At 41.5% G+C, this 276,556-nt stretch overlaps 1 protein-coding gene across 2 annotated transcripts; it reads left to right on the top strand.

Annotated features, from left to right (window-relative positions):
• The first annotated feature begins 70,555 nt into the window (after positions 1–70,555).
• On the top strand, positions 70,556–271,852 carry PIP4K2A (phosphatidylinositol-5-phosphate 4-kinase type 2 alpha). Of its 2 annotated transcripts, XM_073334226.1 has the most exons (11): positions 70,830–70,911; positions 86,003–86,076; positions 171,900–171,997; positions 173,140–173,236; positions 201,371–201,523; positions 222,080–222,226; positions 227,176–227,214; positions 250,845–250,958; positions 258,057–258,300; positions 260,029–260,132; positions 269,930–271,852. In XM_073334226.1, the coding sequence occupies exons 3-11, from the start codon at positions 171,933–171,935 to the stop codon at positions 270,008–270,010; spliced, it is 1,044 nt and encodes a 347-aa protein (XP_073190327.1). In that variant the 5' UTR covers positions 70,830–70,911; positions 86,003–86,076; positions 171,900–171,932; the 3' UTR covers positions 270,011–271,852. The 2 variants fall into 2 exon arrangements, with proteins under 2 accessions (XP_073190326.1, XP_073190327.1); XM_073334225.2 differs by lacking the exon at positions 86,003–86,076 and having other exon boundaries at positions 70,556–70,911.
• The last annotated feature ends 4,704 nt before the right edge of the window (positions 271,853–276,556 follow it).

The following is a 276,556-nucleotide window of genomic DNA, read 5'->3' as shown; positions in this document are numbered from 1 at the left end:
ACTTTGTGACTTTGTCCTTACCCATAACTATTTCACATTTGGGGACAATGTATACCTTCAGATCAGCGGCACTGCTATGGGTACCCGCATGGCCCCACAGTATGCCAACATTTTTATGGCTGATTTAGAACAACGCTTTCTCAGCTCTCGTCCCCTAAAGCCCCTACTCTACTTGCGCTATATTGATGACATCTTCATCATCTGGACCCATGGAAAAGAAGCCCTTGAGGAATTCCACCATGATTTCAACAATTTCCATCCCACCACCAACCTCAGCCTGGTCCAGTCCACACAAGAGATCCACTTCCTGGACACTACAGTGCTAACAAACAATGGTCACATAAACACCACCCTATACCAGAAACCTACTGACCGCTATTCCTACCTGCATGCCTCCAGCTTTCACCTGGACCACACCACACGATCCATCGTCTACAGCCAAGCTCTGCGATACAACCGCATTTGCTCCAACCCCTCAGACAGAGACAAACACCTACAAGATCTCTGTCAAGCTTTCTTACAACTACAATACCCACCTGCAGAAGTAAAGAAACAGATTGATAGAGCCAGAAGAGTTCCCAGAAGTTACCTACTACAGGACAGGCCTAACAAAGAAAATAACAGAACGCCACTAGCCGTCACCTTCAGCCCCCAACTAAAACCCCTCCAACGCATTATTAAGGATCTACAACCTATCCTGAAGGATGACCCAACACTCTCACAAATCTTGGGAGACAGGCCAGTCCTTGCCTACAGACAGCCCCGCAACCTGAAGCAAATACTCACCAACAACTACATACCACACAACAGAACCCCTAACCCAGGAACTTATCCTTGCAACAAAGCCCGTTGCCAATTGTGCCCACATATCTGTTCAGGGGACACCATCACAGGGCCTAATAACATCAGCCACACTATCAGAGGCTCGTATACCTGCACATCCACCAATGTGATATATGCCATCATGTGCCAGCAATGCCCCTCTGCCATGTACATTGGTCAAACTGGACAGTCTCTACGTAAAAGAATAAATGGACATTAATATTAATAGTTGCTAGTAGCTTCAGCAATCACGGCTCACACTGTTTCTAGTACCGCTTCCTGTTTGTATTGGGATATGTTAGTTTTTAATTCTAATTTTTTTTTGCATATTTAATGTACAAATTTATTCTATGGTGTCATGTGACATTAAGGATGACTGATTTCCTGATTTGGTGTCAAAACTTAGTTTCTTGTGATTCACCAATAGGGATTGCCTTTGTCAATGGTTATTTTGCCTCGCTAGCCAGCACCCTTTTGCTTTTTTCACATGTCACCACTTGTGTGTTGAACTTGGTTCCCAAATAGTCACTACAGGCCAGATTTGTAAAGGTTGAAAGCACCTTGATGCTTTTGAAAATCTCCCTAGTTGCCTCAGTACCTTTAGCATCGTGCCCTTAAGGCCAGGTTTTTATCTTTTGTGAAATCCTTCTCAAAGGCAAATTTCTACTTTTTTTTTTTTTTTTTTTTTACTAAATACAGATATACACCCCCAAGATAGATTGACAACCACAAGTATTCAACAGTCTTGAGTTATATACCCAAAAGTTCTGAAATTTAAAATACATAAATAAATACATCTGGTTTTTTAAATTTCTCTTTTTGTTCCTGAGTCTTTAGGGCATGCTAGCTTCATACTTTTGCTGTTACCTCTCCCAAAGAATCCATATATTTAAAGAGGTTGTATGTTCCTATAACATTCAGTATCATTTTTGACTTCCAGTAACATGGTTCCGCTGCTCTTTGTAAGTGAAAACTTATTTAAAATCCTTATTTCTGCAAGTAATTCCTCATCCTGCAAACACTGAAGAGCATGCTTTACTCTTCTGTCACTTCATTTGTAGCATACATACATGCTGATTTTTTTCTACTGAATTGTTTATACTAATTTCATATTTTAATTTTATGTATGTTACATATTTTGTTATGATACATTTCAGTGAAGTTCTTCATTCTGACAAGTGTACTGTTCTGTACTGCCAAAATCAAGGATTTTTTAAAATGAATTATTCTGTTACTCTTTTGCATTGGTTGCCATTTGGTGAAACTAAAGTGCCTTGTCTCCACATGTTTTTACAGGGGGATAGCAAATAGTTATCCCACAGAAAAAAACATATTTTCTTAACACTGAGGACAGACTATAACACGGACTCAAATGTCAAATGAACCATTATTATTCATAGCTTGACAACTCTGATACTGATTGTGTGGCTAACGCTGCTCCTTCACCGTAAGATGTTTTTATGTGTGAATGTGTGCTGCCCCTATTTGTGTAGGTGTCATGGAAAACCAGTTAAAGCATTTTAAATTAAAGGAATTAACAGAGGCTTTTCCACCCTCCGTTTCCTTTATTAAGTGCTTGTCTAGATTGTGTGACACTGAAAGTGTGATGTTAATGCACATATATTACAGTGTTGTAAACCCCTGTGTGGATGCAGAGTTAGATGGCCTTAGTTTTGTCAACAACAGCTGGGGCAACCATAGAAGATTGCAGAAATCCTTCCCCAACACTATTAATCATCAGATCTTTGACCTGTTTTGAACATTTTTAAAATTGTGTGTAGTCCATGTGTATCCCCTGTTTGATATTTTAAGTCCAAAGGAGTGATGTTATGGAGCACTCAGCTGAACTTTTCCTGTAGAAAAGCCTTTGCAGTATTTCATAGATATCAATTTTGGAATAACAAAATTTCAATAAATGGTGTAAGATTAAAATTTAAGGTGATCTTGCTCCTTCTTTCTGTTCTAAGCTGGTCAGGACACCTTTCATGGGGGGGAGAATAAAGGCCTGATAATGTCATGGTAGATCCTGTTGTGCACACAGAGGGTGTTGGCCTAGCTGTCTAATGATCCCTTCTATAAGCAATGCAAATAAAGTGGTCTACTTGTTCTACTAGAATTAACTGATTCATATATGTTTTGGTGCTTTACCTCTAAAGATTTCTCTTTGATTTCAACCTCTACCAGCTCATTAACCACACAAGATAGAAACTTTATCTTATCCCAGAAAAATTTAACTTACACACACAGCATTTGTTGTGTTTAAACCTTTCGTACATCATGATAGTAATATTGAGTCCATTATTGTGATATCCACAACAGTGTGAGAACACAATCTGATAGGCACAACAAAAATATTTTCAGCTGACTTAAAACATTGTGATGTTGTGTCTCAGCACATGTGTAGAGAGCAGGGCAGATCAGTTTGCTCTGAAACATCCAGAAATAGGATGTGGCAGTTACTAGACATGCTCTATATTTATTTCTGAAGCAGTATAAGATGTTTTCATTGTAGGCAAGACACTTCCTGTTTACTCACCTTATAGCGGAGCCGATCAGAGCTCAAAGGTGGGAAATGTTATAAATATATCTGCTGAAGACAGCCTTGTGACGTCAGTGGTTGATCAGTGCAAGAGCCTGCACATTTCTGCACATGCATCCGACAAAGTGGGTATTCACCCATGAACGCTCATGCTCTAATACGTCTGTTAGTCTATAAGGTGCCACAGGACTCTTTGCCACATTTCTATTGTGAGAGATGGATTTGCTGATAACACTGAGAAATGTTTGAAAAGAAAGAGGATGCTAACATTCTTATAAAGATCTGAAGAAGCCAGACTTGTATGGTGCATATTATGGACATATAGAATCATAGAAATGTAGGCCTAGAAGGGACTTCGAGAAGTCAAGTCCAGTTCCCGATGCTGAGGCAGGACCAAGTAAACCTAGACAGGTGTTTGTCCAACCTGTTCTTAAAAACCTCCAATGAAGGAGATTCCACAACCTTCCTTGGAAAGCCTATTCCAAAGCTTAACTACCCTTATAGCTAGAACGTTTTTCCTAATATTTAACCTATATCTTCCTTGCTGCAGATTAAGCCCATTGCTTCTTGTCCTACTTTCAGCCCTTATAACAGCCTTTAATATATTTGAAGATTGTTATCAGGTCCCCCCTCAATCTTCTTTTCTCAAGACTAAACATCCAGTTTTTTTAACCTTTCCTCATAGATCAAGTTTTCTAAACCTTTTATTATTTTTGTTGCTGTCCTCTGGATAATCTCTAATTTGTCCACATCTTTCCTAAAGTGTGGCACCCAGACTGTGACACAGTACTCCAGTTGAAGCATCACTAATGCCCAAGTAGAGCCGGTTGATTACCTCCCGTGTCTTATATACAACACTCTTGTTAATACATCCCAGAATGATACACCCTTTTCTGCACCTACTTTTTTCACACTGTTGACTCATGTTCAATTTGTGATCCATTGTAATCCCCAGATCCTTTTCAGGAGTAGTACCACCTAACCATTTTCTTCATTTTGTTGTCGTGAATTTGACTTTTCCTTCCTAGGTGTAATACTTTGCATTTGTCTTTACTGAATTTCATCTTGTTGAATTCAGACCAATTTTCCAGTTTGTCAAGGTCATTTTGACTTCAAAGTGCTTGGAACCTCTCCCAGCATTGTGTTATCTACAGATGTTATAAGCATACTCTCCTCTCCATTATCCAAGAAGTCACTAATGAAAATATTTAATAGTACTGGACTCAGGACTGACCTCTGAGGGACCCCACTAAACACTACCTACCAGTCTGATAGCAAACCATTCATAATTATTGTTTGCGTATGGCCTGTCAACCAGTTGTGCACCCACCCTATTGTAGTTCATCTATAGCAGTTTTTCTCAACCTTTTTGATTCCAGGGACCGGCTTGGTTCATTCCTAAACTGTATCAGGGAGATATCAGGGACTGGTACCAGTTTATGGACCGGTCACTGAGAAACTCCAGTCCTGGAATCTGATTGGCAGAGGTCCAGATTGATCCACAGCTTCTTTTTAAACCAAGCACAGGAACAGGAAGTTGTCCATGCAACTGGGTTCTCTCTGCTCTAGACTGCTTCCCTGATGATACCTGCTCCTACTGCGTGCTACAGATCTCCTGGTGACCTGACCGTCCCTGACACCTGCCTCCTGGTTTGCCTTATGGTCTGTCTTGGACTCTCACCTCTTGGTATCTGATCTGGCCTGACTCCAACTCCTGCTCTGACCACTAAGTCAGACCACCTACATTCCATTGTGACTGTTTGCATGGACCACTTTGGGCACAGGAGTGGGCCTACTGCCAGCAGAATGGATCTGGCTAATACTTCAGGAGCACCGAACATGCTTGAGTGGGGTGCCTGCCTTCAGGCGGACAATCAAGGTCTGCAGGCCCAGGTCATCCAGCTGGCCTAGAAGAACCAGCTATTGCAGGAGCAAGTGACACAGTTGTGTACTGAGAATGCTGCATTCCAGACACAGCTCATGCAGCCCTGTTCCCCGACACATCTGCTGGAACAGTTTGATGGTAATCACCACTGAGTCCAGGGTTTTATAAACCAGTGCCGCCTTCTGTTCATGATGTAGCCCTTAGTCCTATACTACTGATCATGCAAAGGTGAGTCTGGTTAGCAGCCTGCTGCCTTGGGAAGCATTACACTGAGCCTTCCCCTTGTTTGAGTGTGACAGTCCAGTACTGTCGAACTAGGAAGTCTTCTTCCAAGCCATGTCAGTACTATTTGACAATCCGCACCAAACTCGAATGGCAGACACTGCCCCAAGGAAGATCAGATGGGGCAGGGCACCATAGCCTCCTGTGCTGTGCAATTCCACCCACGTCACGACTGATACAGACTGGAACAAGATAGCACAGATAGACCAGTTCCAGTGGGGCCTGCAAGAAGTTAAAGACGAATTAGCCCAGGTAGAGATGCCTGTGAGTCTGGATGCCCTCCTGGGCCTCACCATCCGTATAGACAATCGGTTACGGGAAAGAAGGGAGGAAAAAAGGTGGGGTCATGCAACTCCCCAATCCAGGTATTGTGACCGAGCCAGTGCAGGTGGAGGTGGTCCATTGATGGCTCACCCCCAAAGAAAAGGAATGATGACACCAGCACCACCTCTGCTTTTACTGCAGAAAGTCAGGTCACTCCATCTCTGCCTGCCGTGTATCAACCCTAGACTTCAGTCTAGACTGGAGTACACCTGGAGCCCTGCCCAAGGGCTCCCCACTTGCAGGTGCCAGTCCAGTTGCACATATCTGGGGCATCCCTGAAGATTGCCAACCTACCTGCCCTCATTGACTCCAGCACAGCTGACTGCTTCATGGATGTAGTGGCAGCCCAGACACTGCAGAATCCCCTGAAACACAAGGCCACTGCTAACTATATAGAGACAATTGATGGTCTTCTGGTCCAGTAATGGAGGCTATGATTCAGAGGCATTGAGAAACATTACTATTTGGCGTGATCCATTCTCCACACTTTCCCCTGATCCTTGGTATCTCCTGGCTAGCCCTCCACAACCTGCTCATGTGGTGGCAAGACCATAAAGGGTCTGGGCTACCTTCCTTAGTAGATCTTGGTGTTCACTGTGATCATCCTGCGCAGGCACAGTCGAGGTTCCCGCTACCGCCTCATCAGGGGAAGAGGAAGAGGATGCGAGGACCAGTTCCGGGCCTTGCTCCTGTCCATCAACACCTAACAGATCCCATGGTGTTGGTCCCTGAGGTATGGTACCGGGCTCAGTACCTGGGCCCTGTTCCTGTACTGCGGGAGGAGGTAGTGGGGCTCTACCCTCCGGTGCAACAGAGTACAACCTCCTCGACTGAGATCCTTGGGCCTGATGAAAAGTCCAAGGAATCCAAAATGACCATTGCACAGGCATCTGCCACTGTGCCGGCAGGGCCGTTGGTGGAAACCCCTGGCCCACATCTGCCATTGGATACTGGTGGTTGGACTGGTGTTGGCTCCTGTGGGAGCTATAGGATTCCAGCTCTGAGTCTGGGGGGCAAGGATTCACTTTCCAGTGACCATGGGGGAGCAGTGCCAGATGGTACCGGTGAGTGGTATTGGGAGCAGGGTGACCAGTGCTGCGGCATCAACGCTGGTTTCCCCTTCGACAGCATCTGGGGTCTCAGTGCCGTAGCCACTCTCGCCTCTAGTGCCGGTTCACACCTGGTGGGGGATGGAGGTACCAGTAGGGACATCAGGTCCCGTGCTGCCTGGAATGCCTTTGGCGTAGATGGAAGCGCTAGTCTTGCGCTCCTATGGCTCTCCCTCGGAGGAGAGTCCAATGGCACCAGACTCAATGGTTCCCTCTCTGGGACCAGAGTTGACAGTACAGACTGGCTGCCATTGATTCTGAGTGGCTCTGCATGGGTCGCGCTCTGCCGATTTCCTTGCAACCACTGATCTTTGGAGTTGGGGAATGTCCCCTGTCCATTTTGCGTTGTTTCTTACATGGCACCGGCTACGGGGATCGGTGCTGAGTGTCTCCATGAGGAGTAGATCTCCGCACCAGAGAACTTTGGCGGTGCCATGAATCCCAGGACGCAGATGAGGAGTTCCTCCTCTGTGCCAGAGAGGCCAGCCTGCGGTGCCTATCCCTCAGAAAAGCCCGTGCACTTCTCACCAAGACAGAGGTGCTCAATGCCGAGTTGGCATGATTTGGCTGTGAGACTGGACAGAGAGCCGCCTCCAGCAGGAGGAGTTGTCTATGGTACCTTTCTTTTTGGATGCAGGGTTTGAACCCTTTACAAATTCTGCAGCAGTCACGTAGGTACTTGAGGCAAGCTGAGAGGGGGTCGCTAATAGACATAGGTTTGTGGCAAGCTTCACACTGCTTGAACCCCGGAGCCTGAGGCATGCCCCTGTGCCAGGGATGGGGGAGAACCCCATTAAGTGTGATCCTACTATATTACTACTAACTAATACGGAACCATAACAACTAATTACTAAGTTTTTAACTGTATACAGGAAGCAGACAATGTTGACTGCCGAGAGTATTTGCAAGTGCAAGGACAAACAGAAGTTCCAGCAACCAACATGGACGGAAAGAAGGAACTGAAGGGGTGGTGGGGCGGCAGATCCCTAGATATTGTGCCATGAGGGCGCGATTCCAGGGGACACTAGAGCCGACCTGATGGATACCATTGAAGGAAAAACTTTCCAGCAGCGGTGCATGCAGTGTGAACGCCTACATTAAAATGGACATGAGCAAGGACTCAAAGAAGAACCTGCAGCTCTCAGGATTTGGTTATAGATAACCTAATACCAGAAAGTGAATAACTTCAATGTCCTGTCTATAGATTTAATAATCTTAAGTAGTATCACTTTAAATTAATGATCTTAATACTAATTATACCAATTGTGTGTTACAACTGATGATGTCTTTTATTCTTTGTGTAATTAACCTGTGGAAATTACTGGCATAAGATATTACTGAGGCAAATTGCTTAATAGGATTCAAACAGTTAGTCATTTACATTAATAATAATGATAGCCATAATTACATTAACTAAAATAAAAATGACTAACTGTCTGAGATTAGGAAGAAATTTCCTCCATAGGTATGTTATGGAGTTTACAGCATCCTCTAAAGCAGCTGGAAGTGGCCACTAGTCCAAAGACAGGATACTGGACTAAAAGGCCCAAAATTATTTGATCCAAAAAAACAATATTTTTGTTCCTTTGTGGGTTTGGTGCCATAGAGTATCTGCAGCATAAACTACCAGTAGGTAATGTCCTATGCACTGCTGGTAACATGTTAATTAAACTCTTTGTAAATGAGTCTAGGACATTTTAAACATGGAAAACATTGTAACAACTAATGGGATGGTGTGATGTTCCCCTCTGGTGTTATCTGGACCGGTGATCTGCTAGGTCACTCCAATCCTTGATTCTGGGAACCAGCTTTACCTTGCTCTACTGTGAGAACCCCCACTCCTGGGCTGTTCACGCACAGCCTCTAGCATGTAAGCTGCTCCTTGGATTGTGCAACCGAATGACAACTAGCCAATATCTCCGGTCCCAGACACCACCCTAGGAGTGTCCAGTTATGCCCGCTGGACACTGCAAGCTTATATGAGTTTGTCAATTTAACAAAGAAATTGATGTGTACCAGGCTTGTTATCCCAACAGGAGTCTCTGACACGCTTCAAACCAAACGCACTGCTTCAGGTAGAATAAACAAACAGATTTATTAATTATGAAGATAGATTGTAAGTGATTATAAGTCAAAGCATAACAAGTCAGATTTGGTCAAATTAAATAAAAGCAAAATGCATTCTAAGCTGATCTTAACACTTTCAGTGCCCTTACAAACTTAGATGCTTCTCACCAGAGGCTGGCTGGTTGCTCTTCAGCCAGACTCTCCCCTTTGATCAGTGCTTCAGTCACTTGGTGTGGTGTCTGTAGATGTAGGTGGAAGAGATAGAGAGAGCAAGGCAAATGTCTCTCCCTTTTATCATGTCCTTTCTTCCCTCTTGGCTTTGCCCCCCCCCCCACACACACACTTCAGAGTTAGGAGGGCATTACCTCATCACAGTTCTAAACTGACCAAAGGAAGGGGGGTGACTCACTCGAGAGTCTAAGAGATCCTTTTGTTGTTGCCTAGGCCAGTGTCCTTTGTACCTGTGAGGCTGGGCTGAGTTTGTCCCATACATGCCTTGATGAGGTGTGAACTGCCTCTCTGTTCTTGGAGAGTTTTTGCCTGGGCTTGCTTTAAGCCATGAGGATACATTTTCAGCCTCATAACCATACATGAAATTATAACCTATGACCTTACTGTGACATTGCACTCCACATGTTTTATGGAAATATGCTTATGAATCTGAATATGATGTAACTGGAACTTGCTTTATGCAGAAGGTCTCTTGTAAGGTATCATAATAAAGGTTAAAACCTACTGAATATATTCCTCCTATTTGTATGTATGTATCATTCTTGTATCTGAAGCTAGAAATATGAAATATAACTCTGAGGTCCTATTGTAATTATGCAAAGTGTGGGCCATCAATGGTGGTTTAGAATTTTGATGGCTCCCATTGACTAGGACAATTGGTTGTAAATGGCTCTGTTTACTTACAAACCTTCCTGTGTACGTGTAGGCCAGCCCAGGAATAATGGAGGCTGGGGTCTCACAGGACATGTGATCATGTCACCTGATACTGGAATCCATCTTAAATCTGGTACTTTTCCTTTTTAGGACGGGTGGGGACCTAGAGAGACAAAAGATTTCCGCCTTGTACCAAAGCTATAAAAGGGGGTGGAACAGAACAAAGGGGACTGCCAGTCATGAGAACACCTCTGCTTTCTGCCTAAGATGTCTGCTGGAACTAATAAGAACTGTACCAGAGGAAAGGATTGGGCCCAGACTAGGAAGGATTCTAGTCTGTGAAAGAAGCTTATTGGAACATCTCTGAGGGTGAGATTTTACCTGTAAACAGTATCTTAATGTATTAGGCTTAGACTTGCGTGTTTTTTGCTTTATTTTGCTTGGTGACTTACTTTGCTCTGTCTGTTATTACTTGGAACCACTTAAATCCTATTTTTTATACTTAATAAAATCACTTTTGTTTATTAGTAAACCCAGGGTAAGTGATTAATACCTGGAGGAGCAAACAGCTGTGCATATCTCTCTATCAGTGTTACAGAGGGTGGACAATTTATGAGTTTACTCTGTATAAGCTTTATACAGAGTAAAATGGATTTATTTGGGGTTTGGATCCCATTGGGAACTGGGTGTCTGGGTGCTGGAGATAGGTGACCTGCTGAGCAGTTTTTGGTTAAAGTCTGCAGCTTTTGGGGGCATGGACCAGACCTGGGTTTGTGTTGCAGCAGGCTAGCGTGTCTTGCTGAACAAGGCAGGGTTCTGGAGTCCCAAGCTGGCAGGGAAAACGGGCTCAGAGGTAACGTCATGTCAGGTGACAGTCCCAAGGGGGTCTCTGTGACCGAATCTATCACACTTACTATAACATTGCTGTAAAAATTACTATAACATCACTATAACAATCATGCTCAGTGCATCATGAGCCTTCCGAAGACACCCAATATAACGAACTTTGCATTGGATACAACACAATCATTTTATAAAGAAGAATGTGGGGATATAGGGTGTTCCCCCAAGATACAGAGCATCACAGATTGATTTTTAATTTGTTCCCCGGGAAGGACACAAATATTAAGAGAAAATTCAGAATTATCACTGTTTTGCTTCAAAACAATTTAATACTTATCAGCAAATCTAACACTAGGAAATAGTAATAGGTCAATACAATAGTGTTCCTTTTGTTGACCTATACACAAAAACAGATATTGACTGAGACAGAAATGTAGGTGCTATTTACCCTTCTGTGACTACCTTCCATCTTTTAGCACAGACTTCAGTTTGTCTTTCTCCACATTTCTTATAGCATCTGACTGCAGATAAAAACTAAGTTCCACATTCATGGCCCTCATCAGATTGTACAGATCCTAGCACAATTGGATTCTGATCTCATTTGGTCCCAACCGTAATAAACATGATTAATAATAACTGTTTTTGTCACAAAAGGTTGGTCTTCTTTAAATGTAAAAAGGCAAGTGATGATATTGTGTCTTATTCAACTTTTAACATTACAGTCAGTTACATGGTAAACAAAAAGGAGCTTTCGGAGTAGCAGCCATGTTAGTCTGTATTCGCAAAAAGAAAAGGAGTACTTGTGGCACCTTAGAGACTAACCAATTTATTTGAGCATAAGCTTTCGTGAGCTACAGCTCACTTTATTATCATCTTCTATAGCATTATCCAAACTGAACTATGATGACAAGTCAGAACCAGTCTACGCTTCAGTAGAAAAGGGAGATCATACTGAACTTTTGGGGCCAGATCCTACACTTACACTTCACGAAATTCTCTAACTAATTGAAGATCCAGATTATCAGGAAAAAAACTTAAAGGAGCTTCCAAGAACCTGGGAGGGGCAAAGGACATAATCCACTTTGAAAACCTCTATGTACAATCCTGTGTAGAGCTGTATTATCCTGTACCACACTTAGATACTGCAGTGATGGGCATGGCAGAAATGAAATAAATAGACTAAATTATTGAAGGAGATGGCTTTGGGGTGTTTGTTTGTGAACTGAATAATTACCATGGCAATTACTTTTTTTATCTTCAGGGCTGGGCAGTCTTTATTTTTTATGGAGACAAAGTGGGTGAGGTAATACCTTTTATAGGACCAACCTCTGTTGGTGAAAGAGACAAGCGTTACAGTTTACACAGAGCTATTCACTATTATTATTGTTTTATGGACATTTATAACCTTCTTCAGTCATCTTCAGCTTATTTAATTTCCAGTTTGTTTATTTAATCAGTAATTTCTTTAATAAGTAAGCACAAGCTGTAAAGAGTTCTGATAGCATGGTGAACATATGAATGGAGATGGAATGTTTCTATATATTTGTGTGTTCTCAGAACAATGGGTTTGATCACACCCCCAAAGCTCCAGGTGCCCTCTACAGGCATAAGAGGGGATAAATCTTTTCCACAGCAGTTTCTCTCCCTTTCCACAGACTTTGTGGGGGACACTTTTCAATTATAAAGAATTTGCATAAGTATGGCCAGGCAGGCAATGGGAAACTGGGACAATAATAGGTGGTCTGGAAACAGAAGTACATTGTATACTCCTCACAGGCACAGCAGAGATTTCCACCCCCCTCCCCCCCCCCCCGACAGTTAATACGATCCTAGGCTGTGTTATGCAGTGCCCATGCTGCATGCTTGTGAATTTTGCACATTTTTTTCTCTTATGTCTACATCTGTGCATTTGCAACAGGAAGGGGCAATAAGACTCAGTGTGCTGTGCATATACACTTTTCACAAGAGTTTTAGTGATTTTTATATACATTTGCAGGGCGAAACAAAATATTGCAAGAAAAATATTTTAAATTGAACCTTGTAAAAAGATTCTTGCAAGGAGTTTTTAAATTAGCAAAGAACTAATAAGTCTGCAAAAGACAGAAGAAGGAACTACTTGCCTGACCAACCTGATTGCCTTCTGTGATGCGATAACAGACTCTATGGATATGGGGAAAGCGGTGGATATGATATATCTTGACTTTAGCCAAGCTTTTGATATGGTCTCCCACAGTATTCTTGCCAGCAAGTTAAAAAAGTATGGAATGGATGAATGGACTATAAGGTGGATAGAAAGCTGGCTAGATTGTCAGGCTCAACGGTTAATGATCAGCGGCTCAATGTCTAGTTGGCAGCCGGTATCAAGCGGAGTGCCCCAGGGGTCAGTCCTGGGGCTGGTTTTGTTCAACATCTTTATTAATGATGGGATTAATTGCACCCTCAGCAAGTTCGCAGATGACACTAAGCTGGAGGGAGATGTAGATATGATGCAGGGTAGGGATAGGGTCCAGAGTGACCTAGACAAATTGGAGGATTGGGCCAAAAGAAATCTGATGAGGGTCAACAAGGACAAGTGCAGAGTTCTACACTTAGGAAGTAAGAATCCCATGCACTGCTACAGGCTGGGGGCTGACTGGCTAAACAGCAGCTCTGCAGAAAAGGATCTGGGGATTACAATGGATGAGAAGCTGGATATGAGTCAGCAGTGTGCCCTTGTTGCCAAGAAAGCCAATGGCATATTGGGATGTATTAGCGGGAGCATTGCCAGCAGATCGAGGGAAGTGATTATTTCCCTCTATTTGGCACTGGTGAGGCCACACTTGGAGTACTGCATCCAGTTTTGGTCCCCCCACTACAGAAGTGATGTGGACAAATTGGAGAGAGTCCCGTGGAGGGCAATGAAAATGATTAGGGGGTTGGGGCACATGACTTACAAGGAGAGACTGAGGGAACTTGGGTTATTTAGTCTGCAAAAGAGAAGAGTGAAGGGGGATGTGGATGTGATAGCAGCCTTCAATTACCTTAAGGGGCGTTCCAAAGAGGATGGAGCTAGGCTGTTCTCAGTGGTGGCAGATGACAGAACAAGCAGCAGTGATCCCAAGTTGCAGTGGGGGAGGTCTAGGTTGGATATTAGGAAAAAACTATTTCACTAGGAGGGTGGTGAAACACTGGAATGGGTTACCTAGGGAGGTGGTGGAATCTCCATTCTTAGAGGTTTTTAAGGCCCGTCTGACAAAGCCTTGGCTGGGATGATTTAGTTGGTGTTGGTCCTGCTTTGAGCAGGGGATTGGACTAGATGACCTCCTGAGGTCTCTTTCAACCCTAATATTCTATAATTCTATGACTAAAGGTAGTGTGCAGAAGATTTACAATAGTTAATCAAAACTCATAATTGTGACATATTTGTGAATGACAGAAATTTTGTATTTAGGAGTAATTTACTCTTAAGATTCATAAAGATACTTAAGCAACAAAAACAATACAAATATATTAGAAAACAGAAGAAGATTCCATGTCTACAAGATAGAGACGTTTCTAGAGAGCAACAACTCAATATAGGTAATAATGTGTTTGTTCAATATACATTTTAATAGAATTCCTTTTGATGATCTAGGCTTGGACAAAGCTACAATATAATTTGCATACATTCTAAGAATGGTCACAAATGACCTGAGCAAACATCCTGCCCAATTTGATTAAATTCAGGCGTCAGTGAACCAAATCAAGTGTGACTTAAAAAAAACCTTTGAAATGAATATTGTGGAACAACATAGTTGATATTTAATTTTGAAAGGATTTTTTAAGTGCATAGGCTACTGCTAAACCAAATCTCAAATCATCTGAAGAATGGTAAATCTTAGAAAATTTGCATGTTTAGGTTTATGAAATTATCTTTCTAAATATACTGAGAGCAGAGAGGTGAGGGAGCCATTTTTCATTTCCTGAATCATCTGTATTGGAATTATTATTTGCTGATGGTGTGTCTGAAATAATTCTCCCATATTTTTCTGCGGTATCAGTCATATTTTATGCTTTAAGAATATAGTTGCTGACATGTTGTACAAATAATCCTCTCATTTACTTGTTTTATATCAGTCTGAAAAGACTGTTAAAAGGATTTTTTCTGTTCTGACAGGAAGAAGCTGAATTATGGAATAATGAATTTACATCTCCTCATTTGGGCACTCCAGCTGGGCATATTATTTCATGCATTAAAATAGCCAATATCAATGTAAATGGCCCTCTTTCTCCCAAAAAGAAATAAAAATCAGATTAACAAACAGTCCCTTTATTCTTTTGCTGTGCAAAATAAGATTTCCACATATTCATTCCTTGCAGGCTCCCTGGCTGTACATTCACCAGGCATCTGTGCTGGGATTATTGAAACATTTCTTTCCACTGTAGTATTATTCTCTTCTATTTATATAATGGCTATAGTACAAATATAAAAGCTAAAGTAATGTATGTATTTGGTCATAGTTTGCAGATGACAAATTTTACACCATGAACATTTGGGATTTGGTGATTGAGCTGCAACCTTTTGGTCTAAGACCACATAAGTGAAGCGGAGTCATCAATAGTTGTATAGGAGATCTCCAAGGAAAATTAGGAGAAAACAGATGGTCTGGTGGTGAGGGTGCAACCCTGTGATAGTGGAGATTTGGGTTCAGTTCTCCTCTGCCCCAATGGACTTTGTTGTGCAACCTAGGGCAAGTCACTTACTTTCTCTAAGTCAGTGGTTCCCAAACTTGTTCCGCCACTTGTGCAAGGAAAGCCCCTGGCGGACTGCCACTTCCAGCATCTCCCATTGCCCTAGAGCAGCGAACCGTGGCCCCTGGGAGCTGCAATCGGCCGAACCTGCAGACGCGGCAGGCAAACAAACCGGCTGACCCGCCAGGGGCTTTCCTTGCACAAGCGGCGGAAAAGGTTTGGGAACCACTGCTCTAAGTCTTAATTCACTGCCTGTAAAAAGCAAATTGTATTACTGCCCTATCTTATGGGAGTGGTGTGAGGCTGAAGACATTAAAGATGCTCAGATACTAAAGAATTGGGGGTTGTGTAAGCACTTAAGATAGACAGAAGTGGTGTTGATTCAATGGCTGGCACTGATTTCTTTTTTTCTTTTTCCTTTTCCTGCTATATAACTTTTCAAAACCCCCTCTGATTTGGAAAAGTTAGAGTGCTAGAGTTAGAGTTTCATTTTTTCTTTTGCTACTCTGTAACTTTTCCAAAGTTACAAAGATTTTGAAAAGTTATGGAGAAGAAAAAGAAAAAAAAAAGTGGAAAACGCCTCACAATCAGCCAGTCTGTTATATTGGGTGGCAAAAAAGAGAAAAGGTAGAAAAAACAAAAATCCAAAATTTTGGAATTGTTTTGGTTTTTGAAAATCAAAAAAAAATTCAATAGGAAAGATCTATGACATTTCAGTTTGAAATTTTCCATCTAAAAAGGTCATAAAAATGACATTTTCAGTGCAAATAAATTTGGTTAAGATGAAACCCAATTTTTTGTTGGGAAATTTTTTGATTGAAAATTTTTTGACCAGCTCCCATAAAACACTTTGAGTTTCTTCGGCAGGAAAGGCAGTATAAAAAAGTTATTAATCTAAGTATTTCTTATATAGAATTGTTTGCTTTTTTGCCACAATATTTTCTTATCCTGATACAATGTATTCTTCAATTGTCTGCTGTAGTTTCTATTGTTTAACTAGTAAGCTCATGCAATGATCCTGTATGACTGAAAAGTTTCTAAATCCAGTAGGCGTGTTGTGATGTGCAACAGAAGCACCTTATGTAACAGTTTCCCCACCCTTAGTCTTTATGGCCTTTCTACAGGCATTTTCAAATTTAGAGCACAAACCAATATATTGCACCTATTTTCCCCATGGATCCTAATGACTCTTAAGGACACACTTGTTTTGGAACATTACATGATTCAGATTAAGTATGAGAAGGCCATTCATCCAGCCTCTTGCTTGCCAACCACTTAATAAATCCAGAGGTGATTTCAAAGATGCTGGCACCGCTATCTCTGAAGTGTGTTATGGTGCCAAATCCTGCGGTTGGAAAACTATCTTTCACAATTTGAATATTGGCCCTGAGCTATCAACCAAGCACACCTCACATCTGTGCTCCTAGAAAAGCTAGACAAAGAGGAAGGTGAGCGCACAAAACAGATGATGTTCGTTTTAGTGTGGTTACCCTGAAATTGTATCAGAATTGGCTAGTATATGTTTTAACTTTACATAGCTCTTGATTTTAGCTATTTTTTTCCAGCTTGTTTGTTCATTTCTTATTTTTGATTTACTTGTGTTGAGTATGTTTTCAGCCTATTGAAATGTTTGTTACCTGTTCACTGGCTATGAAGAAATTGGAGATAGTAGTTTTAGGTGTCTTGCCAGAGTGCAGTCAGGAAGTTCTGTGGTGCAGCTGTCCTGAATTCATTTGGAGCTCTGTTTGTTCTGCTGAATTAGATTATCTTTTCTTCTGCTATTTTATCTTCTTTCCACTCCATTGGCCTGCTGAGATATTTTAAGGCTGTTTCTCCTGTTATTGATTGAGGTTGTGTAATTGTTGAACTAGGATTGTTTTTCCCTCCCAGTGGGTTATGCTGCTGTGGGCTGCCTTTTCTTCTCTCTCTCTTTTCCATGGTCAGTGGATTCACTTGCATTACTGCTCTCTACAGACAGCTTATTAGGGCATAGTTCTGTGTACAGGATTTTCTAGAACCTGCCACTGCTTTTTTCTCTTCTTGAGACTGTTGGTCCTGCAGTCAGTCAATCTACAGTAAAGATCTACTTTTTGTGCTTTCTCTATCTTATTTTCTGAGTACTAGATAGTGGATGCTATGGCCTTGGTCACAGTGGAATCAGAACAGTGCTAAATACTACATAGTGATAAAAAAGTAACATTGACCAAAACAGCAGTAATTTGCATTCAGCTGCTATATGTGCCTCCTTGTATAATATAAACATGCTAGTGGCATTCCAAGCACACATAGGCCTCTGGAAAATACCATGGTGTCTGGCTTTCATTGCAGAGTACAAGGGTTTTGGCAAAATTTATGATGAATATAATTATGCCCTGTTCCCCTTTTTTATCTGCAGACAGACACACCTGTAGAAGCTCAGTGCTATCCATGGGGTTTGGCTCTGTCAATGTTGTTTTGTAGTTATACAGCCTGTGATTTGTTTAGTTGCCCACAGATCCCATGACATGCTACATAGCTACGTACTATGTCTATATTTTGCGCTTAATTTTGAATATGTCTGCTCCTTCTGCCTCTTTTTCCATTAAATGGGAAATATGGTCCTCTGTTTCTAATTTACCTTTACATTACATCTATTCTCTAGTCTAATAAATTATTTCTTTTAAGACCACATTATCAGTGAGGCACCATCTTCTGAACTCTTCTGAGTTGTTAAAGGTGAAGTGCAAATGTAAGTGCAAAAATCCTTAGCATTTCAATAATATGCACTGAATGTCCCCACTAACTAAGCTAAGAGAAGCTGTTAGCAAATGAACAACTAAAATTCTTCTTCTTTTTTTTTTTTAAACTTTCCTTTAGGTCAAGGATTGCTAGCTCCTATTCTATTGTGATAACCCTACATGTGTGCTGTTGTGATGTCACAGCCCCTGTAGAGCTCCATTGGAGCTTGTACCCTGTCTATAAGTAAGTCCAGTTCTTTAGAATATTGTATTGTTGCTCCTTTTGACCAGAGCAATTAGCCAATATTTGGGGTCTTACAAGTTGTGTCTGTTAAGTAGAGAAATTGATGATGAGTCAGGTATTTCTCTCCTGCAACTCTGTTTATTTACAGCGAATGTAAACAAAGTCCTGTTTCCCTGAACACAGTAGGACTCCAACAGAAGGCATTTTCTTTGCTGACCGTTCCAAGGCTCTTTCCAGCAGCACTCTGCCCAAAAAACTCTCTCTCTCTCGATCTTGGCTTTCTCTTGGCCACATTACAAGTGTTTTTTGTTCTCCTATTGGGTTTCCTGCTGCCTTCTCTGTCAGTTTCTGCTCACAGACACACACACGTCCACTAAACAATACCCAGCACCCTGCATTTTCATTCAGGTCCTAGCAAAACCCCTCCGGCCACACAGCTCAGCTTTTGATCAGCCCTGCCTATGGCCTGTGTTTTGGGGTGTTCCTTACTGTTTCAGCTCTCTGACTCCAAAAAGGAGTTTACCTGCTTCTTACATTTATCCTGAGTGAAGGGCATGAATTGCACCCACCAGCTTCAATGAGATTTCACCCAGCCTCCATCATAACAGTATAGCTTTTTTCAGTGTTCTGTGTCTATTTTATATCCCAAAGGATGCATAAAGAAGAGGTAGAGGTAATGCATAGAGGTGTTGATCAGAAGAGTTACAGTAATTCAAGCAAAAGGATATAAAATACCCCAAAAGGTAAATAATAATAAAAAGATATTTTACAAAGAATATAGTATATCTAAAAAACTGGGCCTTACTTAATTAACCCTCTGCCTGACAGCTCCATATACGATTAATATTCCATTGTAGCTGGGTTGCCCCTGAGATGTCCCAGACACCAGCAACCCACAAATGTGGTAGGAAAAAGTGAGTTTTTGCTGGAGTTGTTTATATAGGGGAGTGTTTCTCTTAGCCTGGCTAGTGGAGCTTGTGGAGACAATCAGTACATGCTGCTCAAGTAAACAGAATTTTTGTATTTACATTTGCAGTTATTCTTTAATCTCTGTCTAAATTACATTGTTCATTTTTTAATGTGCACTTTTAGCTCAGAAAGCTTTACTTACATGTAATTTTGCTGTTGCTAATCAAGTTGATGTGATGTGTTTAACAGAACCTTGGCTTAAAGCTGTATATAATTTGCTATTATTGGAAGCCAGTTGAGTTGATTGCTTGTTTTTTTTTTTCCATCCACTGTGCCAGGATTTTAAAAGCGGCAGGTAGACATATACTTTATTCTAACCCCCTTTTCTTTTATAAAAGCCTGATTTGAACAAGAGTTGGGTTTGGAGTTGTTTTATTCCTAAATATTTTAACCTACTAGTTAGAAATCTGGGATTTCTTTAGTTTACTGACAGATCTAACCAGTTATGAAACTTGGGATAAAGAAACACTCTCTTTCTTGGGAGGAAGAGAAAGAAAACCTGTTGAAAGGCAGCTGGATAGTCATGGCAAGTTTCCTCTTGCAGTTTTTCCAGTGCGCCTTACTCCTGACCTGCATCAAGCCCTAATGGATCTCAGCCAGCAACTGCCTTTGATACCAAAATGGGTATTTTTTGATAGTCTTTCAAAGAGGACTAAACAGAGAACACTGCATTCATTTCTCTCATGACCAGTGCAAGTTTAGAGTTCAAACTTCCAATCATGAAAAGCTATTCATGAAGCCCACTGTGCTTAGGTCAGATATTCAGCTGTTGTGAACTGGCCTCGCTGACTTCAATGGAGCTACTCCCATTGCCACTAGCTAATGATTTGGTCCCTTGAGTATTAAATAAACTTACTCCATTAGCAGGATAACTTTACACAATGCTTTTGATTGTGAAAGCATAATAATGAATTCTATTTCTCACTTTTGATCTTGCTCCACTGACTCTCTGAAGTAATACGTGGTTTGGTACTGCATGCTATCATCTAAAGATGAACCATTTTGAAAAATTGATCTACACTCTTTTAAGGCCTCTGTTATTGGATGTGCATTGCTACATCTGTCTGTTGAGCAATGACCAAGGAGGTGATAGTAGTAGCAGCCACGGAAATGAGAACAACAAAAAGAAAAAGAGAAAAAACATTGATTGTCCCATAGTATTTTCCTGAAGCTATGAATGAGTACACATTAAGGGAGCAAAAAGAAAAGGAGTACTTGTGGCACCTTAGAGACTAACCAATTTATTTGAGCATAAGCTTTCGTGAGCTACAGCTCACTTCATCGGATGCATACTGTGGAAAATGTAGAAGATCTTTTTATATATACACAAAGCATGAAAAAATACCTCCTCCCATCCCACTCTCCTGCTGGTAATAGCTTATCTAAAGTGATCACTTTCCTTACAATGTGTATGATAATCAAGGTGGGCCACTTCCAGCACAAATCCAGGTTTTCTCACCCCCCCTCCCCAAACACACACACAAACCCACTCTCCTGCTGGTAATAGCTTATCTAAAGTGACCACTCTCCTTACAATGTGTATGATAATCAAGGTGGGCCACTTCCAGCACAAATCCAGGGTTTAACAAGAATGTCGGGGGGGGGGGGGGGGAGTTAGGAAAAAACAAGGGGAAATAGGTTACCTTGCATAATGACTTAGCCACTCCCAGTCTCTATTCAAGCCTAAGTTAATTGTATCCAATTTGCAAATGAATTCCAATTCAACAGTTTCTCGCTGGAGTCTGGATTTGAAGGTTTTTTGTTGTAATATAGCAACTTTCATGTCTGTAATCGCGTGACCAGAGAGATTGAAGTGTTCTCCGACTGGTTTATGAATGTTATAATTGTTGACATCTGATTTGTGTCCATTTATTCTTTTACGTAGAGACTGTCCAGTTTGACCAATGTACATGGCAGAGGGGCATTGCTGGCACATGATAGCATATATCACACTAATGGATGTGCAGGTGAACAAGCCTCTGATAGTGTGGCTGATGTTATTAGGCCCTGTGATGGTGTCCCCTGAATATTCAACTTCAAATCCAGACTCCAGCGAGAAACTGTTGAATTGGAATTCATTTGCAAATTGGATACAATTAACTTAGCCATGAATAGAGGCTGGGAGTGGCTAAGTCATTATGCAAGGTAACCTATTTCCCCTTGTTTTTTCCTAACCCCCCAGACGTTCTTGTTAAACCCTGGATTCGTGCTGGAAATGGCCCACCTTGATTATCATACACATTGTAAGGAGAGTGGTCACTTTAGATAAGCTATTACCAGCAGGAGAATGGGTTTGTGTGTGTGTTTGGGGTGGGGGGTGAGAAAACCTGGATTTGTGTTGGAAATGGCCCACCTTGATTATCATACACATTGTAAGTAGAGTGATCACTTTAGATAAGCTATTACCAGCAGGAGAGTGGGGTGGGAGGAGGTATTTTTCATGCTTTGTGTGTATATAAAAAGATCTTCTACACTTTCCACAGTATGCATCCGATGAAGTGAGCTGTAGCTCACGAAAGCTTATGCTCAAATAAATTGGTTAGTCTCTAAGGTGCCACAAGTACTCCTTTTCTTTTTGCGAATACAGACTAACACGGCTGTTACTCTGAAACCTGTCATTAAGGGGGCAGGGACATATACATTGGGAATAGAGTTTATGTTCATCTCAAGTTAGAAATCAGTGGACTTATTTTGGCTTTTCTTCTGAACTCTTGGATTTACAATATTACCACTGGCCCGCAGGCAAGTGTCATCATGCAAGATTCTCCTGTTGGGTCTATCTCTGGCTATGCCCTAAACAGGTGATGCAATATCCCCAAGTGGCAAATCTACACCCCTTCATTTTGGTATCCACTCTGCTTCTGCTGCCTAATGCTAAAAGAGAAATCCTTGATCCCCTAAACAGAAGTAAAGACATTATAAATGTATTTAAACAAATGCTCTCAAACCAGTGATTTTATGAAATTCCTTCCCTGGCCAATGACAAACTTGATATTTCTTTGAAACTACTAAAAATCCTATTCGCTGCCTACATTTACAATATAGTGAGAGATATGTGGTACCCATGCTTATGAGAGGCAACAGTGTCTGCTGAACTGGTTGCAATCCTGAAGGAACATTTCACCCTCATGCCTAATGAAAGCATAGAATGCTTCAGATTTAGCTCCTATAACCAGCAGATGGGGAATCGGTGATTACAGTTCTGCATATAGTGTCCAGGCACTGTGGCTTTGGAAGTAACTTGCTTAAAATGGTGAGAGATACAGTGGTGTGGAAACAAGTACTCCAGGATCAAAGACAAAGAGTTAGAAGAAGACTTAACTTAGAAATCTGTCTTCATATTGTGTGGCCACAAAGGTAGTTAACAAAACTGGCAGCAATTCCTGGTCACTGCAAGGGGATCTCTGTCATCCACAAGAATATATTCTGTAAGAGAAAACTGGCTCATTTAGGTAGTGAGCTAATCCCATGAGTAGCAACAACAAAAAAGTGGACTAGGATAGTGCTAGATATGGTGGAGGACACAGAAACTCCTTAAATGTTGTGTGGGTTTTACAGCTGCACTGATGTATTTGCACCAGTGCAAACTCTTAGGTTTGGTCTACACTTACAGCTTTTACCAGCATAGTTATGTCAGTCAGGAATGTGAAAAAACTGCAGTGTAGACATAGCTCTGCTGTCAGAAAAGTGCTTCTGTTGGCATAACCAGAGCCATCCCTTGGGTAGGGCGAATCAGGGTGACCGCTCCGGGCCCCACGCTTGGTGGAGCCCTGCAGGCCAGTGCAATTGGCCGACTTGGTCAGTCCTGTAAGAGACGAATCCGTCACTTGTGCCCTGAGCCCCCCCCACTCTGGGCCCCACATTTTTGGGGGCCCCACGGGCTGGTGCAATTGGCTGGCACGGTCAGTCCCGAAAGAGACTAATCCAGCACCTCCGCCCTGGGCCCTGCACCCCCCCAGGGACGGCCCTGGGCATAGCTAATGTTGTTCAGAGAGGCGATATTACTGTACGAGCAGTAAAACTCCTTAGTGTATGCGGCATGTACACTAGGGGGCTATGCTGGTATAGTTCTGTCGTGCAGTGGTTCTCAACCAGAGGTACATCAACTCATCTAGGCATTTGCCTAGTGCTACCACAGGCTACATAAAAAGCACTAGCAAAGTCAGTACAAACTAAAATTTCATACAAACAATGCCTTGTTTGTTTTGTTCTTTATACTGTACACTGAAATGTAAGTATAAAATTTATATTTCCATGATTTATTTTATAATTATTTGGTAAAAATGAGAAAGTAAGCAATTTGTCAGTAATAGTGGGCTGCAACACTTTTGTATTTTTGTCTGATGTTGTAAGCAAGTAGTTTTTAAGTGAGATGTAACTTGGGGATACGCAAGGCAGCTCAGACTCCTGGAAGGGGTACAGTAGTATGCAAAGATGGAGAGCCACTCCTGTGATCTATACATACCCTATGGCTATGTCCACTACACATTCCTTTCAGCAGTGTGTAGCGTACACACATTATATGCCCCCCTAGCATGGGTATAATTAGCAAGTAGATGGTGAGGCACTGGTTAGGTGAGTAAAGTTACTCCTGAACTCTATGGGTATGAACTCACCCAAGCAGTGCCTCCCCTGTCTACACTGCTATTTTTAGCCGTGTAGTGTCCCCCTGTTTCCCTATTGCTGGAGTCTTTCTCTGCCACAGGAAAAACTCTGGCAGCAGGGTAAGACTCTGGCAGTGGAGAAAGACTCCAGCATCTCTTTGCTGCTGGAGCCTTTCCCAGCCACAGGGAAAGGCGCCTACAATGGAGATGTGCTGGAGCATTTCCCTGGAGCTGGGAAAGGCTCTGTCTGGCAACTCCCGGCTGCTGGTGGCAGCTTATTGCTGAGGGAGACTTTCCCTTTGGAAGGGAAAGGCTCCAACAGCTCCCTGTGGCAGAGAAAGACTCTGACAATGGGAAGCTGCTGGAGCCTTTCCCCACCACAGTGAAAGACTCTGGCAGCAGGGAAAGGCTCTGGCAGGGGGAGGCAGCAGTGACAAGCTCTATCAGTTCCTCACTGCCACGCTTTTCCTCGCTGCCTCCCCACTGCCAGAGCCTTTCACTGTCACGGGTAGCTGCACACCGCAGCATGGACTCAGCCTGCTCTTCATTGCACACATACCTTATACATCACTGAAAGAGGTGTGCAGTGCAGACGTAGTCTTAGTGCAGACACACTGCAGTGGCATAAAGAGTGTCTTACACAGTACAGGTGTACGTCACTTTTTGCACGTGTGCCATGCATCTGTGCTAGGGGGCTGCACTCGTGCCGCTACATTCATATAGTTACATCAGTGTAAAAAACCCCCAGTGTAGACAAGGTTTCAGAATGCTCAAGACAGCAATCTGCCATTGTTGCAGGGAATAGGAACATCTTAAGAAAATGAGCCTATCAAGTAAGAAGGAAACCATCCATCATGAGAATGTGCCCCACTGGTGAAAGGCCCAAAGGTAGTATTGCACACAGTCCAAGATCAGTACAGAGACGCAATCTTCTTGGCTGAGGAAGAGTGACAAAGTTATATCCCTCCCCCTTTTTTTTAGACAGTGGCATACATTCCAAAGAACCTCGAACAACTGTAACACTATCATGAAATGACTGAGACACTGGAAAGGGTCTCAAAAATCCTGGAGGAAAACAGTATGTTTTCTAAGAGGAGTGGGGGTGGCGGTTGCTAAAATGGATCCAGAAAAAATAAAACACAAAAACAGAGGTTATCTTTTACAAATCTGAATCGGTGCCACATGCCATGAGAGCCAAGACATAAAGTTGAGAGTCAATGGCATTCTTGCTCCAGAATGGCCTGTCCCAGTAGTACCTCTTTTAAGCCAGTTAATATTATTCATATTTGCGGGGTTTATAATTTAAATCATTGGTCTTTTACAACAGTACCAAATTCCCCTTGGTTACTCCATTGTCAGGAATAACTTTCACTACAGTAATTTAGGCCTGATCTACACTTAAAATTTAGGTCCCCCTAGCACAAAGGGGGTGAAAATTTACAACCCTGGGAGATGGAGTTAAGCTGACCTAAACCCTGATGAAGACACTGCTAGGTTCTTCCGTCAACAGAGCTACTGCCACTTGAGGGGGTGGATTTACTAATGGAAAAACTCTTTCCATCTCTATAGGAAGAGTCTACAACTACAATGCTACAGAATTCCTCTGTCAACTAGCTGAGTCTACATTGGGGGTTAGGTCAACCTAACTAAATTGCACAGGGCACAGAATTTTTCACAGCCCTGAGTGATGTAGCTAGGTTAATCTAATTTTCAGGTATAGACCAGGGCTTAGACTCAGGCATGGTCTAAACTACAAAGTTAGGTCAACATAAGCCACCTTGCATTTGTCTACACTTAAATTTGTCTCCCACTGAAGTAAATGCCCCGTTGCCCCAACATAGTGTAACTGAGCAGTGTTGAGCCATGGTAGATTTACTGAGGTTGACGCAGTGCAAGTGTAAACACTGTTACTTATGTCAACCCTAACGGTCCTCTAGCAGCTGAGCCAGAATGCCTGACACTGACCACTCTGGTCACAATTGTGAACTCCACTGCCAAAAGCCCCCCTCCCATTTAAAAGCCCACAATTTTTTGATATTCCTTTTCCAGATTGTCCAGCTTGGCGAGCACACCTAGCAGCTCTCCACTGTTGTGTGCAACTGCTCAGCTAGCCATGCTGCCTACATGCTGCCTACATGCTCTGGCTTGAAGTACACAGGCGATATTGGATCTCCTGTGCCTCTAGGGAGAAGAGGCTGTGCAAGCAAATCTACAGAGCAGCCACAGAAATGCAGACCTCTACAAGCAGATTGCCTGGGGGATGTGGGACGAGAGGTATAATACGGACCAGCAGCGGTGATGTGTGAAAGGAAAGGAACTGTGTCAAGCATACCAGAAGGCCAGGGAGGCCAACAATTGATCTGGTGCTGAGCCATAGACCTGCCACTTTTACAAAGAGCTGCATGCCATATTTATCAGAGACCCCACCACCAGCACCCCACAACTACTGCGGATACCTCCAAGAAGCCCAAGTCACGGGCCCCTGTTGTGAACCATGAGGATGAGTAGGAGTTGGAGGAGGAGGATGGAGAACATGCGAACGGGGCAGGGAAGGGTCCAGCCACGCCACAAGCGGGGACCTATTTGAGACTCCATCGCAGTCCAGTCAGTCCCAGGTCAAGCACAGGCAAGCCCAATGCAGGGGAAGGAACCTCAGGCAAGTGTGTAATTGTATTTCCCATTAAAATAACGTACTGAAGGTGCCTCCAACTTAACAGGACACAGCTATCAACTTTTCCTTCTTTACTCATACCAGAAGAGATAGCAGTACAACAAAAAGAGGTAGTGTTATCTGCTTTTCATTGCCCTGTAGAGTTAGGCAAGGGGGACATGTGGAGCTGTTTGTTTATGTACACAAGGATGTTTCTTGAATCCTCCTGAGAGATCTCTATGAAACACTCCTGGAGGTACTCTGCAGTCCTCTTCCGAAGGTTTCTAGGGATGGTAGCATTATTTCTTCCTCCACAGTAGGACAGTTTCCCAGGCCAGTCAGTGATAACTTCAGCAGGCTCCATTGCAGTAAACAGGTTAGCAGCAGCTGTGCTGGGGCTGGGCAGATTCGGGACATCAGCAGCAGCTGTGCTTTCAGTGCCTTTGTTACCCTCAGGAGTGAGATATCAGCTAAAATCACCGTCGCCTGGGGAAAATGGTGACAATAGCAGTGCCATATGCAGTGCCATTGCCCTATACTCAGTTTCATGCCACTGAGCAATTCCCTCCTCATTTCCCTCATCCCAGTGGGCCTACTCACCATGGCTGGTGCTGTGAGTGTTGCCATGCTCCGAAGCAGAAGTGTCAATAAGCATGTCTTGTTTAAAACTTACGGGGAGCAAGGGAAGGGAGTTCTGAATCTTAACTTTCACTTTCCCTTGTGGCCACATTGACAATGGCTGAATGGCACCTCTGTGTTCTATCTGCAGCTGCTGCTGTTGCAGCCTTTAGGGGTCTCCGCACCACACCCATGGAATACCTGAGCCAGATAAGGAAGAGAATGTTCAGTGAGATCCTGCAAGCCAGTGCTGCATCAGACCATGAGCAAAGGACTTGGAGGATGAGTGTTGCAGATAGCCTGGAGAAGGACAGAGCAGACAGGAGAGAGGCCCTGGAGTCCCAGCAGAAAAAGGAAAGGGAGATGCACCAGCACATAATGAGGCTTCTCCAACAGCAAACACAGATGCTGCAGACTCTTGTGTACCTTCAGGTTCCAAAATCATGGTCTCCCCTCCCTTTGCAGTCCATAGAGAACTCCATTACAGCACCTCTCTACGCCCACCCCCCCAACATTCCACATGGTATCAGGGGCCATATTGCTACCCCTTCCACTCTACCTCGGAGGACATTAGGGACAACCACAGCTCCACATACAGTGACCTGTGAAAGTCACAGTTGCTGTATGTGTAGGTAAAATAGACATGACTGTCCCTTCCCCTTGTTAAGTTCTGTTCCATTAATTTATTAAGTTTTTATGTAGTTGCTTTTAAATTGCACATATTTTTCTTTGCACTGGTTTTGTTGCTGAACAGAATTCTATTATTTGGAAAATAATTCATCTTTCTTAGTTCCCAACATATGCTGCAGAGTATGCAGCAGTTCTGAAAGCACCTGCTTACATGTTAATGTACAATGTGACATAATTAATAGGATCAGTGACAAAGACAATGTAATAATCATAAAAGTACAGCAAACACAGCAAAATTAATAGGTGCATTGACGGTGTCATCTACACCATCATCATACATCTATACCAAGTGCCACAGAATTCCTAACAGACCCCCAAACCAGGAAGAGCACAGTCTACCACATTGCATTACTGTGGCTCACTGTTAGAGTGATCTTTCAAAGCCTTCCTGAGCCGTATAGCTCTGCATTGAACTCTTCTAATAGCAATCATGTCCGGCTGTTCAGACAGCCACCTTCCATCCTGGCAACTGTTCCCCTTTGCTTCAGAGCTATTATGCAGGACAGAGCAGGCAGCTATAACCATTGGGCTGGTTTTTTTGACTGAGATCCAGTCTTGTGAGTAAACAATGCCAGTGTCTCATCAATCTACCAAACGTGCATTCAACTGTCATTCTGCACCTGCTGAGCCAGTAGCTGAATCTTTCCTTGGTGCTGTAGAAGTGGCCGGTGTACAGCTTCATGAGCCAAGGGAGCAAGGGGTGGGTTTGGTACCCAGGATCACTAATGGCATTTCAACATTGCCAATGGTAATCCGCCAGTTGGGAAAGGAAGTCCCTACTTAGAGCTTTCTGAGCAGTCCTGTGTTCTTAAAGATGCGAGAGTCATGCATTTTCCCTGACCAGCCAACATTCATATTGGTGAAGAATCCTGGTAATCCTCCAGTGCCTCCATAACCACAGAAAAGTAGCCCTTTCAATTGAGGCACTCTGTGCAAGGTGGGCTGATGCCATAATAGAGATATGACACCATCTACTGCTCCACCACTGTTCAGGAACCCCATTACTGCCAATCCATCCACTATATCCTGCACATTATTGAGAGTCACAGTCCTGCGTAGCAGGATACAATTAATGGCCCTGCACGCTTACATGACAACCACCCCCACAGTGGATTTTCCAACTCCAAAATGATTGTCCTCTGACTGGTAGCATTCTGGTGCCGCACGTTTCCACAGTGCGATCACTACTCTTTTCTCTAATGTCAGTGCAGTTCTTACAGTGGTGCCTCTGTGCTGGAGGGCTGGGGTGAGCTTGTGCACAGATCCAGGAATGTGGTCTTTTGCATCTGAATGCTCTGCAACCGCTGATTGCCACCCCAAAACAGTATTATGATGCAATCCCACCAGTCATTGCTTGTTTCTTGGGCCCAGAAGTGGTGCTCCACCATTTGCAACTGCTCTGTCAACATCACCAACAACCTTGAATTGGTTCTCGCTATGTCCCACAACAATCTCTCCTCCAAGAAATTGTTATATTCCACCCTGATTTGGTTCTCCTTACAGCTCTGCAAGTGCTGGAGGTTCTTGCAACTCTTATGAAAATAGTGCAGAGTTGTGCAAGCTCCGTGCTTCTGTCAGAGATGGTGGACAGCAAGAAGGCTGCACGGGTTCATGGGATTTTTTTAAAAGATGCAAAAATTATGGGATACAAGTGACATTATTGGATGTGGACAGTTGCATACTGGGAAATTGACCTTTTGCTCCCAGTCAGCCCTGCGTGACTCGTTTTTACCCCACCATACATTGCCAAAAACTTCCCAAAGCACAGTGCACCAGAAGGGGGCGGGTTGCACGCTGGGATTCCTACCCGTCGTGCACCACACTGTACACTGACACATTCCTGGTGAGTATGCGCAGCGCCGACGTAAGGAGCCAAGCGTATACACACACAAATGATATACTAAGTATGGCGGCTTTATCTGATGTAACTTCTATCAACCAAAGTTTGTAGTGTAGACATGGCCTGAGTCATGGAAAACCAACAATTAGTCCTTGATGAGGGTTCAAGATCGTTAGTAACCATAAACACCAGTAAGGGTTTATTTCTTTATATAAGTTACCATTTAGAGTGTTACTCAATTCTGTCATTCTGAGCACATTGTGGAAACCATCTGACAGTTTGGCTAATTGGCTCTGTATATTGACATTATTATTGTGACAGATTAAACAGAACAAAAGCATCTCAGACTGCTACAAGAAGTGATAACAAGCTATGACAAGGGTCCAGATAAGAAAGGATAAATGTCTCTTTCACAAGAAAAGGGTAGACTAATTGGGCACTGTGCTAGGTGACACAGGAATTCATCCCATTAATGAGAAAGGAGGAAAGAAATTAAAAAGACTTGAGATCCTTAGACCACTATAATTAAGGACTGTTTGTTTTTCCATATCACAGCCATTGTATAAATTGGTGTATAAAGGGATCAGATGGATATAGGATCCAGAACAAGAGAAAGCTTTCACAAAAACTAAAGACCTGCAATACTTCAGTGGTAGGCCATAATGGGGCATTGCAAGGCACACATTCTACCATTTTTTTTATAACTCATGTGCTTCTGTTAGTGAGACTCCTTTGCCTATCGAGTATTTGACTTGACTGAGCTTTTTGCCAGTTTAGGAAATTGGATAGTAGTATAGAGGTATTGTGTGTTTTAGCACCTGTTGTTATTGTCAATACCCAGGGATAGTGACAATTGTCCTTTGGTTTCTGGTACATGCTGTTCTTTCTGGTTTCTCTATGACTAATTGTTTCTCATGCTCTAAACCTGTTGTCTTCACATTCTGAATTATTTTCTAACTCTAGGATAGTTTAATCATCTGTCCAATACTTCTCTATGGGAGAAATTTATTCAAAGCCATGAGGTTTTACAATTGTATCAACTCTCTTTTCTAAATCACACAAATGATACTTTTCAGAGTAGCAGCGGTGTTAGTCTGATTCTGCAAAAAGAAAAGGAGTACTTGTGGCACCTTAGAGACTAACAAATTTATTCGTTATAAAATAAATAAATTTGTTCGTCTCTAGGGTGCCACAAGTACTCCTTTTCTTTTTACAAATGATACTATTATTAAATGTAATATAAAAATAAAATTCTTGTATTATCTACTTTATTATAAATTGCAAATTCTGTGCACTGTAGGGTCTCTTACCAATATGAATCAGGGACTCAGTGGATCTGATTCTCCACTGCCTTGCATCTTGTGCAGTCATTTACACCTTTCAAGTGAGAAGGGTAGAGTTTTACACCCACTTTGCAATGACTAGGCAAGGAGCATTTTCTTAAAGGCTTTACTAATAGGGGAGAGGGCACAAATGTTGGGTTCCAAAAAGAGGGATCCCATGACAATATGTGGCTTGAAGAGGGAAGAAAATGATAAGCTTGATTTTGATTAAGGGTTAAATTCTGCACTTGCGTGCTTTTATGAGAATGGTCATAGCTGACATCTTCAACTGGTGATGATTATGTTGTGCCACAGGTTATGCAGATGTGTTGCTAGTCCTGGTGAGGTTGGTATCCTGTATATTTTGACTGACATAGACAGCATGGACAGCGAATAATCAGTGGCTATTTTCAAACAGGTTCACTTTATCATTTATCATTTATCATTCAGCATCTCTTAAGTCAACTGGCAGCATAAGTCTTTTGTTTGTCTTTTAAATACGGGGCATACTACATTCATCTTCCCATAAATATTCCACTGAAATTTTAAATAAATTCACTTCAGACAGTGTTCATAATCCTTTTTTGCTGTCTTTCTTTGAATATCCACAGAAATGAGCTACCATCCAGGAGTGACCGAAGATATGGACTTTTTAACTCATTTTCATTGGCTATTAGAACCAAATCCATGACTCCATACTATATAGCAGCGTGGTGAGCTCTACTGCACTGTACGGTTTAAGGTCCAGACAGAGAGCAGTGCCATGTTTCTTTCACATCCAGTCATGCAGACAAGCAAATCCAGAGCTAGTGTTTTTGGACACATAGCTTAAAATCTCCCTCTGTTAGAGATTGTCAGGGCACTTCAAAGATAGGTTCATTTTGTCACAGTATTGTTCTATGACAGGTTTCAGAGTAACAGCCGTGTTAGTCTGTATTCGCAAAAAGAAAAGGAGTACTTGTGGCACCTTAGAGACTAACCAATTTATTAGAGCATCAGCTTTCGTGAGCTAGTCTCTAAGGTGCCACAAGTACTCCTTTTCTTTTTAGTATTGTTCTATGGATCTTGAATTTTGGTTCAACACTGTTTATTTGGCATTAGGTGGTTGTGACAGGATCACTCCTGCACTCTCAGCCAACCACTGGTAGGTCCCTGATTAGGTGGACAAGCAAAGTTTTTTATTCAGCTGTCACCCTCTTCAAGCAGGGCACCACCTGCAGCAGTCTTTCCCAGCCACAGGCAGCAGTCTCTCAAGCAGTTCCTGACCCCGCCAGGCTTCTCCTTTCCAATCAGCACCAAACTGAATTAGGCTCTTCCTTTTTAGCTCCTCTCTCCAAGCCAGATACCTACTGCAGGTGTAGCAGGACAGGGCTGACTGAGCCAACCCTTTCTTGGCCAGTGTGGGGTTTCCATACCCCATCACAGTGGTACATAACTTTAGTCTTTGAATTGCTAATTGCCAATACAAATATGACAGCGTGTATAAACACCTCATTGGTAGTGAAAAGGTTAAGGCACAACTCTAGGCACAGACAACCCCACCCAGCCGTTCCTGCAGGGCATGCTCCACTTGGTGGTGGGGCTTAAGAGGCGCTGGCCTTGGGAGCTCCTGAGGAAGGACATGAAAACTGCTCCTTTGAGAAGAGTGTAACTGACCCACTAGAACCCAGACAGACAAAAGGCACCCTGTTTTCATTCTGCATTACCTTGATTGCAGATGCAAAAAGCTTGAACTATAGAGTGGTGGTGGTGGGAGAGGGGGGTAGGAAGTGGCCCAGGGAGGACTCTCTTAAGGTGCTCCTGGGTGCCTGACCTTGGCTACCCTCACAGGGCCCTGGCCCATGGCCCATTGGAGTGGGTTCCCCTACCATCTTCTAACCACTAGGCGCCACCTCCATCAAGCGCCAATGGTAATAACAAAATTTACACAAGCAGGTGCAAAATGTGATGTCTTATCTACAAGGCTTGTTCCTAATAGTCTACTTGTAGTCCACAGAAAGTAATTGTCTAATAAGTGCTTCCGTTTAGTCTCTTAAAAGATCTACTGATATGACTGATATCCTATAATTTGCAACTTGACCAGAAAGAACACAGCTACAATTGGTCACCAGTAATAGAGGATGAACTGCTAGTCCCTAGACACATAATCTAAAACTCAAAGAATATATTAAAGGCTTGACTAGACTAAATGTTAAAGTGTTTGTTTTAAGCATCTAATCTAGACAAGGCAATGTGCTTTTAATACATGTTAAACTGGTTTATTAAAGCCTAAGCTCCCCTCATCTTTACTTCAAGCCACTTAACATGTGGTGCACTGCCTTGGCTAGATTAGGTATTTAAAACATGTTTATTAACACGTGTTCACTAACATAACATCTTAAAAGCATAATCTAGACAAGTTCTAAGAAAATGTTACTGTTACGACAAATCACCAAAATTGAGGATGTTTTTGCAGATTATACCCCCAGTAGCTAAGCACAATGGAAAACTGATTTGTCTCAACAGCTGAAGTTTAATCCTTAACAGTAAATGTCTTGTTTTGTGGGTTTGTGATAACTATGTTTTCTTTGTTATAATATACATTTTATTGGGCTAATTTCTCTACTGTTGTTATTATATTGGTCTGCGGTTACACACAAAGTAGACACTAAAATGCAGCTGCTCACGGTGATATGTAGTCCCTCAGCTGAAGGCATTATTTGTCTTAGTGGGCCACATTCATCCTTCTGTAACTCCCCTGAAGTCAGTGGGGTGATACCAGGGACTAAACTGCCTCACATTTCTCCACTGTACACGAGTAATTCCATTGTACTCACTGTAGTTACCCCAAGAAAAATAAGCGCATGTTAATATGGTGGGTGCACCGTCTTGGTTACATCTGCCTGTTGTATACCTGTGCTGTTTACTTGTTTTCTTGGGGTGTAGGACTTCTCATTTATTAGTAGTGAATTTACCCCATTGCCCACAACTCCTACTGCTCTTATGTCTCTTGGTCACTTTCCAGTTTGGTTCTCTCTTCCTGTATTGAGTTCGTTATCCCTCTGATTTTGGTGTTATATGCAAATTTCATCACAGCTGAACTTACATCAGAGAAGCAAGCAGCAAAGAAAGACACACAGAGGCCATGCAAGGTGCAGAGAGACTTATTTTTCATATGTCCAATAAATGGACCCAGAAAGCCTGTAGAAACCCTACAGAATCCTGGATTGGGATACAACTAGTGGGATGCATCACTATTTGAAGACTAAATAGGGCCCTGTGTATTATCACTATTGCTGCTGTTGTTCCCATTAAGTTGCTAAGGGGCAGATTTCCAAAGGTTTTTAGGCACCTAAAGATGCCAAGAGTTGCCCAGTGGGATTTTCTAAAGTGCCTAAACCAGACAGGCACCTAACTCCCATTGATTTAAATCACTGAGCTATGCAGTGCTAAGATCCCTTTCATCAGGAAACCTGACAAGAAGATAAGAGACAAAATGAGAACCACATTGCTCAAACCCTAAAGGCACCCAACGCACACAAATAAGTCCCTAGATATATTTTTATTCATTTTAATCTATTTGCTGAAGACTTTAGGCAGCACTAAAGCAGTTGAAGTACATCATTAAAACAAAAAGCTATATTTATCTGTGTTAAGTCCAGTCTTACTGAACTATGATATGTAAAAAACAAATACAGTGCTGTCTATAAAGGTATATATTTAGACAGATAATGATATCCAAATTCTAGTTACAAAATCCACTTAGTGGCACACTTTTACCTGGGAAGTATTTCACTGTATATTCTGGTAACACCTTATTCTGTGTAATTTATCATACATGTATTTTTAAAAAGAAATTTTAATGATTCAGTGTAAATAATGGTGATGTAAAACTCATGGTGATATGTATCTTTTTACAGGATGCAGGTGGGATTCTGTATATTAGGAACACTGGGTTCTTTTAGGGCTCAATCATACAAGTTGCTGACTGTCAGTTCCCACTTTTAGCCTCCCTCTTTCAATATATTTTGAAAAGCCTTTGTGAGCTCTTTTTTTAAAAAAAGATTCTTAGTGTATTATAATAAACACATGCATTAAAATACTATTTCTCTTCAACACAAAACAGATGGCACAGTAATCATAATGTATACAGAGAACTTAATCTAAAACAGCCTTGATCCATATCTATAGTCCAGACACAATTTACTTTCTTTTGTAGTTTAATTCCATTACAGGCTAAAATCACGAGGCAGACTTTAGAGTTATGAGAGAACCTACATTTCCATTGTGTTTTCAGTCTCCTTGTGACCAGTAACATTTGGACTAACCCTTTGTATTGCCTTTTGACAAGGACCATATAGGATACATGACTGGCTCAGTGTTAGATTAATTTTGCAATCTGTTACCTCATTTTTTTGTTGGAGTGGTCTTTTGGCTGCAACAGCAGAAGCTGCAGTATGATGTTTGGGAATTGGGATGCAGTCTTGGAGCTCAGAGGGCTAGACTCTGATCTGAATTGCCCTGATATAAAGCAATTGAAATAAATGGGGCTAATTCCGCCCTCATTTACAATGACTTTACACAAGTGCAATTCCACTGACTTCAATAGTTATTTCTGATTAACACCACTGTGAGAGTAGAATCGGGCCCACTGAAGTTATTCTGGAATTTTATTTATTCACTTATATTTCAAGTGCATCTATTGTAAAGCTAGGCGCAATACCTAGATCAAAAACACAAACTTCCATCAAAATACAAAATGCATTAATAAAATTGTATCAACAGAACTGACATAAACGATCTATAAATCTTAAGCAGAGCACCTAAAAAACAACTCTTCTCAGCCAGCTTTTAGGTCTCCAACCTGGCATTTATTACAACCTCCCACCTCTCCTTTCCTCTTCAGGAAAGCTTGGGAGAACAGGTGAGTCTAGGGGTCGGTTCTGAAAGTCACCAACTACAGGCTCTGGCAAACTGAGGCAGGAAGCAAATTCCAGATGTCCTTTCCAAACCAGTGTAACTGAGAAAAGAATGTAGTCCAGAGACTTTGCAATCTCACCATCAGTATTGTGCAGAGTCACAGTAACTTTAAAAGATGGGTAATGCATTTAAGTGTTGGCTTGTCAAGACATTTGATAAAACTTTTTGTAAAAGAGCTATAGTTATTTTTGTCATCTTACCCAACCATGCCTAATCACCCTATCAATGTGTACTATATAATGGCAAAATGAGTTAGTTTCTTGTTCTTCTTAGCCGCTCAAATGTGACTCAAAATCACCATTGTGTCTAAACTAGATTTCAGAACGGGAGTAGCTTATGAGAAGAACTGATCAATGGTGGCATTGTAAATTACACCGTGTGCAAACCTGGGGCCTGAATGTCTGACACAGTCAGCCCCTTTACCTTACTCAAGATACATAAAGGGGTCATAAATAGGAACCTACCAAATTCTCAGCCACGAAAAACACATCATGGACCATGAAATCTGGTCTCCACCATGAAATCTGGTCTTTTGTGTACTTTTACCCTATACTATACAGATTTCACAGGAGAGACCAGCGTTTTTCAAACTGGGGATCCCAACCTAAAAGGGGTCTTCGGGAGGTTGCCAGGTTATTGTAGGGGGGTCATGGTGTTGCCATCCTTACAGCTGTGCTGCCTTCAGAGCTGGGTGGCCAAAAAACGGCAGCTGCTCGCCAGGCACTCAGGTTTGAAGGCAGCACTGCCAGCAGCAGCGCAGAAGTAAGGGTGGCAATGGGTGGCCAGAGAGTGGCAGCTGCTGGCTGAGGGCTGCTCTGAAGACAGCAGTACAAAAGTAAGGGTGGCAATACCATACTATGCCATCCTTCCTTCTGTGCTGCTGCTGGGCTCCTGGTCAGCAACTTTTGCTCTCCGGCCACTCAGCCCTGAAGGCAGTGCCTCCACCAGCAGCAATGCAGAAGTAAGGTTGGCAGTGCCATGATCCCCCTACAATAACCTTACAATGCCCCCACTGCCCTCTTTTGGATCAGGACCAGTATAGTTACAACACAGGGAAATTTCAGATTTAAATACCTGAAATATGAACACAAGAACGGCCATACTGGGTCAGACCAAAATTCCATCTAGTCCAGTATCCTGTCTTCCGACAGTGGCCAATGCCAGGTGCCCCAGAGGGAATGAACAGAACAGGTAATCATCAAGTGATCCATTCCTTGTCACCCATTCCCAGCTTCTGGCACACAGAGGCTCCCAACACAGTCCCTGCCCATCCTGGCTAATAGCCATTGATGGACCTATCTTCCATTAATGTATCTAATTCTTTTTGGAACCCTGTTACAGTCTTGGCCTTCACAACATCCTCTGGCAAGAAGTTCCAGAGGTTGACTGTGCATTGTGTGAAAAAATATTTCCATTTGTTTGTTTTAAGCTTGCTGCCTATTAATTTAATTTGGTGACTCCTAGTTCTTGTGTTATGAGAAGGAGTAAATAACACCTCCTTATTTACTTTCTCCATACCAGTCATGATTTTATAGACCTCTATCATATTCCCCCTTAGTCGTCTTTTTTCCAAGCTGAAAAGTCCCAGTCTTATTAATCTCTCCTCATATGGCAGCCGTTCCATACTCCTAATAATTTTTGTTGCCCTTTCTTGAACCTTTTCCAATTCCAATATATCATTTTTGAGATGGGACAATCACATCTGCACACAGTATTCAAGATGTGGGCATACCATGTATTTGTATAGAGGCAATATGATATTTTCTGTCTTATCATCTGTCCCTTTCTTAATAAAAAGAACAGGAGTACTTGTGGCACCTTAGAGACTAACAAATTTATTTGAGCATAAGCTTTTGTGGGCTACAGCCCACTTCATTGGATGCATAGAATGGAACCTATAGTAAGAAGATATATATATATATACATACAGAGAACATGAAAATGTGGAGTAAGAGGCTAATTAATTAAGATGAGCTATTATCAGCAGGATAAAAAAACTTTTGTAGTGATAATCAAGATGGCCCATTTAGACAGTTGACAAGAAGGTGTGAGGACATGGGGAAATAGATTCAATATGTGTAATGACCCAGCCACTCCCAGTCTCTATTCAAACCCAGGTTAATGATATCTAGTTTGCACATTAATTCAAGCTCAGCAGTTTCTCATTGGAGTCTGTTTTTGAAGCTTTTCTACTGCAAAATTGCCACCTTTCAGTCTGATACTGAGTGGCCAGAGAGGTTGAAGTGTTCTCCTACCGGTTTTTGAATGTTATGATTCCTGATGTCAGATTTGTGTCCATTTATTCTTTTGTGTAGAGACTGTCCGGTTTGGCCAATGTACATGGCAGAGGGGCATTGCTGGCACATGATGGCATATATCACACTGGTAGATGTGCAGGTGAACAAGCCTCTGATAGTGTGGCTGATGTGATTATGTCCTATGATGGTGTCCCCTGAATAGATATGTGGACACAGTTGGCAACAGGCTTTGTTGCAAGGATAGGTTCCTGGGTTACTGGTTCTGTTGTGTGGTGTGCGGTTGCTGGTGAGTATCTGCTTCAGATTGGGGGGCTATTTGTAAGCAAGGACTGGCCTGTCTCCCAAGATCTGTGAGAGTGATGGGTCGTCCTTCAGGATAGGTTGTAGATCCTTGATGATGCGTTGGAGAGGTTTTAGTTGGGGGCTGAAGGTGATGGCTAGTGGCATTCTGTTATTTTCTTTGTTGGGCCTGTCCTGTAGTAGGTCATTTCTGGGTACTCTTCTGGCTCTGTCAGTCTGTTTTTTCACTTCAGCAGGTGGGTATTGTAGTTTTAAGAATGCTTGATAGAGATCTTGTAGGTGTTTGTCTCTGTCTGAGGGACTGGAGCAAATGCCACACACCACACAACAAAAACACTAATTAATTAGCCTCTTACTCCACCTTTTAACGTTCTCTGTATGTATATATATATTTTCTTACTATAGATTCCATTCCATGCATCCGGTGAAGAGGGCTGTAGGTCACGAAAGCTTATGCTCAAATACATTTGTTAGTCTCTAAGGTGTCACAAGTACTCCTGTTCTTTTTGTGGATACAGACTAACATGGCTGCTATTCTGAACCCTTTCTTAATGATGCCCAACATTCTGTTTGCTTTTTTGATTGCCGCTGTATATTGAGTGGATGTTTTCAGAGAACTATCCACAATACTCCAAGATCTTTCTTGAATGGTAACAGCTAAATTTAGACCCCATCATTTTATATGTATAGTTGGGATTATGTTTTCCAATGTGCATTACTTTGCATTTATCAACATTGAATTTCATCTGCCATTTTGTTGCTCAGTCACCTAGTTTTCAGAAATCCCTTTGTAGCTCTTCACAGTCTGCTTGGGACTTAACTATCTTGAGTTGTTTTGTATTAAAATCCTATGACTGTGAAATTGACCAAAATAGACCAAACATTTGGTAGGGCCATAGTCATAAAGTAAGCAAATCCGGCCACTGTATAATACCCCTTCCATTACAGCTTTCCTGGGTGGCATGGAACCACAACGCCTCCTTAAGCCCCAGGTTGGGGAGTAGTATAAGGGAAGTGGCCAGGGGGAGTGGCCACAGCCAGAGCACTGCTGAGCTCCATTATTTTTGATTGCCACAATGACCTTCAGGGCCACAGGAAGCTGAGTGTAAGTTAAAGCAGCCGCAAGAAGTGAACATTCTTCCACAGGAATTGAGGACAGATGACACCTTTGGGAAGTTTTCAGCAACTCATAGGATCAAGCCACAATAATGATACTACTTCAGTATGAATGCAGCCCTGTGTTTCAGAAAAGAAACCGTACTACCATTGACAAAGTACAATGCTTTCATCATGAATCCCTATTTTTCAGAGACCTACGAAAAAATTGTGTTTTAGATTGAAATTTTTTAGCTCATTTTGTTTTGGTTTTGAATGACAAGGAGTTTGGCAATAATCTGGCCATTTTTCAGATATCCATCTGAGTTATAATTTTTCACACAGTAAATTTTTGTTTGAATAAAAATACAGTAGCCATAAAAACCAACCAAACGAGAGCAGCATCCCATACACAAACAGAACAAACAGAATTATTTGTCTCTTACCTAAATCAAATACAATACAGTAATTTTGTATTCAAATGGTTATGTTTGATATGGCTTTTAGTCATGGGTAGCCAGGTGCAAATTACAGGACATCAATGTTGTGAATTGTGTAGGAGAAATCAGTAAGAACAGGAGTAAAGTTATAGCTCTTTAAAAATGGGATAGCAATGACAGTAATGCAATCAATAATGATCACAGTGTGTGTTTCTGTTTTCATTGCATTCCGCTGCATTTCAAGTTTCCCCAAGCTCCAGGGTCTGGTTGTCAATTTCAATTTTTTTCAAACTTTGGGCCCAACCCAAATGGAAGACTTTACTCATCTTTTATGCAATTGTTACTCAAACAATTCTCCATTAACATTAATGGAACTAATCCAAACAACATAAAAACTGTATTTTAAAAATATTCTATTGATATTGAATTAATTAATATTCTGTAAAAGCATATTTTAAAACAAAACTGATGTTTTGAGCCACCCTGCCAGACAATGATACCTGTCTAAAAGCCTCTTAAATAGGTTAGTAAAATCAACAGTTTCTAATGACACAAATATTTGCAGTTATAGGAAGATTTTTTGCTTGATTATGCTGCCTCTTCCATACGTTTTGTTTTTGGATGAATCTGCACATTTGCCACAATGCTTGCTGTGTAGCTACTTCCGCTATTATCTTTTGGAGTCACATAGACCTGTCCCACAGACTGAAAAGTTTTAGGGGCCTTGATTACTCTATTAGAAATGCGGCAAATTACCCCACTGGCACCAGAGATAGGTGCAGAAATACTGAAGCCAAGAACTGAAGTTGTTTAAATCAGATTTTATAGGTAACTGTGTTTGCTACTGCATCGTGCTTACACAACATTTTTCATAAAGAGCCTGACTCTTCTCCTGCTGATCTCAACAGCAAAACTTCCCCTTACTTCAGTAGGCGTAAGACTAGACTCAAGGCATGAGATAATTATAGACAAGAGGACACTACTTGAAGCTATGGAAAGAAAATTCGACATCATTTGGATAATTTACTATGGTCATTATCTGTTTAACCATCTCACACTTTTATAGCAGACAGCTAACAAAATACTTTAATTAGTTTAGCCAAACACATTATGCAGAGCTGTAATGGCTGAAATCATTAACTTACTCTTGTGGGCTGTTAGATGGGAGCTTTTTTCTAAATATATGTCTAAAGAGCAAGAAGGTAAATATAGATTATTTTGAAATATAATAGAAAATACAGTAGCACCTCAGAGTTACGAACACTAGAGTTACGAATTGACTGGTCAACCACACTCCTCATTTGGAACCAGCAGTATGCAATCAGGCAGCAGCAGAGACCACAAAAACCAAAACAAACAAATGCAGCACAGTACTGTGTTAAATGTAAACTACTAAAAAAAAAAGAGAAATTTTAAAAAGGATTTGACAAGGTAAGGAAACTTTCTGTGCTCATAGCATTTAAATTAAGATGGTTAAAAGCAGCATTTTTCTTCTACGTAGTAAAGTTTCAGAGCTGTATTAAGTCAATGTTCAGTTGTAAACTATGAAAGAACAACCATAATGTTTTGTTCATAGTTACAAACATTTCAGAATTACGAACAACCTCCATTCCTGAGGTGTTCGGAACTCTGAGGTTCTGCTGTAAGTAATGCAGGCCAAAGGCTTTATCAGGCAACAACCATAAATGAATACAGAAACAAGAAGGTGTTTGTTTTAGTGTAAATCAGTCATGTGCTCTCAAAGGTCCAAATCCCATTCACCTTCTTCATGCACGTTTTCCCAATGATTACTCAAAATAAAATATAATAATCCATTGTGCAGCTGTGTAATGTAAAGATTGTTCATATTGAAGGGTCAGTCTTTTCTCCATGTACATGTGCTATAGAACTGTTAGTTTTTAGATTTATTGAAATGAGAAAGGAGTTTCAGCACATGCAAAACAGTATATAGCACCCAATGTTCTGGGGACAAAAGAGAACAATGGTTTGGATGGCCAGTACAAGATGAATTTCAGAGGTTCTCATCCTAAGTAAAATTTCATTTTGTCTTGTTTTAAATTATTTTGTGGTTAAGACATCAATCTGAGAGATGTAGGCTCTGTTCCTAGATCTTAATGCTTACGGGAGTGGGGCTAATAGCTATATCTCTCCTGACTCAGTTTCCCTATCTGTAAAATTGAGTTAATAATGCTTCTCTACCATATAGGAGTGTACTGGGGCTGAATAAATTAATATTTGTAAAAACTAATTGGAGCTTTTTAGATGGAAGGTGATATAGAAGTGCAAGGAATTATTCATCAGCTTGGTCACTCATCACTGGATCTCTCTCTCAGAGCCCACATATTCTGGTTCTTATTTTTCCTAATCTCTCCCTCTCAGGAAGATTGCTCCTCTCTGATAATCTCAGGCTGAGCTACTGTGCTTCAGCACATCATTCTCTCTCTCTCGTGTGTGTGTCAACAATGTATTCATATATAGATTGCTATTCTGACTAAATGCTGGCATCAGTCAAAATTAGAGCAGTAGGCCAAATTCTTCACTGATGTAACTCCATTGTTTGTATGGTTTGGATCTGGGGCCTACTGAGATATTGAATGAATTTGGTCCAGTCTTTTGGAGATTTTCCTTTCCAACTAAACAAAATATTTGCAGAATGCAGAATACAAACAGGGTTTTCTACTGTTAGCAATTCCACATCATTTTATTTTAATTTACTTAAAGATAAATGTACACTCAAAAGATTGGCAGAATGAATGATGCATGTAAACAAATCAGACGCATGGACTAAAATTTTTAGTTGATTAACTAGCTGTCAATACTGCTGTAAAAGTGGACAAAAATCCATTGTGTCCCTAGGTTATTGCTTCTCCACAGGCAATACAATCATGAGTGTGTGGGAGGAGGGGTAACAGCAAGTATTAGCTGTATGTTTTCAACTTATATATTACAATAAATAGTGGCAACCCATTTCCCCAGCAGGAGCGCTGGGGAGGGTGGGGGAGACTGCAGGCAGAAGTGGTGGGGAAGGGCACCCACTTGCTCTGGCCCAGGGCCCCACAAACCCCTAACCTGCCTGTGGACAGGGAAGGAGAGCTACTATAAAGGAATTGGCTGCAGCTCCCTGATCCTGGGGCTGTTTCCATATTAGATTTAGCGTACCATGATTTACAGGAGTCCGTGGCTAGCTCTGGTCTCCAAGGGCCAGAACATTGGCCAAGAATAGCAGAGTATGGTCGTGCTCTGGCCACATTCTGTCCTATCCTTTATGACCCCAACATGCTCCTCCTACATCAGGGAATGCACAGTGGGAGCTGGCATAAGAGCCAGCAGTCTCCAGCTGGAGAGATTCACTGGCATTCCAGCCCCTCTGCATCAGTGGAACAGCAGAAAGAGCCTGGATCACAGAAAAGAAGCTAGCCAGTATGTGCATCCAGAATTGACAAAATCAAAAAGGGGAGGGTATGATAAATTTGTTAACAGTTGATAGGATAATTATTCCTGTGTTGCCTACACAATATGGTATTGTTATTGTTGCCTACAGTGAATGAGTTTATCCGATCTCAAGATTCTAGCTCACAGGGAACATGGAAGTTTATGTTAGTCAGTCACTGTGCTACAAGTGTCTAGAGAATATGGGATAAGATAATTATAGGTGGGGCTGCCATTGGTGGGACAATGAGACTAGGACTGGGGGAGAGGGGAGGCTTGGACTAGGAGACCTGGGTGTGTGGAGGTTGGGATTAATTGGACAAGGAGAAGGGGACTGGAACTGGGGGAGACTGGAAATGGGAGTCAGGGTGGGGAAGGGAAGACTGGAATTGGTTGGGCAAGTAGACTGGGCACTGTGGGGAGACTGGACTGTGAGTCAGTAAGGAAAACAGGAGGTCTGGGAGCCAGTTGGATTGGGGGAGGACACAGAGATTTGAGTAGGAAGTGAGGAGATTGGGATAGTCTTGAGTGGCTGGATGAGCGGACTTGCATTAGCAACCAAATGTCAGGAGAATGGGTGTGGGGAGGAGGGAGACAGATCTGACAAGGAGCAGGGATGTGAGGGCAAACTGGGACTGGGTGGGCAAAGAGACTGGGACACAAAGCCAGGGAGGGGTTGGGGGAGTAACTAAGATTGGATGAGGAGCCTGGGAAGGCAGACTGGATTAAGAACCAGCGGGAGGAGAGAAGAGACAGATCAGATGAGAAGTTGGGAGCGGGGAACTGGAACTATCTAGGCAAGGAGATTGGGACTGGGACAAGAAGCCTGAGGAGTGAAGTCTGGGACTGGATAGGCAAGGAGCCAGGGTGCAGAAGAGACAGGACTGTCACAGGGACAGGCTGGAGGAGACAGGGCAGAAGGGGCCAAGCTTGGGGAAAAGTCTGTGTCTGGTGGAGCACTCTCCCTTTCAGGGTCTGGAATGGAACCCAAGATTCCTCAGTCTCACCATTCCTCTGCTGTCAGCAAATATCCATGAAAGCAATGGACAATGTTATGATGGTGCCACTAATATGGAAGTCTGAGTATCAGTTGCAGCAGCCAGATTGCAACAGGAATAATCATGAGCTACATATACTCATTGTTGTGGTCATGCTTTGATTTTGACATGCCAGGATGCTATTAAAAATAATACTCTCCTAAGAGATACTCTTGAAACTTTACCAAATCACAAAATTAATTTTAAAATTACCCAAATGAGTTGCTACATTTCAGGACATTAAATGTGTAGTTTTAAGTGCATCACCCAAGGATCCGTGTCCTCTATCCAACAAAATAGGCTCTCTATGAAGAAGCATTAGCTTCAGTTTCTGAGAGCTACCTTGCACTGTGTGCAATTTGGGAAGTTGTGCAGGATGCAGTGAAAGATGCTGAAATGAGAGCTTGAACTGGTGGCACAGCTGCTCAAATGGAGAAGATTAACTTACACTTTGGTATTGAACTAGGTCTAAAAGTCCTAAACATAGGAGAGAATCTTACTAAAACTCTGCAAGGAATGGAAGACTTGTGGCACCTTAGAGACTAACCAATTTAGAGTCCAAGGAATGGACTCTTCAGTAACAGAAGGCCAATCTTTTATGAAAATGGCATTTAATTCACAGTAGTCCATCAGATCAGATGAAAGCTACAACTTATTCTGAGAGCAAATCCACCAGAAGAGTTTAAAGTTGGAGATAGTTAGAATGCCTGAGCTTCCAAAGAAGAGCAGTTTCCGAGAAAATACAGCTAGGAGAGGTGGACCCAGCTACCCAAACTGAGCAAAGGAATTTTATAAATGCATCTGCTTTGAAGTAATTGATTTTACAATGTCCAGTATTCAATCAAAATTTGAACACAAAGGCTACACAATTATTTAAAAATTTGAAACACTCACAACACTTCTAAATGTAACAGAAATATAAGTTCAAGACCTGTCTGAGTTGTACAATTCCAGTTTCAACCATGATTGACTGATTACTCAGCTTCTGCTGCAAACCAGCTGTCAGCATACAAAAAGATTGTTGAAGTCAGTTCAGAAATACCTTAGCTTGCTCCATCAAACTGAACTTCATCTTTTTCTGAACTGGTGAAGCTGATAAAAATTATTTTGGTGGAACCAGTAAGCAATGCTGTAAGTGAAGGTCGTTTGAGTGCTCTGTGTTGTACTGAAACATGGCTTCGATCCACAGTGGGACAATCACAGATCAACAGTGTATCATTTTACATGTGCACACGGATAAAACTGATGATGTACAGTTTTTAGATGTTGCAGGATTAATTTCAAGAAACCCAGCATGAAAATGGTTGTTTGGAACTTTTTCACATTTGTAAATCATTCTTTTTACTCTAGTAATGCTTTGAGTAGTTATGTACCATGACTAAATTTGTCCACTTGTAACAACGCCTCCTATTCCAAATTCAGTGTTTTCTTTATTTATTAATGCAATTCCTAAAGACTCTATGCCCATGCTGATACAAGTCAAGCAGAGCCAGTTGGCATAAAACTGTATTGCATGTGTCTGTGGGGGTGGTGATATTTTTACTTCACTGGCACATTTGTAGGCATTTGTTCCAGTGTGTTGAATTAGATTATAATGAAATCCAGGAATTGCAGACAACAATTTAGCATCTTAATTCAGTTGGGTATACTGTATGAGACACAGACCTTCTGCAATGCTAATTAAAGCAGAGGGAATATTATGACTAGGAATCCCTTCATATATTTTACCACTTTAAAAATAGGATCAGAACTGAGTAAGAGCCAAATGTTTGGTGAGATATACGGTCCTGACGTGAGTGTGCTAAATACTGGCATAGAAAATAATGGGCACTGTAAAATACTGATAGTATATGCATATCCTTGATGTTAGTCCTCAGCTGCAATGCTGTCACTATCTACTTGTCTAAACATCTTTAGTGTAAGTTGACACTACAACAACAATACATGCCAGCACAGCAGTTACTACCTGATCTTTTGATCTCTTTGCAAAAGCTATAGAGGGAAGAGGCTGCAACATACAACACAGTGTTTTCATTTTCTACGGTCCTGACTACCATTTCTTTTAGAATCTCTCTTTTACAGGAAGACTTGAAAAGACCTGGTTGTGTTTTGCTGTGGCTCTGTGGGATTGAGATTAATTATATATGTATTATATATATATATATATATATATATATATATATATATATATGAGCAAAGAGGTTAGAGGCTAGACCCAACCTTTTCCAGTAAATATATATATTTACTACTTTGCAGCTTAAAATAGTTGTAGGATCCTATGCTGAAAAAGGTTGGGTCTAGCCTCTAATCTCTTTGCTGCTGTTGTGCAGTGCTTTGTTTGACAACTAATCCCTTTGATTTCAATAGCAATGTTTGATGAGTAAGGTTCTACTCAAGGTAAGGGTGTTAGAATCTGGCCCTTTGTGACTTGGCACTCATCTCATTCAAGCCTCTGTAACTGCTAAAAGGCAATGAGGACTAGAAAAATAAGAGTCAGAAGCTCCTGAGCAATATTCCTGACTGCCAGTGACATGTGTGAATTAACAATCTTTTGCTATTTGTACAGTGCATTGAAAATGTAACATGCTACATAAGTGCTAAGTAATTATTACTTCTTTTCTGTGACGTTTCAGGAAAAGTATATGTTTGCTGGTGATATGCTATACCTAATGGCTCTGAGGAGGTTTAATTGCTGTTTGATTACATGACCAGCAATTGTAATCAGAGTTTATCATTTGTACCAGTGGTTCTCAACCAGGGGTATGCATACCCCTTGAGGTACGCACAGGTCTTCCATGAGGTACATCAACTCATCTAGATATTTGCCTAGTTTTACAACAGGCTACATAAAAAGCACGAGTGAAGTCAGTACAAACTAAAATTTCATACAGACAATGACTTGTTTATACTGCTCTATATACTATACACTGAAATGTAAGTACAATATTTATATTCCAATTGATTTATTTTATAATTATATAGTAAGAATGAGAAAGTAAGCAATTTTTCAGTAATAGTGTGCTCTAACACTTTTCTATTTTTATGTCTGATTTTGTAAGGAAGTACTTTTAAAGTGAGGTGAAACTTGGGATATGCAAGACAAATCAGACTCCTGAAAGGGGTACAGTAGTCTGGAAAGGTGGAGAGCCACTGGTCTGTACAGTAGCATTAACGTATATGGTGCTATAAAATAGAAAAGTTGTGCCAAATAGGTAATAGATCCTTGCCACCCAGAGCTTAGCATCTAACAAGGGAGAAAGATGGCCTTATGGCTAAAGCACAGGATTTGCATCAGCCCAGGAGCAAAGCCCTCAATGTGAAAAGTCCATTGTGGGAGGAAGCAGATGTTAGAAAACTTCCCCCTATCCTGATACCTACATAGTACTTTTCAAATAGTTTGTAATATTTCATTACATGAGGGGATAAGATATGTATGTCTATCAAAATACTTATTGACCATTTGCTTTTACTGCACAGAAGAGCTCTCTCTCTAAAATTTGACTGAATAACAAATTGACAGGCTGGAGAAGAATATTTCACCACCATCAAGTGTTGGCATTAGGACTGTGGTAAACATCTCAAATACTTTTCAGTTAGTTGGGTAAAACACCTGAGGGGTAGGAATCAAGCTGCAGATTCCAATAGTTAATTTCATCCACATTCTATATTTAACATAAATGTTATCTATTCCAACAGAACTAGATCATTGTTATTGTTCTAAATTAAGTCATATTCTGAAAACAGTTGTATATGAGCATATGTATATGAGTTGTCTTGTAGAAGAATTATAAAACCTCGCTGCTAACAGGTGATAAATGCTTTAGTAATTTTTTTTGCTTTTGTTAAATAAGCTACTTTAAAATATCACTAAAGTAACTGTTAGCAAAGCACAGAATGGAATTAATTGGGGTAAATCCACACTGGGGACTTAGTCTCAACATTGCAAGGCCTGATGTTTAGGTATCCTGCCACCTAATGCAATACACTACCCTGAGTTAGGTGCCCAGGCTCCTTGTGCAATGAATGGGAAGAATTAGGTGCCTAACCATGGGATTCACAAAAGGCTGAATGGGGAGCTGCCTCAGTTAGCCAATAAGAAATGCTGAGACAAGGCCTAAACCCCACCCTTCAAAGGGATTAGATGCCTAATGTGGGCCAGAGGGGAGTGCCTCTCTGTGTTTGGGATTCATAGCTATGAACCCTCCCTGGATTTAGGGCCTAAGACCTTTCTCACAAGGAAGAGGAATGTTGGTAGTGCTGCCTCCCCCTTATAACCTTTAACCCAGTGGCTAGAGCACTCGCCCAGGATGTGGGAGACACAACTTCAACTCCCTTCTCTGTTTATTGTGGAGCGGGGGCTTGAAGTCTGGTCTCCAAATTCCCAGGTAAGTGCCCTAATTGCTGGTCTATGGTGTATTCTAGCACAGGCGCTGGCTTCCAATTTCCCCAGGGGTGCTCAACCACTGTTCAGCCCCAGACCCCATCCCCACTCCACTCCTTCCCCCAATACTCTACCCCTGCCGCTTCTCTTCCGACCCGCCCCACTCCCACTCCCACTCCACAGCCCAAGGCCCCACCCCACTTCACCTCCCCTCCCCTGAGCGTGCCCTGTCCCTGCTCCTCCCCCTCCCTCCCAGCACCTCCTGCATGCCACAGAAAAGCTGATCCGTGGTAGGTGGTAGGCGCTGGGGAGAGGGAAAAGCTGGCTGCTGGTGGGTGCTAAATACCCACTCATTTTTTTCCGTGGGTGCTCCAGCCCTGGAGCATCCATGGAGTCAGCACATATGTATTCTAAGGTGGGATCTTCCTCAATCTCTACTGCTGAAACTGTTCCACTTTGTAAATATTCTTTGGAACAGGGGTGTCCCAGCTGAATGCCCTAACCCTAGGCAATGGAGTCTGTTAGGATATATTTCAGAGTAACAGCCGTGTTAGTCTGTATTCGCTGTAGCTCACGAAAGCTTATGCTCAAATAAATTGGTTAGTCTCTAAGGTGCCACAAGTACTCCTTTTCTTGTTAGGATATAGATATTCAGGCCTGTCTGTAAAGGCCTGTACTCTAAGAATTTAGGTGTATTCTTATCACTTGGCTAGTGATAGAGGTATAAAAGAAAGAATCAAAATCACTGTCTGCCAGTGTAAGGTTCTTCTCTTACTGTGACAGTCTGAGGCCCTGTTCTTAGGCTAAGGCTTTTGGTCTAAGCAACAGAGGTAGCCATAAGCTGGGAAGTGACTGGTCACATCCTCACATTCCAAACTAGTCACACTGAAATAAGGTGCTCTTGGGCTGTTAGGAATACAATCCTGTCCTGATAATGCCTATCGCCTCCAGAGAAAGGGAAGTGCCTAGAAGATGTAAAAGGAAACTTAGTTTGATAGCATCCTGTCTGGCAAGAACTCATTTATCAATAGCTGGGATGTGAAATCCTCATTTCTGTGTTTGTTCTATCACTGTAGTCCCCATTTCCCCATTGTTTGTCTGTATAATCTCTGTCTGGTTCTGTGATTGTTTCTGTCTGCTGTATAATTAATTTTGCTGGGTGTAAACTAATTAAGGTGGTGGGATACAATTGGTTACATAATCATGTTACAATATGTTAGGATTGGTTAGTTAAATTTCAGGAAAATGAATGGTTAAGGTATAGCTAAGCAGAACTCAAGTTTTACTATATAGTCCGCAGTCAATCAGGAAGTGGGTGTGTGTGTGGGGGGGGGGGGGGGGAATGGGAACAGGGAATGGGGGTGGGGAAATTGGAATCATGTTTAGCTAAAGGGGGAAATGGGAACAGGGACACAGGTAAGCCTCTGTGGTGTCAGAGCTGGGAAGGGGGACACTAAGGAAGGAAACTGGAATCATGCTTGCTGGAAGTTCACCCCAATAAACATCGAATTGTTTGCACCTTTGGACTTCGGGTATTGTTGCTCTCTGTTCATGCGAGAAGGACCAGGAAAGTAAGTGGGTGAAGGAATAAGCCCCCTAACAGAGTCCATCTCACTCTTTCTCTGGCCCAATGAATATTGAGTTATTTAACAAAGTGGAACAGCTTCAGCAAAAGAGTTGGGTTATGACAATTTACACTAGCTGAGGATCTGCCCTATAGATCAACCCTCTTGACTTCAAGGCTGGGCCCCAGCACACGATTCCAATAGCCTAATTTCAATTAGGTTACTGCCCTTTTGTGCCACACCAGGGGCACGAAAGAGTTCTAAAGTCAGCAGATCCAGCTATCAGGGAATACCCCATGGTATTGGGGTAGTGCCTGGATGATTTGGAGCCAGAGTAGCAGCATTATGCACCCCTTTCCTTTTAGCCCTTTTCATAGTGGGGAGGTCAATGACGTGGCTGGAGAGCCTGAGCACTCTAGAGCAGTCCATTGGAACTGTAGGCAGTATAATGTAAATTATAGTGAAGAATGCTGTAATTTATGCCAGGGACTGTGCAGGTTCAGGCTGGGCTCAATATAAAGGTGACACAAGGATTATTATTCTTATTTGTATTTATTTATTTACTTATTTCTATTGCAGCAGCACCTAACAACCCCTACCAGGATCAGGCCCCCAATATGCAAGATGTTGCACAACATACAGTAAAAGAAAATATCTGTCCCAAAGAGCTTACAAACTAAACAGACAAATGGAACAAAGGGACAAAGAGCCCTGATCTCAGTTGCGGTATTTGGGTATTACTGTAATACAAATAATAACAAAACAACAACAATAACCATTTTCTTCCTTGATCTCCAAAGATGCTTCACTGTGTATTGAAATGCTTTTGTAACCCATGCTTACACAATGTGGTACTCTGTCCCCCTCTAGTGCTAGGATACACAGAGTGGAATTATGAGTGCTGCAGCCTTTCATTTAACAAGTGTGAGCCTTCTAGCTCAGGTAATAGCAACTCATGCTTTGTGATTCAGAGGTCTCCGGTTCAATACCAGTAACCAACTCAGGGGTATTGTATTACACACTGCATACTTTTTACAGTTTTATTATACTGTATAATATATTATTTTTTGCATTATCTCAGGAAAACGGAGAAGGAAAGGTCCTCTTTGTCTCTATGGGTCTGATTCTGGACCAGGTAACACTGGTGTAAATCCAGCTTATTCAGATACTCTGGTTTTACATCAATATAACTGAGATCAGAATATGATGTTTGTGAAGCTGATTCCAGGGTTTGGACACCAGCAGTTCAGGTGCCTATGCATCGAACAGGGTTAAATCTGGCTCATTTTGGCTGCTAAGAGACACTGCTTGAAGCCACTAGTTTCATAACTTTTATAACTCTCTTTAATGGGCCTGAATTGCCAATAAAGAATTCACATAAAATAGTCACTTGCAGACATCCAAGTTTCAAATTTGCACCCATCCCAGCTCCACTGTTGAGTCCAGGCTGACATGGGAATCTGTGCTTGTGGCACTGCTCAGCACACAGTCCAGCTCCTTGTAAATGGGCAGCTCACCAGGGTAATGGTAGAAACTCACCAGCTTCAGTGGAATTGTTATCCTTGGCCCTCTGATAGCTCGCCTTGAGCCCTTTTATCCTTTCCCCACACTATGTTCTAGTCCGGTTGATCCCATTATCATCCAGCAGTTTCTGAGGTATGCCATTGTACTGCTGGGCATTCCTCTTTTGAGTCCCAAAGTCATGAATTTTGTTTGCTTCTTCCCAAAGATCAACCAAAGCTTTGGTATTGGCCCCTGGCCAGGTGGCTGCATGCTGACACATGGGCTTCTGGCTGGCATTCTTCTCACTCCTGAATCAGACACTGGGGAAGATATTGCAAGCAACATGGATCTGAGAATACTGAGCAGAACCATAAGAATGTTGGCAACTTCCAGGAGGGACAGATCATGGGTAAGACAGGACACAGGAATAGGTGCCCTGGGGCCTTTTGGGGAGGGATTGGTGGACCACCATCTATCAATAATAGTGACTGGCTGTGGCCATGTGTTCTCACTGCAGGCATCTCAACTTAGCAAAATGCTAGACAAACTAACTTGTGGTTTGCCCTGTGCCTCAGAGCAGGGTTGCTTGAGTAAGAGTGTTGGTGTCTGAACATGGAGCATATTAAAAAAAATTTGTGATTCACAAGTTATATCTCCAGTGAAGACAAAGCCAGTGTCCACCAAGCACTGTGGGACTGATTCACTTTTGCATTATTCCAGATTTCGATGGAGTTATGTTGGTGTAACACTAGAGTAACACAGAAATGAATCAGGCCTTATGCTACGTTAATGGAACCCTTCAGCAGCCAGAGGTGGATGTAGAAAAGTCCCCTGAGTGTAAGTTAATTCATGTGGGAGCAGGACATATCATGGAAACTGAAAAGGAGCAGGAATATCATGTTAAATAAAAATTGATGTAGCAGAGGGTGGCGAGAGAGGTTAAAAAGGGGATACTTAGAATCTCTTGTGCCTAGTGGCACATGAGACAACCCATTTTTCCGACTATCTAGAGCAAGATGTCTGCATTCTGTCTATCTAGAGCAAGATGTTTGACTTCATCATAAGTTGTTGCCATGATGGCACTAACCTTTTTAATCATCCTGTGATAGGTCATTCCTTGTTCTCCACACCTTCTCTTTCCTGCACGTGAAATCCAATCTAAGGTGTACCTGTAATCCTTCTGCCAGGTGGAGTGGGCAGCAACAAGGGCCGGGTTCAATATCCAGGGGTTCCTCTTAAAAATAGAACACAGAATCAGCTTGAGTCCCCACCCAATAATCTGGCAAAACTAAACACCACCCCTGGCATGGCTGGCCCAGTTCAGCTGACTCGGGTTGTGGGGCTTGGGTTGTGGGGCTGTAAAACTGCAGTGGAGATGTTTGGCTTGGACTGGAGCCTGAGTAATGGAACCCCACGAGGCAGGAGGGTCCCGGAGCCAGGGCTCCAGCCCTGGCATCTACACTGAAATTTTTCAGCCTCGCGAGCTTGAGTGAACTGACACAGGCAAGCCACAGGTGTTTAATTGAAGTGTGGACACACCCTAAAAAGCAATATTTCCCCACTTGCAAGCACTGAATCTAGGTACAATAAAAGAAAAATTTTATGAAAGAAAAAACACAGCGTTAATTTGAGAACAATTACATGAAAATATGCAACCAATAAGTGAAACACTTGTCCCACAGTATCTTGGCAGTATCCTTTGCCTTATTTTCCCACTTCATGGTGTGAAAATCCAATGGATGAATTTCCATCCATTGCATCCCACTCATGATTTGTTGTCTCTTTAGTGATTTCACTGGGTAGTGGGGAACCTCTCTGCTGCTGCCTCTTCTGTGTTGTCTTTTCCCTGCAACATGGGTAGCCTGATGCAGAGACACCGAGTTTCTAATGTGCCAGGGAGTGCTCAACCCCCGGCTCTGCCCCATGCCTTGCTTCTTCCTGCCCCCACTCCACCCTGGCCCTGCCTCTTCCAGTCCTGTTCTGCCCCCTCTCCTGAGCACACCCCACCCTTGCTCCTCCTCCTCCCTCCTGGGTACCTGCTGCACACTGCAGAACAGCTGATGATGGTGGGCAGGAAATGCTTGGAGAGAGGGGGAGGAGCTGATCAGTGGGGCCACCAGCAGGTAGGAGGCACTGGGAGGAGGGGGAGGAGCTGATTGGGGGGTGCTCAGCACCACCATTTTTTTCTTGTGGATACTCCAGCCCCAGAGCACCCACAGAGTCGGCGCCTACGGCCTGGTGACATGGCTAAACCATCATAACCATCTCTGTCTAATTATTAAGTCCACAGTCTGGTGACCCATGTGGTGCAGCATTTCCACATTGGTTACACAATCTCTCCAAAGAATTCCCAAGATTCTTCTTAAACAATTCTGGTGGAATGCGTTCAGCTTCTGTTGTGTACATCCACCATCTGCCATGTTTCTTAGGCGTACAATAGTGTTGGAAGGACAATAGCATTGTACAATCACATTTTAGTGTGTAGAGATATCCTCTTAATCTTCCAGATATTTGATAAACAGGAAAACGATCCACTGGCTTTACCAGTTCTTGCCTTCACTTCTTTAGTGAGCTGGCCATTAGCAGATATTACACTTCCAGGGCAGATGAAGTCATCAACTTTTTCATACTGCTCTCCATCAATCACATATCTGCCAGTGTTGACAGCATTCTCTCCTATCTCCATAGTCTTGGTCATCTGAGTACTGATACAAAGTCTCACGTTATCAGCTTCTGCTTTTATGCTCATAAAGAGTCTTTTCATTCCATCCAAGTCATCCAATTTGACTATATCATCTGCAAAATCTAAGTCTCCTGCCCAAACAATACCAGTATCCTTGGGAGCAGCCCATTGCTGTTTTCATTACAAAGTCTATGTCAGTGTAAAAGAGAAATGGAATCATTTTCAATCCTAGCCTTACGCAGTAACAATCTTAAACCACCCCGTGTCTCCACTCTCTGTCCTGATGCAGCACACAGATTTGTCATAGAAAGCTTTGTAAAAACGGAATAGGGAGGGAAGTATAATTATTGAAGGAGATCAGAAGAGAGTGATATATTTTAATTTTGAGTTATGGTATTCAAAAATGGTAGGAAAAGAAGAAAAACAGAAGAGAGGAAACTGATGGGAAGACTTAAATAGTCCTCACAATTCCAATATTTATAAAAACATGTCAAGGTTCCTTCCTCACACTGAACTTTAGGGTACAGATGTGGGGACCTGCATGCAAGACCCCCTAAACTTATTCTTACCAGCTTAGGTTAAAAACTTCCCCAAGGTACAAACTTTGCCTTGTCCTTGAACAGTATGCCGCCACCACCAAGCATTTTAAACAAAGAACAGGGAAAGAGCCCACTTGGAGACGTCTTCCCCCAAAATATCCCCCCAAGCCCTACACCCCATTTCGTGGGGAAGGCTTGATAACAATCCTCACCAATTGGTAGGGTGAACACAGACCCAAACCCTTGGATCTTAAGAACAATGAAAAAGCAATCAGGTTCTTAAAAGAAGAATTTTAATTAAAGAAAAGGTAAAAGAATCACCTCTGTAAAATCAGGATGGTAAATACCTTACAGGGTAATCAGATTCAAAACATAGAGAATCCCTCTAGGCAAAACCTTAAGTTACAAAAAGACACAAAACCAGGAATATACATTCCCTCCATCACAGCTTATTTTACCAGCCATTAAAGAAAAGAAAATCTAATGCATTTCTAGGTAGATTACTTACTAACTTAACAGAGTTGGAAGGCTTGCATTTCTGATCTGTTCCTGGCAAAAGCATCACACAGACAGACAGAACCCTTTGTTCCCCACCCCCCTCCAGATTTGAAAGTATCTTGACCCCTCATTGGTCATTTTGGTTCAGGTGCCAGTGAGGTTACCTTAGCTTCTTAACCTGTAAAGGCTTTTGCCTCTGGCCAGGAGGGATTTTATAGCACTGTATACAGAAAGGTGGTTACCCTTCCCTTTATATTTATAACAACATGGAACTGATTAGAGGCAGAATAAACACTAGAAGAAATGTGGAGTAAGAAGATGAAAGAAGAGAGAGAGGACAGGTCAAACTGGGAGAGAAACAGACAGAAATGGAGGATCTGTAGCAAAAGGGGTTCTTACATCTTTTAATCCTCGATTGTTGCCTCTGTAATGCTCTGAGAAATGTATTTATGTTTCCTTTAAATATTTGTCTTCATGCTGCCTTCCACCAATGCACAAGATTGTGGACAGAGACAGAAGAGAGCTGGTAACTGACAGGGAACGATCCCTATGATGGATGAAGAAGCAAGTGGGTAAAATAATTAAACATGAATTCATACTAGCTATTCCTTTGTTCTCATTTTTGAGAAAGGAGGGGAACAAAACCTGACTTATCTGCTAGCATAGATTACTTGGATGGAACAGTATATAGAACTCTGCTGTTGTAGCAGAAGTTTTTGGATTTGCCTTAGGAGATAATCATGTTGTTTTAGTTAATCTTGTATTTTGACTGATCTTCCTCTTTCCTGCCTATAACATTTGTAACCATGCAATGTAATTTCCTTGTAACAAAGCAGGTGTAAAAAGGGGAAGAGAACACCCTCTTCTTTCATGTCTTTCTTTCTTTCTTTCTTTTAATACCTCTCTTCCATACCCTTCTTTGCCCATCCTTCCCCTCACCATCCATTTTCTTTCTTGTGTGTATGTTTTAGGGTGACCAGATGTCCCGATTTTATAGGGACAGTCCTGATATTTGGGGCTTTTTCTTGCATAGGCACCTATTACCCCCCCGCCCCATGCCCTGTCCCAATTTTTCACACTTGCTATCTGGTCATCCTAGTATGTTTGTATGTGCATGTGCATAAGCAGCAAATAACTGGGACCATGTTTTTTAAAATAATCGGTGTCTCCCTGCCAGCTTAATTAAACTGAAAAGGGAATGCAGCTTGCCAAGTAGGAAAATAAACTGGACTCTCTGCCCTATATAAACATAATTAAAACTTTTTACTTAAAATATTTAGCAGCCAAAAAGATCAGGAGACAAAAATGTCATGTACAGTTTCATTTGCTGGAAACTCCCCTGAACTGAAATTGGAAGAGGTGACAGCACAGTATGCCCTAGGCCTGCCTTGCAGCACTGGTCTCCCTGCAAGAAACTGACCAGAACAATATGAAGACAATAGCTCTGGTCTGCAATCTGTAAGCAGCATGGACATTTTTTCCTTTCCCTATGACAAATATTTAAATTTGTTTTTGAGGTGGTTTGAGGTTTGGGGGTGGTGTCTGTGCATGCTTTTATAGGTAAATATTAGTTTAATCTGAACAGCTGAATCCTTAGTAGTAGTTCATGGCTGATTCAAAGCCTCCAGTATGCTGAGGCTGAGTTTAAACAGTTACCACTTATCTGGCAGGACTTCAGATGCCTAGGGGCTGAGTTGAACATAGTGTCAAATGAAGAAGTACTTGTCTGAGGAACTGAAAAGCACATTGGATTGCATGTCTCAAACAGCCCTGGACTGTCTTTTCTTCTTAATCTTGGTTTCAAAGCAGAATGAAACCTTTTGGCTTTCTTCTCATCATCTCACTCTCCCATTTAGTATTTGACCTCTGCTTCAGGTATTGCAGGAATGTGCAGCAAATGACACTGCAGGATTGCTATTTACATTGGTGCTGCAATTTCTATAGCAATGAAAATGTACTTCCTCTGCAGTTTGCAAACTTTGACAGCTGACCTGATAGTCTGACTTACAGAGGAAGTGTTAGCAGCAACTTCATCTGCAAACAAAGAAACAGCAGAAGTACAAGAAGTATGCACAGCCAAATATGACAGTTCTTTTACATCAAATTTCTGTTACTCTGTTTCTGCAGTTCTTGCACATGCAAGACTGCCATTGATTTCAAAGAGAGTTATGTGCGTAAACACCTACAGATGTGGGGCAACATCTTCCTTTGGTGTAAAATGGCATAGTTCTATTAAAGTCACTGGAGCTATAGTTATTTACACCAGCAGAGGATCTGGTATATGATTTCTAACAGAATAGGCATGGAAATTAATTCATAAATGCATAAAATGATACACAATCAATACAGGTGTGAACCTGGAGCCTTTGTCCAAGGCCTAAGACACAATACACATACATATTGTATTGTTTTAACTATACTGGTGCTCCTCACTGATTCATCTCTCACCAGAACTCAGATATTCTGACACCAAACCATATATGCCGACTCCTAGCATAATTACATCATCACCAGGATCACCAAGAAGTACCACCACCCAGTGCCAACACTTATTAGGGAAAAAGGGGTGAGTGGGGAGAAGTCTGACCAGCTTTGGAATGCTGTTAAATATGTGCAACAGCTATTTTTGTCTACCCTAAATTTCTATTTTTATACTGGTCTAGTAATAGTACAATACCCCTAGTCTAGATTCAATTAAACCAGTATAAAAGCACTTAACAGGATAGTTTATCCCCATGAGGGAATAATAAGCTATAAGCATATATGGCACCTTTAAATTAGTATAACTGTGCCACCCTCGGGGTTGTACCAGTATAACCATTTTATTAATCACACCCCTAACCAAAATAGTTATATTGGTATAAAAACTGTGTGTAGAACCAGGCCTTATACACATGTAGGTACATTGCATAAGCCCATTCTCTCAGTTCATTCGTTCTGTTAGCATCCACAGTGGCTTATGCTAGCTTTCTTTCAACACCTTTGGGGAAGGGGTTAGGAACCCCTTTTACCCTTAGCTGTACCCAGGCTATTAGATCATTCCTGCCTCTGCCTCTCTTAAGATGCGATGTCAGTTTCCTTTTCTCTGAAGTCTCTGAAGACTGTACATATTACTTAAGTCTCTCCCAAACTACTAGTCTGTCAGACTATCAACTAGAGTACCAGCAAGTATTCATGGAAGGCTGTTTAAGAAATCCCTGAATATTGTCCTTTTCCTCCTTTGATGTGATAATAACCCAATTCAGGGCCAAAATACAATAAAACTACATTATTTCTCTTTCCATCTAGGGTAACTTTGAATAAAAGCTGTGTGTTCTTTATATTGTTTAAGTTTCTCCTTTCCTAGTCCAATTTTTATCTCAATAATTATTTGCATTTAATAATTGTTTTTTCCTTCCTCCAACAGATTACATGGGATCTAAGGAGTGGGTCTTAAGCAGTTTCCCTAAAGAGTCATTTTCTCACTGATTGTATTTGACAATTCTCTGAAGAAAATAGTTCATTACTAGCGCCCTACCAAATTCATGGCCGTAAAAAACGCCTCACAGACCGTGAAATCTGGTCTCTCCCTGTGAAATCTGGTCTTTTGTGTACTTTTACCATATGCTATACAGATTTCACAAGGGAGACCAACGTTTCCCAAACTGGGGGTCCTAACCTAAAAAGAAGAGGCGGGGGAGTTGCAAGGTTATTGTAAGGGGGTCACAGTATTGCCACCCTTACTTCTGCGCTGCCTTCAGAGCCGGGTGGCAGCTGCTGGCCAGGCGCCCAGTTCTGAAGGCGGTGCTGCCACCAGCAGCCGGGCAGAAATAAGGATGCCGTGGTATGGTATTGCCACCCTTACTTTTGTGCTTCTGTCTTCAGAGCTGGGCCCTCGGCCAGCAGCTGCCACTCTCTGGCTGCCCAACTTTGAAGGCAATAGAGCAGAAGTAAGGGTGGCAATACCATACCAGGCCATCCTTACTTCTGCATGGCTGCTGGTGGCAGCGCTGCCTTCAGAACTGGGTGCCCGGCCAGCAGCCGCCGCTCTCCCGCTGCCCAGCTCTGAAGGCAGCGCTGCCGTCAGCAGTAGCACAGAAGTAAGAGTGGCAATACTGTAACCCTCCTACAATGACCCTGCGACTCCCCCACAATCCTCTTTTGGGTCAGGACCAGTGTTCCCTCTAATTTTTCCCACCCATGTATGAATTAATTTTGTTATGTGCACCAGTATGGAGGTGATGTGTGACATGGTGGGCCAGGGCCAGGTTGGGGCACCTCTCCCATGGCTGCAGCAGGTCCGTGCTGGGGCTGGGGCTGGGGAAGGGGTGCATCTCCCCATGCCACGGCAGGTCCATGCCGGAGCTGGGTTGGGGCGCCTCTCCCATGGCCGTGGCAGGTCCATGCAGGGGCTGGGTGAGGTGCCTCTCCCACGGCTGCAGCAGATCCAGGTCATGCTGGGTTGGGGCCAGGGAAGGGGCGAGTCTCCCCATGGCCGCGGCAGGTCTGTGGCTGGCCTGGGTTGGGTCCGGGGCTGAGGGAGACGCATCTCTCCCCACCACAGCCCTGAGTGTCTGCGCAGTGCTTAACAGGCTGCTGTGCAGCCACGCGGGAGCGCAGCTTAGAGGGAACTTAGGTCAGGACCCCTACAGTTACAACACCATGAAATTTCAGATTTAAATAGGAATTTGGTAGAGCCCTATTCATTACCATGCAGATAGAGGGAGCCTTTGACATAGAGTAGTTATTGCAAAATCTCCTTAAGAGAATCATAATTTACTGAACACAACATATTAAACTCACTGTAATAGATAAAATTCATATGAGGCTGCAAGACATTAACGTCACAGAGGCATTCAAGGGCCATTTCATGAGTAATAGTGATAATGAGGGTTCAAATCAAGTAGGGTGAGGGGACGTTGAACCTGGATCTCCTAAGTCATGGGTGTGTGCTCTAACCACTTGCCTAAAGGTTATAAGGGTCCTGCTCTTCCTTCGTATTTTATGAGAAAGGGCTTAGGTGCCTAACTGCAGGAGAGAGTTCATAGCTGTTAATGGAGATAAGCACCTCTTGAAGATTCAGCGTTTTGCACGTAAAGTCCCTTTAAGAAGTGGGGCTTAGGCCACAAGCCTCTCCTCAGCATTTCCTGTTGGCTAGCATAGGTGACTCCCCATTCACCTTGTTGGCTTTTGTGAATCCCATTCTTAGGTGCCTAACTCTCCCCACGCATTGTATAGGAGCTTGGGCACCTCACTCGTGGTTGTGGATTCCATTAGGTGACAAGGCATCAAAGTCAGGTGTTGCAATGCTGAACTTAAGTTTCCTTTGTGAATCTAGCCCTCTGTGTCTCATTTTCCCCATTCCTAAAATACCATCCGCATAGAACTGTCAAGAGGCTAAATTCATTCATATTTGTGAAGTGTAGATTCCTTCAGAAGGAACAATATAGAAAGGCAAACTTTGTTTATAGTAACACTGAATGAGGTTAAATACAAGTGTAACTTATATTAAAACGATACATCATGATAACAAAGGTAAACTGTATAGCATCCCCGTACACACACACTTCCAGGGCGGCCCATGGGCTGCTCAGCAGTGAGCCATAGAGCATGCTATGAGAGCTCCTCTACTGGCCTCTATACCAGGACTTACATATGATGTGCAAGTGCCATGGTGTGATGGAAAATCTCACCCAAAATCTTATGACTAATGAAAAAGTAGTTAGAGGAAGATTGAATTGAATAGCTATTTTTACCAAAGTAGATTAGATCTCCATCAAACAGAAATTTTCTCAAAAAATATGCAAGTAAAGCAAGTTAATAATGCATTTTATTTCTCAATCTGTTTATCAAAATGCTTATCTCTGTATGTTTCAAAGGTTGCTAAAACCAGATTTAGGAGAATATCCTCCTAAATATTTTTGACATATGAAAAAGAACATCTTTCTAACAGAAACAAACTTCTGGATAAGCACAAAAGTAATTAAAAACCAGATAATTCAATGATGTGACATGAATTACATGATGAAGAAAAGTGGTGTGGATGAAAACATCCTCAAGACTAAAGGATAAAAATAAAGATGAATTATAGACAGGCTCCTTCTTGAGATGCAAAATTATTATTCATATAGCTTCCCATACCTACTTACTTAATGCTCCAGTCATGGATCTAATTTTAAACAGAATAACAAATGAATTTATTTTTTACTGTTAGCAGCTAGACATTGTATTGGATGTTATTAGAAGTATGTAACTCCCTCCTCCTATGGAATTGTGGTATAGTAAAATATGGACTGTCCCTGTACTAGAAAAGCTTTCTAACCAAGTACATACACAACAAAAACACCAGAAATGGAGGATAGATATTTGGTCACCCTTTCTAGAGCAGTGGTTCTCAAAGCCAGTCCTCTGCTTGTTCAGGGAAAGCCCCTGGCGGGCCAGACCAGTTTGTTTACCTGCCGCGTCCGTAGGTTCGGCCGATCGCGGCTCCCACTGGCTGCGGTTTGCTGCTCCAGGCCAGTGGGGGCTGCGGGAAGGGCGTCCAGCACGTCCCTTGGCCCGCGCCGCTTTCCGCAGCCCCCACTGGCCTGGAGCGGCGATCCGCAGCCAGTGGGAGCCGCAATCGGCCGAACTTGCGGACGCGGCAGGTAAACAAACCGGTCCGGCCCTCCAGGGGCTTTTCCTGAACAAGTGGTGGACTGGCTTTGAGAACCACTGTTCTAGAGTAATGACAGGTTTCAGAGTAGCAGCCGTGTTAGTCTGTATTCACAAAAAGAAAAGTAGTACTTGTGGCACCTTAGAGACTAACACATTTATTTGAGCATAAGCTTTTGTGAGCTACAGCTTATGCTCAAATAAGCTCGAAAGCTTATGCTCAAATAAATGTGTTAGTCTCTAAGGTGCCACAAGTACTCCTTTTCTTTTTGTTCTAGAGTACTTAGAGGAGGAGTATCAGGGGGTAGCCATGTTAGTCTGTATCCACAAAAACAACAAGGAGTCCAGTGGCACCTTAAAGACTAACAGGTTTATTTGGGCATAAGCTTTTGTGGGTAAAAAACTGCCAGCAAGCCAGAAACTTTAGCCAGATTCTTCGAATATTAACCTGATCCTAAATAAATAATGTATGATATTATAAGTTAACGTTTTATTGTAACTTAGTCTTAATTAAAATTTAAAAAATAAACTTCTCCATGTTTCTAGTGTAATATTCCAATTTAGATCCATTTCCCAGGAGACATTGCTAAAAACAAATATCTAACAATGTATATAGGTTGATATCACACATTAATTTGAGGCCAACTACTCATCCCGTGCACCAAGCATGAATAAACAGGCTTTTCATGGGATATTGATGCATGAACTGGGTGAGGTGAAGCTTTCCATCCTTCAGCCTGGAGCAAAGATCTGTCGTAGCTGCATAGCCATTCCATGCAAAGTTGGCATTTTGGTTAATGGATAATACTTTGCAGACCCACTGGCTACTCTGTGAGTTCTACACATGGAAGGCTTGTGGGTTTGGGCTCTACTCCTTGTGAACCCAGAAGGGGTTAACCACTTCACTGGGCAGAAAGGAGGAGGTTAGCCCTTTTAGATTGCACAAGCTGCAAGATGGGCAGTTGTGGATTATTAAGCTTCTAGGAGCTGGAACTGACAGCTGTGCTGCCTAAGTGGGGGAAGTTATAAAAAGGAAGCAGAAGGCCCCAGAGGGAATTAGCTAGCTGCTCTCTAGCTTCATCCTGACTAGGGGGAAAGAGTAACTAGGGAAATTAACTTCCTGCTTGAACTAAGGAGGCCTATGCTACTGCCAAAGTGACCCCAATAAGACTGTCTTTATTTGCTTGTTAGTTGAAGTAGATGGAAAGAAGCTGCCCTGTGTTCTATTACATTTACGATTATAACCAAGAGAACTGCCCCATCACTATGTTATTTTCCCAAGGATGGGAGTGGAATGGATTTTCTATTTTTTGTTTTTAATATAATTTAATGTGACCCTAACCCATAGTGGTAGCTGGCGTTCTTGTTACTGGCTTCATAGTAGCAGATTGGGTTTCCTGCTGGAGAAGAAAAGAAAACTAGCAGTGCTCAAGTTGAAGCATCAGAGTTACACATGCTTGTAGAGTTATTAATACTATTTTTTCTATAAATCAGTTTTTAATATGTCTATATCTTCAGAAAATATTAATTTTGCTATCTAAGTCATTGGTCTTTGAAATTATGCTTATCCATGTTCCAGGGCCATTTGAAAATTCTTCCAGTGCTGTAGGATGCTGGGAATTCAGTAACTTAAAAACATATCTGAGAAAGATGCTAGATAGTCAGGATAAGTAAAATGCTTATGCTTGTAAACTTGTATGGAAATTATTACTGGCTACATACATTTTGTTTCTTCCATTCGTGAAAGTAAAGGATCAGAGGGGTAGCCATGTTAGTCTGTATCCACAAAAACAAAGAGGAGTCCGGTGGCACCTTAAAGACTAACAGATTTATTTGGGCATAAGCTTTCATGGGTAAAAAACCCATGCATCTGAAGAAGTGGGTTTTTTTACCCACGAAAGTTTATGTCCAAATAAATCTGTTAGTCTTTAAGGTGCCACTGGCCTCCTAAAAGCGAAGTGATTACCTCTCTTTTTGTATTCATTAGATGAAGGGAACAGAGATGCCCTGTTTTCAAAACATCTTGTCTTATTCTGTTAAAGCAGTTTTCTTTAAAATATTGAATTGTTTCACACTCTTGTAGGTTTAATTTTCCTTTCTTTAGAAGACAATTAATATACAGTTTGTTTTCACCACATTATAATGCGTTTTTAAAGAATCACAAAGAGATTCTAGAACTATAGACAAGCTTTAAAGTATCCCAGCTTGGCTAAAAATGACATGTGCTCGGACCAATTTATAAAGAAATAAAACAATTTATAAGCATGCTCCAGCTGAAATTAGTCTCTATGGCAATTGGCCCAGGGAAACTCTGTGGGCCTTCTGTGCTTTGCAGCTGCAGAAGATAATTGCAAGTCTTAAGAGGAATTATCACCTTCCAGTAGCCAAGCAAATAATCACTTGAGTCACTTAAGAATTCTGTGATTTCCCCTTCTTAAAGATAGAGTCCTTAACTCACCCATCACAATTGTCCTTATTGACAAATAAAGCTTGTCTTAGACCATATGCATATTGGGAAAATACCATGTTAGAAAACATGCTAACATGCTCCACTGTGATGCTAAACATAACTTAGCAACTAATGTCACCAGGAACAAGTCACGTTTAAAAGCTGGTTAGCAGGTCACGGTTAATATCAGCTTCTCTTTGGCTGGTGAGATGACAGCACTCCTCCTGTTTCAATCTACTCTAATCACTATTGAAGTTAGTCAGGGACAGCCAAACATTAGTACAGTATTGGCGAGGAGAAGAGACAACTGCCCAGAAACTCCAACTGAGAATATCCTGTGCCAGATGAAGAGTGAAACAAAGACTGATACAGACAGGATGAAACAATGAATTCTTCCAAGCCTATGCTGAGGCTGTATTACAGGCCAAGAGAATCTTCCTTTCAGCCTCCATTGAAGCTCCCAAATCCCAGCCCAAGGAGCTATCCAGGGTGGTAAACCACTACACGAATCCTGAGTGTCTACAGTCTGCATCAGAACCAACTACTAACAGCTGCAAAGAACTATCATCCTACTTCACTGAAAAGAAAATGCACATTTGGGAAGGCTTCTCAAACAATCTGGATCCACTCCACCTGCACCCACCAACCAACAGCATGCATTCCAAGAGTTCAGTACATTCACTCAACATGAAATTCTGGACTATAAGAGAACCCTAAAGGAGTTTCAGCCCAAGACTTTTGAATCTGATCCATGCCCTTCCTGGTTTGTGAAAGAATCATGGATAATTGGTGCCACTCGTGATGAAATCAGCAAATGCCTCCTTCAAGGGAGGAATCTTATCTTCTTCCTTCAAACACATAATTGTATGACCAACACGAAAGAAACCCACCATGGATACATTGGTTCTAGCCAACTACTGCCCATGTCAAACCTTCAGTTCCTTAGCAAGCTCAAAGAGAAGTTAGCCAAAGGCCAACTACAATCCCATCTTGTACAAGACCAAGTACAATCTGGATTCAGTATGAGACAAGGAACTGAAACCACTTTAGTGGCACTGATGATCTGCTATCAATGGATAGAGGGCAGACATCCATTCATATTCTCTTAGACCTTTCTGCAGCATTTGACTCTGTTGACCATAAGATACTGCTATCTCACCTGAGGGAGGTGGCAGAGCTCCAGGGCAATGAACTAAAGTGCTTTGAGTCCTTACTGAAGGGATGCATCCAACTAGTAGCAATGGGAAACTACCTCTGCCACTAGACTGATCACTTGTGGAGTCCAAAAAGGATCAATTCTCTCCTTGGTCCTATTTAACATCTCCATGCAGCTACTAGGTGAACTAGTCAGATGACATGGCCTCAATTGCCAGCAATATGCAGAAGAAACACAGCTCTACCTATCTTTCACCACATATGACCTCACCACGACCAAGAGGAGCCAGTACTTGGATGAGATCAGTTCATGTTTGAAGAGCTGGTTGAAGCTGAACGGGACAGAGCATATGCTGGTGGACATAGGAAAACATTCTGAAGAGTCTGCAGCCATGGCACAGTTGAAGGTACACACCCACAACAGGTCAGTTCAGTCCCTAGCTTAGGAGTGCTCCTGGATTCCTTGCTGACACTAAGCTGTCACTTAGCAACATCCATAAGAAAGGCTTTCTGGCATCTCCGGTTAGCTATCCCATCCTGACAAATGATGGCCTCAATTATACCTTTATCACCTCTTGTCTAGACTACAGCAATGCAATATACCTAGCCATGAAGGCTTTAGTGCTTAGGAAACTCCAACTGTTACAGAATACTGCAGTGTGTCTCCTCAGCAACAAAGGCTACTGAAAACACATATGACCTGTCCTCCACTCTCTACACTGGCTTGCTATAGAATTTTGAATCAAGTTCAAGGTCTTGGTCATTATCTTCAAGGTATTACATGGCTCGGGCCCAGGATATCTAAAAGAAACAATGGAAATGAAGATTGTGGTTAACAACTCTGTTCCTTTGGACGAGGGAACTTTCTACAATAAGGATAAAGCTCATCTGTCCAGGAAACATGGCTTTCTTGGGAACTAGTCCCAGACTGTGGAACGAACTCCCACAGAAAACAAGGACCATCACAAATCTTACCACCTTCTGTTCCAAGTGCAATGCACATTTCTTTTACCTTTTGTTCTCTCTCATCAATGTATAGGGGTATGTGTGTAGTATTATGTGACTTTAACATTCCACTGCGCACACTTCTCCTGCTGGGGAGAGGATGATTCATGTGACAGATATTAGTTACATTACTTAATGCAGTATTGAAAGGCACTTTTGTCAATGAAAGTAACGTTGGTGTAAAGCCGACAAAGTTATTATATCTGCCATTTGTGCATAGCTTACTGCTTGCATTGGCACTGCACCTATTAACTACGAGTGCCTGTGTCAATGTAAAGTGTTGTACACCATGGGTAGGCATCCCAGTGTGCTGCGTGCTGCTGTATGGCACAGTGCCTTCTGGGAAGGTTTCACAATGTGTTGTGGGACAGAAATGACTTGCCTAGGGATCTCTGGAAGCTAGGGGTCACATTCGCAGTATGCAACTTTCTGCAGCCCATAATGCAATCCATATCCCATGAATTTTCTTGCCTTTTTTTTAAATCCTGCAAACCTGTGCAGCCCTCTTTGGTGTCCACCATCTTTGACCATAGCATGAAGCCTGCACAGTGCTGCACTATTTTCATGAACATTGCAAATATAGTACAAACAATCCTCCAGTACTTTCAGACCCACAGGAAGAACCGCAACAGTGGGAAACATGATTATTTCTTCAAGGACAGACTATTAAAAAGACATAGCAAAGAACAATTCAAGGTTATTGGTGGTGTTCATGGAGCAGCTGCAGCTGGTAGAGAACTCCTTCTGGGCCAAGGAAATGAGCACTGACTGGTGGGATCACATCATCATGCAGGTTTGGGATGATGAACAGTGGCTGCAGAACTTTCTGATGCAAAAGGCCAGATTTTTGGATCTGTGAGCTGAGCTCACCTCAGCCCTCGTGTGCAGGGACACGAGAATGAGAGCTGTATTGACAACTGAGCAGTGAGTGGGGATCACGCTCTGGTAGCTTGCAATGCTGGATTCCTACCTGTCAGTGGGAAATCATTTTGGAATTGGAAAGCCCATGGGAGGGAGGGACATTGTCATGCAAGTGTTTGGGACCATTAATTATGTCCTGGTACACAGGACTGTGACTCCTGGCAATGAGCAGGACATAGTGGATGGATTTGCAGCAATGGGGTTCTGTGGGGTCTCCACCAAGTATGGCATACAACTTGTTGTAAAAGTGGCAGGTCTATGGCTCAGCATGAGAATGAGAGTTGGCCTCCTTGGCCTTGTGGTATGTCTGGTGCAGTTCCTTTGCTTTCATGCAGTACTGCTGCTGATCCCTGTCATACCCCTTTGCCTGCATACCCTGTGGAATCTTTTCGTAGATGTCCACATTTCTACAACTGATCCGTAGCTGTGCCTGGACAGCCTCTTCCCTCTGTAGGTCCAGGAGATCCAAAATCTCTTGTCTACTCCAGGCAGGAGTGCATCTAGTACATGGAGCCAGTGTGGTCAGCTGTGCATAAAAAGAGAGAGTTGCTAGGTGAGCTTGTGGGGTGTTTAAAGGGTGGGGGCTTCCGGCCTCCATGACCCTTAGGCAGTGGAGTTCACAATTGTGATTAGAATAGTCACTGTCAGGCATTGTGGGAGGTGTGTTAGGGTTGACATAGAGAGATAACCTGGGTGACACAATATCTTTTATTGGACCAACTTCTGTTGGTGAGAGAGACAAGCTTTCGGGCCACACAGAGCTCTTCATAAGGGTTGACATAGGTCACACAGTGTCTACACTTGCACTGTGTCACCCTCTATAGATCAACCATGGCTGATTGCCGTTCAGGGAGGCAGTTATGTTGTGTTAATTGCGTGCTTCTGTTGGCCAGAGATAAATATGAGTGTAGACTTATGGACAAATGGGTTGACATGAGGTGACTTACACTGACCAAACTTTGTAGTGTAGACCATGTCTCATATACTATGGTGATGAGTGTCGTATCAGAACCTACAGAGTATAGAATAGCCATTGGGTGCTGAGCTCTTTTAAAAACTGGCTCTAACTTTATTTTTGGGCACATAAGTAAGTGATCTGCTTTTTTTCCCAAAAGTGCTGAACATACAGCAGCTTCCGTGTCTGCAATAGCAACTTCAAGCACCTATAATTTTTATTTTTTTTTGGTGAATCTTGTTTTAGGAACAAAAAGGAAACAGTCAGAACACCTCTCCATATACTCCTACATAACTTTATAATTTAAAAAAGAACTATGGAGAATAAGCTCTGAAGTCCTTGCTCTTCCTCCTTCCATCCCACCCTCTCTTCTACTAGAAACTGCAAAGATTAGAACACAATAAATTCTAACACCTGTTTGGATGCAAGTGGGATGGAGAATAAGCACCACTGAGTTATCTGGCTTTCATCTTGGTTAAACTTTCACATAAAAGATGGAAGTTATAGGGAATTGGAGAGGGTGAGAGACTCAACAATGGGTGGTTGTGTGTGCAAATTCCTCTAGATATATGAGCTTACATGTAAATCTGATCTTTTTTGCTGAGTGATCAGCCCACGAACAAAGCGAGATCTGCAACATTCCGGATCAATATGTGCAGTTCAGAAGGTGGTGGATACATTGACAGTGCATGCTTAACCTGTACAAGTATGTGGAACGTGAACACTTGCTAGAGTTGTAATTACTGAGGGAGATGTGTGGGATGTAGGTGGTATTTCCTTATCAGTCAGAGTCTGAGACAGAAGGAAGTGCCTTGCGAAGATGCCAGTTTGTCAGTGTGTGTGTGTGTGGATGCTCTGGCATGGTTATGAAGTATTTTGTAACCTGTTATTTCCTTGCTCCTTAGGGCATGGGTAAAATCACTTAACTAACCGTAATCCCTTTTCAAATGAAGCTTTTAAAACGGAATATTATAGAATACATACTACAGGGAAATATCTTTTTTTAAAATACGGGCAAGGCAAACTGATGTTCCCACAGGATAAGGATCTTCAAACTAGGCACGAGAGAGATGATGGATCTTCCCGGTGAAGCGCCATGGGGCTGCCAGTCACGGCAGCGCACCGTGACCGAAAGCCTGGGGCTGGGGGACTGCACGCCCCGGTGCCTCAGGGCAGCAGCGGGGTACCGCTGTACCGCTCGCCCAGGGCTGATGCCCGCTCCAGAGGCCAGCGGGCCCCTCCTACGCAGGCGGGTGGAGGCAAAGGGGAGCGCGGTGCGGTGACGGGCTCGCCGAGCTCAGGCAGGTGGCGGGACGAGTCTTCGCTAGGCTGGGGGACGGGCTGGCTCCCCACACGCCCCCCGTGACATGGAGACAGCGGGCCCCTCTCCGCCCAGGGAAGGCAGCTGGCTTTCCCCAGCCCGTCCCCTCCCCCTTTTATTAAACGGGGTTTTCCCTCCGCCCCCCACGTACCCCAATGTTACCGCCTCCGCCCCGCTCCGCTCCGGGAGCGGACCCGGAGGGCACAGTGAAGGCAGAGAGGCTTCGTTGCTGCCAGTGCGCATGCTCGGCTCTCTCGGGCATGCGTATTGGTAAGGAGGGAGCCGAATCTCACGCTGCCCCCTGAGCCGTTCCCGCCCAGGGGCGGGGTCGCCGGACGCGGAGCGCGGCAGGCGGAGGAAGCCCTGGGGAGGAGGCGGGGCCCTTGCAGCGAGCGGCGCAGGCGGCCAGGCCAGGATGTGCCTGGCATCCCGCGGCAGGCAGCCCGCCACCCCCGTGCAGCGCCAGCCGCCTCTCCTCCGCCCGGGCCCGGGGCGCTGAGCCGCCCCCTCCCCTCGGCTGCGCCATGGCGGCCCCCGGCAACATCGTGTCCGTTATGGCGAGTAAGACCAAGACCAAGAAGAAGCACTTCGTGGCGCAAAAAGTGAAGCTGTTCCGGGCCAGCGACCCGCTGCTCAGCGTCCTCATGTGGGGGGTCAACCACTCGGTAAGTGCGGGGCTCCCCGGCCTCCCTCCCTGCGCCGGGCTCCCCCAGCGCCCGCCCCCTCCGCAGCCCCCCGACCGCCCAGGCAGCCGGGGACCGGGGCATCCATCCCCCTCCTGCGTGGGGGGCAGCGCCTCTTCCCGCGTGTGGGGGGCGCCTCTCGGGGGTGACAGCGGGTGCGCGGCGCCCCGGGCCGGGCTGGCGGGGGGCTCCGGGCGTCTTGGCGCTGCCGGGGCCGTTCTCGTGGCCGGGCTGCGCCGCTCGCCCTGGGGCTGCTGGCTCGCAGCAGTTGCCGTGACCGGCCGTGGCGCAGGGCAGCGCGGTGGCGGGGATCGGCTCGTGCTCTGCCGCCAGCCCGCTTGGCTTCGCCGCCGCTGCTGGGGACGGACGCGGCTGGCGGAGTCGCGGTGAGTGTCCAGCAGCAGCAGCAGCAGAGAAGCGGTTGCTGTAAAGGGGAGGGGGCGAGGGAGGCTCGCTAGCCGCAGCTAGTGCAGCCTGCCTCCCTCCCCCGCCTCGAAAGCACGGGTGTTTTAGTTGTCTGAGCCAGAGAGCGAGCTGGGGAAGTCGGAGAAGCGCCGCCGGCTTGCAGTGCTGCAGTCCCCTGTCTCTGAATCAGCGATAGCGGTCGTGGAGCGGAACCCGTGCGATGGTAATCTGATTATGAGGAGGAGGAGGAAAGCTGAGACATGACCACTGGGTCTGGGCAGAGCCATAAAAGTTTGCATATCTACATGCATATTGTCCCTGATCTGCCGTACTGCTGCAGCAGCTGGGTGGGAGAAAACTGTTTCGCTTCTCGTGGCTTTGAGGTCTTCAGTAGCTAGGGGGGTGTGTGTGTTATGTACATGTCTCACCTTCCCACCCCTCCCCCTTTGTGTAACTGTGACGATTGTTAAAACGTGAGACTACTGAGGTCTAATGTCTGCATTAAACCTTTCTCCAGATAAGGAAAGGTGACTGCATAGCTGATCTTGAGTGCCTGGGGTAGTCTGTGTCCTGTTGATCAGTGATGCAATTTATTAAGCAGTGGGCAAAATACATAACAGAGGAGTCCATTAAGTCACAATATTTCTCATTATGATTTGGGCTGTTCTACCTTCCCAACAAGATCTGTTCTTAAGAAGCGGGCATATTGGATGTATTATGGTAATAAAAGCAATTATAAGCTTTTAACTTCTTGAGTTCTGGTACCTCAAAAACAGTTTAAGCAAATGTTTCTGTTTTTTGCTGGGGTTGAGAAAGTTTTTTGTGTGTGCTCTTGAGATGGTAAAACTGCCAAATGGCAACACTTGCCAAGTGTCATATCACTGTGCAGTTGATACGCTGTTATAACTACATGCTCTCAAGGAATTTAATGTAGCCAGATACATAAAAACTAATGGTGGCTTGAGGGTTTAAATTGGGAGCCTAATAATGAGGGTGTCACATGCATGGGGCATTATGTGACTCAAGACACAGCTTTGCATCTTTAAATAGCTAATGCAGAAGGCTAATGATGTAGAGTCTAAAGATCACCTAAATCCAGACATTGGGGAGTAAAGTCAAAAGCTTTTTGGACTCTTATGTTAGTTTTTTATTGGTAGTGTTAGCTCTGTACTGTCACACATGATATTTTCTATTCATGGAGGCACACACAATTGATACTTTGGAATTCTTGCAACTAGTTAATAGGAGATCTAGCTTGAGATCACTGAATAAAAGCAGACATTTCAGTACAACAATAAAGGTGGTCTTACTACCAAAAATCAGACTCTCCTTGCCATGCCACCCAACCCCTCTGGTCCTGCTTTTTTTGTAAAGTTCAACAAAAGGATTTTTAAAGAAAATTATGAAAAGGTCAATAACCTCATCCCAAACCTGTAGTCCTCAGTCAACAATCTAATCATTCGATCATACACCATTTAACAGACTTGACAAACTTGATGATTTTTTTAAAGAAAATCTGTAGGTTCAGATTTCTTTACAATGGTGGGCAAGCTTCATTATCTCCATGGAGACAGATAAAGTAACTAACTCACAGAGGCTATGTGACTTGCTTAAGATAACAGAAGAAATTGGTGGCAGATCTCAAAATAGATTGCAGATCTCCCAAGGGACAATTGTATTTGGTGGCATCTTGTATACTGGACAGGTAAGGGAGGAGAAAGTATATATTACCTTTTGTCACTATTACTAGTCCTATTACTATTACTAGCAGAAAAGACCAAAATGTGTCTCCCACCCTAATGGTAAAGTAAGTAGCAAACAAGACAACTTCATGTATGACACTTATCAAATGCTGTTATAGAGCAGTTTGAATTATGTTTCCTTCAAGCTTAAAGCTTCTGCATATCGGTTAAGGAAATATAGCAAAATCTAAGTGCAAATAACTTATGGGTTAGTAAATCTTGCTCATTTCCTGTCTTTCTCCCTCTTTCTTCATTTCTTTCATATCTCTAAAATTCATTCTGTCCCACATATCTTTCTCATTCTGTTCATTGCCCTCTTTTCCTTCTGGGGGGAAAAACAGCCTCTCCTTCTTGCTGTTTCTCATTCACCACCTGTGTCATTTTTCTTCCTAAGGTGCAACATTGGGGAAAGAAGGTTGAATCCTTTCTCCCCTGTTGCAGTCCTGTCAGGTTCTTCACATTCTTTCTCTTCCCTACTGCTCCACACCCACAAATAACTTGAACATTAAGGTATATAGTAGGATGAATTCTGCAACTGTGTGGGAATGAACAGTTCACTTCCTAGCTGTGTCCTTTGTTTCACATGCTCTGAAGAGACGGGAGAGCAGAGGTGCTGTCAGTTGGCTAGATACAAGAGTGAGGTGGCATGTAGGGAGCTGTGCCTCTAGTGATGAGAAACAAATTTCTGTGACGCTATAGAACATGTAAGACAAATCTGGTATGTATGATGCAAGACTTTAGAGCAAAATATGGAACTATTGTATGAAATGCAGAAAAGATGAGAAGCTTCCTTCCATTGTGAAAACTATTTTTTTGTGTATGAGGCATTCTGGACAAGAGGATACAGAGTAACACATTGTTCCCTACACTTTGAGTTGAAAATAACAAACTAAAAACTTGGCTAGGGCTCAAGTGAAATATCAGTGTTTTAGCAGTAAACTTACTTAAAATAGTCAGTTTCATGTGAGAAGTGTTTGATTCTTTGTTGGCAGGAAGTGGTTCTGAGCATGAATGTGTGATATACAAATCTTCCCATGGTCAAAAAAGGATAAACTTATAAAGATTAGAGTGAATAAAATGAATTTATATCCACACTAGCCTGTTGCATTTTATGTCAATGGAGGAGGAAGAATTTTTAAATGACTTCTCATCTTGGACAATATTGAAGCAAAAGGACATCTGAAGAGGGGAACTTTGAGGTTTATCCTGCAACAGAAAAGTAACAAAGTAGCTTTCAGCAATTGTGTTCCAGTGCCAAGATTATGACAATTTGGCAGCTTATAAGAGATCTGGAAGAAATGGGGGGGATATCTGGATTCATCAAGGACAGAGGTTGGAGATACTTCAGAGTCAGTAAAAGAATAAACTGGAAGCCACGAAAGACTTGGACTATTAAATGAGTGTGGCTATAAAAATAAAAGAATGTGAAGTCCATAATGATAGTAATGAGACTAATTAACCAGACACAGAATAGATTACATTCATTAGAGGAAATAAGACTGACAGTAAGTGTTGGCAGTCTTAGATCTGCTTTCTAATACTAAGTATGTACATCAACCAATAAAGAAAGGAATAATGCCAGATTTTGAGATTTTGTAATACAGAAAGTATAATAGAAGACAAAAAGAAAGGAGAGAATATGTGAAGCAGTCACTGTATCCTGTATTTGAAATATAAATGAGACAAGAAAACACTGAAAGGGGAAGGAAATTGACAATTTGGAGTATATTGAATGAAATCAGATTCAGTGAGGGTAGTGAACTGGGGAGGGGTGTTATAAGAAAAGCTCTGAAATACTACTTGTGCATAGGCGGCAAAGAGTCCTGTGGCACCTTACAGACTAACAGACGTATTGGAGCATAAGCTTTCGTGGGTGAATACCCACTTTGTCAGATGCATGTCCGACGAAGTGGGTATTCATCCATGAAAGCTTATGCTCCAATATGTCTGTTAGTCTATAAAGTGCCACAGAGCTCTTAGTCTGGATCTGGAAAAGCGGCAAACACGGCTACCCCTCTGATACTTGTGCATAGTGATGAGTTCTAATTATTAACAAGGTTCAAAGTGCCTTACTAAGGTATTGTTGTGAATTCCCATTCCCTTGGGGAGAAGGGGTGAAATCAAGCAGGATTTCTTCCCCCCCCCTCCCCCGCCGGGATCTGTGCTTGCTTTTTTTTTTTTGGTCTTCTGTCATTTTGAACTGGTAAAACCACAATATGTTCTGAAAATCTCTTGATGCTAGAAACATCAAGGTTTAATCTGAATCTGTAAATGAAAATTGATCTAAAGTAAAAAAAGGAAATTGAGAGCACTCAGGTTCTGGTGCCTATTGGAAAACAAAGTTCTAGAGCTGTCTAGAAGCCTAGAGGGAAAGAATACGTAGTTGGTGGTGACTGGAGAGATAAGCAGGGCTGCTTGATGGAGATATGAATTGTTAAGGAGGGGGAACTTCTGGAAAGTAGGCAAATATCACGTGATTTTTTTAAATTATTTTTTAAAGCTGGCTAGCAAATCTGTTTTAGTCTTTATAGGTGAATTCACTAAGTGGTTCTTCCATTCTAATCACAGTAAATATAAAAGTTGCTACTCGATAGTGCAAGATTAGAGACTGATTTGACTCAACATGCCTGTACTTGAAGGATGTGATGGGAAACTAGCAGTTGACTGTATTACAAGTATTGTAACTGAAGTAATGTAAACAATTTTTCTAAAGTTAATGTAAACATTTCCCAGAATACTCAAGTAGCAAGAAAGACAGAGCACTTGTGCTCATTTTAAAATGCCAAAACTAATTTATTTGGAGTATTGCAGATTAAATATGCTATTGAATGAAACTTGGCCTATTGAAGTAGAAGAGTAGAACATGGAGTTTGATTCTCCAGGTGAGAGATTTTTCATGTTGCAATCATAGTAACCTCAAAGATAACTTAAGTCCTTGTTTCATGTATTCAAGCAGTTCTCCACATGTGCATAATTTAGGAGTAACCTTATCTATTGGAGTTGGACACTTGAAAATGGCAAAGATGACTTTGGTTATGCTATTAAAACAAATAGGGCTCTATCCTTGAAATGGGAGAGAAGGGTGGAGGGCCAAGGTGATCATATGCCACCTTTATATCTTTCCCCCAGAGCTGCAAGGGGTTGGTTTGGTACCAGGATGAAGTTAGAATGACCCTGTGTCTACTGTTGTTTATGCTGGTATCCCCTAGAACAGGGGTTCTCAAACTTCATTGCCCTGGCAACAAAAATTATTACATGACCTCAGGAGGGGGGGACCGAAACCCGAGCCCACTCCAGGTGTGGGGGACCGAAGCCAAAGCTCAAGAGCTACAGCCCCAGGCCACAACAAGTCTAAGATAGCTGTGGCAACCCCATTAAATCAGTTGTGACCCACTTTGGGGTCCCAAGCCACAATTTGAGAACCACTGTACTAGGTGGTTGTTTTTGCCAGTTGGGATTTGGTGATCCCTGATAGCACTCCCAGGTACTTTTCAGCTGACTGCCCTACTTCAGTCTGCTGTCTTGATTGCATGTTTAAGAACTTGGATGGAGCAATATGCAGTTTTCTTTTCAGACAGAAAATCCTGAGCTACATTAGAACTCCTTTGCCCCACTTGGCATATAGGCAATGTGCAACGGTGGTGTTACTTAATTGTAAGCTCCTTGTTTTGGTTTAATGTATACCTTATTTTGAGTAAATAGGTTTATAAGGTGAATTGCAGTTTGTTTCATAAAATCTTTTCCCTTCCCCCTTTGGTTTCTAGACATTAGGAAAATAACATAGAAACGAGATTTAGATCTCTACAATATCAGGAAGGATGATAGGAAGATTGAGAAAATGCTAAAACTCAATTGCAGTCTTTATTCAAACACTTTGTTAGATGGGGTTTTAAAGGACTCATCTACACTCAGTAGTAGCAGCAGTTGCCACTCAATTCCAAACAAGCTATAGGAGTGACTGTGAGATGAGCAGTACAGCTGCTATCATGGTTCACTATGCTTCTGATCCCTTTGCTTCTTGAGCTGATTTTTTTGTATCCAGTTTTGAGTAGAGAGACCCTCTTCCCCTTTTCTTATACATTTTAAAGTAATAATTAAGACTGTTTAACACCTGATGGTTTAAATCCGCAGCTTTTTGTCTTGTAGCATCAGCTGTCTGCACCACAGATTACTCAAGAAATATCTGTTCAGGGGAGGGAGGGGCCAGGCATACCAACTGTACTAGCAACTGCGTAGCTATTATTCATAGCAGCGATGAATGCTGTTATTGCAGTTGTCAAAATAGTAGCTTTCTCCAGAGAAGGAAATGGCAAGACTAGAAGTTGAAGGAGTCGATGTGAATTCAAAATATATTAATGATAGACTTGAATAAAAATACTGTAGTATTTTTTTGAAAGAAGCAGACATTAGAAGACACTAGGAGAAGACTTTCCAAGGGGAGACAGGAGGAAATAAAACGTGGTTTATTACACCAGCAGGTGTAGGTAATAGAGCAACTAATAAAGCAATTAGAACTATTAAAAAAAAGTCAACTGGGCATCACGCCCAGATACACTAAATCCTAGAATGCTGAAGAAAATCGCAAAGGAAACAGGAAAGCCTTTACTGGAAACCTAGTTCACTATGCTGTAGGCGCCACAAGAGACTTGGAGAGTGTTTGGCTCTTATGTCCCAGGGGGACACCAGGAAAATACATACCTGGAAACTTGACTTCTGCTGTGTGAAAGGTATTTAAAACTCTTGAAGGAATACGGACAGGATTGATAATTCAGTAAAGGATAACCAACATAAGGTAATGAAAGGGGGACCACGTATACATGACTTTCTTGTTGCAAAAATGTTGTGCAGTTAATAATCTCCTCCAAAATCCAAATACATCTTTGATAACACACACAGATTAAGATGCACAGTAAGTGTGAAACAGGAAGAGTTAGCAAAGTCGGTCTTAAAGTAGATCACTGGGAAAGCTGTTTCAGTCTGTAATTTGAGTTTATGAACTAGGATGTTGCGAAGGCTGATCTTTTTCCACTTGACATCGGAAATAGAGAACAATTTTCTAAATTTAACAGGTTTATTAACCTTTGCAGGGAGAGGCAGGATTTAGCAGAGCAAACAAGTTAATAAGGAACATAAGAATTGTCTTACAGGTTCATGCTTGTGCTTCATCTAGTTTTGTAATCCACCCTCTGATAGAGGGAAATACCAGATGCTGTAGAGAGGGTAGAAGAAGGCCCAAAGTGGCAGGGTACAGAATTAACAGCCCAGAGGAAGAAACTACTTAAGGTCCATCAGTAAGAGGCTGTCTATACTCTGAGGCAGAAGGGTTTATATCCCTCCTATTCATTTGGGTGGCTCTTTATATCCTATATAATGTAACTGGCTTTTCTCACTGTCCATGTAAGTGTCTAATCCTGTTATCCTTTTGGCCTCAAATACCTTGTGGGACTGAGTCCCACAGGCTGCTTACGCATAGAGTTACTATATGCTTGCTGTTTTAATGTTAGATGAATCTATATTTTGTTTACCAGCAAGAGTTACTTGTAAGCTAGGGGTAGAATTGTCAGTAGAGATGTTTCCAGAGTGGTTAATGGGGAAGTTGTGGAAAGATTGTTATAAAGTAAAGCTATAAGTTATATATACACTATTGGTCCTGAGGGACTTACAGTCTAATTTCTATAATTGTGTGGCTTTCTCCTGGCTTTTAAGGGTGGCCTATAGTCTCTAAGGGGGAAAAAGTAATGTGTGTGAATTTAGTGCCTTATATTAACTTTTTAATTCTTATCGCCGCCTGTTTTTGCTTTGTACTCTGGCTTCTTTCTAAACCAGTCATGTACTTTTAGATGCCCCCTCTAACAAAGCAACCATTAAATTTTCTCCTCCCTCACTTCACTGTAGTCCAGCAGAGGTTGCCCTGTAACTTACAGTAAATCTAGTTGATTTGGTACCTAGAAGTTTGTGTGGGCTTTGTTTAAATCTAGTTTTTTAAATGTATGCCATGCAGACTGTGACTCAGTAAATAACCTGAGAGCTGCCTCAAACTTGAGATGCTTATCTCCATACTATATGCCAGACTTCAAGGGGCAAAGTTAAGGTTGGATAGTTGTGTGGGCTGTGTGTGTTTCATAGAGTCGTAATGGATGAAGGATTATATGGCAGAGGAGAACTGAATAAATCTCTTATTTGTCCCTTGTGGATCTTCAGTGTTGGTTCTTAAAAGTACAGAATTCTTGTAAGGAATGTCTCTGGAGTTTTAGCTGGAGTCTCTTGAAACGTGTTTTCAACTTCAGTTCTCTCTAACAGTCTGAGAATCTTTCCCTAGGTTCCTTCACCCACCCCACCCCCCCTTAAAAAAATCAGTTTATCGAAGTGCTGCAGGTAGTGAGACTTGCTCTAACTGTCCTTTTGAAGTCTGCCAAAGCGGGGCTCCCCGTTGCAGACATTAGTTAGTCTTCATGACTAAGTTTCCTGCACTAGCCAATGTCCAACCCAGGTATAACTCTCTCATTCCAGCTCTCTCTTGTGGGCTTATTAATTTTGGATAATACTCCCATGTGCCACTCAATCCCTTGTTGGTCCTTGCCCCAGCATCATGACTCCTCCCTGACTTATGTCGTGCATTTCTTCCCCAGTCTCTTCTGCTGCCTATCATCCATGTCTTGTTCAGTCCAGCAGTAGCCCAGCCTGGAATCAGCTGCAGGCTGGTTTATATTTTAAAATGGTTGTTTGTAAACTTCTGTTATATATAACAGAGCTGCGTGCACAAGTGTGACTTGACCTGCGTGCACAAGTGTGACATGAAAAATGGAGTGGGAACAAGACAAAAATAAAACATGGCATGCTACTATAAGACTCAGATACCTCTGTCTGGATCACTTCTCTGGCATGGCCCCAACATACTGGAAATAAGAATTGAACTTTCTTTAGTTTGGTTCAGAAATGCTAAGTGGCTTGTTTCAGCAGAGGTAGTTAAGTTACAAAGACTCGGAAGCAGTGTAGGCATGCTTACAAAGTACTCGCTTATGCGCAGGCCCAGGTTTTGCTTATTGTCTGAGCCTGTGAGCTTCTGCTTCCTGTTGCCTTTCTGAGAGGGAGAAAGGACTCTAACTTCTCTCATGTGCCCTTCCTAGCTGCCTTGTTCATATTCCTGACCTAATGAATGCTGGGTAACACCTTTTGTGCCAACTATAGGGTGGAGGAAGGGTTATTCAATATTTGTATCTTCTCATTGTTCAGTGTGTGGCCCTAGGCCTTATTTATTGAACACTATTAAAACCGTGCTCTGAAGATGGAATTATTATTTTCTGCATTGGCTTTTCTGCAGTGTTCATTACAATAGCACCTGAGTCCATGTGGAGTGAAGGGGTGGTAATATCCTTATTTTACAGATGGGAAGCAGAGGCACTGAGATTATAGTCAAAAGAACCCACTAATTCTGGATGCCCCATTCAGACACCTAGGATCTGATTTTTTCAGCATACTTAGCATTATATATCACTTCATATATTCAAAGTACAGCTCCCAGTGACTTCAGTTGCAGGGGTAAGTGCTTGGCATCTCAGAGTAGATCCATCCTGTTCACTGTATGGGCAGAGGTCCTGTAGAAAAACTAAAGACTATATCATTCATATGCACTGGGGGGCAAATTAAGATTGCAAAGGCACCTTAATTCTGGCATTTCTTAACTTTTCAGTTCTTGAATTTTCAAAATTAGTGTTCAGTTTTTTTTCAGGGTAATTTGCTAGACTTTTAAAAAAGCAAATGGCAAAAGCAGAAATTCTATCAAGGTGGTATCATATTAGCACTTGCATGAGTCTTCAGCAGGGTTAGTCTTTAGATCCACCAAACAGACCTCAGCCACGTGATCTGACAGAGTAACTGAATGCAATAGTTTTCCCCTATCTGTGGACCAACACTAGAGAAAGATGAGATACGCTTTGCTGGGGTTTTCGTGATACTTATTGAAATCATAAGGCTTGGGATTCTTTTCTTCTTGGGGTTCCGTTTAAAGCTCTGGAGGGGAGTGTGCTCTAATGAGCAGACAGACTCTTCTTCCCACTTTTCCCAAGCTTGACCCCCTTCTGCCTTGTCCCTTCCCCCTAGACCTAGTTCCATTCTCTTTGCCCAGCCAGTTCCAGTTCCCCCTTTTCTGGCTCCTCATCCAGTCTGTCTTCACCCCCCTATGTTTCCTATCCTTGCTGACTACAGACCTGTTAGTGGATGCAACAAGCACAACAAAAACAAAGCCTAACTTTCTGCAGGCATTTCAGAGACTTCCCTCAAACTTCACAATTGCCTATAGCTTGATCTAAAATTAAGGCCATTCCTGGATTGCAAGTTGCAAAATATGTCAATCTCTAAAATGGAATCATGCTTCACCATTATGGTGAGCAGTGCTAATTAAGTTCATAAAGCTTTGGACCACCTCATGTCACCTTTTATAGTGATAAGAGCTGCTCGTGGACAATGGAACACCTTTTCCTGTGCATGTGAGGTGCCTAAAAGCAGAGAGTGGTCATGTATGTATAAGGAATCAATTCTAAATCTTACACCCATTTACAAGAGGACTTCCCTTTTCATTAAGTATCTTATGTTTTCTGCATACCACATAAAACATCTGTTTGGCACACAACCTAAAGATATTTAGCTCTTCATGAATCCTGAAGAGGATGTTAAAATCTACATCTCTTATATAACAATAATTGTAGCAGTTCTGGTATAGTTAATGTTCAGGATAGGTTTCTGGGTAAAGCTTGGCTCTTCTAAGTGCTCTAAAAACCACACAGTTACTCAGATTGCCTTGAAATGGGTGTGCACTTCTTACAGAAGTCTTAATTCATACTTTTGAGCCACTTGACATATAGCCAACAAGGGGTATGGTTACTGGAGGCTTTGCATACATGTCAGCTAAATCAAAGATATAAATGAGCAAACCCTAGGTCTCTTGCAGGGAGAAATATCACAGATCCTTATGATATATCTTGGAAAACTTGAGCTCTGGAAACTTTGATGACCCTCATACTGGCACACCTGGCAGAGCTATTTATTTTACTGACCTGCTTCAGATTATTGTGACTAGAAACTGCTCAATGACTAGGGCCCTACAAAATTCATGGCCAGGAAAAACACATCCCAGACTATGAAATCTGCTCTCCCCCTGTGAAATCTGGTCTTTTGTGTGCTTTTACCCTATACTATACAGATGGGATTGTTTAGTCTGCAGAAGAGAAGAATGAGGGGGGATTTGATAGCTGCTTTCAACTACCTGAAAGGGGGTTCCAAAGAGGATGGATCTAGAGTGTTCTCAGTGGTAGCAGATGACAGAACAAGGAGTAATGGTCTCAAGTTGCAGTGGGGGAGGTTTAGGTTGGATATTAGGAAAAACTTTTTCACTAGGAGGGTGGTGAAGCACTGGAATGGGTTACGTAGGGAGGTGGTGGAATCTCCTTCCTTAGAGGTTTTTAAGGTCAGGCTTAACAAAGCCCTGGCTGGGATGATTTAGTTGGGGATTGGTCCTGCTTTGAGCAGGGGATTGACTAGCTGACCTCCTGAGGTCCCTTTCAACCCTGATATTCTGTGATTTCATGGGGGAGACCAATGTTTCACAAATTGAGGGTTCTTACCCAAAAGGCAGTTGCGGGGGGTGGGTGGGTCGCAGGTTATTTTAGTGGGGTCATGGTATTGCTACTCTTACTTCTGTGCTGCCTTCAGAGCTGGGTGATTAGAGAGCAACAGCTGTTGGCCAGGTGCCCAGCTCTGAAGGCAGCACCCCACCAGCAGCAGCACAGAAGTAAGCGTGGCAATACCATACCATGCCATCCTTCTGCGCTGCTGCTGGCGCGGCTCTGCCTTCGGAGATGGGCTCCCAGCCAGCAGACACCACAATCCAGCTGCCCAGCTCTGAAGGCAACACCGCTGCCAGCAGCAATGCAGAAGTAAGTGTAGCAGTACTGCAAGCCCCCTACAATAATCCTGTGACACCCCTCCCAACTCCTTTTTCAGTCAGGACCCCTACAATGACAACACCATGAAATTTCTGATTTAAATGGCTGAAATAATGAAATTTATTATTTTTAAAATCCTATGACCATGAAATTGACCAAAATGGACTGTAAATTTGATGGGGCCCTACCAATGAGTTTACAGCATCTCAATGATGAGCAAGGCATATAACACACTTGCCTTCTGCCTGGATCAGGTTAAATATTAATAGGATGCAGATACACAAATCATAGGGCAGAATCTTTGTATTTAAAAAATGCACACTCTGTCTCCTTGTTATGCTTCATAGAGAGCCACTGAATCTTTCACAGGTGAATTGCAAGAAGTATTAATATTAAGTGTTGTGTCTGAAATTTTGTCTCTACTGTCCACTTAGTGTGCTGAAATTTAGGTATATGTCTGCAGTTGATAGATATTCAATATCAATACAAAATATTTCAATTTCAAAGGCATTCAAAACTGATTCTAAGTTGCTGTGAAATGGCTCTAACGTATAACTAAATTTCACTATTCCATAGTTATAGGGTAGAATTGCATCCACAATGCTCCTGTGTATGTGTGGTGACAAAAAATAAAATAAAACAAAACAATCCTTTTGCAGGGAGCTTATTTCAGTATTAGAAGCAAAATTTTCATCTGCATATCGCTAACGAAAGAGTTTGAAAGGTGATAGACAAAGCCTCTTTGTCTTGCATTGGGACCCTCTATGTTCAGTTGTTTTGATTATTGTTCTCTTTAGTTGTGCTCACAATGCACATGAAGCTTAGCATATGGACTTAATTCACTTTTTCAGAAACAATGTTGCCATATTGTGTTAATGAGTGTTGCAGTACAGCCACAGCATAACTGTAACTGTTTATGTACAGTGTATCATTGGCATATAATTCACTTAATAGTTGTGTAATGGATATTTATACTGCAGGCCAAAATATTTATTAGCTGTTGGACAATATTTCTATTCTGAGGCTGAAATGTGTAAACTTTCTTCAGTAAGATATGCCTTGAATTATAACTGTAAAGGACTCTGCCCCCTAGGGTTACTCTCCATGACAGACTTTTTTCACAAAAGCCTTTACCAAACTACCCTATCCCAACACAGCCAAATACTACATCAACCATCTACAACTAGTAATGGTCTGAGAGTGAGGAGTGAATAATTTGATAAAGTGGTGTGTCTGAAAGGGGAACAGATTTAAACTTGTTGTGCTTAGTCTGGTGTACAGTGGCTGTAGTAGTGGTAAGGTATGTGCTTGTGGTTGGAGGAGTAGAGGGCAAGTACTCCTTGGCACCTTAACTTTTCACTTCCTTACTTGGGTTTGTCAGGTGTGTTGTGTAGCAGCCCTAATGGTTTTACAACACTTGTGTATTAACTGGTTTTTAATGTTTATGCACATGCCTAGAGCCTCTATACAGGGAAATATATTGCACAAAACATCCTTCAGTTATGATAGGTGGACTCTGGGCTGAAAGTTCAGCTGACGCTAGTAAAACTATATGGGTAGCATTTCTACTAAGGCATAATATTTAAATCACTGCTTTTATGAGCAAGGGCTAAAATACAAAACCCACTTCTTTGACCTAGCATCCTACAAAAGTATCAATGAAGATCTCTATGTATAATACCATGGAAATGTCTCTTATTGAGTCTAGATATCCTTTGTATTTAATATCTTGAATGATAAGACCTGTAAAGTCTAGTATTCAAAAGTTAAGAAATGCCAGAAGCAACGTTGTCCATGAAACCTTAACTTGTCCCCCTTTTTGCAAATGCATTGGCAGTCTTAGCCACTTAAAAAGTCTGTGGCAGAGCCAGGAATAGAACACGGCTCCCTTGGGTCCTAGTCTCTTGTGACTGGAGCCCTGCAAATCTGTGGATATCTGCTTTATATCTGCAGGCCATGTTTGCTGCTCACGGAATGGATGTGGATACAAATTTTGTATCTGCTCAGGGCTCTACTTCTGGCACTGGAATGTCCTTTCTGTTCTTGTTACTCTCTGCCTCATTCACTGTCCAGATGCACTGAGTGAAGTTGGGGTCCTGTAAAACAAATTGTGTGTGGTCATGTAATTAAAGACTGCCTCAGAAGTCACTTGCATAAGGGGGCTGAATTAGCGTTGCACAAGCAACATTCGTTCTGGTATTTCCTAACTTTTGAGTGCTTGTTTTTCAAACTTTACGTACAAAAAATACAGAAGAAAGTTATTTCCTAGTTCCCCTTTAAAAAGGAAAACTGAGAAAACAGATTACGTCGTGTGAAACAATATAGATCCATTGCATGGGTCATCAATAAGATTAGAAACCAGAACTTCTAGATGTATGCCACAAACCTCTACTTCTTGAATGGAGTAAATGGTCACAGTAGTAGGCTGTTATCCTATACATAGACCAACCAGTAGAGGGGAGTGTAATGTTTTGCCTACTTATTAGGCAGCAGAGGAATGTTAGGAATTGGGAATTAGTTTCTATCTATTCCTCTGAATGAGAATGCGATAAGGGTTAGACAGCACACCCAACCACACCTCCTTATCAGAAGAACCTTCTGAACTGTTTTTTCTGCAAACACTTCGTACCCTCAGCTGAATTTATTTTTTTCTTTTAGAGCACAAGCATGGGAAAACTTCAGTACAAATAGTTAAAATTTGGTAAAGTTTTATAAGAAACTTAGAAAAATTGCCTACAGTAGAAAGTGTTGGGCAATATTAACTACAGATGTTGCTACCAACAAGGTTTATACCTTGGATATGTGTCTATTTATACACCACCATGTTAACCATGGGACTGAAGAAAGATAATATCTAATTCTGAGCTTCTGGTATAGGGGCTCATGTTGAAACGTATGTTTTTAAATATAGAACATGGCTACAGCACTTTTTATGGGCAACAAGCACAAACAATACGAGGTGCTCTATTTCTGTTTTTTCTACAGCTCCATTGGGGCAGCACACCTAAGGTGAGGGAGCAAGGAGTTCATCTGTCTGCAAGTTTCCAAGGTCGTTTAAGGTATATAGTGACAGGTTCAATGGGGGAGTAATCTCTGATATTGTTTTAAATGAATTAGACTTCGTATTTTTGTGGGATTGTCTCAGTACTAGATGACATGCTGCCATAGTATACCAGCTTTATGGAGGGCTTTTCAGGTATGTTTTTGAAGTGTCTTGATCTGTGAAATCCTAAAAGGTACCACATGGCTTGCTGCATTCACTGAGCACTGCACTTGGGAGCAAAGTCTTTGTTCTTCAAGTAGCGCCCTGTGGGTGTTCCACTTCAGTTGTGCTTGTGCCCTGTGTCTTTGACTGGAGATTTTTTTTTGCAGCAGTGCCCGTTCAGCCCATGCATGCAGCCCACACTTCTTCATGCCCTTTGCCTAGGATATCTGAGGCTGCACAGGCAAACTGCCCTCAGTTTCTTCTCAGCTGCCTTTGGCCCAAGATGGAGTTTGCTGTGTGCCTGTTCTCTAATATTTAGCTTTTTCTCTACCTTATAGTACTGTAATTGTTCAAACAATTTTCCTTTTGGTTTTCCTTTTCTTAAAAAAACACCTTTTTGTTCATAGCGATATTTATGTAGTTAGGAGATTTCCCCTTCTAGGCTTAAATTTTTATTTGTTTTTGTTCGGGAATGCCAGGGCTCTCAGGATTCAAGAGGTGCCTCTCTGTCAGGAGATTATTCCAATAGGTGATGGACACTCCAAGCACTTCTGCTCTCTTGGTAATATGCATATCCCCTGTAAGTGCAAGATCTGCACTTTCAAGTGACCGATATGTCAATGTGGACAGGACTCTAGGGACTGTTAGAGAGGTAGGCAGTACTGCAGCACCAAGTACATCTACAGAAGTGGTTCTCAACCAGGGGTATGCGTATGTCTTCCAGGGGGTGCTTCAACTCGTCTAGATATTTGCCTACTTTTATAACAGGCTACATAAAAAACACTAGCAAAGTCAGCACTAGCAAAATTTCATATAGACAGTGACCTGTTTATACTGCTCTATGTACTATACACTAAATGTAAGTACAATATTTATATTCCAATTGATGTATTTTATAATTATATGGTAAAAATGAGACAGTAAGCAAATTTTTCAATAATAGTGTGCTGTGATGCTTTTGTATTTTTATGTCTGATTTTGTAAGCAAGTAGTTTCTTAGTGCCGTGAAATCAGACTCCTGAAAAGGGTAAGGTAGTCTGGAAAAGTTGAGAGCTACTGATCTACGGTACCAAAGTCCTCATCTACATTTGCCTCTAAGCAGAAGGAGGTAAGGAGTAAATCTCCAAGAAGCTCTCGGTCAGTTTCACAAGAAGGCTATGGAACCTCAGGTCCCAAGGAGACCAGGTTCCCAGGCTCTGAGTGAGGCTGGTACCACAGAGGTGAAGAGGAGTCAGTTATCTAAGGCCACGTCTACACTACCCTCTGGATCGGCGGGTAGCGATCAATTTATCGCGTCTAGTGTAGACATGATAAATCGATCCCTGATCACTCTGCCGTTGATTCTGGAACTCCTCCATGGTGAGAGGCGGAAGCGGAGTCGATGCGGGAGTGGCAGCCATCGATCCTGTGCTGTGAGGACACGAAGTAAGTGATTCTAAGTCAATCTAAGATATGGCGACTTCAGCTACGCTATTCTCATAGCTGAAGTTGCGTATCTTAGATTGATCCCCCCCAGTGTAGACCAGGCCTAAGACACATTCGGTACCGAGTTTGGATACCTGTATGCAGAGTGGCAGAGACAGGGTTGAACAGACCAATCCCATTGCTGAATAACACTTGGTACTGATAACAAGAATAACAATGGTACCAAAGACTGCTCACCTACCTACAGTACTGAGGGAATCCCATACCAAGTACTCGGTACCAACTGCATCGGTACCAAAGCTATCCTCCACATGTTCCCACTCAGCCCAATCTTTGATACTATCGGTATTTCAAGATACCCTAAGGATCTGATATCATCTTCTGAGCTGGAGTATTCTCTGTTAACTAGGGCTGAGGGTTTCTCAGTGTCAAGACGGTCTCGGACACTGATCCTTCTGTCACCTAGAGCACTACATTTGCCCTCATCTAATCTGTAAGCCGAACAGCTATCTTCCCTCTTTAGACAATGCAGAAGAGGACTCATTAGACTCTCAAATTTCAGTGTGGGGTTCCCCTACCTATCCTAGTTTTGATGGCTTGGTCTAGAGCAGAGGTTCCCAAACTTTTCTTATTGCATACAGTCTTCCAGATCTACCAGCTTCCTGTGTACCCTGACCTTTCTCATCACTGATACTTTGTGTTTTCTTCTTAATGGTACCTGTCTTTAGCCATCAGTCCATATTTCACTGTTCTGTACAGATATAGTTATAGTGCGACGTATACAACCAAACAGCCCCCTCCTCCCCGCAAGTTCTGAGCTCAGTTAGACTGGACATTTCCTAAGCAACTGAACCCACACTGTACGGTGATTGGAGGTGAGGGCTCTGTACGTCCTTGTCACTGTGTATCTGTCTCTCATTGGTACATCTTGAAGTAAATTAACTACTGTATTTTATATAACAAATGTCCACCTAGTTTTAAAGCTTCATCTGAGTAGCGTATTATGAAAATATAATTAATAAAATCCACCATTACACAATTTCTCCCTCATAGTCCTCAGGGATGTCTTGTGTCCCCCCAGGGGTATGCGTACCACAGTTTTTAGAAACCCCTGGTTGAGAGTCTCAACTATCCAACCAACAAGGTCTTATGGGTGCAACCTCATACCCTCCTCCCTCCTTTTGGATGCCACCTCTCCCATTTTCAGGATGCATGGGAGCATATAACATTGGACAAATAAGTTTTGGAAGCCATAACATCTGGTAACACTATCCATTTCAAATCTGTTCCTCCTGTATGTTCCCCCTCCTTGTCCCTCTTCAGGACCCTCTCACAATCAATTGCTAGAGCAAGAGGTGATCTCTCTTTTACGTTTAGGAGCAATAGAACCATTTCCTGTGCAGCATGGGAAAGGGATTCTATTCAGAGTATTTACTGATTCCCCAGAAGGCCAATTTTAGACCTCAGGTCTCTAAACAAATATGTAAAGCAACAGAAATTCAGAATGGTAAACCTTGCAGCAATGATTCCTTCATTAGAAGTTGGTTCACAACTCTTGACCTACAAGAAACGCTTTCATGTCACTATTCACCCTTCACACAAGAGATTTCTTCGTTTTCTAATAAACAAGCACTGCCAATACAGTGCGCTGCTCCCTTTCAGCCTATCTTCAGCACTGAGGGTATTTTCAAAGATTCTGGCAGTAGTTGCTGCTCACACACATTGGGTATAATTGTTTTCCCATTCATAGACAACTGGTTGATCAGGGACAGATTGAATCAGGAAGTGTTAATGTCAGTAAAGGTCATGTGTTCTCTTTTCACAGCCTGGGACTTCAAATGTACCTCAAAGTCCATTTTGACTCCAGTACAGCATCTAGATTTCATAGGAGCTTCCCTGGATGCTGTAACAGGCAAAGTGTACCATCCAGCAGATTTTTCTCACCAGAGAATCTCATCTCAAATATTCAGGGCAGTCCTCAAGTAACAATAGGAGATTGTCTTCAACTGCTAGGATACATCAGCTTGCATCTTTGTAGTGCAGCATGCCAGTTTGCACTTTCCAGGGTCTACAGGGATGGCTTTGAACGGTTTACAAACCAAGCGAACACAGTCTAGCAGGTTACTGTCTGTTCCCCAAGGAGTTCTATAATCTCCGGTTAAAGGACATGACCAAACTTTCACAAGTATTCCGTTTTTGCAGTTTCCCTCTCCTGTAGTCATAACATCAGATGTTCTACTTTTATATCTGAGACCTCCCAAGATACAGGGAAAATGCTCACTATAAGAGCAGCTTCTCCACATCAATCTTTTGGAATTGAGAACTGTCCAAAATCCTTACCTACGCTTTATACTGCTAACCAAATAGAAGACAGTAAAGATAGTGACAGACAATGTGGCATGTCAGTATTATATCAACTGTCAGGGAGGCACATATTGATCATTTCTCTGTGCCAAAGCAATAAAACTCTGGAGTTGGTACATAGCTAACCTCATAGTCGTCTCAGCTTCTTACCGCACACACATTTAGACCATCGTGGCAGATAACTTCAGAAGACCATTTTTTCCCCTAAATTACAAATGGGAACTGAACTCCAGAGTCCTTCACAATATATTCTTATCTTGGGGTTGGACCTGAAGGTTGATCTGTTTGTCTCACCAGCCAATGTAAAAATGCATTGGGTATTGCTACAGAGGGGGGTCTTGGTCCCTAATTCATAGGAGATGCATTCCTCGTCTCATGGATTAAAAGACTTCTCTGTGTATCTCACCAACATAGTTGCTGTTAAAGGTTCTCAACAAGATCGAGCCTGAGTCATGCTGACTGGATGAGATGTACGTATAATGGATTAGATCAACTTTCTAGGTAGAGACATGGACATTTTTGTTTTGTACCACTTGTATTCATAACCAAGTTAGTTTGTCCGAACATTAGATATTTTTGATATGAGCATTTTGTACTATGTATCATACAACAGTGTATATTGCTATTTTCTACTAGAGACCTTATTTGTCATAAATAAGTCAGTGAAATTACAATCAAATCATACTATGACATTTAAAATCTGCTGACAACTGCATGGACTTCAGGAGTAATCTAAGAAGTGAGGTAATGTTGCCTTTTGAAGTCTTTCCCTATTTAAAAATAAAAGTTGGTGACTAATGTAGCAACATGATTGCAACAAATTAGAAAAAGTGAAGGAATATTTATTGTAAACAACGGTTAAAATAAATATCACAGCTAGTTACATGCAAGACTTTTTCAGGTAAGGATGTAGAACTTGGATTTTGTGTCCTAAATGAAAATAACTTGAAAAATCTTTATTTAAAATTCTCTTAAATCAACCAGAATGTTTCATGTGTAAACTATATATAGCTATAGTGTTGGCAACAATGGCATCATTTATTTGTGTACTATATTATATTAAGGCTTGAGGTAGGGTTTAGTTTTCAGTGACCTGGTCTTGTCATTGCTTCAACCTTGCATTAAATCCCCTAATAAGTCACATCACTGTCAGTGCACTGTTGCTGAAAGGATGTGTATTGATGCTGTCATTTTGTTATATAAGCCTCCGTACTACATTGATAATTGTATTCTGTTCATGAAGAAATTCTCTTCTCTGGTTGTGATTCATTATTGCATTAACCTCTTTGGTCTTATTTTTATGACTGGTTTTGACATCACTAAATAAGTTCATGTGCCTAAGTAAGATGGACTGAATCCTCATTAAGGACAATTCATTTCAGTGTTGAAACTCCTGAGCTGGAGCCTACTTATGTATAGCAAAATTCTCTTTTTGAAAGTTCAAACAGAAACCTGACAGGATCTTTGTAGTTTTATTTGGGATGTGGGAGTGATAATACTTATGCACTATGCCTTTGAAGCTATTGACACATCTGTAGTAAGCTAACTCTTGTGATAAACAGGAAGTTTTTGGAAAAAAGCTTAACTTTTTTGCAGGTGGATCAAATGTTACCTGAACTCTGTGTGGTGTCCATTTATATTGCATGCAATCTCTGTATGATTAGGGCTTGTCTCTGTTGACTAAGATTCTGCCATAAGTTGTTTGTATTGTGTGTACTTAAAAATGCTAATATAGGGTTTTGACTTACTCCTGGGGGAATTCTGTGCCAATGCAGAATTTGTGCAGAATTAATGTTCTGTGCAGAATTTCCTTTTCCACTGCAAAAATGGGCTGCAGAGCTGCTGGCCGCCATTAGAGGCCCCTGGACCCAGCGGAGCTCAGCTCCCCAGCTCGCAAATAGAAGACACTGCTGGGGAGAGAGGGAGGGAGTTGGAGGGTTCCCAGCATGCCCTGAAGGAAGGAGGCTGCGTGCAGGAAACTCCGTACAAGCCTGGGACCCAGCATTAGGCTGTTTCTTCCTCTGGATCGCTGGACTCTGGGAAGGTAAGGCATGTGGGTGTCTGGGCTGGGAGGCGCTCACAGCTAGGCTTTGGGGTAGGGGATGCAAGGGTCTAGGCTGGGGGGGCCCTGCAGCTGGGCTCTGGGGGGTAGGAGATTCAGTTATCTGTCCCCTTGGCAGGGCTCTGGAGAGGAGGGGGCAGAGAAACAGGAACTGGGTTGTCATTGGGGTTTATTTAACTCTGCTCCTAAGGGGAATTTTTTGTTGTTTGTATAGTTACAGACATAGTTGCTGACAGATATTTTGAAATAAATTACCAAAATAATTGAAGCTGGTGTGATTATATAGTGTTATTTTTACATGTAAAATATACAGAACTTCGCAGAATTTTTAATTTTTTGGTGTAGAATGCCCCCAGGAGTAAAATTTTGTTGAAACTAACAAAACTGGAAATACAGATTGACTCCTAAAGCCTTTCTGGACAAACCATAGTAATTTGCTAAAACAAATTAAAAATCTGATTTTTTTTTCCATTACAAGATTGAAAATTGAGGTTGATACTCCATTTCCTTAAATGGACAAGTCATAACCTTAAGTTTATTGTAAGTGAAACTGGTAAAGCTGTTTGAGTTAAGGCTATTTAATGATTTTCTCTCTAAGATCCTGTTTTCGCTTGCTTATAGCTTTGCCAATCTTATAGGCTGTATAGGTTGAATTTTTCCATGCCGCAAGTGTCTGCCTCAGGATGAATTTTTTTGAGCAGTTCATCAGGGGGTGTGGGAGGGGGGAAGTATAGCTATTTAACTGAGAAACTCTAGCCCCTCTATGTCTTTTAACAGGGATGCTAAATTTGTTAAGTTTCAGAGTAGCAGCTGTGTTAGTCTGTATTCGCAAAAAGAAAAGGAGTACTTGTGGCACCTTAGAGACTAACCAATTTATTTGAGCATAAGCTTTCGTGAGCTACAGCTCAAGTCTCTAAGGTGCCACTAGTACACCTTTTCTTTTTGTAAATTTGTTAAGGGATTTGCCTTGGTATCAGGTGTAAAATGTGCCTTTTGCTATGCACATGATCATTAGAAGTTTGTCGGAGGCTGGCAGCTGAAGTCTCTGAAGAGTTTCAGAGTAACAGCCGTGTTAGTCTGTATTCGCAAAAAGAAAAGGAGTACTTGTGGCACCTTAGAGACTAACCAATTTATTTGAGCATGAGCTTTCCTGAGCTACAGCTCACTTCATCGGATGCCTCTGCACGCAGCATTCACCATCCTGACGCAGCGCCTGTATTCTGACTGTATTGTTCATGTGCCTTCCCCACAGAGCAACCGAGCATGTCCTATCCTGGAGATGAGCAGTACTTTCCCTGCAGTTGCTCCTCCCATAAGCTGAAGGCAGCTGCAGTGATGGGCACTGAAACTAAGAGTGGGGAGACAGTCTTCTTTGTTCTGTGTTCCCCACTGCTGCTGCCTGGGCATCATGGAGAAGGAAGCATTCTGACAGGAATGCTGGAGTGTGTGATGGTGATGAGACAGATGGGAACCAGGAACGAAATGAATGGGAGGGGCAGAAGGGTTTAACTTAGAGGTGGGCAAACTTCGGCCCGTGGGCCACATCTGGCCTGCAGGACCGTCCTGCCTGGCCCCTGAGCTCCTGGCCCTGGAGGCTAGCCCCCGGCCCCTCCTCTGCTGTTCCCCACTCCCCTGCAGCCTCAGCTCACTGTGACGCCAGCGTAATGCTCTGGGTGGCAGGGCTGTGAGCTCCTGGGGCAGCGCAGCTGCAGAGCCCAGCCTGACCCAGTGCTCTGTGCTTCGCGGCGCGGCTGCCTATCCTGGTGCTGCTGCGCTGCCAGCCACCGGTGTTCCAGGCAGCGTGGTAAAGGGGCGGGGTTTAATAGAGGGCAGGGGAGTTTGGGGGGTGGATAGAGGTCGGGGTGGTCAGAGGGTGGGGAACAGGGGGGTTGAATGGGGGCAGGGGTCCTGGGGGGACAGTCAAGAAGGAGAGGGGGGTTGAATGGGGTGGCGGGGGCAGTTAGGGGTGGGGAGGTCCGGGGGCAGTCAGGGAGACGGGGGGGTTGGATGGGGCAGCGGGGGCAGTCAACAGCGGGGGGGTCTGGCGGCAGTCAGGGGACAGGGTGAGGGAGTGGATGGGGCAGGGGTCCCCGGGGGGCCATCAGGGAACAGGTGGGTTGAATGGGGCAGGAGTCCTGGGGCGGGGGGGGGGGGGGCTGTCAGGGGGCGAGAAGCTGAGGGGTCGGGGGGGGGGGTCCTGGGCCATGCCTGGCTGTTTGGGGAGGCACAGCCTACCCTAACTGGCCCTCCATACAATTTCAGAAACCCGATGTGGCCCTCAGGCCAAAAAGTTTGCCCGCCCCTGGTCTAACTGCTGAGAATACTCCTTTCCAGAACTTGGAATTGAACCCAGATTCCAAGTATCAAAATTCCTCTACTATTTAGTAAATAGCTGATGTCCACTGACAAAATATCTTCCCCTTTTAGGTGGCTGGTACCTAATACTTCTACCAGTTACTCTGCTCAAGTGATAAATTTGTTATGTGGTCTAAAGGTTCCAGCTCTGCCAATGACCCATATGAGGGGTAATATGGTTGCATGTGCTAGAATCTTTTTAGTTTTTTAACTAAATTTTTAGTTTTTAAAAAATGTGGGAAATTGCATACAATGTAACTACATTAAAAGAATATGAAGTTTGCAAAGTCAAGCACTCAGGTTAGGAAATGAGAAATTAAGATTGCCTATGCAGCCATAATTTGGCCCCAATCTTTACTAGGCCATATAATATATAGTTTTCTACTTCCTCCCTCTTTAAATATTGTCTGTCTCCACAGCCCCCACATGTGCACCCTTACCCAAAAGGAAGGATCTTACAAATGCAGAGCGGCATAATGGCAAGCATCTCCAGTGCTTTGTAAAATAATACGTTCAACATATAGACAAACAATATAACTAAATTGGTGATGGCTGGAACTGGATGGAAAGGAACAACCATTCTGCTACCTGGCACAAGTATTAGTTTTGAAAGTAGACTTTAACTTCTTGATAGACCAGAACGTGCCCTTGTGGAGCTGTTATGATATGTCATGTAAATCCTTTTTGTTCATAGATCGTTGAGTTGGTAGACTGGAACAGCTCCAGTGTTGAATCAGCTGCTTGGAAGCAAACCTGTTACATTCACTTCTGAATTGAGAACAGTTACCAATAACATGCAAAAAATGCCTTTCTGGCAGTATGGTATACCCTTCATGAAACCCTGCTTGCAGTGTCCCATAAACATCAGAAATTCTTGTGGTCTCTGAGGTCATGTTGGACAGTGGCTCAGAGTGGTGCAGTTAGTTACTAAAATTCAAATAGATTGGTTCATGGAGTTACTTGAGCAGCATTCATTGCCAATAGCAATTTTTCTACAGTGGATTTACAAAGTGTGTTGTGTTCATATTTTACTTAAACTGCTGTGCTACTCTGATTGATTTTCCTTTAGTTTGTGGATAATTGATAGCCATCCTAAGAGCGGGGAGATAGTGGGGAGATTTCTGTTACTATAAGGCTCATCCTGTAAAATAGTTTTCTTGACTCAAGGGGTCCAAATCTCTATTGCCTTGCAGCTGCTATAGTGCTTTATACCTGTGCAAAGTGTGTGTTTAAAACCCACTTTACTTTTTCCACCTTGTCTAGTCTTTTTATACCTGTGTAGAAATTTGGACACAGTGCTCTTAGTTCTGTATGTGCCATATGGGTATAACCTTATACTGTACAGGCTTCTGATTGAGGGCAAACATTGATATCTAATGCGCTTTCTTGGAAGTTAGCATACTGATCCTAAATAGATTTCAGGCTCTTCTGAACTGGTGTCAAAACAAGTCTCTGGTTAGGTAGCAGGTGTCCTAGTTATGGCTTATTTGTATTACAGTAGTGCCTAGAGGATGCAACTGAGATCAGGGTCCCATAGACAAGACAAGACAGAGGGTAGATATGGAAACAGGCACAGAAGTGAAGTGACTTGCACAGGGTCACACAGCAGATCAGAAACAGTCCTAGGAATTAAGTTGGGTCTCCTGAGCCCTAGTCCACTACCCTATTTATCAGACCATGCATGTGTACTTATTTTCCTAAAAGGTGATGTGACACAGAGACCCCTTGGCAAAAGGTACCCTGGTCTGTACAAACAACTTTCATTCCAGGCCTGACAAACTCATTAAACCAAGCACGTGTCTTGCAGAGTATTTATCCATAAGGTATATACAGAAAGCTCGTAACTGATCAAGACTCATAATCTCACAGTGATTATGTATGGGTAATATTTAAGGAATAATGTAACTATTTTGAAAATATACTTTATGGTCTTGGAGTAAAAGTTAGTCGCTAGAGGATAAAGTCTTGATGTTCCATTCAAGCAGGAGGGAATGGACCCATTAGCTGGGAATGTAATGCAAGATTCGGTTGTCTAGCCTTGCTCCATTCCAAAAGTATTAATGGAAAACCGTTAGACACAATTGCAAACAATTGAAACCACTTGGAGGTAGAAAAGGAACATTACAATAGACGGGGGATTGTCCTGCTTATAAGTAGGCATAAGACTCTTCGAGTATAACAGCAGAGTGGGGAGAGGCACTCTATATCTGCTCCCTGAGGAAACATCTTGTAAAGCAGGGGTGATCTCATGGAAATTTGAATCCTGGTTCCTGTGAAGCCTACCTGCTCTGCAATAGACTGAACTTTAGGGGGAAAACCTACTTTATGAGATAGGAAAGGTAACAATAAGTGTAGGCCTTAGTTTGTTTTATGTCAAGAGGCGAAAACCTGTGGCTGAAGCATCATGACCTCTTGTATCCAACTCTGGGCCTGTATGATTATAGCATGCGGGCCACTTGGGCACCACAGTACTACTCGAGCCCAGCCTTCCCAGTGCACTCAAGGTGCAGACAGTCATCCTTGCTTCAGAGACTGGAATCGTCTCTGCTTCATCACTGAAGTTGGAGCCAAGAGTGAGCAGTTCTGGTGCAACAGGCAGGGCAAAGAACAAATGGTACCGGCCACTACCTCGTTATCCGTGGATGATGCCCTAGTGTTTCACATCAGTCTGCAGCCACTCCTGTGGACTACATGATATTCTAAGCCCTCATGAGGCATGTAGCAGCAGCAGCCTTCAGGCTACTTACTGAAGAAATGTGGGATGTGCCACTCAAACCCCTCAATATTCTGCACTTATTGGTACTGGGATGTACAATGATCCTAATCAGTGCAGGCTGATGGAATCTGCAAAGGCCCTATGTCAGCCACCAGCATCTTTGGCACTGACATCAAAGCAGGCAGATAGATTGTACCAAATCCTGGCTACTAAGTATGAACATTTCTGTTTGCACCTGGTACTGGGGTCCCTGGTGATGGTGGCCAATGAGAGAACCAGTCAGAGTTGCCAGTAATTGTGCCTTCCAGTCCCTCAAAGACAGAGTCGAAGCACCTCAGTCTCTTGAATTGGAAATCCTACTCCATTTCAAGCCTCCAGAGGAGGATCTCTAACTACCAGGCGGCCTTGAGATAGTCATTTTGTCAACTAGTGTGCTTTACAACAGCTTATTGACAAGCTGCTGTAAGATTGCAGGGGTGATTTCCAGACTATCCTAGTAGAAGGGTATTTGGCCTGAACCATGCTGCTGGCAGCCTTGGGTGAAGTGGATACTTCCTCCAGAGTAATGGCAACAGTGTGCTGCTCTTCCTGACTGGCCCCAGCAGGCATACCTAAGAAATTACAAACAACCTTTGAGGGCCTGCTACTTGAGGTCTGCTTGCTCTTCCGTGAGACGGTTGACAAGGCAGTGAGATCCCTTAAATATTCTAGGGCCACCCTCAGATTCACAGAATCTATATCCCAGCCTCCAAACGAAGGCACTTCAAACACCAGCTTTTCCAGCAACTGCTGCTGTTCTGTTCTTCCAATACAGGCTGCATGAGCCCCTGCTGTAGGCAGAGGTCCTTGAGAAAGTCCACCAGGGGGCCTATCTCTGTGTCACCACCCTGCTTTTGGTGCCAGCTGTCAAAGTTTGACTCAGACTCACAATTTATCAGACCACTCTGTTTTATTAGCAAAGCTGCTCTGCTAATAAATTTAGAAGTGAGCCCCCCAAATGGGGCTTGTGTCTCTTAATTTATACAGTTTTTGGAGAACAAGTTAAAGAGAAGTTACAGACAAAAGAAGAAAAAAGATTTTAGTCACCACCCTTCGAGATACGTGACTGGTCTCTTAACAATCTCCTTTAACAGCTTCCAGTTAACTAATTGCCCTTCACACCTTCCATTCTGATGCCTGCTTCTTAGACATGCTGGCTCTATCTTAATTGCTTCTCCATTCAAAAGCTAACTGTCCCTACATGTGCTCCCTCAGATACTTTGTTACATGTTTTGGCATGCCCTCTCATATACAATGTATCTAGCATGTCCCCTTATACAATGCTATACTTATACAATGTTATACTTCCACACAACCAAGCAGCAGGCTTGATTCAGTGCCCTGGGAGAGCATACCATTAATTCCACAATTATCTTGCTCTGTTCCAGCAGGCCTGGTCCAGCATTACCTCAGACCACTGAGTATTGGAGGTGGGCCAGAGAGGCTATGTATGTTACTTGGTTCCTCTCCCTCCCACCCCCTGCCTTCCCTGTCTTTATTCAGAGACCACTACCATGAGAGCCTGAGTCAACAAGAAATATAGTACTTCCTTGCTTTGGATGCTCTAGAGGAGGTTCCCTGTCAGCAGGGAAAGGGGGTTCTAGTCAAAGTACTTCCTCACTCCCAAGAAGACAGGGGCTTTGGCCAATACTAAACCTCAGAGATCTAAAAACCTATGTCAAGAATCTCAGGCTCAAGATGTGCTCTTGTCTATTATCATCCTTCTCCCTTCCCCTTCCTGGTCAAAAAGACAGATTTGCTGTCCTTACCCTCAAGGATGCATATTTTCCACATTGCGGTACACCTGGCACACAATTGCTTCTTGAGGCTTGTTTTGGACAACAATCACTACCCATATCAGGTTTTGCATTTTGCACTCTCCAAGGTGCCCCATATATTTATGAAACTACCTTGTTGTGTTTCAGAGTAGCAGCCGTGTTAGTTTGTGTCTGCAAAAAGAAATGGAGGACTTGTGGCACCTTAGAGACTAACAAATTTATTTGAGCATAAGCTTTCGTGAGCTACAGCTTACTTCTTCGGATGCATTCAGTGGAAAATACAGTGGGGAGATGTATATACACACTCACATGGCCCCACAGTATACCAACACTTTTATGGCTGACTTAGAACAATGCTTCCTCAGCTCTCGTCCCCTAATGCCCCTACTCTACTTGCGCTACATTGATGACATCATCATCATCTGGACCCATGGAAAAGAAGCCCTTGAGGAATTCCACCATGATTTCAACAATTTCTATCCCGCCATCAACCTCAGCCTGGAGCAGTCCACACAAGAGATCCACTTCCTGGACACTACGGTGCTAATAAGCGATGGTCACATAAACACCACCCTATACCAGAAACCTACTGACTGCTATGCCTACATACATGCCTCCAGCTTTCATCCAGACCACACCACACAATCCATTGTCTACAGCCAAGCTCTACAATACAACCGCATTTGCTCCAACCCCTCAGACAGAGACAGACACCTACAAGATCTCTATCAAGCGTTCTTACAACTACAATACCCACCTGCTGAAGTGAAGAAACAGATTGACAGAGCCAGAAGAGTACCCAGAAGTGACGTACTACAGGACAGGCCCAACAAAGAAAATAACAGAACGCCACTAGCCATCACCTTCAGCCCCCAACTGAAACCTCTCCAACGCATCATCAAGGATCTACAACCTATCCTGAAGGATGACCCATCACTCTCCCAGACCTTGGGAGACAGGCCAGTCCTTGCTTACAGACAGCCCCCCAACCTGAAGCAAATACTCGCCAGCAACCACACAACAGAACCAGTAACCCAGGAACCTATTCTTGCAACAAAGTCCATTGCCAACTGTGTCCACATATCTATTCAGGGGACACCCTCATAGGGCCTAATCACATCAGCCATGCTATCAGAGGCTCATTCTCCTGCACATCTACCAATGTGATATATGCCATCGTGTGCCAGCAATGCCCCTCTGCCATGTACATTGGCCAAACTGGACAGTCTCTATGTAAAAGAATAAATGGACACAAAGCAGACGTCAAGAATTATAACATTCAAAAACCAGTCGGATAACACTTCAATCTCTTTGGTCACTCGATTACAGACCTAAAAGTTGCAATTCTTCAACAAAAAACCTTCAAAAACAGACTCCAATGAGAGACTGCTGAATTGGAATTAATTTGCAAACTGGATACAATTAACTTAGGCTTGAGTAAAGACTGGGAGTGGATGGGTCATTACACAAAGTAAAACTATTTCCCCATGTTTATTTCCCCCCCCCCCACTGTTCCTCACACGTTCTTGTCACCTGCTGGAAATGGCCCACCTTGATTATCACTACAAAAGGTTCCCACCCCCCTCCCACTCCCCCGCTCTCCTGCTGGTAATAGCTCACCTTACCTGATCACTCTCATTAGAGTGTGTATGGTGACACCCATTGTTTCATGTTCTCTATGTATATAAATCTCCCCACTGTATTTTCCACTGAATGCATCAGTTTCTAAGGTGCCACAAGTACTCCTTTTCTTTCTAACTTACTGTGGTGGCTGCTTGGTTCAGATAAGCATCCAGTTCTTGGATGACTGGCTGGCTAGGGGTCACAGAATCTCAGGTCTGGGATTAGCATCATATCTATTATCCAGCTGTTCATTCGTCTGGGCGTGCTGGTGAGGAAGAAGAAATCCACATTAACACCAGAGTTCTTGCTCAGTGCAGAAATGGTGACTGCCTACCTACTAAGAGGTTTCAGACTCTGCAGTTTTTGTTCCTGCCCGCAGTCTAGGGTTGCCAACTCTGGTTGGACATATTCCTGGAGGTTTAATTAGATGACAGTTTAATTAAAGATTAAGCTTTAATTGCTGAAGACTCCAAACTATCCAGGAGGGTTGACAGCTGTATAGTCCCATCCCCTGACATGAGTAAGATTCTATTTCAGGCTGTTGTGTCTTACGGTAGAATGTATGTTTATCCTGTGCATGAGGTCCTGCTTCCATCTACTTCAGGCATGATTATTTTCAATATAACATCTAAGTAAAGTGGTGTGGCCCCCTCTGGGACTCCTTCAGTTGCAACATTCACAAGGGGCTCCCATACTTCCTCAGTTTTCCCTCAAGAACTCCAATCCCAGACACCTCAATGTTCAGATGAGGGTTTACGTGGATGATCTTGCAGTGCAGGGCTTGTTTTCCAATGCAAAATCTTATACATCAGTGTTCTAGAATTAAGGCCCATATGTAGGGCATGTGTGTCCTTTCCCTTGGTCATTTGTAGCTGGACAATCCTGGTAATGTTAGACAATAGAGCAGTAATTTTCTACCTAAACAAGCCGGTTGCAGGCCTTGTGCCATGAGGCAGTCTGGCTTTGGCACTTTGCCAAAGGACACTGTTATGCTGTCGTGGGGAGGGGGCAATGTGAAGACGGTTGTCTTGAGCTGACAATCATAAGTGATCTGTGCACCAACAGGTCCTCTAAGACGTGCAATGATGGAGGTGAGAGGTTGGGGAAGGTCCCACATATGGACCTTTTTGTGACAATGGAGAACAGCAAGTATCACCCCTTATGTTCGGGGGTAGGGAGTGGGAGGAGTGAGCCATGGTTCAGGGTTTCTGATACATTTCTCTTTTTGTGGCCAGATGTGTGTTCCTCCTGTTTCTCTGCTTCTCAGGGTTCTCCAGAAGATCAGATATCAGAAAGCCAGAGAAATTCTCAGAGCCTTAGCCTGGCTGAGGCAAATGTGGTTCAGGAATCATCACCACCTCTTTATAGCACTGCTAATCATTCTACTTTTGATTCCTGACCTCCTACTTCAGAACGGGGGCTTTGTTCCCTCTACTTGTGAGCATGGATGCTCACTGCTTGACATCTGTGGAGCGGGTCTGTTTGTGAGATGTCCAGTAGGTTTTTGTTAGAAGCAGGAAGGACTCCACTAGGTCCATCTACTGCTGTAAAAGGAAGAAGTACCTGCCAGTCAGGGATCCAGCTTCAGCGTGGCACCTTTAACTTGGTCCTCTCACAACTGATAGCCGTTGGCTCAAAGGAAACATTCGTGTTCCTATACCTCTCTCTCTCCATGAAAGAGTCCTTTTTCTTGGCATTCTTGTCTACCAGAAGAGTTTGGGAGCTGGAGGCTCTGATGGCAGAGCCACCTTATGTGGCCATCCATGGGGCCAAAGTATCCATAAGACTGCATCCCAGTTTTTTCCCTAAGATGGTGTCATAATTCCACAACAATATCATCCACTTAACTATGTTGTTCCTCAGGCCTCATGCAAGAAGAGTGGAACAGAGGCTGCATGCACGAGATGTGCGCAGAGCCATATTTGTTCTACCTGGACAGAACAAAATACTTCCAGAAGTCTCCCATGCTGTTTCTGTCTTTAAATTGAGTGAATAAAGGCAGAGGCCTATGTCTACATAGAAGACATCGAATTAGATTGCCCAGTGCATCAGGACATTTTTACTGGCTAATGGGCAGGCAGTTACCTGGCAGAGTACAAGCGTACTCCATGGCCTCCCTAGCGGACCGGTTAGTTTAGGATATTTGCAAAACAGCAACGTGGTTGTCCGTACACACATTCACAAAGCACTACGCAACCAGGGATGATGCAAGATTTGGAAGATCCCTGTTACAGTCAATACTCAGACTCCTTGTACCTTTCCCAATGAGGGCTAATGCTTGAGAGCCATCAACTGTGGAATATGTATACAGACTAGCATTTGAACAAAGAGGGTGCTTACCTCTACAGTAACTGTTTTTCCGAGTTACCGTCCATATGCAATCAGTTAGCGTACAGGCAAGTAACCTCTCTTTTCTGGTCGCTGTTTTGACATTACACCCCATATTCTTTATGGAAATATGCTTATGATATGGATATGCCATAATGGAGATATATCTTATGCAAGATGGGTCTTTCAAGGTATCATTCAAAAAGGTTATAATTTAATGAATATTATTATCCAATTCGTATGCATGTATAATTTCTGTATCTAAAGTTAGGAATATTGACTATGTAACAATTAGAACTGGGTGTCTACTTGGGAAACACCCACCAGACAACAGGCCATCAGCTCTGGTGGGCCATTAGGAAGAAACAATAAGACTTTGAAGATACTAATCTCCTCTCTCCTTTCTGAGAGGCGTCCTGGGTCGTTGCTCTGACACAGCGAAGTCAGGTGGTCATGTCCCCTGGTACTAAACACCATCTTGGACTTCTAGTAATTTGGCACTAAAAGGACGGGGGAGGTCAAGACTGGGAAACAAAAGATTCACTCCTTATGTAAGTCTTATTTAAAGCTGGGGAGTAAGTTGATCTGGGTTCACTCTTCACTGAATCCCCACCCAGGAGGACTGCTGGAAGCACCTAAGGAACAAGGACAAAGGTAAAGGGGGAAGAGATGCGCCCAGGCTGGAAAAGGGATCTGGTCTGTGAATATGGTGTCTGAAGATTTAAGCTGCAAGCAGGATAGCTAATCTCCAAGAATTTCTGCAATCGGCCCAAAAGCAACATTTAGGGTGAGAAATTACTCAAAATCAGTCTCTTTAAGATCTTAACCTTAGTATGCATGTTTTGTTTTAATTGCTTAGTAATCTGCTTTGTTCTGTTTGCTATCCCTTATAAACACTTAAAATCTGCCTCTTATAGTTAATAAACTTGTTTTTGTTTATTATAAAACCTAGTTTGTGCAATGTATAACTGGGGGTGGGGGAAGAAGTTGTGCATATCTTCCTCCACATTGAAGGAGGGGACGAATTCATGAGTTTACGTTGTATAGATTTCTCTACTGTGCAAGACAGTATTATTTTATTGTGTACCTTCCAGAGGGGAGCTGCACTTGAGTGCCTGGCAATTTTCTAGCTGAGTCTTCCCATAGAGAGCTGTTTGCAGACTCTGTGATTCTACAGCTGGTGCATCCCTACCTGTGTGTATGTGCTGCCAGAGGCTGGAGAACCTGATTCAGCAAAACAGGGAGAGGGAGCACAGGCTAGTGGAGCAGGCAGGGTCAGTGAAATCCCAGTAGATCAGGTGGCATCCCGGACGGGGGAATCCAACCTGTCACAGCTGTGTCCTTCAAGGTTTTTGAACAAGTGGTCTCTTCCTCGAGTATTTTTATTCATTGATTGGAGAGTAAAACAAGCTTTCCAGGTTTTTCAACTCCCAGGTGGTTTCTTAACTTTGAATAAACTAGTAATTTCAACTAAATGAAATTTAGTTCATTCAAAACGGAATGACTGTCATTTCAACTAAATGAGATTAGTCATTTCAACTAATTCAGTTCATATACTGAAATGAGCAAAATACTGTCTCTGTTGGTTCAAGGTGCGTAGTCAGTGACTTCACCAGTTGAGTGGTTTGACTTTCTTTAGAACTTTGGCAGCATGTACTGATCAACTTTTTAATTGGTTTTAATAGATTAAATACATTTTGTATCTCTGACTATACTTTGTGTATAGTCTCTTGTCCATGTGTGGGGCCACAGAAAGATATGAAAAAATTCTCTTCTTTGTGATGTTTTTTTAAAGTAGTTTACTTATGATGGCAAAATGAAGCCATCTAATAAGATGCTTGAATGCCATGAAGAACAATAAAATTAAGTGCCAAGAATGGCTCAGACTTAACCTTTTTAGGGAAAAACTTTTAGGGAAATGTTTACAACAAAAACCAAGAAATATGGTAAAAATCTACAGGATGCTACACTTAAATTCATCTGGTATTCACCAAGAGCACTGTTCATAAGAACCATTGTTGTTCAAGTGGGAGTCCACTGTGCTTTAGAAATGCCATTGCAATTTCGACTTTAAGGAATAATACACAGGATAGACCAGTGATTTATATACTGGAATGAAAGCAGCTTGTGTATGTTTATGACCTGAATAATATGAAATTCATTCACTTTATCTGAGGTATAGATAGACTGGGAAGGCTCTGAACTATTTGGGATTAAGAACAGTCACCCACCTGTATGTGGACAACAAAAAAGTAGCTCTTTTATACAGTGTGGAGGATTGAGAAAATTAATTTACTTTTAATTAATATATCTTAAATACTGGAAGATCAAAGCTTACATTATTCTTGAAAAAAGAAAAGGAGTACTTGTGGCACCTTAGAGACTAACCAATTTATTAGAGCATAAGCTTTTGTGAGCTACAGCTCACTTCATCAGATGCATATCGTGGAAACTGCAGCAGACTTTATATATACACAGAGAATATGAACCAATACCTCCTCCCACCCCACTGTCCTGCTGGTAATAGCTTATCTAAAGTGATCATCAGGTGGGCCATTTCCAGCACAAATCCAGGTTTTCTCACCCTCCACCCCCCCACACAAATTCACTCTCCTGCTGGTGATAGCCCATCCAAAGTGACAACTCTTTACACAATGTGCATGACAATCAAGTTGGGCTATTTCCTGCACAAATCCAGGTTTTCTCACATCCCCCCCACCCCCATATACACACAAACTCACTCTCCTGCTGGTAATAGCTCATCCAAACTGACCACTCTTCAAGTTTAAATCCAAGTTAAACCAGAACATCTGGGGGGGGGAACAAGAGGAAACAGGCTACCTTGCATAATGACTTAGCCACTCCAAGTCTCTATTTAAGCCTAAATTAATAGTATCCAATTTGCAAATGAATTCCAATTCAGCAGTTTCTCGCTGGAGTCTGGATTTGAAGTTTTTTTGTTTTAAGATAGCGACCTTCATGTCTGTGATTGCGTGACCAGAGAGATTGAAGTGTTCTCCGACTGGTTTATGAATGTTATAATTCTTGACATCTGATTTGTGTCCATTTATTCTTTTACGTAGAGACTGTCCAGTTTGACCAATGTACATGGCAGAGGGGCATTGCTGGTACAGCCCCGCAACCTGAAGCAAATACTCACCAACAACCACATACCACAGAACAGAACCACTAACCCAGGAACTTATCCTTGCAACAAAGCCCGTTGCCAATTGTGCCCACATATCTATTCAGGGGACACCATCACAGGGCCTAATAACATCAGCCACACTATCAGAGGCTCGTTCACCTGCACATCCACCAATGTGATATATGCCATCATGTGCCAGCAATGCCCCTCTGCCATGTACATTGGTCAAACTGGACAGTCTCTACGTAAAAGAATAAATGGACACAAATCAGATGTCAAGAATTATAACATTCATAAACCAGTCGGAGAACACTTCAATCTCTCTGGTCACGCAATCACAGACATGAAGGTCGCTATCTTAAAAAAAAAAAATTCAAATCCAGACTCCAGCGAGAAACTGCTGAATTGGAATTCATTTGCAAATTGGATACTATTAATTTAGGCTTAAATAGAGACTTGGAGTGGCTAAGTCATTATGCAAGGTAGCCTGTTTCCTCTTGTTCCCCCCCCCCCCCCCCAGATGTTCTGGTTTAACTTGGATTTAAACTTGAAGAGTGGTCAGTTTGGATGAGCTATTACCAGCAGGAGAGTGAGTTTGTGTGTATATGGGGGTGGGGGGGATGTGAGAGAACCTGGATTTGTGCAGGAAATAGCCCAACTTGATTGTCATGCACATTGTGTAAAGAGTTGTCACTTTGGATGGGCTATCACCAGCAGGAGAGTGAATTTGTGTGGGGGGGTGGAGGGTGAGAAAACCTGGATTTGTGCTGGAAATGGCCCACCTGATGATCACTTTAGATAAGCTATTACCAGCAGGACAGTGGGGTGGGAGGAGGTATTGGTTCATATTCTCTGTGTATATATAAAGTCTGCTGCAGTTTCCACGATATGCAGCTGATGAAGTGAGCTGTAGCTCACGAAAGCTTATGCTCTAATAAATTGGTTAGTCTCTAAGGTGCCACAAGTACTCCTTTTCTTTTTGCGAATACAGACTAACACGGCTGTTACTCTGAAACCTGTCATTATTCTTGAAAATTATGCTAAAAGTATAGTCTAAAATATATTTAAGATGAGCTTAATTGATATAAATTTGAGGGCACTAAGTTCTTGTTTTGCTTCTACATTTGCACATGTACTTCATCGTCAAAGTGAAATGAGAAACCCCCATGTACATGCAATTTCTTGACTTGATTGTCGTTTCCATTGTATTGCTCATCATTAGACATGCCCTTGTTTTGGAAGTTTATTGAACAAGTACAGCAGAAAAGTGATACTGTATATGGTGGTGAAAATGAGATTAGTGTGTTATTTTCCACTAGCTACAGGAAGTGGAAGCATATAGACTATCAAGACTCACAAAGATTGGACCAAATTATGTTCCAGTGGGTTAAGGCAGGACTGCGAGTTTGTGTTTTAGTCCCAGTTCTACTACTTAACCTCTGTCTCCGTTTCTTTATTTGTAAAATGGAAATGATGAAAAGCACTGTGGAAGTGTTGTAGTAGTAATACTTATGAATTAGATTAGCCTCTGACATTATCTAGGATAAAATTAAAGGTTATTAGTTCTTGTGCTTCAGGGAATATGATCAGCTGTGTTGACAAGCTTACCGTTGATGTAGAACTCTGCAGTTTGGGGCACTATGGGAGCGTCGCACCTTTTGTCTAAAGTACTGTCTAACAATGACTGGATACCTGGTTTTAATGGACTATTGGTATGTTTTGGTATTTATGTGCTTATGTTCCTGCTGTTAGCTCCATTTCCCTTTCCGTTTCTATGTGGATACTAAAATCCATTCTCTCTGGGAGTGATATTACCACTTAAATTTACTACATACCTTGTTAAGATATGTAGAAGAATGGATTATAATTTTAATTTTCTGCTCCAAAGCTTTTAGCTGAAGGGGATGGATAAATTGCAAAGTTATGAAAGGTGACCTTTTGGTCTGAGTATGCTCTTCAATATAGTAATGAGTTCAAAACTCATGCCACTTGTTCCATTTGAGGCTAATGGAAAGAATGTGAGGCTTAAGTGAAATAAGGGTATTACTATGTGTGCTCAGAGATGGACATCTAACAAACACTTAAACTGCTTTTGATGTTTTTACTTTTGTGTGCTATGACAGCGTCAGTGGAGCTACTAATCTAATCTCTGGGGCATAGGACATCCAAACATTAGAAAATGGGAAATAACTAATGTTTACTAAGATGTTCCTTTATGACTGCACAAAGTATCACATGTTAAGGCTTCCTGGTTATTTTGTTCACACTGAAGTCTTATTCAATTTCCTGGATTTAGATAATATATTAATACGTGAAACAAAGCTGCATTGAACTTCACGCTGCAAGCAGAATAACTCTGACACACACTGCAATCTTAAAATTCTTCTGGGGGACTTAAAACTTCTGAGTAGGAGGACATCAATATAAACCTACATAATTTTTTTTCAGATTTTTTTCCAGTTCAGATTTTCCTTTAAAATCTGCTTTAATTTGTATTCCATGAGTTGATGGATTTGCAATAAAAAATAAGTGTTTTTCCATGAATACTTTATCTTATTTGGTTTCTTGAAGGGCAGCTGACCTAGAAACAAGTATATGGTCAGTAGGGTTAGTGAAACTTTTGCATGTGATCTTGTATATTACTATCCTACGATAACTTGTATTGTACAAGATTCCTAGTTCTGTGGTGTGTGCATTTGTATATTTGCATAACCCCAAAGTTTCCACCACTTGTGGATTGAGAACTGTTGAAGTGCAACTCAGGTTGTGTTCTTCACCAATATATGCTTGAGTATATGCACGGAGCCCCGCTGGCCACACTTGCAGCTAGGAGCCGGAGGGTTATGCCGGACACTTCTGGGAGCTGCACGGAGCCAGCTGCTGCAGCCAGCCAGAAACCGTTCCAGTCGACAGCCAGATGCCTGGCAACCCTCTGTGGATCTTGTGTAGGTTTTTGTCTGCTCACAATGTTGTACTGCTTTAACTAGATTTGTTTAGGAAGCAAGGTAAGCTACGTCAATATCAGATGGATTTAAAGTGTTGTAAGTGTGTCCACATGGATTTATGCCAGTTTAAATCTATATTTAAAAACAGAACTTGATTTCAGTGATGTAACTTTGTGTTTAGACAAGGTCACAGTCTCTCCCACTAGTGGGAGGTGGGTATAGAATGCTATCAAATTATAGCAGTGCTTTACTACCACTTTTGTGCAAGGCATAGGGCCATGGTGAATGTGCCGATCATCTGTCTGTCATGCTATCCTCATGTTTGAAATATGTCTAAGTCAGCCCCCTCCTCACTCAATAATCTCTCCCTTCTCCCTTTCCTGGTCTAGTGTTCTAACAAAACAAAATGCAATGAAAGACCACCTTGGAGTGGAAACTCTTCTGAGGAGGGAACTGTGCCTTGCTTCATGTTTGTAAAGCACTGCACTGCAAATAATCCTCTACTGCTAGCAGAGAGAGAGACTAGTTTCTTTTACTTTCTAGTCAATCAGTAATCTTGTTTTTCTTTTTACCCCAGTGTGCCAGGCCATGTCATTAACAAATGATAGAAAATTAAGGGTTGGTTAGCACAAGCTTGGATTAGCTACAGCTGTGGCTGGTATATTCCTGGTACTTCTTGCCTTAAGAAAAAGGCATTAGTTACTTGTGTTAATCATAAACAGTGCTGAGTTCATTAATGTAAAGTGACTTGTTTTTGTGTACTATATAGCTTTTAAGGGACTGACGTTAGCCTATGAAACAAGTAGGAGTCATTGCCATTGTTGGCCCTGAGAAACTAGTGTTACAGCAAGAAGAGTAATTCTTTAGTTTGTTTTTTAAAAGGGATGGAGTAAATTTTGAGGTCATCACCAGCTTTTTGTGTTTGAATGTGTGAACTTACATTTGTAATAACTAACCTTTGGATACTATCTTGGTACATGCTATATAAATACCAATTAATTTTTCAAATCAGAAGTTATGGGATCGATATAGGAATTACTGGGTGAAATTCTAGAACCTTGTCATGCAAGAAGTTAGACTAGATCAGGGGTCGGCAACCTATGGCACGCAAGCAGATTTTTAATGGTACACTGCTGCCTGCTGGGTCCCAGCCGCTGGCCCTGCTCAGACCACTGCTGAACCCAGGCCGGGACCCCGGCAGGCAGCAGCGAGCCATTAAAAATGCTGCCTGCCCTGGCCTGCTCTTCTCTGCCCCCGGGGGGCAGGGTGAAGAAGCTTGCAGCAGCAGGCAGCAGGACCAGGGCAGGCAAATTCCCCCTCCCCCGCCGTGCTGGGGTCCTGCCCCTCCTCCTATCCCTCCCTGCTGCCAATCAGCTGACGTCCCTTGCGAGGGAGGGGAGAAGTGGAGCCGCAGTGAGTTCGCTGCTCCGGGGAGGAGGTGGAGATGAGGTGGGGAAGGGGCCTTGTGGAATGGGGATGGAATCAGGACCTATCCGCTCCAGCCACCTGCCATGAGCTGCTCTGGGCAGGGAGCTGGGGGCACCCCCATGACCGTAGCCCACACCCCCAGCCCTCTGTCCTGACCCCAGCACCCCCCCCACGACCCCAGCCTTGACTCCAGCACCCCCACACATACCCAGCTGCCCCACACCTCACGCTCTGACTCTTGCACCCCCCACATTCTCAACCCCACCCTGAGCACCAAACGGGAGCTCCTGCACCCCTGCCCCTCATTCCTACCTGCACCTATCGCACCAAATGAGAGCTGCCCAGGTAAGCATTCCACACCCAAACCTCCTGCCCAAACCCTGAGCCCCCTCCCTCATTCTAGCTCCTGGCCAGACCCTACACCCCAACCCCCAGCCCTGTGCTCAGTGCACTCCCACCCTCAGCTCAGTGCAGAGAGAGAGGAAGAGAATGGGCTAGAACCAGGGAGAAGGTAGTACCCACTCTATGTGGGCAGGGCCGGGACCCCAGACCGGCAGTGGGCTGAGCAGGGCCAGCAGCCGGGACCCTGGCTGGCAGGAGCCGGTGGACGGAACCCCAGACCGGCAGCGGACTGAGTGACAGCGGGCTGAGCTGCTCAGCCCACTGCCGGTCTGGGGTCCCAGCCGCTGGCCCCGCTTAGCCCACTGCCAGTCTGGGGTTCTGTTTCAGAGTGGTAACCGTGTTAGTCTGTATCAGCAAAAACAGTGAGGAGTCCACAAGGACTTGTCAGGGTTCCTTCCCCACTCTGAATTCTAGGGTACAGATGTGGGGACCCGCATGAAAGACCCCCTAAGCTTATTTTTACCAGCTTAGATTAAAAACTTCCCCAAGCTACAGACTTTGCCTTGTCCTTGAACAGTATGCTGCCACCAGTAAGTGTTTTAAACAAAGAACAGGGAAAGAGACCACTTAGAGACGTCTTCTCCCAAAATATCCCCCTAAGCCTTTCACACACCCTTTCCTGGGGAGGCTTGAGAATAATATCCTAACCAATTTGTTACAAAATCATCAAAGACCCAAACCCCTGGATCTTGGAACAATGGAAAAACCAGTCAGGTTCTTAAAAAGAAGGATTTTATTTAAAAAAAAAAAAAAAGGTAAAAATCATCTCTGTAAAATCAGGATGGAAGATACTTCACAGGTATTCAGATTCAAAACACAGAGGATCCCCCTCTGGGAAAAACCTTAGTTACAGAAAACAGGAATAAACCTCCCTCTTAACACAGGGAAAATTCACATAAAACAAAAGATAAACTAATCCGCCTTGCCTGGCTTACCTATACTGGTTGCAATATTGGAGACTTGGATTAGGATGGGTTGGAGAAGATGGATTTCTGTCTGGCCTCTCTCAGTCCCAAGAGAGGAGAACCACGTAAACAAAGAGCACAAACAAAAGCCTTTCCTCCCCCTCTCCTCCCCCCCCCAAGATTTGAAAGTATCTTGTCCCCTTATTGGTCCTTTGGGTCAGGTGCCAGCCAGGTTAGCTGAGCTTCTTAACCCTTTACAGGTAACAGGATGTTGCCTCTGGCCAGGAGGGATTTTATATCACTGTATACAGAAAGGTGGTTACCCTTCCCTTTATATTTATGACAGGACTCCTCCTTGTTTTTACTATATTCTGTGAAAGGGAAGCCAGGAAGACTCATGGACTAAACTATGTTGGAGAATAGCCTCAAGAATAATCATATTGGTAATTAAATCTTCAGTCTCTACTACTTGCAGTATTTATTTCATTTGGACTTAGAGATGAACTCAAGCAGTTCAGCAAATGTAAAGAGCTCTGACCCTAGAGATGTTTTGCTTAGAGGATAACCTACTGCTGTTTCTCGGCCAGTACATCTGTAATCTGTACAGTAAGTGTATAGTATTTACGTGTTAAACGTTGCTAATTAGTCAATGACTGCTCTTAAGAATAATATAAAAATAAGATGCCCAATTTCTCCAATCTTTCATCTATATACAGAACTAGGAAGGGAACTGCATTTCAGGCAGTATCTTCCCCACCCCCCTTTATTTTGCTTTTTCATGGGGAGAAAAGATTTTTTTTTAACTAAGCAATAGCAGTTAGATTTTGTTTTGCTAGCACAGCAAGAAAATTTAACAACTTGTCAAATGAGCAAAAAATAAAGTTCTCCAGTTTTGCTTTGAATGCTTTGTGAAAATAAAAAGGAGACTCATTAATTTAAGAAAAATAAACCCTACCTCTGCCCAGCTGAGAAACTGCAGGTAGCCTGATAATCCTCACAAGCCAACAGCAAAGGCAGTAAAACAACCCTCTTCTGATTGAACCTCATTGCCATCCACTCTATTATACATCTTGTTTTGGAGCCTCCGGACTTCCACGTGAAACTAGGAAAGTGTGCTATGAAATTCTTTTGTCTTTGCTGTGCTGTATAGCTATATTTTCCTGGATAAGACTACAAGTCAGTATAACATTTTATACTTAACTCTCTGGCGATCATTGTCCTAAATCACTGTCTCCAGGCTGGAGATGTGACTGGTCTGCTAAAGCACCAAACCACTTACAGGCTCCTAGACTTCACACCCTACCCCAGCAAATCAATTTTTAGCTGAACCAAATGTTTGTGTCCTGTCAGTTCAATATTTTTAGCCTTGCAGAATGGGTCTGAGCAAAAGCCCATTGAAGTCACTGGCAGTCTTACCAACTGCTGATCACCAGTGAGAACCACTCAAAAGCAACAAAAATTAAAAAAAATATATAAAAAGTAAAGTCCTATTTTTCTGAGCTTATAAAAACACTTGAGAAAGAAACAGGAGTTTACTTTATATAATTTAAAGTGGCATTATTGCCTCAGTTAGACAAATCTGAGCTTGCTTTTAGCGGCAGCTCAGCTTATTTTATTTATATTGGTTCTTTGCAGCCCACAGCACTGGAACACCACTGTATTAAGTGACTTGTTATCCAACTTCAGTGTTAGTGGGGTTATTTTGTACCCTGTGCCTGAGAAGCTGTGAAAATGTGCCTTAGCAGCGCTTACAGTATTTAATGGAGCCAGTTTGGCTGATTGGGCGTCTCCTCCTGACAAGTGTATGGCACCTCTGAGACCTAATAATTGTTGAAAAATTTTTCATCTTTACTGCTTCTGTTTGACTATGCTAAAGTTAGTGAGGATGTGATTTTTTTCATATTATACATATTTTATTGAAGGAAATAATGGACTAACCACTCAGTTTATCATTACATTAGTTTGATCGATCCTATGAAGTATGACACAGCCTTCATTAATAGGATTAAATTTGCACTTGATTTTCAAGAAATTAAAGATGAAGAAAAGTTTTGGCAGCTAAACAAATAAATCATAATTAAGGCTATTTTGTCATGGATATTTTTTTTAGTAAAAGTCACGGACAGGTCATGGGCAATAAAGAAAAATTCATGGAAGCCCATGACCAGTCCCAGACTTTTAATAAAAAATAACCATGATAAAATGGGAAGGGACTGGGCAGCTGCGGGGTGGCTGGGAGCTCTGAGGCCCCCACCACCCATGTGGACTCAGAACTCCAGGTCCCCCTGGGACCTCCCATGGCGGAGGGGAGCTGCAGGATCCCCTAGGCCCCTCCCCAGCAGTAGGGAGCTGCAGGAATCCCCATGCTGCCACGGCAGTGGAAAGCTGCCAGGGTTCCCCTGTGGCCCCAACCCCACGTGGTCCCTATGCCCGCCAACCACTGCGGTGGCTCCCCTGCCCCACTGTGGTGGCTGGTGGGGAGCTGCGGGGTACCCCCATTGCGGCTGGGAGCTTGGGGGCCCACTGCCTCAGGCTGCTGGGGTACCTCACAACTCCCTGCTGCTGCGGGAGGCAGCGGGACCCTGCAGCTCCCAGCCACCAGTCCTGAAGTCACTGAGGTCTTTGGAAGTCACAGATTCCATGACTTCTACGATCTCCGTGATACAATCGTAGCCGTAATCATAATGTATTGATTATATAGCATCAATTTCAAACCAAGTTGGTATGAAGTGTATCTAGTAAGAGAGGGAGGAGAGAAGGTTGCAGTAGTACTTAATTTTAAAAATAAAATCCATGCTGTGCTTCAGTATTTCTTTCACACTAAGATATGTTTTAGGTTTGAGTGATGGGTAAATAATGCTGGGGGCTGAGGGGAAGTGTTCTCTCTTTGTAAATATGATATCCAAAACCAATGTCCCAGTCTTGTGGGGTGCTGAATGCCCTCAACTCCCATGTAAGTCTTTAAAATGGTGCTAAGCTTTTTTTCTCAATATGTCCTCAGCACATTAAATAAGTTAATAAAACTGTAGTCAAACTAGGTTTTTCCTATTGTCAAGGGAAGCTAGAGACTTGGAAAATGAGAGCTCTGACACGTTTTATTGCTCACTGTGTAGTGCATCAGGAAATACAAATAAAGCCAAGGAAGACCTGAAACCAGTGAGCCTCTGGAGAGACCAGAATCTTTGTGCTATCACGAAGCATGATTAAATGGGGCAAGAAAGGAAGGATCTCATTGCTCACCTATAAAGGGAATCAACCAAATAATGATGGAAGTGTCAGAGAGGAAACAAGTGAAGGACACAGCCAGGTAGCTTAGTTCTAAAAAAGTGTAAAAATATTTTACAAAACCCATTGCAATACTAATGGAAATATTTTCAAGAAATTGATTATGAAAGCAGTTTTGTTGGCAGTTTAAACACTTTCCCAGCAGCGTTTTCAGTCCAAACACTGCAGTACTGAGTAGTGCATGCACCTGAAAATGAAACTGTCTGGAAACTAGTTAAGAAATCACTAGCTTATACACCCTCGTGAAAAGCAAAAGTGTGAATTTTAAAAAACAGAAAAGTGCATGCAAATTTCTTAAGGCTTCATCTTTTACAATCATTTCTAGTTTTGTAATAGTAGTAAGGAAATTTTGTAGAAGCATTTACCTTGTCTCTTTAAAACACACTTTTCCAAGCTTGAGCAAGGACTAGAACACCAGCCTCGTTAGGTGTGCTATGGTGCCTGAAACTGAAGTTTACAAGTCCTTTTATATGATGCTGGTTACAAGTCCATGTCTTGGCACTGTGTCATAAGGTAGAATACACTACTGTACGTATTCAGTTTGATTGCTGCACAGTGGTGGTTGCTGTTATTTCCACACAATCATGTAGACTAGCATATCCAGGACTAATTATTTTTATACATGGTCCTGCTCTGTTTAAACTGTTAACAAGGTCACTCCCAGCACAGATAAACTTTGACATCCATATTTATAGTTCTGTGCCATTAATCTCAATTTTTAAAGGTAACTAGTTCACTGACCTGATTGGAACCAAAAACAATGTAATTACAATGTAATTACTACGTATTCCAGTGAAAACTTACCTTTATTTTTGGGGAAGTAAATATTTGTTAGAAATATAGGACAGCAAGTAAACAGAGGAGTGCAAAGATATAAACAACCCTTCCAGCCATGTTGCTCATAAGACTTCTCTAATCAGTACTCTGAATCAATTACAGTGCCTGTTCTTCACATACATAAGTACAATTAGGCTGTCAGTGTAAAGAGACCATTTTAAAAAGTGAAATATTTAAAACACTACCAACCAAGAGTAATCCCCATTTTATTCTTCTACTGTATCTTTCATCATCAGTGATTGATTCCCTCGATTTGAGGATGAGCGCTACCGCATATTTATATATGGGTCCTGAGGTGACTTACCTTTATAGTGCACTGAAATGTCAAGGTGAAAGGACCCAGATGCTCATCAGTTGTATTTGTTTTGTCTGTGGTAGGTGTGGCAGAGGATCCTAATAGAATGAAAACTTAATTATCACTTAGGTGGACATACTAGTGTTACTAAAGCCACATGTCATGGCATCAGTAGTTACAACTTCTGCTCTTTATTCCTTTGAATTTTTCTGTTGTGATATGGACTAACCCCATCTCCTGATCTCAAAGCCAAAGGAGAGACCTCAAAGTAGTACAGTGGATTCTAGTTCACATTCTCCAAAGGAAAAATGTTGTTAACTAAGATAAGCCTCTACTCTTAAATGAAAAGTTGAATAAACAAATTTAGTACGTAGTCTATACAGATCTCTCTTATGCCTCTCTGTTCTATGCAGAACATAGTCTTCACCACTGTCTTCTGTCTTTCCCAGTCTCTTGATGCAATCTTAGCTTCTTCCTGTGTCTTTCTGATAGCTTTCACTTCTGTTTTTATTGTGTATTTCAATATTACTCTTGGCCTATTCTTCATCTCTGGCCCTGGGGGTTCTGGTTCAATGCCTGTCTTATGTTTGGGTTTTTCCTCCATCTATGCCCTAACCATATTGATTTTTGTTCTGTAATTTCATGTCCTCCTAGTTTCTGTTGTCTTACTCCAGAATTTTTTTTTCTGGCCATCTAATACTGAGGATTTTTCTAAGGCCACTGTTCCTGAAATCTTTAAGTTCGGATAGTAAGGTCTTAAGTCTCCAAGTTTCAGAACCATATGCTAGGACTGGCCTTCTCAATATCCCCTGGAAACAAGTTCCACAAGTAGATTGTAGGTTGTGTGAACAGGTACTTCCTTATGTCAGTTTTAAGTCTGCTGCCTGTTAATTTCAGGATAACCCGTGGTTTGTATGTTATGTGAAGAGATAAATAACACTTTCTTATTCATTTTCTCCACACCAGTCAAGATTTTATAGACCTCTGTCATATCTTTCTTCAGTCGTCTCTTGTCCAAGCTGAACAGTCCCAGTCTTTCTAATTTATCCTCATGGAAACTGTTCATCCCCCATAATCACTTTTGTTGTCCTTCTCTGTACTTTTTCCTATTTTAATATACTTGTTGAGATGGGGCGACCACAATTGCGTGCAGTATTCAAGGTATTGGTGTACTATTGCTTTATATAGTGACATTGTTATTTTCTGTCTTATCTATCCCTTTCTTAATGGTTCCTAACATTGTTAGCTTTTTAGACTGCCACTGCACATTGAGGAAATGTTTTCAGAGAATTATGCACAATGACTCCAAGATCTTTCTTTATTGGTAACAGCTAATTTAGACCCCATCATCTTATATGTATAGCTGGGATTATGTTTTCCAATACATTACTTTGCATTTATTAACATTAAATTTCATCTGCTATTTTGTTGCCTAGTCACTCAGTTTTGTGAGATCCCTTTGTAACTCTTCACAGTCTTCTTTGGACTTAACTATGCTGAGTAATTTACTCTTGTCTGCAAACTTTGGCACCTCACTGTTTACACCTTTTTCCGGATCACTTATAAAAATATGTTGAACAGCACTGATCCCAGCACAGATCCATGGGGGACCCAGCTATTTAGCTCTCTCCACCATTAAAGCGGACTGTTTATTCCTAGCCTTCGTTTCCTATCTTTTAACCAGTTAGTGATCCATGAGAGGACCTTCCCTCATATCCCATGACTAAGGCTACGTTTTAGTCATGGGTATTTTTAGTAAGTTATGGACAGGTCATGGGCAGTAACCAAAATATTCACGGCCCATGACCTGTCCACGACTTGTACTATATACCCCTGACTAAATCTTGGGGTGGAGGCAGCCTGGGGGAGTGCTGCGGGTGGGGGGTGGAGGGGTCCAGGGTGCACTGCAGGAGCTCTGGGAGAGCAGCCCAGGACCTCTTCTGGTGCTGGGGGGGGGGGGAGGGGGGCTGGCAGGCTCCCTACACCTACACGGCTCCTCGCGGCTCCCTGGAAGCAACAACATGTCCCTCCCTCAGCTCCTAGCTCTGCGTGCTGTCCCTGTCCCAATCGCTGGCCCCGCAGCTCTCATTGGCTTGGAACCGTGGCCAGTGGGAGCTGTGGGGGCAGTATCTGCGGGCAGAGGCAGCGCATGGAGCTAGGAGCTGAGGGAGGGACATGTTGCCATTTCCGGGGAGCCCCCCAAAGGTAAGCGCCACCCAGAGCCCTCACCCCCTCCCACACCCAAACTCCTGCTGCTGCTTGAGGGGGTGTGGCCTGAGTCTGCCCCCACAGCGGCTGGTGCGGCTGGACCAGAAGACTGCAGAAAGTAAGCAGTATAAACTATTGTCAATCCCATGTGTTCAGAAAATCAGGCCCTCCCCCCCCCCAAATCATGAGACTTCTTAAAAGCTTAAAAAATTGGGTTCTCTTGTAACCTGACAAGTTAAAGATACAGTGAAAACAAACGGAACACATTTTTGCAGGAGGGGGTGGAAGGAGCAGAAGTTACTTGGCAGCTCCACATGTTCCTCCTTCTGGGGGCTCCTTGTCTCCTCCCCACTCCTTTTGAGCAATACCCAGCCTGGGAAGGAGCAAAAGGGGAAGAGAAGGGGACACCACTGCAGGCCCCCATTCCCCTGCCCAGCCTGGGGGAGGGGAGTGAAGAACTGCAGGAGGAGCAGAGATGAGGCTAGAGCCTGAACTGATGGCAGCAACTGGAGAGATAGGATTGCTGAAGAGATGGGGCAGGTGTGAGAACACCTGCAACGAAGGCCAAAATTTACTCTGTCCAATACATTTGGGAGAGTTGGCAACAAAGGGCTATGATTGGGGGAGCTAAATCAAAAGACAGATCAAAAACACTGTATAACTTTAAAAAAAATCTTGTCGTCTTGGTGGTCTGATTCATGATTTTTGATCTCTTGAGGTTGGCAATACTGCATGTAGGACCCTAACTTTGGATGCAGTTACAGACTAGTGACCATTGGCAAGGGGGACTCAGCCAGGTCTGCAGTACAAAAGAGGCGTTAACTCCAGATTTACACTGAGGTAGGAGGAGAGTCAGATTGCTGAATACATACACTCCTCTACAAGTGTGATTGATTTTAATGGAATTTGGACAGGCCCTTAATGTATTGTTGATTTTAATGGGAGTTGGATCAGTCGCTTTAGACACTTATTGTCAGCCCCTGCATTCTACCACTTATGTCCCAAGCTCTGCTAAATTTCACTTTAAGCATATTTTTAAATAAGAGCAACAATACAGCTACTCCTTACGTGTTGTCCTTTGCATTATTGGCTGTATTAAGTTAACATAAGAGGTAGGAAGAAAAGTATAAATCCAATAGAGGAAGTAAAGACTATTTCTGCTCTCTTCCCCCATGCCCCTCCTTTCAGAGGAAAAAAAGCAAAGTGCTAATACTCTGCACTGATGTAAATGTTACATGTAACTTTGTTTGCATGTGAACTACCAAATTACACTGAAATTGTAACTGTACATGCACACACAAGAAAACTTTGCTTCATTTTCCTGTCATTAGACAGTTAATATTCTAGAACAGATTTGTTTTTAAGATAGACATACAGAAACTGTTCTGGAATACAACAGTTGAGATACTGTACTTTAATATTAGATAAGAAGATGATTAGATAAGAAGTTGTAGTAAAACATTCATATAAGAATCTCAGAAAATATATAGGCAACTGTATGCACAAAGCTGTGCTCATTCTGCCAAAAAATGTTAGCGAAATGAAAGTAAAAAGAACACACTATTCAGCACTGCAAAAACAAACTGAAAATTGTGGTTTCTTTGTCACTTGCTGCATTTCAATTTCCTGGCATCTTATTTTGCTGTGACCACTTCCACCATCATGGTTTCCATTTTTTTGCACCTTTTCTTGATAAATGAACACCTACAGGCATAGTTGCAAAAACAAAATTTAAACTGTTTTCCTGTCACGTACTTTCCAAATCTGTAACACTTCAGAACAAAGCAACTGCTTTTCTCTTCAGACAAAAAAGCAAGGAAATTCTTCTCCAGTATTGTAGGAATTTAAAGAGAGAACATGTCCTTTAAGTGCTGTAATATGCACTACATGCAATACCTAGAGCTTTTCTACACTTGAAATGCTACAGCAACAGCTGCAGCAGTACTTCAGTGATTTTCAGACTTTTTCTGATGACCCAGTTGAAAATTTTTGTTGATGCCCGTGGGGCTGGGGATGAGGGGTGTGTGTGGTGGGGGGGTTCAGGGCTGGGGCAGAGGTTTGGGGTGCGGGGGTGAGGGCTGTGGGATGGGGCTGTGAATGAGAGGTTCAGGGTGAGAGGGCTCTGGGCTGGGGCAGGGGGTTGGGGTGCAGGAGAGGGTCAGGGCTCTGGGCTGGGGGGTGCAGGCTCTGGGGTGGGCCCAGGGATGAGGGGCTTGGGGTGCAGGAGGGGGCTGTGGGTTTGGGGGGGCTCAGGGCTGTGGTAGGGGGTTGGGGTGCGGGAGGGTGTCAGCGCTCTGGGCTCAGGGGCTCTGGGGTGGTGCCAGGGATGAGGGATTTGGGGTGCAGGAAGGGGCTCTGGGTATTAGGGGGGTCTCAGGGCTGGGGCACGGGATTGGGGTGCAGACTTACCTCCGGCGGCTCCCAGTCAGCAGCGCAGCTGGGGTGCAGAGGCAGGCAGGCTTCCTTCCTGTCCTGACACTGCAGACCACGCTGCGCTCCGGAAGCCATCAGCAGCAGGTCCAGTTCCTAGGCGGAGACGTGCCGGCACAGCCCTGCTCCCATTGGCCAGTTCCTGGCCAATTGGAGTGTGGAGCCAGTGCTCGGGGCGGGGACAGCAAGCTGAGCTCTATGGCCCCACCGCCTAGAAACCGGCCCTGCTGCCGGTTGCTTCCGGGGTGCAGCATGGTGTCAGAACAGGTAGGGACTAGCCTGCCTTAGCTGGGCATCACCGCCAATGGGACTTCTAACGGCCTGGTCGGCGGTGCTGACTAGAGCTACCACGACCTAGTCCCTTCCATTCCATGACCCAGTTCTGGGTCGCGACCCACGGTTTGAAAACCACTGGTGTAGACACTACCTACGCCGATGGAAGGGGTTCTTCCATCAGCATAAGTAATCCACCTTTTCAAGAGGCGGTAGCTAGGTTAACGGACGAATTCTTTCGTTGACCTAGTTCTGTTTCCATCAAGGGTTTAGGGTGGCTAAACTACATCGCCCAGGGGTGTAGATTTTTCACACTCACAACTGACATAGCTGGGTCAACTTAATATTTTATGTAAACCAGGCCCTACTTGCAACAGTGCAAGCTAAAGATACAGTCAGTGCAAGTTGGGCAAGCAGCCAGTCAGAGGGCTCATATTTGCAAGAGGGCTGAAGCTTTTCATGTCCTCACCAGTCACTCTTTCTAGCTCTGAGCCTCGAAAGCACATCCCTGTGTGCAGACCTCCTGTCTGGCACCCTTCCTTGGTATGTTTATGAAGTTGGGAATGGGCAATAGGATGGATCTCTTAATGATTACGTGATCTGTTCATTCCCTCTGGGACACCTGGCATTGACCACAGTCAGAAGACAGGATACTGGGCTAGATGGACCTTTGGCCTCACCCAGTATGTCAGTTCTTGTGCTCTTATGCGGGACTCGGTAATCTCACCTTTGTAGGCAATTCGCTTACTTTAGGCTAGACTGTCAAACCTACTAGCAGTAGCTGTGGAAGTGTCTTCTTCCACTAGGAAGTTTGCATACATGCCTTGTACATTTACTAACATTTATTGACAGATTAAGTTCAAAATGAAGCTTCATTTGCCAAGAAATATTTCTCAGACTCAGAGTAGCTCCAGGTCTCCAAAGGGAATGTAATTCCTTTATCCAGATATGTCCATTTTAATATTTAGAAAAGAAGACAATTCTCTAGAAGCAAAGTTATTCATAACTAGAAGAATGTCTGCAACTCCAGCAAACCACACATAAGAAAGGGTTTAAAAGTGCTTCATGTTTGGTATATTCTGCAATAGATATCTCGTAATATATGAGAGAGAAGTACACATCCTGTGGGCCAGGTTGAGATTCCCTTGGAATTTCTTGTGATACTTTATATTGCTATCAGAGTTTTAATAATTCATAACCCTCATCCTTCACATCGCATTTTCCCTTCCTTTCTAGTTTAGAGACAGGCTGCTCTAGTGTTTCTAGTGAAGCTATCTTGCTGAACTTTCAAAATTGTGACTGAGAAGCATTCAAAATGACCAGTTAAAGGCAAGGTTTAGGTTAAAAGCAGCTGAATTATTGGCGGATCATGTTAGATCTCAAAGACCACCAGGGAGTAATTTTGCAGTAAAACATTTGAGGGCTCTTTGCATCTTCCCTAAGTGAAGTGTTTCTGGCTTTGCTTTTAGGAGGCTTGAGTAATGTTACAACCACAAAGTTAAACATCAAAAGGCATAATAAAGAGATGCCAGATGTACTGCAGTGTATGAAACTGCCAACTTTAACTGTAAAATACTTAATTAAAGCAAACAAAAGAAACCCATAAAGAATATTGTTAGAACATAAATTTAAACATTTGGATTGTACTACCTTTTTATTTTCTTTAATAAATCTAAAGTTTGGGTTAATGCCTAAGAGCAAACACTGTGTCATTAGGCTGTTAAGTATGATAGAGGAACCACCTGCCACACGGCTAGTGGGCAGCTGACAGAATTTTGTACCTAGGCTCCTCCACCATCATCACGTGCAATATATTTAAAGACAGTTATTCCAGGGGTTAGACACACAAACTGAATTAACCAGGGGAACAAATCCGTTTTCTTCAACAAAGTCTCTTTAAACTTACAAAAGCAGCAACTAGGCTTTAGTACTGACCAACTTGTAGTTAGTGTAGGTGGTGTCAATTATGCAGTTATCACCAGAACAGTGCAATGACTCCATTATTAGGCACTTTAAAATAACTGTGACATCACCTCTTGTGTTAGCAACTATTCTGACTGCAATATTTAACTGAACCAGTTATTATAGTGCTACAAAAAAACCTCACATAATTGATAAGGTAATTTGAATAGTAGTATATCAGCATCTTGCATCACTATTCTTTCTTCAAATAGAAGACTCATTTAATAGCAGTCATATTTTAACCAAAAAAAATTGAGAATAATTACTGGGGGGGAAAAAAACTAGTGAAGTATAATGTGGATGTTTGCCAGTGTTCAAATAAATGGGTATAAACAGTTGACTGCTGTTTGCAATCAGAATAGCTTGACTCTTATTTACACCATCACCCATAAAACAAAAACTGCATTTAAAAATAGCCACATGTTATTCGTTGAACATTTTCACTTAAAGCTGCATTTGGTTCATTTCTAAATTATTTTATTGAGCCTGGGTCATGCTAGTGACTAATAATGGCATATAGAAACTTTTACCTCCTACTTCAAAACCAGGCCAGACTCGGAGATCTGGCACATATGTGGCATATGTGAAATGAGTTGAACAGTTTTATTCCTACTGAACAGAAGTGATCATAATAAATACCGTTAGAATTGATGCTGATTACATAGTCCACCTCCAATGAAGTTTAAAAATTCAATTATTTCTCAGGGTGTGGGTTATTAACAAAGAAATTACTAACATAATAAAAAAAAATTCAGCTCAAACTTTTAACCCAGGGTAGGTAACTGTTACTAGATTTTTAACAGGACTGCTCAATCCTCACGTAGGGTTTTCTCTAGTGAGGCAGTTTCACCTCCATTATGGGTGTGTCTGGGGGGGTGGGGCTGGTGATGGTAACAGTAGACCTGCCTAAGGCTATGTCTACACTTAAAACACCACTGTAGCGCTTCAGTGTAAACACTTCAGCAATGGGAGGGGGTTCTCCTGTTGCTATAGTTAATCCACCTCCCTGAGAGGTGGTAGCTAGGTAGACGGATGAATTCTTCTGTCGATTTAGTGCTGTCTATACCAGAGGTTAGGTCGACTTAATTATGTCGTTCGGGGTGTGGTTGTTTTTTTCACACCCCTGAGTGACATAGCTGGGTTGTCCTAACTTTTCAGTGTAGACCAGCCCTTAGTGAGTCATCAGAATTCACTTAGCTCTTTACCATGAGAATCAACGCATGTTTGCATGAGACGAATGCTCTCAGCCTGCTGTAAACACTTTACTAGCAATCTCAGCAAAGAAGCCAGAAAATGAACAGGCACTTGCATATGGCTTCTCCAGATGGAGGTTGGGGCAGGTTGACCTGATAGTGCATGGAAGGTTCTATTGCTATTAAACATAAGTATCTAGTCTGGGGATAAATAGAATATGGCTGGGGCTGCTGATTGTCCAAAGTCATATTCTGATGGGCCAGTTGGGCCTTTTTAGGAGTGTCATAATGCAGTTGTGCATGACTTGGATCTGTTACTTAAATTTAAAAACATTCACATAAAATCCCAGTCTCTGTTAATTAGGTGTGGGAATTGTTAAGGCAGTAAGGTAAGGCAAATTGAGGATGAGAGGGATGAAAAGAGGCAGTTGGGGAAGCTGGAAAGGGGGAAGTGAGTTGAAGGAGGAAAAGTGCTAATTGTTAAACTGCCTAGTCTCCTTCAAAGTACCAGGCTGCCATTTCAGAAAGATTGTGACCCTTTGGGCCACTTTCAACTAATTTAGGGGGTAAAACCTAACTAGGAACTATCTGATTTTTCTTTCTTAAAAAGGTAAAGAAAATGAGTTCAGAGTGGCTATTGGCTCACAAACTGCTGCTGAAGGTGTAGCTGGGTTTCTAATCTGGTCAAATGGAGAATCTGGAGAACACTATGTCAGAAGGAAAAATTACTGGTATGCTATACTACTGTGACACTCAAGTCAAGTTTCTGGGAGATAGGGTGAAATTTGTTAATATATTTTTCTTTTCAAATCTATTTAACATAGAAGAAAGTGCCTATAATCTCTTCTCTACCTAATACTGAGTTCGCTTAAACAAATATTGTGGTGCATGTTACATTTTTGAATCATAAATGCTAGTCCATTAAAGAAGCTTTCAAGACCTGATGACAATTGTGACTGAAGAGAAAATCAGCATACAGTGAATTAAAATGTGTATTAATTTTATTTAATCAGAACTGATTACTTGAAATTTAAAAACTAATTCTCCATCCTGCTGTCCTAGAAGATGATCATTACAGTTAATAAAACTTTACCTGATTTTCTCTTAAAAATATGAGGATAGTTGAGTCCTTAAATAACAGCTGTACAAAATGTTGACTGACAAGACCGTTACTATATCAACAATGTATTGCAAGAAAACCACAAAATTATCGGCTAACAGCCCATGTGAATCACAAGCTGCAGCTTCAGAGGTAGATCAGTTAAAAAGATTGTTCTTGTGCCGTGGTGGGCCAGATGACTGCTTTACACACTTCCAAATGAGGGAAGCCTACATGGCTTAGTTGAGGATGCAGTAATTCCACAAAATGTGCCATTTCAACAAAGATTTCTAGGAGGAGAAATTCTAGTAATTCTTAACAATGGTATGTGCTCCATAAAATGAAACTTGTACAAAAAATTTCCTTGGTGTAGCTTGCGTTTCTGTCTTGTGACTCATAAACATAAACTCACCAACCGATAGAATGGGTTCATTGTGGTTGCTACAAAAGGAACATATAAGCCCTGATCCTGCAACTGGCTTTCATTGGGTGGACCACATACCCCACAGAGTCTGCTCTTCTAGAGCTAGTTTAAGACCAGGGCCTAAAATAATAAAATAATAATGAAAAATGCAAATTACTATTTAGGAGTCTAATGGCCTAAAAACAGAAGATGATCCTGAACAGGGTTATACTGTAATGTCAGCATCATATTCTGTTTTGTTCTCTGAGCTGGTCTGACAAGGAAGTTTGTGTCCATATGAGACAGTTTTTCTGACATGTGACTTTGTGTTGCTTGTTTTCTTAGGCGATAAAAGGTCAGAATATACCATCGTTCTATGGCAGATTACAGCTACTTTATACTGCGAATTTACCCTTCTAAACTTATGAATGTGGGTGCTTTATATTTGCTCTTAAAGCATTTTAACATTTTTGTATTTTGTTAGTGATTCCTCTGCATTGTTTACAGTTCATGTTTTGTGAGCCAAATAAAATGTTGATCTAGGCATATTTTCTATAGATAGACAAATTAGTTATCAAACTTTTGTACTGGTGTCCCCTTTCACTTAGCAAGTCTCTGAGTGCAACCCCCTTACAAATTAAAAACACTTCTTCATATATTTAACACTGTTATAAATGCTGGAGGCAAAGCGGAGTTTGGGGTGGAGGCTGACAGCTCGTGAACCCCCATGAAATAACCTTGTGACCCACTGAGGGGTCCTGACCCCCAGTTTGAGAACCCCTGGATTAAAATAACATCATGGCCCAGATTGTAATAACCCCCAAAATACTGAGCAGGAGGAAGGAATTCAGCTGTTGAAAAAGGGAAAATATTAAAAACTCTAGGCTGGTCAGTGTTCAGGTCTAGTGCTTTTGTGAAACCAATGAGTATTTTGAGCAGTATCTTCTTTTGGTGGGGTAACCAGATAATTTTTGGTTTAAGGGATTTGATCTAAAGAAAACTATTCTGAGAGATTTCTTCTTCAGAGACTCAAATTAGCCTAAATGACTGAGTTGCTCTGCAGTGATTGGGGTAGAGTGGAGGGGGAGCAGGAACTGGACAAGCATGGCTTTTTTTTATTATTTTATTTTTTAAAGCTTCCAAGTGCTGTGTGAGAGAGTTACTAATAACATGTTCTTCCAGAGCCAGGAATGACTGGCGCAGATCCGGTTACAATGATAAAACCTCCTTGTGGAGGGAGGTAATTAAAGCTGTTCACATGGGAAGTCAAACAGCCAATACTCTTGACTGAAATTTGATTTAAAATGATCAAATCAGGGCCAGAGAATAAATGATAGAGAAGCAGCTGCAGTAGAATATTTAGTGGATAATTTAATTATCACAGATGTGAAGAATGAATATATTCCAAAGTTTTATGGAAACTGACTAAAAACAAGAGATGATAAAATTCTTAGATCTAGGGCTAAAGCCATCTCTGGATAATCCCTTAAAGTAATAGACAACAAAGATTTGTTGTCTGCTGAAAGGACTGGAATGGAGCATTTCATATTGATTGTTTTGAAGAATGGATTTCATCCCCACTAGAATTGAATGGTAAATAAGATGCAGTTTTTGTAGTGCAAAAGTGTGGAATCTCACAGCAGAAAATGAAATTGCTGTGACAAGTGCATATGGGAATACTGTAAGGTTTCTGACTTGTACAATAGGTACTGGATAATGACAACTGTGGGGAAACAGACTCTGAAAACTACAGCTGTTAGTGATCTTTCCAAGTAAAAAGAACAAGCTGTTGCCAATTAAGGGCCTCACTTTGCAAACCGTTTCATGAGAAGAGTAGTCTTTACTCACATGAGGAGTCCCATTTAAAGTCAGTGGAACTACTTGTGTGAGAAAGGACTCCTCCCTAGAGTCAAGGTTTGCGCAATTGAGCCCTAAATGTGCATTGCAAGTAAAAAGTGATGGCTGTGTTGTTGCTATCCGTGGTTAAGTGAGGGTAACTTTTCAAAGTAAAACTTATTTTTTCATTTATGAATCATTAATAGGTGGGTTTTTCACAAAGGGTTCTAAAGTCAGACTTTGATAAAGAGACTGTGAGCTAAGAGCCTTTAGAACAGTTGGAAAAAAGTTCTAACTACATGGTTTTTGTTTCTTATTTAAAATATCTAATTCCCATTTGGTCTGTATTTGTTTAAAGATTAATTGTATTGGCTATTTCTGCTAAGCGGTAGTATATCCCAAGAGTAGCATGACCTGTACAGCTTTGTTCTCTTCTCTTTTCTCTCCTCTCCTGATTCCAACCCTCTGCTGTTGATCCAAGGAGAGTTTGATTATTTCTACACTTAGGTTAGCCATAATTCAGCCCATGGTCTTCCACAGTTGTCCTAAGTTTATTTGCATACTAATTTATTTAATAGCTTGTACCGGAAAGGGCAAGATCTGTGCTGCTCAACTGTTTCTGCACCATCCTCTCCTCTGCCCATCCCTCTGCTAGTGGTCTATTAAGAGTCAGTATTGGGTGCTGGGCCTGAGATTAAAGATAAATCAGCTAATCGTAACCCTCCAACTCTTCTCCCTTGCCCCCCACATAAGTTATCATGTATTATTCATTGACACAATCCCCCTTTCATTTCCATGACACAATATGCTCTTCATTTATTTAGTTGGTTCCTTCCGTACTGCAGTTTTGTTTTAGAAAATCACCTTTTTTTAATTTAAGTATCCAATATTTGATCCACATTGTTTTAATGGTATGAAACAGCTACAGAAATAAGTGGTTTTGAATTACCCTTCTCCCATCCAAATGAATCAGAGAGCCATAATATTTGATTATTGTCTCACAAACCTTGTTAAAAAACAAGCTGGCATGGCTGGAGGTGGCACGGGGGTCAGAAGAACTGAGGGAAAAATGTCCCTCCTCCTTCCCACCTTGCCTGATTAAACATTTCAAAGGCCCCGATGAAGCAAAAGGAAAAACACAGTTGAGATGGACTAGTCTTCCTTCAGCAATATTCAGACAAGGGTCAGGCCTAGAGCATGTTCTCTATGGAAGGTGAAACAGTGAGCATTTGGTTGTCGAAAAACAACCAACAGTATTTTTACATTTTGTTGCTTCATGTTTGGAAACTGTTGAAAAGGCAAAAATCAGAGCTCGTTTTGTGTATGAATCAATTTCTGCAGTTCTAATTTAATAGAGGAAGAGATTTTTAGACTCCATCACCTCCCTGGCAGTCTGTTCTTTACTTAAAGATGTCTCTTTTCCCTAAGCAGTGGTTTATACTATGTAGACTGTACATTTCTATAAGACTTGGAACACCGGGGAAGTTCCAGAAGACTGGCACATTAGCTTTCTTGCAATATTTAAAAAGGATAAATGGGATGACTGGGTAATTATAGGCCTATCAGTCTAACATTGATCCCGAGCAAGATAATGGTGCAGCTGATACAGGACTCGTATAATAAAAAATGAAAGGAAAGTAATATAATTAATGAAAATAAACATGGGTTTACAGGAAAATAGAACCTGTCAAATTAACTTGATTTTTTTTGAGATTACAAGTTTGGTTGATAAAAGGTATTAGTGTTGATGTAATAGACTTCTGTAAGGTATTTGACTTGGTATTGAACAATATTTTGATTACAAAGATATACGATTAATATGGCACACATTAAATGGCTTAAAAGCTGACTAGTTTCAAAATGTAATCGTAAATGGGGAATCATAATTGAATGGGTGTGTTTCTAGTGGGGAAGCGGGGTCCTCCCACAATTTCTTCTTGGGCCTGTGCTATTTAACCTTTTTTTATGAATGGCCTTGAAGAAAACATAAAATCATCGCTGATAGAGTTTTCAGATAACCCAAAGTTTGGAAGAGGGGTAAATAATGTAGAGGAAGGGTCTCTGATACCAAGCAATCTGGATCGCGTGGTAAGCTGGGCTCAAGCAAACTGTGTGTGTTTTAATATGGTTAAAAGCAAGTCTGACATCTAGGAACAAAGAATGTAGGCCATACTTACAGGCTGGGGTACTCTATCCTAGGAACCAGTGACTCTGAAAAAGATCTAGGGGTCATGGTGAATAATCAGCTGAACATTAGCTCCCAGTATGACGCTGTGGCCAAAAGGGCTGATGCACTCCTTATATTCCCCTGTTTATGCATCCCAAGTAGGATCAGAGAGGTTATTTTACCTCTGTATCTGGTACTGGTGTGACCACTGCTGGGATCCTGTCCAGTTCTGGTGTTCACAATTCAAGAAGGATGTTGACAAATTGGAGGGGGTTCAAAGAAGAACCACGGGAATGATTAAAGGATTAGAAAACATGCCTCATAGTGATAGATTCAAGGAACTCAATCTATTTAATTTAACAAAAAGAAGGTTAAGGGATGACTTGATTACAGTCTATAAGTATCTAGATGGAAACAAATATTTCATAATGGACTCTTCACTCCAGCAGAGAAAGGTATAACAAGGGTCAATGGCTGAAAGTTGAAACTAGACAAATTCAGAATAAAAATAAGGTGAAAATTTTTAACATTGAGAGTGATTAACCATTGGAACAATTGATCATCAGTCATGGTAGATTCTCCATCATTGACCGTTTTAAAATCCAGATTGGATGATTTTCTAAAAAATGTACTCTAGGAATAGTTTTGGGGGAAGTTTTATGGGCTGATGGCCTGTGTATATAGGAGCTCAGACTAGATGATCTGGCCTCAGAATCTATGAAACTTTAGTTGAGTGTTTCAGCAGCTCCACCAGCCTATCAAGTTGCATTGCATCAACTATACTGTTCCTGTGTTTTTGGGAGGAAGGACAATTCAAAGCCTCAGAGGGAAATTTCCTTCCTGCAATGAGGTTCATTGCTTAGTTATAGCACTAAAGGTGGAGTTTCATTAAGCAGTTGGTAATACAAAGACAAAGCAGGGAAAATGTACCTGGAGATTTACTGTATATACCAGTTCATGAAATAGGGGAAATTAATTCCTAAAAAGTCTGTTTAAACAGGCCAGCCATCTCCTGTGTGGCTGGCTCCCTTGTGGCCTAGGGTCATGCTACTGGCAGCCTGACTCAGTTTTCACTCTTGTAGTGTTCAAATAAAACTTCACGTCAGGTTTTTCTTAGTGAAAAATTCCTCTCCTTAAGGGCTGTGTTTATTAATATAAAATAAACTTCAAATATAAACCAGAATCCCAAACAGTCCATTCACAGATCTGTCCAAAACAAACGTATCATCTTCCTTCCAGATCTCCCTGCCCAGAGAGATATGCAGTCTCTCCCAGACCTCTCTGCCTGATCTCAGGGTCATTCTCTGCAGGAGCCTTTCTTTAATCTCTGTTGACTCTGCTATACTTCCACAGCTTCCCCCTTCGCTGCAGCCACCTGCTGTCCTTTATAGGAAATTTCCTGATCTTCCCTTGTGTGTACCTTATTCTGTAATCTGGGCTGCTAGCCCCAGCCTTTAAGGGGTGAGCCACTCTGTTACAATGTGAAATAGATTCTTCAGAGTTATCATTTCTCATTTTTATTGGAATTTGGCTTATCAGAATTCATTTGGTGAAATAGGGTCAAATGACATACAGAACTATTTTTTTTTCCATTGCTTCTCCCAGTAATGTTTCAATTTTTTTTTTTTTTTTTTTTTGGTTGGTGGACATGGACACAAGAAAATATCTTTTTGGTATGATGAATCTCTGTTTATTTTGGTAGATCTTTTGTAAGGTTAAATTTGAAACTGTTGGGAAAACAAATGATAAAACTTGGTATTTGTCCTAGAATGTTCTTAAAATTGTCACTTGTGAACATGTAGTGGTACTACTCTGTAGTTCTCTAAATCCCTATAGAGACCCTGTGAATCAGGGACAGGGAGGAGTGTTGTCTTTAAAAATTGTGTACAATGTACTCTCCCACAGTCCTTTAGAATGACAAATGAGGATTGGTATCTTCTCCGGTAATTCTGAACAGGAAGTAAGAGTGGTCTTGAATTCTTGCTATTCAAGCTAAACCTTTGCTGGCCTCCAAATAGGTCAGTGGTATTTGTAACACATCCATGTTACTATGAAAAAAAGCCTATTGGATGAATACAAGGAATATTAAGTGAAATATTAAATGAGCTTGTTAAGGTTATTATAAGGTCTTGTATGCTGATATGGGAACAGATGCTATATTTAAAAGGACATCTGTTTTGGGTTTTTGTTTTTGTTTTGTTTTGCTAAAAGCATATAAACATCACTAGTGAAATGAGATTTCCTGTCCCCTCAGTTTATTCTGGTTTTACCTTCCATTGACTGCAGCAGTAGTAGAAATGTGTAATCTTTAGGTCAGAGTGCTGGATGCATTTCTTCCCTGTTTAAGGATGGCTTGGTATAAGCATGGGGTTTGATGAGACTTGATCACCTATGCTAATAAAGATTAAGGTCATCTTCAAGTATGTTCTTCCCACACTGGGCTGGTTCCCAGACACTGAAGCCTGTTAGGGAATTCATTGTTGTATGTGTGACGTGCTGTACGTCGGGGGAACACCCAGCACCCCCATGTTCATCCTTGTAAAATGATTGTGTGGCATCCAATGCAAAGTTTGTTATGTTGGGTGTCTTCGGAAGGCTCATGATGAACTGAGCATTGTTGTAGGTTATAATTTCATGTATGTAGTTATGAGGCTGAAAATGTATCCTCGTGGCTTTAAAATAAGCCCAGGCAAAAACTCTCCAAGAGCAGAGAGGCAGTTCACACCTCATCATGGGACAAGCCCAGCCTTACAGGAACAAAGGACACTGGCCTAGGCAGCAACAAAAGAGTCTGTTTCAGTGAGTCACACTCCTTCCTTTGGTCAGTATGGGGCTGTGATGAGGTATTGACTCTGAAAGGGGCGGGGGGGAGGGGGCACAAAGCCAAGAGGGAAGAAAGAACATGATAAAAAGGAGAGGCATTTGCTATGCTCTGTCTCTCTCCCACCTACATCTACAGACACTACACCAAGCGACTGAAGTGCTGAACAAAGGGGAGAGCCTGGCTGAAGAGCAACCAGTCATCCTGTGGTGAGAAGCATCTAAGTTTGTACGGGTATTGAAAGTGTTAAGATCAGCTTAGAATGCGTTTTGCTTTTATTTCATTTGACCAAGTCTGATTTGTTTATGCTTTGACTTATAATCACTTAATTTATCTTTGTAGTTAATAAATCTGTTTGTTTGTTCTACCTGAAGCAGTGCATTTGTTTTGGTGCATGTCAGAGACTCCCTTTGGGATAACAAGCCTGGTACATATCCATTTCTTTGTTAAATTGACGAACTCGTATAAGCTTGCAGCATCCAACAGGAATAACTGGACATTGCAAGATGGAGGTTCCTAGGGTTGTGTCTGGGACTGGAGATATTTGGCTAGTGTCATTCGGTTGCAAGTAGCTGGGAGCAGCTTACATGCTGGAGACTGTGTGTGAACAGCCCAGGAGTGGGGGTTCTCACAGCAGAGCAGGGAAAGGCTGGCTCCTAGAGTCAAGGATTGGAGTGATCTAGCATGTCACCGGTCCAGGTAACACCAGAGAGGAATGTCACAATGTGAAGTTTCTTGTTCTATATAGCTGGCTCAGGACTCTATATGAACTAGCCTGTTTGCTTTGAATTGATGTACATAATATCTCAGAGTCTGCTGGGACATTTTCCGGTCTAAAAATATCCTCGTACAGCAGCTTTTTAGTTTTTCCTTATTTTTTAAAGTTTTCAGGAGGGTTAGTGCTATAATTAAATTACTAGGTTTCCAACTGACACTGGGTGGTTTTTCAAGAATTTTCCAGGGAAGTGGTGGATAGATAAGTTTGAAATTCATACAGTGGTCAGATGTATATTGTCTTAAAATATATAACTTCTTATGCTGCACTTTAACGCAATAAACTGTTTGTATATTAACATAATAATTTCCACTTAATACTATGAGTGCTTCAGTTATATTGCAGATTGCACACAGGGAATTTTTTTTTTTTTTGCATTTAATTTCAAAATGAGTTTGGGGAAAATAACAAAATATATTATCTTCATGGTGAAAGACAAAGCAAAAGTCAAAAATCGAATAAAGCCCAGGTATGAGTATTGAATGCCCCTGCTGAGCAGGTTGTGGGGAGGCATTTCATGGAAAAATTCATTAACTATTGTTTTTATGTATTTTTTAAGGGAAAATCCTCTTGGTACTTCCTGGTTCACAGAAAGCATCTGAGAATGTCATTTCATTAAGTCAAAAATATCTGCTACTGATCCTGTTCTGTTTTCAGATAAAATTGTCAGGTTTTGTAAGAGGAATGAAGTTCACAGTCAGATTCAGTGATTGGAACCTAAAACTACAAATCCAAGCAAAGTTCTGGCCTTCAGAAAGTGCATGAATTCCACTTAAAATCACTTGTGCATTTGGGCCCTTGTAATACAATAGTATCTGCGCATGCAGCCTTCACCTCTTGGGGAGCCCCATTGACTTCAAGGTAAGAGGCTGTCTACCTGGATCCAGTTGCAGGCTCAGGGCCTTAGATAGCTAGCAGGGTGCATAAAAATCAATGACTTTTTAAAAAAAAATTTAAAAATCGGATTTTTATTTAAATCGGATTTTTTAAATAAAATGCTTTTTGAGGGGAAAAACCTATCTAAAGATAGTTTTAATTAAGATACATTATAGCTCAAAGCTATTTCATCATGGAATAGGGATTATAAATTCTAATTCTATAGTATGAGACAATATATTCATGTAATGTTTAAGAAGAGTTTTGTAAATGAGTTCCAATAGTTCATGCATTAGGGACCCAATCTTACGGGGTTCCACAGGCTTCTGTATAGATTATTTAGGTAACTCTTTCTGTCTACCCAATGGGACTCAATGCTCAGTCTAGAAGATATCATCAGTCTAGAAGATATCATCATCAACTGCTTAGTTTTTGCAGTTCTCAAACTGTGGATTTGTGTCTCCAGAGGTAACATGCTTGTTAACAGCAAAAATGTTTTGAAATAAATAAATAATATATAGAGATGAGAAATAACAGACCTCAACTCTGTTGTCCCTCTGCAAATTGTGTACACAGTCAATCCCTTACCTCTCTCTAAAAGTGCAAAGTTTCAAAAAGTTCAATGAACAGAAGATTGTTGGGGGTGGAATAGATCTAGACAAGGAGAAGAAGTCTGGAGATAAACGTGAGAAGCGAGAGACATATGCTCGTTTTGTTAAATTATTATGTTTGTTATTGAAGAAAAAAATCCAGAAAACATAATGTTGTTTTAGTTAACTAAAACAATTTAAATGTCTCTCTGGTGGTGATCGCCTCCTAATACAGCATGGCAAGAAAATCCTCCAAATATTAATGATTAACCTGTTGAATTGGAGATAGTTCACCTCCCAATGACTTCATAAATATCTGCTTCAATTACCTTTGATAAATAAAATAACCAATCAATCATTCATTTTCTGATATAGCTGTAAAACTAATCTGAAAAGTTTTTCAAAATAAATCACTGTTTAAAAATTTATAGTGTGTACCTTCTAAAAATGATCTATCTCTGAGTTGTGAAGAATATGTATTAAGGTTATAATAACCAACAAGAATACACCTTTTTGTAGAAAACCATGATTAAATTGAGTCTTCCTGACTAGTGATTTAAATCAAATCCACCCTGGTAACTAGGATCTAGTTTTAGGCTTGGCAGCTTACGTAGCTATGGTGTGGACTGATCAGTCAATATGTAATTGATTGATTGCTTTGAATATTAGAAGTAAGCTGCTGTGAATGCCCTCTGTATTTTCCTCCCATTTAGGCTTCCAGAATTTGCTTTTTCAACTTATAGGAACATTGTCCATTTGAATAATGCTTCTTTCTAAACTTTTTTTTATCATTGTTATTGCAAGGAACACCTAAGATTACAACAACTATAAAAAGAGGGAAGGAAAAATAAAGTTCCTCTCAGTTTAATTTGACAATTCTGGATGTTTTATTAGGCTCACTGTTTTACCTGTTTAGTCAGTCAGTTTCCCTTTTGTGAGTGTGGGTCTTTTATACAGCAACACAGAAGAGAAACCATTTTAAAAATTGGGAAAATGTGTGCAGTCACAAAGATTGGTGCAGGTATTCGGGTAGGCATAATATCCAAAATAGTTTAATTCTCTTCTACAATTGATATTTCAAGTTGTTGGTATCCCTCTGACTTCTTGTTTTTCTAGATTTCACCTGGCTACAGTTCCTCTTACCTTGAATATTAGAGTACTTCTCTCACTCTCCTTTAATCTTTATCTTTGTGATACTTGGCTTCCTTTTCTGTTACCTATCTCAGTTGGAATTACCAGTTAGGGAGGTGATACCATAACTCAGCCTGGACCTCATTCTCTTGGATGAAGGGAAGAAAAACTCATTCTCCTCTCAGTTATGCTGGTTTTACAGTGATGCAACTCCATAGACATCAGTGCTGATACTCATGATTCTCAACGTCATAAGTGAGAGAACAGTCAGGCACGAGATATTAGCATTGTTATACAGCGTCTGTTCTTCTGGTCCACTCCAATATTCCGTAATTCCTATCATAATATGATGTTACATTCCACCTATATTGAAATAATTCCTATTTTTAAAAAGCTGTAAAAACCTCTTCTGAGCTAATCTTATTTCACATATTTCCATGGTGAAATATTAAACAAAAGACGTACTCTATTTATAGATAATTTGTTTCTGTCCATTGCTTATTTATATATATTTTTACAAAGATTGCGCTGTTGTATAGCTGATATTTAAAATGCTTTCCTCCGTCACGTCTCCAACGTGGATGCCTGTCTATTTTGATTATGGTACCTATGAGCATTAATTACTTTAAATTAAACACTTTCTTTAATGTGCTTGAGCCAATAAAAAACTTTAAAGAATATCATATAAAGGATTGTTTATTTTTTAATAAAAGTAGTAATGAAATCACATGCTTGAGCTCATAACTTCTGTCCTTTACTGGGACATCCTGACTTTAAAGTTTCAGACAGATATGTTCCTTTTATACTGCTTGCGTGCTACTGAAAGTTTTTCTTAAAATTCAACATAGAAATCAACTTTTATTCCATACTTCACAAAGAAAAAAGTGAGTTCCTACAGACAAAGGCATTTACTTTTTTATTTTTCTTATATATATATATATATATATATAAAACAATTTCTAACTTACTTTGTCTTCATCCGAATATTTGTTGGAGTGTGTGTATATGTGGAGGAAAGATTACCCATAAAAATTGTTCTGACATTTTGTTTAATTTACATCTCTCTCTCTCACTTACTCACATGTCTTGTGGTGTTTTATTAGAACATCAAAAAATATCTGAGAAGGAAACCCTGACATACCATAAAAGATGTACTGTAAGGGCTGGTTACCTGAGAAATCAGGGATCATTGTGGAATTTAAGAATTTTTCCTCTGACTGCAGATTTCCTCACACTATTCACACACTGTGATCCTGATTATTTGCTCAATATCCAAGACAATTTTTGCAACACAGCTAGGTCCAAAGCTTGGGGGAGGGGCAAATTTTTGAGTGGTTTCTCAGCATGTAACATTTACTTCAGTTGTTGCTCTATGCTAAACTTGACACCTGTGGGGCCCAAAGTGGAAACTAAGTTCATTCACAACTTATGAATGACCTCTTATTCTCTCTCTCAGGGTCGCTCTTGTCTTTCACAAGAGTAAATTCAATTCAGAATCAGACTTACTTGTTCATGTTACACTATAAATATTCTTTGGATTCCCCTCACCAACACTCACTCACAAATATATATTAACTAAGAAACTGGTTCCAACAAAGGTTTTCTTCTAGAGTGTGTGTGTTTTTGGTGTAGTGGAATATTAGCTCTTTTTTTTTTTTCAACAACTTTCTCTCCCTGCCTCTCCACCTCTGTCTCTTTTCAGTGTTTTCTCACATATGTAGCAGCAAACCATACACTGTTAGCCTAGTGAGGTTGGCTCTCTTGCATAGGAGTTGATATGAGGCACATCAAGTTTCTCTGATGAGGAGGTTCTGGAGGTGCCCTCAGTTCGAAGTAGTAGTCTTTTCACACTGCTACATTTTCATTGCAAGTAAACTTGTTTTCATCTAGACACACACACAGGTAGAAATAAACAAAGTTTGGCTCCTTATAAAATGGCAGCATTCTTTATTTTTCAGTAGCTCAGCTTTCCTCGCTAGTAAATTCTTGCATCAGCTCTCACTTATGTAAATCCAGTTGTTGACTAGGTTCTAGGATTAACTGCACTCCTACAGCTCCTTATACTCAGAATACCCAGAAGAACTCCCTCCTATGGGGGGGGGGGGAGGGGAGAACATGTTTGTTAGCGCATGAATCAAAAAAGTTCCCCCTTAAGCATTCATAGATTCATAGTTGTTTAAGGCCAGAAGGGAATAGTTTGATCTTCTAGTCTCATCTGCTGCACAGCACTGGTGATAAGACTTCCCTGAATTAATTACTGCTTGAAGTACAATTTCTGTGCTTGGACTAGAGCACATATTAAAAAAAAAAAAAAATCCAAACGATGGAAAATCCACCACAACCTTGATAAATTGTTCCAATGATTGATTAGCCTCATGGTTAAAAAGGTACTTACTTCTAGTCTGAATTGTCTACTTTCAGCTTCCAGGTATTAATTTTTGTTCTACTGTACCATTTTCTGGTAGATGGTTATCAAATCTTTGTTCCCTATGTAGATGCTCATGGACTATGATCAAGTTACTCCTTAATCTTCTCTTTCATAAACAAAATAGATTCAGCTCCTGGAGTCTTTCACTATGAGGCATATTTTCCAATTCTTTAATCATTCTTGTGGTTCTTCTCTGAACCCTCTCCAATTTATCAATATCCTTTTTGAAGCATGGACACCAGAACTAGACACAGTATTCAAGTAGTGGTCACACCAGTGCTAAATACAGAGGTAATATGACCTCCGTACTCTTATTTGATAGTCCTTTGTTTATACATCCAAGCATGTTTTGTAGGAATATTGTTACTGGCTTTGCAAAGAAGCAGAAATTTCTTTTCAGTTCAGGCAGGCAAATATTTTGAGTCTATTAAGATTTCTAAAGTGAAGAAATCTTTATCAATAGTATAAATGTGTTTTTTAGTTTCTCACTTCAGCGTTTTAAAAAAATTAATTAGTATATTAACAGATGGAGCTGTAAGCTAGCTTCCAAAATATATCAGAGAACCTCATACCTTTACTTTTAAAGCAGATTTTATATCTCAAGATAACTTCAATATAAACAACTGGTAAATAAATCAATTAAATGCATATGTAGTGACCAGGGGAAAAGTTTTCTGCCAGGAGTAATTCAGTAATTAGGGTTGTCAAGGGATTAATTTTTTTAATCTTGATTAATTGTGCGATTACACAATAATAGAAGGTTTCAGAGTAACAGCCGTGTTAGTCTGTATTCGCAAAAAGAAAAGGAGTACTTGTGGCACAGCTCACGAAAGCTCATGCTCAAATAAATTGGTTAGTCGCTAAGGTGCCACAAGTACTCCTTTTCTTTTTACAATAATAGAATACCACGTTAAATGTTTTTGGATGTTTTCTACATTTTCAAATATGTTAATTTAAATTACAACACAGAATACAAAGTGTACAGTGCTCACTTCATATTTATTATTTATTACAAATATTTGCACTGTAAAAAACAAAAATATTATATTCACCTAAAACAAGTACTGTAGTGCAATCTCTTTATAATGAAAGTTGAACTTACAATGTAGTTATGTACAAAAAATAACTGCATTCAAAAATAAAACAATGTAAAATTTTAGAACCCAGAAGTCCACTCAGTTCTGCTTCAGCCAATTGCTCAGACAAACAAATTTGGTTACAATTTGCAGGAGATAATGCTGCCAACATCTTGTTTACAATGTGAGAAACTACAAAAGGTGGTTTTTTTTCCCCCGTCCCCCCTCCTGCTGATTATAGCTCACCTTAATGGATTGGTCTCATCTTCTTACTGTATTTTCCACTGCATGCATCCGATGAGGTGGGGTTTAGCCCACGAAAACATATGCCCAAATAAATTTGTCTCTAAGGTGCCACAAGTATTCTTTTTTTTTTTTTTGCGCTGATACAGACTAACACGGCTACCACTCTGAAATGTGAGAACAGGCGTTCTCATGGCCCCGTTGTAGCCGACATCGCAAGATATTTGTGCCAGATGCGCTAAAGATTCATATGTCCCTTCATGCTTCAACCACCATTCCAGAAAACATGCATCCATGATAATGACATGTTCTACTTGATAACAATCCAAAGCAGTGCAGACTGATGCATGTTCACTTTCATAATCTGAATCAGATGCCACTAGCAGAAGGTTGATTTTCTTTTTTGGTGGTTCGGGTTCTGTAGTTTCTGCATCAGAGTATTGCTCTTTTAAGACTTCTGAAAGCATTCTCCACACCTCATCCCTCTCAGATTTTGGAAGGCACTTCAGATTTACATTCTTCGCATTTTGTCAGATCTGCTGTGAAAGTGTTCTTAAGACGAACGTGTGCTGGGTCATCATCTGAGACTGCTATAACATGAAATATATGGCAGAATGCAGGTAAAACAGAACAGGAGACATACAGTTCTCCCCCAAAGAGTTCAGTCACAAACGTAATTAATGCATTATTTTTTAACAAGCATCATCAGCATGGAAGCATGTCCTCTGGAATGGTGGCCAAAGCATGAAGGGACATATGAATGTTTACCATATCTGGCACCTAAATACCTTGCAATGCTGGCTACAAAAGTGCCATGTGAATGCCTGTTCTGACTTTCAGGCGCCATTGTAAATAAGAAGCAGTCAGTAGTATCTCCCGTAAAGGTAGGTAAACTTGTTTGTCTTAGCAATTGGCTGAACAAGAAGTAGGACTGAGTGGACTTGTAGGCTCTAAAGTTTTACATTGTTTTGTTTTTGAGTGCAGTTATGTAACAAAAAAAAATCTACATTTGTAAGTTACACTTTCACAATAAAGAGATTGCACTACAGTACTTGTATGAGGTGAACTGAAAAATAGTTTCTTTTGTTTATCATTTTTACAGTGAAAATGTTTGTAATCAAAATAATATAAAATAAACACTGTACACTTTGTATTCTGTGTTGTAATAGAAATCAATATATTTGAAAATGTAGAAAAACATCCAAAAATACTTAATAAATTTCAATTGGTATTCTATTGTTCAACAGTGCGATTAATTGCGATAAATTTTTTTAATCCTAGTTAACTTTTTTGAGTTAATCGCAGTTAACTGATGCGATTAATTGGCATCCCTAGTAATTATGATTAAAAATTAGTATACATGTTTAATACACTTGTACATTTTCAAAACCTTTTGCTATTAGATTAATTGGTTAGCACCATTTTAGTATACTTTTTGCTGTCATCATACAAATTTTAACATTTTAAAATATAAAATTATTTTTACTCAAATCACAGGTGTGCACACACCTATGTTTAAAAAGAGACATTTAAATAATTAAATTCCACAGGACGTAATTAAGGCTAAGCTCCTCTCTCTCCCCCACCAGCGCCACCACCAGTTCAGATTACTCATGTGTGGGTTTATTGATGCCTAGGAGAGGGCACTTGCCTTGGAAATTGCTCTGCTTGCGGATCTGTCAAGCCCTGATACCTAACCCCACCCCTCACTATCCCCTACACACTTTTATATTTATGTATGTTTGTTCGTATATATATTTAATGGGATTCAAGTTTCCACTTCGTTTAAACAGTATTGAACAACTCTTTGGTCTTGTTTACACTTAAATTACCTAAGCCGCCGAGGGCTTCTTGAGAGCTCTCCCATCGACCAAGCGCTATCTACGCTCGGAAATTAGGTAAGTTTGACTGCATCGCTCAGGGTGTGTATTTTTCACACCCCTGAGCTATGTAGTTATACCGACCTAATTTCTTAGTGTAGATCAGGCCTAAAATTTTCAGCTATATCGAATCAACTTTCTGTGCATAATTTGGCAGTTCTTTGCAAAAGTGATATGATGTGTACAATACATTAATGTTTACAGTGAGGAGAGCACGTTGTAGCCAAATTATAATATGATGTGTTGATTTCCTCTGAGACAGTAAGTTTTTCTTTGAGTGATCGCTCATATCCGTTCCAATTAGGTGTGCGTGTACTGTGTGCACAGTCGTCGGAAAGATTTTCCTTTAACAGCTCCCGTTGGGTTGGCTGTGGAGCCCCTTGGAGTGGCGCCTTTATGGCACTGAATATAGGACCCTGCTGACCCGACCCTTCCCCAATTCCTTCTTACCACCAGTGACAGGTAATTGGAAATGTGGTTGCTTGCATAGCAAGTGCTTCTCTCAGCGTGCTTAGTAGCTGTTACCTGTAGTTGAAGTTAGTTGTTTAGTTTGTGTACGTAGTTGTAGATATTGGGAGTGGGGGGTCACCCCCGATCCCCTTCCCCTGGTTTCCAGGGCTTGCACACATAATTAGAATCGATATGAGCAACACATCTCGAAGAACAACAGTTAAAGAAGGTGAGTAACCATTTTTTATGCAGGAGAGATCGGTTCCCTCAGACGAATTAAAGATATGTAAAAATAAATCTACTCTATTGAAGCAATAAATTTAGTGTGTTCTGGATATTATTGCTCTGGTCATTGCACCAAATCTGCAATATACTTTTTAAATGTTAACATAAAACTAATCTTTTAAGGGTAAATTGGATTTGTGTTTCTAAGTCTCTAGTTTTATGGAATTATTGTATTCAGATAGTAATTCATGTGTTTAAAATACTCCTCTTTTGAAGGTGACCCGAGAAAAACATTTAATACCAGCAATTTTAGAAATATGTGCTGCAGGATATGAGGAGAATTTTGATACTTTTCAGTTAAAACATAACAATTTGTAATTTTTTTTAAAATTTTTTTTTAAAGTCTGCTGAGTTTGGACTTTTCATTTCTTCCAGGGCACTGATTAGATCAGAGTTCAAAGTCTTAAGCTTGCTGAGATAGTCTCATGAATGGAAGACAGGGATTATTGTGGTGGTGATAGTTTTAAGTGTTTTTTTTGGTTGGTTGGTGGTTTTGGTTTTTTTAAGCAGTCTCACAGACTTAATTTATAGAGTTGAGTACAATTTGCAAATTACGGGATGAAAAAGAAACTGAGCAGCAGTATTTTTATTTTAACAAACACACTTGACAGAGCCAGAAGAGTACCCAGAAGTGATCTACTACAGGACAGGCCCAACAAAGAAAACAACAGAACGCCACTAGCCATCACCTTCAGCCCCAAACTAAAACCTCTCCAGCGCAACATCAAGGATCTACAACCTATCCTGAAGGACGACCCATCACTCTCCCAGATCTTGGGAGACAGGCCAGTCCTTGCTTACAGACAGCCCCCCAACCTGAAGCAAATACTCACCAGGAACCACAAACCACACAACAGAACCACTAACCCAGGAACCTATCCTTGCAACAAAGCCCGTTGCCAACTCTGCCCACATATCTATTCAGGGGACACCCTCATAGGGCCTAATTACATCAGCCACACTATCAGAGGCTTGTTCACCTGCACATCTACCAATGTGATGTATGTCATCATGTGCCAGCAATGCCCCTATGCCATGTACATTGGCCAAACTGGACAGTCTCTATGTAAAAGAATAAATGGACACATCAGATGTCAAGAATTATAACATTCATAAACCAGTCGGAGAACACTTAAATCTCTCTGGTCACTCGATTACAGACCTAAAAGTGGCAATTCTTCAACAAGAAAAGCTCCAAAAACAGACTCTGAGAGACTGCTGAATTGGAATTAATTTGCAAACTGGATACAATTAACTTAGGCTTGAATAAAGACTGGGAGTGGATGGGTCATTACACAAAGTAAAACTATTTCCCCATGTTTATTCCCCCCTCCCCTCCCCCCCCCCCACTGTTCCTCACATGTTCTTGTCAACTGCTGGAAATGGCCCACCTTGATTATCGCTACAAAAGGTTCTCCTCCCCCCCCGCTCTCCTGCTGGTAATAGCTCATCTTACCTGATCACTCTCGTTAGAGTGTATGGTAACACCCATTGTTTCATGTTCTGTGTATATAAATCTCCCCACTGTATTTTCCACTGAATGCGTCCGATGAAGTGAGCTGTAGCTCATGAAAACTTATGTTCAAATAAATTTGTTAGTCTCTAAGGTGCCACAAGTACTCCTTTTTCTTTTTACAATTGTCAGGGTCTTCTTTTAGTGAGATTTCTCTTCCAAAGAAGTAGTTTGTCTAAATATAACAAAATTCATACTTTAATGTTAAGTTCATCCAGTTTTCTGTCTCCAGCTTTTAATAGTCTTTTTCAGGCTGTCAGTCCTGTGACTCATATCTTTATGGGAAAACAGGATTATGGGCTTACATGGTAAAACTAGTCAACTATGAATTCATCATTTAATGTTGACTTATTTACAAAAGTCTTTGCCTTAGAAAGCTGCTGTGGATTTCTATCCTGACTGCAATTGACAGTTTACTTAGAAAATAATCTTAACAGCAGTTAATACTTTTTTAACAGGAGATTTATTTAGATCAGAATTTTCAAAAATGGCCAATGATTTTGGGTACCTCTACATTTGGGTGCCCAATCTGAGAAACCTTGGGCCTAGTTCTCAGATGAGCTGAGTTTCCACAACTACAGCAAAAGCTAGCAGGAGCTGCAGATTCAGCAACTCTGAAAATCAGTTCCAATGTGTCATCAGTTGGGTACCCAAAATCACTGGCAACTATTGAAACATTGGGACTTAAGACAGTTCTACACTACAAACTTTTGCTGGCATAGTTATGTTGGTCAGAAATGTGATGAGCTGTGATCCCTGACTAACATAATTATACCAGCAAAAGCCACTAGTGTAGACACAGTTAGTTATATAAGCAAAAATGCGTTTTTGCCAGAATAGCTTGTTTTGCCCAAGGGGGCTGGAATAAGCTATGCCAGTTAAAGCGTAGTTTTGCCATCCTAACAGTGGCCCCACTGGGAGTGCTTTGCTCATGTGGTATATCAGTATAGCTATACCGGCAAAGCCTTCCAAATGGAGAACTGGCCTTAATATCTAGATAAAAGTAAAATGGTCACATTAGTGAGACTTGCAATAAAATTTAATTTCCACATTGCAAAACTAGACAAAACACTATTTAATAACTGAATACTATGGTTTATGTATCCTAAACATAGCACAAGGGAATTATCTTTAAGTATCTGATCTTGCAAGGTGCTGAGTGCCCTCAACTTGCATAGATATCAGGGGGAGTTGAGGATGCTCAGCATCTTGGAGGAGGACGTTAGCAGGTTCAGGTCTCAAGTGACTGATGTAGAATAGTCCTCAGTATGAGGCTGTATGGAAATGATTTGGGGGGAGTCATGGGGGTGAATTATAAGCTTCTTACAGCAGAGACTCTTACTCTTACTCTTGTCTGTACAGTGCCTGTCAGAGTGGGACCTCTTATCTGGCTGGGTCCTATAGGTGCTATTTTAGTGCAAAAGATTAATAATAAAAATTACACCGTATTACTGAATAAAATGAAAACATGGTCTTGATGGACCTGGTCAATTGCCCATCAGAGAATGGGAAACTTCAGTGGGGGATGGGGTAGGCTAGTTCCCATATTTCTCTGTTCAGTCTCTCTTCTCTACAATGGGGAAAGAAGTGAAAAGGAATACATGTAAAAATAATTCCTTGCAAAGAAAAGAATAATCTTACCTTTGAAACAAATTCACTTTCTCCCACTCCAAAACCAATGTTGTTCATTTATATAGCACTGTAAAGGTATGCAGCATTTTACAGAACAAAAGGATTCAACCCTTGCCTTGAAAACCTTTGTCTAAGTTTAGACATAACATGAAAAACACTAATTGACAAAATGTGGGGGAGTTAGGAAAAGTAAGGATAAAAGTAATTTAATTTGTGGCTTTAACATGAAGGCTTTGTGATTCTTTGATAATGTGTGTACTTTTGTCTGTCTCCACAGTAGAGAGTTGAGGTAAAGGAAGATAATGTCAAGCATTTTTATTGGTTTATTTCATTAGTTGAACTGTTAAGTTGCAGTGCATAATTATACTAGGGACACACGATATAAAGAATGCTCTGTGATTTTGAAAGGGAGAAAAAAAGAAAATCCGAATTGAATTTCCCCTGCAATGTAGGTTGTTGTTTCATAATCAAGTCCAAAACTGAACAAGATGAACAACTTTTATGCATAAAATGCAAATTCAAATATCAGTGTTGTTGATGAGATTCATAAAATAACATCAGGAAAACAAACCTGCTATAAACAATTACAAGATCTATTCCAGGATGAGTCATATGTTAGTATTTTGGATTCATCTGAGTTGAGATAGTCATGCAAACAAGGGTGACATGGTTCCAGATAGGGACAGTCAGCTAAATATAAAAGAGACATTGATGAGAAATTACTTTTGTCTTTGTTCTTCACATACTCTCAAAATGCAATCCATCATGTAATATAATGAAGACAGTTGTTGTCTCTGCTTCTGTGATAAATGAAGGGGAGGAGGTAGCTCCTTTTTATGGAGAGCCAGTTAGCTGTAAAATCTCTGTTCGTAGCTGTTCTCTACTTGCTTTACCAGTAAAGGGTTAAGAAGCCCATAGGTAAAAGGAAGGGAGTGGGCACCTGACCAAAAGAGCCAATGAGAACGCTAGAACTTTTTAAAATTGGGAAAAAGCTTCCCCTTTGTCTGTTCTCCCGGGGAGCAGAGACAGGGCTGGAACTATGCTGTAAAAAGCTTTGGGCCTGGTATAAAAAATAATCTGATCATACCTAGAAACTACTCATTTGAAACCCCAGATATGTAAGTAGATCAGGAAATGTCTAGGAAGATATGATTAGGTCTATCTCTTTTATTTCTTTATGGCTGTGCTAACCCCAGGTGCTTTTGTTTTGCTTGTAACCTTGAAGCTGGACCTCAAGAGAGCTATCCTGATGCTTAATCCTTGAATTTTTTTTAATCTATCAAAAAGCCTAAATTTCAAATGTATTTTCTTTCTTTTTGTTTTTTTAATAAAATTTACCTTTTTTTAACAGGGTTGGATTTTTATATCCGAAGAGGTTTGTGCATATGTTGTTTAATTAGCTGGTGGCAACAGCTGATTTCCTTTTTTTTTCTTTCTCAGTTCTTCTCCAGAGTGGGGGAGGTGAAAGGACTTGAGGGTACCCCACAGAAAGGAAATTCCCAAGTGCACCTTTCTGGTTTCTCAAAGGGGTTTTTGCACTTGGGTGGTGGCAGCATCTACCCATCCAAGGTCAGAGAAAAGCTGTAACCGTGGGAATTTAATACAAGCCTGGGGTGGCCGGTATTAATTTTTAGAATCTTTACAGGCCCGCACCTTCTGCACTCAAATTGACAGAGTGGGGAAGCAGCCATGACAGCATCTGTATATTTTTTCCCCACAAGGTTAAACCGTGCTGTTAGGCCATTTTTGCGTGATGGAAAGGGTTGTGACTCTTCATTTTCTAGCCAATGCATTTTTGGTTGTTATGAGATGGAGCATGTGCGAAAATGCTAAACAAAAACAAACCGGATTTAACAGAAGGGTGATACCAATGAGCTCATCTTTGTCTGTCCCTGGAAATTCTTAAACTGTTTGTCAATGTCAGTAAAGATGTGCCAGCATACCTCTCCTGCAGCATTGTTTTCGTTACTGGCAGGTTGATGGCATGTAATTTAGTAGGTGCATTCATAGGTGGCGGGTATAAGAGGCCAGGGGACGCTAAGCCCCCCCAAACAGCTGGCCCACCGCCTTTGGACCATGCTGCCACCGAAAGAGTGGGCACCCCAACTGAGGTGCCATCCACGCTCCACCCTGAGGCTCCACTCCTGCTCATCCTCTTCCTCCGAACTTCCCCCACTCCGCTCTCATGGGGACCTTGCGGGGGGGGATGAAGAGGTGTGCATGAGTGGTGAGCTCCTCATTCCCAGCCCCACTCCAGAGCCCGCACCCCCAACCAGAGCTCTCAGCCCCCCACACCTCGACCCCAATTTTGTGAGCATTCATTGCCCACCATACAATTTCTATTCCCCGATGTGACCCTTGGGCCAAAAAGCTTGCCCGCCCCTGGGTTAGATGATATGTATGTTTAATAGGCAAATGATTGGGAATGTCAGCCTAATTACATAAAGGCCATGGAATCCTCTGACATTAAAGTCTGACCTGTGAAATCTGTTAACACATGAGAAAGGGGTTGTCAAGGTTCCTTCCCCACTCTGAACTCTAGGGTACAGATGTGGGGACCTGCATGAAAGACCCCCTAAGCTTATATTTACCAGCTTAGGTTAAATGCTGCCACCACCAAAGTGTTACACAAAGAACAGGAGAAGTGCCCACTTGGAAATGTCTCTCCCCTCCCCCCCCCCCAATATCCCCCCAAGCACTACACCCCCATTCCTGGGGAAGGCTTGATAAAAATCCTCACCAATTTGCATAGGTGAACACAGACCCAAACCCTTGAATCTTAAGAACAATGAAAAAACAATCAGGTTCTTAAAAGAGAATTTTAATGAATGTAAAAGAATCACCTCTGTAAAATCAGGATGGTAAATACCTTACAAGGTAATCAGATTCAAAATATAAAGAGAGAATCCATCTAAGCAAAACCTTAAGTTACAAAAAGACACACAAACAGGAATATGCATCTCATTCAGCACAACTTATTTTATCAGCCATTTAAACAAAACAGAATCTAGCACATATCTAACTAGATTGCTTACTAACCCTTTACAGGAGTTCTGACCTGCATTCCTGCTCTGGTCCCAGCAAAAGCATCACATAGACAGAGAGGACCCTTTGTCGTCCCCCCCCCCACAGCTTTGAAAGTATCTTATCTCCTCATTGGTCATTTTGGTCAGGTGCCAGCGAGGTTATCTTAGCTTCTTAACCCTTTACAGGTGAAAGGGTTTTTCCTCTGGCCAGGAGGGATTTAAAGGTGCTTACCCTTCCCTTTGTATTTAAGACAGGGGTCTTGTAGGATACTCTGTGGCTATGTTTATTTATATCTTATTTTACAAAAGTGTATGTGTCTCTCCCTTTTCCTGAGACAAGGTTAGTGAGATAATAATTTTTTATTGGACCAACTTCTGTTGGTGAGAGACAAGGTTTCAAGCTATGCAAAGCTCTTCTGGTTTGGGAAAGGTACTAAGCATGTCACAGCTAAATACAAGATTGAACAGATAGTTTCGAGCATAAGTAGCTAGCACATATTCTAAGGGACATTCAAGGTGAAGTGGCCCATTAACGCTCCTGTAGTTATTGGACAAAAAGTGGGCTTAGTGGGTTAGATTGTTGTAATAAGCTATCATCCAGTGTCTTTATTAAGACCATGATTTTATGAGTCTAGCAAAGTTATGAATTTAAGCTCCCAGGCTCATCTTTTGAAAGTGTTGTGCAGGTTTCCTTTAAGGATGAGGACTGATAGGTCAAATGCAGAGTGCTTTGTGAGGTGTCCACCCAGAGGTGATATGGTGTCTTTGTCTCTTATCATTTTCCTGTGTGAGTTCATTCCAGAGCTTAGTGGTTTAATTATGCCAACGGGAGAGCATCTCCTGCCAACATAGCACTGTCCACACCAGTGCTTCTGTTGGTGTAACTTATGTTGGTTAGGGGTGTGTTTTTTCACACCCCGATCAACATAAGTTTTACTGACAAAAGTGCTAATGTAGCATTGCCTTAGAATCAGTGGTTTGCTCATTCCCTCTTACAGGTATTAGGTTTTTTTAATCTTTTCCCTTTTACACATGAGATCATCTCACTGCTTCACGATTACTCTGTAAAGCATCTGCTGTTCCACAGGATCATGAAAACTTGCTGGAGCTATCAAACAACATAAAGTGAATCAAATATTTAGCCTGTAGCAGAATGGCAAAATTAACTTAGTGGGTATTATTTCTGGATACTTAGTATCTGAAAAATGTTTATAATGATAATCAAGACATGAATGTTTTTCGTGTATGACACTGGTGCCAGAATATGTACTTGCCCTGATTTTCTCAAATAAATAGTAATTTGCGTTCTAAATACTCTTGAGTGAGAGAAATAAGAATTTCTACAAATTTAGAATTTCCTTTTAATTAGGAAGCAAGAGTAGTTTTGAATTATCTGCTCCCATTAGGTGCAATAGCTAACACAGATTATATTTAACTAATTATCTCTTTTTAAGATGGCTGAGTTGATGCAAATGTTTTCCTCTCACTGTGGTACAGCTTGAAATTTGTATGAAACAATAAAATCATGTTTGGCAGAAATTTCTGACACCTGTTGCGAAATTTCATGGTTCTTGCTTCCTGATTGCTTAGAAAAGTTGTTCTGAAAGGAGCTTCTTTGAAATGTTATGTTGAATCTATACAATGTACTGGCTATACAAACTTCCACTACAGATAAAACCATCAGACTTCTTTAGTCTGTGACTTAGATTCAGATATTAAGTCTCCAGAAGCAAGGGCTAGTGCTTTCACTTATTACACCACCTCAGGCCCATATACCCACCTTTTAAATTTGGCCTGGTCTATACTACATGGTTGGGTCAACATAAGCTGCTTTGTGTTAACCTAGCTGTGGAAGTGTTTTTCCTTAAATTTGGCTACTGATGATGTAAGTGCCTCTCTATGCTGATTTAGTAACACCACCTCCCCGAGCGGCGTAGAGTCATGGTTGATATAATTAGGTTGACGCAGCGGTAGGCACTGTGTTGCTTGCATCAACTGTTACTGACTTTCAGAAGCCATCCCATAATGCCCATACAATCAAAACAAGTGCTCCTGGTGAGAACGAGCACCACCAATACAAGGAGCCAAGTGTGCGTGTGCACACAAAGCAATTAAACTGTAGTGGCTGTTTGTTGACATACGTTAGGTTGACATAATTTTGTCGTGTAGACATGGCCGAAGTCTTTTAAAGATCTGGGGTGAAATCCTGGACTCATTAAATTCAGTTTTCAGAGTAGCAGCCGTGTTAGTCTGTATTCACAAAAAGAAAAGGAGTACTTGTGGCACCTTAGAGACTAACAAATTTATTTGAGCATAAGCTTTCGTGAGCTACAGCTCACTTCATCAGATGCATTCAGTGGAAAATACAGTGGGGAGATTTATATACATAGAGAACATGAAACAATGGGTGTTACCATACACACTGTAAGGAGAGTGATCACTTAAGGTGAGCTGTCACCAGCAGGGGGGTGGGAGGGGGAAAACCTTTTGTAGTGATGATCAAGGTGGACCATTTCCAGCAGTTGACAAGAGCGTCTGAGGAAGGGGCGGGGGGATAAACATGGAGAAGTAGTTTTACTTTGTGTAATGACCCATCCACTCCCAGTCTCTATTCAAGCCTAAGTTAATTGTATTCACTTTGCAAATTAATTCCAATTCAGCAGTCTCTCGTTGGAGTCTGTTTTGAAGGGTTTTTTGTTGAAGAATTGCAACTTTTAGGTCTGTAATCAAGTGCCCAGAGAGACTGAAGTGTTCTCCAACTGGTTTTTGAATGTTATAATTCTTGACGTCTGATTTGTGTCCATTTATTCTGTTACGTTGAGACTGTCCAGTTTGACCAATGTACATGGCAGAGGGGCATTGCTGGCACATGATGGCATACATCACATTGGTAGATGGTAGATGTGCAGGTGAACGAGCCTCTGATATTATGGCTGATGTGATTAGGCCCTATGATGGTGTCCCCTATTCAGCCACAATATCAGAGGCTCGTTCACCTGCTGAATTGGAATTAATTTGCAAACTGGATACAATTAACTTAGGCTTGAATAAAGACTGGGAGTGGATGGGTCATTACACAAAGTAAAACTATTTCCCCATGTTTATTCCCCCCCCCCCCCCCGCCACTGTTCCTCACATGTTCTTGTCAACTGCTGGAAATGGTCCACCTTGATTATCAGTACAAAAGGTTTTCCCCCTCCCGCCCCCCTGCTGGTAACAGCTCACCTTAAGTGATCACTCTCCTTACAGTGTGTATGGTAACACCCATTGTTTCATGTTCTCTATGTATATAAATCTCCCCACTGTATTTTCCACTGAATGCATCTGATGAAGTGAGCTGTAGCTCACGAAAGCTTATGCTCAAATAAATTTGTTAGTCTCTAAGGTGCCACAAGTACTCCTTTTTATTAAATTCAGTGGGAGTTTTGCTTTCAGTGGAGCCAGGATTTTACTCCCTATTCTTCAAGTGTCCTCAGTTGATCGTGGTATTCTTTTGCTAACTGCCTCCCACCCAAAATTATTTTTCATTGTAATTGTATATCTAATTGTATTTTGGGTGGGGATTTATATTGTTTTATGACTCCTTTATTTATATATGTTAATAGTGTGAGCAGATGCCCAGTGCACCTTGGAGGGAAAAGAGGGTACTTGATGCAACAGAATTATCATTATTACACTGGGAGCCACAGTATCCTTCTCCATCCCTTAATACTCCCTTTATACTTTTTAAAATGCTGATGAAAATGAACCCTTCACTATTGAGGTCCTTCTACCCCCCAACCAATAGAAAATTTGTTTAAGGGGGATATTGCTTGCCATCAGACTTGCACTGTGTATACTTCCTTAGTTTATTTTTTTTAAGTATATAATCAGTATAACTTGCATGCATAGTAACATTGAACACTCATTATATGACATTAACTGTACATAGTTCCTATTGAGACAAGGTGGGTGAGGTAATATCTTTTACAGCTGGTCCAATAAAAGATATTACCTTACCTCACCCACATTTTCTCTCTAATGTCCTGGGAACAACACAGCTACAACAACACTGCGTACATAATTCCTATAGTACTTTTTATTATTTGTGGTTTTTGCACATAGAGGCCTCAATGAAGGTCCCATTGTGAAAAATGTTAAGCACTCAGACATTTCCTGCCCCAAAGAGTTCAGTCTCTTGCGACAAAACACAACATGTGGACAAAATAAACACATGGTAAGTGAAGGAGAAGGTGAAAGTAGTAACAGTGACATGAATGAATTTTATGCTATGAGCAGTCGTCACAGCTAGCTGCCTGTTTAGCTATGGTCACATAGGTTTTGGAAATCAGACTGTATAATATACATTGACTTTTCCCATGAGTTGAAAGATAAATCCTCTAACAAGTATGTTTAGTGGATCCCTGGCCTTGAGACATTTTCAATAAAAATGGGAAGTGAAGAAAAAATGTAGAGTGGAATGTGCTACAAACAGAATCCTTTTGTTCTGTGTAAATTAGCTTTCAAATATTGTTTTCAGAACACTTATTTTATTACTTCTCTAGGCAGAGCTTGTTTTCCTGACTTGTTAATGTTTGTTTTTTATTCAATATGCTTACACACCTTTTGAGCTTATCATTACATTTCAAGTATTTAGAGACCCAGGATATATTGTATAAATACATTGTATGGCAGAATTGGGGTTACAAACCTGCCAGTTAAGTCTGTGTGCAATAAACATTATTAGATGAGCACTAGTGATCAGAATAGCCAGATAACAGTGATTTAGGGGAAATATTTTTTTTAAAAAAAAAGCTTTATGGATGTGAACTGGCAGTGTAGTGAATCTAATGTATTATCAGTTCAGATCTTGAATTCTTTGACTGTATGGGTTGTTTAATCTTAAGTTTCTGGTTGGCAGTTGTCACCATTCCAAAAAAAAAAAAAAAAAAGGTAGAGAAGCACTATATAACAGTCTGCTTAGAATGAATGAAGAATGAGCTATCAAGGTACAGATCAAGGCTGACGTGCACTCAGAACAGGTTCAGTGCATAAGCTTGAGCAGCCCCTGAGTGCTCTATAGAATGTAGTTGGCATATCACCGGCTCTTTTTATGTGATTGTACCTTGGTATTGTGTTCATGTGTCTGTTGGACTGATTTTTTTTTTTTTTGTAGAATCTACAGTAGAATATCTAGGAAAGTAGCAAGATATTTCTGTATTTTGAGAGAAGAATTGAGACCTTTTTAGAGGTTCTCACTACTGTCTGACCTGGTGCAATATGGTATTTCTTAAACTGGGTGCCTTTTCCTTTTTGCAAAGGTGAATATTTGCATTATCATCATGGTGCCTTTTACATCCTCTCCTTTTTAGATGTTCTCTTGTGAAGTTTTCAAGGCAAAACTGGTAAACTAGAGCACATCCTTTTAACCTATAGGAGCTTGTTTCTTTAAAGTAATTTAAAAAATGAAGTTGGATTTGCTATTGATAATCACTTCTGACAAGTGTAAATAATAATGCAAAGTGTTTCAAATGGAGGATGAAGATATCAGCTGTTGTGAAAGATATAGTAGTGATGCAACTTCTTGTTGTTATGCAAACCACAGTAAGGAAAATTTGTGTGTTCAGCTATTTCTGCTCCAAAAGTAATACTGTTTTCTCAGTTTTGTGGGGTGTTCATTGGAGTATAACTTGAAAATGGTGCTAAGTTGTTTGAACTATATTCCATGTTCTGTTTTCTTTCTAAATGCTAAATTAGAAAAACAGATGAGCTCATGTTTGTTGTGTGTATTGCCATTCATCCAAAACCACAATGATTTGGCTATTTGCGATTTCTCCTTCAGACTGAGATTGTTTGTGAAGGACATTGTTTGGCTTTCAAAAGCCACTTGGCACTTTGTAAACACCTTTGCATATTCAGGTATGAGAGAAACTTGAGATGCAATCTTCATTCATTGGAAAAGCGGCAAAAAGTCCGGTGGCACCTTATAGACTAACAGACGTATTTATCCTTGTTATTGAACAGATTCCCTCATTGACATTAGTATAATTTATGCATGTCGTTTCTGTTCTAGCTTTTCTAGAGTATCAGAGCATGGTGACATTTAATCTGGGTTTCTCAGTTTCTATTTTGTAGACTTGTGTAAAAGCTAAGAGTATTTGGCACATACAAGGTGTAAATTTTTGCACTAAAATGAAAGGTACATGCTGATGCACAGAAGGTTTTTTTTAAAACTAACTACATTAGCAAAAATGTGGCATTACACTTGTCTACGTACAGCAGATGCACTGGATTTTCTAGAATATGGAAATATCCTGTGTTTTGATTCCTTAAAGGTTTTTTGGATTTCATTTCTTAACATTAGGGTTTGGTGTGACTTGATTTTGATATAGTTTGCTCTGTAAACTTTCTTGAAAGAGAACGTCAGCTTAAAATTACATGAAAAAGTAACGATTGCCAAATTATAAAATGTTCAGTTGGATGTTTTTGGGTCTGGATAGTCTTAATTTAAAGATGGTTATATTAGCAAGTTTTGATAAATACCCAAATAGTCTCTTTAGCTCCATGTCTTAATATGTATACATCTGACCACATGATGTAAAAAGCAGTCTCTTCAATAAATAGATTGGGACAAATCTGTAAATAAGTTGGATGTATATAAGACAACAAGGAACCAGTATTTGTTACAACTAATTCTCTTCTGAACACTTTCCTTCTCTCCCATTTATGTCACCGTATCCTGTTTTCCATAATGGATCTATGAACTATGAACTTCTTTCACCTCTGAGATGCTTCATTACGTTCATACTGCTGAAAACGACAACTAAAAATTCTTTAATGAGAACATCTGTTTCTTAGCATGAATGAATAGATCTTTTATTAGGTGTTTTATTTGATTATTTTGTACAGTAGTTCAGGGTCCAATCCCAAGAATTAAAAAGTAGCACATTTTTTTCCTTCAAAAATAAGTCACCTTCTATTGATGCTTCAGTCAGAATACCTAAATATGTAAAAATATTTGATGCAATATAAAACAAGGTTTAAGATGTCGAGGACCTAGCATTCTGTGAAATGTATGCCTTTCTATATTCATATAGTTTCAGTAATCCTTGGCTTCACCAGATCAACTTTTCTAGCATTGGTGGCTTTTGATGAAGCTGAGTAATCCAGTCCACTGACAGGTATGCCCTGAAAATAAGGCTAAAACTATGGTTACTGGTGGGCATTAGCAGACAGGTAAAACTTCAAAGCATATTAAATTGTTAGGTAAGTAAGGTTTTTTCTCCGTACATTTAAATGAAAATAGATCCCAAAATATCAGTTAAAATTAAATACATTATATTTTCCTCAGAGTCAAATAGTAGGTGTTAATTTAGAGGCTGATTTAGGGAATTATTTATTCAGCAGAACTGTCTCTTATGGAATTTTAACTCCTACTGTATTCTGTAGTTTCTGACAAAAGTGTGAATAGTTATTTTTACTTTGTGCTTTGCGGGGGGACGGGACCGTCAAAGATCAGCATATTTGACTCCTAGCAATTGTGAATGTCTCATATTTCAGCATAATACACTTTATTTTATATTTTTGTAGCTCATGGTTTTCCTACTGAGTAACAGAACCTTTTCTTGCAAAAATGCTTTTGAGTGCGTCTTAAACTGTCAAATGATATTTACAAAATGACTGTGTTGGTCTGTGACAAACAAATGTTTTCCACAAAAATTGATTATCTGCTGACCTCTTTCACCTTTTCCAAGCCCTTGAGGTGAGACTGCAAAGGTTTCAAAATAATTACCTCACTTTCACTTTGTATTTTAATAGGAGACATACACTGTCCCAGTAGCAATACTGTGGCTTGTACCATATTTGGGAATGAGACTACTCAGCGGCCTGCCTTGTCCCAGCAAGATCCATTATGTTTTAAGACAAGCTGATAACCACAGCAAAACAGGACTAGAATTTACTAACTGTACAAGATAGTAGTAGAATATTAGCAATGATTAACATGCGAAAATGTTGTCACCCAAGTGTAACTACTATTTGGTCAGGTTTCAGAGTAACAGCTGTGTTAGTCTGTATTCACAAAAAGAAAAGGAGTACTTGTGGCACCTTAGAGACTAGCCAATTTATTTGAGCATAAGCTTTCATGAGCTACAGCTCACTTCATCGGATGCATACTGTGGAAAATACAGAAACCTGGATTTGTGCTGGAAATGGCCCTCCTTGATTATCATACACATTGTAAGGAGAGTGATCACTTTAGATAAGCTATTACCAGCAGGAGAGTGGGGTGGGGGGAAGAGAGAACCTTTTGTAGCGATAAACACCTATTTTTTCATAGTCTGTGTGTATAAAAATATCTTCTGTATTTTCCACGGCATGCATCCGATGAAGTGAGCTGTAGCTCACGAAAGCTTATGCTCAAATAAATTTGTTAGTCTCTAAGGTGCCACAAGTACTCCTTTTCTTTTTACTATTTGGTCAGACCTTCCTAGTTTCCAGACTTGCCAAGAAGGCTCTGGAAGAATGGCACACATCAGCTGAACAAATAGGACTTATTAGACCCATTTATAATGAAACTTCCTCTCAGTTTCACTCTTCAAATAATGAATTTCCACAAACGCTCTCTCTCTTCGGGCGTAATCGTCCTTTAACACTATGGAAGTCAATGAGCTGCTTGAATAAGGATTATTCAGTTGCAGATCAGGCCTGTTTTGTCTCTTCCTGTGTGTCTGTATTTTGTGCCTTTCAAAGAGAGATTTATCAAGGACAATAGGTCAAACTGTTGGACCACCTTAAAAATGCTGCTACTAAGTATTTTTCATCTTAAAAGACAAGTTGGGTGAGGAACTATCTTATTGGACGAATTTCTGTTGGTGAGAGAGACAAGCACTCGAGCTTACACAGAGCTGCTCTTCATGGCTGTATTTTTCATCTTCAAAGTTCTGTTCAAACAGTAATCCTCATAGCACACCAAATGGCAGGTAACTATTTCTGTCCCATTCTTCGGAAGAGAAAACTGAGATAGAGTAAATGATTTGCACAAAGCCACAGGGGAAAATTGGTGTTAATGTCTGTGTCAGAATTTAGGGATTCCTGCTGTTCAGTCCTATATTTAGACCAGGACACACTACTTTTCTGGAGTCTCTTCTCTGCGTCTCTCCCACCTTCTAGCCCAAACTCAATGAGCCCCAGTGTTTAAAATATGTTTAAATATAGGGTGATCAAATGTCCAATTTTTAAAGGGACAGTCCCATATTTAAGCCCTCTTGCAGGTGTCCTGACTTTTTCTTAAAAACTGGCAAATTGTCCTGTATTTTCTCTCTCTCTCCTCCCAGTATTGGTGGGTCCTGCTGCTGGCTGGATCCCTGCTTACCAGCTGCCCTCCCACCAGCGGGGGGGGTGGGGCGGGGGTCCAGTGGCTGACAGTGGGGGTGGGTGTTCAAAGCTGGTGGTGGGGTGAAGATGCAGCATGCAGGGCCGGCCGCTCCCCCTGCTGGTCTGTCAGCTCAGCCCCCTCTGTGTGCTGGCTCTCGGCCAGCAGGGCCCTGCCCCCGTTTCTGGTCCCGTTTCTGGCCAGCACTGGCTGAGCGCTGCAGTGGCTGGTGAGTGCGGGCAGGCGCCAGGCAGTGGCCAGTTACATGTCACCTCTGTTGTCCACCCATTAGCCCTTCACATGCTCCCCCTCTCACTGTCCTCTCCCTGCTTTCCTTCCCCCCCCCCCGCCCTCCATCCCTGCTGCTTCTCCATATCCCCACTGGTGGGGCTCGTCCTGCTTCCAGCACTGTGTGGAGAACCAATCCCTGGTTAGAGCACTCAGCTCATCAGCTACCTAGCCGGCAGGCTCCTTTCTTCCCTCCCTCCCCTCCCCTCCCCTCCCCTCCCATCTCTGGCTGGGCAGGTGCCCCGGGAAAACCATGAGGTACTGGGACCTGTGTGTGCCAAAGCCCTGCACAACGCTGGCACAGGGAAGCCCCTCTGCCCCTCAGCTAAGCTCTGGAGTGGGGATGAGGGGAAGTGATTTCCAGCCTGTTCATGCCCCGAACCTGAGGCTCCACAGCAGACCCCTGGTCAGGGGCTTAGCATCCTCTTCACCCCGCACCTCCCTGCCCTAGGTCCTGCCCCCAGGGAGTTTGGGGCTGCTCCATCCCCAAGGCACCCTCCCCTCCTGAGCCACCTCTCTGGCCAGTTAGCTGAAGCCCCCAGAGTCAGGTTCCCTAGGCCCTGGTGCACAGTGTGTCTTTAGGGCTTAACTCCTTTCTGCCCACACTGTAGCCGGGGTGGGGGTGAAGGGGAGACAGGAGGCATCTGGGTTATGTCAGTGGCCAGCAGCAGCCTGGAGGTGTTAGTTGCCTTTCAACACTGTACAGGCAAGAAGGGACAAGCTGCTTCCAGCCACAGGGGCAGGGGGGAAGAAGAAGAGATGAGCTCTGCAAAGACATGGGCCAGGACATCCATTTCTTGCCCCCCCCTCCCCCCACTTGAAGCAGCTCCCGTCGCTTCTCTCCAGAACAGTGCCAAAAGGCTGATGCTGGCCACATTCTGGTGTGAACCCTGGCAGAAATCGTGGGGGGGGGGGGGGGGGCAAGTGACCCTGCGTGCCTCCCCTCCATGTGTTGCCTCGGGAAGACAGGTCCAGCCCAGGGGCTCAGCCAGGCATGGAGGGCGTAGAGTGCTGGGCAGGGAGGATTGGTTGATTGGTCAAACCCTGGTGTGAGAGAGGTGTACAGGAGTGGGGGGGGGGTGAGAAGATAGGGATGTGTATTTCACCCCTCACTCTGTGAACCCTAAAACCTTAAGGATGAGAAGGCAAATAAAAATAATCCAACTACACAGTATTTCTTTTTAACGGAGGCTCAGTCAACTTGATATTAATTTGAACATTTGTACTGCATAGTTCTGATTGTTGCCAGTGAACACACTTGAATATAAGTAATTTTACCAGCTGTCCCATATTCAGCATAGGGAAATATGGTCACTCTATTTAAATACATAAATTTTGTTTAAAATACAAAGAACAAAAAAGACCATGCGTGTCTTTCTCTCAGCTCAGGTTCAAACAAAGACTATGAATGGCTAGCCAACTACAAAAGCAGTTTCTCCTCCCTTGGTGTTCACACCTCGACTGCTAGAAAAAGGGCCTCATCCTCCTGTATTGAACTAAGCTTGTTATCCATAGCCTGTTTCTTGCTTGCATATTTATACCTGCCTCTGGAAATTTCCACTACATGCATCTAAGTGGGTATTCATCCACAAAAGCTTGTGCTCCGATAAGTCTGTTAGTCTGTAAGATGCCACAGGACTCTTTACCGCTTTTACAGATCCAGACTAACACGGCTACCCCTCTTATAATAAACAAATCAGTTCACTTGTACCTTGCTAGGCCCAGGTAGTCAGATAGTAGAGAAATGTCTACCCATTCACAAAGATCTGGAAATAAAGTGCAACTTGTACAACCGCAGCCATCTGCATCTGCCAAGAGAACAGCAACCTAGGTTTAGTTTGTTGAAACCACTAAGGGCTGTAATTGTGACTTTGTGCAGCATTTAGCACAAAACATCCAGTACCATTCTAGCTTCAGCCCTGGGAGGTTGATGTGAAAAAGGACATGTCATTTGAAAGGAAGGCAGAAATGTTTTGTGATTGTTAATACTTACATTCTTATCAAAGATGAGATATCAGATATTTAATGTATTGCATATACAAATGAATGGAATTTAAATGGAAAGATAACTTGCACCAGAAGCACCCATTAGGGATCACTTGGTGATTTTGTGATTTCACTGGGATGGACACACAGACATTAGTGGACTTGGGTCCTTTCCTCTTCAAAGTTTCTAGCCAGCCACAACTTCTGTTACATGTTATGCAAGCTCCTTGCTGCAGTGTAAAAAGAAGATACACACTGGACTGTTAGAGAACAGACTAATTGTTCTCTGTCCACTCCAGCTAAATATGCAATATCTGCAGTCAACTGCTTTTATTGTATGCAGCTTAGATGTCTGTCTGCTTTGCATACAAGTAATTTATTGCTGCTTGTATTCTGACAGAATGAAACCTAATGCTTAATTAGGCATTGCACTGGTAATCTAGTATTTAGGGGGAATGTATCTGAATTAAATAAGGGCCATTAATAATGCCTAACAACTTGAGTATATTCATTGCTTGATTTGAAATCATATAAAATTAGTTAAGCTTATTTTAAAATGTCACAGCGTAAGATGGCTTTTTGGGAAAACCTGTGTGCTAATTTCAGAACCATTACCAGCTAAGCCTTACTATTTATTCAATGTCCAGTAGGCTTTTATTATTCCCTTATTTGCAATTAACTGCAACCTCTATTTTCCTGGCAGAGTGAATTCATTCCTAAACCTGCAGGAGCAAAATGAGTTGCAAACACAAATTTTGCCTGCAAGCACCCCTCTCCCTGCTTCTGAACTGTAGGTCTGTGGAGACTGGAAGTCTGATATTTTTTCAAACTGAGCCATCTATTTAGAGTGGCACTGTCAATCTAAAGTGCCAAAATTTGCCTTTCTTAAAAAGATAAATGCTTGAGTGTGCCTTTTACATACAGTGTTTATGCAGTACAACCTTGCTTAGGTAAATACCATGGGGGATGAACTAAGGGAACGTTTTCTGGGCCACTTGTTGCTATTGTGCAGATATTTATTTACCTAATGTAATAATAGGGCTGTCAAACCATTAAATTTAATTGTGATTAATTGCGAGATTAAAAATATTGATCACAATTAATCACAGTTTTAATCGTACTATTAAACATTGATAGAATACCAATTTAAATTTATTATGAATACTTTGGGATGTTTTTCTACATTTTCAAATATGTTGATTTCAATTACAACGCAGAATACAAAGTGTAGAGCTTACTTTATATTATTTTTATTACAAATATTTCCTCTGTAAAAAAGATAAAAGTGCAATCTACAAGTCAAAGCATGAAGAGGGATACGAATGTTTAGCATATCTGGCACGTAAATATCTTGCAACACTGGCTTTAACAGTGCTATGCAAACTCTTGTTCTCACTTTCAAGTGACATAAATAAGAAGCGGGCAGCATTATTGCCCGTAAATGTAAACAAACTTGTTTGTATCAGTGACTGGCTGAACAAGAAGTAGGACTGAGTGGACTTGTAGGCGCTAAAGTTTTAGTTTTGTTTTTGAGTGCAATTATTTAAAAAAAAATTCCACAGTCGTAAGTTGCACTTTCACAATAGAGATTTCACTACAGTACTTGTATGAGGTGAATTGAAAAATGCTATTCTGTTTATATATTCCAGGGGTTCTCAAACTGTGGGGCGGAACCCCAAAGTGGGTCATGACCCTGTTTTAATGGGGTCGCCAAAGCTGACTTATATTTGCTGTGGCCCAGGGCTGAAGCCAAAACCTGATCCCCATTGCCCAGGGCCGAAGATATTTACGTGCCAGAAATGCTAAACATTCGTATCCCTCTTCATGCTTTGACTTTTATCTTTTTTACAGAGGAAATATTTGTAATAAAAAATAATATATCTGCACAATAGTGACAAGTGGCCCAGGAAACGTTCCCTTAGTTCATCTCCCAAGGTATTTACCTAAGCAAGGTTGTACTGCATATATATGCTGTATGTAAAAGGCACACTCAAGCATTTATCTTTTTAAGAGAGGCAAATTTTGGTACTTTAGATTGACAGTGCCACTCTGAAGCCTTTGGGCTTGGGAGGGGGGGAGGCCCTCTGCACCAGGGGCAGTGGGGCTCAGGCTTCAGTCCCCCCTCCTGGGGTCGTGTAGTAATTTTTATTGTCAGAAAGGGGTCACGGTGCAGTGAAGTTTGAGAATCCCTGATCTGTTCTATTGTTTAAGTGAAATTAAAACTGCCATTATTCGGGATTAATTTTTTAAATCAAGTTAATTTGTTCTGAGTTAATTGCTTTAGTTAACTGTGATTAATTTATAGTGTTAGTAATTAATAGACAACCTTTGCTGCAGGACTGCTCCAGATCATAGAGTGTTCTGGATAGCTAAAGTTCAGAAACTCAAGGTTGTAGTGCATATGTTTATACTTTGGTTTGGCAGAATTAGGTGGTGCTGGTGGTGGGTTTTTTTTTTAAATGGTCATTTTGGCAGATACGTATTTTACATTAAGCATTTTTTTTAAATCTTTTAATTTTCTTGGTTGCATGAAATTATGAGATTTAAACATTTTTTCCTGTTTTTATCTATTGAGTTTTCACAGTTGCGGGAAATTGAGAGGACTGTCCAATTTTGAACTCATGTACTTATTGTAGTACAAAACATTTAGCTTCCCAAGTTGGTCTTAGGAGACGCATTGCAGCACTTGGCTGTCTGAACAGACTGAATAATCTTTCCGCAGACTCTGAAGTTACTGATACTCCAAATGCACAAAATTCCGCAGTGCACATGACAGGCAATGATTTTTTTTTAATTTTTTTTTTTTTACTTCTCCAATATTAAAGTACTAGTACACTGTCATTACAGGGTACTTCACATGCCATGTATTAATCAGAATCGTTCTTGAACTCTTCTGTCTTTCATGGGAAAATACACAGCATATTTTCATAGTTGCTAAAATTGTGTGACATTGGAGCTTGACAAATGGATCAAACGCTTTACAGTTGGCAAAAAGAGATCCTGATCCATAGCGTCCATCAAATATATTGTGGGGTATAGTTTGCTTTGAAATTCTGGTGTGAAAGCATGCATTGCAGATGAAAGGAGTTGCCTTTTGGAGCCCTCTGACTTGAGGTTTCACTTCTTTTAAGGTACCATGTACATAAGCAGCAACTTGTAAATTGCAGTAAAGCAGCATATTATTTTGATGTCTGAGGTAGATTTGTTTCTAATTGCAAATGAACCCCATAGATTTTTCCAAAAAATACACACAGAAAAGATAACTTGCATTACCGTTCTCACTGGTTTCCATTGTCCTCTATCATCCATTTTAGTTTCATTGTCTTCTTTGAGGTACTGCATCATCTTCTTTAAAGAGAAAGTCTGTTATGCTGTCCCAATGGCCAGGAATGAATCTTGCTGCCTGGATCCAGGAAAACCAGAATGATGGCACAACACAAGGGAGCACATGTAGATTACTTAGGCTCACATTGTTGCCATCAGACTTAAAGGCGAGCTTTTTTTTTTTTTTGCTTGTTTTCATATTTATATATTACTGGAAAATGTAGCACAAATGTGTTGATCACACAATGCATCAGTTTTGATTGCATAGTCAATGGCTACGTGCAAAAGATGAGCAATATATGGAATATGCATCTGATGTACATACACATGAAGCAGAGCTGATAAGTTCGAACCACAGACAACATTATTTGGAATCTCTTCAAAACACAGAAAATGGAAAATCCACAGCTGCTGCTTTTGTCTCTTTCTTCCCAAACTGTTTTACAAACCTGGTACCTTTCCTTGACTTTCTTTTAATTTCAGGTGAGACTTACTGTTGAGATGTTCAGCATTATGATTTGTCTTTCTCTATATTTCGGGTTTACAGCACAAAATGTCCTCAGCTCCCTTTCCAAACTTTTTCACTGTTTCAAATTCCAGGTCAGAGGATTCCTGTAGGCCTGTGGTTCCCAACCTTTCTTGTGGCAATAGCACACTTCACACCCTGCCACCGAAATGCCGCCACCAAAAGGCGGCAAGAAGTGTCGCCACCGAAATGCTGCCGGGAGATGGCGGCGGGGAGGTGTCCTGCGGGCACACAAAATGCCCCGACGGGCGCCATGGTGCCTGCAGGCACCGTGTTGGGGACCCCTGCTGTAGAGTTTTTCTTTTACAAACTATTACTGACATATAACAAATGTGGACTTATTTTCCCTAAAGAAAGTACCTCTTTGTTACTGAGTAGGTTAATAGTGTCCTATTTTAAATCATGAATTGAAAGATGACAAATCCACCCTTATGTGACTAAAAAAAAAAGTCCGGACATGTGCTTAATTTTGAGAGAGAGGGGCTGGTACCAGAGATTGCACTGAAAGTACCTTTCCCATTTCACTGCAAATGGGTATAATTTTATTTCATTTATGCTGTAAGTGATAATTCTCTTGACTAATTGTAATTAAATTAATATACTTGGTTTCGAGTCCTTTGCAAACAGGAATCACTTCTTTATTTTTCTCCATGCATGAAGCCTTATACTTGGTGCATATTAATCAGCTATTGTGGGAAATCATTATAGACTTCATTGCACTCAAGAGCAACAGCTAAGAAGAAAATGAATGTTTCAGCAGTTTTATTTCATGACTTTTGCCAATAAAACAGTTCCAACTATTTTTTTAAACTTTTGAGTTATAGCTGTTGTAATGCAGTTTTCATTTATAGCTGTTGGTGTTACACTCTTAACCTTGAAAATGACATTCCATTTATTAACAATTTTGTTTTGTTTTCCCTCCTCCCTTTCTCTAATGGAATTTAAATCAATAACTTTTCTTTACTCTTGTGAACAAGCAGCATTGGTATAAGCGCTATTCTGAGAGGCATGTATGCTTAACTTCTGTGTGGAGGCATGCACAAAATACTTTGTCAGATTTCATATAAATATTATGTACTTTAAGTTCTGTGTCAGAGGAGGCCTTAAAACAAAGAGCATGAGAATGAATGTTATCCCAAAGCACAGATTTGTCATTGGTTTAAAACACTTAAAAGGTATAAAATATCTGATATGTGGCTTACTCTTTAAAAGATGACTTGTTTTATTTACTTATTGGTAGTAAGTGAAAAAGTTAACAGCCCTCATTGTGACATAAGACTAAAAATTACAGTGTTAATGTTTGAGATATGATGATTATGTGTTCATATGAGCCTGAGGCTAGGCTACACTACACCACAGCTTTCTGCCAGGATCGCTCTGTTGGTCAGGGATATGATGACATGTAATCCCTGAAGCTCTGCCAGTAAAAGCCCAGAGAGTAGATGCAGTTATACTAGCAAAACTGTTCTTTTGCTAGTGTAGCTTGTTTCACAGGGTGGGGGCTGGTGGTGGTGGAATAAGCTATACCAGTAAAAGTGCAGTTTTGCTCGTACAACAACATCCATGCTAGGAATGTTTTGCTGGTACAGTATACGGACAAAGTTATACCAGCAAAACATTTCTGGTGTAGACCTGGCCTGATTCTCCATTCCATAGCACTGGTTTTATTTTGGCCTCTGAAGTGAATTACATCAGCATAAAACAGGGGTAATGAAGTGGAGAATCAGGCCCTTTCATAGAATCATAGAATATCAGGGTTGGAAGGGACCCCAGAAGGTCATCTAGTCCAACCCCCTGCTCAAAGCAGGACCAATTCCCAGTTAAATCATCCCAGCCAGGGCTTTGTCAAGCCTGACCTTAAAAACCTCTAAGGAAGGAGATTCTACCACCTCCCTAGGTAACGCATTCCAGTGTTTCACCACCCTCTTAGTGAAAAAGTTTTTCCTAATATCCAATCTAAACCTCCCCCACTGCAACTTGAGACCATTACTCCTCGTTCTGTCATCTGCTACCATTGAGAACAGTCTAGAGCCATCCTCTTTGGAACCCCCTTTCAGGTAGTTGAAAGCAGCTATCAAATCCCCCCTCATTCTTCTCTTCTGCAGGCTAAACAATCCCAGCTCCCTCAGCCTCTCCTCATAACTCATGTGTTCCAGTCCCCTAATCATTTTTGTTGCCCTTCGCTGGACTCTCTCCAATTTATCCACATCCTTCTTGAAGTGTGGGGCCCAAAACTGGACACAGTACTCCAGATGAGGCCTCACCAATGTCGAATAGAGGGGAACTATCACGTCCCTCGATCTGCTCGCTATGCCCCTACTTATACATCCCAAAATGCCATTGGCCTTCTTGGCAACAAGGGCACACTGCTGACTCATATCCAGCTTCTCGTCCGCTGTCACCCCTAGGTCCTTTTCCTTTGACCCTTGCTCCCCCCCTCTTGTATCTAAAGCTGCTTTATCTGTATGGTTACAGTTTCCACAGTGAGATGATGACCTGGTATCCCTTTCTTTGTTGCAAAGAGCTGCAAAACTAGTCAGGTTAAAACTAGCCTACAGAAAATATTAGCATATGAAGTCAACCTTCTTTGAGTGACAGTCCCTATATATATTCCAAGCATGGGTATGCATGAACACCATGCTGGAGCTAGAAGGTTTTTGTAGCAGTGTCTGAAGAATTAGACCTTGTGTTTGAAAGGTTTAAGTTAATTGATGGTCTGTACTGCTAGGAGGTGTCATTCCTCAGCTGAGGCATTAAAGGTCACATTCAGTTTTATGTGGTACTTTTTTGTTCTAGAAGAGACAAAGATTGAGAACTGACTGTCATATAGTCTAAGACTGAGTGAATACCTTAAAACAATCTGTTTTTTCTCGAACGAAAAGTTAAATCCCATTAGGATGCATTCATGCCTCTTTCTGATGTCAGGTTTCAGAGTAGCAGCTGTGTTAGTCTGTATCCGCAAAAAGAAAAGGAGTACTTGTGGCACCTTAGAGACTAACAAATTTATTTTAGCATAAGCTTTTGTGATTAGCACTACAAAAGGTTTTTTCTCTCCTGCTGGTAATAGCTCATCTTACCTGATCACTCTTGTTACAGTATGTATGGTAACACCCATTGTTTCATGTTCTCTGTGTATATAAAATCCCCCTACTGTATTTTCCACTGCATGCATCCGATGAAGTGAGCTGTAGCTCATGAAAGCTTACGTTCAAATAAATTTGTTAGTCTCTAAGGTGCCACAAGTACTCCTTTCCTTTCTGATGTATTCTTCATACTCTAGCAAAAGAGCTTGCTGGAAGGAATGTTTGTGGAAAACAGTGAATTTTATGTGAATTCTGGAGAAAGCAAATTTTGGATATGTAAATACAAATATTTCCACCATACATCTGATTCTTAGTTACATTTATTCAATCAGGGAACAAAAATGATAGCACATGACTATGGGTCCAATTAAAACTAAGCAACACAGCTTGAACTTCAGTTATTAAATTATCACACCATACTGCTCATGGACAATCTATAGCCATAGAAATTTTTCAGCAAATTACAACAGTAAACAGATTTAAGAAAATCTGGTGTTCAGATATTAATGCATATAAAATCCTAAATTTGCTGAATAAATTTAATTTATATTAAATGGGTTACCTTTTTAAGATGTGTGAATTAAACATAATTAGTAGTTTTTATTTTAATACTTAAAACACACAAGTATCAAGAAAAATTGTGTGTGGTTGAGATTGCTTGTGACCAGAATACAGACACACATTGGTGTTGCTTTGGCAACATGTGGTTGTGCCTACTTGAAGATCTGTTCTCCTTCATTCCAGGAAGCAGCCAGAATTTGATGTGTAGAGTGCCTGTCTGCTACTTGAAAGCACAGGACACTTTTAAATATAATTAAAGCTACCTAAAAGAGTAGGTAATTTTATGCAAGAAAATCTAAATATCCATGTTTATCTGTTATAACAAACTGTTATACTATAAGATATCTATATGCTTCTCTCTTATATCATCCAGCTTTTTGTATGATGGTTAAATATGGTCCTATATCATTACTGAATCATCAGTGCAGGTTGTTCCAGTATGAATTTATGAAGTACAGTGCAATCAACCAAAGACTGCATATTTTAGATGGTAGTGAGTGCTCAGTGAACAGTTCTTGCTGCTTTTACTGTTCATTGTATTTAATGAGAATGTGTCAGTGATTTATTAGGTTCTGTAGATGCTTTTACAAGTAGGTCTTGAAAAAATTATCAAACACCTACTAATCCAGGGATTCTAAGGCTGCTTGGACTTCTGGGAGGAAGGAGCATTCTTCCTAGAACTGCTTGGATACTGTGATATATGCAGAACGGTGCACCACTTTGCCAATCCCCTAAGACTTTGCTTTTGGGCCCTGTTAAATAACTCCAGTGCCTCTGTCTGTAGTTGCTCAGAGCTTTCCAAAACAGCACTGAAGTAAAATTGATTGATTCTTATCAATTTCACTGCTCCCTGTAAGAATCTGAGTAACTGCAATGAAACTTTGAGGAGCCCTGCTGTCACTGGGGAAAGTTGTAAGCAGCAGAGATGGCAGTGGAGCTGTCTGGCTGCAGATTTAGGAAGGCAGCATTGCATTGGTTTACACTCACTTCACATTTGTAAGGGCTACAGTCTTAATTTTTATTTCGAGAGAAAGATCAGTTTCTCTGAAAGTTCATGGTAAGTAGATTTTTCAAACCACTCACAAACCACTACTCTGACTCAGTGAAACCTTCCTGTACCTCTCTGTCTGTGTAATATTTACAATGAAACTTCAGGAAATTAGAATCCTACATATTAGGTCATCTCTACCCCATATCCTTGCCAGTGCAGGACTCTTCCCTGGTGGGCAAACTAAAGCTCTCACTCTGCATTTGGCTCTGCATAGAGGGAAGCTTTCCCATGTTTAAAACCTCACTGAAGCTCACTGGGTTCTCTGCATGAGCACAAAGATCTGCCAGTGCAAATCAATTTCAGGACCAGGATCCAGAACCCTGCAAGAGCCATGACTAAAAATACTTCCTGGGTATTTGGTGGTCTTTCTCATGGATTTTTCACTAATGGTTTGAAAGGATTGAGCACTTGATTCCTAAACAAAAATAGCCCATTTTCAGGTAGTAGTTTATGCCGAGCAGTCATTAGAGATTGAAATTGTTTTTCCACTGTTACCAAGTTAAAACTTGCTGTAGTCCACTGAGAGCAACCAGTGCTAATTATTGTGTTTGTTAAACTGTGGTTCAAGTCCTGTGCTGGAAAATTTAAGAGATTAATAAATACAACAACAAAAATGTGTGTGTTTGCAAAAGAGGTGAAGTACCTGTGAAGTTTCTTTGTGGCGTATGAAAACAATTGCATTTATTTTTTTAACATAAATATTAGTAATGAACTTAAAGGTGTGACGTAAGTGGTCATTTTTGAAATTTTAAATATCCTAAAACATTCCATAGTTTAAAGGGATACTGTCAAGTCAGGTTTGCCCAGAATTTAGGCTTTATTAAAACAAGCTTACAGTATTCCAAAATTAAGGCGAGTAAATGTTTCTATTAATTTAAGAAATAAAATTCCGGTGGAAACAGGATAACCCAAACATTCTTCCTCAGTGTTTGCATCCCAGACATAGCAGCATTGTGTATGAACAAGAACTTGAAATTAACTAGAACCTAATTGATTTTTGTTGTCCAGATAGGCAGTGCAAAAAGTAAAGCCCTAATTCTCCAATTTACCCCAAGTTAGTGAGGCTCCATGCAGATTCAAGTATTTGCCCTCATGTTAATCAAGGCCTAAGTTACATATATTGCATATGTCCTGTGCAGGATAGGAGCCTAAATGAAATATATATAAAAATTAAAATTCTATGTTTTAATAATAAATGGAACATGGGCAAAGAAATGCATTGTTTTTTGTTTTGTTTCTAACACTTTTAACCTGACAATGTTCTTCTAAGCAGTTGCTCTTTTAAATCTGTTTGGCTAGTATCAAAAAGTATCTTATCTGTCCCTAGTTTCTCTGCACTTTTCCCTTCTACCACAGCTTTCGACAAAAAAAGACGTATCAGTAAGACACATTATACCTCATAAAAACCAAATGTCTTCTCAGTTAAAAAGTGCAAGAAATGTAAATGAGATCATTAGTGATATTATTCATTGGTAATATGTCTGGTTCCGTTATTACTATGATTTTATGTGAAAAATATTACACATTTTATTTTTACTTGGAATTATTATTACTACCATCAGTAGGTTGCTCCTCTGAAATCTGACAATAAAATCTGGTAGAATTGTTAATTGTTAATGAATCTGCCAATACAGATTTAATACAGGAATTAAACTGGGACCTAATTGTAATCATTATTATATTACACTCATTTAATGTGATACATTACCATGAAATTCATAGATTCATAGATATTTAGGTCAGAAGGGACCATTATGATCATCTAGTCTGACCTCCTGCACAATGCAGGCCACAGAATTTCACCCACCACTCCTGCAAAAAACCTCTCATCTATGTCTGTGCTATTGAAGTCCTCAAATTGTGGTTTAAAGACTTCAAGGAGCAGAGAATCCTCCAGCAAGTGACCCGTACCCCATGCTACAGAGGAAGGGGTAAAATCTCCAGGGCCTCTTCCAATCTGCCCTGGAGGAAAATTCCTTCCCGACCCCAAATATGGCGAATAGCTAAACCCTGAGCATATGGGCAAGATTCATCAGCCAGATACAATTCTTCATTGTAACAAGGGCTTTCATTGAATTACATTTTATAGCTGCCCTATAAGTAACCATTATCGTTGAAACAAAAGCAAATTCTAAATACAAGTGGGTTTTTTTTGTTTTGTTTTTTAAAGACTTTCCGGATCCCTGGATACCCTTAGAACTTAAGGGGTCACTTTTTAGTATGGTACCTATTCAATCTCTGTCACTCCTGATATGACTGAAGATGACTTCAGGAAGCTACTCAAAGCACTTCTCTGTCCTACTTTTCTTCAGGTCCATAGCTGAGCACGTTGCCTCCATGGCATTTCCAGACTCTGTTAACCCAGAAGCACAGGGCCAAGTTACCTCCATGGCAGCTTGATGTGCTATCGCTAGGCCATGCCCTCAGCTCAAATCAATATTATTGCCATCTAATTATCTGTGTTCTTAGCTCTTTCAACTCCTCATCCACTATGGTGGTGATAGTACTGCACCCATCAGACAATGGTTTGAATGCAATTCCCATTAATCTGTTAGTCCTTAAAATCATTGCAAATAATACTTACTCTGAGGTGTTTAAAAGGTGGAGTGTGAGAAGATGTGTAAGAAGAAATGTTTAAATCAAGGCATCTATTTTCAGTACAGTTGCAGTAGTAGGACTCAAGCACATACCGACCGAGAGGAGAGGGAAGAGACTCTGGTTCATAGGCTGTAAGGGCAAGTAGTAATTAGTGTATGAAATGTGGCAAAATTTTGACACATGATCTGGAGTAGAAAAGTAACTCTGTCCAATAAACAGGAGCAGCATTTTCAGGGTAAAACACAATTTCTACTCTGATTTCACATCCTGATTAACATTCCTGAGAAGTACTTTCCAAGAGTACTTTGGAGGTTCTTGGCACTTACTACAATATAGATTAGGAATGCTTTTCCTACTTTCTCCATCATAGCCAGCCCCCTGACCAAAGCAACATTTTAAAAAAATTACTGAAGTGGCAACTGATGACATCGGTCATTCTAACAATAATTCAAAGTAACTGTGCCACATTTACTGATAAAACTGGGCTACTAACTTTAAAATGTCATTGCATTTTTCATCCAGAAAAATTGAAATTGCTTTAGGATTTGTTCCCCTGAATTTAACAAGTTTTAAAACAAACTAAACATACCATCTTTGCCTTTAAGTCACGTGTAGAGGGTATTTGTAAAGTGTCAGCAAAGCTAAATTGTTAAATGTTTTTTTTCCTCTCCTCTAGATCAATGAACTGAGCCATGTTCAAATCCCTATTATGTTGATGCCAGATGATTTCAAAGCATATTCAAAGATAAAAGTGGACAATCACCTTTTCAACAAGTAAGTGCAAGTAACAACCCTTTGTAGAGGGGGATAAAGCTTCTGGCAGTGATATTTTACAAAATTTTGTCAACTCTCTGGTATTTTTCAATGAATAGGAGTAGTTTTTCTGATTAAGTTAATCCTGTGATAAACATAACCATCTGTTACATTCTAAAAAGCAACAGCAGGGCCTACTGGGTAGTACTCTTTGGCCATATGGTATATTATTACCCATGAATATCTTTTACATAGAAAATGATTGTTCTGTTTATGATGGAAATTTTTGTTTAGGTATTTTAAATGCATACATCTTCGTACAGTTATTTTTGATATCTTAAACAAAAAAAAGTTATAAATCAGAATAAACAGTGGGATAAGGAGTATTTCAAAGCCAAATAAGGAATGTACACCTTTTCATAATCTCTGATATGAAATCATATAAAATGTTGACAGTATTACCCCATTATGTTAAATTTCCAACTAATTCCATAGTTTATCATATATTAGAATGATTTAGCAAAATAATGACTTCAGGCATTTATTTTCAGCAATGTACATTAGTCGTAGTGTTTCAGGTACAAAACAATAACGTGCACTTTTATAAAGATAAAATGAAGGTTAAAATATTCTAGAAAATGGAATGATTCCATTATTTTGTACTTTCTAATCTGTGGCAAAGTTCAAATAGAAGACGTAGCCATTACTGTTTCTGAGTATAACAGCGAGGTTAATTATAGGATTTTAAAACTAATCCATCATTAAAGGAGTCCATGTTTTATAAAAGCTTTGATGTTTTTTGGAGTTTTTTGGTGTCATCGTTGAACCCTTGTATAATCCAATTTAAGGTTTCTCTTTCAGAGCATTAGTAGGGCAAAGGGAAAATTATTTCACTGTTTTTTGAGTCTAGATGTGAAGACTTGTCAAAATTTAGTATGTATGGACTTCATCCAGTTCTTATATAGCTGATTACCAACCCCTATGTGTATGTTTATAAAAGAGAGAAAATAGTTTGGGGTCAATCCTGACCTGATAAAGATTGGAGTAGATGGACTCTAAGTCTGCTTTGTCTCTATTTTGTACAAAAGTTTTTAAGATGTTATTGTCCTGAGTTATTTAATTGAACATGCATGTGATTTTCACTGTTTTTCATTCTATTTCAGAGAAAACATGCCAAGTCATTTCAAATTTAAGGAATATTGTCCAATGGTATTCCGCAATCTGAGAGAGAGATTTGGAATAGATGATCAGGACTTTCAGGTAGGTTCACTATCAAAATACATGTGAAGAACTATTCATAGCTCCTCTGGCTATAAGCAGGAAAATCTCAGTTTGTGTAGAAGTCTGCCCACAATCATCATTGGCTTATACTTCGAGAGTCTGCTCATTCAGTGAGAAAATGGGCTTCTCCCACCCTTAGTTATGATAAAGAAGGAACAGGACAGGAGTATACTGATTCTAAGATTGTCAGTGGTGTAGTTGAGATTGTGCAGGAGCTGTAGACCCACATGAAGGTGGGTTTTTTGTTTTCGGAGGGGGTTGTTTTTTAATTATAAACTGGAGTCTGCTTAGGCATTTAATAAGGGATCCAGGAAGCCCTAGTAGGGAGATGCCTCCTGGCTCTTCATCTGATGTAGACTATGTTGAGGCAGCAAGAGAGTTTTCTGCCTCTTTCCTATTTTTTCTTATTTCTTGCAATTTTCAGTATCTCTGTCCTTAGCTTTTTCTTGTCTCTGTGTCCTCAATACTTGTCTGTGTGTTCTCCTCCTATTGTTGCATCACTAGGGCCCTATCAAATTCATAGTCCATTTTGATTAATTTCATGGCCAGAGGGTTTTAAAATTGGTCAACTTCAGGTTTTCAGATGCTTACATCTGAAATTTCACGTGCTGTAACCGTGGGGGTCCCAATCCAAAAGGTACCCGCAGGTGGGTCTGGTCTCTTCCGCCCTCCCTGCCCACCCCCACCCCCCCCGAGCAGCCATGCAGGAGAAGAACAATTCCTGTCCCTCCCCAGCCCAACTGGGACTTACTGCTTGGAGCCCCTGCCTGGAGCCCTCCCAGCAGCACAGAGAATGGCTTGTTTCACGGTCCATGACTCTTTCTACTTATTCTGTTTCCTAGTGGTGCACATACCTGCCACAGTTAAGTTGTTGAGGCTGGGTATAGTGCCTCTTGCAGTAAAAGGAAAGAGGTATTTCTGGACAGTACCGATGGGAGATGCTGTATACACTGAGCCACTTTAGCAAGGCACATCAGTAACAAAAGTGTTGCTTGAACATAGTCTTGCTGCGTGTGTCAGTACTTCTGTCTCTTTTTCCTTCTCACCCCCTGTTTTACTAACCAGACAGAGTACCACCCTAGTACTCTTTCTGATCTTTCAATTGTCATGATCTGAGGACAGAAACACACATGCAGAGCATTGGAGCAGAAGAAAAAGCTGATTTGGCAAGCTAAGCAAACACTGCAGGGCCTGGTAGCATTAGAAGAAGCTCTCCCAGCCTGATAACTCTGGCTGCTTGGCTTTCTGTCCTCACAAAAAGGAATGGCCAGAGTACTGTACCACTATAGGAAAAGAAAGTAGCTGCATTCTGTTCCAGCATAACCTTACTCTTATCTATTGCCATTCCCCTCATCATCACTTATGGCTGTGTTTCCTCCACACGCTATTCCAGCTACCCACCTCCTTCTGCCATGACACTACAAATGATTCTATCCTTTTTCTATCCAATACTTATTGTGAACCCAATATTTTCACCTTCCCTGATGGTGTCCCAGTCCTGTCCTCTTATTTTGCACTCTTCCAATAGAAATTATCGTTTTTTTCTCCCCTTCACTGTTACCACCCCAACATCATTCAGCTGCATTTTTATCTCATCTGACATACTCTGACGTATCCTGCTGAATTTCCACTCGCCAAACCTGGACCTTAGATTTGTAGCCTGGTGAAATGATGGTACAAGCCATTCCCGTCTATTTGGGGCCTGCTAAACTTCTGCACCTTGTTTTAGAATTGCTGATTGAAATTAAGAAAGCAGAACTGATTGACACTTTCTGAATTTGTTTTTAAGCAAAACTTTTCATTGAAACTTGAAATTTAAATGAGAAGATTGGGATAATGTTTTTGCAAGCATTTTCTCAAAAAATTCAGCCTGTTTCTCAATCTGCTCCAGAGCTTGTCAAATTTTTCTGAATTCTGATTTTAAAAGAATCAAAACAAACTTCCCATTTTTCAACCAGCTCCCGAAGGAGGAAGATATTCTATAACATATTTGAGTTAACATTTACGTTCAGAATGTTTCCTCAAAATTTTAACAGATCCTTCCACCTGTAGGTTTCTGGATCAAATTTGACTAATCATAGAAGATTAGGGTTGGAAGAGACCTCAGGAGGTCGTCTAGTCCAGGGGTAGTATGGCAACGTATGGCACGCATGCCAAAGGCGGCTCGGGAGCTGATTTTCAGTGGCACTCACACTGCCCGGGTCCTGGCGACAGTTCCGGGGGGCTCTGCATTTTAATATTAAATTAAGCTTCTTAAACATTTTAAAAACCTTATTTACTTTACATGCAAAAATAGTTTAGGTATATATTATAGACTTTTATAGAAAGAGACCTTCTAAAAATGTTAAAGTGTATTACTGGCATGCGAAACCTTAAATTAGGGTGAATAAATGAAGACTCGGAACACCAATTCTGAAAGGTTGCTGTCATAAATATAAAGGGAAGGGTAAACCCCTTTGAAATCCCTCCTGGCCAGGGGAAAGCTCCTCTCACCTGTAAAGGGTTAAGAAGCTAAAGGTAACCTCGCTGGCACCTGACCAAAATGACCAATGAGGAGACAAGATACTTTCAAAAGCTGGGAGGAGGGAGAGAAACAAAGGGTCTGTGTCTGTCTGTATGCTGCTCTTGCCAGGGACAGAACAGGAATGGAGTCTTAGAACTTTTAGTAAGTAATCTAGCTAGGTATGTGTTAGATTATGATTTCTTTAAATGGCTGAGAAAAGAATTGTGCTGAATAGAATAACTATTTCTGTCTGTGTATCTTTTTTGTAACTTAAGGTTTTGCCTAGAGGGGTTCTCTGTTTTTGAATCTAATTACCCTGTAAGATATCTACCATCCTGATTTTACAGGGGGGATTTCTTTATTTCTATTTACTTCTATTTTTTATTAAAAGTCTTCTTGTAAAACACTGAATGCTTTTTCATTGTTCTCAGATCCAAGGGTTTGGGTCTGTGGTCACCTATGCAAATTGGTGAGGCTTTTTATCCAACATTTCCCAGGAAAGGGGGGGTGCAAGTGTTGGGAGGATTGTTCATTGTTCTTAAGATCCAAGGGTCTGGGTCTGTAGTCACCTAGGCAAATTGGTGAGGCTTTTTACCAAACCTTGTCCAGGAAGTGGGGTGCAAGGTTTTGGGAAGTATTTTGGGGGGAAGGACGCGTCCAAACAGCTCTTCCCCAGTGACCAGTATTAGTTTGGTGGTGGTAGCGGCCAGTCCAAGGACAACGGGTGGAATATTTTGTACCTTGGGGAAGTTTTGACCTAAGCTGGTAAAGATAAGCTTAGGAGGTTTTTCATGCAGGTCCCCACATCTGTACCCTAGAGTTCAGAGTGGGGGAGGAACTTTGACAGTTGCCAACTCCTGATCTAGTCCAACCTCCTTCTCAAAGCAGGACCAACCCGAGTTAAATCATCCCAGCCGGGGCTTTGTGAATCAGGGCCTTAAAAACCTCTAAGGATGGAGATTCCACCACCTCCCTACTTAACCCATTCCAGTGCTTCACCACCCTCCTAGTGAAATAGTTTTTTCCTAATATCCAACCTAGACCTCCCCCACAGCAACTTGAGACCATTGCTCCTTATTCTGTCAACTGCCACCACTGAGAACAACCAAGCTCCATCCTCTTTGGAACACCCCTTCAGCAGTTGAAGGCTGCTATCAAATCTCCCCTCATTCTTCTCTTCTGCAGATTAAATGAGCCCAGTTCCATCAGCCTCTTCTCATAAATCATGTTCCCCGTCCCCTAATCATTTCCGTTGCCCTCCACCTCCATTGAACTCTCTCCACCTTTGTCCACATTCTTTCTGTAGTGGGGGGGCCCAAAACTGGACACAGTACTCCAGATGTTGCCCTACCAGTGCAGAATAGAGGCAAATAATCACATCCCTTGATCTGCTGGCAGTGCTCCTACTAATCAGCCCAATGTGCCGTTAGCCTTCTTGGCAAAAAGAGCACACTGTTTGACTCATATCCAGCTTCTCATCCACTATAATCCCCAGGTCATTTTCTGCAGAACTGCCGCTTAGCCAGTAGGTCCCCAGCCTGTAGCAGTGCATGGGATTCATCCGTCCTAAGTGCAGGATTCTGCACTTGTCCTTGTTGAACCTCATCAGATTTCTTTTGGCCCAATCTTCCAATTTATCTAGGTCACTCTGGACCCTATCCCTACCCTCCAGCCTATCTACCTCTCCCCGCAGCTTAGTGTCATCCACGAACTTGCTGAGGGTGCAATCCATCCCATCATCCAGATCATTAATGAAGATATTGAACAAAACCGGCCCAGGGACAGACCCGCTTGATACCGGGTGCCATCTACACATCAAGCAGTTGATCACTACCTGTTGACCCCAACGATCTAGCCAGCTTTCTATCCACCTTATAGCCCATTCATCCAATCCATACATTTACTTACTGGCAAGAATACTTTGGGAGACTGTATCAAAAGCTTTGCTAAAGTAAAGATATATCATGTCCCCATATTCACAGAGCCAGTTATCTCATCATAGAAGGCAGTCAGGTTAGTCATGCATGACTTGCCCTTGGTGAATCCATGTTGACTGTTCCTGATCACCTTCCTCTCCTCCAAGTGCTTGAGGACCTGCTCTGTGATTTTTCCGAGAACTGAGGTGAGGCTGACTGGTCTGTAGTTCCCCGGATTCTCCTTCTTCCCTTTTTTAAAGAGGGGCACTATATTTGCCTTTTTCCAGTTGTCCGGGATCTCCCCCGATTACCACAAGTTTTCAAAGATAACGGCCAATGGCTCTGCAATCAGGTCAGCCAACTCCGTCAGCACCCTCGGATGCATTAGATCCGGACCCATGGACTTGTGCATGTCTAGCTTTTTTAAATGGTCCTTAACCTGTTCTTTCACCACTGAGGGCTGCTTACTCTCTCCCCATACTGCCCAGTGCAGCAGTTTGGGAGCTGACCTGGTCTGTGAAGACTGAGGCAAAAAAAGCATTGAGTACTTCAGCTTTTTCCACATCATCAGTTACTAGGTTGCCTCCCCCATTCAGTAAGGGTTCCACACTTTCCCTGACCACCTTGTTGCTAACATACCTGTAGAAACCTTCTTGTTACCCTTCACATCTCTTGCTAGCTGCGACTCTAATTTTGCCTTGGCCTTCCTGATTACACCCTTGCATGCTTGAGCAATATTTTTATACTCCTCCCTAGTCATCTGTCCAAGTTTCCACTTCTTGTAAGCTTCCTTTTTGTGTTTAAGCTCACCAGAGATTTCTCTGTTAAGCCAAGCTGGTTGTCTGCCATATTTGCTATTCTTTCTGCACATCGGGATGGTTTGTTCCTGCACCCTCAATAAGGCTTCTTTAAAATACAGCCAGCTCTCCTGGACTCCTTTCCCCCTCATATTAGCCTCCCACGGGATCCTGTCCATCAGTTCCCTGAGGGAGTCAGCCTGCTTTTTGAAAGTCCAGGGTCCATATTCTGTTGCTCTCCTTTCTTCCTTTTGTCAGGATCCTGAACTCGACCATCTCATGATCACTGCTACCCAGGTTGCCATCCACTTCTACTTCCCCTACCAGTTCTTCCCTGTTTGTGAGCAGCAGGTCAAGAGGATCATGGCCCCAACGCTTGCACCAGGACATTGTCCCCAACACTCTCCAAAAGCTTCCTCGATTGTCTGTGCACTGCTGTATTGCTCTCCCAGCAGATGTCAGGGTGATTGAAGTCCCCCATGAGAACCAAGGCCTGTGATCTGGAAACTTCTGTTAGTTGTCCAAAGAGAGCCTGGTCTACCTCATCTTCCTGGCCTGGTGGTCTATAGCAGACACCCACTTTGACATCACCCTTGTTGCTCTTGCCTCTAAACTTAACCCAAAGACACTCAATAGGCTTTTCTCCAGTTTCATATTGTAGCTTTGAGCAATCATACTGCACCCTTACATACAGTGGAATGTATGAGGAAGATGATTCCATGCATCTGAGGAAGTGAGCTGTAGCTCACGAAAGCTTATGCTCTAATAAATTGGTTAGTCTCTAAGGTGCCACAAGTCCTCCTTTTCTTTTTGCGAATACAGACTAACACGGCTGTCACTCTGAAACCTTACATACAGTGCAACTCATCCATCTTTTCTCCCCGACCTATCCTTCCTGAACAGTTTGTACCCATCCATGACAGCTCTCCAGTCATGTGAGTTACCCCACCAAGTCTCTGTTGTTCCAGTCACATGAAAGTTCCTTGACTCTGCCACGGCTTCCATTTCTTCCTGCTTCTTTCATAGGCTTCTTGCGTTTGTGTACAGGCACCTGAGATAACTAGCCGATTGCCCTACTTTCTCAGTATGACTCAAGAGGCCTCCCCTGTGGCACCCTCCTCCTTGTGTTTCCTCCCAATATCCTGTTCCCCATTTACCTCCAGGCTTAGGTCACCATCCCCCGGCAAACCTAGTTTAAAGCCCTCCTCTCTAGGTTAGCAAGCCTCCCTGTGAAGATGCTCTTCCCTCTCTTCGTTAGGTGGATTCCATCTCTTCCTAGCAATCCTTCTTCCTGGAACAACATCACATGGTTGAAGAATCCAAAGCCCTCTCTCCAACTCTACCTGCGTAACCATGCATTTACCTCCACAATTTCATGGTCCCTACCTGGGCCTTTTCCTTCAACAGGGAAGATGGACTAATGATGTTCCTCTTGACCAAGAGGAAAGTGGATTCTGTGGCTGAGGGACTTGCATGGAAAATACTCTGCCAGGAGCTCTCTCACATTTAAATTGGAAGGAATATAGCTCATACACCTCCAGTGACCACAGCTATGTACATTCTACAGGACAGAGGTGATCTGTTAATTAGGCAGGTCCCAGGCCATTTAAGACTTTATAAGTTAAAAGCTACATCTTAAACTCACTTGAAGGCGGTAGACAGTCGATGTAGATCATGGAGCACCTGTATCATGTGCTTGAAATGAGATATTCTACTTAGTCACCTCGTTCACTAGTTTTGGAGCAAAGCTGACCTTGTCTTGATCATTACTAAAGATAATCAGCCATCACAAAACGTACAGCCTCTGTTCCATGACCCAGGTGAAACATTACTATGTGCAACCTAGGGTCCAATCCAAATTAACCAGAACATGCTGCATTTAGTATTTTGAACTCATGCAATTAACTGATCGCCAGCAATCTATAGAAGAGGAAACGTTAGAAAGTATTTGGTGTATAATTTCAAGCAATCAATAAAATTATAAGATGCTTTTGGAGGATTCTTGAACAGAAAGACTGAGTCAAGTTATGTACTGTGAATTATTCATATAGTGCTACTTGTTTGTATTAAATTATCAAATAACTGCATTCTTAGAATTTTAAAGATAGAAAGTTCTCTCTGCTGATTGTGCCCTTCTCACATTTCATTTTCAAATATGGTTATCCTGTCCCTCATCCACAAAGAAGCTCACACTGAGACAGCTTCATTTCATTTACTACTTGTTTGTGCAGTGGAAGCAGCAACATTGAAGTCACTGGAAATGTTCATAGCTTTGGGAATTGGTTTTAATAGCTTCCTCCTACTACAGAATCAGTCCCACATGGCTTTTCCACTGTGCCCCATAACCTCTGACTTCTATGTGAAAGTTTAAAAAAAAAAATTGAAAACCCTTAATGGAAATAGATTATAAGAGAGGATATATTCGCCATGTTTTTGACAATTTCCAATTGATATTGAAGGGGAAGGTGTGTTCACAAATGCCAGTCAAGCTGTATATTACTTAGAAACGTCATCCTTTCTCCCTCCCACCTGAGAAAATGCACACACCTTAACATTACCATAACTCCCATGCACCACATACTATGCACTGCAGCCTTCACTCTGCTCTCTTGGGTTGCCAGCTTTCTATTACTCCCTTTGCCAAAGTACCCCCTCCTAATACAACTACTACTACACCAAACATCCACAACTCATAGTGTTGGGAGGGAATAGTTTGTTAAAGGCATGTGTGCAAGAGGTCAGACTGAGGTTGTGGTATGCAGTCTGTGGTGGTGAACAGTAGTTTAGTGATATTGTTAAGGTTTGTGCCAGTGGATGAAGGAGAAGAAGGTATGTCCTGTTAGCTGTGTGAATTTATTTCTTTGATGTTATGGCTTTTTGTCATGTATACTGTGTATGTGACAATCCTAAAGGCTTCACAAGTATCGTTTTTTGGCATATTTATTATATGGTTATGCAAAGTTATGAGCTATCATTCTTAATGGAGAGAGGAAGTAAATTGACCATCATGATCATTAAGTTCCAAGTCACTAGCTAATAAACTTGAGACCAAAACGGCAAATTCCACTCCTAAGTGTGACATTTCTATCATAGGAGAGTAGATGGGGACGACTTAATGCAGGCTCCATTTGGGAGGATATTTGGCCCCTTTAAGGTTTTGGAGAATTTGGGTTTTTTTCCCCCTTGCTCTTCAGCAGAGATGGAGAGAGGTTGGTGTGCCAGGAAAAAAAGGTGGGATGGTTGTTACAGTTTAATAAATGGCATAGACTAATGTTTGAAATGCTTTGGAAAATTGAGATGAAATCTATGGGTATTCAAGGTGACAAAGTTGTCATAGCAATATGTATGTAATGATAACAAAAGATTTAACAAGGTGCAAAATGACCAAATTTTCAAAATCGAAAACCAGGATGCTTTTGTGGCAACATTTTTTAGAGTTGCAAAATAGTTGTACAAAAGTCTTTTTAAAAAATGCAACCGGTGTCAGTATGCCAGCTTCTGACAAGCATATTACTTGAAATGGAAGACCTTTTTCCTTTTACTTAGTGTATGCAGTGTTGTTGTAGCCATGTCAGTCCCAGGATATTTGAGAGACAAGGTGGGTGAAGTAATATCTTTTGTTGGTCCAACTTCTCTCTAAGTGCTCTGAATGCATTTATAGTGAAACACTGAACAAGTGTCATTAACATTCACTTTGATCAAAAGAAGAGCTTTAATGGTATATACACTTACTCTCCTTTTTTTTTTTCACTCCACTCCAAACACAGTTTATCACACTGAACATTCATTCCATTGGATTGTTTGTTCCTAGTAAACGCAGAGAAGGGCTTACTCAATATAACCGTTCATATTGAACAAACAGTTGGCAGTTAAAATATTTTTGATAAAATAAAAGCCCAGGACATTTCAGGTGTGCTGCAGGAATTTCCCGGGACACCAGGACATCATATGGAACACTGGGCCAGTTGCAGTAAAATGAGGATGTGATGGTTTTAATGCTTCAACCCAGATGAGTTAAAAAATATATACTAAACAAGAGAAGGTTATTGTCCTCTGGGAAACTCATCTATTTGACCATGAGACTTCCTCCTTCAAAGAGTCTTGGATGGCGCCTGTATGTCTCTTTCTTCGGGAGGAGTTACTGTATTGCTCACAGTGTGTGAAAACAAACTAGAATTGATAGTAGATGTTTGAGGGTTATAACCTATGACATTTGTATTGAGAAAAGACTTTGCTGGCATTTATATGCTGAATTGTGATTTTTATATAGAAAATCTTCACTTTAGCCACTCTTCAGAATCATCATTTGTACACTGGAGATTTTAATTGTATAAGACACAATAATAAAATATATAGAACTTCAAAAAAAGGTAACGCCCTCAAATTGAATGCAGAGGAGATTGGCTTATTTACTTATTCTTATTTTTGTATTATTTGCACCTAAGAGCACCAGTCATGGACTACCCGTTGCGCTACTCGCTCTGCAAACACATAACAAAGAGACTGTACCTGCCCCTCAGAGCTTCCTGTCATGGGTGTCTGGTGTCTGTTGTGTCCTAATATAAGATCCCACTGTAAGAGAATATAGGTTGTTGGGTTTTTTCTCCAGCACATAAATTGCTTATGATAATCCAAAAGGAAATGTACAGGGTGAATAGTTCCAATAAACTGTCCAGTATACTATAGTATTATTTCAAATAATTTTCGATTGAGATTTTTCAGATCCTAGGTTTTTCAGGGCAGAATTTTTATTGTACTGTCCAGAACTGAACACATAATTGGTGCTAAACAAATGATAAATGATGGTAATCTAAATGTTCCCCAAACTTTTCTGCAGTGGGGTACAACTTTTTTAAAGAAGGAGAATTTCCTTACATCATTAAAGAAGCATAGTGAAATCTTCATGCAGGCAAACTACTTAAGAGATTTGTACCAGGGGCATATGCTAGGAGGTATTTAAGTTTTCTGTAGGAGAATCACTATTGAGTTTTCAGAGTAGCAGCCGTGTTAGTCTGTATTCGCAAAAAGAAGAGTACTACTAGTGGCACCTTAGAGACTAACCAATTTAAAAATATTTGCGAAGCTTCTTTGTACTTTAAATCTAAATTGGGTCAATGCAGAGTATGAGAGAATTCTGTAAAACCAGGACAGAATTAAATCTCACGTTAACCTGAAGGGTGGGGAAGGATCATGAGGTAGAAGGTATATGAATACAGAAATAAAGTTTGGTCCTGGCCAAAGTGTTTCATAAATAGAGATAAAGTAGCTAAGCTAATACTTCAAATTTAAAATACTGACCACAGATCCCACCAAGATGTATGCAATATTATTGTTTGTTATAATGATCTGTGAGCTTGAACAATTGCAGTGCTAGGAATTCAAATATATATTAACTAATTAAATTGTCCCCACCTAATTAGCTAGGCAATAAGAGGCTTTGGCCAGCCAAAGAAAGTGAGTTCAGGGATACCATATTCCCAATGGAAGGAGAAAAAGCCTCAGGCCTAAGCTGACATGATTGAATTGTTTTTAAAACACAAACTGACACTTTTACTTTCAGAAACATATTGTGAAGCCTTTGAGAAAGATTCACTTCCTAAGGGGATCCATATAATTTGTTTTTAAACCTGAGAGAGATCTCCACCTTGTCATTTTATTACCTGTTTTCTCTTCTAAATAATGGCTTCCAATAGTAGCTAAAATCCTGGTAGGTAAAGAGACTTCTTTCAGGAATAATCCACTGTGACCTATCAGGATTTGTCCAGGGCTGAGAATTTGAAAAGGCTGTTTCATCTTGTTGGTGTGGTCCTGTTCACTAGCTGAGGAAATTGTACAATGAAGACAAGCAAGCGTCTACTAGTTCATTAGTATTAGAGGCATTTTCTCTCTTAAGGCTACACTCCAGGGTCATTCTGTTTCACCCCTTCTGTTCCTTGGCTCACTTAATGTGAAATGTCCCATTGAAAGGGTAATTCCAACTTGATAAAGGGATGTAATATCTTTTTGCAGATTTTCTGCTTTATGCTTCAGCAAAGTGCTCCAATGAGCGTTTTTGCTTATAATGAGTGTCCTGTATTCAGGTCTGAGAATAAATTTGGAGAAGTCTAGTATTTTCATTGAGAGAGAGGATTATGGAACAGATAATGAGTAATTTACAGTAGATAAGTTTAAATATTTGGAATATGATTCACAAGAAAGGAATCCCAATTAACTTTGAACAATGTCATCCCCATTACAGAGCAAGATAGGACTAATATAGACAAATTGTCCCACTTACCTCTTTCATTAATCAGATATCAGGGTAATTAAAATGAATGTTCTTCCCAAATGTCTTTGTTTTCAGTCTTCTGCAGATATCCTTGATATCCAGAGGATAGATAGAATTTATTCATAAGGAAAGATAAAACACCCAGAGTAAGTCTTAAAAATAAATTTTGTACCTCATGACAAGAGGGGTTTGGAAGTGCCATCTCTTACGCTGACTGTGGCCAAATTATAATGCTTGTGACAATGTGGCTTCAGGAGAACAAGGATTCTCCACTTCATAAAATAGTTTGTGAACTGATTAACCCATAGGCACTGAGACATATCTTTTGATTTGATCCCTAAGGAAGAATTGAAGCCTCATAAAATACAGTGCTTATTCACACAACCCAGTCTATCTGAATTTAAAGTCTCAGGGAGTCTCTCCCCTGTGGATCCTGGTTCACAATCCCCATGTGTGTGTAAATCCTGAAGGCAGTTATTTTTGGCAGTGGGATGAGCTTGGAATTATGACAGTTCAGGATCTGTATAACAGACTCCTCTTTACTTGAGAAAACCAAAGCCAACTATCATGTCCCTAGATCTTTTTCACAGGTTTCTCCAACTTAGACATTTTAATATGGAAGAGATGAATTCCACGTTTTCTGATGAGCCAAAATTTTAACCCATTTTTTTTTCCCTATTTGGAAGCTTAAATAATGGTTTAATTTCAGCTGGTGCTGCCATATCTCTGAAAGGGAGCATCTGAAGTACTTATTCCTAACTCGTCGGGATAATGGAGAAATATGAGCAATAAAGGAATGTGATTTTCTCTGAATCTTAATAATTGGCTTTCACTTCTCCTCTCTCTCCGTCAGCACCACAAATGGATTCTCCTGTTTTTCTTCTCTTGTCCCCTTTGCAACTGTCAGTTCAAGTACTGTCCTCATTGTCTGTTCCCTCTGAGGCAGTGCGGCTGTACTCCAAGAGCCTCCTGTAGTAGAATAGGAAGTACTCAACTCTGGACCACAGCACAGTGTTTAATTTCTGAGTGGTGGTGCTGTGTTCCCGACATCATCAGTAGGTCTGGCAGTCCAGCGATATTAGTGTTATTTTGGAGGAAGATAGAGGTTGAGCTTGTCACCGTCTCCTCCTTTGCCCTCAGACTTCATCCTTATTTCACTAATACCAGAATGAGAACAATAACTACAGAGCGTGAAGTGAGATGACACTTGACAAATATGGTTGTCGTGGCCTTTGTGTACCAGTTGATTACCAAGTTACGGTCAGGAGACACACAGTGGGATCAGGGTCGAGCCAGGTCAGGATACCAGGAAGTCAGGGTCGGGCACCAGGATGCATACAGGAGACAAATAGCGGAGTCAGGGATGAACTGGAGTGAGAAGCCAGAGTCTAGGCTTCACAGCAAAGGAAGATCTGGAGCAGAAGCAAGCAGGCAGCCAGCATCTTTACTCAGAGAGCACCCTATGATGGCTTTCAGTGCTCGGTCTCCAATACAAGCTGCAACAGATGATAGACTATTTAGTGACTATTCCTAGCTCATGCATAATAGACCTGCTCTTTCAGCAGCTCAGTACCCTCTGAGCCTCGCTGAATTGAAAAGGAATTCCACCTCTGAATTACCGAACCTACATCTAATAATGTAATTTATTATCAGTGCCATCCTCTAAATCACTGAACTTTCTCCCATTTTCCTCCTTCATTTCCATCCTTCTCTCGCCATTACAGTGAGCTTCATTTTGTCATCTTCATAGGCAATGAGTGCTGAAGACATCTGCCAAAGGAGATAGGAAGTTTACTTATAAGATAAACACATTGGGTAAAATTCTGGCTCCACTAAAGTCAATGGCAAAAATCCTATTGACTTAAATGGGGCCAGTCTTGCACACACTGATCCTGCAGCATTCCCAGTGCTGACTGATAGGGAGCAAAGGACTGATCTCAGAACCCATGCCTGATTCTCCTCATGCCCATGAACTATAATGCTGTTAAATCACTAGGCTGACACAGTGAGCTTCAGTTTTAGTCGTCATGTTTTGAGTACAACAGTGGGTAATTGCAGGTACATTTCCTGAGCAAAGCTGACCCGTATGGACTCCAAAAACAATATACAAACTCTTATGCCTCGATTTTTATTTCTGATACATAGCTGCATATCACAGAATATCTTGTAAAGTTAGTTTTCCTGTTTATTCAGTTTAGCATAACGTGTGCTTGAATGAGATTAAACTATAGAGACGAGCATTTCTTCTCAGTACACTTACTTCTTGCCAGACCTCGTGTGAAATTCCACTGAAAGTGAAAGATTTAGATCCTAGTGAGTACAGTGCCATTCAGTCAATTCTGTTTGAAAGATTGTCTTACTATTTTTCTAAATCTCTCTGTGTTTTATCACAACAAACTAGAATTTTGTGACCTTTTCTCTTCGTAGAAAAAGCTGCTTTTCTGTGATAATTTTTGACTTTTAGAGGAAATTAATAAAGTATTTGTACTGTATCCAGAATGTAGCTTTAAACATTTAAGTGTTGAGATACATAATCTTGAGTCTGTTACAGAAGTAGCAATTATTAAACAATGACATTTACATGAGATGTATAAAAGATTAAAGATTAGAATGAGCTAATTAAATTGACCTTTAAATTGCCTCACTTTGAGTCTCTGGCTAATCCTAGACCTCCCACTGTGGAGTTAAACATCCTCACTGTGAACTTTAGGGGTAGTGGGAGCTGTACTGGCAGTTCCATTTAAAAAAGACAATTAAGGTAGCATTTTGCCTCTTATAAATGTAACTTTCCCGTGTAGAGTAAACCTCAGCTCTCCTATCCTTTTATGGGGGAGGGAATAGGGGTTCCATTCTCCCCCCCCCCACAAGAATAAGAACTTTATTCTGAACAAGTGACTCCAAAGAAATATCTAACTCATGTGGCCTAAAATTCTTCAGTGTAGGCAACAGAACCAAAACGTTTTTTGAGGTGTTGAAGAGTTACTTCCTTCTTTATTATCTGGAATTATCTGCTGCTTCCATTTATTGACTAACTCTTGTGGCACCTGCTGTATTTGAAAGCCTTACTAATGTAAAATATAGGAGTAGAGAATTAAAGGACAAGTGCAGAGTCCTGCACTTAGGACGGAACAATCCCATGCACTGCTACAGACTAGGGACCGAATGGCTCGGCGGCAGCAGTTCTGCAGAAAAGGACCTAGGGGTTACAGTGGACGAGAAGCTGGATATGAGTCAACAGTCAATAGTGTGCCGTTGTTGCCAAGAAAGCCAATGGCATTTTGGGATGTATAGGGGCATTGCCAGCAGATCGAGGAACGTGATCGTTCCCCTCTATTCAACATTGGTGAGGCCTCATCTGGAGTACTGTGTCCAGTTTTGGGCCCCACACTACAAGAAGGATGTGGAAAAATTGGAAAATGTCCGGCGGAGGGCAACAAAAATGATTAGGGGACTGGAACACATGACTTATGGGGAGAGGCTGAGGGAACTGGGATTGTTTAGTCTGCAGAAGAGAAGAATGAGGGGGGATTTGATAGCTGCTTTCAACTACCTGAAAGGGGGTTCCAAAGAGGATGGATCTACACTGTTCTCGGTTGTAGCAGATGACAGAACAAGGAGTAATGGTCTCAAGTTGCAGTGGGGTGGGGTTTAGGTTGGATATTAGGAAAAACTTTTTCATTGGAAGCGTGGTGAAACACTGGAATGGGTTACGTAGGGAGGTGGTGGAATCTCCTTCCTTAGAGGTTTTTAAGGTCAGGCTTGACAAAGCCCTGGCTGGGATGATTTAGTTGGGGATTGGTTCTGCTTTGAGCAGGGGGTTGACTAGATGACCTCCTGTGGTCCCTTCCAACCCTGATATTGTATGAAAGCTGCAAAAGGTAAAATGAGTGCTTCAGAGACCTGCTTGTTGCCGTATTTAACAGGGTTTTCAAGAACTATGTGGTAGTGTATCTGTGTTTTTAGAGCCTAATTCAAAACCATTTTAAGAAGGCAAAATAATGCCAGTGTTGCCACCCTGGGCAAAATAATGTAAAAGTTGATACTGGCTTCAGTTGACAAAGGATAAGAATATAATTAATGCCAGTAGACATGGTTTGATGGAAAGTTGATCTTGTCAAACCTAATTTCATTCTTGATGAGGTAATAAATTTGGTAGATAAAAGTAACTCCATAGATGTAATATACTTAGGCTTTTGTAAGGCTATTTTCTGTACCACATGGCATTCTGATTAAAAATTTAGCAGTATACAATAGAGTGTATTAAATGGCTTGAGAACTGACAGATCTCAAAAAGTATTTGTCAATAAGGAATCGTCATTGAATGGGGATGTTCATAGTCTGTTCCGCAAGGATTGGTATTAGGCCTGATGCTATTCGACATTTTCATCAATGATCTGGAAGAAAATATAAAATCACTGCTGATAAAATTTGTGAATGAGACAAAGATTGGCAGAGTGGTAACTAATAAGGACAAGGCTGTCATACAGAGTGATTTGGATCACTAAGTAATCTGGGCCGATTCAAGCAAAATGTGTTTTAATACAGCCAAATGCAAAAGTAGATATATAGAAACAAAGAATGCAGGCCGCATGTACAGAATGGGAGACGATATCCTGGAAAGCAGTCTCTCTGAAAAGGATTTACGTGTCATAGTGGACAAACAACTCAATATTAGCTGCTAGTGTGATGCTGTGACAAAAAGAGCTATTACATTCCTTGGATATAGAGGATGTAGTAAGTAAGAGCATGGAGGTGATTTCACCTCTATATATGGCATTGGTGATACCGATAGTGGAATACTGCATATAATTCTGGTATCTAAATTTTAGAGAAGATGTTGAAAAACTGGAAATGATGCAGCACTGCTCAAATGTCAGGCAGACCACATCCACATGGGCGTGGTGGTCCATTGACTGTTCTGCCCTCGGGCCCAGAATTGCTGTTGGTGGGCCTGTGTAATGGTCCCTTATGGCCTTAAACTCTATGGAAAAACTCACTGAAGTCCAAAGAGAGGCTCCAATGGACTTCACTGGGTATTGAATCAGGCCCCAAATGCAGGACCTGTTGGTAACAGTTTAAAATGGGCTTCGGTCCCAGTGCACCTCTCTGGACCTAGAACTATGTAGGGGAGGGCCCCCACTCTGGGGGCACTAGGACCCAGGAGGTGTGCACATATACCTCAAAAAATTTTGGAACTTACATGGCATTTGCTGCAATCACATTGTTCACTCTCCTTACGTGCTGTTCCCCTTTCCCAACGTGTGTCTATTTAGACAATATTGTCTCATTGTTTCCTTGTACTCCTCTGTCTCTGTAGCCATCTCTTATCTTGTACTTAGATTGTAAGCACTTTTGGGCAGGGCCTGTCTTTTTGTTCTGTGTTTGTACAGCACCTAGTACGTGATGGGAGGGGAATTATCTGGGCCAAACCGAGGCAAAAATTGGAGCAGAGAGCCGGCCTCAGCCCCATAGGACAGGAGCCATGGGAGTCGCCTCTGTGGGATGAGTGCAGGGTGTGTTCCATCTGCAGCTCACCCTCGTGGGTCTTCCTGCCCCGTAGGGCCAGAACCTGATCCACTTTCTCCTACATCCCAACATGGTCAGAATTAATAAAATGAAATAAGAAATTCCCTAAAAATAAGATGAAAAAGTATATATTATTTCACTGGACTCTAAGCTGTAGTAGAACGGAACGACCTTTCATTTACTAAAGTGCTTGCACTGCCTATTGCAGTGCAGATGAAACAAATATATGTAATGTAGTTTTGCAGATAAAGTTAATCTGCATCAAGAACGCTTTAGGGAATGAATTACTAATAAAAATCAGTACAGCTTTCAGCAGGCTATATTTAATACTGTAGAATTAATGAACTCATATATTTAACTATCAAGTAGTTCTGTGGTATGAGACACATTGACTATGATTGTAACCTTTAGATGTTGAAGGTCAGATTAATGTCATGACCTTAAATGAAATCTGTTACTCAGTGCACATGTAGGTGATCTTTTTATTGACCTGTGCAAAGGCAATGTGACATTTCAACCAAGATTCCTCGCAAGAAAACTATGCTGTGGACTGTGCGTAAATGAAAATATGTTATTAGAAGCCTCTTCAAGCTTGTCATACTAAATGGCTTTATTTGTTTAAGTAATTACTGTACAGAAGTTCATCGTATTCTTAAGGTGACCTCATAAGTATTCACATTTACACAGTCGAAAAGCTGTTCACTCTCCTGAGATCAAAACCCAGTATGCACAGGCTTAAAATTTCACAAATTAAAAGTGAACAGGGAATTCATGCAGGACTATTTCACTCAGAATAATAGACATGGAATAAGTTGCTAAATCAAGCTATTAAGTGGAGTAGTATACATGAGGTTGACAGACATTTTAATCATGAGAGAGGGGATTGAGGCACATGGTGATAAAATAGAGAAAGCTGGGATAAACCTAAAGGGCACAGGTTTCAGAGTAGCAGCTGTGTTAGTCTGTATCTGCAAAAAGAAAAGGAGGACTTGTGGCACCTTAGGGACTAACAAATTTATTGAAGCATAGCCTTTCGTGAGCTACAGCTCACTTCATCGGATGCATGCAGTGGAAAATACAGTGACAGATTTTATATACACAGAGAACATGAAACAATGGGCGTTACCATGCACACTGTAACGAGAGTTATCAGGTAAGGTGAGCTATTACCAGCAGGAGAGAGAAAAAAACCTTTTGTAGTGATAAGCAAGGTGGGCCATTTCCAGCAGTTGACAAGAACGTGTGAGGAACAGTAAGGGGGGAAAATAAACATGGGGAAATAGTTTTACTTTGTGTAATGACACATCCACTCGCAGTCTTTATTCAAGCCTAAGTTAATGGTGTCCAGTTTGCAAATTAATTCCAATTCAGCAGTCTCTCATTGGAGTCTGTTTTTGAAGTTTTTTTTGTTGAAGACTTGCCACTTTTAGGTCTGTAATCGAGTGACCAGAGAGGTTGAAGTGTTCTCCGACTGGTTTTTGAATGTTATAATTCTATACGTCTGATTTGTGTCCATTTTATTCTTTTATGTAGAGACTGTCCAGTTTGGCCAATGTGCATGGTAGAGGGGCATTGCTGGCACATGATGGCATATATCACATTGGTAGATATACAGGTGAACGAGCCTCTGATAGTGTAGCTGATGTGATTAGGCCCTATGATGGTGTCCCCGAATAGATTTGTGGACACAATTGGCAATGGGCTTTGTTGCAAGGATAGGTTCCTGGGTTAGTGTTTTTGTTGTGTGGCTGCTGGTGAGTATTTGCTTCAGGTTGGGGGGCTGTCTGTAAGCAAGGACTGGCCTGTCTCCCAAGATCTGTGAGAGTGATGGGTCGTCCTTCAGGATAGGTTGTAGATCCTTGATGATGCATTGGAGAGGTTTTAGTTGGGGGCTGAAGGTGATGGCTAGTGGCGTTCTGTTATTTTCTCTGTTGGGCCTGTCCTGTAAGTAGGTCACTTCTGGGTACTCTTCTGGCTCTGTCTATCTGTTTCTTCACTTCAGCAGGTGGGTATTGTAGTTCTAAGAACGCTTGATCGAGATCTTGTAGGTGTTTGTCTCTGTCTGAGGGGTTGGAGCAAATGCGATTGCTCCAACTTGTCAGCAACCACACACGACACAACAAAAATACTAACCCAGGAACTTATCCTTGCAACAAAGCCCGTTGCAAACTATGTCCACACATCTATTCAGGGGACACCATGATAGGGCCTAATCACATCAGCCACACTATCAGAGGCTTGTTAACCTTCACATCTACCAATGTGATATATGCCATTATGTGCCAGCAATGCCCCTCTACCATGCACATTGGCCAAACTGGACAGTCTCTACATAAAAGAATAAAATGGACACAAATCAGATGTCAAGAATTAAAACATTAAAAAAACAGTCGGAGAACACTTCAACCTCTCTGGTCACTCGATTACAGACCTAAAAGTGGCAAGTCTTCAACAAAAAAACTTCAAAAACAGACTCCAGTGAGAGACTGCTGAATTGGAATTAATTTGCAAACTGGACACCATTAACTTAGGCTTGAATAAAGACTGCGAGTGGATGTGTCATTACACAAAACTATTTCCCCATGTTTATTTTCCCCCCTTACTGTTCCTCACATGTTCTTGTCAACTGCTGGAAATGGCCTACCTTGCTTATCACTACAAAAGGTTTTTTTCCTCTCCTGCTGATAATAGCTCACCTTACCTGATCACTCTCATTACAGTGTGTATGGTAACACCCTTTGTTTCATGTTCTCTGTGTATATAAAATCTGTCCACTGTATTTTCCACTGCATGCATCCGATGAAGTGAGCTGTAGCTCACGAAAGGTTATGCTCAAATAAATTTGTTAGTCTCTAAGATGCCACAAGTACTCCTTTTCTTTTTTCTAAAGGGGACAGGGTTTTGTGACCTCATGTGATCTTTCCTTGTTCTGTAATGCTCTTTGGAGATTACATACCAGTACTGCTTTTACTGACAACAGAGTTAATAAAATGACTTGTTTGTGGTTAGTATGACTAATGTTTCACTGTTATGTCAACATGTCACTGTGTACAGTAGCTGCATAATAGGAGTGTGCTTTTGGTTCATAGTGATAGACATGAAAGGGCTATTAAAACATTTAATCTATCCCCTTGCAAGGGCAGAACACAGCTGCTTTATAGGGCCACTCTTAAATGCATTTAAAGGATAAATCCTTCACCTCCCCTTCCCAGTCTATACATTTCTAAAATGCAACTGGTTTGGTTTCTTTCCCTTTTCTTACTCTAATTTTTTTTCTTGTTTAGAGAATGAGCAGTTTTGAGAAGGGGTGCACACTGTCCGGCACTTGCCATCGCTCATCCCTTTCTGTCTGTTCCTTCCCTTCCACTATTCTTTCTTTCTCTTTCTCTCTTTTTTTTTTTTTAAGTTACCTCGTGTCTGGGAGCTCCTTTTATCTGGGTTACCTCTGAGATTGGGAAAGAAATAAGAAAAGACTGACAATCTATTTATAAAATCCCATGTACAGGAAGAGTTATGACAATTAGGGTGTGCTAGTGCCTATATATACAAGGCCCTGGCAATGATTGCAGCTAGATCTAGAAGAGAGATGAGCTGAAGAGACCTATGCTGCTTTCTTTAAGGAGGTCAAATCCAGTTATCTTTATGTATATTGATGCATATTCAGTTTATCTTATGTCCTGTTTGTTCACTTTCAGTAGCATGCTATAATAAAAATCATCCAGGTACTCAATGTTGCCACCAAAGTCTAGATACAGCACTGCTGTTTTACCACTTTCCATCACAGAAAGCAGTGTGATACATTTTATCTCAGAAAATCAGAATTAGGGCTGTTTTTAAGCTGACTGCTAAAGTGCAACACAGTTCAGAGAGTACAACAGTATTTTTCAGTCTGCCTGTTAATCACTGTAACGTATACACCTTTTTGGGTCGATCTACACTGAAATAAGATGGTGCTTTTAAAAAAAATGTTTGTTCTAGTCTAGACTTATCCCCTGAGGTTAGTATCTAACCTTAAAGAGAAGTCCAAAAAATTGCACCCATTTTGTGATACATGCTGTGCACTGAATGCCACATTATTTTACTGTTATTTTCATGTCTGGGTCTTCTCTTACCAGCTGTCAGTTCATCAGTTACTGTACCAGACCCAGCTTCTATCAGGATCCCCTTGTCTAGTCTGTACAATTCCTTAATGAAAATTGGCAAGGACCTGTGTGAAACTGACACGAAACACAAAAATGCCAATTGCCCCATTTAAACTGTTCTTTACTTCCCTTTCCTACCCAACAGTCTCTTCCTTCTGCATCATCAATACACGTGCTACATATCTTTAGTATAATTTGGAAATGCAGGGGCACAAAGGGTTTTGGTTGATGGTGTCTGTTATTAAACCATGAATCAGGCAAAGCATATATGCTAACTGCCTCTAGGTGGGAAGGTTCCTTATTTTTAAAATGCATTTAATGTTTAGCAAAACAGCTGTTTTCACTATGTGGCTCCCTAAAACTTTTCTAGTCCAGTATATTTCCAGTTTGTGTACCCTATCATTTACAAATGTTGGCACATTTGGACAAGTTTTCCTCCCTTTATTTAAAGATGATTGCTCTGATGTCCAGGCAACAGGGCTACATGTTCTAATGAAGCCTAGCTTTGAAAATTTGTAACTGGGTGATAAATGTAGCTAGTATAGTTGTGAAATGAAAAATTTCACATGCTGTGTGGAAGTTTTCCCTTAGCAAATCCTTTGTTTCTGTTTGAAAGGACCAGGGAGATTAAATTGTCTGCAAACATCTACCAGTACAAAACTCAGTACTACATTGGAACTACCAGAAAGTGGTAGCCTTTTCCAAGCAAATATTGTAATCGGCACAATACGAAGACAGAACTTTCTATAAACTGAAAAACAAATTAATTTGTTTGAATGATCTCCTAATCCAAATACAAAGAAAAATCACAGTAAACAACTTGCTAGTAGTATTAGAATTAAATAATACTCCTTACTTGTAGCCCTTCTTCTAAGGCTTAAAGGGAATTGTATTCTTCAGTGCCTGCCATTATTTCAAACTACATTTGTGATCAAAACGTGTCTTACCTAGGATATGTCTACAATACTAGAGGTAGGTCGACTTACAGACTGTAATTACTGCAGTGGTTCATGTCCACATGGCTCTCCTTCTGTTGGTGGTGCACATCCTCACCAGGAACGCTTCCACCAACTTAAGAGAGCTGGTGGGGCGGGGGGGAGGTGAGACCCTAGGCTCTCAGTTCCATGTAGCTCCCCGCTAGGAGCCTGGCTCTGCCTGGTTTCCTGGCTCCCTGTACCCCTCGGGGAGCACAACTGCCCCCCAGACTCCCAGCTCTCTTCTGGGATCAGGGCTGCCCCCCTGCTCCTCACCAAGAGCAGGGCAGCCACCCAGGCTCTGAACTCTGCACTACCTACCAGGAGTGAGCCAGCTGCCCTGATTCTCAGCAGGGAGCATGAACCTCAGTGCAGCTGGGCTCCCAGTGTGGAGCCAGGCAGGCACAGTCCATCTGAAAGTGGGCAGCCTGGGCAGCAGCCCGGCTTGGAGTGGGAAGCCAGGACCCTGGGGGCAGCTGAGCTGGGAGCCTGGGCAGCAGCCTGGCTGGAAGCCAGGGGCAGTCTGGCTCTGAGGGGAGTTAGGGTAATGGGAAGTACCCCAGCTGGGATCAGGGAGAACTTCCTTGTTAATTTCATGGCTCTGCAGAGACATGGATGCTGCGTCATCCTAACTACAGCAACATAAGCCCTACGCCTTTCATAGAGGTGGAGTTATGTCGGTGTAGTAGGTCACTTACATCGGCGGGAGCAAGGCTGTAGCGTGTACACTGACATAGGTCGACATAAGCTGCCTTACATTGACCTAACTGTGTAGTGTAGACCAGGCCTTGTAACTACAGGATGTGGCTCCCAAAGGGTGGCTATTGCTCCTCACAACTAGCTCTAGCAAGGATTCATTTTCATAATGTGACCCATATCTTGAGAGATAATTAATTCCTGGATCTTGTCCCCTTCCATTCACAATTGTGTGGACCATATCCTCTCCCATTTGCAATCACATAGCATACTAGTGGCAACCACAGCAGTTTCTTACATAGAAAGTTAATGCCAAGAAAGTGTTTAATGTATTTTTAGCTATCTCTTAATGCATTTCAGCAGCTAGAAACAGGGAAACCCAGCACCATTTGACCCAGGCAACTCTCCAGAGCCTTGCAGACCACCAGTGGTCTTTGAACCCAGTGTGAAAGCCCGTGAGCAATAGTTAACTCTCAACTGAGGTTGTTAAAAAACTCCAAAACCAAACATCCTCTCACTTTGTCTGTTTTGGGTTGGAGGGATTTTAAGGTTCCTTTTCTTCAATACTTATGGACTGAAGTATTTGGAATTTTTCATTCACATCAAACTTTCTAATTCCTTAGCATGTGAGTTTTGACTGGGGGTCAGAGGATAGTTTTCACACATATTGGCTATGAGCCTTGCAGAATCCTGTTGAGTTGTGCAAAGGAATTAGAATAGTAGCTGGAGTAGAGTAAGTGGGGGGGATAAATATTGGTATTCTGTACATTGAGAAATTTGGCGTGTGTGTGTGTGTGTATATATTTTTTTTTCCCCACACACGCCAAATATATATATATATATATATTTTCCGCACAATCCAGTGAAGGCATTTTACTTTAAAGGCACTTTCATCTTCCTCTGGCGTCTCACTTTATTTAGTGTTCATTTAACCCTGATTAATCTTGATGTTTTCTTGTGAGGACCTCAATTTTAAAAAAACAAGAAAGGGGAAGAAAATATGTGAAGATATTATTGTGCAATGCCTTTATGGCTGGAAATAAAAATAAGGGAAATCTGCAAAAATCTGTAGTTCACATTTACAGAGCCAACTGTTTCCTGAAAAGTAAGGCCCCAGTCTCGCAAAGGGACCTACATGGTGCACAAGGATCTTTCTGCATGAATCCAGTGGCAGGATCAGAGTCTAAGTGAGCAAATGTTTATGGAAATTGTAAGTGTCCTTATTTATTTTCAACAAAGGAAGACCAGCCAAATCTGTGAGTTTCACACAGGATTTCTCTCTCAAGCACTTTGATTGCGGGAAAAGAGGCTATCTTAGAAGCTTTCTTCATGGGCTGAAATTAATCAACAACAAAAAACCTACTTTGATTAGGTTTGAAAATCCTTGTTCAAAATGATCTTTTGTGAAAGGTTCTGGCGTAAACATGGGCCACAAACCTCTTTGATTGCTGATTTGCCCTTTTTTTTTTTTTCCTGGTACATTTAATGTCTCTTTTTTTATACAAAAGCACCTACAAAAACAATGGAGTTTCAGAAACACTAGCAAGAAGTTTCAGTGATGAAGAGCCTTGTACGTTTTGTATGTGGGGACAAATTCTGATATCCTTACTCAAGTGTTGTAGTAGCACCTTTCTTTGCAAGTAGACCCTTCTCCCTTTAATGTGACTCTGCTGTAATAAGTGGCCCTCAGTGTAGGAAAGTAATCTGAATCTGGCCCTTAATCTCCAAATATTGTGACGGAAAATGATGCTGTAGATTACTTAGTAGGAACTGAAAATTTCAGAATATGCCTTCACACATCCACCTTCACTCACCTTTCCTCTTCCCTGTTTCAGTAGTGGCGGTGTGGACCACACCTCTTTGCAGTTCTTCATAAAAAATATGAATGCGTAACAACTCATGTCCTGCTCCTCAGTTAATTGTTTTCAAGATTTATGCCACGTGGCTCGCAAGTCCAAGGTTAGGGTTCATCAGGAGTAATATATTCAGAGAACTGCAGTTATTGACAAATAACCTAGTTTTATTTATATAGTTACCAGAGAATAAGACACCTTTTTCTTCTGGAAACAGTTGTAATTAATTACCCAGTAACTCCTGTTGTTGCTAACTAAATTATATCCTAATAACTGAGCAAGCGTTCATGTGACTACTGTACATGCAACAATAACCTGTAATTTACTTTTCTAAGAAATAATTTATTATATTAAATATTTAATCTTTGACATTTTTAAGTCCTAACATTTTTCTGGAGGTGGTAATGAAGCTGACTGCTACTGTCTCCAGGATCTGAAAAGCTTCTATTATATAAAGCTACATTTTAACCCATTACAAAGAGCTATGGAAACAAAACCGTTACACTGCAGCGTTTTGGGGGAGGAGTGGAGTTGTAGTGAGAATTTCTAAGATCATCAACTTAGTTGAAAATTAATCTTTAATTATAAAATGAATTGAATGCTGAGCATCAAATGTAGTGTTAAGGTGGTTGGTCCAGTGTCTCACAAATAAAGACCACAATTGTAAACAAAAAGTAACACCCTAGTGGCAGAACGGAGTACATTCCCTTGGTCATCTTTCCAGTGTGGAGCGAGGAACAGGGAGGGAAGTGCAGAGGATGGAACACCTGAAAGTGGATGATGATACATAAACTTGCAGGCTTCCATTCTATTTAAAATAGTGACTCAGAACATGGTGTGCAAAGCCTATCCTGCCTGTTCTGAGGAATCTCCACTTGGGGAAGTGGGTCTTTGAGATCCTTCCCACTGCAGAGAAGGAACTGAACCATCAGTGGCTGCCCCAAAGGTCTCTTTGGATCACAGGAGAGAAAGGGACATTCAATGCCCTAGCATATCATCAGCATCCTAAATATGTATGAAGAAGACAGTAGAAGGAATCACCATACAGCTGTTTCATCACATATGTCAGGATAACCCCAGCTGACCGTGTCTGCCTATTTTAAAAAAAACAAAAAAAAACCCGCAAAGTTTTTCTATTTTTCTCCCACACTCCATGTTATAAGTACTTTTCATTCCAGTTGAGCATTACATGTATATTTGGTATCTCACTGTTCTTGCTGGTCCTTACTGGGCTGAATAAAGAAACCTTGTGGAAAACCTTTTCACTTAGTATTTAGGCCCTGATTCAGGAAAGCCACCTCAGTTCAGGACAGAATTTAAGTGTGCGTTTAAGGCCCATTGAAGTCAATGGGATTTATGCACCCTTCTTAAAGTTAAGCATGTGCTCAAGTGCTGTCCTGAATCAGCACCATCATAATTCCGATGCCTCATTACAAGTTACATAACCTGGCTAACATATGCTGTCTTCACTGAGCACTTCTAACTTGGGAGCCAAATACTACCTCTGGAGCCATGCAGAATATGCATGGCTCCAAAGTCCAAGGGACTTGTATGTGTTTCTCCTAAGAACAGATTTGGATCCTTGCAGTGCTTAAACACACTGATATATAAATCACAGTTTCACTAAAATGTACAGTACATATTCCTCAGTGTTTCAGTAAGACTGGAAAGTTTGTTCCTTTTTGGTGGTTTCTGCAGTAAATTAGAACAAGAAATGTCTTTCATTTGCATTGTCATTGCTGTGTACAGCCTCAACAATAGGTCTGGCATAAACAGCTCTTATATTTCTACCAGTAGTTGTATTTTGCTGTGCTGAGCAATTGATATATTATTTCTGGCACACAGTATATTGTGTATTTAATGAAGAAAGAAGCAGAGATAATTGCCCCACTAAATGGACCTCCGTGCCAAATAGAAGATGATTCTGTTAAAATAAACCTTTGTGGTTTTGGCCCCTTGTTCGCATGGAATGAACGTGTTTATAATAACTTTCTGAAAATGTTCTTATGCTTGCAGTGTGATCCTGCATCTATCTCTGACTCTTTCAACAATGTGCTATATTGAAAGATTAAAGTACATTGTACTGTGTTGCTACTGTAATTATTCTGCTTGTTTTAAGAGTACTAGGGCAAGATATTTGCTGGGACTATCACCATTTAAGGATTTGCAGTTGAAAGTTGCAAAGCATAAATTTATATTGTATACGAAGTTTTAATATAATTTTCTATGTAAATGGATTTTTTCCCCCAGAAAAACAATATATTGTAAGAATTCATCATATATTTAAAGGGAATGGGGGTTTTGTTTGTAGCAGCATTTGTTTGAGTAGAATGGCATTATGTGCGGTGAGGTAGAGGTTGGATTACTTTCCATTGTAGCCAATGGTAAGCAAAGTGGGGACTGGACTGAAGGCTCTATAAAACCAGAAGTGTTATAGTCTCTGAATATATTCCAAGAATTCATACCTAACTTGATTAGTCTTTTTGGAGTAAAGTCTAATTTTGTGGAGATTTAAATAGGGTGTAAGAGTGGTATTGTATGTTCTTACTACATGTTTCAATTTCATTATCACTATTATCATTATTTACATAACTGTTAAAAATTGTTAGGTACTATGCTTGGTGTATACCAACTGGTATAAACATTTATATCTAATTAAAGTTATTTTCAGCCAATGGTACGCTATATTTGTTGAACTTTACTATGTAATTTTCATTTTGCCAGTCTTAATGGTAAAAGTAATGCTGATCTGAGTACTCATTGGTTTTCCCTAAAATGCAAGAGAAGTAGCTTGAGGTCACACAAGCATCAGTCTAACACCTGCTAATCCTGTCGCACTTTGTATCGTCAAAGCATTATACAAAATTAACTAATTCTCTGAGTTCCCCTTTGAGGTAGGTAGGTACCCTCATTTTACAGAAGAGGAAACAGACTGCACATAACTTGCCCAAGGCCATGCATCAAATCAGTGGTAGAGGTGGGATTAGAACCAAGGAATTCTGACTCTATCTCATGCTTTGTGTGCTAGATTACACTGACTCAGGCATTAATTAATATTAATATGACACTGCTCTATCTGATTCATCTTGTATGTGCAATTATTGTGGTGTACTATTGTATTTCAACTGTTTTATTCCCTATTTAATTTTCTTCCAAAAATTGTTCTTAAAATAGAGTACGAGATCAATGTAAATTAACTTCAGAAAGATCATTTAAACATTGGTGGATGCTGATATTTTTATCTTTGCAAAATATTTTGTGAAGTAAATTGACCACTCAGCCAAGCTAGCAGCAGACAGTTAGTTATTTTGGTAGAATTGAGCAAGGTGCAAATGTTTTGTAAGAGACTAGAAAACAAATTTTAATGTACTGCACGCATTTCAACTACACTGTGTATTTTTGTCTGACATGTTTTCCTTTTTGTAATTAATGTGGCAGAATTCCTTGACAAGAAGTGCTCCACTTGCTAATGATTCTCAAGCACGAAGTGGTGCCCGTTTTCACACCTCATATGACAAAAGATATGTTATCAAAACTATAACAAGTGAAGATGTAGCAGAAATGCACAACATTCTGAAGAAATATCATCAGGTAATATTTTCGTTACTATCAGGAGATGAGAAGTATTAAATTTAATTTGGAAAAATTTAAATGAAATTCTCTGATAAAGGAAGCGTTTTAAATGTGTGCTATTTTGGCTATAGAGATGCTGCATTATTAATGTATTGTCAGTTAATTTCAGGTTATTTTTTCTTTGGTATGGCAAAAGATCTTGATAAGTAATTGTGAAAATAGGATCAGTTCAGATCATTTAGTTCATTTTCCTTTTGTGTCACTTACTGTCATTGACTAAATGCTGCTTATATATTTTAGTAATACTGATTGCAAGTGATGAATATCGCATTTATATATAAAAATGAAAATAAAGTGTGTGTGTGTGTGTGCGCGCATATGGAGAATACTGCTGGATAAATAGGTTTTATCGGTATGAATTTGAGGTACTTCTCAAATTTTTGCTACTCATGTGACAAAGCCATGAGGGAGTAATATAAGTCATCTCAGATGAGTGCTGATAAATGTAAATGTTGTGCTTTTGTAATCCCTGCCTGCTTGGTGTGGCACTCTATCCCCATCCAGTAGCACCTAGACCATCTAGAGATTAATGAGTCTGCTACAGTCTTAGCTAAGAGCCATGTGGCTTTTAGATCATGCAGTAGAGGCTCATGCATTTAACTCTGGAGGTTCCAGGTTTGATCCCAACTGTTGACGACCAGACTCTGTCAGTGTTACAAGTGGGGTTGCAAACTGGGAAGTCTCTTGAGCTCAGGACACGCTTCCACAGCTAGGTGAGGTATGTAACCAATGCTTACTTGGTGTGGTGCTGTGTCCCCCCTCTAGTGGCACCTAGACCATCTAGAGCAGTGATTCTCAAACTTGTATGCTGGTGACTTCTTTCACATAGCAAGCCTCTGAGTGTGACACCCCCCCCTATAAATTAAAAACAATTTTTAATATATTTAACACCATTATAAATGCTGGAGGCAAATCGGGGTTTGTAGTGGAGGCTGAAAGTTTGCAATCCTCTCTCCCCCCCCATGTAATTACCTTGCAACCCCCCTAAGGAGTCCCGACCCCCAGTTTGAGAACCCCTGATCTAGAGTTTAATGAGTCAGCTACAACCTTATCTAAAAGAGCCATGTGACTTTAGCTCTTGCTATAGAGGCTCATACACTAAGCTTCAGAAGTCCCAGATTCGATCCTGCCTCCTGATGACTGGGGTCTGTCGGTGTTACACTATGAGAATAGGCATGTGTTATGAATTGGAAATTCCTGAAATTGGAGTAGAAGAGCCTTATATAGTATCAGTGAAGTGGGACACAGTGAGGAGAGTATTACATAGGAAAGAGAGACCAGGGAGCAGGAATAGAAGAGGTTGGGTGAGGCAGCAAAGGAGATACAGAATCAGAGGCACAGACAGAAGAAGGCAAACGATGATGCTGAGCAACAGGATAAAGGTGTCATGATCTCCCTTTCTTCATTCATAGCCTCCTTAAAACTTCTGCAAAGTATATCAGTGACAATTCATCAAATATAGGTCACTTAGAAAAAAACAAAAATCTTTTCTTGCTTCACAATTGACCCTTCAAACACTGGTTTATGGGCCTTCTTTTCAAATGTTTATAGATATGCATAACTATGCACAAATGCAAGAGTACTGTGTGTATGTACTGCTGGATCTGACACACAGTGCAGACCTACAAAGTTACTGGAAGTCAGGCCTGATATCATTTATTTGAACTTCCTTGCTATATTGATTGATGCTGCAAGAAGACAGCATTTTCCTCTGTTTCTTTAGTGCCAAGCATGTTTATGGTGCTTATTACATAATACCAGTGATGGTGTGTGAGATTATGATAATTTTATTAATCCTGAAGCTCAAAATAAAAGCTGTGAGCAACTGCAGTGGTATGCAGGTGACTTTGTGTCAGGGAGGGAGCAAATGAAGAGAATGCAAAGCTTTGTCCTTTTTTTCAACTTCTAGGAATGGGAGTGGAGAGGAATGTTTAAACTCCTTTCTCATTAGGAAGAAAAGAGAAAAGTTTCTGCTTTGCAGCATCTGAGGGAAAATAGGGAAAGAGTGATGCTCCTTCCTTCCAGCAGCCAGAGGGCTGTAGAGGAGAGGCTGAAAGAAAGAATGAAGCTCCCCCTCGCTCTTAGCAGTTGGGGCAGGGAAAGAGGAGGAAAGAGAACAAGGCTTTCGCTCAGTCCCCCCCAACCTTTGGTATGTGGGAAAGGAGGCTTCATAGAATATCAGGGTTGGAAGGGACCTCAGGAGGTCATCTAGTCCAACCCCCTGCTCAAAAGCAGGACCCATCCCCAATTAAATCATCCCAGCCAGGGCTTTGTCAAGCCTGACCTTAAAAACTTCTAAGGAAGGAGATTCCACCACCTCCCTAGGCAACGCATTCCACTGTTTCACCACCCTCCTAGTGAAAAAGTTTTTCCTAATATCCAACCTAAACCTCCCCCACTGCAACTTGAGACCATTCCCCTTGTCCTGTCCTCTTCCACCACTGAGAATAGTCTAGAACCATCCTCTCTGGAACTACCTCTCAGGTAGTTGAAAGCAGCTATCAAATCCCCCCTCATTCTTCTCTTCCGCAGACTAAACAATCCCAGTTCCCTCAGCCTCTCCTCATAACTCATGTGTTCCAGACCCCTAATCATTTTTGTTGCCATTCGCTGGACTCTCTCCAATTTATCCACATCCTTCTTGTAGTGTGGGGCCCAAAACTGGACACAGTACTCCAGATGAGGCCTCACCAATGTCGAATAGAGGGGGACGATCACATCCCTCGATCTGCTCGCTATGCCCCTACTTATACATCCCAAAATGCCATTGGCCTTCTTGGCAACAAGGGCACACTGTTGACTCATATCCAGCTTCTCGTCCACTGTCACCCCTAGGTCCTTTTCCGCAGAACTGCTGCCTAGCCATTCGGTCCCTAGTCTGTAGCTGTGCATTGGGTTCTTCCGTCCTAAGTGCAGGACCCTGCACTTATCCTTATTGAACCTCATCAGATTTCTTTTGGCCCAATCCTCCAATTTGTCTAGGTCCCTCTGTATCCTATCCCTGCCCTCCAGCATATCTACCACTCCTCCCAGTTTAGTATCATCCGCAAATTTGCTGAGAGTGCAATCCACACCATCCTCCAGATCATTTATGAAGATATTGAACAAAACCGGCCCCAGGACCGACCCCTGGGGCACTCCACTTGACACCGGCTGCCAACTAGATATGGAGCCATTGATCACTACCCGTTGAGCCCGATAAACTAGCCAACTTTCTACCCACCTTATAGTGCATTCATCCAGCCCATACTTCTTTAACTTGCTGACAAGAATACTGTGGGAGACCGTGTCAAAAGCTTTGCTAAAGTCAAGAAACAATACATCCACTGCTTTCCCTTCATCCACAGAACCAGTAATCTCATCATAGAAGGCGATTAGATTAGTCAGGCATGACCTTCCCTTGGTGAATCCATGCTGACTGTTCCTGATCACTTTCCTCTCATGTAAGTGCTTCAGGATTGATTCTTTGAGGACCTGCTCCATGATTTTTCCGGGGACTGAAGTGAGGCTCACTGGCCTGTAGTTCCCAGGATCCTCCTTCTTCCCTTTTTTAAAGTTTGGCACTACATTAGCCTTTTTCCAGTCATCCGGGACTTCCCCCGTTCGCCACGAGTTTTCAAAGATAATGGCCAATGGCTCTGCAATCACAGCTGCCAGTTCCTTTAGCACTCTCGGATGCAACTCGTTCGGCCCCATGGACTTGTGCACGTCCAGCTTTTCTAAACTGCCTCCTAGATTCCCATCCACTTTTGCTTCCCCTACTAATTCTTCCCGGTTTGTGAGCAGCAGGTCAAGAAAAGCTCCCCCCGCTAGTTGGCTCCTCTAGCACTTGCACCAGGAAATTGTCCCCTACGCTTTCCAAAAACTTCCTGGATTGTCTATGCACCGCTGTATTGCTCTCCCAGCAGATATCAGGAAAATTAAAGTCACCCATGAGAACCAGGGCATGCGATCTAGTAGCTTCCGCGAGCTGCCGGAAGAAAGCCTCATCCACCTCATCCCCCTGGTCCGGTGGTCTACAGCAGACTCCCACCACTACATCACTCCTGTTGCTCACACTTCTAAACTTAATGCAGAGACACTCAGGTTTTTCTGCAGTCTCGTACCGGAGCTCTGAGCAGTCGTACTGCTCCCTTACATACAGTGCTACTCCCCCACCTTTCAAATTTATCACATCTGTAAGCCAAGGCCATAGGAGCATTTGGGTCCTGTAGCAGATTCCAGGGTCAGCACTCTGAGAAGTACCGAGTACCCCATTTCCAAGCATTTGGGAGTGCTGCTCACTTGGGTACCCTCATCAAACCCCACTCAAAGACCCTCATTGCTGCTTTTAGCTAGTAGATTTATTCTTTTGACTAGTAAATATCTGATTTGCAGGCCCTGCCTCTTATTACTGGTCTTCACTTGAAATAAAACTGTAAGTTTATGTAACATCTAAAAAACCTGTTCCTTCTGATATTCTGTTTCTTAGACTTACAAAACTTATAAACTTACAAAAAATAGAATGCAGGAGAAGTCAGATGAAATGAACAGTTTTACTTATTGTTTTAGTCAAAATATTCATACTTGTGAAAATCTTCCTTCAAACACAGCACAAGCAAACTAGGAAGGCTGTCACATATCTCAGGATCTGACATCACAAACCACTCATACATTACTTTCATGATGTCATCACAATCTGTTGATTTGTGTATTACTTCACAGTTACCTGGCTATATTTTCTTTGTTTCTCTCCCTCTGTATAAATGCAATATAAGATTAATGTATTTTTATTTTGCTGGAGATATACACTGTCATTTTAGTAAAAGATGATACTTTGAAAACTTCTTAGTGACAATTTAGCAGTTAAAATTATTCTCTAATTGTAACTTGAGCTTTTCTTAGTTGATAAAGCTTCCAATCTTTGAATCATAGCTTTGATCTCAAAGGCATTTGATCTGTAAATCAGTGCAGCAAACAGTGTTACCGAGTTTTTGTCCAGGTAATTAATGATAATCCTTATTATCTGTGAAGTTAATTATACAAATTTTGAGATGGTTGAACTAGTTAAAATTCAGATTACCTTTCAGAATAAACAATCACTCCTTTCAAGAGTTTGGCTGAAGGACGAGTCTAACATGAATGAAAAATCCTTGATGGTGTTTAATGCTTCTATGGCATTTTTAAAATGTCAAGCTCTAAGTTAATACCTACAGTAATAGTAATTAATAAGATGTCTGCACCAGGGGTACATCGGTGGACTTTACACCAATTAAAGAGAACCAAATATCATAAGAATGGGGAACATGTACTATACATACTTGAGAATGATTTTAGCCTGGTTGTTTAGGTACTCACCTGGAGGTGGGAGATGCAAGTTCAAGTCTCTGCTCCAGTGAATTAATTATTAATATGTATTCTGTCCTTAATATTGTTGATTCTTTAGTAACTTGAGTCAGGTGTGGGCTGGTATAATCTTTGGATATAGTATTAAGAATTAGATATAAAAATACTTTCTGCTGGAGAATTTCAATGCACTTAACAAATGTTAACTAAGCTTCATAAACCCTGAGAACCAGATGAACAGAGCAGTTTCAATGTATGGTATTTTTCCTTAGGTGTTTTTGACAACCTGCTGTTAAAAGAACAAAGTGATTGTGATAAAGCTGAAAGAAAAAGTTAAATCCAGATAACTAAAATAAACCTTGTTGCAATGGCATTTGTATTGGATTGGTTATATCAGTGCACATATACTATATGAAACTGCCACTGGAAAAAAAACAATCAAAGTCTTTAGAAGTACTGTGGCTGGTCTTGGACTGCTTTTTAGTAATTTGTCAATGGGACAATCAATATTCATATAAAGAAAAGGAGTACTTGTGGCACCTTAGAGACTAACCAATTTATTTGAGCATGAGCTTTCGAAGTGAGCTGTAGCTCACGAAAGCTCATGCTCAAATAAATTGGTTAGTCTCTAAGGTGCCACAAGTACTCCTTTTCTTTTTTCGAATACAGACTAACACGGCTGTTACTCTGAAATATTCATATAGTGTATGATGACCACTAGTCCCTAACCAGTTAATCTTCTACACAATGCATGTTGGTGGATTTTTCCAATACATAGAAGATAAAACTAGGTTTTCACTTCTACCAGATAAATATCCTTTTGTGTTTAAATTTTCCAGGGCTCACAGTGGTCTCCCTGGATGGTGTATTTCTAATATAGTATTGAGTAGCATTTTTCAAAACCTGTCATGTTAGACTTTTCCCCATTTACAAGCTTATTACTGCTATTTTACATAAGACTTTCCATAAAGTAGCAGGAAATAGATGAAAAGATCAAATTTAATTAGACTCTAATATTAGAAACTAGTTATATACAAGTATCCACAATTAAAAAGTTAAACTGAACTAGTCTTGAAAGTATTACATGAAAAATTACTATAAAAACAAGAAGGGTCACTGTAAAAAAAAAAAAAGCGTGGGGGGGGCTGATTGAAGCTTTAATCTGACTTACTAAAGCCTCTAGTCAACTGATCAGATGAGCCTGGGACTTTGCTTTGTTTCCTATAAAACAACAACAACAAAAACCCGGTAGCCCAGTGGTGAGAGCACTCACCTGGGATATGGGAGAATTAGGTTTATGTCTTTGCTCTAAGAAATGTTTATTTATATGAAGTGGAATACCTCCAACAGGAGAGACTGAGAGATACTCACCCCAGAATACCCAATAGCCTGGTCCAAAAATTCCCAGCCTGCTCCTCACTGATTATATTTTGTGGAGGGCCTGATCCAGTAGAAACACCTAATTTGAGAATCCTGCCAGGACGTAGGTGTGTGCTAGAGCTCCAAGAAGCTCAGCAGCATCAGGACTTTTAGGCAGTTTTGAAGCTCTCAGTGGTGTCTAAGTGTTGGACTTTGCCACCTCAAGTGGCAGTTGGTTAAGTGCATACTGTCAACATTTAAAATTCTGTCTTGTATCAGGAGAATGGAGAATAAGAGCAGTATGCAAATACGCTAGGGAGCTTTTAGTGCACAGCATCAGGGTCCAGTGGAAAATTAGTGCGCAGAATGCTGGAGATCTATAGATGTACAATCCGTCTTGCTGCACAGTAACTGTCTAGACAAGCCCTTAGTCTGAATTTTTTAAAATTGTAAAGGAAAACATTTATATTGACATTAGGCTTTAACCTAAATTTAAAGAGTCATCTTAACTATAAGGTTTTTATTTTTCATTGAGGATAAACTATTTTAGAGGTACATTTAGCAAGACATGTATGTCAAATTTTCTAGTTTGTCATAATTTTAAATGTTTGAGAAGCGTCTGAAAATTCCACCTCCTAATTATAGCAGAATTTTCACAATACTGTACTACAAAAGAAAAAGGTTCCTTAATATAATGCATTGTGTAAATGCAGTCTCCTGTTTTAAACCTCCTTGGGATAGGATTTTTAAAAACTAAGGTGTACTTGTGGAAAATGTAGAGAACTGATGCTTTTCAGTAGAAGTCACTCTTTCATGACTAAGCACATTAAAGCTGAAGTCTTGTGATGGCTACAGTTCATCCATTTTCAAAAGATGCAGTGTAAGTTCCAGCATTCTCATTTATCACTGCGGTATAATTCTACAAAAAGGCAATTTGATGTTCTGTTAATTTTAAAAGTGAAAAAATACCAAGTGAGTAAGGAAAAGGTAAACACACATTTTATTTGTGGGGTAGCAAGATCTTCAGAGTTTAAAAAAACACAAGACGCTGCAGCAGCCATGAGGTGTTAAGCCTCATCTAGTCTAGAAAAGTTGCACCGTATTTATTTTTAAATTGATTTAGTTTGTGTGCCTCATTAGAGGGTTACACCAGTTTAACTTGATCATTTTTTAAATCATTTTAGTTAAAAGTGTAATTTTTCTAGTATAGAAAAAACTTTAGAGCTTGCAGGAAAATGCAACCCCTCAATCAAAATGTATTGTGATAAACTCAGGACAGACTGCTGCAAGGGTGGGGTAGAAAAGTCCCAGAAGGGTAAAAGTCCCTCCTCCTTATCAACTGAAGAGGGGTGACTACAGGTCAATCAGGTTCAGCTGAGAAGGGGTTACCAGAGATCAATTAGGCTCAGCTGAGAGAGAGTTAGTTACCTGAGGGCAATTAGGATCAGCTGATTCCAACTAAGGTCTTCATGAGACCTTTTTTAACCCTCCCCTGTTTTTTGGGGGGGGGACGGGGGGGGGTCAAGCTGCCAGTAGGTGAAGAGCAGCAAAACAGCAAGCCTCACCAGGAAGGGAGGCTGCATTCCCTCCCATAAGGGAGAAAAAACAACCTAAAAGACTGGCTGAGAGAAGGAGCAGACTGCCCCTGGGCAGCCAAGTGGGACTTTTTACCCCAAGGCCATCTCACCAAGGCTAAAAACAGCTGAGGCTGGTGAGACCGAGAAGGTGCTGTGCCACACGTGGTGCCAGGGGTGGGATCCTCTGAGTGAGATTTTTTGGCGAACCATCTCATGGCAGAGTAAATCAACCCCAACTAGAAGGAAAAAATGGAGGATGTATTGAAGGCATTGGTGCAGGCCACCGCGGCCCAACAAGAGGCTACCAGGATTCAGATGGCTACCCAGCAGGAGTCAGTGCAAATACAGCAGGAGACTAATCAATTACTGATGAGCCAGGCGGCCCAGGATCGAGCCATCCTGCATAAGGTTGTGAACCAGCTAAAGGCCCTGACCACCCTGACGCACGGCTCCCATGGGACCCAGCCCCTGCGGGTCAGCAGCTACTTGCAGAAGATGATGATGGACGATGATATAGAGGCGTATCTCCTCATGTTCGAGAGAACAGCCCTGCAGGAGGCTTAGCCCCAAGACCACTGGGCCAGTATTCTGGCTCCTTTTCTGTGTGGGGAGGCCCAAAAGGCGTATTTTGACATGACAACAGAATCAGCTACAGATTACCCCTAGCTGAAGGAGGAGATCCTGGCGAGGTCTGGCATGATGACAGCTATAAGGGCCCAGCGATTCCACGAGTGAGAATACCGGGACAGCAAAGCACTGAGGTCCCAGCTGTTTGACCTGATCCACCTAACCTGAAAGTGGCTGTGCCCCGAGACCCATGGCCAGGAGAAAATTGTGGAAGTCATAGTTTTGGACAGGTACATGATAGGGCTACCACCTGACATATAAGGGTGGGTCAGTGAAAATGATTCCTCCTCCTATGATGTGCTCTCGTAGAGAGACACCTAGCGGCCCAAGAACTTTCTCAGACCACCAGGGAAGGAATGCGCTGAAATAGGAGGCAAGCCTCTGTGCCGAGGGCCCGAGTTGCCATAGACCTGGGCAGAACTATGGAGGGGAGGAAGGAGGCTGAAGAGCGGCCAGAGATTGCAGGGAGAGTTGGGGACTGGGGGAGAAAGACTCGGGGGGTAAGGCCCAACAGCCCAAAAAATAGGGGGCTTCCCCGAGCAGGGTACAGATGTTATGCATGTGGTGAGATAGGGCATATAGCTGCCCAGTGTCCGAACCTAGAAGCAGCCACGCAGCCAGGTGGAGGGAACAGTCCAGTGCAATGCATAGCGTTCATTAGAGCAGTCTTCGACTCTACTCAGGCCAGAGCCTTCTTCCCTGAGGCTCAGTTCCAAGCCATGGCGGACCTCATCTCCTGCATGCAAAGCCACCCTCTCACCACCGCTCACATGTGCTTGTGATTGTTGGGCCATATGGTGGCCTGCACTTATGTGGTCCAACATGTGCAGCTCACTCTGAGGCCCCTGCAGGCATGGCTGGCCTCGGTCTACGTCCCCAACAGACACGGCATGGACCAGGTGATCAGGGTCCCAGACCAAGTGCTGTCGTCACTCACCTGGTGGCAGAATCCTGCATGGGTGTTAAAGGGCGTTCCCTTCACGGCTCTGTCCCCATCAGTGACCCTAGTCTCCAATGCTTCGGACCTGGGGTGGGGAGCCCACGTGGGCGATTTCAGCACGCAAGGCCATTGGTCGAGTCATGATTGCTCCCTACGCATCAACGTCAGGGAGCTCAGGGTGGTTCGTCTGGCCTGCCGAGCCTTCCTCCCTCACATAGAAAGCAGGGTGGTCCAGGTCCTGACGGAGAATACAGCGGCTATGTTCTATATCAACAAGCAAGGTGGAGCCAGATAGTCTGCCCTTTGCCAAGAAGCCCTCAGGCTCTGAGACTTCCATGTACAACATGACATCCATCTCATAGCCAGGGCCAGGAACACTTTGGAAGATGGCCTCAGCAGGACAGTCTTGTCTCTCCACAACTGATCCCTCCATCCGCAAGTGGTCAGCATCATCTTCCAGAGATGGGGGACGCCCCAGGTGGACCTATTTGTGTCCAAGCAGAACAGGAAATGCCCAATTTTCTGTTCGATTTGGAGGATCAACAGAGGCTCCCTGTCAGATGCTCTTCTACTCCCGTGATCGGGGGCTCTGTTGTATGACTTCCCCCCGTGTCATTAATTCACAGCGTCCTCATGAAGATCAAGCAAGACATGGCCTACTTGGCTGTGCCAGCACTGGTTCAGCATGTTTCTGGACCTCTCGGTGGCTGCTCCGTTACAGCTATCTGTCAGGCCGGACCTGCTGTCCGAAAACCATGGCAGTCTTCTGCATCTGAACCTGGTGGCGCCACACCTGATGGCTTGGCTGCTGCATGGGTAAATGTGGAGGAGCAGGAGTGCTCAGCCGGTGTCCAACAGGTCCTGTTGGGCAGCTGAAACCCCTCCACCAGAGTGACCTACCTGGCCAAATGGAAACGGTTCACTTGTTGGACCTCGGATAAAGGTATTTGGCCCAAATGGGCCTTGCTGCAGTTAATCCTGGACTACCTTCTGCATCTCAAGCTCCAAGGTCTGTCCCTTTTATCTATCAAGGTCCACTTGGCTGCTCTCTCAGCCTTCCATCCACCTCTTGAGAGTAGGTCAGTTTTCGCCCAGGACATGGCTGCCAGGTTCCTCAAGGGCCTTGAGCGCCTCTATCCATACGTTAGGGACCCCGTCCTTCTGTGGGACCTGAATCTTGTTCTGTCGCAGCTCATGGGGTCCCCCTTCGAGACTCTGGCCTCCTGCTCTCTCCTTCTCCTTTCCTGGAAGGTCGTGTTCTTGGTTGCAATAACATCTGCCTGCCAGCTGAGGGCGTTTACCTTGGAACTACCCTATACAGTCTTTTACAAAGACAGGGTCCAGCTGTGGCCTCACCCAGCTTTCCTGCCCAAGGTGGTCCCACAGTTTCATACAGGGCCAGGACATTTACTTGCCTGTCTTTTCTCCAAAGCCGCATAAGTCGGAGGAGGAGCATAGCTTGCATTACCTAGATGTTAGGAGGGTGCTAGCCTTCTACATTGAAAGGACCAAGCCATTCTGCAAGTCAACGCAATTGTTCGTTACGGTTGCCGACAGGATTAAAGGTCGTCCAGTGTCCGCTCAAATAATTTCTTCGTGGATCACTGGCTGCATTCACTGTTGCTACGATCAGGCAAAGGTGCCACCTTCAGTGATTGTCACTGCGCACTCAACCAGGGTGTAAGCCTCTTCGGCAGCTTTCCTAGCTCAAGTGCCTATCAAACATCTGTAGAGTGGCCCCTTGGTCGTCCATCCACACATTCATGTCCCATTACGCACTTACCCAGCAGGCCCGGGACAATGCTGGCTTTGGTAGAGCAGTACTGCAAGCCACTAGACTGTGAACTCTGAGCCCATCTCTGAGGATGCTGCTTCCGAGTCACCTAGAATGGAATCAACGTGAGCAAGCACTGGAAGAAAAAATGGTTACCTACCTTTTCATAACTGTTGTTCTTCGAGATGTGTTGCTCATGTCCATTCTGTTACCTTCCCTCCTGCCCCTCTGTCGGAGTACTGAAAAACAATAGTTTATTATTTGTATTACTGTAGAACCTAGGAGCTCTAGTTGTGGACCATGATCCCATTGTGCTAGGTTCTGTAGGAACACAGAACAAAAGATGGTCAAATTCTAATTGAATGTATTAGCATAGAATCTTTTTTTTAAAAAAGTTTGTTAAACTTGTGCATAGTGTGAATCATTAACTAGCTCAGCACATAAATTCAGAATGATCCCTGAAGCTCATTCAAAAGCCAACACAGAATAAAAAGTACAAGGAGGAAAAAATGTTACTTGGGAATGTGACTGTAGATTGGCTGAATAAGAAGGAAGGCCGGAGGAACACATGAGAAGCTTCTGGAAGCATTGTGATGACATAAAAAGAGATGGCTCCATAACTAGAAGAGAGACTTGGAGTTGATTGCAGTATTTTAAGTTCTGTGAGATTGAGAGAGGGAGCAGTTGGCTGGGTTTATCAAGTGATATAGCAATGACCATAGTTTCCAAGGGCAGATAGACAGTGTCAAGTGGAATAAATTGCTAGGACTGGACCTACCAGAGGCAGTTTTCTAAATATGACTGAACCCAGACATCATCTTCCTCCAGATGTACCAGGATTACTCCAAAGATTAAATTGCTACCGGCCAGTGGTGTAGGAGTAGTAAACACCCAGGCTCTGTGAGGGTGAATGAAGGACTGGGGTGATGACATAATTGCAGAAGTAGGTCAGGAGTGACACTGGAGTGTGTAAGGTGAACGAACAATGCTTGTACATTGAGATTTTCTATAAAATGAGGTCCATGAAGGGACCTAATGACAACTGGTGCTAAGAATGGAGGAGATTTTAGTGAAGTCACTATGACAGAAACTTAGAAGCCAGCTCAGAGCACAAGAAGCAGATAAGATATCTTATGGATAGGGATTCCAAGCCTCTGGGATAAAGGCGCACAAGATTACTCTATGGTATACCCACCCTTCTGGCCTCGTCATGAGTAGCTGCCTCTGCTGACTGCATATTTTCTCTTTTTCCCCAGGTAACTGTACATACCAGTGGTACCTGCTACACTGCCTGATGTCTCTATGGCAACAGACAGCCTGTAGTGAACAGCACTGTGAAGTGCAGTGGAGAGGGAGGGAGAATGCCCAGCAGCAGTGGTATGGAAGAGTGGAAAAGACTGGATGTGGGTGGAAGGAGAACAAAGAAACCAGATAAAAAGCAACAGCAAAAAAAATAGAAAATAAAAGCAGAAACATGCACAAAGTCGGACAGAGGTTAGAAAAGAAAAAAGATGATAGAAAGGTAGGTGAGAGAAGGCAAACCACACCAGGGCATGGTGCAAGATTGTTTGGAGTTCAGGAGCTAGCATGAATTCATTGTGTTGGAGGTGGAATCGAGGATTTGAGTCCAAGCTTGAGAGGCATTGCTGGTGGTGGTGGAGGAGGAATTTTTTAGCACAGATGAGGGAAACTGGAGATGGAGAAAATTTTTCAACTAAAGGATGATGATGATTAGCAGCCAAGGAATTGGGATAAGCCACTTGTAAAATAGGAGGCTGGAAAAGAAAAGAGAAATCTTCATTCAAATTGTACTTGATTTTTGTGCATGTCCTACTGTAGGTGTAAAAAGGGTATTCTGATATCACTCTGAGGGCTTGTCAACACAATGAGGATTTAATGTGCACTATAGTGTGTGCTTTCTAAAGTGCACTGATGTGTTGCACATGAATTCGTCAATGTGGACCCTGCTGGTGCACACTAAAAATTCCTTAGTGCCCTTAACATAGTACTATTTCGAACAGCACTTCAGTAAAGCGTACTAGGGGACATTCAGAGTGCACTTGTAGCATCTATGTTGGCCAGTTAATGTGCAATATGTTAGTGCGCTTTAGAAGTCACTCCCCATAGAGTGCATTACCCCACTATTTGACAAACCCAAGATGGGTAGTTCTTGACGGAGTAACCAACATATTGGAGAAGCACAGAGCAGATAAGGGTAATTTTTGGAGCAAAATAGTAAAATGAGGAATACAATGTGCTGAGTTACTTATATCCAAAATTTAAGTCAAGAATCTTAAATTCTTTAGAATATTAGTGTGATTCTGTGTGTGTTTTATAATCTTTCAAAGGGAAACGGTTCATAGGTGTCATAGGTGTTCTGCCATGAAGGACCATTGGTGGGGGCTTTGCATGAAGTAGAGAAAAGACTAAAGACTTTGGACCAAATTCTGTGCTGCCTGAACACCATGCAAATCATGAGGTTGCACAGGATGTTTTCCACACAAAATGTGGCCCTTTGTGCTTACACTAAAATTCCTGTTCTGTGAAAATGGCCTTGCTACAGAAAATCAGGAGAACCAGAAAAGTAAGGCTAAGCCTAATTACTACTTACTGGACTGGAATTCTTGTTTCTGAGAGGGAAGGGAAAAAAAGACCACAGAAGAGCTTTAAAGAACATTTGAACAGTTCACATCTGTTATGTTACTTCATTTAGTTTAAATACTTGGGATTCTATCATGGCCCCATTGAAGTCAATGGCTAAATTCCCATTAACTTCCACAGGACCGGGATTTCACCCGTAGTTAAATATTTACCCTGAATGTTGTGCATTCCAGAGGTATTAAACCTGCAGCTCATTTATCATAAATCAGTGTTTTATGTTAGGGTGTAGGCTCCTGCTATCAGATCTGAGTCCTGGACAGACACAAAAGTTGATGGTTCTCTAGCCAGACTTTCAAATTGATATGTAAAACTAAATATTGTGTTCTCTTGAGGCCTCGTATCTGTAACAACCTGAGATTTAGGACTGAGAGTCATGGACTTGTGCCTCAGAACTGTTCATGAAAAATTGAGTTAAATGAGTGCAATTTCATTTAAATCTCAAATGATTTAGCAGTGAGAAGCATCTTTCACAGCTTTTACAAGACCCATGATGAATAGCAGATATCTCTTGCATTTAACTTTTCATTGCTTTCTGTGTTTGTCTTGTAATTCAGCTAATGAAACCCTTCCCTGGCTCAGCTACATGCCCATCAGATAATTTTCCTGTTAAATAGTTCATCAGTGGAATAAATTCTATCACACTAGGGCTTGATAAAAGAATAGTACTCAACTGTATCCTGAACAAATGTGTAAACTTGTGTAAGGTTCCTTTTTTAATTTAGAGACAGTAATTTGTTATAACACAATTCTCTGATCTAAATTTTCCAAGATTAGGATTTTTAACCTGTTCTCTCTCCCCCCCCCCCCCCATACAATGATCTGTTTTCTGCTGTCTAGGAACAGGAAATGAAAGCGAAGGATGAGCACAAAGGAGCAATGTCTACCATTGCTTCTTTAATGTTTTCAAAATATTTTTTAAGTTACATCATTAATCAATTTACACCTCCCCCTCTCCTCCTATGGCTGCTTTAATCTGCACTATTGCTATTTAAGCAATTTATAATTTAAGACCACTATAACTTTGGTCACTTTGCTGACAGCCTTTTTGTAAATATAATTATTTTAAAGGGATAACAAGGTAGAAATAGAAAATACAGAGTACATTCAGAATTAGCATTTGCAAAGTACATAATTAAGTGAGAAGGGGATGTTGAATCTTAGATTGCGGAGGAATCAACAGCTCTTCCCCACTCAGGCACTGAGGGATCAGGATTCAGCCACCTGTGATATCAGGCTGGTTTTACCAAAGTCGTCCTGCAGAAAACTTTTTTTTTTTTTTGAGGCATTCTTTATATATTAGAAAAGATCTGAAAAGGGCTTGATTTATTCTTCCTGTGTCACCACTCCAGTCCACCTAAGAGCTCACCAAAGTCATCCTTAAAGAAGGGTGAGAGCCAGGATCTCTTTTTTTTTTTCTAATGCAAAAAGAGTCAGAGAAAGATTTTAGATCGAGAAGAACGTAGAGACTTAGTTTATATAGCTCAGAAAGGAGAATTTAAGATCACAAACATTTGCTACTCATTTCACCTTTAAGATTTGTGTTCAAGAAAAAGGTCATATAATTGCTTATTTGAAAACTATACTTGGATGCACAGAAGATCAAAGGTGCCCCTATGTTGATGGTACTTTATTTTGTTAAATGTAATACAACCCTTCTGCTGTGAAGAAAGTCTAGGAGAAAAATCATCTATCCAAAGTAATAAGAAAAATGGATAGTAGGTTGTTTCATGCAACATCCATATAAGAAAATGGATTTTATACACATAAGGACTTGTAATTGTGTTATTAGCTAAGTATTATCAATATTTTAGCAAGGCTACTTGATGTAATTTTTTTAATGTTCTTTAAAAAAAGAATTAGCCTTTATTGTTAAAGGAGTGAAGGTCTTCTGTTTCACTGAAATTAAGCAGTCCTACCATGAATACTTTGCATGTAGGCAGTGTTAACATTATTTTACAGATGGGGTTGCTAAGGCACAGAAAGTTTGTGACTTGTTCAGGTCACACAGCGAGTAACAGAGCTGGGCTTGAACACAGGTCTCTTGACTCTCAAACCATGCCCTAACAGCTAGGAGAGGAAGGATTTTCCAGTGGTTAGAGCAGTAGCCTGGGACTCCAGATACCCAGGTTCAAGTCCCTGTTCTGTCGTGGACTTCTTGTATGACCTTGGGCAAATCACTTAGGGCAAGGTACACAAAGGGATTAGGTGCTGCAACACCTCATTCCTAGGTACCCTTCCTCCCAGTAGAATTGACAGCCCTGAGCTAGGCACCCATGCTCCACATACGTTGTTTGGAGAAAGTTAGGTTTCTAAAAGGATTCACAGAAGTTGGGAAGCTGAGTGGGGAGCTACCTAAACTAGCTAGTAGGAAATGCTGAGGAAAGGGGTGTGGTCTACACTCAGCCTCTCAGAGGAAGTTAGGCCCCTAACTCCAGGCTGGAGGAAGGTACCGATCACCACTTGGGATTCACAACTGTTAATCCTTTCCTGGATTTAGGTACCTAAATCAGGTCAGCCCTTTCTCAATAGATTCCAAGGCCAGAAGAGACCATTGTGATAATCTAATCTGATCTTTTGCATAACACAGGCTATAGATCTTCCACAAAATAATTCTTACAGTGCATCTTCTAGAAATCATCCAATTTTGATTTAAAGATTGCTGGTAATGGAGAATCCATGACAGCCCTAACCATTAGAACAATTTGTTAAGGGTCATGGTGGATTCTCTATTGCTGGCAATGGCACTTAAAAATCAAGACTGGATGTTTTTCTAAAATGTATCTATAGGAATTATTAGGGGGAAGTTCAATGCCCTTTGTTATACAGAAGCTCAGACTATATGGGAGAAAGACCCCGTTGTGCCAGTAGCCCAGAGGTTATGGCACTCACCTGGGCGGTGAGGAGACCTGTTTTCAAATCTCCACCTGATTTGAAGCAGGGACTTGAACCCAGATTTCCCACAGTCCAGTTGAGTAGCATAACGACCAGACTATTGGATATTCGTGGGTAGTCTTTCTCAGTCTCTTCTACTGAAGCAGTTCCACTTTGTATAAATAATTAAATATTAATTTGGCCAGAGAGAGAACAAAAGTGAGAGGTTGACTCAGTAGCCCCGTGGTTAGGGAACTCAACATGAGATAGTTGACTTGGGTACAAGTCCCTGCTTCAAATTAGGCAGAGTAGGGATTTGAACCTGGGTGTCCCACATCTTAGGTGACTGCTTTAACAACTGGGCTATTTGGGGACATTTGCTAGCCAGCATGCCCCAAAAAGTCCTTTGTTGTCTTACATACGGACTAGGCCTGCTCAGCATATGCCTAGAGGATCATGTCCCTCATGTTAGATAAACTAGATAAACTGTTTACCTGACCTGAGAATCCCACCAGTACTGGGGCATGCTCTGCACAGTCAGAACTTAAGCAGTTTTGTGCATGCCTACCAGTGGAAACTTGGGTGCCTCTGGGACTTTATCAGCAGAAACTTAGGTGTGTCTGCAGTGATAGGCGGCAGCTGAACAGGTATTTTGGGAACATCAGTGGTGCCTAAATACCTTTGTGGATATAGCCCTTAATTGTCAATTCCCCATCTGTAAACTGTGGATAATAGCACTTCCCTACCACACAGGCTCTCAGATACCATAGTAATATGGGCCATAAGTACTTCAGATGGATTGACCACTCTCCCTTTAAACAGTTGAACAGCCCATGAACAGTTTCTCCAGCACAGAAATTCTTCTGCAAGTGGATATTTCATTTTTAGGGTCATCATGGAAAACAATCATCCCAGTGGAGGCAGCATCTAGAAAATGTTTTTATGAGCACAACTCCCAACTTGGTAAAGCACAAATATGACATTAGCCTTTACAATATATATTGGGCACATAATGATGAACATAACATAATAATAGAAGATGCTGCTTGATGATGTGGACTTGACTTTTAAATAGGCTAAAGTTTTCTATTACCTCAATTTTAGTATTTCTAATGTTGATTTGTGGTGTTAAAATCTGGAAGATAATACTAGGTTTGTGTGTAACAGATATATTTGTGGCTAAAATGAGTGATATGCCCAATAATAGGTGTAGCATGCTTACAAGGCTAATGACAATCCTGTAATCAACAATTTTTCCTCTATAACTCAGGACCTTTGATCAAGTGGATACAGAATTTGAGATATTAGACACTGTGCACTGATTAAATCATCTTTTGAGCCTTTATCTTCAGTCTCCTTGTAGTGTCTGGCACGTAAAGTGATTCAGTTTCTAAGACATAATTTGTTCAGCTCATAGTAAGTTTCCAGCTCTGCTGTTTCCTTATTTTTCTTCAGTTTTTGATGGATAGGATTGTTTTCAGGACCATTTGAAATTTTTCCTAAAAGTTAACTAAAATTTTAATGTAAACAGAATTTTTCTTTAGCTCATGAAAGCTTGTGCTCAAATACATTTGTTAGTCTCTAAGGTGCCACAAGTACTCTTTGTTCTTTCTTTCTTCAGTGTCTCCAAAACCTAATATCGAGTTAGTGAGAATGAGTGAGAGACATTCCCTAGATTTTAGCAGAGCACTCATGAATTGGAAAATCTGCAGAGCTCCACGAGAAAGGCACCAATCTGTTTGGCCTTATTGATTTGAAATCTGATAAGAACTTTCCTAGAAAACTGCACTTAGCATATTTCTAATAAGAAGCATATTTGACATAATTTCAAATCTAATTGTAGTCTGAATTTTAGAATTGTCAAATGGCTTAAACTGCAATGTTTTAGGCTATGTCTAAATTATCACTTATGTTGGCAAAACTTATATTGCTCAGGGATGTGAAAAAACACTCCCCTGAACGACATAAGTTTTGCCAGCATAAGTGGTAGTGTGCAGAGTGCTATGTTGATGAGAGAGCTTCTCCAACTGGTGTAGCTACCGCTGCTTATTGAGGTGGTTTTATTATGTCGACGGTAGAACTCTCTCCCGTTGGCATAAAACAGCTACATGAGCTATCTTACATTGGTAACCTGTAAGCTCGCTAGTGTAGACATGGCCATAGAAACTTGGTGTAAAATCACGTACATTTCAAAAGACCATGCTCCGACAATGATGATGATTTTGTTGCAAAAAGCAGAGGCTTTAGTGTTTGGTGAAAGTTACTCATTATTCTGTAGCTGTTTCTGCTTTTAGTAGAAGCTTTTGGTAGCACTCTGGTTCCCCATCTATAAGGGATTTATTTATTTATTTATTTATTTTAGGCCCCTCTGATTGAGACTTATATGGGAATAAGATAGAGGAACATGATCAGCTCCTTTTTTGTTGTCTCATACCAGACTGGCCTAACTTTCTTCATATCTTTTTTCCTACACAATAGGGTGGAGGTATTTGAATTAATGTTTGGATTATTCTAGTTTGGATACTTGATAATATATTTTCACAATAAATTATCATTCCTTCTTAAATAACTTTTTTCTTGATGAATTCTGTATTTTTTATGCTTCCTTTAATACTGTTTCTACAATATTTCTTAATTACTAGTTGGAAGGCAGGTGATATCAGAACTGTGGTGGAGCACCCTATGTCCATAGGGTGACAGATTCTCTTCAGGGGTAATATCCCATCTGTGAAGGAACGTGGGGAGATGAAATGTTCTCTAAATAAAAAGCACATGTATTCTACATTTTTTTTTCTGCCTGCTGGAAGTGGATTGTGTAATCCTGAGGTGCCGACTTAACATGAGAACTAGCACAAAGGAATTGACAGATACTATTTGTTTTTTATATACACTGTAAGTATACACTATACTAAACAAGTATTGGGAAAATTGTACCAAAGTATCTACAGACTAAAGGCAAAATCCAGTACAAGAGAATAAAACAAAGTGGGGTAGTGTTTGAAAGGACAATTTCTCCTTTGTGTGAGATCAAATTGTGCTGATTTTGGTGTCCTTTGGACTAATAAAACACACAGTGTTGTCAACAAACACAAAGAGAGTCTACCCTATTCTGAAAAGCCAAGGAAACTGAATGTTATAAGGAATGCTGTTAATATAAAAAGGATTTTGTTTTTGACACTGGTCTGAAAGTATAATAACCTTTTGAAAGGTTTGCCAATGACAGTGGTTTTCGTGGGGATGCATTGTGTTTGGAGACTTTGGTTTTTCAATGGTTTGTGTATCCACCCAGGACACACATGCTGTATATGTATTTGTCTCTCTGGATCCGAGTTTTTTAAAAGCTTTATTAATTTCTTTTTTTTTTCTTCTGTCCTTTGCAGTATATTGTAGAGTGTCATGGGATTACGCTTCTTCCCCAGTTTTTTGGCATGTACCGGCTTACCGTTGATGGAGTTGAGATGTATATGATTGTAACAAGAAATGTGTTTAGCCATCGTTTGTCTGTTTATAGAAAATACGATTTAAAGGTAAGAAATAACTTTGGTTCTAAATAATTGTTAAAATAATTAAAATCACTAAAGTAAATGTTAACTATTCTGTTGAGTGTTTTAGACACTGGTTGTTGCAAAGCACAATCCAATCTGTTAAATGAATATTATTCATCAGTTATGTTGGTTACTTCTAAAATAAAGAAAATGTGTGGTTAGCTAAACCGGAAAACATTTTTATACAAGTAATGCTATTTAAGCTGTATCATATGTGCTTTAAGGGAAGTGGTTTAACAGAGTGTTTGCTAAATGTAACTAATTGTTAATGGCTGAACTTAAAAACCAGTGTGAAAATGTAATAATAATAATGTAGTCCTTCTGTTTCCTATACTCCCTTGATCAACTTTGTGGGGGACCACTGCTGATTTTGTATAGGGCTTTTTGTAACATTTTAAGAGATGTAATTGACTAGCACCACTTTAATACTTTTCAAATTGAAATCTCTATCACTTACATAGTTTTCACTGTGATAGTTCTTTTGATATTTAAAAGAAATTAAGGTAGAAGAGTTGGACTGAATGCTACAGTACATAATTTTTGGTGCCTGGTACCTCTACCAGATATGTTTCGCCTGTTTTCTAAAATGTTTGGCTACTATTGCTAATTCAGCCAATATTTAATATATAATACTTAAAATGAATTCCCCTAATATATTTTTCAATATCTTAAGGGATTTTTATTTTAATTCCCTTCCCAAAGTCTCCCCTTATATTTCTAAACATTATTTGTAGTAAATGTCATTCTTCCTTGAGTGCTTGCTTATGTCCATTCCATTCTAGGTGTGCGGACGCCCATGTGCGCAGTCATCAGAGATTTTTGCCTTAGTGGTATCCCTAGGGCTGGCTGTGGCACCTCCTTGAGTGCCATGCCCATGCACTGGTATATCAGGCGCCGCTGGCCGTATGCCCTCTCAGTTCCTCCTTATCGCCCGTGGTGGTTAGTCCGTGCACCTTTCCTTGCTTAGTAAGGGACAGCTGTTTTTTCCTTCTTTGGACTTGGTGCCTTAGGCCTTGTATCTAGTTGATTCTTCAGTAGTTAGTGTTAAGTACCTGTTCAGTGTTTAGTTGTTAGTAGTTAGAGTCCCAGCAGGAACTTTGCCCCTAGCGGGGCATGCCCCAGTCTCTGGGGTTCAAGCCCTGCACAGACTGTAACAGACCAGTCCCTCTTAATGACCCCCACGGCAGCTGTCTCAAGTGCTTGGGGGAGGCACATGTAAAAGACAAGGGCTGTATCTGCAAAAGCTTTCGGCCCTTCACACAGAAGGAGCGGGACATTTGACTTAGGGCCCTCCTGATGGAGTCTGCCCTCCACCCGGCCTTCAAGTCATCCCAGCATGATTTGCCAAGCACTTCAGCATTGGAGCAAAGTGCACCCCCAGCACCGAGTTCCATTCTACAGCATTCACTGTCGCCGGTACCGAAGAAGAAGGCCAAGAAGGAACCAAGAGGGTGTAGGGCCAGCAGCGCCTGATATACCAGCGCATGGGTGCAGCACTCAAGGGGGCACCATAGCCGACCCGACAGATACCGTTAAGGCAAAAATTTCCAATGACTGCACCCGTGGGTGTGCACACACCTAGAATGGAATGGACATGAGCAACACACCTCGAAGAACAGGAGTTACAAAAGGTGGGTAACTTTTTTTTCCCCACACATTTGACTACGTAAGTATGTCTGCAAGCTTATTCAAAGATTGTTACTTAGTACTGTATATTACTGAGAGAAGTGTCATATTGCATAATGCATTACACCTTACACCCAGACCTACTGCAGACAAATAGCTACCTAGAAAAGGTGGCCTTCAGATGTTTCGTCCAAGCTGATTTCTCAGAACTAACAGTTGTTGAAGACTTATCAGTGTCTAGCATTATGGTCTCTGTGGGAGAGAGTAAAACATGAGAGGAGATTGCAAGGGGAGAATGGGAGTACTTCTTAATTGTGCTATGGATGCACTCGTGCTCTCTCTCTCTCTCTCTCTAATGGAGATGCACATTCATGCTGCCCTTTAGCCCATCTTAAGTTAACCAACCAACACATGCCATATCTTGATCAGCAGAGGTATGGGAGTTTGTACTTAACCAAAAGCGCACATGTTCTGGGAGCCCTCCAAAGATATTTTAAAGAATGAGTCAGTAATCTGTCGGCTGAATTAGAGATGGATGATTTATAAAAGATTTAGGGGAGGGTTCAATTTAGAGAAACATGCAAAAGTCCAGATGCTTAACCAATGATCTTTGATCAGTTCAAAGTAGATTTTATCATAAGATTTCCAATACTTGTTGGCTTGTCCATCTTGGAAATACCAAGAGAAATGCTCTCCTCATTTTATATTCTTGTCTTGGTCAAAACTTGGAAATACAGAGGCATTTCAAGTTTGAGGTCATTACTTATTCTATTTGAGCTGGTTTGCTCATCTGTAACTATCACCTTCCTTGTCAAACAAGTAGTTGGAATGCCTCCCTCTCTCATGACTCACCAAGTTTGTCTAATTTTAGACAAAACAATCTCGGTTATGGGTAAGGGTTAGGGTTGACATGCAGTCAACGTGCCATAATCAGCTTTGTTCCAAAGATGGGGTATTTGGTTTGTTTGTGTGCTGCTTGGTTATTTAATATTATGTATATGTATTATGGGACTGGTGTTTCTTCTTTGACTTATTGCATTTTTTAAGTGTTTGTAGGGTTACCTAGAGTGCTCCGATAGGAACCTCCTATTGTATAAATGTGTTGTTTATTTGTATTGCAGGAGCATGTGGGCACCCTAGTTTTATACAAACTCAATATACAAACACACACAACAAAAAGAAATCTAAAGAAAAATCAGTCACATTTAGCATTTCTATAAATAGCATTTGTTGCTAGTTATCTTTCCAGTTACCTCTGTATTTCTATTAATTTGTCCAGTTGAAAGAGGAGAGGCCAAAAGTGCCTCGGTGGTGATGGGAAAATTCTTGTTTCAGAGGCTAGGTTTATTCGTCAGGATGAACTTTCTCCAGACAGATTTATAGCAACATTGGACATAGTAGTAGTAGAGAGAAAATAATCATTGTTTTCTATCTTCGTTTAATGTTACAATTCCTGCAGTGTCTATGGGAGCAGAGTCCACTGTAGTAGCTGAAAGTTTTCAAGACACACCAATTTAGAATTTACACTTCTATTTTTCTGCCTGGGGTTACAAGGGACGTCTAAGATTACTATAGCTAAAAGAGCTTAGAGACAAGGGGTGGGATTTTCAAAAGTACTCAGCATTGGCCTAATTCTGCTCCTGTTGAAATTAGTGACATCTAATTCGTGACTCCCATTGACATCTGTTGGAGCAGTTAGGCCAACACTGAGTGCTTTTGAAAACTGAACCCAAAAATTTGGTGTAAAATTTTTTCCAGTTTGATTGCTTCATGCATTTGACCACATTCAGCATATAGTCAGTGTCCCCAGTTGTTTGTGAATGCCTTTTGCACAGCAAGAGGGAAAAGACAAATATTTTTTATAAGTACAAAAGTGTAATTGTAAAATCACAAAAAATGGCAAGATTAAGGGGCAAGGGCAGTATCTAAAACTACATTTAATTGATATTGTTGCAATTAGCTTGATTTCAAGTGTCCCTCTAACTTTAGCTTTTACAATTTTCCTTTTTTATTTGTTTGGTTCTTAACTGACCTTTCTTTCTGACAAGTAGCCCCTGGAAATGGGTGGGAGTGATATGACACAAAATAAAATGTGTGTAACTAATTCAAAGGGCCTTTTTTCACTATTTTGGCAGCTTATGATGTAGTATAATGAAATCCCTGCTGAGTTGCCATATAATATAGCTAATGGCCACTGTCCATACATCTGTTTTGTGCATCCAGCGCCCCAGATATCTCTCAGATAAAACATTTGGATTTAAAATGTGTGTAGAGAAAGGTAAGGCTATGAATTTTTAGGATCACTGGAGATAGTATCCTCCTTTTCAGCATTTCTCCACGCTGTATACACAATGCAACAAAAATATAGCCAGTGTACGCTTTATAGATCTTGTGGGGCTGTTTTTTGTCTGCTATAGCAACACATTCATTCTTTGTTATCCTTATCATTATTTCCAGCATTGCCTTCTGTGTGGGAGGTACATTCAAAACACTACAGAAGGACAATCCTTGATCCAAGGAGCTCACAATTCAGGGAACATCCCTTTTTTGTCACTTGCTGCTTACTCAGAATGCACAAGCATGTTTGCTCATTAGTTTGAGCAAAGACAATTTTAAAACAGCATTCAAAACCCTTTCATCATACATAGTTAAATCCCACTGGTAAAGTCCTGGTAAAACCACTGCTGATCCCATATTTTTTTGCTTTTCTTTTTAGTTTTAGAGCCCCTCTAGTTTTATATTTCATAGTACTGCTGTAGGGTGCTTTTATTGCTTTTGTTTGTACTTTCTAATATTTTAAATACTACACGGTAATTCACTTTGTACAGCATCCTGCATGTCTTAACAAAGTGTGTTTAAAATAGTATAGTTATCACATATTCTCCATCCCATGGCAACACAGCAATATAGGCATACAAAAATCTATCAGAGAAAATTAGAAATCTATTAGAAATCTATCAGAGAAAATGAGCCTCCCAGATGTTGTCCTGCTAAGATGCAGTAGGATGAGATCTGAGGAGAGAAAACACAACAGGAGGAAGAGAATGGCTGTAGAACACTCAGTGATTTAAACATACTTCCTCCCCTTCATATGTGTCCTCCTCTATCCTCTTCAAAATATTGCGGCAGGCCAAACTATCTGAACTACCAAACTACCACTTTACCACGTCTCTGCCAAATAGTCCTCAAGTTCAGGACATAGTGTTGCCAACCCATTCTGTGTCCAGTTCTTGTCCATTATCTTAAAAGTTTTAAATTTATTTCCTGTAATGTGCACATTTTTAGATCCAGTCTTTCTGTTTCAGGGCTCTACTGTGGCTAGAGAAGCCAGTGACAAAGAAAAGGTATGGTGAATTTGCATTTCTTGTCCAGTTACCTAGCTGCTAACCAATTTTAGGACGAGTATGATTGGTGCTCTTGTGCACCTAACCTTTCTTTCCCTTCTGTTGTTCTACTGCTCTTTCCTCCTCTTTTCTCAACTCTGTTTCATCTACTGAAGCCATACAAACAGTTCACTGTTCTGTGGTGAGATTATGACATCAGAGGTAAGTGAACTAACCCGCCTACTCTTCTCCACCTATCCTCCCTTTTTCCTCTCCTTTTCCCAGCTCCTTCTGTTCCTGCCATGTGAAAAGCTTATTGTTGTGACTGTGCTATCAGAAAGTTTTCTCTTGCTTCTTCCCCTGTCTTTTTTTCTTGCCACTTTTCATGCTGTAGCCTTATGGATAATCCATTTGATGGAAATGACATCCTTTCTCGTGTGACTGTAACATTAAGAGACTAAATGTGGGCACCTCAGCATTACAAGTAAAGCCTGTATTTCTGTGTTCAAGGTGGATAACTGTGATCCTATGACAGACTTGTATGCATATACAATTATAGCCGTTACCCACAGGACAGGTTCCCACTCATTTTTTTGTGGGTACAAGTTAGGCATCAGCTACTGAAAAAGTTTCTCTAAAAGTAAGATCTCCACCTTCTATTCTCTCTCCCCATCAGTATCTTCTCAATTCATTTGGGCACTTCAGTCTTATTGGTTTTAAAATAAACTTAATTCATATCTTTTTTAAATTACAAAACAAATGTTTGATCCACATTTTGTTAATGGTTTCACATCTATAATCAAATGCCTTGATTGAATAGAATAGAATAGATATAGGCGCAATTGCTGCAGGTATATACAGGAAACTGAATATTGTGCTATATATTATATATGACCTAGTAAATTGATTCCTAGCCATTTGAATTTCAAAATCCTGGAAAAGATTAAGAATACAATCTGCTTATTTTCTTGTTTTCATACTTAAGCTCTAAACTTCCCCTTCCCCCAATTGTAAGGAATTCCTGAATTATATCATTGTGTGGGATCACATAGCAGCATGGGGTCAAAGACCTTGTTTTGCTTTGTCCCAGGACCCACTTAGGTATTTTGTTTAAATGGAGCATTAGTTACAGTGTCCTCTCTGGGCTTTGGAGCCCTCCTGTGTAAATCACACTGACAGCACTGATGAGTTGGAGACAGACATGATCAGCTGCTGTAGCGGTGAAAGCTACTAATGGCATGTCATGACTCAAATAGGGGCTTTTGTTTTAGACCCATGAGAAACTCCCTGCTAAGTATTATTTTTCTCTTCCTTCCAAGAGGAAATGACTGGACAGTTCAGATCCTCATGCATTTTCTTTCAGCATCATCCATCTAGCAGCTCCCAAATGTGAATTGGAATGATCATGACAGCCAATATCTACATTTATCTCTCTTCTGCAGGAGATCGCTCAAGACCACAGCTTGAACTATCTTCATTTTTCTGGTCTATTTTTATTTTTATAGCACAACCACTCGTGTTTTCAAACCTGAGTGATTAACCCTCCGCTGTTTTGGAATGGCAGCTAGTGCACATTGAAGACATCTGCTGTCAGCACTGTGATAATTTAATATAAATGCAAAAAAACACAACATCCCAGCGTGTTAAAATAACACCTGAGATAATATAAAATCAGACAATATCAAGGATATTCAGATTCCAGTGGAGTCTGAGTGCCCTCATGTTGTAGAGAGTCTTATTCCCCCATGTGATGTATACTATATCCTGTTGGTACAAATACAGTTAGTATCTGTTAGGACTCTCAAAAACACTAAGCATTGACCTCACTCTGCTCCCACTGAAGTCCATGGTAATTGATATTAATGGGAGTGGAATTAGACCAATGCTGAGCACTTTCAAAAATCCCGCCCATAATCCTTATTTTAATGTAGGGTGAAATCCTGGCCCCATTGAAGTTTGTCATAAAACTCTCATTGATTTCAGTAACACTAGGATTTCACCATTGATTTCTAATAGTTTTTCCTTCTTTGATGATAACCTGAAAAATACAAATAAAAATGCTGCCCAAAAAACCTGCAGTTACCATTTGAATGGCTGAAATGGTATTTTTGGAAAACACAAAAGGAAATCTGATTTGTCGATTTGTAGATCAAAGCAGGCCTCGTGTTTCAGCCAATTCAGTGGGTGTTGTGAGCAGAGAGCACCTGCAGCATCAGGGCCTGAGACCAAATATTCTGCAGCTACAACACCCTCAAAGGCAATGTGATGCACTGATAAAATGTCAGATTAGCACTCTGTGTACATTTTAAAAAATAATTGGCATGGCTCAGGCAGAATCCAAGCTTTGCAGAAAGAACAGCATTTCTTAAACTTTTTTTTAAAATGGATCCAAGTTTTGCAAACTATTCTGATCAATGGGAAAATTCTGTTACCCTTTTTTCTGTGAACACCAGAGTCTGCCTGAGCTGTATCAATTAAAAGGGCCAGGAGAGTATACTGCAATCTTCTATTGATCTTTACCATAGATTCTTATAGGATCCAAATCACTGTGGTATCTAAATGACAGTATCTTCTGCTTCATGCATTAACGTCCTGCAGTGTTTTAACCCAAAGTAATTTTAGTCATACTTGAAGGTTACTATTTAAAGTGCAATCTTTTAAATCTCTGTGTTTTACACAAAATATTTGTGTTGTATCTTTAAGTAGAGTAGTAGAATCTGGATTATATGTGGGTGAACCCCACGTGTGTATGGAACCCAGCAGGATTATAAGGTTGACCTATGTGGATATTCTTGCAGGGTCAAAGCCTGGGTGTAGTATAAAGATTATATTGGCATGAGTTTGTGAAGGCTACATTACTCATGAGTGAAAAATGCAAACATTACACAACATTACTTATTTTCTGTTTTGCCACAAAATAGAAGGTATGTTAGAAAAATTGTAATAATGATGCTGAGTGGGGAAGGAAACAAATGTTTGGTGATGTCAGATGCTTCTTCAAGAGAGTTTAACTAAAAATGATACCTTTTAAAAACTAAATTTACATCCACATTTTCAAAGGTTGCATCTTCGGTGGGAGCAGAGTCTCAAACCACTCTTGAAAAATGTAGAAGTGTCTGAAAAATTATAGTTTAAAAATAAAAGTGAGCCATTTTTAGTTAGTTCTCATGGAAGCCTCTGACATCGCCAAAATGTGTCGCCCTCTCCTGTTAAGTATCTTTAAAGAAGTTGCTTAACTGATTCAACCAAAAAATAAAAGTATCTCACACCCTTATCTGGTGTGCTAACTTATTTGTCAAGTTTTATCCTGATGCTAATTAAAATCACCTTCTGCAGTAATAAAGCCCTGAAACTACATTCAGAATGAAAGACTCACAATTAATAATGTATTTTTAATCCATCCATAGGTATTGTATCTGAGGAACAGGGAAGTATTAGAGAGAGGCAAGAGTTTTTTGTGATGAAGACTTAGGACAAAGAAATCAGGCCTTGCTACAGATTTATTATGTGACCTTTAGGAAACTAAAATTTTCAAATGTTGATGACTAAAAATAGGCTCCTAAATTCACATTTGAGGCACTCAAATGAGGAGTCTGATTTTGAGAGTTGCTGAGTACTAACAGCTCCAATTGAAATAATTTCAAATGCAATTTCAATGGGAACTCTAGGTCAACATCTTTCAGAACTGGGTGTGTTCAGCACCTCTGAAAATCAGGAGAGCTAGATCTTACTGGGGATTCAAAATTTTAGACCTCCTACCTCAAAAATGTTGACCAAAATGGTGGTGATGCTCAATATCTTTTTCTGTACATCTTTCTTCAGCAATTACAATGCCTTAAATAAGAGGTAATTTTATGCCAAGAACTTTAATGCACCAGGAAATTAATAAATAAGTAAGAAAAGCATATTCAATCTCTGCCTCTGTCTCTGATTTTCTACTATAAAATAGTCATCATGAGTCAAAAATTATTTTTTTCTGGAAGAGGGGCCAACTGGAATGACTAATTTTTGAGAATTTTATTGTTCTGCACCATTCTCAATTTTTCTTTCATTTGACTTGTCACACCTGTTTAATCTCCTGATATGTTAATGATAAGCTCTGAAGTTGTCATTTTAAATATTTTGGTGATCCAATCCCACCCCTTAGATTTCACCTTGACACACAATTCTTGTGATTTATATTAGGAGACATATTTTAACAATAACATCATTGCTTTCATGGCAACAGGTATCATAACATACATTTATAGATGTCTTGAATTTTTAAAGAACAGTACATTTCAATAGTTGTCAGATTCTGACAGCTGCTTCTTTACTTTTTTTATTCCTTAATTCGTCCTTTTTTTAATAGAGGGCATTTCCTATTCATGCCTTGAACAGTTTTGCCCTCTCTAAGTGAGAAAGGGATAATGTGGAACTCCCTGGTGGTCTCTCTTTTTCACAGCTGTGCTGCACTTCCAGTATGACATTAAATTAGTAATTATAGCTGAGTGTAGTTCTTCTGACAGTCTGAGCACACTGCCAGCAAGTGAGCGGCTCAGCAGGGAATTTGGAGAAGAAAAAGAAAACATAACTGGACTGTCTTTTTTTTCCTAAGGAGGTTGAAGTGATTATCTTAACATCCTATGTTCCATTCTTGCTAGACAACCTTCAAACAATATTAGAACTAGAGGTTAATACGCATTTTTATGCTTAATCTTCTAAAATCACTGTATCACTGCTTGAACTAATATATACTTTTATTCATAATACAGTAACTAGATCATGAAAGCATAAATGTACTAATTAAAATGACTATGGGTTTGCTTTAACCTAAACTTTTCCATTGATGCTGGTTTTGAAAAAAACAAAGGTGCTGTTGGCAGTTGTGGATGTTTCTCAGCTATTATTACTGTTGGCAGTTCTAACTCAGTACAAAAAAGATCTGGTGATTCTCGGGGAATTGTACATGGCACCCATGCACAAGCAATTCTCTGAGGCTGGGCACTTTACCTATGACAATTTGAGGGTTACATGAGAATTAATGTCTCGGTATTACAGTTAAGTTATTACATCTAGAAATACCTTCTGTACCTGCTTTCCAGCATTTCTTTTGCACCCTTTAAATTACAGCATATTATAATTAATTACTATTTTTATCTGGTTCCTGAGGCCACAGTTATAAATGAGGTAGGAGGGATTGTAATATCAGATCATTTTAGCACAATAGCTCAGCAATAACTCTTCAAATAAAGGGTATTTTTGTCTTTTGCGGTCAGTAGATGAATAGTTAAAGGGACTTCATCAAGTTCCAAAATTTGACCTACTTTTTCATTATTTCAATTCAAAGTCTTTGTAATTCCATAGTAACATTACTTATTTCATCTGAGAATTTCAAAGTGCTTTACAGACATTAATTAAGCCTCTCAACATACCTCTGAAGTATGTCTTAGACTCATTTTATAGATGGGTACCAAACTGAGGCACAGTGAGGTTGTAATTTGCCCAGGGTCACACAGCAAAGCAGTGGCAAAGTTACAATTAAAATGAGTCCAGACTCCCATTCCCCTACTCCAAAAACTAGATTACACTATCCTATGATTCTTTACAAAGCAAATTATTTTAAAAGTTTTTTGCTTAGACAGTTTTTTTTAAAGACTATGCTGGGAGCCCAGCACTCATTTTGTGTGTGTGTGTACATGTACCTGTGCACAAAATGAAGGGACAAAATAGCAAGAAAAATCAAGTCCAATATCAAGAGACTGTTTTCTTAAGTAAAAAATGACTAAAAAAATTTGAATTATATCTTGATTATAAAATGTAGAAAAGGAAAAGAAAAACTAGAAATTGCTATTATGACAATTATGTATCCATGCCACTGCACTTCAGTCATTTGTTTAAAAAAGTAAAAAACAGTAAAAGGAGACTATATAGAGCAAAGATTTGAAGTAAGTCTGGATATGCAGAATCTCCAGAACTATGCCTTCATTTTCATACCACAAAAGAGGTAGTGCTTATTTTTAAAACACCAGATTGTAAAGATGAAAATCCAAGGTAATTAAATGGTTACTCGTGGCTTCAGAAATTCTAAAGTAATTAGAATGTAGTATATAATTTACTAAATCTAATACCTGTAAAATGTTCTAATGACTAATTCTTTGAATTAAAAATGAATAACCTTAGAGCCTGATCCAGCTAAGACTTATGGACCTACTTGACTTTATGCATTGTGGGACTTCAGTGGGACTAATCACAGTAAAGTTAAACAAGTTAAACTTGCCTACATTATGTCAATCCAAAGTAAACTGCATATGGCTGGCAATCCTGCCCAAAAACTTGGTAGTGCTATGTCTTGGAGCCCCATCTTTCCCACCATTGGCCCCACCTGTGAGAGCCCTGCTTTTGCAGTGTTTGTGCCAGGAGAATTCTCCTCTATCCAGATCCAGGGATTCTCCTGTCCTTTTACGCTGCCACAGCTGCTTCCAGGGGCAAGGCTGTGCAGAAAGAATCTTTCCTGTTAATTTTAGCAGCATTTTTTCAGGAAAAAAGTGTCCCTATCTAGCAATTTAGTTGGAGGATTCTCTGCACTTTGAAGTCTTTAAACCATGGTTTGAGGACTTCAATAGCTCAGACATAGGTGAGAGGTTTATTATCGCAGGAGTGGGTGGGTGAGATTCTGTGGCCTGTGTTGTGCAGGAGGTCAGACTAGATGATCATAATGGTCCCTTCTGGCCTTAATATCTATGAATTTATGAATTTGATGTTATTTTTTCCCCAGGGGTGTAAAATTACTGACACCCATATTGATTTAAAAATTAAATTTAATATAAAATGGAATGAAACAGGTGTTCTTTGAGTGCTGGTCCTTATCTGTATTTCACTATGGGGTATGCATGCTCTCCATGCATACAGAGTCAGACATTCTTGCAAGCAGTGTCCATTGGTCCACGCATACGCCCTTGCCCTCCTTGCATTTCCAACCGAGGGCATAAAGGGCGGAGGAAATCGGCCAGCTTCCAGTCACTGCTTATTGCTGCATGGCTTGGATCAGAACCTCCAGTGTCTGTAGCTGTCCTTTGGTTTCCTTGAATCTATAAATATTTCAAAGATTGCCGTTAATGCACTTTGTTTATAGTTCTTCATAGTTAATAGTTCTTCTTTGAGGCGTGTCTCTGTGGGTGCTCCACTTCAGGTGAATGTCCGCCCCTGCACCTTTGATCAGAGAGTTTCAGCAGCAGTGCTCATCTGGGTTGTGCATGCACGATCCCTGTCTCACGCTGTTGTCAGCACCTATTTAGCATGTATGACCTGACCCCTCTCAGTTCCTTCTCAACTGTCCTTGGCCTGAGACAGAGCTCCAAGCAGTGCAAAAACAGATACTTTCTAAGTGCTTAGAATAATTTCTTAGAATAGTTTTAGTAGATTAGTTATGGTTACTTACCCTTTCTTTCCCCGTTTATTTTCTGTTAGAAAAAAATTCTTTTTATACCTCTGTTTTTGCCTGTTAGAATAGTTACCATTCACCCATATGGTTGAACCGCCATAGTTCCAGTATGCCCGCTTCACCGGGCTTCCAGTGTTGCCATTCCTGCTGGGAGGCAATGCTGATGTTAGACAGACACTCTCAATGTGTCCACTGCTTAGGTGAGAGAAACATACCTCAGAAGTGTTCTCACTACAGCAACCTAAAAGCTCGAGCCAGAAAGGACAGAGAGTTGCATCTGAAACCTATTTTCATGGAGAAATCTCTGCGCCCAGCATCTGATCCTGGCCAGGAGACCATTCCCATTCTAGTTTCCCATTCAAACTACTACACATTAGGCTCCGCTGTGCGAACTAAATCTTTACACAGGATGGGCACCCATTCCTGGTATGGTCACCCTTGTCTATCACCACCTATGCCCTTTCCCACGCAGTGGCCTTACTGGGACCCCCTGGGCAGCATACAGGGGACAATACCCTAGGCCCTTTAATTCCTACAGGGAGAGGATCAGGTCTTCCCCACCATGCTCAGTGGCAGCACCATCAGAGCCCCCTGAGGAGAGCTTTGAGGTACATGAGGAAGCCTTGGAACAGGAGACGATGGCCCCCAGCCAACATTTCCTCTTCTCCCGAAATGAGACCGTAATGCCTCCAGTGCCCAGAGCTGCTGCTGATTTCAAACACTTCCAGGAGCTGTTCAAGAGAATCACAGATTCCCTAGAGAGCCCTATAGAAGGCATCCCAGAGTCACAACATAAACTACTAGGTATTCTACATACCTCATCTGCTTCAAAAATAGCACTTCCTGTAAACGACGTGCTGATGGAACCAGTCAAAGACGTAAGGCAGACCCCGGCAACTATACTCCTCATCTGTAAGAGAGTGGATAAAAAGTACTGTGTCCCCTCAAAGGGAATGAACTTTTTATTTTCTCACCCAGCACCAAACTTTCTCGTTGTTGATGCAGTCAGTCAGCATGGTAAACAACATCGTTTCTGATCCACGCTATATGACAAAGAATGGAAGTGACTCGACCTTTTTGGCCACAAGGCCTACTCAGAAGCAACTCTGCAATTCTGGATTTCCAATTACGCTGCGTTGATGGCTAAATATGACCACTCAGATTATTCTAAATTCATGGACTTTATTGATTACGTCCCAGAAGACAAAAGGGAACAATTCAAAACCATCATGTCTGAGGGTCATCTTCTTGCCAGAACAACCTTACAGGCATCCTTAAATGCAGCAGACATGGCTGCTTGCTCCAACGCCACTGTTCTAGTTGTGCGCTAAGCATCATGGTTCCACCTCTCTGGCTTCCCCAGGGAGGTGCAATCTACGATGGAGGACCTCCCCTTTGAGCTGTTCGCCACAAAGAGGGATGAGACCCTCCACACCTGGAGGGAATCTCGGGCAACCCTTTGTACTTTGGGTATATATACACCTGCAATGAGAAGAGAACAGGATAGATACTGTTCTTCCCAGGGCACAATACCTTCCCCCTACATACAGCTGAGGCAATATGATACACAATGGCAGAGGCAGAGATCTCCAAGGCATCAACCACCTCCACCTCAGTTGTCTGTGTCCCAATAACCCTTAGCAAAACAACAATTTTGAGGGTTTGGTCGAAGGCCCAAACAACTTCCCTCCATCTCAAAGAACCTCAGTTACTGCACAGGGTGAGTAACGTCTCTTTTTAGCAGTTTTTTCTAGTTATATTCCCTGCCCTAGGGAATTCCTTTACCCTTATCTTCCCCCCTCCCCACACACACACATACCCTGTTATGGGTACTGGACTATGCCCAGAACTCTAGGTTTCAAAAATTGTGTGGTCCTGCCCCCATTCTTTCTCGGTCTGTGACAACCATCAGCACTGTGGCTTAGAAAGCACCTAATGGAGAAGACCATGAAGTCGGAGTCACGCCCAGGGACCCCGCACAGTACATCAGCATGAAGCGATACAGCATGCACCTACCACCACAAGGTCCGACTCTGGTGTAAGGGAGTCCATACCCACAAACCCCCCATCAGGGTCTCCTTGGGAAGGCAGAGAACACTCACACAAGCATAAAAGCAGGTCTCCCTTTAAGTCTGCTTTGAAAATGACTTGATACAGCTCTGCCTTAATTAAAAACACCTGCTCATTCAACCCATAGGACTTAGGATATACTAAGTCCCAGGGCCATGACTCTTGAGCCTATAAAACTAGGGCTCTATCTGCCAGTTCCACTGGTACTGTCCAAATCAAAAAGTCGGGGATCTGTCGGTTCCAGCACAATCAAAATTTGAACCGATGGTGGTACCGTCAGTGTCTCATGCACCAGCCACACATCTTCTCTCCTCCAGTCCCTTCAGCATGAACAGGAGTTCAGATACTTATGCTACACAGGAAGACATCCTGCCTCTTCCTGAGCCTCAGTTTCCCCCATCATCAGGACTTTCTTTCACTACAGAGATTTTGACACCCCATGGGATGTTACCTGTGACAGAAGCCTAGCCCCTCTTCCATCTACCACTGAACCTTTCCTCCATCGGAACCATCATACCACCATTGGATCCAGACCCTTTTTTCTCTCTCTTAGGAGAATCCAAACCGCCATAATCTCCGCCTCCAATAAATGTTAGTCCACACAGGAGATCGAGCCTCTTAATACCAACTTCCACCTCAATATTTATCTCAGGACTAGTGGTACAGCATGTTTCGCAGACCTCCACAACGCGCTCTTGACCCTGCTTACTGACCATACTGGGGAACATGGGACCCCTATGCCAGGTATAAAGGGACTGCTAGGGAGTCACTCCATTTCCCTCTGAGAGAGCTGTCAGAATTTCCTCCTGACCTCATGGAAGAGGAGGACTACGAACTGGTTTTGCCAGTACCAACAAGATAGTCTTCATCTCCTGATGAACCAGTCACCCTGACGACCATAAACAATTTCAAGATGTATTGCTCAGAATGCCAGAGGAACTCCAGATCTCCTTAGAGGAGATCCAGGCCCCTCAATCCTGCAGTCCACTGGGTCCAGTCAAATAGCACTTCCAGTTAATGAAGCTATTCTAGAATCTGCTAGGGTGAGTGGCATACACATGTGCCCTTACCCCCAGGAGGGCAAAGAAATGCTACTGCATTTCAGCCAAGGGAATGGAATTTCTCTCAAACCACCCTGTGCTGAACTCTGGTCATCTTGGCTGTCATGAGACAGATCTAGACAAGTCTCCTAAATCCATTCCTTCTGACAAGGAAGACTTATTAGGAAGAAAGGTCTTCACATCTAACTGTCTTCAGTTTTGTATAGTGAATTGTCAAGTGCTGTTGGCGAAGTACAACTATCTAAACTATTTCAAATTCACAGACTTTGTAGACAAGCTACCACAGCAGGATAGAGCTTACTTCCAGACTCTTATTCAAGAGGACAAGCTGGTGCCCAGAACTACATCAATCAGTGATTGATGCATCAGATACATCATCTAAGGCAGCAGCAATGGCCACTGGGTCATGGCTACATGGGATTTCCCAAAGAGGTCCAAAATAGGAGGACTTGCCCTTCAGTGAAACCCATCTTTTCAGTGAGAAGACAGATGAGTCGTTAGGTACTTTAAAGGACTCCAGGACCACCTTCCACTCACTGGGAATATGTACACCTGTCCCAACAAGGAAATATCACAGGTAGCCTTACAAACCTAGACTGGCGACTACAGTTTTATCACCAACAATCTTACAATCTTCCTCATAAGAGACAAAGTGTAGAGAAGCATAATTTCTCTCCACCTCCCATGTCCTCAGCCCATCTCAAGTCCAACCCCTGGCTAAAAGATATTTTTAATAGAAGTTTGAGACGTGAAAACCAGTGATGGTGCCATCTCTATCCGATCACCACATACACTTCAGGCATTGTTTACACTCTGTTTCCACAACTAAATTTCTGTACAGTGTGATGGGGTTCCCAGGGTGCAACCTGAACTGTGGGATCCTGAGCCCTCCAAAACCGACCAACCTGGGTTGCCTATCACACTGATGCTGATGTCAAGCTACAAACCTCTGGCAGGTACTTCACTTACAGCGACATCCACAGGCAGGGACACACCCAACTGAGTTACATGAATGACCTCCTAGCCTCTCATGAACCAACAATAGAGAAGCTCCAGCCAATTCACTCCAGCTCCCCAGTCTTGCACCCCAGAACTGTACCAACTTACATTATTCAAGACTCCCTTGGGCAGTGCAAGTTTATTAAGTAGATTGCCATGCCCCCAATGTGGAGTGGACACACACTAACCTATGTAAACTGAGCTGAGATTTCCCAAGCACTTCAACCAAAACACTGTTTTAGGTAAAATATAAAACAGATTTATTAAATACAGAAATATAGATTTTAAGTGTTTATAAATGGTAAGCATAAATGTCAGAGATAGTTACTTAAGAAAATGAAAAGTAAACATGCATTCTAAATCCTAAACTTGTAGTCTAAGTAAGAGTTGAATCAAACAATGTCTTACCCTGACGGATGGTACATTGCATACATGCTCTCTGTGAGGTCTCTGGGGTGGCTGCTGGAAGAGTGCATTCCCTTTAATGGCCATCAGCACATGTGTGGCTGGTCCTTTGTTGCAGCTGAAATGTTGGCTGTGGGCATCCTCAACCTCACAAATTATTTCAGTAACACATATAGCAGTGCTTCATAATGTCATCATATAATAGCATATACAATACAACAGGATATTAATGTTCAACAGATCAAGACTTTTAAAATGATACCTTACAAGGCATACTTTGTACAAAACATATCATAATTATATGACAGTGGTGAATATGTGGGTTTCAGGGTGCTATTTTGAAGTTCAATATGCCCCACAGAGGGTATCAGATATCATCTAATCTGGCCGTGTGATCGAGTTTCTTTCCCTACCTCCTCCATAACCCCATCCCTGTCCCTTTTCAGGGACCATCTTTTTGAAGGGATTCACAGGCAGGAAGTGGAATCCATCCTCCAGTGAGAAGCTATAAAGCAAGTACCTGTGCAATACCAAGGAAAATTTTTTTTACTCAAGATACTTCCTAGTCCTGAAAAAGTAAGGCGATTGGAGACCTAGTCTCAATCTCTGCAATCTCCAACACTTCTATTTGCAGGCTAAAATTTTGCATGGTCACTCTGGCATCAATAATCCCATCCTTGGAAAAGGACATTTGGTTTACAGCTCTTGATATGAAGCACACTTACTTTCATGGATATTCACCCCTCCCACAGGCATTTTCTCAGATTCATGGCCACTTCGAATACAGGGTGCTCCCAGTTGGCCTTGCCCAGGGTCTTTACCAAGGTCCTTCTGGTAGTAACAACTCATTTCAGGCGGAATGGCTTCACCGTCTTCTCCTATCTCAACAAATGGCTTCTCATTGCAACGACACATTAAGAAGCATATGTGTCGACCTCACTAATGCTTCAGCTACTTTCCTCTCTGTGTCAGTGTGAACTTGGAAAAGTCTATTCTCACTCTATGCAGACTATAGAGTGCATCCTCACTCTGATGCAGACTATAGACTTCATAGGCACCACCCTACATTCAGTCACAACAAAAAATGACCTGATAGACCAAGTTATGCGCAACCCTCAAGCTCCAGTCAGAACTTGTCTTTCCTTCCTGGGGCACATGGCTTCATGCATTTACATTACCCTTTCACCAGATGCCACCTTTGTTACCTTCAGGCATGGATCTAAACAGCATACTCACCAACCAAAAAAGCATGAATACCATAGGGACAGTTCCTTCTTGAGTAACATCTCTAATATGATGGAAGGATCCTTATCAGGTATGTATGGGCATTCTCTTCCTACCTCTGGTCTTACAGAAGATTCATCATGACAAGTCATGAATCATCCTCATTGCCCCCAATAGGCCCAGACAATTTTGGTTCGCAAATGTCATCTTGTCCCCCAATCAGCACCCAGTCCTTTCCCAATTATCTTGACCCAGAAGAGCAGGATGGAGCCTCCCAACCCCAAAACACTTCTGGCTTGGTTTTTGGATAGACATCAACCCTAGAAGGCTCCTGCTCTGAGGACATACAAAGCATTCTTAATAATAGCATAAAAGAATCTACTAGGAAATGCTATTCAGCCAGGTGGAACGTTTTTCCATTTGGGCACAGCAGAAATGTACATCTCCTGAGTCAGCAGATATTCCTCTTATTTTGGACTGTCTTCTTTCTCTCAGAATGACTGGGTTCTCCCTTAGTTTTATATGAGTCCAATTGGCAGCAATCAGTGCGAACCATCCACCATCAGATGGTTATTCAGTTTTCACTCGCCCGTTGACTAACAGATTCTTGAAGGGCCTAATCAGAATCTTCCCACCAAGAAAGAAGCCTACTCCTCGTTGGATTTGAACCTTGTACTTTCAGCACTCACTAAGTGTTCCTTCAAACCACTAGCTGCACCCTATCTCATCTATCGATGAAAGTTGCATTCCTTGTGGCCATCACCTCAGCCAGCAGAGTATGTCAGTTGAGAGCACTAATGAAGGATCTGCCATACACTGTATTCCATAAGGCCAGTCTCTTCATGACTACATTCAAAATTCACCCCCAAGGTAGTTTCAGAATTTCCCATAAACCAATTAGTTTCAGAATTTCCCATAAACCACTTACCAGTGTTTTTCTGAAACTGAGACTTCATTCCCTTGACATATGAGGTGCTCTTTCCTTCTAACTGCAAAGTACAATACCAGTCAGAAAATAACATAGACTGCTTCTCGATATAGTAGAATGAGTCCAAGATCAAACTATATCCTCCCAGACTATCTCTAAATGAAGCTCAGACTGTATCCTTCTCTCTTGCCAGTTGTCGCATCTTTCTTCCTTTCATGGGGTAAGGGCTTATTCTACAAGATACTCCTGAGGGAATTCTGTGCCAAAAAGTTATGCACACAATATTTTAAAACTCTGCAAAATTCTGCAAATTTTATTTATCAATAAATAAATGTGGCTCCAGCTGGCAGTGGGGAGTGCAGGCCACTGGCTGCATTGAGGTGGGAGATCACCCTGAAGCCCCCAGTTCCCCTGGTACAGGGACTCGGCTGTGAACCTGCATCTGACCCTGACACAGTGCAAGGGCCAGGCCTGCACCAGAAACACTCTGGGGCTCTGTGCCAGGTGCACCAGGTGTGGGTGTACAGGCTCAGCCCAGCAGAATCCAAGTGTGGAAGGGCTTAGTGTAGGGGATCCAGGTGTTGGCTGAAAGGTTTCTGTGTGGGGCAAGCTGCATGTGAGTAGCTCAGTGGGAAATCTGACTGCACAGGGGCTCGTTAGGGGAGTTCTGGATGCAGGGGCAATGGGACTCTGCAGGGGATCCAGGTGAAGGTGGTTGGGGCTCGGGGAGGCCCAATGGGGGCTCTGGGTGCTTGGGGAATGGGGCTTGATGGAATGGGGGTCCAGGTGCTGCTGGTTGGGAATCAGTGGGGTTGGGGTCTCAGGGTGTGGGGCTCATCAGAGGGCTCCAGGTGTGGGAGAGAGTAGGGCTTGTCAGCGTGAGGGTTTAAGAGGTCTGCTTAACAGAGGAGCCCCAGCTGCTGCCAAGGGGATGCCACATGCCGGGCTCCCGCTTCCACCCATGATTCCCTTATCCCCTTTTCTCCATTCCCCTTCCCCTGCCCTATTCCACCCCCCTTCCTTCCCCACTGCCTCTTTCCCCCACCCCCTCTTCCCTCATTTCCCCAGCCCCACCACGGGCACTCACTGTTGCACAGAAAACAGGAAGGCTCCCAGCACACAGAAGGGGAGAACAACTGGCACTAGGACCCAGAAGGCAGCATTCAGCTGCAGGGTCAAGGGAGCTAACAGGCAGCCTCCTTCAGTTGGGCAGCTGTGTGCTTGCAGAAATGAGGGGGGGGCAGTTGCACGTAACCCCATGTGCCCCCCATGCCTTGCCTCTGTTTGGAGGAGGCGGTCCCCCACGAAACACTGGGGCATGGTCACCCATCTCTCCCCCCCCCCCCCCCCGCAAGTGGCTTCCCTTTACTTCCCTGCCATTTTCTGTAGGGAATCACCGAAATTCGAGGGGGGCAGGGGTGTTTTCTGTGGGTGCGCAGTCACGCAGAATCCCTCCAGGAGTTTACAAGAGCACAAGCAACTTCAGTGGCATCACTTTAGAAAGTGCCTGTACTTGACATTTGCAGAGCAGCTATGTGGAGTTCCATCCACATGTTCAGGAGACGGTATGCTCAGGTGCAGAACTCCTTTGCTGACACATTCTTTGGGACAATGGTCCTCCAAATGGCTCTGCTGTCAGCATCCCTGCACCCTCCTCCTCCTTGAGTACGGCTTGTCAGTCACCTATATTGGAATACACCCAGGGATCAGCATGGAAGAAGAGAAAGTTACTTACCTTGTAGTAACTGGAGGCTTTTTGAGACTTATGGTCCCTATCTGTATTCTACTACCTGCCCTCTTTCCCCTCTGCTTCAGATCTTTACTGGATTTGTGGTAGAGAAGGAACGGGAGAGGTGTTTGGTCCTCTCCACCCTTTATGCCCTCGGTCAGAAATGCAAGGAGGGCAAGGGCACGTGAGAGGACCAACAGTTGCTGCTTGTGAGAATTCTCCAACTCCGGGTGGATGGAGCACACGCATATGCACAGTGAAATATAGATTGGGACTACACATATTGAAGAACCTCCAGTTATTGTAAGGGAAGTACATTTTCTTTTCCACCCATGCAATCACTTTCCATTAAAATTGGTGCTTATAGTCTTTTCCTCATCTCCCTAAAATATTTCTTTGATGTGTCACATAATTATAATTGATGTCAGGTATGCTTGTGGTAAACTGTATTTTGAAATTTCTTATGATGTGGTTGCTTTTCAGTTAATAGTTACCTCAAATAAATAATTCTCAGTTAAATCAGAAGGATTCAAGTGTGGGTTTTAATTTATTCCAGGTGTCCAGCTCAGTTAAAAATTGATAAAACAGGGGCACTTCTATGTTCAGTCCTGCACGTTCAACTTGCAGGAAGACGTTAACCATTAGAACTCATCCTGAATTAACTTCACTGAGTATTGAAAAGGAGTGCACTCATTCGTGCAGTGCCTGTCGTTGCCTCCCAACTTCCTTACCTGTCTGCAACTTCCTGTCCCAGCTGCTAAAGCCCTCCTCTTAGACAGAGCAATCCAGACAAGATCTTAAATTCAACTTTCCATATTCACAGCTGGTGGAGACAACCAATAGCCTGAAAAAAAGCCCAGACAAATGCCCAAATGATTCCACTTTCCTCTATGATGATTGTTTGGTGCAGACCCTTCTGTCCAGCTGCAGAACCCATCCAAGACACTCCAAACCATTCAAAATATATTTAATTAATACCCAGCATTTCTTTTTCAGGATACAATCTTCTGTCCTTAGTGAACACAATGTAGCAAAGCAGCCAAAAGTAACAAAGGCTGAAGTTTATAACATTTATAATTAATGTATAGAACAAGAAAATTATGTGCAAATGAAACTGATGCATACCTTCTGATAACAGGCATTTTTATTACAACTTGGAAACCAAAGCAGTTGATGAACTATGGGCCCAATCCTGCAAACATTTAGACATGAGAGTAACTTTGCTCATTTGAATAGTCCACAAAGTCAGTAAAATTACTCACATGCCTAAGTGTGGGCAACATGAGGCCCTATATGCATACAGTGCATTGAAATCCAGCCCCCTTTGGAGTGGAAGGCAACAACTAATTGTCAGACAGCGCACTTAACAGCAATAAAGAGAGGGTAAAGTTTGGCCTGTTGCACCTAGGTACAAACTCTTGTTCATTCAGAAAGTACCATGGAAATGTTGTATTATTTTTCTCTGATTAAATGCAAAAAGGCTATATAGAAACAATTAAATGATCTCAAGCATTGGGGTTGGTAAGAGGCACAAGTCATTGTTTATATCCTTAAGTATATAGTTTTTTTTTAACTCAGAAAATGTACTTTTTAGGAAATTAAACAGGAATTGCAATGAAAATGACTCACTAGTTATCCAGATTCTGGCATTGACTATCTAATTCTGTTGCATATGCATGTGAAAAATACTGCAGTTATTAGCACAAAATTATACAAATAAGTGATCTTTTAATTTTCTTTTTATTGCTCAACTCTGAAAAGTGATTATGTAAAAATGGCACCTTCATATTTGGTAGATCTTCTCCTATGTGTATTTAGAGTCATAACTTTAACTTTAATGACAAAATTTAGATTTCAGTATTTTTTCCACCTCTTAGCATTACAGTTCACACAGCTAAAAGGAGTGTGAATTGGATTCTTTTCCCTTGTGTTCATCACAAGCAGAATTGCTTACTATATTTCAATGTTAGACTTGTACCACTGAGCCCATAATTTGAAGAGAATGGGGTGGCACTAGAGTACTTCAACTCCTATTTTGGCCTACAGAGCTCTCATTATTTGTGATGATGCAAGAGAATGAAAAATTCAGCTTAGCTCTGTTTCCACAATTCCATTTTTAAGTAATCACTCTTCCCAGTAGAAATGCACTTTGGCCCTATCCTGCAAAGTACAGAGCACCTTCAGTTCCTGGTTCCTTTGATTGGAATTGTGGATGTACATCACTTGGCAGGATCAAGCCCTTTAAGACCTAAACATGTTTGCATCTTGGTATATAAAACCTCTAATATCTGAATTAATAGATTTTATTTGAAACCTATTATCTTAAGCACTATAGATTAAACTTCTTGCATATTTGCTACTTTCATAGTTAATAGGAATCTGATATATTATGTGGTCAGCTAAGTCATTTCTCTTGAGCTTTACCTGGATATTATAAAAGGCCCTAACGTATTTTAAAATTGATATTGTGAAAGCATATTATAAAATCAGAGACTGATGTTACATAAAAGTACAAGTGGTATTGAATTAGCCTGTCATTATTTTAATAATTGTACAATTGTTTTATTACTCAGTACACAATGATTTTTATTAAAGATCTGGGTAAGTTTTGTTAATTGCCAGAATTCACTTTTTACATTTTCTTCTGTAATTTCAGCAAATTTAATGAGCTTTCAATGAGAAATGGACCAGGAACATTGTTTATTATAAAACCAGCATAAATTAACATTTCAGTGTGCGTGAATTAAATTTGTGACTGAACTCCTTGGGGGAGAATTGTATGTCTCCTGCTCCATGGTTTTACCCGCATTCTGCCATATATTTCATGTTATAGCAGTCTCGGATGATGACTCAGCACATGTTGTTCAATTTAAGAACACTTCCACTGCCGATTTGACAAAATGCAAAGAAGGTCCCAATATGAGATTTCTAAAAATAGCTACAGCACGCGACCCAAGGTTTAAGAATCTGAAGTGCCTTCCAGAATCTGAGAGGGACGAGGTGTGGAACATATCTGCCAGAAGTCTTAAAATAGCAACACTCCGATTCTGAAATTACAGAACACGAACCACCAAAAAAGAAAATCAACCTTCTGTCCGTGGCGTCTGACTCGGATGATGAAAATGAATGTCTGTCAGTCCTCACTGCTTTGGATCATAATCAGCATGTTCTCTGGAATGGTGGTCAAAGCATGAAAGGGCATAATAATGTTTAGCATATCTGGCATGTAAATACCTTGAAACACCAGCTATACCAGTGCCATGCGAACGCCTGTTCTTACTTTCAAGTGACATTGTAAATAAGAAATGGGCAGCATTATCTCCTGTAAAAGTAAACAAACTTGTGTGTCTTAGCAATTGGCTGAACAAGAAGTAGGACTGGGTGGACCTGTAGACTCTAAAGTTTTACATTGTTTTATTTTTAAGTGTAGTTATGGAAAACTACGTTTCTAAGTTGCACTTTCACGATAGAGATTGCACTACAGTACTTGAATGAGGTTAATTGAAAAACACTATTTCTTTTATTTTTTTTTATGGTGCAAATATTTGTAATAAAAATAATATAAAGTGAGCACTGTACATTTTGTAGTCTGTGTTGTAACTGAAATCAATATATATAAAAATGTAGAAAACATCCAAAATATTTAAATAAATGGTATTTTGTTATTGTTTAACAGTGCAATTAAAACTGCGATTAATCGTGACTTTTTTAATCTCAGGTTTCAGAGTAGCAGCCGTGTTAGTCTGTATTCGCAAAAAGAAAAGGAGTACTTGTGGCAGTACTCCTTTTCTTTTTTTAATCTCGTGATTAACCGCAATTAATGTTGTTTTTTAATCATTTGGTAGCCTTAATTTCTAAACAATGTACCTACTTAATTAATATTCCTGAAAAGGTGAAGATTAGCCAGGAAAAGCTTTTTATCCTTTGCACTGAGAAACTCTGTGCCACAATGACCCACTCACGGTAAAACTTCAGGTTTTTGTTGAAAATGTAACAAAGGCTTTAGACATTCAACTTGAATTGTGGAAAGGATGAGTATGTGCCTTTTAGAAACACATACATTTATTTGTAAAATCCACTATGCTCTTCTTGCATTCTTAAACGGAGGATTAAAATGAGAGCAAAGGCTCAGAGTGAAATCCATTATTAATTAAGTAGGAGTAGTTGTGTTCATCTCCTGTGCAGCTTTTCAAATATTTAGTTCTTTAATGATAGTGAATGTTCATTATAATGAATTACAGTGGTTCTTTCTCTACCAAGGGTTTTTCTTCACTGGAAATATTTGAGACTTCATCAAAAATTGTCAATTATTTCACTAAAGCAAAGTCTCTGTAATTTTTCACGTGAATAGAGTTTTAAATGGTCACATGAAAGGAGGAGGTGCTTTTTCCCATGTCTAAATGGTACCCACTTCAATTGCCATTGTGCACTGGTAGAACACACATATCCCTAAATCTTTGCCTATCACTTCATACAGTATAGGTTTTTAAATAATGATTAAAACCCCATTCCAGTAATTAATCTGTTTTGTTTAAATTCCTAAATCTGTAATGACCCATCACTTTCACGGACATTAATTCAGTAACTTTGTCGATGGGGTAATGGTGGTTAATACTAATTTTGTATTACAACAGTACCCCATCTTGCCAAGTTCTGTACAAACCTATAGGAAGACATGGCCCAGCTAAAAAAGCTTATGGTTTAAAAATACCAAGAACAGGAAATTAAGTGTTCAGGCAAGAGAAACCGCAAACATGGTCAATGTGACAACTGGCATGAAGTATATTTGTTCCAGGTTTATTTGAAGTGCCTATAAATTGTGCTCAGCTATTCCTCTTCCTAGCCATTGTTAGGGTTTGGGGGTTGTTTTTTTTTTTGGCTTATTTTTTAAATACCTCATTTATAGTTTTATTTGGTGTTTAATCTATGAATTTAGTTATTTATATGGCTTTCATCACCATAGCATCTCAGTGCTTCACAAGCATTAATGATTTAACAGCAACCCTGTAAGGTAGGGAAGTGTTGTTATCCCACATTTAAAGATGGGAACTGAGGCACAGAATGGTTAAGGAGAGACGTTCAAAGGCACAAAGAGAAGCTAGACACCCAACTCCCACTGAAAGTCTCTGAGAGTTGGACTGTTCCCTGCACTATGTGCCTTTGAAAATCTCCCCCTAAGGCCTTGTATTGAAGGCTAAAAGGGTATGTTTTTCATTTGTGTTAGCCAATATGTCTTTAAACATGATTGAATTGGCAGTGTTGTAGTAGGGGGAGGGATGCCTAGGCTACGACATGGATAGCTAATATGCCTTCAAGTGTTTTAGCCTGTATTTAAATAAGCATTCTGAAGGCTTGTCTGTCACGGTAAGCTAACTTGAGTGAAAGACCCACCCCTTTTAACCCATCAAGACTAGGCCTAAATGACTCCCCCAGTGTCATTCAGGAAGTCTGTGGCACAGCACAGAACTGAGTTTGGTCTTAACTGTAAGGCCATCCTTCCTCTGCTTCCGTAGCATTTATTTAATGTGTTAATAGTCCCTGTTTGTTAAGTGTCGTTCTAAATTAGCTATGGCTTTCTAAATATAACAATATTCTAAAATCAGAATTTTATAGTGACTTCTGTGCTAGAAGGAAAGGGAGTTTGGTTGCTTTTATTTTTTCATTGCTTTGTCTCAAGTCTTCATCTAATTCTATATCAGTCTCCTTCCTCCAGTCTTAAACATCCCACTCACTGGATCCTTCTGGCTTTGGCAGCGTCCCTCCGTCCCCATCTGCCAAGTCAGCCTACAGAGTTATGTGATAATTTCCTAGATGGAGAGCAATAAGCTTTACAGCTGCTAGTCCTGAATATTTTATCTGCTTTTTCTTCTTCTTTTCCATCCCAAACTACTTATCCAAGCTGGCCAAGGAGATAATTGATGTATGCTGTCACATTATAGTAAACAGCAACCCACTATTTGCTTCTAAGAAACCTTCCAGATACTACCCTAACGCCTTTGGGTTAAACACCAGAGTGCGTCAGACTGAATTTTTCCTTTCTGAAATCTGGTATGGATGGATGGGAACCTATAATTCCTTCTCAAATGTCTTTTTTTAAAAAAAAAAACAAACAAAATGGGAGGGACTCTTAGAACAAAGTTATAGGACATTTTAACAAGGCAGAAAGTAATGTATCCAAAGGCTGCCAAGTTCAAAGCTCAACTTTCCCAAAGTTCACGGTTGTCGGGATCTAAGGGTTCAGTTTGGGCCTATCTCTATATAAAATCTTTGGTTTTTTTAATATACTCTTGGTATGCAGAAAGGGGGAGTCATTTTCTGTACAAGGGCAACTATGTAATTCACACCAGGGTGAATAACACACAATCCACATGAACAAACCCAAGGAAAGGAGTTTGTTGCTATTGTGGAATCAGCATCCCATCCCCTCTTTTGTTTGGAGGCAAAAGAGTTTTTCAATATTAAGAGGGGTATATAAAAATATGTATGTAGGTTAAATTTTGGTGCCTGTCTGCTATGACACTGTCCCTTTGAATCCTTTCCTTTTTGTGTATCGGTGGGAGGGGGGAATAGAGGAAAAGAACCTCAAGGTCACCTTTTCCTTCTTGGGTTTATGAAGAACAAAATAAAGTGGTACATTGGAAAGTACTGTATTCAATAAGGTTTATAAGCAATGTGTTGGCATATTTTTCTTGAAGCTACAGGAAACATTCCAGTAGGCCATTGTTAATTACTGGGGGGAGGGTTCTGTTTGCTTTTTAGGAAATTGGGGGGTGTTCCCCCCCTTTATTTACTCTCACTAGAAAGACTTGCAGACTGGGGGTGAAATCTTGGCTCTACTGAAGTTAGTCACAAAGGCTCAGATCCACAAAGTTGCTTAGGAACCTAAATGCCAGACTCAGGTGCCTAAGTTACTGTTTTAGGCACCAGTGTAATCCACAAAACTCATGCTAGGCTGACTCCTAACCCTGTAGATGCCTAAACTCACTCAGTGCCTAAATTTTCTCAGTAAAAGTTTTTTCTTGGTGTCTAAGCTTCAGCCTCTGGGCATGCACATTGCTGCCTCACTCCACTGTCCAAACAGCTACTTCTCATCTAAGCACCAGGGCAGACCACAAACTGGGGAAAGATAAGTAGAAGGCTGCCCAATCAACTAGGCACACTCGGGGCTACCTGTTAGATTGAGTCTGATTCAAAATGTGATCAGAGAAGGAGGCGGTGCTGCTGTTCCCACTGTCCACCTTATAATATTTAGACTAGTTGTTAGTGCACTCACCTGGGATATGGAAGAGTTGGGTTCAGTTCCCCCCTCTGCCTGAAGGGGGAGAGAGGTTTTGAACTGGGGTCTCCCACACCTATCAGGAGAGTGCTCGAACCACTTGGGTAATGGAATTCTGATGTGGGGCTCCCCATCCCATTGAAGCTGTTCCACTGGATGGATAATAGTTCCTTCGTAGTTAAATTTACTGAGAGTGAGTTCGGTAATTAGCTAAACATTGGTGAATTGTGAAAGCAAATTAGAATTCTGTTCAATTTGTGAACAAGTGAATATGATGCAGGTGTATTTGATTACACTGAATGAAGCTTTACATATCTGCATTTGATGTGTCAGTGCTTTCAATTGTCATAGCTCACTAGTGCCCTCTTTTGGTCATTAGTGACATCTTACATTTGGGATGCTGTGTATATTCAGTCCTGCTGTGTGTGATCTGAGCAACCTTTTTCTATGGATCCAGATTTAAGAAGCAATTTCAATGTACTCATATTTGTGTTCTGGTTCTTATTAATTGGTTTTGGGTTTTGCATTTGTTTTAGGCCAAAGAGCTGCCAACATTCAAAGACAATGATTTTATTAATGATGGCCAAAAGATTTATATTGATGAAAACAACAAAAAGGTGTTCCTTGAAAAGCTCAAAAAGGATGTGGAGGTAAGAATGTAATCTGCTCAATTTTTATATAATTATACCACACTGTGCAGCAAGTCATATGTACAGCTGTGCAAAAAAATTTTGTAGTTCATAAATTAATTAGGTAAAAATAAACTTGTCAGCACAGACTTCTTTAAATGACACACTATCTAAGCTTTCAGGAGTGATCACTTAATAAAGATCCCTTCTGCCATAGATGGTTGTCATACATTGCCCATGTCCTGATGATGTGCTTGTACTTAAAATGCATTACAGGCATAATAGCACATGGAGTGAGCTAAGTATCGTTAGTTATATTTTACAGATGGGGAAACTTGAGTCACAGAGAAGTTGTGGCTTACCCAAGGCCATACATTGAGTCAGCGGCAGAGAACGCACGTCTCCCAACTCCCATTCCTGTGCTTATTCCCTGTTGTTCTGTTTATCTGTCAATCATGTAGTTTTATACCATCCTGATTACAGTAGTATGAGTACCTTAGGTATTTGTATAAACTTCCTTTCGTTATTCTAATACTGTGTGCTTCTGTTATATTGAACACATAGTCAACATTCAATACAAAAATACTGGTTTGTGCTATTTTTTTAATCCTAATTCTTAAAATACTGATTTGGCTCAGAGTAAAATAATTTTATCATAGCTATCTATTCAGCAAATAAAGTTAAGAGGTATTTCCACATCTTTAGAATAGAACTGATAACTCAGGTTTAATCGGGCCTTCAGCTTTTTAAATTGACGTAATTGTCTGATAAACACAAATCCCAGAGCTGTGCTAATACCAGTTAAAAGCTGTTGCAAAGCAGCACAGAATATTTTTTGTGTAACATTTACAGAATGGTCTGGAGGTTAATTTCTCATCAGTGGGGTGGTAGATTTTGTTATAATTCATGCACGTTCCTATAGTTGTGTGTATATATAATTTTCTATAAAATATATTAATCCAAAGGATTTGTCCTCCAATTTTTAGCATCTTTAGGATAGGTCAAATTTTAGACTTAAATTCTTGAGCCTTTCTTTAAGAACGTAACATTTTCGCTGACTAAATTTTGCACACAAGATATAAAGAAATGCAATGAATACAGTAGCTGTTTTATCTCTAAAATATGGACTGAGTGTGGTCTGCTACATAGCTTTCATTTACTAGATTTTAAATATGATGGCTGACTTTAGAAGGTCAGTCTTAGTCATATTCTGAGTGACTTTTATACTGTTTACACAGTTTTGAAATCCATACAGAAGGATCATTAAATTTGTATGCAGACAACTATGGTGAAGTGACTTGACATCTGATCCCAATAATGGGAGAACAAAATGTAACCTTATTTTTCTTTTATCAGTTACCCTGTTCTTATTTAGATAGGCAGTTCTGCTTAACTGCTCAAAAAAGTGAGTGCAATTTCTACCCAATGCATAAACTCTCAAGTTTGAGAATATATTTTAAACAAATGAATAATGTATAATAAAATTTTATTCCACAATATTTACAGTTAAATACACAAAGTGTAACAGTCTTCAGGCTGTACAGTTTAGCTTTCCCCCTTTCTCAGTGAGTACTGACCCCACTTCTCTGTAACTCTGAGTTTACATCCCACCTCCCCTTAATTTCCAAACTCCTTGAGCCAGCTGTTTGTTCCCATTGTACTGATGTCCTCTAATCAAGCTCCCTATTAAATTCCCGCCTATTTGGCTTCTCACTCTACTGAAACTGTCCCCACAAAAGACACTAAGGAACTCTTCTTCCCTTAAATGTATGAGGATCTCTTCTCCATACTGAGTTTCTTCAATTTCTACTGCCTTTTTACACTTCTTATTGAGACCCTCTGTGAGTGTCCATTAAAACTGTCCTTTCCTGATTCTACTGTTACCTTCCTGGTTGCTCTTTCAGCCTGACCATCAATAGCTCAATCCTTTTTCTTTGCTGGGGTTTCTCAAAGATCTGTCCTTGGTCCCCTCCTCCTGCAACTGACCTCATCCACTCCTGTGGTATCTCATCACCTCTGTGTTAACACTCAAATCCACTTCTCCCCCTCTCTCCAGGCTCACATCTCTTCCTGTTGCTAGCATCACCTCATGGATGTTCTGTCACTTCCTTAAACTTCCCCCTAGTCCTTCCTCCTGCTCCCTTTCTTCAGCAACATTGACAACTTTATCCTCCTCCCTGTCACTTGAGCATGCAATCATGGTATTATCTTTGATTCCTCCTTTTCCTTCTCTCCTCACAACCAGGATCTTGACAAATCTTGTCATTTCTCCCTTTTCAGTGTTTCTATAGGTCTTCAAGAGAGGGGTCCCTGAAGAGGGGCATGAAAGGTGCTGGTAGATGGTAAGGAATTGAACGGGATGGAATAGCCAGTGGAAATTACTTCTAGGAACCATCTGTCTGAGGTGATGAGCTCCCAGGAAGGCAGGAAATGGGAGAGACGATTTTACAGCCCAGAAGGTCCAACTGTTTTCGCTCCTTATCAGATGGTGTTGAACGGGACTGACGTTACCTGTTCTGTTCAAACAGCCTCCACTATCAGAGAGTTGGGAGTAGGGTGTGAGGGAAGAAATACTGAGCCTCTGGTGGGGGTGGAGTTAGCTCATTTACACATATGTGAGACAGTGGTCAGAGTTTGCCACATCGTGTGTGTTGGAATAAGCAAAGAGTCATTGATAGGCAAGGCAATCTTGCCCCGAGGAAGTGAATGAAGGATATTGAACAAGGTGTGTTGTGTTCCCTGAATCTCCTCTAATGGGACTTGTAACGTGTCTGTTACCCTTTTTATGAGTTCTTGAAAGGCCTCGAAGTAATCGGGATAGAATGGCAGGGGAGGCATGACAGCCTTGTCTGTTGATGAGGTTTTTTTTAGAAGATGGAAGTTCCTCTTCCACTAGTTCTGTCCTGACATGAATGACCTCTTTCGAGATGGCTCCCTGTAGAAAGCAATTCCAGTAAGCCTGTTGTTTTGAACCTTCTTTGATTGCAGACCCCTAAAAAATTTTGAATGGAGGTGCAGACTCCTTTGGAATCTCACACATAGTCTGCAGACCTCGAAGGGTCCACAAACCACAGATTGAAAACCACTGTTTTATGGTAATGACAGTCTTTTGTGGACCCTTTAGACATAGTCTGACCACAGGTTGAACACCATTGCAGCACGCCCATTCTGGTGGGGCATAAGGGAATGGTGCAAGATTGTCCTTGCCATGGTATCAGGGCATACTTCCTGCTATGAGCTCCTTCTTCAGTGTGAATTTCTAGGGAGGAGGTTGGAAGGTGGAGGAACCAAGTACAGATACCTCTGAGTCAGATGAGGTGTCATCCCTTATACCCTTGGGGTAGAGGTGAGTCTGTATTGGTGGTTAGGTCAGTACCTAGCCCTGGGAAGAGATCTGCAGTTGAATGGTACTGAGGTTAGAAAGGGAGGCTGGTGAAGCCATGTTAGAGAAAGTCGTTACAGTAACAGCTGGAAGTATCTCTTGGAGTCCTCAAAAAGTCTGCAGAGGGACTGTGTTGGTACTGAAGGGTGAGTCACTGTTGAAGAAATGGACAGAGGGTAAGTAGGTTTCATGAAGTTGGGTCAGTATCAGCAGGGAATACTTCTCATTACCTCTTCATAATGGTGATTGGGATCTTTGAGGATTTGGAGGTTCTCATGAGATAAGAGCCTGGATGCAGTAAAATATTAGGTGGTCCCGGAGATTGCACCTAAATAGGTACAGTATGTTTTTTGCTTCTGGCTATGGAAGTTGGTACCAATAAAGACTTTGCCCTGGGTTCTAGCTTTTGGAGGTACTAAGTCAGGTGCCGGTGTCAGTGCTGTGCTAGATGGCTTTTTGGTACGTGATGTGGTGGTCTTAGTCGGATACTGTGGCCATAGTACCAGAGGGATGGGAGCCTCAGCTCCATATTGGGTCATGGTCTCCTGAGACCAAGATCAAGGAGATGTTTTTTCGTTTCATTTTGTTTCTTTTAGTTTCTTTTCTTTTCTTGTTTCAGAGAATGAAGTATTTTCTTCTTGGAAGGTCTGGGGAATATCCCTGAGCCTCCAGGATCTTTGCTCACTGCAGAAGCAGAGGTGATTGGTAGACCCAATGTACCAGGTGGAGACTTGGACCCTGTGGAGCTCAGAGAGTGCTCCATGAGTAGGAGTTCATCTGTCCTCCCTCAATTTTTCAGATCTGTTTTTAAATCCTAAACATATTTTGCATTTAAAGGGAATATGGGTTTCTCCCAAACAGCAGAGGCAGCTTGAATGTCCGTGGCTGAGGGGAAAGGATCTGTGGCAGGTCTGGCAAGGATTGAAGCCCAGGATTTAGGGCATGACCTGCACTTGAGGCCAGGAATGTGGCCTGGGGGGGAAAAAAACCAAGAGTCCAAAATGGGCAAACAAGAAAAGAGGGCAGAAAACTTGCTCAAAGCATGAACTCATGCTAATAAATATATATATATATGACAAAGAACAAACTAAAAGAAAAAAGGTACAAGAAAGTGAGGTGTAGCAAGCTGCATGGCTCAGCTAACAGAATGCTGTGATGCGCCATCTCAAGCCACAGGCAGCTGAGAGGGAGCTGGAGTCATGGTGGGTCTGCCTCTATCAAGATACCCTCATATCTTCCTGTATGGCAGGTGTCTTCGTTCTCCTTCAATTTTTTCCTCAAACCCATTTTTTTTCACCTTGCTTTCCACTGTTGACTTCCTCTTCCGTGCAACATATGCCTCTCATTCTCCATCTCTACTGAAAAATACAAAAACTAGTATGTTAATGTTTCATTTAGATTGTGAGCCACTCAGGTTGGTGGTCATGAAGAGAATGTGACCTGGTTCTAGTCCTAGGCTATGTAGAACTTAGCAAACTGTAGGTCCAAAAGCTACATTGTCCACTTTCAGTGGACACAGCATTTAACACATTTCTCTCTGTGTGATTCTTGAATTGTGCCTGAAGTCCAAAGAGAAAGGAATGTTGTGGTCAGGCCTTAATGAACTATCCTATGAAACAAAAGTACAGCTGATAACATGGTATTATCTAAAAAGACAAGGAGTACTTGTGGCACCTTAGAGACTAACAAATTTATTTGAGCATAAGCTTTCGTGAGCTACAGCTCACTTCATCGTATGCATGCAGTGGAAAATACAGTGGGGAGATTTATATACATAGAGAACATGAAACAATGGGTGTTACCATACACACTGTAATGAGAGTGATCACTTAAGGTGAGCAATTACCAGCAGGAGAGCGGGCGGGGGGGAGAGGGGGGGTTGACCTTTTGTAGTGATAATCAAGGTGGGCCATTTCCAGCAGTTGACAAGAACGTCTGAGGAACAGTGGGGGGTGAAGGGGGGGGAATAAACGTGGGAAATAGTTTACTTTGTGTAATGACCCATCCACTCCCAGTCTCTATTCAAGCCTAAGTTAATTGTATCCAGTTTGCAAATTAATTCCAATTCAGTAGTCTCTCGTTGGAGTCTGTTTTTGAAGTTTTTTTGTTGAAGAATTGCAACTTTTAGGTCTGTAATCGAGTGACCAAAGAGACTGAAGTGTTTTCCAACTGGTTTTTGAATGTCATAATTCTTGATGTCTGATTTGTGTCCATTTATTCTTTTACATAGAGACTGTCCAGTTTGACCAATGTACATGGCAGAGGGGCATTGCTGGCACATGATGTCATATATCACATTGGTAGATGTGCAGGTGAAGGAGCCTCTGATAGTGTGGCTGATGTGATTAGGCCCTATGATGGTGTCCCCTGAATAGATATGTGGATACAGTTGGCAACGGGCTTTGTTGCAAGGATAGGTTCCTGGGTTAGTGGTTCTGTTGTGTGGTGTGTGGTTCCTGGTGAGTATTTGCTTCAGGTTGGGGGAGCTGTCTATAAGCAAGGCCTGGCCTGTCTCCCAAGATCTGTGAGAGTGATGGGTCGTCCTTCAGGATAGGTTGTAGATCCTTGATGATGCGTTGGAGAGGTTTTAGTTGGGGGCTGAAGGTGATGGCTAGTGGCGTTCTGTTACTTCCTTTGTTGGGCCTGTCCTGTAGTAGGTAACTTCTGGCTACTCTTCTGGCTCTGTCCATCTGTTTCTTCACTTCAGCAGGTGGGTATTTTAGTTGTAAAAAAGCTTGATAGAGATCTTGTAGGTGTTTGTCTCTGTCTCAGAGGTTGGAGCAAATGCAGTGGTATCGTAGAGCTTGGCTGTGGACAATGGATCGTGTGGTGTAGTCTGGATGAAAGTTGGAGGCATGTAGGTAGGAATAGCGGTCAGTAGGTTTCCGGTATAGGGTGGTGTTTATGTGACCATCGGTTATTAGCACCGTAGTGTCCAGGAAGTGGATCTCTTGTGTGGTCTGCTCCAGGCTGAGGTTGATGGTGGGATGGAAATTGTTGAAATCATGGTGGAATTCCTCAAGGGCTTCTTTTCCATGGGTCCAGATGATGATGATGTCATCAATGTAGCGCAAGTAGAGTAGGGACATTAGGGGGCAAGAGCTGAGGAAGCGTTGTTCTAAGTCAGCCGTAAAAATGTTGGCATACTGTGGGGCCATGTGGGTACCCATAGCAGTGCCGCTGATTTGAAGGTATAAATTGTCCCCAAATGTGAAATAGTTATGGGTGAGGACAAAGTCACAAAGTTCGGCCACCAGGTTTGCCGTGACATTATCGGGGTTACTGTTCCTGACGGCTAATAATTGTGGGTGCTTATGAGTGACTACAGAAAAGCATGATACAGGCATTGTGCAAGGTGCCCAGAACGACTCTGCTTGTGCATCTTAGTGTTGATCTATAGCATCTGTGTCCCTGACCTCCCTGGAGCCCTCAATGCTAATGATGTTATAATGTGTAATAGTGAGTTTCAGATAGCAAAATAATAAAATACATTTAAAATGGACATTTTTGTCTACTCCCACTGCCTCTTCCCACACTTCAGGTTGTTCCCTCTGTACCTGGCACAACAATCCTGAAGATATCCCTTATTTTAAATCCAGTCTTAGCCCCTATCCCAGCCACCCTCTATTAGAGATATTTGCTCTTCTTTATAGACATTTATCTTTACATACTTTCCTATGTTCACAGTCAGATCTGACTTCACTGTGATATTGACATTGCTTATAATCACCTTCTAGTTCCTTGCTCAGTTAAAACTCATGGACTACAGCTTGCTGCTTGGAATTCATGATGTTGAGAGAGCTGAACAGGAAGAGGTAGAGTGTGAGGAAAACGATGGAGAAGATGAAGGGGAAAGTGATGGGACCCATCCTGTTGGAACGCCTCCAGACAGTCCAGGAAATACACTGAACAGCTCACAGCCTTTGGCTCCAGGGGAATTTGATCCAGCCATTGATGTTTATGGAATAAAATGCCATGAAAGTAAGCAGTATTGCTGTGAATATTTTTTATGTATGAGATGTTTTTATTTTTGCATCAAAATCTCAAAGCCTTCATAACCACATAAAGGCAAAATTATATTGCACAGTATAATCCATTCTGTAAAAAAGGAAATTAGTTCATTTTTGGTGCAACAGAAAGTTGAAGGCACCTATATTGCTTGGCTATGATACTTAATATAATTTATTTCTTGGCTATTGTAATGTCTGGAAACACAGTAAAACAGTTTATGTACAGCCCAAGCAGCTAATGTACTTGCTCAGCTGTTTACACTGCTGCATCCTGTGTGTCTTAGAATCCAGGAGAAAAGCTCCTTTGTGAGGAGGGGTGGAAATCTATTTGCTGTACATAATTGTTTTTTACGCTGATAGATAAGCCAGTACTGTTAGCAGTGGTTCAGAAAAAGGAGCAAATCACTGCTTTGACCTATATCTCAAAGACTTCTTTACTTCTAAAAAATATTTGTAGACTTTGAGCCCAGTTTTGTACTACTTATAAGAAAATCTCATCCAGAAGACTGTTTTGTACAAGAAGCAAGTGAGCTTTAGGGTAGTCCATAGCACTGAGCAGGCATGCTTTCTATTTAAAGTTACCATGGATTGTTCAAAGCAGACAAAGTATCTGCTTTCCATCGAGTCCCTGCTTTGTAAACATATTGGTAAATCCATTTTCCTACCATTCATAAATGAAATGTGATCTTAATTGTTGAAACACAAGCACTGTCCACAAAATATATACTGTATATACACCTCTACCCCAATGTAACGCGGTCCACGGGAGCCAAAAAATCTTACCGCGTTATAAGTGAAACTGTGTTATATTGAACTTGCTTTGGTCCCTCTGTTCCTTGTCCCCTGACCGCCCCCTGCAGAGACCCCTGTCCCTAATCAGCCCCAGGACCACACCCCCTACCCAATCCCTGTCCCCTGACTGCCCCAACCCCTATCCACACCCCTACCCTCTGACAGGCACTCACTGACAGTGGCAGGAAGCAGAGCCACGTGGCCCCAGCCGCAGCGCTCCACTTCCTGCCGCCGGTGAGTGCAGGGAGGCTGGGGAAAGGACGCTTACCGGTGGCGGGAAGCAGAGCGCTGCAGCTGAGAGCTGGCAGAGTGGAGTGGGCTGGGGCCACGTTGCTCCGCTTCCGCTGCTGCCGGTGAGTGCAGGAGGGGTTCCCTTCCCCCAACCCCTCTCCCCCGAGCGACACGGCTGGGGCTGGGGTGAGGGAAGCAGAGCGGGCTGCTCCTGGCCCCCCGCTAATCACCCGAGCCACTCTGGGCCTGTGGGCCCCCCAAAAGTGCCCCCCCACAGCTCCTGCCTCCCAGACCCTGGCCGGGGGGAGGCCTGCTTTACTGCATTGTATGCGAACCCATGTTATATCGGGGTAGAGGTGTACTTGGCCATTTTTCCATATTTATATCTCAGAAATAATTGTGGATGAAATGAAAATACATGTTGGTTTTAACAAGGAATATTGGCTTATGTCTACTAATGTTGCAGTTTGCATTATCTTTTATTTCATATGTATGAATGCAGCTAAACTAGAAATGAAAAGGGCCTGAGCCTACACTCTTTAAACACCTAAAGCTCTGACTGAGCTCTCTCCCTTTCCTGAAGTTTGACTTCATTTTAGTCACATGTCAAAAGAAAGAATCTTGATAAAAATACTTGTAAAGTCATTCTGACTGCAATACATTTGTCATTCTGCAGATGCACCTAGGAAGGAGGTATACTTTATGGCTATTATTGACATTCTTACTCATTATGATGCAAAAAAGAAAGCTGCCCATGCTGCAAAAACTGTTAAACATGGTGTAAGTATCTGTTTTTCTCTAATTCCATTGCTACTTCTGAATATTTGCTATTTAATGCCTAGCTGTAGCATAGTTTTGGGGATTTATGGAAGGATGCAGAATAAGTAAAGTTTTCTTTTTAATTTTGTTAATTAAATCTTTAAATAACTGTGATACAAAACTAGAAAGTGATTGTTGCACATTAAATAGTCTCCCCCCACCCCGTAGTCTCAAAGTCCCACAAAGTGAAAACTCTTTTTCACCCTGTGATTGTATTAGGAAAGAATCTTAAAAATACTATGCCAGATGCAGATAAATACATAATTTATAGTGTACTGAATTGTTTTTCAAAATAGCCAACACTTAAAACTTTGTAACCAAGTTAAAGAGCAAATCTCAGGAGCGAAATAGCCTCTTACTATTGCAAATGATCCACAGAGCAAGGCACATCTTTAACAAAAAATAGCTGAACCCTTTAATATTTTGTTGATTTGAGCAGTGGTTTTACCTAGAAGTCATTCATCTCTCTTTTTTTTTTTTAAATGGTTCAATATAAAGAGAACTCTGAGTGCGGAAGTCTTCATTTAGGCCTTGATCCTACAAACATCTGTATGGAAGACCCTTATGCTCATATGCAGCGCCACAGAAGTCACTTATGAATTAGATTGAATGATAAAGAACGTAATGACTATGTTGTGCATTTGTTGGCCCAATCCGCTGAGAGTTTACTCCAAAATGTATAATATGGCTTACTCTGTAAGGCTTTTAGTAAAATACAGTTGGGGTGGGGGGAAGCATCAAAACTCAAATGTATTGCTTTACTACCTTAAAATCCCTTGTCTGAAGGATATGTGTTGTTGTAAATACAGACAAGGCAATATGACTATCACTATTTGACTATAAAGGTAGTTAAGCTCTGGAATAAACTTTCAAGGGAGGTTGTGGAATCCCCACAGGGAGATGGCACCTCCATTCAAAATTTTTTAGGGGTCTGCAATCAAAGTAGGTTCAAAACAACAGGCTTACTGGAATCGCTTTCTACAGGGAGCCATCTCGAAAGAGGTCATTCATGTCAGGACAGAACTAGTGGAAGAGGAAAAAACTCCATCTTCTAAAAAAAACCTCATCAACAGACAAGGCTGTCATGCCTCCCCTGCCATTCTATCCCGATTACTTCGAGGCCTTTCAAGAACTCATAAAAAGGGTAACAGACACGTTACAAGTCCCATTAGAGGAGATTCAGGGAACACAACACACCTTGTTCAATATCCTTCATTCACTTCCTCGGGGCAAGATTGCCTTGCCTATCAATGACTCTTTGCTTATTCCAACACACAAAACAGGTTGGACAAACTCCTGTGAAGGATAGTCTATGTTTACTTGGTCCTGCCACAGCACAGGGAGCTGGACTTGATGACTTCCCAAGGTCCCTTCCAGCCCTACATCTCTATGATTCTGTCACTGTGGGCCACCATTTTAGGTCTTGATCCTGTAAACATGAGTAACTTTGTCCAGCTGAGCGGTCCTGTTGAATACTCAGTGAGATTGCTCATGTCAGTAAAAATGCACACATACAGTAAGTATTTGCCATATCGGGCCCTTAGCTATCCTTTTTATAAAAAACAAAAACTGAAGAACATCATTGTTGATTGTCACGGTTCCTCCCCCACTCTGAACTCTAGGGTACAGATGTGGGGACCTGCATGAAAAACCTCCTAAGCTTATCTTTACCAGCTTAGGTCAAAACTTCCCCAAGGTACAAAATATTACATCCGTTATCCTTGGACTGGCCGCTACCACCACCAAACTAATACTGGTCACTGGGGAAGAGCTGTTTGGACGCGTCCTTCCCCCCAAAATACTTCCCAAATCCTTGCACCCCACTTCCTGGACAAGGTTTGGTAAAAAGCCTCACCAATTTGCCTAGGTGACTACAGACCCAGACCCTTGGATCTTAAGAATAATGAACAATCCTCCCAACACTTGCACCCCCCCTTTCCTGGGAAATGTTGGATAAAAAGCCTCACCAATTTGCATAGGTGACCACAGACCCAAACCCTTGGATCTGAGAACAATGAAAAAGCATTCAGTGTTTTACAAGAAGACTTTTAATAAAAAATAGAAGTAAATAGAAATAAAGAAATCCCCCCTGTAAAATCAGGATGGTAGATATCTTACAGGGTAATTAGATTCAAAAACATAGAGAACCCCTCTAGGCAAAACCTTAAGTTACAAAAAAGATACACAGACAGAAATAGTTATTCTATTCAGCACAATTCTTTTCTCAGCCATTTAAAGAAATCATAATCTAACACATACCTAGCTAGATTACTTACTAAAAGTTCTAAGACTCCATTCCTGTTCTGTCCCCGGCCAAGACGACTACAGACAGACACAGACCCTTTGTTTCTCTCCCTCCTCCCAGCTTTTGAAAGTATCTTGTCTCCTCATTGGTCATTTTGGTCAGGTGCCAGCGAGGTTACCTTTAGCTTCTTAACCCTTTACAGGTGAGAGGAGCTTTCCCCTGGCCAGGAGGGATTTCAAAGGGGTTTACCCTTCCCTTTATATTTATGACACGCCCCCCAAATCTCAGCTAGGGTGAAACACTGGCTGGGATTTCTTCCTGGAGCTCTAGGAAAACAGAGTTAATAAGACACATGCATCTCTAAATATACTACCAAGTACATAAAGACTAACAATATTTTCCACATCTCAAGGACGATTTTAACCAGTTGATTCTGGGAAACTTTCACGGGAGAGTGCATCAGCCACTTTGTTAGAAGCTCCTGAGATGTGTTGGATGTCGAAATCAAAATCTTGGAGAGCTAAACTCCACCGAAGAAGTTTTTTGTTAGTTTCTTTGACGGTGTGAAGCCACTTTAGTGCAGCATGGTCGGTTTGCAGGTGGAAACGCCGTCCCCAAACATATGGGCGTAGCTTTTCCAGAGCGTAGACAATGGCATAACATTCTTTTTCAGTGACTGACCAGTTGCTTTCCCTCTCAGACAGTTTTTTGCTGAGAAACACTACAGGGTGGAATTCTTGATCAGGTCCTTTCTGCATTAAAACTGCTCCCACACCACGCTCGGATGCATCTGTGGTTACTAGGAACGGTTTGTCAAAGTCTGGGGCCCTTAGTACAGGGTCAGACATGAGTGTCGCTTTAAGCTTGTTAAAGGCCTTCTGACACTTTCCGGTCCACTGAACAGCATTTGGCTGTTTCTTTTTGGTTAGGTCTGTCAGTGGGGCAGCGATTTGGCTGTAGTGCGGTACAAATCGTCTGTAATAACCGGCCAAGCCTAAGAAGGATTGAACCTGTTTCTTTGACTTTGGGACAGGCCACTTTTGGATAGCATCCACTTTGGCCTGTAGGGGGCTGATAGTTCTTTGACCCACCTGGTGTCCAAGGTAAGTCACTCTGTTTAGGCCTATTTGACACTTCTTAGCCTTAACAGTTAGTCCTGCCTCCCTTATGCGCTCAAGGACTTTTTGTAGATGTTCCAGGTGGTCTGCCCAGGAATCCGAAAATATGGCCACATCGTCAAGGTAGGCGACTGCATATTCTCCTAATCCCGCTAGGAGACCATCTACAAGTCTTTGGAAAGTGGCGGGTGCATTTCGCAGCCCGAAAGGGAGTACATTAAATTCATACAGCCCGAGATGTGTGATGAAGGCTGACCTTTCCTTGGCAGATTCATCTAGCGGTACCTGCCAGTACCCCTTGGTTAAGTCCAAGGTAGAGATGAACTGGGCCCGTCCCAGTTTCTCTAATAGTTCATCAGTGCGTGGCATTGGATAGTTGTCTGGGCGAGTTATAGCATTTAGCTTACGGTAGTCCACGCAAAAACGTATTTCCCCATCTGGTTTGGGAACTAGAACCACTGGAGATGCCCATGCACTTTCAGAGGGGCGGATTACACCCATCTGTAACATATCCTGGATCTCCCGTTCTATAGCAGTTTTAGCTTGAGGAGACACCCGGTAAGGGTGGACCCTAATTGGGTGAGCATTACCTGTGTCAATGGAGTGGTATGCCCGTTCAGTCAGTCCTGGGGTGGCTGAGAACGTTGGCGCGTAGCTAGTGCACAGCTCCTGGATCTGCTGTCGCTGCATACACCCAAGGGTCATGGAGAGGTTCACCTCTTCCACACCACCAGCACATTTCCCTTCGTAATAGACACCTTCAGGCCACTCAGCGTCGTCTCCTCCCTGGGCTGTAAACTGACAAACCTTTAATTCTCTGGAATAAAAGGGCTTTAGAGAATTAATATGATACACCTTAGGCTTTCGGTTGGAGGTGGGGAATGCTATGAGATAATTAACAGCTCCCAGGCGCTCCTGGACCACGAATGGCCCTTCCCACGATGCTTCCATTTTATGGGCCTGGAGCGCCTTTAAGACCATGACCTGGTCTCCTACTTTGAAGGAACGCTCTCTGGCATGTTTATCATACCAGGCTTTTTGCTCTTTTTGAGCATCCTGTAAGTTTTCTCTAGCAAGGGCTAAAGAGGTTCGGAGGGTGTTTTGTAGGTTGGTTACAAAGTCCAGAATGTTAGTTCCTGGAGAAGGTGTAAATCCCTCCCATTGCTGCTTCACCAACTGCAATGGCCCCTTAACCTCACGGCCATATACAAGTTCAAATGGGGAAAACCCTAAACTGGGATGTGGTACAGCTCTGTAGGCAAAGAGCAACTGCTGCAATACTAGGTCCCAATCATTGGAGTGCTCATTTACGAATTTACGTATCATGGCCCCCAAAGTTCCATTAAACTTCTCCACCATGCCATTTCTTTGATGATGGTAAGGAGTGGCAACCAAGTGATTTACCCCATGAGCTTCCCAAAGGTTTTTCATAGTTCCTGCCAGGAAATTAGTCCCTGCATCTGTGAGGATGTCGGAGGGCCAACCTACCCTGGCAAAAATGTCTGCTAGTGCCTGGCACACACTTTTAGCCCTGGTGTTGCTTAGAGCTACTGCTTCCGGCCATCGGGTGGCAAAATCCATGAAAGTCAGTATGTACTGCTTTCCTCTGGGTGTCTTTTTTTCGGAAAAGGACCCAGAATATCCACAGCTACTCGCTGAAATGGAACTTCAATGATGGGGAGTGGCTGGAGAGGAGCTTTGACCTGGTCTTGGGGTTTTCCCACTCTTTGGCACACCTCACAAGACTGGACATAGGTAGAAACATCCTTGCCCATTCTCTCCCAGTGGAATGACCCCCCCAAACGGTCTTTGGTCCTGTTCACCCCAGCATGGCCACTAGGGTGATCATGGGCTAAGCTCAAGAGCTTGGCCCGGTATTTAGTTGGAACTACCAACTGTCTCTGAGGATGCCAGTCTTCCTGGTGTCCCCCAGAAAGAGTTTCCTTGTATAAAAGTCCTCTTTCTACAACAAACCTGGATCGATTAGAAGAGCTGAGAGGCGGTGGGTTGCTCCGTGCCGCCGTCCACGCTCTCTGGAGGCTTTCATCTGCTTCCTGTTTGGTCTGGAACTGTTCCCTTGATGCTGGAGACATCAGTTCCTCATTGGATTGGGGACATAGGCTTGGTCCCTCTGGAAGCGATATAGGGGATGGAGCTGTTTCTGTTGACTGTGAACCGCTCTCCGCTGGTGCACTATGTTGGGATTCAGGCTCCGGCTGAGCCTCTTGTGTAGGGTTATCGGCTGCTGCCAGTTCAGGTTCGGTGGGGCCCTCTGGTGTTGAGGTTACAAGTACTGGATTCAGTGCTGGCACGGGGTCTGGTGTTGGTTGTTTGGCTGGTTCCGGTTTTGGGACTGGTTCCGTCTGGGTCTCTGGGACTGGATCCACTACTGCTGTTGCAGACATTGGCCTGGGGTCCGGGTCCATCACCTCTGACCGGGCCCTGATAGAAGTTTCCGGAACAGAGCTAGGCCTCACGGCTTGTTTAGCCTGGCTGCGGGTGACCGTTCCCACCCTCTTGGCCTGCTTCACGTGATTGGCCAAGTCTTCCCCCAACAGCATGGGGATGGGATAATCATCATAGACTGCAAAAGTCCACATTCCTGACCAGCCCTTGTACTGGACAGGCAACTTGGCTGTAGGCAAATTGAAAGAGTTGGACTTGAAGGGTTGAATTGTCACTTGGATCTCTGGGTTGATTAAATTGGGGTCCACTAAGGAAGCATGGATAGCTAACACTTGTGCTCCGGTGTCCCTCCACGCGGTGACCTTCTTCCCGCCCACACTCACAGTTTCCCTCCGCTCCAAGGGTATCTGGGAGGTATCTGGGCCTGTGGACCTCTGGTGTGATTCCGGTGCAATGAACTGTAATCCGTTGGGGTTCTTGCGGCAGTTGGCCCTTACATGCCCCAGCTCGTTACATTTAAAACGTCGTCCAGCTGACAGGTCACCGGGGCGAGGTGGGTTGCTGGAGAACGGGGTGGTGGGACGATAAGGGGTCTGGAGGGTTCTTTGGGAGGTAGGTGGGGCTTTGGGCGGCCCCCGGTAATAGGGTGTGGTCTGGGGTGGTCCCTTCTGGTCTCCGCTCCAACTGCAACCAGTTTTCTTCTTCTCTGCCACCTCCACCCATCTGGCTCCAATCTCTCCTGCCTCGATTACAGTTTTGGGTTTCCCATCTAGGATGTATCTTTCTATTTCCTCAGGAACACCCTCTAAGAATTGTTCCATTTGCATTAGGAAGGGCAAATTTACTGGAGATTCAACACTTGCTCCTGATATCCAGGCATCCCAATGTTTCACAATGTGGTAGGCATGTCGGGTAAATGACATGTCTGGTTTCCACCTTAGGGCTCGGAACCTCCGACGAGACTGCTCGGGTGTTATCCCCATTCTGACTCTCGCCTTGGATTTAAACAGTTCATACTTGTTCATATGTTCTTTAGGCATTTCAGCTGCCACCTCAGCTAAGGGTCCACTGAGCTGCGGCCTCAGCTCTACCATGTATTGGTCAGTAGAGATGTTGTACCCAAGGCAGGCCCTTTCGAAGTTTTCTAAGAAGGCCTCAGTATCATCACCTGCCTTGTAGGTGGGGAACTTTCTGGGATGGGAAGTGGTACCTGGAGAAGGATTGCTAGGGTTTGTTGGTATATTCTGCTGGGCCTTTATCCTCTCCATCTCCTCCACATGCTTCCTTGCCTCCATTGCCCTCTTGTGGGCAGCCTCCTGTACCTCCTTCTCCAGCCGCATGAGTTCTATCTGTCTTTCATGTTCCTTTTGTTTTTCCTCAGCCTGAAATTTGGCTAATTCCAGCTGTAGTCGAGCCGAGGATTTGGCCATTCTAACCTCTCTGTTTTTAACTAACTTTACACCCGAGGTTTAGAAATAAACAAACAAAACTTGGCTGTAAAATTTTGCTGTGCTGGAATAGAATACCTATTCTCTGATAGTGATTGTCAGCCTACAGAAAAAGACAATTCCCTTGTCTCTGCTCTGGGCCCAAATTAAAGCAAAAAACCTCCAACTACTTGGAAACTTGCTTACCCAGCCCAAAGAAAAAAAAAATTTCTTTTCAAACCTGTGCTCCTTGTAAAACAAGAAAAAATCAAAATCCTAAAAAAAACCCTGCCACTTTTGTCTCCAGGCAAATGGGTAGAGCACACACCCCCTATTTACTTTTAGGAAGAAAAAAAAAAAAAAACCTCTGGGTTGGAAGACTGAATTTCCCTGCAGGAGTTAAGTACCCTGCCTCCAGGCAAAGAAAACCTGCAATTCACAAGATAATCCCCTTTTGTCTCTGCTTGGCCACAAAGCAGAGAGAAACCAAGCTGCTTTCAGTTTCAAAGCTGCTTTCTGGACTTCCTAAAAATTCCTTTTTAAAATCTGTATTTCTAGTTCAAAAAATCTCAACTGGATCTCAAAATGATTTCAGGTTAATCCCACCACTGTGCCACCATGTCACGGTTCCTCCCCCACTCTGAACTCTAGGGTACAGATGTGGGGACCTGCATGAAAAACCTCCTAAGCTTATCTTTACCAGCTTAGGTCAAAACTTCCCCAAGGTACAAAATATTACATCCGTTATCCTTGGACTGGCCGCTACCACCACCAAACTAATACTGGTTACTGGGGAAGAGCTGTTTGGACGCGTCCTTCCCCCCAAAATACTTCCCAAATCCTTGCACCCCACTTCCTGGACAAGGTTTGGTAAAAAGCCTCACCAATTTGCCTAGGTGACTACAGACCCAGACCCTTGGATCTTAAGAATAATGAACAATCCTCCCAACACTTGCACCCCCCCTTTCCTGGGAAATGTTGGATAAAAAGCCTCACCAATTTGCATAGGTGACCACAGACCCAAACCCTTGGATCTGAGAACAATGAAAAAGCATTCAGTGTTTTACAAGAAGACTTTTAATAAAAAATAGAAGTAAATAGAAATAAAGAAATCCCCCCTGTAAAATCAGGATGGTAGATATCTTACAGGGTAATTAGATTCAAAAACATAGAGAACCCCTCTAGGCAAAACCTTAAGTTACAAAAAAGATACACAGACAGAAATAGTTATTCTATTCAGCACAATTCTTTTCTCAGCCATTTAAAGAAATCATAATCTAACACATACCTAGCTAGATTACTTACTAAAAGTTCTAAGACTCCATTCCTGTTCTGTCCCTGGCAAGAGCAGCATACAGACAGACACAGACCCTTTGTTTCTCTCCCTCCTCCCAGCTTTTGAAAGTATCTTGTCTCCTCATTGGTCATTTTGGTCAGGTGCCAGCGAGGTTACCTTTAGCTTCTTAACCCTTTACAGGTGAGAGGAGCTTTCCCCTGGCCAGGAGGGATTTCAAAGGGGTTTACCCTTCCCTTTATATTTATGACATTGATAGTATCAGTTGCTTTAGAATTCTCAGCAATAAATCCCAGTTATGAATTTATAAAGATCATTTCTGTCATACGCTATAAATGCATCTGAAAGTGGAGGCAGCCTTTGTACAGTCATCAGCTGATGATTACTAACAAGATTTAAATTGAATCATCTTTTAAAATACCCACTCGCTTGTCTCTGAAATATTTTATCTACTATCATTGCAAGCAATGCCTAGGATTACAAAAACTGAAAGATTAGGAAATGTATTTTTCTCTTTTGGAAGGTGTTTTGTTTTTTTTTTACTTTCTTCATTGGACAACAGTTAATGTGTATTCAATTTCACTGCTCAAGTCCTGATCCAACTTTTATTGAAGTCAATGGGACTCTTTCCATTCACTGCCTCAAGTTTTCCCCATCTATGTCAAGGGCTTTGAAAATCTGAGATGAAAACTACTGTGGATGAAATCTTGGTTCCATTGAAGTCAATGGGAGTTTTGCCATTGACTTCAATTTAGTCAGGATTTAAGCTTATGTAGAAGTGCAAAATTATTAGTTATTGTTATCACCCAATCCAAAAATAGTCTGATTTGCCTTTTCAAGATAAAAAACCCTATCAGATTGCCATATATTAACAAACAGTGATTACTAGATGTCCGTTCTAATCTGGAGTCATCTTCCATCTGAAGATACCTGTTTGAAGAAAACCTGATGATTCTGTCTGTATCATGGTAATTAAATGCTAGAAATTACAAGGGAGCTTAAAGGTTTCAGAGGGGTAGTTAGGGTAGAGAGAATGTTACATTTTTAAAAGGAGGAGACTGCTCCTGTCGTTACGCCAGTGAGTACAGTTACTCCAGTGTCAAACCGCATGGGATTCTGCATGGGATTTACTACCTTTGTCTGCTATCCTGTTTGCAGGATTGGGACCTGGGACTGAAAATGGCAAGGGAGTTTTAAGGAATGGTTTCCAGACAAAAATATTCAATTAAAGCTGCTTTTCCTCCCCTTTTTACTTCTTCCCTATATAGGCAGGTGCAGAGATTTCAACCGTTAACCCTGAACAGTATTCAAAGCGCTTCTTGGACTTTATTGCCAACATCTTGACGTAACCTATCATGTGACATAGGACAGACACAAGACCTGGGGACAGCATCGGTGGCTACAAGTGTAGGGAAAAGAAAGGAACTCAGAGAAGTGCTCATCTTGCAGAAAGCAACCCCCTTGTTTACATCTGCTGGCAAAGATGAATAATTTGGGGTGGAATACTCGCTTTAACAGCTGCCTGATATTCCCAGCATAGTTCTAGCTATTTCTGACTTTTTTTGTGTGTGCAAAAATATATATATATAAATTAATTGAAAAGATCAGCTTTACTCAGAGTGCATTGCAATGGCAACACTCCGATGCTACTAGCTGAAACGGAATGAATGAGCAGAGGTGTGAGGGTGGGAGAGGAGTAAATGCATGTTAAATCTACAATATTGGTATCAAATTGTAAACTGTGGATCAGTTTATTTTTTGAATGAAAGGATGCAAGACAGTATTCATGATGATGATAATAATAATAATAAAAAAACCTTTACTGCGAATGTTACACTTATACCCTGCACGCTGGCACTCCTTAAAAATAGCAGCAACATTAAACCCTTGGTGCTGGAAGCTTTTCTGTTAGCTCCATTGCTTTTTTTTTTCTTTCCCCATCCACACATTGCATCAGGAAGTCCAGACTCCCAAGAGTCCAAGAGCTAATGTCTCTTGTTTTACAAAGAGCTAATGCCATATTCATGTTGCATATATGTTTTTGCTATAGTGAATTTGTCAGGAGGAAAACCTGTTTATTTCACTTTTATTACCTGAATTTTTTTTCATTGTTATACTGTTATATTCTTGCAATATATGAGCTAATAATGCTACAAGGGGGGAAAAAAGCTTATTTGAAGAAGTGCATAGTTTTGGGCAATAGTAGCTACATCTTCCCGCCCAGGAAGGTGAGCAAAGTGATAGAAATCTCCATTCTCCTGTAATCTAATGAGGACCGAATTTTAAATGCTTATATTGTACTGTTTAAACAGTGGTATTTTATTATAAATTATCCCCCTAAAAATCAATCCTGAATTTTACTGTTTACATTATTAGGAAAACAGGGATACTTTTGAATTTCAGTGTTTGTGTACAGTATGTGATTTTGAAGTTTACATGTAAAGTTATTTTGCAGTACAGATGAAGTAATCTTTGTCATCTCTCGAGGTGTAACTTGCAGAAGTGTACTAAAGTAATGTCTCATTCACCTCCACGGTAGAGTCTCCTTTACAATAAATGGAGAAAGGTTGTTTTTGAGGGGGTTTTTTTCAAATGTTCTTTATCATCTTAAATGACTTGTTTTAGTACTTCCCAAATTTGGTTGTATAATACATTGCCTAAAACTGTGCTGATCATGTTTAACCTGTTAAAAATTTTAAACAATGATACTGTATTTATTTTCCTTCTTTCCTGTATTTTTTTCTGACAGGTTCCAAGCTTAAAAAGTGAGACACAAAATTAGACATGCTTAAAGTTTATCTACTTATACACTGTGCTAAAGCTGTGCCTTTAAAGCTCTTCATTGAAACAGTTGTTTTTATAGGCAATTTAGAAAACAAACTCCCACCCTCCCACCGTAACTTATAACTTAACAAACCCAGGAGTGCCAGGATGCCTTCTCCAATAACTTAATGTCAGTGCTGTTAAGACTGCAACTGTGCATAATGTATGTAGTGTTTACTTCAGAAAAACCTATTAAAAAAGCAGCAGAACTGAATCTTCGGCAGCCAAAGGCAATACCATCCCTATTGCTGTGTACTGATTTTTTTTTAAAAACATGGTTTTGTTACCCTTAACTTAGGGATGTTAACAGCACTGTAATAATGTATGTGTGCACTTCTGTATTGTATTTAAATACATTGATACTGTGGCTTGGTTTTTTTTTGTCCCCTCTTCATGACCCCAGTTAACTGTGGCATCTCATGAATGTTCCTTTTCTGAAGTATACTGTGGCTCCTAAAGTTATGAGACTGCAGAGAGGCCCTGAAGTAAAACAAGGTACACATACATGATCTGAGTAAATACTTAATTGTGGCTAATTAGCGTTTGCTTTTTAGAAGCTTACCTCAAAGCGTTCTTTTTGTCTGTAACTCCTTTGTCTTTGTCACTCCTTATTTCTGATAAACTGTTTATTTGGCCAGGGTAAGGAAGATTCACATTGTATCTCCTAGTGCTAAGACTACACTCCAGACATGAGCAGGGCTTTATAAAATAAAGCACTTTGATGACTCACTAGGTAAATCCTTTGTCCCTGTATTTCCACCGCACTTTTGATCACCTGTAGATTGAATTTTGGATACTAAAGCGAAAGTGTAATTCATATGTGTGTATCAAAGAAAAATATGAAACTGAAGATTTTTCATTTGACTTACAGCCTCTTTTTTTTTCCATATTTGCTCCAAGTGGCTTGAAGGTTTTTGCCTTTGTCTCTTCGTGCTTGAATGTAATTTCTTAGGTAACTCAACCTGTGCTCTGAGAGCAGATATGAAGATTTGTTAGTAGCAATTCTATGGAGTAACATTAAGGTTTAGTACAAAATTGAAACTTCCTCCACAGTGGCTTACTGAAAGAGGGGATTGACAAATAATATAACACCCCCAACCAAATCAGTTATTAAAAAGTACTCAGAAGCAGGATAGAATAATTCTGGAGTTTGTAGACCAAAAAACCCTTTGTGTTCTGGCATTACAGTGCTTTGATTGTCAGCGCTGTCCGCACATGATGTTGCCTGTGCTGTATTTCTTTAACAATACTCTTGGGATGACAATACCAGAGCCCAAGTCTAATTCATGCTGTCCTTTCTTCCATTTTGACTGGGAGTCTTAGTGTTGTTTCAATATTATTTTCTGTTTGAATTTCCTTATTTTATCTTGGAACTATAACAATATAATGAGCCTTTTACCCAAAGAATGTACATGATAGAAGTTGTTCATTTTCTTCATAGGGAACAACTCTTGTAACATAGTCATCTTAAAAGCAGGAGGGGAGAGAGAGGAGAGGATCAGCTCTCTAGTGATCCAGTAAGCGTCTTAATGTACTCTCCAGTCATCACAGGCCCTGCTGGGTCCCCACTAGCACCTCTGCACATGCCCTTGACATAGTCACTCCTACAAGTGTTTGGTTTTTAATGTGAATTTGGTGCTCAAAGAAGCTCAGCACAGGCTAGAGCCCAACTAGTATGGGAAGGTGGTATGCAGGTGTCCCCAGCCAGCTCTGAGATTGTGCCTCAGTTCTAACCTGTATTTTAACACCCATCTCTTGAGCAGGGTGCCAGCTGGGCCAAATTGTGTGCTAGTTTTCGAAAGTGGACTCATAGCTGTTCTGTGGGAGGAGACCTCCAAATGTAATTTCACTGGCAACATGCAATAAGATTTGCACCCAATGGTGAAAGGCACTAGTTTCTTATAGTACTAGCATCTACAGTGAGGAATGTACTGGCTGTCCAACTACACAGAAAGAAACAGTCCTTGCCTCAATGAGGTTACTTCAGCAGACTTTTCAATTAAATACTGAACAGTCAGGGCCTCTTCCATTACTTCTAAGTGGTGCTTTACACTTTCTCCAGAGCTTCTGGACTTCATCCAGCTGGTCTTTCCAAGAAGTATCATGCATTCAAGCCCTTTATAGGTCCTTAGAAGGGTTGCCTATAGAATAGAGGGCTCAGTTCAGTTACTCCAACAGGCCCCTAGGACACCAGTCTGCATTTAGTATTTTAATGACCACACTGCAATCTCTCTGGTCAAACCTCCTTTCTTCAGTCCCCTCTAGGCTGCTGCCACAAACTCTGAACAAAGTGCACCCCACTAATCTGTCTCACCCCCACCCATGGACCAGTCCTTGACCCCACCGTCTCTAACAGATCCTCACAGTCTGAGGGTGACTAACCCTTATGGGTATGGAGGGCTCCACCATCTAGACCCCTGGCTGGCAGCTGCCGCTAACTTCTTCTAGCATCTGAAGAAGGCATGGATCATCAGTACATGCCCACATGGTACTGTATCATATGGGGAGGGGCAGAAAGTCATATCTATAGATTTTCAATTACATTTTTTGTTTTGACTTTAATTTGCTGATCTGAACCTGTGTGAATGTTGATTATATCCAAAATTTATGTTTGTATTTGCCACATGAATGCAAGTTCTACAGCCAAAGGAACAGAAATATGTTTTCCAAGTCACAAGAGGTTATTGGAAACCAATAGTGCCAAACTTAATCCAAGTTTATTATCTGAAATTCAGCTCAACTCTAGCATTTACCTCTTTTCCAAATACAAGATGAGTGAGCAGGCTCCTGTACCAAAAAGAACAGTTACTTTCTGGTAATGGTACCTCTCACATTCTTCCCTTATCTATTCTTTCCCTCCTTTATTCTGGATTCTTCTGAAGTTTACTTAAGTTTGGGGGGGGGGAGGGAGCTGCTGACTCAAGTGGGAGGAGTTATCTTTTTACCTCCTCTGGTAGGGTTTACATTTTTTTTCCTGATGGATGGAGAAAAGGACTGTGAACACTTCCAGTAATTGATCTTACTGTATGTACTGAACAGTGTAAACATTTGCTTTTGTGCAAACCAAAGTGTTCATTTTCAAACACATTATTTGACATCAAAATGGTTGATCTGGATAGAACTGCAGTGTCTCAAAGAACTCCGGTTACAGCTAAGTAACCTTTGCTTTTCTGAAAGCACAGATGAAAACCTATTAAACCTATTAAAATGGTGTTTCTTGTCTCTCTAGCACATTTATACATGGATTTACACAAAATTTAATTAAATAATTTCTCAGAGTCAAATTCATGTACTAAGAGATTTTAAACAAGTGCAAAATGAATAGATGAGCAGAATGTGATTTTAAAATAGGAGTGCTAATTTCTGCTTAATTGTAGTTGCATTTCCAGGCATGCCACAATCTTTTTTATGAGTGCTGTTTCCGACTCTATTCGGTTGATTTCAGAGTAGCAGCCGTGTTAGTCTGTATCCGCAAAAAGAAAAGGAGTACTAGTGGCACCTTAGAGACTAACCAATTTATTTGAGCATGAGCTTTCATGAGCTACAGCTCAAATAAATTTGTTAATCTCTAAAGTGCCACTAGTACTCCTTTTCTTTTTGACTCTATTCGGTTTTCTCCTTTCCTGAGGTAAATGCTCTAACCTCTAACATTTTGAATTACATTTCCAGTTTGTGGCTTGTTTTTTCATTGTAGAACCACTAATATGGTATGAATTAATTTTCTGGTAGGCAGTCACTGTATCAGAAATGCTTGTCAGTGATTTTTGGCATGAATTTAACAGGTGTCTAGAACACAGTTTTGTTCCCTACATTTTGAAGACTGACTTATTTGTCCACACTCCAGGGTTATTGTCTCCTAACCTGCTATGAATGGATAAAATACCCCAAATTTCTTTCTCTTCCATTCTGCTAGAGTCAAATGGCTTGCACGGACTCATTTTATTTGGCTTTTTATTACGTCTAGGAATTGATTGACTTTGTGGAACTCTTATGTCAGGTAAGTATAGTATCTATTAGGATCCCAATTAATTTGATTCTTTGAGTCGCAGTCCCCACTATACCAATGGTGACTTGTCTCATTATGCTTACTCGGTCGCCTAGCTCTCATTCTCAGACACACTATACGTTTGAGAGCACTTCTGCCAACAGACCGTTTTCAGGCAATTTGTCATCTGTGCCTGGAGCTGCACTCTCAGCCTTCATCTACAGCTTGAGTATCCCTAAGGCTGTTGGGTCACCTGGCTACGTGCACACAGATGCTCTAATATGACAGGTTGCATCTTTTGTCCTCCAAATGTGGAGAAGTATAGTTTATAATCCAACCCATCACCCCTTGGACAGATTGGTTTGGCTCCCTCCACTGATCCTGGACTCCTTACGGTGGTGACAGTTAAGGGCAATATATGCCAGAGCCTTCCCTTTGCTCGGCCCCCACTGACCAGGACTGTTGTCACCAACCTCCTTGAGAGGCTGGGGCGCGCATCTGGGGTTGCTGAGAGTTCAGGGTCTATGGTCAGAACAGGAATCTATATTTCATATTGAAATTCTGGAGCTCCAGTCCATTTACAATGCATGTCATGCCTTTCAAGATCGCATCAGGAGTTCACATTCTTAGAAACTGTGAACAGACAAAGAGGAGCACACTCAAGAGTGCTCTGTCAGGAAGTAATCAAGCTTTCGCAGTTTTGCATCAGAACTGGTGATTCTGGTGGCCAATCACTTACCTGCAGCCCAGAATCAACTTATGGATCACCTCTGCAGGAATTTGTCCGAGTCACAACGGGTCTCTGAAGCCCAGAGTCCCACAGTCCATCTTTGCAATGGGGGCATCCCTACAATCTGTTTGCCATAAGAAATACCATTTGTTTTGCTTTCACTTAGGTTAGGAATCCACACTTCTGAATGCTTTCCCTCCGATTTCAATCATCCCACAAGTAATCTTGAAACTCAACTTGGGCCATGCCAAGGTCGTCCTCATTGCTCCAGGATAGCCAAGAGCATGATGGTTCTCCAACCTTCTGGAGTTATCAATTCAGCCTCCCATATCTCTTCCTCTTCATCCCAACCCAGTA

This window comes from Lepidochelys kempii, chromosome 2, assembly GCF_965140285.1.
Source record: "Lepidochelys kempii isolate rLepKem1 chromosome 2, rLepKem1.hap1, whole genome shotgun sequence".
Classification (NCBI taxonomy): domain Eukaryota; kingdom Metazoa; phylum Chordata; order Testudines; family Cheloniidae; genus Lepidochelys; species Lepidochelys kempii.
Note: the sequence above shows the minus strand (reverse complement) of the source record. Positions and strands in the feature narration are given on the sequence as shown.

Coding starts and splice junctions, on each gene's coding strand:
- PIP4K2A (XM_073334225.2), top strand. CDS start 70,771: ATGGCGGCCCCCGGCAACATCGTGTCCGTTATGGCGAGTAAGACCAAG. Junction 222,227..227,175: donor ATAGAAAATACGATTTAAAG/GTAAGAAATAAC, acceptor TTTCTGTTTCAG/GGCTCTACTGTGGCTAGAGA. Junction 260,133..269,929: donor CAAAAACTGTTAAACATGGT/GTAAGTATCTGT, acceptor TTCCCTATATAG/GCAGGTGCAGAGATTTCAAC.